This window comes from Onychomys torridus, chromosome 22 (genome assembly GCF_903995425.1).
Source record: "Onychomys torridus chromosome 22, mOncTor1.1, whole genome shotgun sequence".
In the NCBI taxonomy this organism is placed as follows: Eukaryota; Metazoa; Chordata; class Mammalia; order Rodentia; family Cricetidae; genus Onychomys; species Onychomys torridus.
This window is the reverse complement of record NC_050464.1, coordinates 26,636,251-26,924,608: the sequence shown is the minus strand read 5'-3', so window position 1 is coordinate 26,924,608 and position 288,358 is coordinate 26,636,251.

Sequence of the window (288,358 nt, the reverse complement as noted above, 5' to 3'; positions counted from 1 at the left end):
CTGATGGAGGCAATTCCTCAACTGAGGTTCTCCCATCCTAGATGACTCTAGCTTGTGCCAAGTTGACAAAAAACTGACCAGTGCAGCATAGGGATGGATTTAGTAGTTTAATTATGTGTATCAGTGACCTTTTATCATTACACAATTGAAACTTCTCAGTTTGGAAGCCCTGCCCTCTATCTTTCTCCTCCAGTCAGGCTTCTTCTGCCTCCCAGTGGGGTCCACACGTGCTTGCCATAAAAACCAAGCTGAGGGCACAGATAGCATCCCTCATCCTTTAACAGGATCATTTCGAATAAAATAATTGAAATTGCTTTCCTGAGATCCTCCTCCAAAATTTAATTTACAAGAACTCATGTCTGTGAGCATCACACTTGACAGAAATCCCTGAAATGCTCTTGGCATCCTTACCTCTAATTCTTCTAATTCCCTTCTACATATGAGGCCAGCACAGACTGCTGCTTGCCTGACATCATAAACCTTTAAGAAGGGACCCCTTGAGCCAAGCAGTAAGGTCATTATGAAATGAATCCCAAACCCCTGCATCCCAGGTGGTGGCACCTTCTAGAAAGAGCAAATACTTGGCAGCATTCTTGAGGGAAAAGTGATTTCTTAGAAACTGAGGAATTAATGCCCTAGTTCTCTTCCAAAAAACAAAACAAAACAAAAAAAACAAACCAAACCAAACCAGAACAAACAAACAAAAAAACAAACAAACAACAACAAAAAACCCCACAGACAGGCCTCCTACTTCAGATTCAATTCTTTGGAAACCCTTGTTGAACCTTTAGAACTCCCAAGAGTTTGCAGGTTGCTAAATAGTGACACCATGTACAAAACAAAAGAATCACCCTTGTCTGTGCATTCTCTGCCTTTCTCCCAAGTAATTGCTGTGGCAAATACTTGACCAAGGTAACTAAAGGATGTAAAGGTTTGCCCTGGACCACACTTTGAGGATGCAGCGGGTCATGGTGGTAGGAGCATGGCAGCTGGTCACATTGTATCCTGGGGGAGCCCACAGAGGTTTCCTAGTGAGATCTGAGCTTGCTTGACCTAGCAGGGCTGCATAAGGAGACGACTTGATGATGGGTGTGGTTACCAGGTGTTTGGAAGGGTCTGTACTTGGCTGTGCAGTGTGCTTTGATCTAACAAGGGGGCGGTCTTTTTCCTAGCCCCTTGGCATTGTTATAAGAAGCCCCTCTGAAGAGACAGAAGAGGCTGGTGGATTTTAATCCAGATCTTCCTGAAGCTATCCTGTGTTTCTGTCTGTCTCATCTCCACTAACTTTCTATCTACAGATCTCCTCCTCATAGGGACCCTGTAAAAGGTGGGAGCTGACCTCCCACAGTATCCACAGTCAGGAAACAGAGAATGATAAACTCTGAAACTCACCCAGCTTTCTCATCTGTATGCAGTTCAGGATGCCAGTCAACACTCAGGACAGGTGTTCCCTCTGCGTTTAAACCTCTCTGGAAATATCTCCACAGATGCACTCAGTGCTGTGTGTCTCCTTGGTGATTACAATTTCAAGTTGACAATCAAGGACCACCAGGAGAGCTCTTTAGGGAAGGGTGCTCGCCATGAAAGGACAAGGACATGAGTTAGAACCCTCAGCAGCCATGTAAAAAGCTAAGTGTGGCTATGTGTGCCCGTGTTACCCCAGTGCGCTCTCTCTCTCTCTCTCTCTCTCTCTCTCCCTCTGTGTGTGTGTGTGTGTGTGTGTGTGTGTGTGTGTGTGTGTATGATAGATACAGGAGGATGGCTAAGGCTTGCTGACTGTCAGCTCAAGGTTTAGTAAGAGATCCTTTCTCAAACAGAGTGTGATAGAAACGGACACATAATATCCTCTCTGAATAGCCACACATGTATACCAATACATATACCCACACACATGTATGCATATACAGCACATATATGGTGATATATCGTATATCCCAATAAAATTTGCCTGGGGAACAGAAGACAAAGCCATCCACTTCATTAAACATAGAGGTTGGGCAGTGGTAGCACACGCCTTTAATCCTAGCATTTGGGAGACAGAGATTCATCCGGATCTCTGTGAGTTCAAGGCCACACTGGGAACAGAGCCAAACATGGTGGCACATGCCTTTAATGTCAGCACTAGGAAGGAAGGAAGATGGCAGGGCACAGAAAGGTACATAAGGCATGAGTAAATAGGAAGTCTCTCTCTTGAGGTTGAGGATTTCGCAGAGGTAAGAACGAGGCTAGTTTGTTCTGTTTCTCTGATCTTTCAGCTTCCACCCCAATATCTGGCTCTGGGTTTTTTAAAATTAATAAAACCATCTAGCAATTCGTGTTACACACATACATACCTCCCATACATGCATGCAAAAGCAATTGGAAAAATCCATCAATTTGTGTTTTAAGGGGCCTATGTACACAGAGCAAGCTGAAACAAACTCACACCTTTACCTCCTACTAGAGAGGGGTGTGTTAAAGATGAGGGAAAAAGGGGGTTTCTGTGTGTGTGTGTGTGTGTGTGTGTGTGTGTGTGTGTGTATGTGTGTGTGTGTGTTTCTGAAGAAGTCAATGCCAGGTACTCTTCCTTCTCCATGTTATTTCATGCAGCCTTGAGGAATGAACTCACTCCTATAAAAGTGACTTCCTAATTGACTTCCAGAAACACCATGAAAGAGGGGGCAGGGAGACTATAAGAGCTGGCCATTGGGGAGGAGTACTGAGATAATGTTTCCTGGATTTGACAGGACTGTTGGACTTAGGAACTAACAGTGGTTGTTGTCTTTAGTGCAAGATCTACACAACATCTAACCAATCAATGTGCCAACATGGAGAGGGCAGGGGCTCCGGATGCCCCCCCCCCCCCAGCTGAGATGCAACTAGCAGACAATGCATGCATGGAAGGGGGTAGGGAGTCAGTTTTATGACCCACATTTGGTCTTTCTCCAAATCACCCCTTTGCTTAATACAGTGCCAGGCAGCTCACTTGGCACAGTAGGTGTTCACTGTGTGCTGTTTTGTTTCAATCCGACCCCTTGGCTTTGTGACTTGAAGAACATTGTTTGGACATGGAAAAATTGTATCTTGAAGGAGATCCCGGGACAGCCTGACAGATAGGCTGACAGGTAGCCTTGGGTGAGGGATGGAGAATCCAACTCAGGACTCCAGCCATTGGAACCTGCAAGGCATCTGCTGGTTTTGTCTTTTCTATACAAGAGCTCATTTCTTTTCAGTAAAAATCTTTATTTTATGCTAGGCTGGCCAGCAGCTTTGTGTCTTCCTTAGAAGCTCCTCTGTCTAGTGCCTTCTCTTCAAGTTTGTTTTAATTAAACAGCTGCCAGTGGCTTGTTAGTCCTGTGGCAACCTGGTACTTTATTAAATTTTAATTTAGCCCAAGCGGAGTAAGATTTTTTTTTTTTTTCACAACAAAGCAACGTTGTTAATGAGGCACAAGCAGGATTGCACAAGTTGCTACAGTGTTGCAGATTCAGGTACAGAGAGGGAACCAGAGACACCCACGCTCAGTTAACTGTATACTGGAGCAACCATTCCTGAGCCCACTGAAGACACAGGGCAGGAAGGCACGGGAGAAACACACACAGGGGTTCTGTTCTCAGTCCCTGCATGATGCTTCAGCTCCTCCCACTGAGTTGGGTGATCATGTGCTTCCTTTCACTGTAGCTCTCTCCCCCTTCTCATCTCCCCTCTCCTCTCCCCTCCCTCTCCCTTCCCCTCCCCTCTCCTCTCCTCTGCTCTCCCCTCCCCTCCCCTCCCCTCCTCTCCTTTTCTCCTCCTCCTCATCTTCTCCCCCTCTCTCCTTCTGTCTGTGCATCTGTCTGTCTGTCCCTCTCTCCCTCCCGCTGGGAACAGAATTTAGACATGCTAGGTGTGTACTTTACCACTAAGTTGCATCCTCAGCTCTGTCTTTTTATTTCAAAGGAAAAGGTTTTTTAAAAAATTGTACGTAGTATGCACAGAAGCTCTGCTTGCCTGTGTGTCTGTCCACCATGTGCATGTATTACCCACAGAGGCCAGAAGAGGGCGAGATATTCCTCTGGTTCTAGAGTTACAGATGGTTGTAAGCCATCATGTGGCTGCTGGGAACTGAACCCAAATCTGCAAAAGCGGCCACTGCTCTTAACCACTGAGCCATCTCTCCAACCTCCCCTCCCTCATGGCACACTTTTCACTTTAAATTTTGAGTCGGAATCTAAGTTGCTGGTGCTCATCTTGTACATGTGTTGCCCAGGCTGACCTTGAACTGGTGATCCCCCTGCCTCAGCTTCCTAAGTAGCTGGAATCACATGTTGGCATCACGGGATCCGGCTTCCTTCCTGTTAATCGGTCTCCATCTGCCTGTTGCTGTTTAAAGTGCTCCTTTGCTAATGTCTGTCTGTTTGTAGATGTGTTTCTGTTTAATGATGTTTTCCTCATCTTTGTCTGTCTGTCCTTGAACTTCATGTCTTTCCTCCATTTCTTATCATGTTTACTTTTTCTCTGCTAAGTGCTTGCCTCCTTCTGCCCAGGTAGAGTTATCTTCTCTCCATTGATGCTCTTGTTTTACGTTCCCTTTTGCCTATCTTCCTTCTGTAGCTAAGTCCTGCATCCTCTAGGAGGTCCCATCTTACCATCTTTCCATCTCTCCGTCTCTCCAGCATCCATCTTCACACCTTTATATCTCTCGTATCTTCTTCATCCCCACCTCTGAAAGAGGGGATCCCCCTCTTCCCCAGATGAATTTCTTCCTTCTACCTCTAGCAAAACTGATAGCATGCTGTCAATCAGCATCCATGTTGGAGACCAGAATCTGAGCGCATCACTTCCCCTGGTATCACTACTTGACCTAATTCAGAGGCTGGGTATGTGCTTTGTTTGAATTTGCTATAATTTTCTCCCTTCCTTAAGGCAAGCTCGTGGTGCCTTCTGCTCAGCAACTCTTCCAGTGAGCTCAGAATGCAGGATGTTGGCTTATTTCTTCTTCACCCTTTGGTTGGCACTTTTCCGATTTTGGAAAGACATTGAGGCTAGCTAGGCCACAGGAGGGATTCACGGTGATAACAGCAATCTTGTGGGACCCAAGCTCAGGGAAGCAGTAACCAGAGTGGAAGCTGAGGGTCTGTGGGAAGTTTTCTCTGTCAATCATCTTTGATTTATTTGCATTTCCCTCCCGCTTACATTTTCGTGCTCTTGTGGGGGAAATGTTCACCAGTGCTGCGTGAGTGGACATCTCTTCCTAAAAAAGAGGCAAAGAGGCCAAAGCTGAACCCTTTTCTGTCCTTCCAGCTTCCACAAAGAAATGGCTTACTGGCCTGTGTCAGGTCCTCATGTATGAGATTTCTGGAGTCCAGGAGGCAAATGCATGATGGCTGCCAGACAACTCATGGATGTTTCTGTGAGAGATGCTCACAGGAACCCAAGTCTTCCAGGTATCTCTTTGGGAAAAACTGAATTTTTTACTACAGAAATATTTCTTCTTAGGGAATGCTGAATCTGGAGATCTATTGTGATCCTAGAGTATAAGGTTAACTTCTTATATTGTTCAGATGATTTTAGGTGGTCATAGATGTTGCTCAAGTCATCTTGCCGGACGGCTCTGTAAACATTCTGGTTCACACATATTCCTTTGATTTTATTCCATTCCTCATGTGTTTTGTTTGTCATCCAGAGCTCAAAAGCTAAACTCATTGCCAACACCAAGGAAGGGGGATGCTTTTGTGTTGCTGTCTGCCTCCAAGCATCATGTGCTTGGAGCATCAAAGACAATATGGGCCTTTGGCAAACACAAAGCCAGGATGGTAACTGGTAATTATAAATGAACATAAATATGCTTCTAAGACATCAGCTCAGATCGATACAAAATGAAGAGCTGGAGGAAAGACTCTGCCTCCCACCTGGCCTGGATTCTGGAAACCTCTGTGCCAAGATTTGATTTAAATGAACCCTGCCAAACGTGAGTAGAAGCTGGGCTGGGGATTTAAGAGCCATTGCCGTTGCAAGCTGTAAAGGCAGCGGAAATACAGAAGGCAGGCTAAAGGGGACATTCTCTGTTGGAAACAAAACTAATCAGAACATCATAAATTTGGCCAGGTTTCAATAACTGCCATTGCAAAGAAAGTCACTTTCCTTTGAGCTCCCATCTGGGACAACCAGTGCAGGGGCTTTGCTGTGTCAGCCTTCAAGGGTAGCTCTGTGGTGGGTGTGTGGGGTCCGCAGAACACATGTTGGTGAACAAAGACTGCTTAAAGTGTGGGGGGACTTCATCTGCTGTCGCCTGCTGTTCAGCCTTTTAATCACACTTCCTTTATCTCTCAGGATCTCTTTCTGAAGAATAGGAGTTTGTTAAGTCTTATGAAACTGACTGATATTAATAGAGTTTACTATATTGAAATGGTTGCATTCTTATACTTTTAAGATGTATTTTTTTTTTAATCAAGACAGGATTTCTCTGTGTAGCTTTGCGCCTTTCCTGGATCTCGCTCTGTAGACCAGGCTGGCCTTGAACTCACAGAGATCCACCTGCCTCTGCCTCCCAGAGTGCTGGGATTAAAGGCATGCGCCACCACTGCCTGGCATTAAGATGTATTTTATTTTTAACTGTGCACAAGTGTGTGTGTGTGTGTGTGTGTGTGTGTGTGTGTGTGTGTGTGTGTGTGAAGTCTAGAAGAGAGTGTTGAATCCTTTGGTGATGTGCATGTTAAAGGCAGAACTCAGCTCCTCTATAAGAGCAGTAAGTGCCCTTAACTGCTGAGCCATTTTTCAATCTTCTACTTGAACTTTTATTTGGGTAATGATGCTAACATAGTTCTTCTACACCCTGTCTTTCAGAAAATTCTAATTAAACCAGATATGACAGTGATAAGATACATTATTGATGCTATAACTCTATTATTAAAAGCTGGTGAATCTAAAATGTTTTGTGAGTTGATTCAAAATTTTGACTTTTTCCCCCTACTGTCTGGGATTGATTTAAAAATAATTTCAATGAGAAAAAAAACACCTAGGATTTATTAAAGCCAGGTCCAATGGTGCACGTCTGTAATACCAGGACTCAGGAGACTGAGGCAGGAGGATTGTCAACCTCTGCAACAGGGTTAGATTTTTTTGTCTCAACAAATGAGCAAACAAGCCCGCCAACAAATGCAAGTGTTTGGAGTGCATTTGTACAGAGAGAGAGAGAGAGAGAGAGAGAGAGAGAGAGAGAGACAGAGAGAGACAGAGAGAGACAGAGAGAGACAGAGAGAGACAGAGAGAGAGAGAGACTGAGATATTTAACGGGAAATCAAAATATTAAAATTACTGCTCTATTAATATTTTATTAAAAGTAACACTTCAGTCTGGGTGCTGTAAAATGCTGTCTTTAGAACATTGTGGGGTCACTGCTCTCATGAATTCACAGCAGCTTGGGTTACCTGCACAGAGTGAAGTCAGAACTTCAGCACAGAGAAGGGGGAGGAGCCCTCTAGCTTCCCCCAACTCCTTACTTATTGGCAGTTGGAAGTGTGGCCACTAGTAGGATTCCCACGCTCTGGTGGATGACCTCACACCTGTGCACAGACAGGCAGCACTAACTGGATTCAGTAGGTTCCAAAACAAAAGACATGAAGTTGGGAGTTGGACACGTTGGGGGAGATTACAGGGAAAATGGGGAGGGTACTTGGGGGTGGATATGATTAGTTTCATCGTATATGCTCACAAAGATCTTATGAATAAAGAAAAAAAAGACATCTTACTCTTTGTCACAAACATGTGCGGCGTTGCTCAAGTCAGTAGCTCCTTCTGAAGATGGAGATGTATGCATGGTTGTAACTGGAATGGGTGTTTCAGGGATCTCTCATATTCTGGAAGGTTCTCATAACACAAGTAAAGCATCTCATTGAGTGTATCTTGCAGTAATCTACCACTTATTACACAGGAGTGGGGCTGACTGAAAATGGGTTACATCAAAACACTGTGCTGGTCAACAGTCAACAACATATTCTGGTTGCACATAACATTTTTTTTTTTTGCCTTTGGTGTTTTAAGATGGAGTTTCACTGTATAACAGCCTTGGCTGTCCTGGGACTCATTCTGTAGACCAGGCTGGCCTCGAACTCACAGAGGTCTGCCTGCCTCTGCCTCCCGAGTGCTGGGACTAAAGGTGTGCACCACCGCCGCCAGGCTAACAACATATTCTGACATCAGTTGTCTATGTTGCTCTCTCTCTGTCTCTCTCTGTCTCTCTCTGTCTCTCTGTCTGTCTGTCTCTGTCTCTGTGTGTGTGTGTGTGTGTGTGTGCGCGCGCATGCATTCATGTATGTAGGTATATGTGCATGTGGGCATGGAAGTCAGAGGATGATCTCAAGTGCTATTCCTCAAGTGTCTTTAACCTGTTGTTTGAGGCAGAGTCTCTCATTGGACTCAAACTACACTAAGTAGGCCAGTTAGTTCAGGGACACTTCTGTCTCTGTCTCCTGTCTCACAGCACTGGGATTATAGGCACAAACCCTTGTGCTTAGCTTTTAAAAAATATTTTGTGTGCATGAGTTTTGTCTGTGTGTATGTGTGTTCTCCATGTGTGAGCCTGGTATCCTCAGAGAATAGAAAAGGATATCAGAACCCTTGGGACTGGAGTTACCTATGACCATGAGCCAACTTGTGGGTGCTGGGAATTGACCCTGAGTCCTCTTGAAAAGTAGCCAGTGCTTTTAACTGCTGAGCCATCTCTCCAGTTCCCTGCCTGGATTTTTACATGGGTTATTGGATTCTGAACACTTGAGAGATAAGAACTTTACCAACTGAGTTATTTCCCTAACCCCTTGATAGACTTAAATCTCTAAGTAGGTGACATCCACAATATTTGAATGTAACCTTGGTGTTCTATTTGTCTGGGATCGTCCTATATGTGTGTACATATGTGTGCATGCCCATGTGCGTGCCTGAACACACATGTATGGGTTGTGGAGACAGAGGATTTCCAGAGCAATGTGGCTAGCTAGGACAGCTATATTGACAAGCTCTGCCTTCAACTGAAAGACCTTGCTTCAATGAGTAAAGTGAGCAGTGATCCAAAAAGATTCCTAAAGTCGACCCCAGATCCCCCACATGCATGCTCACATGTGCACAACCACCAGCATGTACAGGTGCACCCACACATGTGAACAAGCACAGACACTCATGTGCATGCCACACAATGAGAGAAAAAGCTTTTAACAACTCAACATGTGTTAACAGTCCTGCAAGCCCTTTACACACTGCCTGAAGCCACTCTTGCGGCTGAGTCCTGAAGGGTCCCGATGACCACATGGGATCCTCAGCACCGTCTGTCCCCCTGTAGATGCTAAGGTAAATATCTGGAGTCCAAATTAGTAACTAATTTCATGAAAATAGCAGCAGCAAGAGAGAGTTCTATCTCAAGGGTCCTTTTGCCTGCTCTCAATGCCAGCAGCACACAATATGCAGCCAATCACAGGACCTTTAAGATAGAAATCAAAATCCAGGTGATTTCTGATGGTAGATGTCACCTGATTGGCCCACTACCCAATGTGGAGAGTTCTGAAGATGGGCATACCACAAACCAGACACAGCTTTGATCAAAGAGTAGAGAAAGGGAAGAAATCACAATTTTGTGAGACCTAATTTCATAAAAGAGCATCCTCAGAGAAGCTGCCTTTTGGTGTGACCTATTTCAGGACTCATAAAATGAAATTTTGACTAAAAAGGAAAAGAAAAGAAAAGAAAAGAAAAAGTAGTACAAACCACATGTGGCATCTAGACTTTTATAGTTTCCAGATAAAACAAGAAGCTCCCAACACCCAGCAAAGTTCAAATTTTAGAAAACGTGTTTTTTTTTCCAGTTATAAATCTTGCATGATGCATACTAAGATCCATTTTCTGCTTTCACCAAAGTCAAATTTAACGGTCATGTTTGTTTTTTAAACCTACTTTTAATCCATATATTGTTGTGGAGCAAGTTTTGATGAAATTAAGTGGTCCTGCCAAGTACCTGTAATTCAAGTGCTCAGGAGATAGACAGGGGCTGCCTAGGATAAGCTGAGCAGCCAGAGTAGCCTAATCAATGAGCTCTGTTTTCATCTGAGAGACCCTGACTCAATACATCATCCAGGAAATAATCCAGGATAACTCCCAATGTCCATATTGGGTCTCCACACGTACATACAAATGCAGCGCATGCCCACACAAACATGTATGCCCATACACATTCGAACAGTTATAAACACACACATCCCACATGCTGACTGGCTAAGCGCTTAGAGAGATACAGTGATGGAATGCATATGGCCTCTACCCTCAGTGGTTCTTATACAGACTTTTCTTATTGGCCAGCCATTTTCAGAAGTACATTAACAGTATTGACTTATCTGTGCTATTTACAGTAGTTCAAGGAAGGGAATGTTAATGTCTGTGTTTTGTGGATGAGGACTCAGAGGGATTAAGAAGGCATGGAGTTTCCTCACATGCACGCAGCTGGTGGATGTTGGATCCAGACTCTTGCCTTAGCAGAGCCCCTGAGCTGACCTCTCAGCTTGTGTGCTGTTGTTTTTTCTTGTGATAGGATCTTGTGGATGAAAGGATGTCATTCTTATAGCTTCCTAACAGAGAGGTCAGCTGGCAGATGAGCCTCCCTCCCTCCCTCCCTCCCTTCTTAATTTATATGTACATGTGTGTCATAGTTAGGGGTTCTATTGCTGTGAAAAAGACACCATGACCATGGCAGCTCTGATAAAGGAAAAGCATTTAATTGGGGTGGCTTACATTTTCAGAGATTTAGTCCATTATCATCATGGTGTGACATGGTGGCATGTAGGCAGACATGGTGCTGGAAAAGTAGCTGAGAGTCCTGTATCTTGACTCACAGGCAACAGCAAGTGGTCTCAGACACTGAGTGGTATCTTGAACATATATGAGACCCCAAAGCCTGTCTCCATAGTGACACACTTCCTTCAACAAGACCACACCTACTCCAACAAGGCCACACCTCTTAAGAGTGCCATTCCCTTTGGGGTCCATATTTTTCAAACCACCACTATGTGATATGTGTGTTTATGAGTGTTAATGTGTATAGGCACACATGTTTGTGTGGGCATGCCCGTAATTGTCCTCCATTGCTCCCTGGTTTATACATTGAGTCAGGGTCTCTCAGCTGAACCCAGAGCTCATTGATCAGGCTACTCTGATTCATTAGCTTGTCCTAGGAAGCTGCTCCCCGAACACTTGAATTACAGGTGTCTGCAGGTCCACCTGGCATTGACATGGGTGTCAGGGACCCGAGCTCCAGTCTTCACATGTGTATAAGAAGTGCTCGCTGTACCAAGCTATCTCTGAGCCCAGCTTTTCTGATATTTGTGATGACTGGTTTTCAGCCACATCAACAGAAAGTCACATTTTCTTGGCAAAGAGCCAAGAGACTTCCAAAGTCTTCACAGGAGATGTGAAAAACAATAGATTTGTAGACTGTTAATCTTTGTATGTCTCTCTTATGTACTGGTGTATTTACGCTTTCATGCCTTTGTAATTATATTGTTTGCCCATAAATGATTGGCTTCCTGGGTCTCAGAAGCCTGCTATGTGATATGAGATGGTATTTAACTCTTTTCCTTCTACAAAGGAAACACGAATAAGATGATACTGGTACCAAGAGGGAGCCAGAAACTCATCTTTGAACTAATTAAATGTCTGGGCTTCTGACTTCAGCTAGACAGGGCAGTAATGAGATGCTAAAAGCCTAGTGAAAATATGTTAGTGTGTCCAAGTCTTTCCTGCCCCAAGGAAGCACTTTGTTTCTGAGTCTGGCTTATGAGTGCTTAAGGGCCATGCGTCTCTCCATGGCTGAGTTGTCACATGGAAATTTAAAGTTATCCTACTGTTTGCTTTGAAGCATTGGCTTTGAAATAGCCTTCTTGTAGTGTAGCCTGAGTTAAGGCAGAACAGCTGGGAAGAGTTCAGTGACCAAGGAATCCTGAAGGGTCGGCTTTGCGGACATGGTGAGATTGGCAGATGGCATGTGTTCTGAAAGGTATCCCTGGAGAGGATGCTTTGAGTGACATGAGCTGAGCCAAAGCATCACAGAAGATTCCAGATGAGAAGGAATAACAAGGAGGAGCATCTGTCGGATCTGTTTGGCATCTCTACATTAATTAGGCTCTAAGAGCCCTACACAACGAAAGCTCAAGCCTTACGTAAGCCAAACAAGGGATCGGTTGGACCACGTAGGTAAGAAGGACTTGTCAAGTGAGCCCCAGAGTTGGACTGACTTTCCTGGGACCTGGTTGTTCTGTATTCTGCAAGGCTGCTTCTGCTTGGTCAGCTATCCTTAGCAGCCTCCTTTGTGCAGTGACCTTGGCAGGGGTAGGGGGTCATTAACACCTCAGCTCCACAGCCAGTGGAGATAGTGTGTCTTCCCAGCCATTTCACCAGGACTAGACAGATGGAACAGACTTAGGTGTGTGGTCCATTTCTATGCAGGTTCCACTACAGACATGAAATGAAACGTTGCCAGTTAGCCAGGCAAATGAGGTATTTCCATCTACGGAAGGACTTCTGTCTTGAGTACCAGAAAGACAAAGCAATGGCAGATAGGGCTGATGAGATGGAGAAGCAGGCCTGCACAAACCTGATGGCCACTTTAAGTTGAAAGAGATTCCATAAAGGTGTTCTCTGACCTTCACACATGTTCCATGGCGCGCGCGCGCGCGCGAGCGCGCACACACACACACACACACACACACACACACACACACACACACACAGAGAGAGAGAGAGAGAGAGAGAGAGAGAGAGAGAGAGAGAGAACCACAAATGAGTGCAAAATGACAATTGCCCCTTGTCACAGTAAGCTTCAGTGGTCAACTTGACATTTAGGGGAATAAAGAACCTCTACTGAGAAATATGTTCCCTCAGAATGGCCTATAGGTAGGCCTGCAGGTCATTTTGATGTGGGAGGGCTCAGCATACTATGGGTGGTGCCATCCCTGGGCAGGTAGTCTTGGAGTGTATAAGAAAACAGCCTGAGCAAACCATGAGGAGCAAGCCAGTAGTAGGCAGCACTCCTCCATGGTCTTTGTCTTAGTTCCTGCTTCCGGGTTCCTTCTCTGACTTCCCTCTATGATGGACCGTGATACGGAGATATAAGAGAAACAAATCCTTTCCTTCCCAAGTTGCTTTTGGGCATGGCGGTTTCTCACAATGATGGAAATCCCAACTAAGACACCATGACATAGCAGCCAGCTTCCTTCAATGAAAGAGATCTAAAGACAAGGAGATAGAAAGGTGCTATAGAAAGATGCTAGGGGGGAGGGGTCACAATGATTTTCTTGTCTCAATCTCAAAGGTGCTACAGTTTCTGACCCAAGCTAAGTATGGAGCTCCACACCACCTCAGTGGGCCTTCCCTCCCCAGATCTCCTGGACACCTCATTTTTTTTGTAGTGGAGCCCATCCAGGATGCAGGGACATAAGTGAGGCTAGGTATAGGTGAGGATCCCAAAGAGTTGAATACTGTCCATTAATTGCAGAAAGGGGGTGAGGTTTAGGGGTGGGTTGATTTGAGCTTTTGCCCAGTCTCAGGCACCTTAAGTGATAGGCTGTGTGAATGGAGCATCTGAGACGGCCCTTCATGTAATTGCTTCCATGCCTGCGTGTATGGACGGATGGACTGACGTCCAGGCTAGGACCTTGGTGCTTCATGCATCTTACATGTACATCCATCTTACCTCATTGTACCTTGGGAGCAATACTCTAAGGATTGCATCTTCCAGATAGGGACAGGGGTGCACAGAGTAGTGCTATGTCCCAGGTTCCCTGGATGGTAGAGGCAGAGCAGAAGCTGGAAGTCCTGGGCGTATGCTTTCACCCATCATGTTAATAGATGCACCAGTTTCCCACTGAACACAGCGCCATGTGCACAGCCAAGCTGTTTGTTTCAGAGACACTTTCATTTCTTTGATTTCTCCCCCCTCTTGCTTTTGAATTTCTACAGAGTGACTTGTTTCAAGTAAGATCTGAGACGTTTGAAGTTATTGCCTTTCAGAGATTAAAACGTGCTCTCATTTTCCCCCAACGCACTGCAAATGACTAAATATGAATCTCTTTATATTAAGAATTAAGGGGTACACAAAGAACATCGTAATGAGAACTCTGAAATCATTTTCTTTTCCATCCAGGATATTTGCATCCATAGAGGCAGAAAGGAGAGTAAAATCTCCATATTAAATCATGTTTTTCAAGGAGTACATGCAAGGAATTCAGTTATTTCAAGGCTTTTTAAAAATTATTGATACCTATCACTTACACAGCGAAGAAGATATTCCTGGCATCAGTAGCTGGGAGAAATACCAATCGTGTTAGTTCTGAGAACTGCACAAGGGCTACAAAGCAAGGGACCACACAGAGCCCTCGCTCGATGCTTATTAAAAAGGGGAGTCTCCCATTTCCATTGTCAAGTGCGTGGGCAGCCAGTGGAAAATGATCAGCTTTCTTCTGCTCCCAGCTCTTTTTCTGCCTTTTCTATCTACACCACCTAAATTGCTGTTTGGATTTAATTTGCCATTGAAATCACACCACCACTTACGGTCTAAGCCATCTCGATAAGAAAAAAACGATTCAGACAGCACAGAGCTACTTTCTTGTAATTTCTCTGCCTCCCTCAAGTGTCCTGTTCGCTTTCCCAAAGACCAGCATGCCCGGGTAAATAAGCCAACTGAAGTGTCTTCTGCTTCTCACGGCTTCTCAGGCCACGCTTCCTGAACTCCGAATGATTTTATTTTTTCAAATTAAATCATTGATTTCCCAGTGTCTGACTATTTGGGCTTTCAGTTTGAGAACGGCTGTTTTCATTAACCAGGCTCTTCCACATGGTCATCTGGAAGCAAAGATGCTCCCAGACCCCGAATGACAAATACAGCGGGCTCCCTCCATCCATGGGGCTGAGTCCCAAGGCCGTTGGTAGGTGTTTCAAACTGGATAGAAGTGAACTTTGCACACACCTTGTTTGCAAAGACATATCTATGATGAAACCTCTATTTTTAATTTATTATTATTATTATTATTATTATTATTATTATTATTATTATTTTACTTGAGGTTGTACTTTGCTGTTCCTCTTTGGAGTACCCAACCAGGCAGTCTCACTGTCCTTACACTTTGAGGTCGTCATGGAATAAAACAAGAACTATTTACTCAGAGGCTTGGTGGCATTTCTACAGTAGACAGCCTGGGAGAGTGATCCAATAAGCAAAACATTGGCTCTGCAAACATGAGGATGTGAGTTTGGTTCCCCAGAACCGACATAAAGCCAGACGTGATAGCACACATCTGAAATCCCAGTGCTTCTCAGGTGAGATGGGAGGTGAGGGATAGGGCAGTTGGCACGTGGCATCTCCGGCTTCAGTTTGCTGTTACTGACTACGGTAGTTTGGGGCCCAATTACTTTACCCACAAGACTTTCCATGACCCTGGATGATATTTAGAATGTCAAGGAGGATCTGGCTTTGTATACATAGGTAGCATTGTCTGGCTGCACACGGAGGCCATGGCAACTGTCTGTCATCACATGACCATCCTCCTGAGAGAAGAGGGTAAATCCCAACCTTTCTGTCTCCTACAGCCAAGTCCCAAGGCCACATTATCCGGAAGATTCATCTCATTTTTCCTAGTAGGAGGGATTTTTTTTTTTTTTGAAATTTTTGAGACATGGTTTCTCAATATAGCTTTGCACCTTTCCTGGAACTCGCTTTGGAGACCAGGCTGGCCTCGAACTCACAGAGATCCGCCTGCCTCTGCCTCCCGAGTACTGGGATTAAAGGCGTGTGACACCACCGCCCGGCATAGTAGGAGAGATTTTTAAACAGTTCCCCACCATCCCCTCTTTGCTTCCTCATCCCTCATAAAGCACAAAAGGAGACTCATCTCGAGTTTATGGACAATGAGGAAAAGGCTCTGAGGGTTTTTAGCTCCCGGTGGAAGTGGGTCCTGAGTTTGAGTTGACCTTATGCCAGGATGTGTGTTCTGTTGGATTTTGTGTTTCAAGTCACTCATAGGCAACAAAATATATGAAAGACAGTAAACCATAAGTTTTCATTTATTTATTTATTTTTGAATACAGGGTCTCATGTATTCCACACTGGCCTCAAAATTCCTCTATACCTGCTGGGCGGTGGTGGAACATACCTCTAATCCCAGGTGGATCTTGGTGAGTTCGAGGCCAGCCTGGTCTACACAGTGAGATCCAGGAAAGGCCCAAAGCTACACAGAGAAACCCTGTCTCGAAAACCCTCCTCCCCCTAAAAAACTTCCTCTCTACCCAATGGACTTCTGATGTCTGTCTGCTCCATTTTTCGAGTCCTGGAATTAGAAGAAGATACCACCACACTTACGTTAGGCAGTGCTGAGGATGGGATGTAGGGCTTTGTGAACAGCCCTCAGCTGTTTTTTTTTTTTTTTTTTTTTTTTTTTTTTTTTTTTTTAAATCAGGTGTGTATGTGAGCATGCACTTACCACATGACCCATGGAAGTCAGAGGGTGACCTCAGCTGTCAGTCTTCACCTTGTTTGAGTCAGGGTCTGTTTTTCCACACCTGCATACCCTAGGTCATGTGCCCTGCACGTCCCACACGTCCAGGGATTCTCCTGTTTCCATCCTCCACCTGGCATAGGAACACGGGGATTATAGAGGTATGTTACTGCATCTGTTCCAGGAATTGGGACTCAGGTCCTCACTCTTGCATGGCAAATGCTTTACCCACCACACCACCCCTCTCCTCCCCCCCCCAATTAAATTGGAGGTGGAGATGGTGGTTCTTTGCATCATGTAGATGATGGAAGGACCTGGTGATTTGGCAAAACTATATTTAATTTTTAAAACTTATGTATGGGCATTTTACCTGCATGTATATCTGTGTACCGTGTGTGTGTGTGTGTGTGTGTGTGTGTGTGTGTGTGTGTGTGTGTCTTATGCCCAAGGAGGCCAGAAGAGGGCACTGGAATCCCCTAAAACTGGAGTTACAGGTGGTTGTGAGCCTCCATGTGGGTGCTGAGAACTGAGTCTCGGGCCTCTGCAAGAGCAGCCAGTGCTCTTAGCTTCTGAGCCATCTCCACAGCCCCAAACAATAGTTTTACGAGGAAAACTGGCAGACAGTGGTTCTTCTGTGTTATAGTCAATGAAAATGCAACCCTGAGAATCTCTCTAGAAAAGCCTCCAAGGAGCAATCACCGATGCTGGATTGCAATCAGACGAATTCCTTCCTGGAACAGTTGCTTTTGATGGTTTTGTTTCAAAGTCCTTCCCCAGCTGAAGATAGTATCCCTTCAGGTTGAATCAGTAGGAGCTATCTTTGATCTGCCTTATGCATCAGTTCACTGAAAATTAGAGATTTGTACCCATCTATAGGATTTCCGTGTCCAAGGTCTGTTAGGCACACAAAGCCCACAAATTAAAGAAAAGGTAAACATCTTGTCTAATCACATAATGTACTACTTAAAGTTAAATCAATGTGCCCAGATTTCTAGGCTGAATAAAACATGAATCCCTAATAGAGTTATAGCAGGCCATCTGGGCTAATGGGCCCATAGTTCCAAGACTTGACGACAAAGATTGGAATGCAACGCATGTGGGGACAGCTATGGAATTGAGGGGTGGAGGAAATGCATTTGACATTTGCTCCAGTGTGGGAATGTGCAAACGAAAACCAATTTGCTTGAGCACATCTCTCCTGCCCAAGAAGTATAGATGTGTGGCATCAACCTCTCTTTATTCTTTTCTTTTTCTTTTTTTCCCGAGACAGGGTTTCTCTGTGTAGCTTTGCACCTTTCCTGGAACTCACTTGGTAGCCTAGGCTGGCCTGGAACTCACAAAGATCCGCCTGGCTCTGCCTCCCGAGTGCTGGGATTAAAGGCATGCCCCTTTATTCTTTTTAGTATTTACTGCCCTCAGTGGGGATGAGCTGAGCATTTAGCTTCTGTGTGCAGCCTCAGAGTATGACCTGGAAGTAAAAGTGAGTTGGTACTGTTTCCTAGAGATGGCAAGGTGATTCAAACCCACATAGACAGGAGGATATGTATGTACACACACACACACACACACACACACACACACACGGATTTCCCTTTCTTTGGAGTAGGAGCAAAGAATATGAGTTTTATTACTTTAAGTTCAGAGATCTTTAGGGAGGGATCCTTGGCTTACCTCCAGTTACCAATCCAGCCCCTAGAGTAACGGCTGGGTGGATGGAGTGGGAATGTATACTGAGGAGTGAGGCATGCTTCTTGAGGTATAAGAGGGCCATAGCTGGAATGAAACAAGCTTTGGCATACTAAAAGCAAACAGACAAGCAGTGAGAATCCTCCTGTAAAAGGGTTTTGGTTTGGAGAAAACAATAGAAGATCTACCCTATTTCCAACGTTAACCCCTGAGCCTGGGAAACCTGTGACAGGCAGGATTGTAAGGTTATAATGAGTTATCTGACCATCCATCCTTTGAGGGTTTAATCTTAGAGGAAATGATGACTCAGATCAGACAGTGCCTTGACTGTCACAGGATGACATAGGGTAGATCCTGGAACCAATAACCATCGTCTCATCTCCAGAACAGGAAGCGTGGTAAGCCTGAGTCAACTCCTGTAGGACCTCTTACTCAGACCACCAAGCATCTGAATGACTAATATCCAGTCCCAAAGGGAAAGGGGAGGCATGGTTGTTTTGCTGTACAAAGTTGGGTTAATGTCAGCAAAGGAAATAACATTTTCTGTCCCTGGAATTAGGAAAGATGGTGTGCATGCCTTTGGCTGTGCACATATCAGTGCTTCGATCCCAGAAGACAGCTAGAGCTGTTGGCTCTCTCATCTTCTTGTCATTCCATCACTCATCTCAGCTTTTCTTTGAGGTCAACTCTGGCTTGTCCCCATTGAGCAGGCCAAGACTTTCTGATGGGAGTGGGGGAAAGCGTTTGAGTCAGGGGTATGCATTTTCCTTGGATAAAAAGCTGCAGACAAAATAAGCAAACACACGTGAAAAGGAATTAAGGGCTGGGGAGATGGGGAGATGGCTCACCGAGTAAAGGTAAATTTGCTGCTGAGCCTGAAGACCTAAGTCTGGTCCTGGGACTTTCATGATGGAAGAATGGAACTGGCTCCTGAAAGCTGTCTTCAACTTCAACATGTGATGGGCATGCACACACACACACACACACACACACACACACACACACACACACACACATGCACCCACACACGATGCAAAAAGAAATAAGTTACTTGAAGTACAATGTTGGGACTCTGATTGCAGATGGACTTATGACTGCCAACTGGCAAGGGATGGTTACCTTTGGATCATTCTTGTGGCATATTTGTTATATGTCCATACATAGCTGCTTGATAAGGAGTTTTCAGAGAACTCCATGCCCTCTGGGAAGGACATTTAGGATTTTGACCAAGCAGAGATCAATCAAGTCTGTCAGAAGATAGAGCCCGACCTGTTCCCTACAGTTTATTGATATTGTTGAGTAGGGTCTTTCATTGAATGCTGGTGTGGCACTATGCCTTATCTTCTGCTGTCTCATTCAATTCCTCTCTTGATTTCCCTCAAAGATACCCTGTTGTCTGAAACAGAAACCAGATATTCCTTTCCCTAACAAGTTGCTTTTGGTTAGAGTGTTTTTAATCCCAGCAACAGAAAGCAAAGGGTAGCAGTATTCAAATGAATATGTGTTTACATAATAAGAAAAGATAATTGTCTTTATCCTTGTAGAAACCTTCCACAGATGGGCCACGCTCGAGGAAGCCATCATTCCAATGATTTGTGTCTGGAAGGCACATGATATGTTAATTTGTAGAGCCTCTGACACATCCCTGGGTAATCTATCCATCACTCTGAAGCTGCCATTGACTTGAGGATTCCTGCTTAATGTATGATTAAATGGAAGCCCCAGGAACACAGATTTCCTTGTAGGAAGCATTGTGAAGGGCTTCGCACAGATGGTGTGGCACACATTCTGGAGTCCAAAGTACTCGTTGCCTCTTGCCGCGGCAGGTTCATTTTATGATGCTCATGGCCTACAGGAGACTCCCATCCAGGGTGAATTGTTCATTGATTCTCCTCTTTTCCAGAGAGAAGCAGGAGTGGACTTTACTAATACATGGGCTGCTATGCCCAGTGGCCACTCCCGCACTCAAAGGGGTCATTTCTTCAGTTAATGCCTAAGGAGGCAGGAAATCCAGAGGAGCCTGGGGAGTATGCGACTTGGAATCTTCCATCCAACATGGGCAATGCCACCAGTGATGACTGATCTTGGTTGGTTGTGTATGGCTACATCCGGAATCAACTAAAACCCAAGAGCTGGGTATGCCTGTGAAGGACTTTCTTGCTTGGATCCTTTGAAGCGAGAAGACCCACCTTAGGTCTGGGTTATTGGAAGACACACTCTAAATCTGGGCTTCATCTTCTGGTGGCAGCTCACGTAAAAGGACGTGGAAGAGGGGGAGGTTTTGCTTTTCAGCCTGCCTGTTCTCACTCTTGCTGGCAAGTTCATCTATCCTGCTGATGAGGTGTTCCTTTGTTGGTGTTAGAACCTGCTTCTTCGGGATTCCAATATAGACTGAAGACAGCACATCTTCAGGAATTCTAGGACTCTAGCATTAGATTGGGGCTGGTGACACACCCTGCCTCAGGCGTGAGAACAACTGAGCCTTGGCCTTGGCCTTTCTGTCAGGAAGCATCCATTATTGGACTACTGGGACCACAGCCTGTAGGCCTATATATATGTATATGTATATATGTGTATATATACATATGTATGCCTATTTATAACACACACACACACACACACACACACACACACACACACACACACTCATTCTATCATTTTGTTCCTTTGAGAAGCCTGACGTATCAACTCCTTTCTTTGGATCCTATGTCCCCAAGAGTCCCCTTTCTCTGACAGGGACACACCCCACTGCTACAGAAGGAGACTGATAAAAGTTATCTGGGATAGACAGACACTCTGCAGCCTTCTCACATTCCTTAGGGTGGGTCTTGATTCCACACTTCAACCTCCAGATCACTTCCAGGTATTAAAATCCCCGTGGCTTTGCTTCATCCAATGCTTATCTCAACAGTAATTATAATGAACACAAATGGGAAATCTTTGATACAACTCATTGCATTTTATCCTGTATAATTACTTTGGAGATTCTCAGTCCTTTGACATTTTTTTTTTTGCGCTGTATTTATTCAAGATGGTTATCAAATCCACACATCACCTTTGATCTTAATTAATAATTTTTCTGCTTTCTATTAAAAATAATGCTGAAGCATCTATAACGAGTGTATATGTTTTATGTTATGGGTTTATAATTATACACACCCACACACACCTATATATTTTGTTTAGAATATTTGGCTCAATATTCACTAAGATAATTCTCATCTCTCTTTAGAGAATATTGAGTGGTTTCAATAATGTGCTATTGATTTGTATATTTCCTTTTATCCTCAGATTCAGCCTCTGTCACCTGCATTGAGAAAATGCACCTGGGCCTTTTGAACAGTTTTTCAGTGTGGTGGCCTGATGCTCAACCTTGCCAGGAGAGGGCACTAGAGAGACAGGCATGTCTGAGAGGGCACATACCTCCCCTGCACACCTCCTTCCCAAAATAGATGCTTGCTGGCGTCTGAGCTCAGCTTACACAGTACTAGCAGCTTCTCCAGTTTCCACTCACCCCCCACAGGGAAGGTGGCTCCTGCAGCAACCCTCCCCCCCCCGCCACAGTGCATGGTGCTCAGCCATACACAACAGCCGATGGCTTCTCTCACTTCTGCTGAGACCCTTCATATGGACATCCTTGCCGGTGTCTGGTTATCACCTCTGGCTGCAGAGCTCCTGAGGAGGTAGGCAGTACTTGGGTGAGGGGGCTCTGTTTGCCTCTCTAGTTCCTAAACTTAGGCCTTTGAGCATGTCATCCTGCTAGCGTCCCAGGAGTGGTCAGCTAACTCTATTTTTATTTCTTGCTGACCCTCTGTTATCAACAATCCTGGACATGGTGATGGGGCTTTCAATCCTTCAAACACGCTTCTTCTCCAGGCAGCAACTGACTCTGTTAGTGTGACCTTCTCAGCAGGCATGATTTACAGGCTTGGCCATTTGTCTTCTCTGATGTTACACTGCAGCAGTCAGAGGAGGGACGAGGATTCAGAGGACTGTCTTAGTGGGTAGGAAGAGTCCCTGACAGCCTTTTGATGTCTCAATGACCAAACCAGATTGCATGTGCCTGTAGACTCTCTAATGGAAGCCTGTTAATCACAGGTTTAGGATAATATGTACGCCTCATACATCTATGCAGCTGAACCCCAGCATTTTGTCACTCTTTTATCTGTCTGTCCGTCTATCTATCTATCTATCTATCTATCTATCTATCTATCTATCTATTGATCTATTTTTGTTGTGTATGTATGGGTGGGTATGTAGGTCAAAGGACCCCTCAAGTGTCATTTTCTGGTATTATCGTCCCTCCTTTTTTTTTTGGGTGGGGGGAGATGGGTTAGTGTCTCTTTCTGAACTTGAAGCTCATCATTGGCTGCCTTAGCTAGGCTGGCTATTCAGGGAACTCCTGAGAGCATCCTGTGCCCACTGCACTCCACTCCGACATAGGCACATTCTGCTTTTATGTAGGTGCTGGGGATGTGAACTCACATCGTCTTGCTTTCACAGCAAGTGCTCTGGGCTCCTGAGCGCTCCCTCTACCCCCATAAGCCACAGAAATATCCCAGAGAATTAGGATAGGAAGACAATAAAGTCCTTGTGATCGGCATAGGAGGACCAGATGAAGTTCTGGTAGAACACAAATGATGTCGTGGGCTGCGCCCTTTGTGGATGGACAGAACATCACAGGAAAAAATAACGTCCTCCTTCATTCTCAACCGGCTGTCCCTTTAGGCTGTTCATAGTTTTATTTTCCCAAACCAAACCAGTGCTATGATTAAAATTCTTGCTACTGTATTTTGTACACATTCATTTCTGTTTCTTCAGGCTACAGTCTCGGCCTGCTTGACAGGGTGTTTGTATTAAAGTCTTTTAACTTTTTATGTATTGTGTCTTAGCACTCAAGAGTCTTGAGGATACAATGTAATGAATGATCCCCATGTCTAGTATTCTTTCCCCCCTCACCCTCTCTGGTCAAAATTTTGCACAATGTGGGAATGAAAAAGGTTGCCCTGTGGCCCTGATAAATTGTATTTTCCTCTTTCCCAAAGTAACTACTAGTCTTGGTGTTCAGATGTAGAATTACAATAAAAGGAGACAAATTCATTTATCAGTGCTTTTGAGATATATTGCTGAAATTTCCTCTGAAATTATTTTTACCAGTCTATATGTTTCCCTTCACTTTCCCCAAACTCCATGTTAAAACAAAATAAAACATACTGTCAACTTGATGAATCACATCTCAACAGTCTAGTGTGTGTTTCTTTGATTACAAATGGGATTAAATGTTTTTTTTTCTTTTTCTGCAAGACTGACAGAGTTGGTACAGTGTTTTGTGAATATCCAGACTTTCTCTGTGTATGTGTTACTGTGCCTTTGCATGTGCCTGTCTCTATTTGTGTGTCTCTTTCCTCTGTGTGTATCTGTCTGGGTACATGTCTATGTGTCTCTCTGTTGTTTTCTGTCCTTCTCTCTGCTTTGCGTGTTGGTGTGTATGGGTCTTTTGACCTTTGCAGCACATCTTAGCTGATTTGGATGTAAATTTTTAGGAAGAGTGAGCCACCATGACCCATTAACACTTTACAATTTTTTTTTCTGATTAATTTTGTAGAGTTCAGGCCTTCATGAGAGGAGAGAGATGTAAATGTATAAAGAGGGAGTAACTGGCATGCTCAAGGGGTGGTTAATATCATACATTAAGAGAGCTAGACAGAGGTTGGGAGGTAAGAGAAGATGACAATATACTAGTTTCTGGCCTACTTTGCTGCCAGTGTGTAAGTTCTGGATCTGACATAGACCCAGGAACATGCCAAAGAAGCTGGTAACCCTGGCTTAATCTGTAGATGGGAACTGAAATAAACGAAAGCAGATGGTGCAGAGATCTGTAGCTTGCTGTGACGCTGTAGCATGCAATACTTCTCATGAGGGCAAGGCTCTGTCAACAGCCCTCCTCCAAAAGTACCAAGCAAACCTTGGAGTCACTGGTTAGAACTCATGAAGGGCTACAAATTGCAATCAGTCACAGTGCCCCTCAGTGTGTTTGATGGTCACTGGAATATGTTATTTTTTTCAAAAAGTAATATTAAGCAATGAGAAAAAAATTAAAACCCATCCTGTACAATCGTAATAAGGTACGGCTTTCTTCTACTGTAGTGAGTCATGTCAATGAGACTTCACTTGCCAAAATCTTTAGGAGCTAGGGGAAAAAAGATTAGATAAAATGTATATTATAGGCTGACTTGTTTTCATAGCAGGAGGAATTATTTAGCAACTTTGCCTCAGGTGAAATATATTAACAACACGCCTTGGAAAATAGGTTTTTTACTGGAACCTAAGTGACACTTTCACCTTGGAGATAAAGCCTCACTGGAGTTATTAGGTGAGCACAATCCATCTGCAGCTGAGGAGAGTCATCTTAATTTAGCTTGCTCCTAACAAGTCCAGGAAAGTAAATTCTCTTTATGCCCTGACACCACAGTGTTTAAGAATTAGGATTGGGTCTGGGCCTGAAAGAGGGAAGGAAGGAAAAGTCTCTGATTATATTTTCTTTTAAGGATTAATCAAATCTCTAACTGTGAAAGAAAAGCATATTATACTAAGATATTTACTTCACTTTGTGCCTGTTAATCTTTTCTTTTAAGCTTAAGGCTTTTATTCATTTAGTTAGTGTGTGTGTGTGTGTGTGTGTGTGTGTGTGTGTGTGTGTGTGTGTACAAAATCACCAAGGAATGGAGTTAGAGCCATCCCTTGTGGGTACTGGGAACCAAGCTCAAGTTATCTGCATGAGCATCAAAATCTCTTAACCACGACTCCTGGTTTCTTAACATCTTAAGTCAATGAGATCTGTGCCTGTGTTCAGTGCTGTGAGGCAGATTGTGCCCTGAGATTTAGTAATTCACCATGTTCAAAGTCATTCTGCTTTGAAATTTACAGAAGCTTTGTAAAGATAAGAATTCAAATCAACATTCACAATGGTAACTGCAGCCACCTAAGAGGATCCAGCATCCCCACACAGTCATTCAGGGTCTTCTGTCCTTGGAAAACTGAGGCTAGGATTTCAGGAGCTGGTGTCTGTATCTGGGGTGATGGGGAGTGAGGCTCATCCCTTTGCCCATGTTCTTGGAAAGTGATTTTCTCTTAACCTTTGAACCTTTGACATCACCAGTTCCTAGGAACTTGACTTTAGTCTTCAATGACGTAAGCTTCTAGAGTACATATGAAGGCACACTACATGAATGGACACAAAGATCATGTTAATAAGAGTAAGTTTGAAATATGGCTATATTTCAATGCACAAACTCTCCAAGAAAGGGGGCAAATGGAAACAATGCAAGAGAGCTGTAATTGCTCAAAATTTAAATTAAATTAAAATGAGCTTTTGTAAACACAGAAGGATTATTCTTTCTCCCCTAAGTCTACCAGACAAGAGCTGGGATTGGCATATTTAAATCTCTATATATTATTTATATAAAGCTTAGTCAAATCCTAATGCACAGTAGATATATAAGTGTTCATTGAGTGAATTCATGAAACCAGCATGGATGGTCCCAGCCTGGGAAGAAAGCAGAACCATGGTCTCTGGTTCCTGTTCCTGACCTGACAATGTTCCTAAGAACCCCAGCCATGCTAGGACCATGACACTTGTATGTTGTTACTGGGCTGGTCTGTGATGATAGTTCACTTGGTGTCTCACTGGTCTTTGGTTTTACACATCCATGTCTTTTTATGTAGTCAGCTATTGCAACCACTTGCAAAAAAAAAAAAAAAAAGTGTCATCCTATGTTAGAGTCATCAATGATGCCTCTTGACAGGTCCTCAGTCAAGGAAATGGTGGTCTGATCCACTTCTCAGTCAGGAGAAAGAGGCAGCAGATGCACGCAGGACTACAGCCCAAGTTAAAAGAGCAGTTACAAACATTTGTCTTGCAGGACTGCTTCTACAAAAACACGCTCATAGCAATGCAAGATGCTTATCCCCAAACCAAACCCTGGATTTCAATCACCTGATCAGTACCAGGCAATTCCTGCTCTGCATTTGTGGACATAAATAAAAAGGTTGGATTTTTTTTAATCATCTATGAAGTTGTTAGTATCAAAGACACAGAAATCCCGAACATATATTTCCTGCCCTAAGCCAATTAACACCATAATTTCTAAGTGGCCATGAAATCACTTTCATTACACAGCCATATGTTGATACCACCTGTGTTTTACATATTTAGCGTGTTCTGCTTTTTCTAATTTTAATCGATTTATTTAAAGGACGCTTTCTGTCAGTGCCATAAATAACCAGTCAGATTTTTCCATCAACGAGAATTAAACGAGAATGAAGTCAGAGCACATGACTAACCCATGCTGTTGCATGCTCTCTGGGCAGTACTGCCTCCTGTGGTTGCAGGCTTCTATCAGCATCCCCAAGAGAGGGTAAGGCAGGCATTGCAGATCCCAGCACAGGAGGCTCTTCCTCCAGGTCATGTCAGATATAGTGAAGGAGAATAGAGAAAGGATAACCAGCATTCAGAGTCAGTGTTACTTAGCTCAGAGTCCATGCAGCACCTCCTGCCATCTTCCAGCTAGGGGGACCCTGGACATTGTTGTTAAGCATGGCCACTTCCTGAGGAATGTACAAAGGCTCCTCACACCTTTTGAGCCTTGCGATTTAAAGAATATGGGCTTTAACAGTCAAGTGGGTTCATGGTGGCTCACATGCCAACACTTGGTAGGCAGAGGCAGGAGGATTGCTCTGAGTTCAAGGCTACCTCAGGCTCCCTAGTGAGTTCCAGAGCAGCCTGGGCTATATAAGAAGAGACCACCTCAAAGTAAAACCAATTTAAAATTTCAGAAAAGAAGGAAAGTGAAGAAGAATTATACCCCAAACTGCTGTCTACGTGAAGACGGTTTTTGGAACTCCAAGTGATGCTCAGTTTCTTGGGTGTAAATAAGATAATATTCAAGTCAGCAATATTGAGACAATCATTACAAATAAGCGAAGAAAAAGAGATAAGCATAAACAAAGGAGAGAGGATGGCCAGGCTTGAACCCCCATGGTGTTACTTTTCCAGAGTTACCCCACTTGTCTGTGCCTTGCTCTCTTCTGCAAAAGCATGATAAAATATGGATCCTTTTGTACTAAAGTCTTGTGTGAAAACTGAACAAGTCAAGCACATGTAGCTCTCATGTGGTGCACAGGTCTGGGTCTTCTGATGCATATCACAGACTGGGGTCCATCAGGCACAGCAGCATGAAGCTGCCAATACTCCCACACTGTCAGGCTGATTCTGTGTCCACTGTAATTTTTAGATTAGTTAGCAGGGGAGGCAGGTCCAAAAACTTTGGAATAAGATGTGTGCAGTTTATGTCTAGAAGCGAGAAGCAGGACAGAGTTTCATGGTGCACTGAGAAAGGCCAGAACATTCTTCAAGAGGGAGAAGCGTTATCCTAGAATGGGGGCGATGTTTGTGGTTTCCAGTTCAGAAGCCGTAAATGACCTGTGGTTCCAGGAGGAGCCAGGCTCTAAAACTGCGAAACTTGTAGCTGTTTCTGTAGAGACCAAGCATTAATAAATAGAACCAAAGGCTGAATGATTGATTATTTCAGAGCTTCTAAAATATCAGACAAGAGGATATTGGCTAGTCACATCTTGATTTACAAAGAGCTTCACCCAGGATGGAGACAATATTCAAAAGACCTTGGTTGGAAGTCAAGGAAATAAATGTGATGGATTTAGAAGGAACAAACCCAGAGGGAGGGCTCAGATTTGTCATCAGAGCATGTATCAGGATGAAAGGGGATGACTGGGGTCTGAAGGGATGACTGGGGACTGAAGGGGATGGATGACTGGGGACTGAAGGGGATGACTGGGGACTGAAGGGGATGACTGGGGACTGAAGGGATGACTAGGGATTGAAGGGAATAATTGTGGTCTGAAGGGATGACTGAGGTCTGAAGGGATGACTGGAGTCTGAAGGGATGACTGGGGTCTGGAGGGGATGACTGGGGTCTGGAGGGGATGACTGGGGTCTGAAGGGATGACTGAGGTCTGAAGGGATGACTGAGGTCTGAAGGGATGACTGGGGTCTGGAGGGGACGACTGGTGTCTGGAGGGGATGACTAGGGATGGAAGGGATGACTAGGGACTGAAGAGAGGACTGGGTCTGAAGGGATGACTAGGGATTGAAGGGTTGACTGGGGTCTGAAGGGATGACTAGGGATTGAAGGGTTGACTGGGGTCTGAAGGGGATGACTGGGTCTGAAGGGGATGACTGAGGACGGAAGGGGATGACTGCAGATTGAAGGAATGATGCAGGATTAAAAAAGGATTGATTGTCATTCCCAAAGCCACGGCGTTGAGGAAGCCAGAAGTTTACTCAAATTAAACAGACCCTTCCCAAAGCAGAGTCAGTCCTTCACTTTGAATTTTTTCTCTTTCCTTCTCCTCCCTGGAATATAGATACAGACCTTCTGCCTCAGGTAGACAACTTGGGTGGCTCCTGTGTGAATAAATACTGCTTTCCCCAAGTCACAGCAAAGATGGTGGTGTTGCCCCTGGTTATTTGCAGCTCACAGAAGGGCTTTACACGCGGCCAGGTCTCTGATCTGAATGAAGTAAATGTCTGCAAGGAAGAGTCATTGTTAACTTAAATTTTGCAAGACACAGAAATTGAATAATCTTAGAGAGGCATGCGTCTGGCTCAGGTCACAGGCAGTTAGTGATGGGTGCAAGAATCCAGATAGACCTCTGACTTGGAATCTGACATCCTATCAACTGGACTGAGAATTTTGAAACACAACTATCAAAGAGATAGTTTTCCCTTTATTCTAAATTAGAGTTATTCCCAGTGAGCCAGAGGTGGGTCCTGGAAATGATGGTTTTTGGAGCACTAAGACCTGGAAATCACCGACTTGCCTGCTGATCTGTGCAGCAGCTCTGGTTGGATGGGGTAACTGTTGCCCTGCTCAGCCACAGAATGGAGTTATTATGGCTGCCATGCTCTTTCACACAGTTAGGCAGGCTAAGGTGATTGTTTTTGCTTGCTTACTATGTAGACATTCTGTGGGTGCCATTTCTACTCGGGTAGTGTGGCTCCAGGTCACACAATTTTGTTCATGTTTATCTTTCATATTTTATTCATGTTTGTTGCATTCATCACATCAGCTCCTCCAAAATAAACATTTTTAACTTCTTGTAAGAGCAAACCACTGCGGCATAAGCCAATGGATAACTGACATAGGAATCTACTCAAAGCCCAAGTACATCACATCTATATATCCTGTAATACAAAATAAATATGTTAGCAATAATGTCTATGCGAGTGTCAGTCAGGTCATAGTGATGCTTTTACAAGACACCTTTAACCCTGGGAATGAACTTGCCATGAATTTGGCCTTTCCCACTATTTGGGACATATCCCAAAGAGTTTGCCCAAAGGAACTAGGTTTACCAAGATGGAAAGACATGGGTTAGGAGAGGGTCTAGATCCAATGGGGGCTGGACACTGTTTCAGAGAAGACATCCATTCAGAATCCTTGCATTAACTGCCAGTGGAAGTGCTTTAATTATTATATGGAAAAAAGTAGGTATATACAAAGACAGATGCATCAAAGATACATGAAAAGTAAAATTGAAATAAAGGGAAAATGCAAGAGAAAAGCAGACTTTAGAGTGATTTCTTCAATTAGGGACATGGACACACATGCAAGTACACACACACACACACACACACACACACACACACACACACACATTCTTCATGGGCGGTGTTGGGGAAGAAGGAGCAAGCAGGAAAAACAGAAAAATGTGGGGCTTTCCCCTCTATGGATCTTCCCCACAGCACTTCAGCTATTGCACGCCATGGGAGCAGGGGATTTTTGGGTGTGTGGTGAGTAGAGGTGTGGGTGGGATGGTTTTCCATGGTTGTGATGGGACCTTGGTGTCTTGGGATGAAATAACTCCCAGCAGGCTTAGTCGTGATGGAACATCATTCCCCTGAGAAAAATCTATATCTCTCAAAGAACTTGGAAATGGGGTGTGGGGGCAGGAAGGCAGGCCTTATTCACAAAATATGTACCTTGCTTTCCTCAGCCTCTGAAAGCTAGAGAACTCTGTGACCCTATTCCTGTGTTATCCCCAATTTGCCTCTTAAAGCAGCAGCAGGAGAGAGAGAGAGAGAGAGAGAGAGAGAGAGAGAGAGAGAGAGAGAGAGAGAGAGAGAGAGGAACCGTGGTGGTTGAACACCCCAGGCTTTCTCTTCAGGTTATCATGTTTATAATCTGCCTTCAGGAAGAGAACTGAGCAGGTTGTCACCACCCTCCACCATCCTTCAACCCCCACCCGAGTCCATGGACTCAGCAGAGTGATAGGCAAGGCAGAGAACAGTGGCCCAGCCGGAAAACACATGTTTAAATTTGTGCTTTCTGACTTCCCCATAAAACAGCCACAATTCAGTTTTATGACAGCGTTTCCAACCAGTGTGTCAAGGAGTCCATAAAAGAGAGGTGCATTGTAAACACATTAGGAAGAAAAGAGTCAGCAAACACCATCAAATGTAAGTGTTCTCTTTAGTTTTGAAAATAGTTATCTGCTTGGGAAATCAACTGACTTGAAGCAATGAATCCCCAGCATGGGGGCATAATGAGAGGAAGGATAGTAGCCTAAGGAAAGGAATTTGATTTCCAAGGTGGGCAGAAAGCTAGGACGGGAATGCGATTGTCTCTTCCTGTGGAGCAACTGCAGAGTGAGTTAAGCAGGAAAAGCTTTTATGTTGATGAATGTCTTCTAATCCCGTGGTGGACTTCATCTAGGAAGACGGAGTTGCCACCATGTCCATCCTGTCTATCTTCCAGTCTTGAAAGCTGCTTGTGTTATTGCAGGAAAAAAGGGGGAAGCCATGTTTGCTTGCTGGGTCATACCCATCCTGTCTGGGAGAGATATGTAGGGTGACTTGGTCCACACTCCTTCCAAGAGGACTTCTTGCCTCTCTAGAGGTCCCTGTACTGTTTGTCTAATAGTGTTATCACCTGTTCTAGCCTGTAAGACCGTGATTGTGCTGGTTACATTTTTTGTCAACTTGACAAAAGTTTGGGAAGAAGAACCTCTGCTGAGAAAATGCCTTCATCAGACTGACCCATGGGCAAGCCTGTGGAGCACTTTATTGATTAATGTGGGAAGACACAGATCACAGTGGACTGTGCTACCCTGGGCATTGGTTCTGGAGTGTATAAGAAAGCAGGCTGAGCAAGCCACGAGGAACAAACCACTAAGCAGTGTTCCTCTATGGCCTCTGCTTCAGTTCCTGCCTTGAGTTCCTGTCCTGACTTCCCTCAATAAGGGACTGTGAACTGTCAGCCAAATAAACCCTTTTCCCCCAGGTTGGTTTTGGTCAGTGTTTTATCAGAGTCAGAGGACTTAGCTAGTATGGAATGATTGGATTTTACTGCTTGTGTTTACAGTTGCCTTTTTGATACTGTGGAATCTCAATTTCACATACTTAATAGCTCTAATGGATAGACGCCACATTGTTCTATGTTCGTTTTAATCATTATCAACCCTAAAATTTCCCTCTGCTTTGAACCTTTTCAGCAGAAAACTATTAAAACATCACAGAGGGTTCCTGCTCCCTTGGAGAAGCACCATCTCTTACAAGGCATCTTTGCCAGGTAAATCAAACTGGCACACATATTGCTTTATGGAGCCCAACACCTGTTCCTCCTGGACTCCTGCACTTTTATTTAAACATATAGGAGAAGGGGATAACAAAGTCTTGAGATTGACTTGATTTATGAATGCAGCTTATGCCAGAGGACTTAGCACACAAGGGTTTTTTTTTTTTTTTGAATTATTTTTTACCATTTGGTTGCTTTAAAAGTTTTACTTACAGTACTTTATCTGTGAACGTTTTCCCTGCATGTATGTCTGTGCCTGGTGCCTGATGTCAAAAGAGGTCATTAGAACCCTTGAAACTATAGTTACAGACAACTGTGAGCTGCCATGTGGGAACTGGGAACTGAACCTGCCTCCTTCCAAAGAACAGCCAGTGCTCTGAACCATGGAGCCATCTCTCCATCCCTTGCACTTCAGATTTCAGGGACAGTATATAAAGGAAGCATAACTTCAATTGGCCTTACCTTCTTTGCCCTTTCAAAATCTCTAGTGTCATTGACAGTGACATTTAAAACAGTGTGCTTATACTTAATTAAAAGCATAGACGTGAATCATCCTCAGGAAAGCATTGCTGTGGCACTGGTGTTCTTAGGATGCATTCTACCACATGATGGTCCACAGCTAAATGCACATGCAAATGCAAGATCAGACTCTGCTTGTCCATTTCCATCCATCAAACGTAGAAGGGAAGATCACTATGTAAATTCATTAAAGTAACCATAAGTCCAAGAGGGGTACAAACCCCCACACCCACCCCATGTCTATAAGGCTCAGGGAGTCCTGGAAATATCAAGGAGAGGGGGGTTAGGAGGAAAAGACCAGGGAACAGAGGGGGAGGGGAGGAATGCTGTGTTATGCTGGCCTCTGGGCATGACGTGGCTGTGCTTCATCTGGACTCAGAGATGATGTAGTTACCTGTACAAGATCAAGCCAGTTAAAAATTCCATCTAGGACTGGGAGGGGGCTCCTTATGCTCCATCCTGGGATGCAGAGTGGCCGTCAGTTAATGGCTGTTGAAATGAGGAGAGTTGCTTCTTCTAGAGGGTCATGACCTTTAGCATGTGCATGGGTGGAGCTAAATGGACTCAGTGGATTAGAAATAAATAATGCCATTGGGAGGCAGATGTGGTATGTGTGTGTGTGTGTGGGGGGGAACCAAAGAAGTTTGGAAGGAGGGAGAGGGGGAGACATGACCAAAGCCCGTACATGTGTGTGAAATTTTCAAAGAATAGAAAAAAAAATAAGACAAGATATAGTTTTAACCACCACATGCAGAGAGTCTAGAGTTAATGTCATTGATGGAATAAGGTGATTCAGGATCACACAAACTCCTCTGCAGTTCCCACTGCTTGTCAGTGTCTGCATCTGTGAATGGCAGAGGCGGTTCCCTTGCCATCCCAGATGTGGAGTAATCAGTAGGTAACCAGATGCGTGAATTCCCAGCACAATGCATATTAGTGGTTTATATAAATAGAAGCGTGCTTGCTGAGGGCTCTGTTTCTTACACCTCAGTGGGGAATAGTCTTAAAATCACAAATTAATCTAGGCATTTGTTGTTAATTAGGATCATCTTATACAGTTCTTTTTTTCTAGTGTAGCTTTGTAGGTTCAGAAAACAGTTGTGAATCATCAGAAGACTCACTTGTTTATTTATTTATTTATTTTGCTCTTGGACTGTTGGAAAACATGGATGCAGCAGTATGAAAACCCAAATTTACACAAGTGCATCACAAGTCAACACATCTGACTATCCAAACCAAACCTGGAAATTACCAGTGATGTGCATGAAAGAGAAATTGCCTGGGAAACAAGTTTCTATCAACATTGCCAATATCCCAGAAAAGGAGAATAATGAATCCATTTCCCTGCATGCAGAGATCCATCCATCAAACGGTCATAGTTGTGATCCTGGGAGAGACAAAACTATCAGATGTACTGTGGCACAAAAGCAGCAGTTGTTTTCAAAATTCACCCCCTCCGAGAGAGAGAGAGAGAGAGAGAGAGAGAGAGAGAGAGAGAGAGAGAGAGAGAGAGCTTTTCCAGAGGACAAGACTTAGCTGTTGTGAAAATCACAAAGAATGGACAAATCAAGGGCTAAAGAGCATGCAGGATGAATGCAAACTATTTAAATAAGAAGTGTTAAATAGAAACTACTGTGCATCCTGGGGTCTGAGGAGACAGCCCAGTGGGTAAACGTGGTTGCTATTGAAGCCTGACTCAGACTACCACACAAGACATGGCTCCTTATATTTTCTGGGTGATGTTTGGGAACTTGATATAAACCGTGGGTGATATGTGTTTATGTTATGGTGGTTCTGGAAGGCAGAGCAGAATGGAAATGTAGGGCAGTGGTGGTTTTATAAGCTCAGGGGGAGATGGGCACACTTGTCTGTGATGCTGGTACTGGGTAAGGGCAGAGACTATGGCTACCAGTGTTATGTGAGCAGAGAAGGTTGCTGCTAAATCTTCCTTTTGTTCTGATCAGGGTCCCCCACAGTCCCTTTCCAAAAAAGAGCTACACACAGATGCGTGTGTGTGTGTGTGTGTGTGTGTGTGTGTGTGTGTGTGTGTACATAGATCTGCTATAGGAATTCTAAGAGGGCAGGGAAACATGGTGTCTCTACAGGATGGCAGTGCCTCTGTCAGTGAAAAAGCAAACAGGAGGCATGAAGATTAGGCTGGCAAGTCAGTGGAAGATATTCTCTCTCTGACAGGCTCACCCTACATAGCCCTGGCTGGTCAGGAACTCACTATGTAGACAAAGCTGGCCTTGAACTCACAGAGATCTGCCTGTCTCTGCCTCTAGAGTGCTGAGATTGAAGGTGTGAGCTGCTTGTCTGGATGATGCTTAATGGGGCTCAGATCCAGCATGATCAGCCCAACAGAAAGCCACTGCACACGGACCCCCTGCCACAACTATCTCTAGCTAACAAGACCCAATGTTACATGCAGACTTTCTGCTTCTTTCCCAGACAAGACACTTAACATGGTCCTGAGACAAACCAAAGTACAGTTCCACCAAAGGTCACAGTGGGGAACCAATGACTCTTTTGGGCTTCCTTACAGGGCATAGGTGAGAGGGTGCTTCCAGGAGTGTAGGTGATCTCCGAGACACTGAACTGGAAAGTCTTCACACAGGGAGGTAAACCAGACCCTGACAGGTAGCACCTGAGCTGAAGCTAGAGATTCCCACAGGTTAATGATGCATTTCTCTGGGGAAGCATGGTTTCCCCCAAGTTTATTGTTTTAAAATAAATTTTATTTATTTTTTATTCATATATGAATGTATTTTATTATGATCAGATTCACCATTCGCTCCCCACTTCAGTTCCCTGTGCCTCCTGTTCTCACATTCCCTAGCTTCCCACCTCTTTTATATATCTCTATATCTATTATCTATCCATCTGTCCATCTGTCTATCTATCTGTCCATCCATCTATCCATCCATCCATCCATCCATCCATCCATCCATCCATCTATCCATCCATCCATCCATCTATCTATCTCCCACTGAGACACATAAGTATTGTCCCCGTGCATGTAAGGAGAGGGTTTTCCACTATAGCATGGGTAACACATCAGACACTGCCTGTAGTTGCCACAAATACCAGTCATCCTGAAACTCTTCCATCTGTCTGGTGCATACTTTTATTCAAACAGAGTCTTACCCCACACCCTTCACCAGGTCAGTTGATTTCTTATATTACACACGCAAAACACTATATCTTAGCACAAGATCTGTATGACACAATATAGAACTCATTTTACAGGGGAGAGTGATGCCCAGGTTGGGGACCATTTGCACTGTCTACATGGAGGAGGAATAACATAACCATAACGCAGATGGAGACAAAGAAAAGTTGTCTTGATTATGATGTGTTCAGATGAGATTACACCCATGTCCTGGCCGCTCTCAAAATGAGCTGTTCTCCCCCAAACACAATTTCTCTGTAATCCTGATACTCTGCCTAGGACAGAACAGGACGCCATCATATGTCTGTGGACTGCTAATTGGTCTGTTCAGTCCTGGAAAAAAACGTATAGCACCTGTTTTTGCTCCATTTTTATTTTCCCTCAAACCCTGTACAGTCACCAGCATAGACACTGGGTGGCTGCTTCTTTTGTGTCCTGTTTCTCTGTGTCGGGTCACAGTGCCATGGAGCAAAGCTCTGAAGTCCCAGGTTTCTGTCTGTGTGGCCATTTATTTCTTACACTCAACTCAACTGCCACCAGTGATTAAAGAAAGCATGGGCGTAGTGTCCTCTCAAGTGAGAAAATCTATTAAGGACCTTAGGGTTCCTTTGTGTTATTTCATGCAGGGGTAAAGAAAGGGAGGGATGTCAAACTGATTTTCCAACTAATAACTGGACAGACCAGATGTATATTAAGTATCTGTTGCCACATAACAAATCCTGGAGTGCTCCCCACCCCCATTTAGAGGTGGAGAACAACAGCATAGAATAAGAAATTACTATCTATGGGTCAAGAGATGTGGGATCAGCTTGCCCGAGGGGTCACTTCAGGGTGGTGAGGCCAGTCATGCCTTGGACAACAGCCATCTGGAGGTTGACCTAGGGTTCAATCTCATGCTGTAGGCATGTGGGGAGGCCTCTGATCTGTGTGTCCTGGCACGGAGTCAGTGAGCAATAAAAGGAAGCCATGCAGACATAGCAGTGTTCTCTAAAGTCTGCTCTTAGCACTCACATTCCTTTGCTAATTAATTAACTGACCAATTAATTAATTAGATCTTTTACGTGTGTACATATCTGAATGTCTCAGAGTGCATACTGAAGTCAGAGGGCAATTTACAGGATTCTGTTCTCTCCTTCGGCCACATGGATCCCATGGATGGAATTCACTCAGTTCATGGGCTTTATACTATCTGTCCTCTTCCCGTGCTGAACAATCAATGGGCCCACTGTTGTTGAGACAGGTTGTTCTGTGCCCCAGGGTGGCTTTGAACTGGCCACACAGGCAAGGATGACCTTTAACACCGGATCTTCCTTCTACCCACCACACAGAGCTGGCATTGTAAACCAAGCCTGGTTTCTGCAGTGCTAGGCACGGACCCCGGAGCTTTGTGCACACCAAGCCAGCTCTCTCCCAGCCGAGCTCCAGCCCTCAGCTTCTCCGTTGCATTTTATTCATTATGCACAACTCAATAAATCCAACCCATACCCACAAAAAGGCAGAATTGCTTCCATCACGTTGAGAGGATCACACACACACAAATACCTGCGGCTGGTGTTCTGTAAACTGCCACATCCCATGGTACACGAGGGACCACGGATGCTCTTTGTTTTGATTAGGTGTGAGCTGTCACGTATTACCATTTTCAACGTTTGCTGAACACTATACTAAAAAGACCTATTAATGCACAAACTATACATAGAGTTAAAAAAAAAAGTGACATTAAGAATATCTTACCTTCCTCCTCACCTGGTCCTCCAACAAGTCAGCAAGTGGCTGGGAGGGGATATTCATGTGACCAGGTGATTGGGAACCAGAGCTTTTCTTCTTCTTTTTCTTTTTGTTTTAATTAAACTTTTTCATTTTATTTTACATACCAACCAGTGTCCCCTCCCTCCTCTCTTCCCATTCCCTCCCCCCAACTCCCATCTATCCCCCTCCGTCCACTCCTCCTCGGGAACCAGAGTCTTAAATGAGGACGGGAGAGGCATCAGTAGCATGGCTACATGTACCTCCGCCCACTGTGGAAGAGTTTTACCTTCAGTGACTCAGGGAGCTCACGGGCAGCACACAGAGAACACTGTGGCTTAATGCTCATCCCAATTCTAGTTTCACTTCTGTTGCTATGAGAAAACACCCTAACAAGGGGAACTTAGGGGAGAAAAGGTTTGTTTGCATTCACATTTCCACAGTCCGCCATTGTGGGAAAGGCAAGAGGGGGGGGCGCTTGAAGAAGCTAGTCTCATCACATTCAAGGTAAAGAGCAGAGAGAGATGAATGTACGCTCACATGCTTGCTTACTGGCTTGTGTTTGTGGTGGTATTGTGTTCCCCAAAATATTGTGCACCCTAATAAATTTATCTGGAGTCAGAGAACAGACAGCCACTAGATACAGAGCCAAAAGTGGGTCAGGGCTAGAAAACGGGTCAGAGCAAGCCATAGCAGAAGCTGGGCTGTGGTGATGGACGCCTTTAATCCCAGCACTTGGGAGGCAGAGCTAGGCACATCTCTGTCTGTTCAAGGATACAGCCAGCATGGAGACACACGCCTTTAATCCCAGAAAGTGAGCCTTTAATCCCAGGGAGTGACGGCAGAAAGAGAAAGATATATAAGGCGTGAAGAGCAGAAACTAGAAGCATTCAGCTGGTTAAGCATTTGGCTGGTTAAGCTTTCAGGCTTTGGAGCAGCACAGTTCAGCTGAGAGCCATCTAGATGAGGACTCAGAGGCATCCAGTCTGAGGAAACAAGACTAGCTAAGAAATTCGCAAGGCGAGGTAGCTGTGGCGTGTTCTGCTTCTCTGACCTTCCAGCATTCACCCCAACAACTGGCCTCAGGTTTGATTTTATTAATGAGAACTTCTAAGATTCATGCTACATGTGTTCTGCTCACTTTTGTCACTCTTAGGAGGTTCAGGATTCCCTGCCTCATTAGAGTTGTTTTGAAAGAGGGAGCTTCAATTAAGAGAATGCCCCTACCAGACTGACCTGAGAAGAAGCCTGTCTGGTATTTTATGATGGATAGGGGAAGACCTAGATCACTGTGGGTGCTGCCACCCCTGGGAAGGCTGAGCAAGCCATGAGGAGTAAGCCAGTAAGTAGTGTTCCTCTATGGCCTCTGCATCAGTTCCTCCTCCTAGGTTCCTACCTCCAGGTCCCTGCCCTGACTTCCTTTCATGGTGTACTACATGTTGTAAGCTGAAATTAAACCTCTCATTCCCAAGTTGCTTTTGCTCATGGTGTTCATCACAGCTACAGAAATCCAAAGATGCCTGCCTCAGGAATGGTGCCACCCACAGTGGATTGTATTTTCCCACGTCCGTTGACATAATTATGAGAATCTCCCACAAGCCTGGAGGAACATGGAGGTCAGAAGAGGGTATCAGATCCCTAGAGGTGGAATTACAGGTAGTTCTGATCATCCACGTGGGTGCTGGAGCTAAACCTAGGTCCTTTGTGAGCAATATGCACTCTTCTATTTGGGGTTGTGAGCCTACTCTTTAAGAGCTGAGCCATCTCTCTACCCTGCGATATGTGCTCTCAACCACTTTCTCCAGAAACCCCAAACATTCTTTTTCTTTTTAACCCTTTCTTCTTCTCCTTCTTTTCTCCTTCTCCTTCTCCTCCTTCTTCTCCTCCTCCTCCTCCTCCTCCTCCTTCTTCTATTTTGGACTAGGCTGGCCTTGAACTTAACAGAGATCCTGACACTTAAGTGCTTTAAAGGATTAAGGGCACACGTAACCACTTGTCATCTGGCTTTATCTAATAGTGCACACAGGACTGGGTTTTACACTGATATTTTCATGCAAGTCTATGTTGTGCTCTGGCCACCTCCCACCCCAGCACCCTTCATTTTTTTTCCCTCTCCTCCTCTTCTTTATGTCCCCTTTGTTCCCCTAAACAATTTTGTCTCTTTCGACTTTAATGTCATACACCCACACATGGTTTTATATCTACATAAGATTTAGGACCCACAATGAAAACATGATATTGTGGTTTCGGAGTCCAACTTAATTGTATAACACAATGATCTCTGGCCATATCTTCTTTCTAGCAAATGATACAACTTCCTTCTTCCTTATGGCAGAACAACATTTCATTACACAGATACACATTTGTGGTATCTGCTGCGGTTGTTGATGAACTTTTGCACTGATTCTACATTGGGGTAATTACATAGAAAGTTTCTCTTGTCGTATTTACACAAATATTTGGCAGGGCATGGGTTGTTATGTGTGCATGTGTATGTGTACATGTGCTTGCCTGCATGTGTGTCTGTGTAGGTGCATTCATTCATATACAAGTGTGCGTAGGTGTCTTCCCCAATCACTATCTTCTACTTTATTTTATGATTAAATTTACTTTTTATTTTATGTGGACACCTGTTTGCCTGCATGTACGTCTCTGTATCAGTCTGTGCAGAAACCAGAACAGGGCATCAGATTCTACTGGAACTGAAGTGATCGACAGTTATGAGCTGCCATGTGGGTGTTGGGACTGGACCCAGTTCCTCTGCAAGAGCAGCCTGCATGTGTGTCTCTGTACCATGCATGAATCAGTGTCTGAAGAAACCAGAACAGAGCCTCAGATGCCATCCACCTTATTCCCTGAGACAAGTTCTCTCGCTGAACCCGGAGCTCCAGGCTGACAGGACAATGAGCTCCAAGCATCTGCCTGTCTCTTGTCTTTTCATGATGCTGGGCCCACAGGCATGAGCTACCACACCTGCTTGGGATTTGGACTCATTTTTTTTGTATTGATTTCAGTAAGTGTCATGTACCCTCATATTTGCCACATTCCATAAAGTGTTCTCCCCCAAAGAAACAAGATCCACCGAATACAAATGCAAAATCCCATGTCGCACTTGATGCTGTGAATCTTCATCTGCTTTACTGGTTACTGCTTATCCCCTCTTCTATTTTTCTTCCAGCATCAAGCAGAGATACCTCCATCCCTTCACCCCATGCTTTAATGTTCTGAATCAGAAGACAGATAGATGATTACATCTGCCACAGAAAAGCGAAGCTGGAACTCTTCACACATGGTAATAGGCTTTGTACAGACACTTCAAGTTGACAATTGCAAGATAAAAAAATTGCTGGAATTAATATTCTAACTAGCTTCCCATATTCATTTGATGGGTTAGTTTTTATCTTTTGGTCAAAAATCAACACACTGTAGAGTACTTAACAGCCACAATGTCTACGCTGACTACATAACTGTATAGTGTTTGGCAGACAGACAGACAGACAGACAGATTTTCCTTTGGTTCCTGTAGCTCTGGGTCCCCAAATAGTTCTGGATGTCTCAGAGAAGCCCCCCCCCCCACGCTTTAAGTGGCTTTCCCTTCTCTGACAACTAGAATGTCAATCAAGGCATGCTCAGAGTAGCTCTCCAATGCTCAGTGGGAGAGGCTGGTGGCCAACCTAGATAATTGGATCAACAGCCTGATCTAATTCTAAACTCACAGAGCAATAATATTTAGAGGGGTTATCTGAGCAAAGCCAGTGTTTGCTCTAGTGAGAAGCTCACAGACCTAGTTAGAGGAAGATATCCATGTACCTGGGTTTCCCCCAGCCTGCAGGCCACCCTCACTGTGGGTTTGTGTGGGAAGGAAGTGGAGTCCAGCTTCAGGTGAAGGAGAGGAAAACCCTTTAAATGTGGAGCCTTACTCTGTCCTTACAGAAAATATGGAGATTTTTTTGTTCATCCAAGATATTTCATATAAATTTTGATTTTTAAATATACTATCACAGGGTTCTGAGCTTGTTGACTCAGGTCCCTGCAGAAATCTGGTTCCCCAGAAGGAACGACCAGGCAGTCCTAGCCACTCCAGAGATTTCACTGAGGTAACCAAGGTGGAGCTTCAGGACTCCCACACAATGGCAGCTGAGCTCTGTCAGTGGAAGAATTCTCTGGGAGTCTGTTACACTCCATCACTGAGAGAAGACAGGGCAAAAACTCCAGGTAGGAATCTGGAGATGGGAACTGAAGTACAGATATAGAAGAACATTACTTGATGATTTCCTCCCCATGCCTTGCTCAGCCTGCTTTCCCATGCAATCCAGGCCCACCTGTCTAGGGAATGATACCATCCACAGTGATCTAGGCCTTCCCACATCAGTGATTAAGAAAATGGCCCATGCGCATACCGCTGGCCAATCCAGTGGAGGTAATTCATCACTTGAAGGTTCCTCTTCCCAGGTATGTCAAACTGATGATTGAGGCTGACAGTTCATCTTCTTCTTCTGAAACTCAACTATGAATGAAAGCAGTGATCAGTATCTAAACTGACCAAAATATTGACTACTATATGACTATGAGACATCAGGTTAGACTTGTGGTTTTATTGTGCACCCCAATAAAACTTAACTGGAGATCAGAGAACAGAGCCAGCCACTAGATTAGACATAGAGGTCAGGCAGTGGTGACACACACCCTTAATCCTGTCACTCAGGAGACAGAGATCCATCTGGATCTCCGTGAGTTCAAGTCCACACTGGGAACCGAGCCGGGCCTGGTGGCACACACTTTTAATCCCAACACTTGAGATCTCATGCCTTTGCTTGGGAAGCACATGGGCCTTTAATCCCAGCAAGTAAGATGGCAGGGCAGTAAAAGGTATATAAGGTTTGAGGAAACAGGAATTCAACTGTCTTGAGACTGGCTCTGGGTTTTCTATTAGAAAGACTGTTTAGCAATTTGTGTTACATAGACATCCAGAAGAAAACCAACACGGAGGGGAGAAACAAGGTGGAAAATTGTTTTTGTCACGCACTTCTCCTCTCTGGTCTGTCCTGTCCTCCAGTGTACCTAGCACAGAGCTGGGAGGAGCAGGGTCTGCTGGGGATGACAGGTTCAGGTTATGTCTTACTTTGAAGCGCCTCATACATCTCCTCTTCTTGGGTTTTCTCGAAGCTCTCAGTGAAGACCAGGTTATAGTGAGCGTTGACACAGGGACAATGAAACCAGGAAGGAATAACCTACAAACCTCCCATGAGCTAATTCGGGGCATCTGTGGTCAGGCTGAAGTCATCCCAGATCTACAGTTCTACCCACCGAATATCAAGTGACGAGCATCACTCCCCTTTGTTTCCAGAGGGCTGCCCTGTCCTGGAGTTTAAAGCTGCATGTCATTCAGCATGTTGCCTAGGAAACACTGGGACTTATTTTCAGTATGCAAGTTAGTTAAAACCTCAAAGGCAACATCTTGAGTTGAGTCCTCAGTCATCTCTAAACTGACGTTCAGGGACTAGTCTACAAGGTTGACTACTTAGAACTCCAGATGGTGGAGAGTTTAGGATGTTGCAGATCTGGAGCTACATTATCTCTGGCTATATTTGGCCCCCTAAATAGCCAATTATTGCTTACTTCTGTGTATGAGCGAGCATCCTTGTGACTTTAAAGTAACTCCAACTGCAAATGACAGACAGACTCTCTAACTTCTACCAACCCAAAGGCTAAGAACGCCCATCAGATACATTGATGCCAATAGCCGAGCAGAGATTTCTCTCAGTTTGTGGTGACCACCTTGCCTAATGTTCATCAATGTGTTTTTAAAGTGCCTTGATCTGTGACTTTCTTTTGTTACTATTACTATAAAAATGTTACCAAACTGTAACACATTGGAACATGTTTGTAAGACAATCTAAATCTCTGTTCCCAGGCCATGGTCATTCACCTATGCCTCCAGAATAGACTGTCTCTTATTTCATTGGAGGTGAGAGCTGATTTTCCCATTGGTACCCACATGCAGCTATGAAGGCTTACATAAAACTGTCAGCCTTACCCACCAAGAATGGAGAAGAGGCTCTGGGCTTGGTGGAAGTTTTGATGCTGTGGCAAGTTCTGAAGCCACAGGGTCAACTTACAGATCAGCCCTCATGACGTTTCATTCTAATCAGCTGTCAGATGCAGCCATTTGACAATGATGTCATGAGCTGAAGGGGAAAAAGATGTAAACCCTTTACCAGGGACATCTTGGAGAGTGTAGGAGTGAGTTCTGAATTCATTACGATTTAGTTGGAAAAATAGGCACATTTCCCCCCTTTTGTTCTCAAGCTGTCTATCCTGCTAGATGAATATCCATTCTGTTGCTGTTTGTCTTAGGAAGGAAGGGGGCGTCCCCTCCCACTACTGGAGGAAACACACACATCAGAAATTCTATGAGGGGAAGGCATTTGTTTTTTTCCCACCTAGTTTGACTTTGTTCCTTTCTGCCAAAGCTGTTTGGATCACTTCATCTGCAAAAATTGTATCTTCTCAGTGTGTCATGGAGAAGTGGTTTAATATAATAGCTACATTTTATTTTTAAGGTTTACTTTTATTTTTATTTGTGTGTAGGTGTGGGGGTGGATGAGTATATGCACATGAGTGCAGTACTCACAGAGGCCAGAGGAGGATATTGGAGCTGCAGATACAGGCAGTTGTAAGTCACACAATATGGATGCTGGGAATTGAACTCAGGTCCTTTGCATGAACACTGTGAACTCTTAACCTCTAAGCTGCCTCTCTAGCCCTACTATGGTAGTGAGGTACAGGTGTGTAGCTTTCTGGGAATGTGGGTAGCTATTCCCTCAGGGGGAATAGCTTATCATGACCATGGTCATCATGGAGCAGAGTTGCTATTGTGACCTAAAAACTACTTTGTCCCCATAGACACAGCAATGAAATTAGCAAAACCATATAGTAACGGGGTCTTTGGAAGTGGTAATGGAACTGCTAACGTGCCTTAGAGAAGGAGAAGTCACCAGACGCTCACTTGAGAGTCTGCCCAGCATTCTCACCTGCTGTCTAGCTGTGTCTTAATCTTGGGGGGTTGGGGGGGGGGGAGACGCACTGAGGTGTCACTTTAACCAACTGACCTTTTAAGTTAGTTTGATTTAATTTTTATTTTTGTTTGAGAATTTCAAACATGCATAGAACGAGTATTGATCAAATCCATCCTTCATTCCCTCCCCTCCAATGCCTCTCCACTCTCTCTCCCAACATTGTGTGCTCTTTCTTTTCTTTTTTAACTCCACTGAGTCTACTCGGTGTTGTCTGCATGTTCGTGTGGGGGGGACGATCTATTGGAGCATGGGCAGCCAGCCTCCCAGAGGCCACAGTCCTGAAGAAAACCAACTCTCCCTCCCCTAGCCCCCATCAGTTGCCAGTAGCTTCTCAGCTGGGGGTTGGGTGAGACTTCCTGAGCCCTTCCCTATGAATGCTGGGATTCTTGCTGGCTTGCTCTTAGGTGGTGTCTATGTGGTCACTGCTGCCGTGAGTTCGTGTGTGTCTTCACATTTTGTTTTGCTATAGTCATCTGTTCCCTCTGGCTCTTCCAACCATTCTCTGCCCTCTTCTGATCTGATCCCTGAGCTGTAGGAGGAGAGGGTGTAATATTCATATGTCCATTTTCGGGCAGAGTATCCCAGCACAGCCTCTTATTCTCTTCACATTGGCCAGGTGTGGGTCTCTTTGTGTGACTGGACACTTACTGCAAAGTGCAGCTTCTCTGCCGAGGGCTGGGAGATCTGTGGGTAGGAAGGTAAATGCTTCAGCCCCCTTTATTTCCTGTACGGGAGGAGGATACCTGAGGGTGGAATTTTGCAGGTGTCTATTTTAAGCTCCTGGGGACTGGCAGACACCCACAGAGGGACACAGAGACCCCTGGCTGGAAATCCCTGCTGCCCCCTGCAGGTTGCTCTTTCAGTGGGCAATTGAAAAGCTTCCTAATAGCATAGGTGGTTGGATTTGCCTAACTGGAGTGACAGAAAACAGGGCCAAGGGGGACACCGGGGTGTTCCTGGTTGGAATTTGATTCCCATCTACAGGTATAGGCATGAGGCCAAGTCCTTCTGTGCTCAAAATGGATATTAGTAAATGTTAGAGCTGCAAAGCTTTCATGCCCTCAAAGTGAAATTGTTTTCCTTGTTACAACAGAGAGAACTGAAATAAAGAAGTGAAAAGGAAATTGGATTCTTCAGTCTGTGTTCTAATGCCTGTTGGGGTCACCTATGACCCATTGCATAGCCCCTTGGGGCACCCTCACATTTTAACAATGTCATAACATGACTCAGAGAACAGATTTGACATAAAAAAGTCACATTAGAACATGGGAACTCTTTAGCACAGCCAAAAAGATTCAACAGGTATTGCAGTAACCACCCTGAAAATGGTAAAAATGAAATTTAATTAAGAAAATTACACTTAGCTGGGCGGTGGTGGTGCACACCTTTAATCCCAGCACTCAGTGGGGCAGAACTGGGTGGATCTCTGTGAGTTCAAGGCCAGCCTGGTCTACAAAGCTAGTTCCAGGACAGGCTCCAAAACTACACAGAGAAACCCTGTCTCGAAAAACAAAAAAACAAAAAAACAAAAAAAAATTACACTTACACATTGATGTATACAAACACAGATGTATACTCACAATGCATACATACAAATGCACAGAAATATGATACATGCTGATACACATGTGTATGCACACATATGCAGACTCTCATATGTATATACACACATATAAAAATACACACAAACATGCAGAATTAATCACATATGTACACCCCCTTCACATGCTCATATGTACACATGCACATATGACCACACACAAGCAAATGCAGATAAACACACACACAGAGACATATTCATACGTACACACATATACTAAGAGGTATAGTCATATGGATACACACTAGCACATGTGCAGAAATGTGCACACACATGAATGTACACCACACACCTATCAGTGAATAGAATGCATATTTGAAAATAACAGCAGGACATGCATTCTCTCTTCATGTACAACCAGATAATTTTGCAGATAGTGCCATAATCGGTGGGAAATGGTAAAATAGAGTTTTAATTATGAAAATTACACTCATACACTTATAGACACACATTACTGCAAACACAGATGCATGATCACATATGCATACATACATGTTCATATCCACATGTACATAGGCTAACACCTGTTCACATGCACACATACATGCATGTGAACATACATACACACATACATACATACATACATACATACATATATACACACACACACATACATGCACACGTGGTGTATACAAACCTGTTCACATGCACACATACACACAGGCAGATGTACAGAAACATGCATGAAAACAAAAAATATGTGCACACACATACACAGGAATACATGCACATATAAATATCAGGTCAAGAAATCACAAAGCCTGTCATGACTTAAGCCACTCAGCTAATTTTCTGAAACAAGCGTAGTTGTGGCGACAACCAGCAGCAAGAACGCCAGTGAGAAAGGCCAGAGTGACATTTGGAAACGAGGAAATAATAAATGTCTGCTAATGAGAACATGGGGACTCGGCCGTGGGTACTCTTCACATGGTTGGAGATGAAGGAAGAAAAAGTCCACAGGTCACTCCAGCCCCGATCCCTCGTCTGATGGAGCAGTGACCCTGCACATGGCCTTCAGGTCTGTCCTCCGGAGCTTCTGGAAGCCCGCATTGTCCCCACACTTCCTCTCCTCCCTTCCTTAAGAGACCCTCATTTGTGACCCCTTATATGACACCGTACCTTTGGATATGTTTTTTCATGACTCAGTATTTACTATCTTGCAGTTAGAACAGAACTTTTATTTAATTAAAATTGTCTTCCAGCATACCCATTTAACTTAAATGTGTATTTTTAGAGGAAATGGTTACTATACTATCCATGGAAAGTCCCCCCCCCTCATTTCCCATTTACTGTAAGAATATGCACATATCATCACCAGTCCCAGCAAGTCACTGTGCCCGGATTATTCTTGTCTGTTTGTTTTGGTTTCTCTTTCTTTTCCTTTTTTGTTTGTTTGTTTGCTGTTGTTTTTTCTTTGAGACAAAATTTCAATGGCCTGAAATTAACTATGTAACCCTGGCTGTCCTGGAACTCACTCTGTAAACAAGGCTGGCCTTGAGCTCACAGAGATCTGCCTGCCTCTGCCTGCTAAGTGCTGGAATTAAAGACATGCTTGGCTCTAATTCTGTGTTTTAGAGACAGTCTCACACTGTAACCTAGGCTGGCCTCAAATCGCATCCATCCTTCTGCCTCAGCCTGGAATTATCATACCTCCTAATACTTTTGAATATTAAAATTTATTTTCTAATTGATTAATAACCATTGTGCATACACCCACGGGCCACAGTGTAATATTTTGGCATATACTGTATAGTACATTTTAAATTTATTTTAGTTTTATTTGTGTGTGTGTGTGATGTGTGTATGATATGTGTATGGTGTGTGTGTGTGTGTGTGTGTGTGTGTGTGTGTGTGTGATGTGTGTATGATGTGTGTGTGTGATGTGTGTATGATGTGTGTATGGTGTGTATGTGTGTAATGTGTGTGTGTATGATGTGTGTGTGTGTGTGTGTGATGTGTGTATGATGTGTGTATGGTGTGTGTGTGTGTGTGTGTGTGTGTGTGTGTGTGTGTGATATGTGTGTGTGTATGGTGTGTATATGGTGTGTGTGTGTATGTGTGTGTGTGTACACATGAATGAAGGTACTGGCCGAGGCCAGAAGATGCCATCAGATCCCCTGGAGCTGTATGTGTTCACAGGAGGTTGTGAACTGCCTGGCATAGGTGCTGGGAATGGAACTCTAGTCCTCTGCAAGAGCAGGAAGTGCTTTTAGCCACCAAGTCACCTCTCCAGCTCCCCCCTCCCGCCCCCCCATGATACATGTTGTAATGATGAGTTCAGAATCCTCTTAAATGTTTATCACTTGTTTGTGGTGAGAGCATCCATGGTCTTCTACATATTTCTATTAGCATGATTGTGTTCTCGTGTGTGTGTGTGTGTGTGTGTGTGTGTGTGTTGTGTTCATGGGAACCATTAGCCACTCTAATGTACCCACCAACCAATGCCTCCCTGTCGTTCCCCAATCCCCACAGGCTTCTTAACCCCTGATAACAACAATTCTACTTCACTCCAAAGACTCGATTGTGTAAATTCTCCACACAATTAAATTAAATCAATTAGTGGAACACCCCCCCCCCCCAGCACCTGGTTTATTTCAAATGACACCCGTAGTCCATTAGCATCACAAATGGTAGGATTTCTCCTCTTTTGTTTTCACTGATGACTAGCATCCCATTGTGTGTTGTACTGTCTTCCCTTTCCATTCATTCTGTTGATAAGTGGGTTCATTCCACTTCCCTGCTGCTGTGAAGAGCGTTGCAATAAGCATGATGAGAGTGTGGGTGATTTTTAAATGAAGTTTTATTAATTCTTTGAGAATTTCATGCAATGTATTTTGGTCCTATTGGTCTCCCCTCCCTTAATTCCTCCTGGATCCACCTCCACCTCCCTACCCACACAACTTCATGTTTCTTTCACCCACCCCTCTTCCTCATCCTTTTCCTCTTCCTCCTTCCAATCCATGGTGTCCAGTTGGTGTTTCCTAACTACTCTTGTGTTGGGGGCCTGCCTTGGAGACTACTTGACCTATCAGGTGTCACATCATTAGAAAAAACAAAAACAAAACAAAACAAAAACCTTACTCTTTCTCCTCCAGAAGCTGTCAAATGCCAATGCCCTCAGCTAGGGCTGGGACTTGATGTGCATCTCCCCCTCCATACTGGAATTTTGTCTGGCTTGAGCTTGTGCAGGCCTTGTTCTCATGGTCATAACCATGGTATGTTCCTGTGGTGGCTGCCCTGTTGCGTTCAGAAGACATTGTTTTCTTGAAGTTATCTGCGACCTCCAGATCTTAGGTTCTTACCATCCTCCCCTTCTGAGAAGAACCCAGAGCTTTGTGGAGTGGTCAGGTGTCTTTTTAAAGTGTTACTTTGTATCCTTTGAAAACACGCCCTGCGGAGGATTGAGAAATCGTGCAGTAGATTATAAACACTTTGTGTAGCTTTTGTTCTACCGTCTTCTTTAGGCTTTGTGTTGGAGCCCTGCAGTCGGACATTTTGTAGGAACCATCGGCTCCCCAATAATGACATGGAGACTTATTATTAATTATGAAAGCTTGGCTAATAGCTTAGGCTTGTTTCTAGCTAGCTTTTTAAATTTAAATTAACTCATTTATATTAATCTATGTGCTGTCCAGAGGCTGGTTTATATCATCTATGTACTGTCCATCCTGATTTCCTGCTTCCTCTCTATCCCCTGGCGACTCTGCCTTCTTCTTCCCAGTATCTTCTGTGCCTGGAAATCCTGCCTAGCTATTGGCTGTTCAGCTTTTTACTAAACCAAACTTAGTGACACAGATTCACAGTGTACAAGAAGATTATTCCACAACAGAATCCTGTATCCTCTTAGAAGGAAGGCTAGTCAGTGCCTGATGGGCTTCACAGATGCAGAAACAGCAAAGGGAGTTAGGAAAATCTCAATAAGCCATCGTGGAGAGGTGGCTCAGTGGTTAGGAGATTTTGCTGCTCTTGCAGAGGAACCAGTTTCTGCTCCCCGAACCCACATTAGGCAGCTTACCATTGCATGTAACTACACCTCCAGAGGATCTGATGATTTCTGACCTCCAAGGACTCATGCTCACATGTGGTATACACTCACAGGGAGATATATATCTCAACATGAGATGGAAAGTAATGGCTTCCTTGCTGGTCAGAGACATTTCTTATTTCATTTTAATTCCTCTTATAGGGAGAGGAGGAAGCCCTGAGTGAAGTCCTGAGGGAAGTATTGTTGATATGGGCACAGCCATTTGAGGACTCTAAGGCCTTGGACCCATGGGAAATTGGCAAAGCTGTTTCTCCATGTGGCCAGGCTCAAGAGGGATGGCAATGGTTTCTTCTAGAGTCCCAGTGCAAGCAAGTGACCAGTGTGTGCAAAGACTAACTCGGTTGTAGCTTTCTTCTCTGGAATGTTTACAGATTGAGAATACTGCTTACAGAGACATTCTACAGAGACCTGCTTTGTACTATATACATGATAAATACACTGAGGTTTCAGGGTACTGGCCATAGCAAGTGTATTCCATCAGCATGCATACCCAGGCTTGACTCGAGCTTTCCTGTGTGTCTGTCTGTTTTTTACACTCTGTTTGACCCTAGCCAGAGTTCCAGGACCCCCGCTATATGGGTTGAGATATCCATAAAGACTGTTTTTTCATATGACACCCAGAATTCTGTTTCTCCTAATTGACTTCTGGCACTACTGGATGCATACAGGAACAGAGAGTATGAACCCCAAAGAGCATGTCATGATTGTTCAAGAGCATTTGTGTGACTTCATTCCTTGATGGAACATGGCTCTTAGTTTGAGCCACCAAGAGACATCAAGGAATTCTCTGGAAATTGATAGACTTCTCATACATGAGTAAAAACAAATGCAAGGCAAGAAGATCTGTCTTTGTTCTGTTATATCCTATCCTGGGAGGAGCTGATGGCTGGATCTCTGGCAGCCATCATGTTACCATGAGGTACTGCAGTCAGAGGACCTGATGGACAGATGAAGGCAGCTTGAGTCTTTGCTGACATTTATGATCCAATATGGAATACACCTCCAACATCTTATTAAATAAATATCCATTATTGCTATGGTGAAAGGGCATCTTTATGGAACTCTAGAGCATCCATTGGTCTCTAGAACATTTAGTGACCATCTATTTATATAAGTCCCTCTCTGGTACTTGGATATAATAATGTATAAACTAGGTACAATCCTTCCTTTAGTCTGTGGTGATATTTCTGCTGTATCACACCATCTTCTCTACATGTATATGTATTGGTGGAATTATTAAGGCCACTCCACGTAGTTAAAAGGGAAGTTTATTTTGTGGGGTAACTTACAAATGAAGGGGTAGGTCGCAGAGTCTGGCAAGGTAGAGGGTAGTCTGGCGGCGGCGTTCTCTGGAGAACTCTGCTCGGTCCACCTCTCGCGTCCGGCGTCCCGGAACCAAGAGAGTGAGTTCTTCCCGATCCTTCGTCTTCTGCTTCCTCCTCTGCCCCGCCTTGTGGGTGTGACCATTACCGAAGCCTCAGTGGGGGTTGGAACTTCCAGGCCAATGCTGGGATGCCTATCCACTACATCTCCCCCTTTTGTCTAAATAAGAAAGTTCTAACCTAATACAAGACTATATACAAAGAGATGGTTATCAAATATTGTCCAGGAGTAATGAGGGATAATGACCTAGATAAGTTGGAATTACAATAAGTACAAACAATATCAAGCAAAAAACACATAGTAAAATCCAGGGAAGTCTAGGGCATGGATAGGTGGCGTGTTACAAAGATCATTCCAAAAGGTGTCCTATCCTAAAGAACCTGAGTCTAATACCTAATATATCCTATCTAAGATATTATATATGTATATATACTAAGTTGTAACTATAACTGCTAATCTCCAACCTCATCAAAGACCTGAGAAGGAATATAATAATATCTGAGAAATGAGAGAAGGACGCAAGCAACTTTCGGGAGTCTTGCAAGAGTAGACAGAGACAGCTAGCAGCCTGGACAGTCACCTAATGTTTCTCAGTATCGTTGGTGCATTCAAATTGGCTACAGGCCTAGAGTATCTGACAGACCATTTTCAGAAGCAGGAATTCTGAAAGACCATCTTACCCTGTCTTGGCAAAGTATAGTGGTCGCTTTCCTTGTGTCCCACTTGTCCAGAAAGGACAGCATTTGTACTGTCAGCAGTTGAGGCGAGGGCAGTTCTTTGCCCAGTAGGCCATTTTGTGCCAAGAAGACAAACTTCCAAATGGAAATGTCTTAGAAGCCCAACATTCTCTCGGGATCAAATTGGTGCTGCCAGGAGCAGTTATGTCTCATGTCAACAGAATTCTAAGTTATTTAAATGCCATGTTCTCTAGGTCCATGAAGTGTTTGAAGATTACCTGTCCATCTGACCTATGTATTTATAAATCTGGATAACCTAACTAACATAATTATAGAGATGACAAGCATAGGTGACAATAACTATGTAAGTCTTATCTACCTAAACAACCTAAGGACTAAGCTTCCTATAAATAAGGCAAACAGTCTGTGAGCAGATGTACAGTAAAAGGACAATGACTTTAAATTGTGACAATACACAAAATAACTTTAACAGAGGTAGGAATGTATAGTGCAATATGCAATATGATAATAATCCTAAATATATATCAGTATACAGAATATCTTAAACAGAAGTAGAACATACATACAGTATGACAGATATAAATTCACATTTGTATCAATATACAAATATTTCACATGAGAGTAAAAATATGTGTACAATATAACAAACATAGTTCTGTATTTGTATCAATATACAAATTATCTTAAATAGGAATGTAAAAAGTTTATAATTTTATCAACATATAAGAATTCATAACAGTGCAAAGGCTGCTATATTACTAAATTTGTTTACTAATGTATATGACAGTCTACCATAATATCTTATACCTATTCATTCCATTTCTTCTTTTCCCATTTTTTTTTTTTGAGACATATTTTCTTTCCTTAAGGAGAGTACTGAGTTTAACAGTTTCTTCCACCCCCAACCCTAGAACCATAACCCTGAGAAATATGAACCTTAGGGAGAAGGGGCGTCGTTTTCTTAGAATTGCTTCCTGCTGTTTAGGGAGCGATGGTATCTCTGTTGGGTATTGTGAGAAAGCTCAGATAGTTAAATCTCAGGTAGACTAACTGTAGATTCTGCAGCAACTCTCAGAGTAATGGGTAAGGCTGTCTGAAATTTTGGCAAGAAGTGTAGTATGATGATGATTACCATGGCATCATTCTGGATTGGGTAGAGTTGTTGTCGTTGTTGGGGCCCCATCTTCCTTCTGGAGACTTCAGAGATTGCTATTGGAAAAAACTTATTTTTTATCAGAATGGAAGGTTTGGATTTAAAGATGTCATGACATGTAAGAAAGGATTCCAAGAAATCAAGAGTAAGCATGGAGAGAATTAGAATCTTGAAGATAATGGTTCCTTATAATTGGTTTCCTTCTGTCTCACGCCAGAGGGCTCTTCTGATATGGGACTGAAGAATCTCTCAACCTTTTCTTTTATCAATATGCTTGGGTTTAGAGAAGGAGTGAGCCAGTTCCATCTCCAAAGCCAGCTTGGTTTATGATTAAATTGGAACCACAACTATTCTAGATTGATAGAGATATAGATGTTAGACAGTGATATCTTACCCTGTGTAGATTGGTACCAATAGATTCTTTCTTTCTGCTGTAAACATCCGGATATCCAAGGCCTTATGATTTCTGGAAGATGGGTATTTCCATTATCCTGGAAAGACAAAAACAGAACCCTACCCCAACCTTTGATTGTTAAATTTTTCTTACAACCTGAAGAGATGTCATATTGGTGGATGATCTTTTATTTCTCCTCATCAAGGGGTTTCTCCTGTTCGAATCGAATTTTTATTAATTTTGTTGGTATCCATAGCTTTTCTTCTCCTGTGGAAACAAAAGCAAAACCCCTTCCCCAACGTAGGACATATCCAGGTTTCCATTCTGAGGTCAACACATCTTTGAAATAAACCGGTTGGTTTAGCTCAGGAGTTTTGTCTGTCGTCCAATGTCTCTCCGCAGCTGTTGTTCCTTTCTCATCAGCATTGAGAAAATTCAAGGTTAATAAAGCACTATGCACTCTATTTCTAGGAGTCATTGTTACCTGTTGCTGTTTATTTAGCATATCCTTTAAAGTTCGATTGGATCTTTCTATGACTGCTTGGCCTGTGGGATTGTGTGGTATACCTGTAACATGCTTTATATTGTAATAAGCAAAGAACTGTCTCATTTTATTGGAGACATATGCTGGGGCATTGTCTGTCTTAATTTGTACAGGTATTCCCATGATGGCCATAACTTCTAATAGGTGTGTAATCACAGAATCAGCCTTTTCAGAACTCATAGGAGTTGCCCACTGAAATCCTGAATAGGTGTCAATGGTATGGTGTACATACTTTAATCTTCCAAATTCTGCAAAATGAAACACATCCATCTGCCAAATTTCATTTCTCTGTATACCCTTTGGATTGCTTCCTGCAGGTAATGGAGTTTGGTTATAGAAGGAACAAGTAGGACATTTTTTCACAATATCCTTAGCTTGTTGCCAAGTAATGGAGAAATCCTTCTTCAAACCTTTGCTATTTACATGGTGTTTCTTATGAAATTCTGAGGCTTCTAGCACATTACCTATTAGTAACTGATCAATCTCATCATTACCTTGTGCTAGAGGTCCTGGCAGACCTGTATGGGATCTGATATGTGTTATATATATAGGATGTTCCCTTTTTCTGATGATTTCCTGCAATTGTATGAATAATGAAGTTAATTCTGTGTTATCAGGAATAAATTCAGCAGTTTCAATGTGTAAAACAACTCTCTCTGCATATTGAGAGTCAGTGACTATATTGAGGGGTTCTGTGAAGTCCATCAGTACCATAAGAATGGCATACAGTTCTGCCTTTTGTACAGAGCTGTATGGACTTTGTACCACTTTACTTAAGTCTCCTGATTTGTATCCTGCTTTCCCTGATTTATTTGCATCTGTATAGAATGTGAGGACTCCAGAAATTGGCTTGTGTCGTACAATGTGAGGAAGGACCCATTCAGTCTTCTTTATGAATTCTATTCTCTTGCTTTTGGGATAATGGTTGTTAATCTCTCCCAAAAAGTTACTGCAGGCTCTCTGCCAGTATTCATTATCTTTCCATAGTGACGAAATTTCCTCATTAGTTAAAGGTACTACAATTTCTGCTGGGTCCATTCCTGTCAACTGACGAAGTCTTAATTTACCTTTTTGAATCAAATCAGAGATCTTTTCTATATAAGTCTTTAATTTCTTATTTGGTTTACGTGGTAGGAATATCCATTCCAATATAATATCTTCCCTCTGCATCAAAATACCTGTGGGGGAATGTCTGGAGGGGAATATGACAAGAATACATTTAAGTTCTGGATCCACACGATCCACATGTGCTTCTCGAATTGTCTTTTCTACTAGAGCCAATTCCTTCTCAGCTTCAGCTGATAATTCTCTAGGACTATTTAATTCTTTGTCCCCTTCTAGAGTATTAGCCAAATTTTGTAGTCCATCTTTGGGTATTCCCATGATACCCAATAAGTTGGAAATGCTTCCTAACAACTTTTGAAAATCATTAAGAGTCTTTAATCGATCTCTCCTCAGTTGTACCTTTTGGGGTCTAATTTTTTGTAACTCTATCTTATATCCTAAGTAATTAATAGAATCTCCTCTTTGTATTTTTTCAGGAGCAATTTGCAGTCCCCAGCGAGGCAAAACTTTTTTTACTTCTTCAAACATGCTTTCTAATGTGTCTAACTTTGGATCAGCTAATAGGATATCATCCATATAGTGATAAATTATGGATTGTGGAAACTTTACACGAATTATCTCCAATGGTTTTTGCACAAAGTATTGGCATAAGGTAGGGCTGTTTAACATTCCCTGTGGGAGGACCTTCCATTGATATCTCTTGACTGGCTGAGAATTGTTATAATTAGGAACTGTGAAGGCAAATTTTTCTCTATCATTTTCTTGTAATGGTATGGTAAAGAAACAGTCTTTTAAGTCAATTACTATTATAGGCCATTCTTTGGGTAGCAGAGAAGGCAAGGGCATCCCAGTCTGTAGGGAGCCCATTGGCTGAATTACTTTATTAATAGCTCTCAGATCTGTCAGCATTCTCCAATTACCAGACTTTTTTTTAATAACAAATACAGGAGAATTCCAAGGGCTGGTAGATTCTTCAATGTGTTGAGCATTTAACTGCTCTTGAACCAGCTGTTCTAAAGCTTGTAGCTTCTCTTTTGTCAAAGGCCACTGTCCAACCCAGACAGGTTTATTAGTTAGCCATTTTAAAGGTAAGGCAGTTGGTACTTCTGAGAGTTCAACAGCAGTTGTGATCTGTTTGTGTACAGCCTGAATGGTTGGTGACTGGTTTTTATAGCATGTTATGATATTATTCCTAGAAACATGCATTGGCCTGTATTCCTTTTCTGAGAGTGTAGGAATTTTAATCTGGGTATTCCACTGTTGTAACAGATCTCGGCCCCATAGATTTACTGCTACATTCGCTACATATGGCTTCAGCCTTCCTCTCTGTCCTTCTGGCCCTATGCATTCGACCCATCTCGAACTCTGTTTTATCTGAGATAGGGTGCCAATTCCTAAAAGTTGGACATCTACCTCTTGAAGAGGCCAATTTGGATGCCATGATTTTGGTGTAATTACAGTCACATCTGCACCTGTGTCTACCAGGCCCTCCAGAACCAAGCCATTAATTCGAATTCTAAGCTTTGGTCTTTGTTCATTTATGGAAGTCTGCCAAAATATTTGTTTTATTGGGTTCTTTGTAAACTGTGATTCATCTATCAGAGCTGTTTTATCATCCATTGCAGTATTGGTTTTTACAATAGGCATTGGTTTATTCAGTTGTCCTGGAGAGGAATGTCTTCCACAGTGGCCGGGAATGTTCTTACCACATTTGATTTGGGGGCCTGCAAGAGGCCCCCTGAGGCGTTTCCCGCCAGTAAAGGGTTGCCTTGTATATCTATTTTTGATCTGCACTCACTTGTCCAATGTCGGCCTTTGCCACATCTTCTACATAATCCAGGAGGTGGTTGGGGTCTCCTGTTTAGGCTATTCCTAGAAGGAGTATTACTTCTAGGATTACCCCATGTACAGTTTTTACTTATATGACCTGGTGTACCACATCTAAAACATTTGGTACCACGGGGCCTTCTTTCACCTCTGGGATTTGTCTCTCCTATCCAAGCCTCATTACTGTAGTTAAAAGATTCAACACCATTAGTATACTGAATCCATTCTTCCAAAGGAGCTGATCTGATCTTTAATGGTGTAAGTATTCTTTTGCATTCTGCATTAGCATTGTCAAATGCCAAGGACTCAGTTAATACTTTTCTTAATTCTTTATCTGATACAGCTTTTGTTATAGCTGTGTTCAGCCTTTGTAAAAAATCAGTGAAGGGTTCATGTGGTCCCTGAAATATCTTTGTGTATACCTCAGTTGCTTTTCCAGGTTCTGGAATTTTTTCCCAAGCATTTAGAGCTGCTGTACGGCATAGGGATATTGTATGCTCATCATAAATGGCTTGTACATTCCTGTCAGCAAAACATCCCTCACCAAGTATTTTATCTTGGGAGACCTCAAAACCTCTGAGTTTACCTTGTTGTTCTAAATTTCTTGCCTCTTCTCTCAACCAGCTTTTCCACTGTAACTGCTGGCTATATTCTAGAACAGCTGAAATTAACTGATGCCAGTCATCTGGAATGATTCTATGTGAGGTAGACCACGAATTTAACATCTGTTTTACATATGTGGAGTGTATCCCATATGTAACTACTGCTTCCTTTATATTTTTAAAGTCCTTTGTTGAAATTGGTTGTAATGTATATGTCGTATATGGCTCGGGGTATGTGTCATCTGCTGGCTTCTCATGGATGATAACAGGATAAGCCATTGTATGAGAGCCATTTGGAGATGTTACAACCTGTATGGTCTTGCCCTTCTGCTTATTAGGTCCCTTGTCATGTTTATTGAGAGTTTCCTCCAGGGCTTGTAAACGAGCTCCTAGGGTCTGTTCCAGGGAGTAAACCTCCTCTCTTGTAAGGGATTCCAGATTTTTCATGGAATCATGGAAGTTTTTATGTTCTTCTGAAACACATGATTCCATGGACCTTATCTTATCAAGTAATGATAATTTTTCTTCCTTATATAGTGTCTGAGTAGCTACAACTTCACTCTGGAGAGTTAGTGTTCTATCCATTAAATACTCATATTTATTATCAATAAAAGCAATTTTGGGTACAAGCTTGTTTTGTAAATTCTGGTTAGCAGATTCCAGAGAGAGAATCTTTTTATGTAAGTCCTCATTGCTATCTTTTAAAACCTGTAATTCCTGGTTAGCAGATTCCAGAAAGAGAATCTTTTTCTGTAAGTCTTCATTGCTAATTTTTAAAGCCTGTATCAGTCCCAATAATGACTCATCTTTGTTCTTACTATTAAACCAGTGTTTGAACACTGTGTGAATTATTACAATGAATGTCAAAATGGTACAGGCCAGATATGTCTTAGGGAGGTCGTATATTTCCAGGAAAATGTCATTCATCATACAGGCAAAAAGGTTTTTAAATTCTTGTGAGGTAATGTTGTCAGCCATATTACAAGAATTACTCAAGATTTGTTAGTCAGTTTTAAGGTGTAAAATTATCAAGTACTTTTACTTGAAAGAAGCTTACCTTTCCGTGGTTTTGGGGGGTGCAGTAGCACTTTTCAGCCAGCAGGAGGCGTTGGTATAGCTCCAAAGCAAGGCCTGCTAGTGACCTTGGCTGGCGGCAGCTGAAGGCAGGAGCCACCCGAGCCAAGGTGGCAGGGAGCCGGCACTCAGGGAGGAGTGGGAATGCCTCACTCACAGCGGTTTTCGCTGGTCTGGGGGCTAAGCCAGGAAACTGACACCCGACTTGCTGTTCCCTTTTTCGGGAATGGGACCGTGTAGGCGTCCCCTGGTTAAATGGAACTTTGCAGGCGTTTTTAGGTGCCCGCCAGCCGCCAGCCAGGAGGAGGCTGAGGTAGCGAGCTGCCTGGGCCTTTGGAATTTGCCCCACGTGAGCGCCAGATATTGGTGGAATTATTAAGGCCACTCCACGTAGTTAAAAGGGAAGTTTATTTTGTGGGGTAACTTACAAATGAAGGGGTAGGTCGCAGAGTCTGGCAAGGTAGACGGTAGTCCGGCGGCGGCGTTCTCTGGAGAACTCTGCTCGGTCCACCTCTCGCGTCCGGCGTCCCGGAACCAAGAGAGTGAGTTCTTCCCGATCCTTCGTCTTCTGCTTCCTCCTCTGCCCCGCCTTGTGGGTGTGACCATTACCGAAGCCTCAGTGGGGGTTGGAACTTCCAGGCCAATGCTGGGATGCCTATCCACTACATATATGGTGTGTGTGTGTGTGTGTGTGTGTGTGTGTGTGTGTGTGGTGTGTGCATCTGTGTGCACATGTGAATGAGCATGTGGAAGCCAGGGACCAATGTTGGATGTCTTCCTCAGTTGTCCTCCTCCTTGTTTTGTGAGACAGGGTCTCTCACTGGACCAAGAACTTGCTAATCCATCTAGACTGGCTGCCTAGCTAGTCCCAGTCTTCCCAACTGAGATTACTGGTAGGCGTCATCATTATCACTCCAGACTTTTTATATGGGTGTTGGAGACCCACACTCAGGTCCTCGTTTGTACTGTAGGCACATTCATCACTCCCTGAACTGCCTCCCAGCCCCTCCTCACATATGTTAATGGTATGCAGAAGTTAAAGAAGAGAGTGATGTCTTAAGGACCCCTGAGAAGAATCCTATTTGATTAAACACTTAATTCTATCTCATCTGGAGTCCAGACAAATGAAGAAAAACAAACAAATGAACACAGCCAGCACCTTCCTGTCCCTGAATTTCCTGGCAGCACTTTCGTCCATCATTCCCTCCTTTCCTCAAAAGCAGACTTCAGGGGTGTGTCCCTCTCAGACTCCAGAAGAGCATCAACTTGTCAAGAGACTCAGGACACTTAACAGTGTGGGGAATTTGAAGACTGGTTGTCCTATGTGAATTTTCCCCAGTGTTTCAAGAATCAGTTTCTCATGATAACCACCAGTGTGAGCACAGCAGAACAACTGCCATGCTGTGATGATCATTATCTGCCCAGACAAATGGCTGTGTCCTTCTAGTTTTGTGTGTAGAAAGGGCGAGGCCAGTTCCAACGGCCTCAGATGACTCCAGTTCCGTGACAGTGTCCAAAACAGGGGCTAGGGGAGAAAGAATGGGGAAATGACAGCCAGGCGGTTTCTCTGGGTTTATTCCAACAGCTTCACTGTTTTCTTAAGTGCCCGCTGTGCCAAATACCTGTATTTATGTTCAGATTGACCCGAGACCTCGAGGACTGGCAAATTCTGTGCTGTTCAGCACTGTAAACAGCCACGGCACCCAGTGAATTTCAGGTTCTTATTGGGGTTTGCTCAGGTGCATTCACAGCACAAAGCATTTAAGAAGAACCCCCTTAGAGATAAATCGTGTCTCAAATGAAAATGGCTGGGGCTGGGAGCCTCCTGTCATTCCACGGCCACTTACAGGACCATATGCAAGCTGGTATTTGCTCTACTGTGCAGTGAGAGCTGGGCAGGCTTCTTCTCATTGCATGTGTATGTGTGTGCATGTGCGTGTGCGTGTGCATGTGTGTGCGCGCGCGTTTGTGTATGTGTGCTTATGTATGTGTATATGCACACTGAAGCTAGAGGTCAACCTGTAGTGTCATTTCACTGGAACAATCTATCTTAGTGTTAAGACAGAGTCTCATTTTGACCCTAGGGCTCATCAACTAGGCTAGACTGGCTAGACAGTGAGTCCCAGGTGTCATCCAATGGTCTCTGTCTCTGCAGGGCTGAGATTACAAGCATGCACCACCATGCCTGACTTAAAAAAAAAAACCCAGTATTTTATCATTTTATTGTGTGGGTGTTCTGTCTACATGTCTGTACACCACATGTATGTCTGGTGCCCACAGAGGTCAGAAGAGGGACTGGAGTTAAAAATGGTTGTGAGTAGTCAGGTGAGTGCTGGGAATAGACCTGTGGTCCTGTGGTCCTCTATAAGAGCAACACATGCTCCTAAGCCCCGAGTCAACCCTCCAGCCCATGCTTGACCTTTTTACATGGGTTGGTTGGGTCAAACTCCAGTCCTCATGCTTGCCTTGCAAGCACATTGCCGACTAGCTATCTGCTCAGCTTCAGCATTACTTCTCTGTCTTTTATCTTCCTCTTTTGCTGGGAGAGGTCTACCAATACAGAATGAGGAATTAACTCCAGACTTAGTTAACATGGGAACCAAATAGAGGTTGTGCGTCAGAGACATTTTCACATCAGAACAATAACTCTATGGGCTGAGTCAAATGTATCCAACTCCAAACAGCGAGACAATGTGTCTCTGAGACATAATCAAACCCCTCAGAGGTGGAGGCTCATGGGAGGCTGAATTAGAGACTGAGTGACTGGCTGGTTGATCAGATGTCTGTTATTCCTGGACTGGTTTCTCTGTGGCTCTTGGAGAATGGAAATGGACTGGTAGTCATCATGGGATCTTGCCAATGTTCCCCTGTTCATTTAAAACTCAAGTAAAAACTTCACTGACATGAGATAATTAGAACACTCACCAGCCCCTGGATCTGCACACACGCCTCTGGGCAAATTCTGCAGCAATTTGTTGAACATTAAAAGTATAGCTGATAATGTCACTCTTCATATCCACAACAGCACTTAGCAGAAACATCTGGGAGGGAGCCATGACACATCTGTCTAACTGAATTTATTCAAATGTGATGGGCTCAGTGGGCCTATGGACATGGCCACATGGCACCATGGGTTGAAATTAACTTAGAATTGTACCCCAGAGAGAGATAAAAGGGAAGCTATACATAGAAAATTGGCTCAAGTAACATAGCCTCTTCCCAGACATCACAATGAGAATAGACTGGAACATATAAATTAAGGAAAACCAGGCCATCAGTCCACAGGACCCTCAGTGCCTTAACCCGAGAGCCCTCCATCAGCCAAGCCAGTGACATCCACACATCCACACATCCACACATCCGCATCCTCTGCATACTGGGCTCTTTCTTCTTCTTCTTCTTCTTCTTCTTCTTCTTCTTCTTCTTCTTCTTCTTCTTCTTCTTCTTCCCCCCCCTCCTCCTCCTCCTCCTCCTCCTCTTCCTCCTCCTCCTTTTTCTTTTGTTTTTTTCCAGACAGGGTTTCTCCATGTAGCTCTGGCTATCTTGGAACTTGCTTTGTAGACAAGGCTAGCACCAAACTCAAACTCACAGAGATCTACCTGTCTCTGCCTCCCCAGTGCTGGTATTAAAGGCATGTGCTAACACCACCTGGCTTACTGGGCATTTCTTAATGAGCCTGTGGGGCACTCTTCAGATCCTGAATTTCTCAGCTGTAAGACTTTTAAGAGAGAGAGAGAGAGAGAGAGAGAGAGAGAGAGAGAGAGAAGAGGCAAACACATGGAAGACAGAAGATAACACGCAGGAGGAGTTCGTTCTCAACTTCTTCCACGTGGGCTCCAGAGCTCAGACTCAGGTGGTCAGGTTTGATGGCAAGTGTCTTCATCCACTGAACCACCTCTCCAGCTCTTTATATCTGAATATTTTGGTTGTGAGCCTAGCCTTTAACGGCTGAGCCATCTCTCCAGCCCTATATCAGAATATTGAAAGGTGAAGTTAGGTGTATTTTTTGTTCTGGGGAATGTTATGATTTTCATGGGGCTTGAAATAATGGCAAGACTCCAGCTTTCTCTCTGTAGCCCCATTAACCCTCTTTTAGCACACCATGCCCCTGCCACTCTGCTCCTCTGCTATGTGTACCTTCCAGTGTGTGCTCAGGGGCATGAAGAGCACAGCCAGCATGCTACTCAGTCACTCTCAGCCTTATTCCATTGAGATGGGCCTCTCACGTATCCTGGAGCTAGGTGAGAAGCCAGCAATTGCCAGCAATCTCCTTTCTTTCTTTCTTTCTTTCTTTCTTTCTTTCTTTCTTTCTTTCTTTCTTTCTTTCTTTCTTTCTCTTCCTTCCTTCCTTCCTTCCTTCCTTCCTTCCTTCCTTCCTTCCTTCCTTCCTTCCTTCCCTTCTTTTTTTCTTTCTTTTTTTTTCCCTGAGACAGGGTTTCTTTGTGGTGTTTAGGAGCCTGTCCTGGATCTTGCTTTGTAGACCAGGCTGACCTCATATTCACAGAGATCTGCCTGGTCCTGCCTCCTGAATGCTGGGATTAAAGGCGTACACCACCACCGCCCGGCTAAAACATGATTATTTATTATTATTATTATTATTATTATTATTATTGTTGTTGTTGTTGTTGTTTTTTCGAGACAGGGTTTCTCTGTGTTGTTTTGGTGCCTGTCCTGGAACTCACTCTGTAGCCCAGGCTGGGCTCGAACTCACAGACATCCACCTGGCTCTGCCTTCTGGGTGCTGGGATTAAAGGCATGCACCACCACCCCACCCACAATCTTCCTGTCTTCAGTACAACTTCTGCCCCACCCCCCCACACCACCATAGCACCAAGGTATCACAGGTACATGTAATACCAAACCTGACTTTTTACATGGGTTCTGGAGATTTGAACTCAGATCCTCAGATGTGTGCAGCAAAAGTTCTTAGTCACTGAGCCAATACCCCAGCACTATTTTCTTTTAGGTTTCTTTTATCAGGCTATCGTGTTAGGATGCCATTTGTGATTCTTCTCTGACCTACCCTATTCCCAGCTACTCCTGGTTTCTTCTTGCAACCTCCCCTCTGAGTTTCTTTTCTTCTTCCATATCCCATGTTCTTCCGTCCACCTCCATCCTTTCCTACCATCTCATTTGTCTTCTCTCGATCTTCTTTAGATGTTATCCACATTTAACACCCATTAACACATATACAAGCATGCATTACAGCCCAGGTTTCAGAAAAGACAGAGAACACACTTTTTTTTTTTTTTAAATTCTGCAATCATTTACCAAATGACTGGTCACCTACACAGCTGTATGTTGAAGGTCATGCTAAATTTCAAAGGCAGAGAACAGACACCGTCTCCCTACAGGAAAAAGAACTGGAAAAATATCAAACTATCTTCAAGTGCTCAGCACCTGGTGTTTCTCAGTCTGTAAATCTCAAGGCCACAGTGGGAGACCATTCATTTGGTACAAGCGGATGCTTTTCTCAGCCTTAGGACAGAAGCCAACATCCCTGCTATCCTGCTGTCATGGAGGCTGATGAAGAGGGTCTGGAAGATGTTTCTCTGAGGTCCCCCTGTGTGGCTTGAATCTCTGCCCTGCCTTTCGCTGGAGAAGTGGGATTGCAGCCAAGCTGTGACTCAGCCCCATGATACTCTCCCACAGTCACCTGTCACTCCAAGCTGTTCTGCATGGAACGGAATCCTTTCTGGTTAAAAGGCACTTAATGCAGTTTAGGGAAATGAGGGGCGGGAGACTGAAAATCCATCTCCTCTGAGTGAGCATTTAATCCAGTATCTCTGGCATCAGAGGCACAAGCTGGAGTTGGTAAGGAGCATGAAATGTCCCAACTCTTAACTTTTACCCTGTGTGCATAGCATGCTGTTCCCATCCCATGTTCACTGCCTGGATCTCTGCTGCTCTTCTGTAACATGGGTCCTTTCTCCCTTAGGCAAGCCTGCTCAGGAGTTCCTACTTGCTGTGTCCCTCTATGCTCTTACCTGGATAATTCCCATGCAGGCTCAAGCTCGGAGGAAAGACTTTTCCACAGGAACCTAACTTCTTCCCAGTGGTCTGACACTTGGGCTCAGGTACCTCATCCCATCATCTTTACAATGCTAGGGTTGGTAGTTTCCAGGAGTTATTTATTTCTGTGTTGCATAATCTTGCCTGGACTTTAGTTTCCTACACCCAGTTCCTCATATGAAATATATTTCCTTAATTAAAAAAAAAAGACATAGGGTCTCATGTAGGTAGCTCAAACTGGTTTTGGACTCAATATAATTCCAAGAATGATCTTGAATTCTTGTGTCTACCTCCTGAGGCTGAGATCACAGGCTCTGTCACCACACCAAATCTGTGTATTGCTGGGATAATTGAAAGTGGGGTTTCATGTGTTTTATGGAGGCTCTCGACCAGCAAAGACACATTCTCAGCCCCCAAATTCATGACCCATGGTCTTCATCAACTTAAATTGATTTAAGGAGACAATATAGGCTGTATGACTGCTGTGACAGAAATTGCAGGAGCAAAGTATTTTTCATCTCAATCCCTGGTGAGGATTCTCCTTCTGGCGTGTAGGAGGGTCCCTTCATACTGTGTACCCCAGAAATGGACAGAAGCAGGAAGTTCTCTGTCTTCTTAGTAGTGTGTACCCCACTCTTACAACCTATAGACCTATTGTCTTCCCCAAGGCTCCATCTGCATATTCCATCATGTGCTGATTATGACTTCTATATGTGAATTATAACTCTGTATATAGCACCCACTAACTGGCACATATTGTTTATTTCAAACAGGAACACCACAGAGGAAACTGGAATTTCAAACTGGAGTTTCAAATAAGAAACTCACAGAGTTTTAGGAGAGATGTATGGGGTTCACTTAACCATCCATCAAGTAAACACTGCTCTCTCTCTCTCTCTTGTGATTTCTTATTACAACTTTACACAGACATAGCCTTCAGCCCATCATCTCTCCTTCTGGACATGCTCATATCGTCAATATACACAGCTTGTGAATGCTGCTGATGCCTCTACTTGTCATAGTCAAATGACTATGGAAAGTAAAATGAATCTATTTTTAATACATTTACATAATTAAACTGTATGCAGTGGTAAAAACGGGAGAAATACAGCTAACTTGATGAAAGAGGTCTGTTACAAATGATAAACTCAACGAAAGAAAGTAGTCACAGTACACAAATGTTTCATGGTTCTATTTCAATAAATATAGATAAAAGAAAACTTTTAGGAACAGCAAGATGGTCAGTGGTTAAGAGCACTTGCGGCTCTTGCAGAGGACTCTCTTCAGTTCCCAGGACCCACATCTGCTATCTCACAACTGCCTGTAAGTCCAGTTCCAGGGGATCCAACACTCTCTTGGCCTCCTTGGACACTTCACTCATGTGCACAGGAACATAAGAAAACACCTTACCAAATAGAAATTAAATCTATAAAAATGGTTTAAGGGAAATTTTCTATCATAACTAGAAAATGCGAGTATTACCTGTCAGCCGCACCCCCCCCCCCCATTATGAGCTCCCTCACACAATAATAAATCCTACTAGGTTTTAGTTGTCCACCAGATGCTTATGCCTAAGACCTTTCTCTTTATTAAATAGATCATATAAGAGTGGTGCATAGATTTAAGTCTGGAGTTAAAATGGCACTTTCTTCTTGCAGTCACACAAGACACTCAAAGAGAAACGGAAATGAAATTGGTTAATGAGTCACTTTAAAGAGTCATGAACTGTGAAAACTGGCTCACATTCTACTGTGCTGTGAGGCTGATACTTTATTGAATAAGGAATGGGAAGTCACTGTGATTAGTGTCCAGTGACATGGAAGATTCTCTTTGATAAACAAATTAATTTCTTATCAGACAGCAAGGGAGACTTCTTCAGGTGCCAAAGAATTTGTTCCAGCCTCCAGATTGCCATACTATATTTTATATGTAAAGCACACTATAAGAAAATAGCCTTAAAATGGTTAGATAAAATCCTATAGCTTTGGGCCTGGAGATAAGGCTCAGCGGTTAAAATTACTAGCTGCTCTTGCAGAGAACCTGAGTACCATTCCCTACATATACCCACATGGTAGCTCACAACAGTCTGCAACTCCAGTTCCAGGAGCTCTGATACCCTGTATTGGCCTCTGAGGCTGTTGTATACACATGTTGCACAGACACACATGTTGCATAGACATACATGCAGGCGAAACACCCATACACATAAAAACAAATAAATCTTTAAAGATATGAAATCCCGCAGGCCTGACTCACTGACCTCTACTGAAAGAATACACCAGGGCTCATACGATATTTCTTCCAAGGTAGATTACAGAAAGATTGCCATTGTGAGAGCTTATTCTCTTATTTGCTCATCCTAAGGAATACCAATTGCAGTGTGGTGACCTGTGCTGTGGGGAGGCTTGTGGCCAGTAACAGAAGGAAGTCTCTAAGCAGCAGTCAGTGAGGGAATGAGGTCTCTGGTTGAGCTTTAGGAGAACCTGGACCTAGAAAACAGGTGAGTGAGTTCAAGACAGGTATGCCACAGTTGGCTGTTTGGGTGAGATGGGATTCACAAGGTCATGGCTCACCTTGGGAGGTAGGTACCTGCATCACACCACTGACTCGCAGCAACCCCCAGAACACAGAACACGTGTTAAAACCTAAATGACAGCCATCAAAAGAATACTGCTGCATTCTTGGATAATCTTGGATGCCACATTATTTGTTGCCTGAGATGTTCTTGCTTCATTATTAATGCACTTAAATGTTTTCTCTAAGATGGCGTCTCTCAATGATAGAAACTTCCAAGGAACAATGGTCCTGCAGTTTATCTAGCAATTTCGGCAACGCTGAGATCACTGTACAACAGAGCAGAGTCCTTGGAGGTTCGCCTGTTGTCTGTGTATGTACTCACTCTCACTTGACAATTTAGCGCTGAGAAAAGTGTGCTTTCAAATGACTTGTGTTTCTTATAAAATATAAAGTCAATACAGATGGTTGGAATCTCATTTTTCCCCTGTTATTGCCCAATTTATCTATTTCTTTTCTTATTTATCTTTCCCCTTGGTTGAATCCTGAGAGTAATCTTGGGATATTTTGGAAAATTGAAGTCTAAGGACAGTTTTTTTTTTTTTTTTTTAAAAACAGCAATTTTCTACACTTCACCCGATAAAATAGCAGCAATCCTGGTAACTGCATTTTAATATTTATTGGTGAATTCAGAGCTTCCTTTTGGGAATGCCCTTTTATGCATTATATTAGGAGTTACTAATGAGATGAGATATTCAATTATTTTCAGGTGAGGTATTGGAGATAAGGAAAAGATAGCAACATTTAAAATTGAAATGCAACAAGTATGTATACATCCATTCACATACAGACATTGATCTTAATACTTGTTTTTTTTTCCCTTTTACATGAGAAATACATCCACCTCAAGTATTACGTAACCAGCAAGCCAAGGGATGGGATCTACCCTTTACAATGAGACATGTGTGGTCCTTGCTTTCATCATGATCAGTAGCTCAGGAGAGAGTTAATGACGGGGGAGAATGAATAGAGGTGGATGCTAGTCATGAATAGAGATGACAATGGGAATGGATTCTACAGAAGTGTCTAAACAAGATCCATGGCTTCCTGTGGCCCGGCAGTATATCTGCTCCTAGGACCATCCCTCAATGCCTATCACTTCCCTGTGGACTGGGATGCAAGGGCTCCTACTTCTTGCCATGGGACTCTCCTGGGTATCATGGGACATCATCCTGGTTCACCACCTTCCTTGTTACTCACCATTGATGATGACGAGCTTCCTAGGCAAACCCAACATCAGAAGATATGAGAAATGTGGAAAGGGAGACTCTGTCGGAAACATTTCTCCTAGTTGCTGATGTTGGATGTGTCTCTTCTGCCTTCCCCTCCAAGGATGATTTTGCCTATTTTCTCTATGGCCAACTCATTATTGAAAAAGTAATTATATAATGAGGATACTAAAATACTTTATTGAACAGTAACCATGTACCAGGAATTCCTTTAAGAACTCTTTACTAATAAGTCATTTTAACTTCAAAATTGCCCTGTAAAACAGGATCTATTTATTCCTTGAGATATTAGTGAGAAAGCCAAAGGAGTTACATGACTCCCTGGTTGACATGACCATCTGGACATGACTGTTTACATTGTTAGATGTGTCTACATATACACAATTATGTCCCCATCTATAGTGTGACATTGTGCTGTGGAGCATGGGCAGGGGATCCAGACTGCTTAAGTCAAGGAAGGCTTTTAGTTTTCCTCCTTAGTTTCTACTGCTAACTATGAAGAAATAATGGGGTATGCAGGTGGATTTTTCTTTGGGCTGCCAACTCACAAACAATGACAAGGAGACTTATTAATTATGAATGCTCAGCTTTAGCTTAGGCTTGTTCCCAACTAGCTCTTATTACTTAAATGAACCCATTTATTAATTAATCTGTGTTCAATCACGTGGTGTTACTTCTTCTTTGTACCGCCCATCTTCCTTTCTCTAAGTCTGGTTGGTGACTCCACCTTCTTCTTCCCAGAGTTCTCTCTCCGTCTGGAAGTCCTGCTTATACCTCCTGCCTAGCTGCTGGTCTTTCAGCTTTTTATTAGGCCAATCACAGCAATGCATTGTTATACAGTGTACAAGTGTTCCACAACAGGGATAAACCATTAGGGCAGCACTTGGTTCACAGTGGTAACTATTATACTGGCAGTAGCCTCATTGTCATCATTATCACCATCATGAACATTAGCACCACTAATATCACAATCATCCTCACCATCATTACCATTATAATTACCATCATCACCACCATCCCTATCAACATTATCATTTCCATCATCATTGGTATCAACATTACCACCACCACCACACCCCATCAATGTTAACCAGTAACGTCACCATCATCATCATCGCCATTATCTTTACCACAATTATATTAACTATCACCATCACCATCGTTATCACCAGCCTTAATGGTATAACCCTAATCATTACTACCACCACAACTGCCACCATCATCGTTATCATCATCATCATCATCATCATCATCATCATTTTTATCACCACTTTCATCATCACCATCATCATTGTTATTATAATCACCGCCACCATCATCAACAATATCATTACCAACATCACATTCTCACCACCAATATCATCACCACCACCACCACCACCACCACCACCACACCATCATAGTCACTATCTTCACTGTTATTACCATATCACTATTGATTGTTATGTTGCTTCTCAGCATTCATACAATAAATTGTTAGATCTGGCTACTATAAGAAATTGCCAAAAAAAAAAAAAAAAAAAAACCCCAAAAAAACCCCAGTGGATTAAACAATAAATAATTGTTTTCTCCCATTCCTGAGTCCAGAATTCTGTAGTCCAGTTTAGGTAGAGATTTTTTTTAGTTGCACTTCAGATAGCATCCTTCTTGCTGTGAGCTCACTCTATGCTTTGACCTGCCAGCCTTGGACGGTGCTTGTTCTGACAAACTTCAGAACTACACAGCCCTCTCATGAGATCCTTTCTGCACCATGGCAGAAGATCCTGGGTTCCATCAGTTATCATTTTGCTGCACCCAGCAACCTGCAAATGACCACTTTATAGCCAACTATTAATTTTGCTGCCCACTTTATGGAGCTGTTAGAGGAAAACGCCTTCGGCAGCAAGATTGCTCAACCTTTAGCTCCAGCATCACAGTTAATTCAAATGACAAGTTCATGACACATTGCTGGGTGACATTACATTGGTTTCAATGGAGCAAGGTGGTGACAATAAGGCCCTCCTGAAATAAAATTTTGTTCACTAACCATAGGAAGACTTTGAAAATATAAGAAGGCTTGGCACATAGAGGGTAGGTGGCCTAGAAAGTGCTGATGGGTAGGATTTATACTTAATGCTCATTGGAGAGTAGGGATGACATACCTTCCAAGTGAAGACTGAATACTGAGAGGTCAGTAGGATCTTGTCAAGGAGATTGGGCATCGGAAAGGATGGAGTCAGCATCACTCCTCCTTGCCCCATCTCCTGGCTCTACCTTCCTTCTCTACGTAAGCACCATCTTCTACCCAGGCTCTGCTATGGAGTAGAAACAAGGTTGGAGGGCCCAGCATATGACATCAGGGACAAAGCAGGGCGGGGCAAAGCAGCACATTGTAGGGTTGTGATGGCTGACTTTTGTTGTCAACTTGACCACTAATCAGCTGGGCTCTCCTGGAGAGAGTTCTTTAATCAGGTCTCTTGAAGCAGGAAGACCCGCCCCCAAACCTGGGCCACACCTGGCAGCAGCTCTGATGAAAGGATGTGTGCAGGAAAAGAAAATTTTGGTGTCTGCCTGCTTGTCCTCACCTTCTCGGGCTGCTTCATCTAGCCTGCTGTTGTGGCTGGTAATTACATCCAACTTCTTCAGGGTTCTGGTGTAGTCTGAAGGCCAGCAGCTCCCCAGGAATCCTCCAGGACTCCAAAGCCAGGTTGAGACCGGTGAGACATCCAGCCTCATGAACTCGAACAACTACTGCCTTCTTGGCCTTTTCATACCGAGACAAACCAGACTATCCAGACCACAGCCTTTAAGCCAGGCTAACAAACCCCCTTTTAATATGTATTTGCATTCTGTCAGGTCTGTTTTTTTTTTTTTTTTTTAGGGAAACCTGGCTAATGCAGTGGGTGATTGGTTACCAATGTCATTTGTATTCTTGCATTCCTGGGAACTGGCCTGATAAAGAGCAAAGATAACTACTGTGTTCTGTGTCTAACAATTCACAATTGCATGTACAGCTGTCTCTTCTCCTAGTCTCTGATATACATATATAAAAATCCCCAGACAGAAAAGAGAGGTGATTCACACCAGACTTACAGTAGCATTTCCTCATTTCCTCTGATCAGCTCCATGAGTGGCTGGAGGGGGGGAGGTGGCGGCAGAGAAGAGATAGGCTGAAAAAATAGATTTGGGAAATCAAAGGAACTTTAGAGATTCTAAAACACAGAACATATGTGCTATTTTAACCTACATATTTTTTTAAGACAGCAGGACAATTCCCTTCTAATAGCAGTCCTGAAAATACCTTAATTGTATTCACGTACAAAGTGGGTCACCAAATTTATTATGTTGCAAATCCAATTAGCTGGTATTAATTCAAAGCAATTATTCATGCATAACTCCCAATCAATGAATATGATCTGGGATCAACTATACTTTGCCAAGTATAAGAGGGGAGAATTTGTTGAGGTAAGAGATAAAGACAAAAGATGTCTCGACTAATTTAAGAGAATAAGCATTTAGAAACATTGATATATTGGATTAGTAATAACAATAATGACTGTAACAATAATTTTTGTTCTTTAGTCTTTCCCTTCCTAAAACTGTCACCAGATCTCCCCAAAGAACAAGAGCGGCAATTCCAGCTCTCTCATTGTGAATAGCCTCCTATGTGGGCTACAGTCTCTATCAATTCTAAACTGACAATTTCTCCTCTGTACGGAGGAGTTTAGCTGTCTTTAAGACCATGGACCCTAGAGCCATCCTTCTTGGCTTCAGAAAGCCCCTGACCTTCATCCAGTGAGTCACCGCATCACTGATAACACACTCAGCCCTTGCCTCAACTGTAATACCTGCTGAGTGGAAGCCTATGGACTGGATGTGAGAATGGGGCAGAATTGTGTAAGCAAGGCCATTTTACCTGTGCCTGGCATATGCTAAGCACTTGTGCAAAGGGTAGCTGGCATTGGTTTAATTACTTCCCTGTCATCAGAATTCTGTTATTAAATACCCTTGGCCCTTCAGCAGCAGGTGGGTCCTCAAAATAGACAAAGGAATATCTGTGGAGGGAAGCCCAGAGTCCAGGAACTGCCTAGAAAGAGAGCACCATCCTTGATTGTACAGATTTCTGGCCATAAAACATGCTCAGGAATCCAGTTGAAGAGAGAGAAGAGAGATTCTATGAGCAAGCGCATCAAAATGGGGAAACCTACAGAAACAACCAAACCAAACTAGTGGGAACTCACAACAGCCATGGAGCCTGCATGAGACTGGACTAGGACCTCTGCATAGCAAGACAGTTGTGTAGCATGATCTGTTTAAGGGGCCCCATGGCAGTAGGCTCAGAGTCCTTCCCTGGTGCATGAGCAGGCTTTTTGGAGCCCACTACCTGTGGTGGGACACCTCATACAGCCTTGAGGCAGGGGGAGAGGCTTGGACCTGCCTCTACTAAATGTTCCTCCTCATGGGAGGCCTTACCTTCTTGTAGGAGGGAATGGGGGCTGGGTTGGGAGAGTGAGGGTGGAGGGGCTGGAGGAGGGAATTGTTATGTAAAATGAATAAATTTTTCTTAATTAAAAAAAAAATGTCCAACACAATGAGTACCATCCTGTGGCCCAGGCCAGGCCACTAATTCATGCATCCCTTACATCTGAAGGTGTCAGGAGTGGCTTGCTGGGTTTGTGACATTAGCTAAAGAAGCAGTTCTCAACCTGTGGGCCATGACCCCTCAGGTTTAAACAACTCTTTCATTGGGTTCGCATATCAGACATCCTGCATATCAGATATTTACATTATAATCTATAACAGTAGCAAAATGACAGTTATGAAGTAGCGATGAAAATAATTTTATGGTTGGGGGTCACCACAACATTAGGGGCTGTGTTAAAGTGTTGCAGCTTTAGGAAGGTTGAGAACCGCTCATCTATAGTAGTCTTAAAACACCCTGTGCATTTATGAGGGAGCTCTCCCAGTGAGGATCAGAAGAAGGGGAAATTTGGGGTGTGGGTGTCTCAGAATTCTCACCTTCCATCTTTTTGTCAATGTGGAAATACAGCCTGCATTTCACATAATGGTTTGTGAACGTGATTGTAATCCTGAGACAGATGGCTAGAAGGCACAGGATCTTTGTGCCCATTTAGTGGTGGTCCTCGAGAGATACCCTGCATCACAGATATAGGGGGAAGGTGGCCCTGTGGCTATCAGAGAAAACTAAGAGACCCACCCCCAGGACTGAGCCACTGGGGAGGGGGCATAGGGAGAGCACGAGGCTTGACCCACATAGAGGTAAGGAACTCTCAGTTTGTAGGGAACAATCCCTGTGCAACATAAACTACAGTAGAAAAGTATTGGGGCGAGAGACAGATCCCAGTTACATTCTTCCTGCTCTTCACCAGGAACTCTAGGCTGTACTCAATCTTACTGCTGGGGTTTCTTCCTCACTCTGCCTCCCAAATGCAATAAATGTAGAGTTGTCCACAAAAAAAAAAAAAAAAAAAAAAAGAAAAGAAAAGCAAAACAAGAAAAGGAAAGGAAAGAAAATATTTGAAATACATCTCTGCATGTGATGAGTTTTTCACCAGTGAAACTTGAGGTGGCAGCAGCTACATCTGATGTCTCCAGAGGTACTGTTGTAGGAGCTCCCCCAGGAGGAGCAGGCTGGTGTAATGGCAGCCTTGAGGAGCCACACCCCACCCCCACACACCCCATGCTCTTCTCTCCTGCTCTCACCCTGCCAAGAAGGAGAAACACATAGTAACCGTGGGGCTGAGTGGAGTCACAAGGATCCTTCACGTGGTTTAAATAAAACCTAACGCATCAGGAAAGACAGCTGCACTCAGCAGGGTCATCTGCTGAGTGAAGGAACCGGTGGAGGTGGGCAGCAAGAAGGAGCATCACCTTCTCTTCCTTCCCCCTGTGAGAAGAGCTCTGCTGCTGAGCTCCACTTGCAGAGGCTGGTTCTGGGGGGGTGTTCCCAAAAAAACAAGCCTCCAAGATTTCTCCAAGTGGAGAGCGATAAGATGCCTTAAGAAACATTGAGAAGCATGGAGTACCAGGCATATGTTATAGCCTGCAGATTCTCTTAACCCTGCTCTGAAGAGCCATTTGTTTATCGGGAAGATGCAGTGATAATCATCATCCCTTTATTCTTTACTTCTTCTCTTCCATGTCTCCCCGGATTGTTTCACTGTCCAGCATCTCACTGTGGCCTTAGCAGGACAGGTGAACACACAGGAAACCAGCTCCTCTCTTCTGGGTCATCTCCCAGTAGAAAGAAGACTTACCTGCACTTTGTGGCTTCCCAGACCATAAACCAGCAACCACAATGGAAGTAGAGAGGGAACTAAGCAAACAGACAAAGCCTTCTTCCTTGAAAAGACATCAACAGAGACACAGCAGATGCAGCAAGTTCAACAGGCTGAAACAAGCTAACCGGGGAGTGCAAGATGGCACAAGGCAGCTGCCGCTCACTATCACAGCCGTTAAGGCTAAAAATGATGAAATTGGTCTCTCTCTGAACTCCTGCCCTGGCACAATTCCGAAACCTTATGAACTGACTTTGCTGTCTCTTCCGTTTGTTTGTTTGTTTGTTTGTTTGTTTGTTTGAGAAGTGAAAGGCTTTTGCTGTTTGTTTTTCTCAGAACCCTCAGTCCACTGAAACCTTGTGATCAATAATGATTCTGGTGATGTCTTCCTCCTGCTTTTCTCCTGAAGACAAGGAGTCTGATTTCTCGGTAGGATTACAACGTCATTTGGCTTGCAGTCTTTATTCTGCCTTTATGCAGGGAGGGTGTACAGATGTCGATCCCACAGGGATGACTGAGGGGTTATCCCTGCTTCAGTAGCCAACAGCAGCAGGTCCGAGGGAAGCAGGTACTCCACAATGTTTGTTTTTTCCTCACCCACATACCCAAATCTCTATAGAATAATATAACTAAAATTTCCTTCACAAATAAAACTTTCTCCATAGTCTAGGCTCTCTGGTCACTGAACTATCATCTTAGGCTAAACAATGATCTGAAATAATAATACAGTCTCATTACTAGCACTAATACTATTAAAAATAGCTGACATCCATTGAGAATATTATAAGTGTGAGATACTTTTCATGTAGCTATGACAAAACACTTGACTGAAGCAACTTCAGGAAGGGAGAGATTGCTATAATCACAGCTTGAGGGTACAGCCCATCACAGTGGGGGAGTCACAGAAGCAAGAGTGTGAGGCGGACAGTCACATTGCATCCACAGTCGGGAAGCAGAGAGAGATGGATGCTGGTGCTCTGCTCAGTTTCTTTTCATTCTGTCCTGGACTCCAGTCCATAGGATGGTGTTGTGTCTATTCAGAGTGGGTCTTCCCACCACAGTTAAACTCACAGCCAGGCCCAGAGGACTGTCTCCTGGGCAACTCTAGATTCTGTCAAGCTGACACTCGATATTAACCACCAAACACTGTCTATGAAATATTTCAGATCTGCTTTTTGCATACCATGCTAGTTAATATTTATGAACTCACATGCCAAACACAAATTGCTTTACCACCAACATCTCATTTCATGTCTTCAGCAGCCACACAGGCAGGTAATTTCACTGAGGTTCTGACAAATCACTTAACATTCCTGTCATTGTCTTTATCCATCTGGGTTCCGAGTTTGACATGCTCTTCCAGCGGCCATGTCCCTGAGTTCTGATTCTGTTGCTGGGAGAAATGTGTATGATTTCTCTTCCTTTGTTGGTTGCCTGGTGACAGAGGATCTAGTCAGGTCTGGGAAGAACTTAGGAGATGGTAGACCCAGATGCCAAAGACCCTTGGTTCCTTGAGTGATTATGTGGAGGAAAGTCCACATGCTAAACTGTGAACTGAGTGTGATGAGGACCTTCATTTTTATTTAGCTACCGAGACTAGGTAGTATAGCTTGCTTACTCATTTCATACAATTCATGTGCCCATTTCTCAGACGAGGAAAGAGAGACCCTCAGAAGTGACCAGACTCTTCCACAGTATTTTGAAGGTAAGTTGCAGAGGTAAATACATGCCTAGATCCACTTCCCTCCAGAACCCATTATTGCAACTGAATTAATAAGGGAATAGTGATGATGATGAGTGGTAATGTATTTGTTTATCTTGATAGACTTCACATGGTCTCCTATGGTCATTGTTGCTGATTTGACAGTTTTCTGTCTCTCTGCAGGTGTGCTTCTTTGCAGGAGTCTTGTTTCTTAATTTAGTTATTGTGTGTAAGGAGGGGGTGTGAGTGTATGTGTGTGGTGTTGTGGGGGTGAATATACGTGTGTGTGTGTGTGTGTGTGTGTGTGTGTGTGTGTGTGTGTATCAATGCAAGTGGTAAGTATGTGTGAAGGCCTGTGAGTGAATGACATGGTACCTTCCCTATTTTTTTTTTTTTTTTTTTTGAGATAGGGTCTATTACTAAAACTCAGTCTCACCAATTCAGCTAGATGAGCAGGGCCCAAGGGTTCCCATGACTCTATAGTCCCAGTACCCAGATTTTTATGTGTATGCTTGGAATCCAAGACTGAGTCCTTGTGCTTTTCTTCTGCACTAACTGAGACATCTCTCTAGACCCTGATGATAGCCTCCTGAGGGTGGGAGTTCTGAGGATACAGTTGTTCTGCTCCTGCTGTGAATATACCATGGTATGGCCTTAGCTTCTCCTCTGCACCAGGGTCTGAACATATGACAGGCATGTGCTTGAGGACAGGCCATGCCATACATGCACATGTTTAGGGGAATACCCATGCCCCACATACTTCATAGAGGATTGTTTGGGCTCATAGATCCACACTTGACATATGACTTATAACATAGGCTGTTGCTTTGCTGTACTTAAATGTCACTCATAAGGTTATTGATTGATGTGGTACCATGAGTTTGGATCCATAAAGGGCCCAGACAAACCACGTCATTTGATGTTTCTTGTAGAGAAATTTGATGTTGGATGTTTGACATCTACTGTTGAGAGAAGAAACTTGGAGTCACTGTAAAAATATAGAAGTTGCCATTAAAAAAAAAAAAACCACCATGCTTTGGAAAACATCTCTTTGAGATGTTAGCAAAGAGTATTATCATAGTACCAGTCATGATGGCCCATTTCTGTCACTAATACATTCTGACATATCTCTGTCATCTTGTAACATGTCTTTCTGTCGTAGAAGCTAGCACAGCTCACTAGAGCCTACAGCTTTTGGAAATGGAAGACAAGCTGTGGTTACCACTTAGGCAGCACCCTGAGGATGGAGCACTAGGAAAGGATGCAGAAGTTGCAAGAACAAATCTACCAGCATTAGCAGCATGTCCTCTAAGAGCAAGGTTCTCCTGGACACTAGTGCTCATGCTTGTATTTGAGTGCTATTCTGCAATAAGGTAACTTTGATGATGAGCACAGAACCCAACCAGTGGACAGTAGATTCATCTCTCTGTCCGGTAGGGAGTGAGGAAAGCAGTCACTGATGGGGCTGGAGAGATGGTTCAGTGGTTAAGAGCAGCAATTGCTTTGGCAGAGAACCTTGGCTTGATTCCAAGTATCCATATGTTAGCTCACAACCATCTATAACTCCAGCTCCAGGGGATCTGATGCCTTCTTTTGGCCTCTGTGGCACTGAATTCACATGGTACACAGACATACATGTAGGCAAAGCACCCATGCACATAAAATAAAACAATAAAACAACATCGGCACATTGTAGATGCTGAATACAGGGAAGAGTGAAAGACCCCTCCCCCCAATACCACTGGATACTTCCTCCAGAGATTCAGCTAGATGAACTTTCCCATGCCTCATTCTACTGGGGTTCAAGTAGACAGGGACATTTAAAGTCCACACTCAAATGAAAAAGTAACTGAGCTGCATTTACATTAACTGGGCAGTAGCACAATCCATTTGTTCATTTCTTATTGGTTGCACCCAGGAATCTGATTTTCCTGTTTAATGGATGATAACACTGAGGATTCCAGGGGGCGTGTAAGTTATTGTAGTGGTTAGCCTCCACCTTAACTGGATTTAGAACTACCTAGGAGATTGGTAAGGCATACTTCCTGGCTTGTCTCGGAGTGCATCTGGAGAGAGCAGAGGAGGTAAGACTGACTCTGAATGTGAGTGGCACCATCTCCCAGGGTCAGGAGCCACAGTAGAGTGAAAGACAAGGAAGGAGAAAGCTGATTGTGTGCAGGCATCTTTTTCTGTTGCTTCCCGCCCTGCTGTGGCGAAAACGGGGCTAACACTCCAAGCTTTCCTCACCATCATAGACTGTGTGCCCTCTCCAACTATGACGCCATATAAATCCTCATTTATTTGAACTTGCTTTTTGGTCAGGTTGTTTTATACAGCATAAAGGAACCAAGCATGAAAATCTCCTTATCAATTAAATGACAAGCTTTTAAATACTTTTTGACCCTTTGAAGATATTTCTGTGACTCCCCCAAATATTACACAATTAATGTCTGGATGGCCTCACAGAGAGAAATCTCTTCCACAGGAAGCATGAATGAGATAGAATGTGCAGTAAGCTTTCCTGGGCCCTGCAGGGTTAAGATACCCTGAGCTTACATGTTCTCCATTCAAGGGTAGAGTGCATTCGAGATTCATACATATTTATATCCAGTAACATATTAGCGTAAATGTCAGATATTTCTGTCCCCTTCTTTCTCTTACTAAGGTAACAAACAGAACAGAAAAGCAAATGATCCATGAAACAAAAGAAATTATTCTTCCACTGTAAAAGCTTTTAAGTTTGCAAACACCTTGCCACCTAGTAGAGGAGGTCATAAAGATAGCGTGGTGCATTATCTTGGCAGAATTACTACAAGAATTTCACGTGAGCTTTGCTTGGGGATTAGAGGTTGATCTTTGTACTCAATCTCTTTCTGAAACCATCTGTGAGGTGATTCATTCTACATCTGTATTAGCCTCCTTTCTCCTTGTTGGGATCAAACACCTGGACAAAGGGTAGCTTCAGAGAGGAAGGAGTTATTTTAACTCACAATTTGGAAGGATATGATCCATCACGGTGGGAAGGTGTTGTGGGGTGGGAGCAGCTCACACCTGTAGGAGCAGCAGCCTGTTCAGTTACATGGGGGCAGATCAATAAGCTTAGATGGGCTAAAGTGGGGCCAGGCAATAAAACTCCACCTGCCTCTTAGGGACCTACTTCCTTTAGTTGGGATTCACCTTCCAACCTTCCAAAATAGCACCACCATCTGGGGTCCAAGGGTTTAAACATGAGCCTACTGGATGCATTTTTATATCTAAACCAGTAACATCATCTTCAAAAATGTTTGCTGTCTTGAGATAAAGATTAAGCATAGATTTCTAGGGCTATTCTTCAGACCAGATGGTAGCTATTCTGCGTGTGTGTGTGTGTGTGTGTGTGTGTGTGTGTGTGTGTGTGTGTGTGTGTTGATAAATTCACCTGAAAGTTGCACATATAGAGGTGAGAGGCAGCTTCAGCTATCTTTATTTAGGTACCATACACCTTATATTTTTGAGACAAGGTCCCTTACTGACCTGTAACTCACCCAATAGGCGAGGCTAGCCAGCCTTTAAGCCTCAGGATCCCCCAGTCCCCACCTGTCCCCCAACCCCCAGTGCTGGGATTATAAGAGCACTCCACTACTTGGTTACATGGGTTCTGGGAAGTGAACTCAGTTCCTCACATTTACATGGCGAACCTTTACCAATGGAGCCATCATCCCAGTTCTTCTTTTGGAAAGATGTTTTTGGCAGGAAGTTTTAATTCAAAGTTGAAGGCATGGTGCTCACCTACATTATTATCCAAAAGTCTGTCCTTAATTCTTCTAAAACAATGTTAAACTCAGACACAAACATACCATGAACTTCAAAAGCATAACCAGATATTCTCTAGATGTGGGACAAAGAATGCTATCCTACACAGTCATGAAGGACCCAGGTTTCTGGCATCCGTGGCTCTGTCTGAAGTGTCCTTCACTTGGTTATTGGCATCTTGCCAGGTGATAGAGAAAATGATAAAGAGAAAGTGCAGGAAGATGTGTCCAACTATACATTTGGATAGAATCTCATCTTGTGACTTGATATTCCCACAGCAGAATCACTGTTAATTTAATTTAGAATACCGCCCCTTCAGGGTATTGTTACATAGTCCATGCCTGCTTAAACTCATCATCCCCCTGCCTCAGGCTCCTGAGTGCTGGAATCTCATGCATGCCACATTGTGTCCCACCATGTCTTTTACATTAAAAGAAGCCAGCATAATTTTCAAATTTGAAAACCATGGTCACCATTCATGAATTTCCCTGCAGTCATATTCCTGAGTCTTGACAAAGAATATCTATGTGTTTTATACCTTTCTAAAACAAGTTTTGTCTCAATTTAGAGAGAATAGCTTAATTATCTTTTCCTCTTTTTCTAGTTGGAGCCTGGGATTGGGAAGGAGGGTACGTGTCATTGTGTCTTTCAAGTATATCTAAGTGAGGGCTGCACTGTGCTTATCCCCAGATCTTTTCTGAGAATCCCCCCCCCCCAAGACCTCTTGAAGCATCAACCTTAATCCATTGTTGGTTGTTTATAGAAAAGATTTTCATAGAATATTACTTGAGAACACGTCTCTTTATCAAAATCCTTGAACAGTTTAATTTCCACTCCAACTGAAGTTTCTTTTCTTCATGATCATTAGGGGCTTGCAAAAGCTTGTTTGTTCCGGAGACAGTTGTGCAGGGAGAGGAGAAGTTTCTAGAAAGGGTATTTTATACCACAGGCAGCTTTAGTTGGGTTAGAACAAAGAATTTCATGGGTGACACCAGAGTGACATGTACACGCCCCGACCTGATATGTACCCTACTCCCCCAGCCCATTCCCCAGTTGACATTAGCTGCAACTTACTATTGGCCTTCTGTTTCCTCTCTCACTTCTTCAGGAATTTTCCCCTCCTTCCTTTTTCTCTTCTTCATCCTTTTTTCTTTCTTTTAAAATTCTTCTGGATTTTTAATGAATATGGTCTGGATATATGTTTGTGTACCACTTATATGCCTGGTGCCCAAGATGGCATCAAGAAGGCATAGAATCCCTTGGAACTGGAATTACAGATGGTTGTGAGCCACCATGTGGTTGCTGGGAATTGAACTCAGGACCTCTAGAAGAGCAGTTGGTGCTCTTAACCACTGAGCCATCTCTCCAGTCCCACAACTGTAACTGTAATTTTTATCTGCATTAACTTTTCTAGGGTTTCCCAAATGCTGCAGGAAGATGGAGGTGTTATCCAGACACCCCACCCCACCCCCAAACACACACACACACACACACACACACACACACACACACACACACACACACACTCACACTTACTCACACAGGTATGTTTTGGTCAATAGCTCTTCAACTTCAGTTCTCCAACCTAGAACATGTCTAGCTCTAGCTCCTGGTTGTCACACCTGTAAGACTCCCACCTCAGGTTAACAAGTACTTAACCACACCTCTGAGAGATTCAGCCTATGCACTTCCACCAAAGCTGATTCTTTTTCTTTTTCTTTTTTCTTCAACAAATTCAACCATCTATGATTTTAAACACATCTAGGAGAGAATCCAAACAACCCATCCCCACAAATAGTATTTTAACAGCATCCCTTCACTGTCAAACTGACACAGGGGAGAATTTTGCCAGCTTTGTCTTCCTCTACTTTTCAAAATCCCCAGTAATGAACCTGTATTTTATGGTTCTTGCGGGCTGGAATAGTACAATCCATTTTCATTTAAAAAAAAAAAAAGGAACTCACTCTTGTGTCTGAACTGCAGGATGTTTGTGAGTTTCAGCACTTCAGTTTTGCACCATTAATTTACCATCTTTATGCTAAACACGCAGGTTGCATCACTTGGAGTTGTTCTGAAATAGATTGTTAGGTTAGGTTAGGTAACCTGGTTCCTCTGGCTTGTTCAAATGCAACAGGTTTATAATGCTTCTTTCTTACTTGTGTTCTAATGGGCCTGGACTTGAATTCACTGAAGTTTTATCTGAGCAGGAGACAGAATAAGGACAGAATCATTTTACTATGCAGTGACAGGACCCACCCACAGCTGCTGCAGAATGTGGCTTTGTCATGAACAATTCAAATTGAGGAAGAATCTCACATTAGGTTTTCTAAATTTTTCCTATCCTTTTACAAGCTCACCCATCTCTTTTCATGTGCATATGGGTGTGCACAAGTGTGCCGGCTTTTGTGGACACTTGCATGTGGAGGCCAGATGTTGACATCAGGAGTCATCTTCAATTGCCCTCCACACCTATATATGGACACAGGGTCTCTCACTTGAACCCGGAGCTTTGCGATTGGGCTGTTCTAGTTGGCTAGTATGCTTGCTCCTCCATGGATCCCCAGTGTTTGCACACCACACACAAGGATAACAGGAGGGGGCCACATAACCTGCTCAGCATTTGTGTGGGTACCATGGGTCCAACTCTGGTCTTCATGTTCACATGGCAAAAACTTACCCACTGAACAGTTCCCTCAGCTTTCACCTGAGAAAGTTTTACAAGACCTCAGGTCTACCATAGGTTATAAATCAAACAGTTCCTGATGGTAAATTATAAAGCAACCTTTTTCAATCAATTCCTTGTTATACATATGGTTTTACCATTTACTAGAGATGAAAGCAAATTAGTACACTAATGAGATGCATGAGCTCTTTATTTTTACACAAATAATTAAATCTTGGCATAAAGAATGTAGAGTATCTTCAATGTTTTTCAGAGTTGATGGATATTTTGTTTTATAATAGTCAAAGCTGAGAGCACTGCTTCATATAAATACACCAGAAAAATGGCAGAAGTAAGTTTAGGATCATTTTAGGAATGATTGGAAATTCTGTCCCAATCCCACGCCAACATTCATTTAACATTTTTTCCCCATGAACACTCATCAGCAATTCAATCAGCAATTTTAAAAACCAGTCATTAATACCATGCAACCCAAAGACAGATGACTGTGATGCTGTCGTGCTGAGGAGCCAACACCAGGAAATACTGAAGGCCTTTTTCTATGTCTATGGCTCAGCACCTCTGTAGATCAGTGGAAAGTCAGGGTGGTGTCATGGGGGATTGCTGATGCAGGTTCATTTCTATAGGGCTGGGATTTAGGCTTTTCCCCATCTTAAGCAGGAAGCCTCAAAAATAGGGATCAGTGAGAGTGGAGCTACCAGAAAATGCAGAGAGGAGCCATGTGGACACAGGAGGCAGGTCCCCAGCATGCAGTCTAAGGCAGGGGGCTGTGTCTGAGTAAAGGAGGGCACTGCATGCTCTCTTGAAGTGGACTGATGTTATCTGATCCTGGAACCATCGTGGAATAAGGGTCATGCAGGATTACTGACCTGGGCACTTTCAGATGGAATTTAAAACAATCTCCCCAACACTACACATAGGAAAGGACACCTCTACAAAATGATGTGAGTTAGGGCTATGACTGATGAACTCATAAATTATTTAAAATTTAAAATAAACAATATAAGTAAAATTTCTCCCTTTCTTCTCCACTTCCATAACCCTTCATTCCCTCCCTCTCTTCCTCCTTCTTGTCCGTTCAGCATTTTGCATAGAAGAAGGATTTGTAAAAAGTAAAATAAAGAGAACAAGATGGAGAAAAACCATACTGTAAATGTGCTCAGTCCATTCCCAGCTTTACAAGCCAGGCATCTGCTTCAATTTTCCACCTGCTGTTTCTATTTTCTCAAGTACACACACAGCCTCGATTTTACTCCCCTCTCCCATCAATACCCTTGCTTTAACTTTATCTTAATTTTACAATGATCACAATCTGGTTCCTGAAGAAAGAGAAGCAGGCAAGGGAGATGGCTGAGTAAGCTGATGAAATCTCAAAGAGATACACTGCCATTGCTGTGGAGGACCCAGGTAAAATGTGGAATGAGTGGTTCTCAGAGTACAGAGGAATCATGGGATGTACAGTCCACGTGATGCTCCCACATCCGGGTAAATCACAATCGCCATTTGATGTCTTGGGCAAGTTTTCACTTTTTTAGATGAATCTAAAGGACTGCTTATCTTTTCCTACTTAGTCTTTATCAAGAGCTAGGTCATATAGTATGGCCTATGGGGAGGTTCCCTGTGTCCCGGTGGGTGATCCTCACATCTATGCACTGGTTTCAGTAGGTTAAAAACCTAAACAATCAAGAGGGAGATGTGATGGGTGGTAAGTGGAGTTAGAGGCAGTAATGAGGGTGGATATTGTCCTAGCTTGTTATCTATTGTTTTGATAAACACCATGACCAAAAGAAGCATGGAATGGCTTTAATTGACTTATATTTCAAAGTCCATCATCCAGGCAAGAACTCAAAGCCAGAACCTGAAGACAGGAGCTGATGCAGAGGCCATGGAGGAATGCTGCTTACTGTCTTGCTCCCAACAGCTTGCTCAGCCTGCTTTCTTGTACAACCCAGGACCACCAGCCTAGGGGTGGCACCACCCATTGTAGGCTGGAGCCTCTTACAGTAATCATTGAACAAGAAAATGCCCCCATGGACTTGTCCTCAGACCCATCTGGTGGAAGCCCTTTCTCAGTTGAGGTTTCCTTTCCCAGATGACTCTAATTTGTATCAAACTGACAATAAACACTGACCAAGATACATTGTCTTACATGCGTTACATTTCAAAGAATAAATTTAAAAAAAAACAACAGAGCCAGTAAGTGGACACTTTCTCTATAATCATGGGTTCATTACTTGCAGTCAGTCTTTGAAATGGAGATTTGCATTATATCATTTTACACCCTGGTTATTTTTTTTGGAGGGGGGAGGGTGTCACATACCATTCATAGCAAGAGTAAGGATGAAGCCCATGCCTCTGTGACCCTGAAACTGCACTTCCCACCAAGGCAGAAGGCTTGAAAACTATCCATTCCACAGCAGCAGAATGCTCATAGGCCAAAGGAGAACCAACATGGTGTACCCTCTGCCAGGGAAACCGCATCAGCCTAAGCCACCCTTCTGGATGGCAGGCAAGCAGCTGCTGGTCATCACACCCATGAACTGTACAATTCGTGGACTGCTACAAATCCATTTTGATAAGCAACATATTTATATGCAAATAGTAGGAGTACACATACAAGTCTATGTGCTCAATGTAATTTGGAAGGTGTAAGCATTTGAAGCATAGCTCTTGCTGTAAACCTATTGCTGGCATGTCACCACCAGGAAACACAAGTTTCATCAAGGCATAAAAAGGTAATTGTTTGGGCATCTAGTAACCTTTGAAGAAACTGATTCCAAGAGTTAGTGACTGCAGAAGTGATGGGAGCTTCCACAAAGGCTACTGATTGGTACCCAGGAGTGGCGTGATTGGAAGGATGCCGGTCCTGCTTGGTGTTTGCCATTCTAAGAACCTTGTGTTTAAAACCACACATGTACATAGAAGAGCCCCTCATCAGAAATCTGGGGTCCCTGGAAACCTCATCTACCCTTAAGCAAATATCCATTATGATATGAATGAAAGCTTTATATTCACCAGGTAGAAAAGAATGGAGGGAAAGAATGTGACTCTTTTGTTCTCATGAAGGGAAATGGCATCAAAGATCCTCACACCCATCCAGGGGCTGGTAAAGATAGAGCTGTGCAGTTTCTTAGCTATCAGGCTCAAAGATGCCCGTTGGGTACCTGCCCATGTATACAGCTCCCCTATGGCCTTCAGCTGTGACAGGACTCAGAGATTTGCTTCCCCTTTACTCAAGAATGTTTCATGTCCCTTGTGAAATTGTGAAATGGCATGTTGGGTCCTTTCCTGTGTTGATAGCCCCCCTTTCCCTGAGCACCTGCTGACTATCGAGTCTCCAGCTCTGGCAGAAGCCAATGCATCCTATTTCTGTTTTGTTTTTTTTTTTTTTTTTTTTTTTTTACAAAACTCTTATGTACTTTTATATTTACCAGAGTCTTCACTTGGCCAGTGAGTATTTACAACACAAACACACAGTTTTAGCCTTAAACTAGTTTTTTAAGTTATGTATCTCTAATCACCACTGAATATTACACAGGTAATATTTTGATAGGTGCTGTGAATAAGCCTGGTGTTTTTGTCATGTGTTTGAGCTGCGTCTGTGCTCTGACCACCCCATAATTCATTTCTAAATATCTTCCATTGTTGGCTGTGCCACCAGCCATAATGTGCCACTGAAAAATAATTCATAGAAATCCACATGATCCAAATCTCTTCTTAGGGGCCAGTGGGATGGCTCAGTGGATAAAGGTGTCTGTCACCAAGCCTGACAACTTGAGTTTAATCTCCAGGACCAACGTATTGCAAGGAGAGTGCTGATTCCTGCTGTGCACACTGCACTCTGACATAATCGTACAAATCAATGTTTGTAATGTAACAGGAACTGGAGAGATGGCTTGGTGGTTAAGAACAGTTGCTACTCTTGCAAAGGGTCAAGGTACAGTTTCTAGAACCCACATTATATCAGGCAGCTCAGAGTCATTTTTGACTCCAGCTCCAGGAGATCTTACTCCCTCTTCTGGCCTCTGTGGGTATTGCATACATGTGGTACACATACAGATAGGCAGGCACACACACATACACATGAATAAAAATTTTGTGATATAATGATAATTTTAAAAATTTCTAATTGGAAACATGTTTTCTTGGCACTCAAACTACACTTTTCATTTGACAGAAACTATCAGTGTGTCTCACTTTAAGTGACATTAATAATTAATAATAGATTATTTTAAGATTGGGTGAATACAGGACAAAGTTAATACAGACTGTTCTCTAAGAAGCATCCTGTCAACACTCCCGGTGGTGAATGATTTATGAGAGTAAGCGCTGTAGAATGTGATGAAATAGATTATCTCTTTATGAACTATTAGTGACCATTGGTTCTGATACCTGTGTGGCCATTCTACTTGATACATGATCTCATGTAGTCTTGTCGGTAATGTGTTCACACTGTGCTACCAAAGGAGTATCTGAAGTTCATAATTAAAGATGCTACCAAAGGATGATTCAACTGAATTAGAGGCAAAGGTCACATCAAAGGAAAGAAGTGGGGAATTGAATGGGGAAGACCACCTAGGATCCCCCTACAAAACAGGTGCTATCCTATGTATGGGGGTATGTTGTTATACTTCATGCTTGTAACAAAGAAAAATAAGCAAAATCAATCAATAAAATAAAAACCCGATACTTGAGATAGCTAAGTGGGAAAGAACATTTGCTCTGTGAAGACCTGAGTTCTAATCCCCAGCACCTGTGTAAAAAGCTGGGCATAGCTGTACACACATTTGGCAGCTCCATCATTGGGTGGGGTTTGGGGTGGAGACAGGCAGATCTAGAGAACTCACTGGCCAGTCAACCTTGCCAATGTTTAGCTTCTAATTCACTGAAAGACACTGTCTCAGGACAATGAATGAGGGATAGGGGAAGACATTGACAGCCTCCTCTGGCCTCTGTAAGTGATACATCTATACACTCATGTACATGCAACATACATGCACCACACACACATTCCACACTCCTCCTGCTCCCAAACTCCTCCCAGAATTGCACCTCAATACCTCCCTCCCAGCTTCATGTTCTATTTTTTTAACTCAGTAGTCTAATTAGTGCTGCACATGTGTGTGAATGTGTGGCCATACACTGGAGGATGTGCAATCAACCAGAGACACAGTCCTAAGGAAAACGGACCCTCTTCTCTGCCTGTAGGCTTCAACTCCCACTAGCTCCTCAGCTGAGAGTGGAGTTTCATGGACTCTAAGAACCCCGTCTACATTGGACTGTTGACTGGCTTAACGTTATGCAGGCAACCACTTCTGTGAGGTCATGTGTTCAACAGTCCCGTTGCATCTGGAAAATGGTGTTTTGAAGCCATCTTCCCTGACTTCTGGCTTTTCCAATCATCCCATCCCCTCTTTCTTAATGATCCCTAAGATTTGAGGGAGAGACGGCGATGTCCCACTTGGCTGAGCACTCTGATGTCATTTATTCCCTTCACTTTGGTCAATTGTGGGTTTCTTTTTGTTTGTTTGTTTGTTGTTTTTGTTTGTTTTCAAGACAGGGTTTCTCTGTGTAGTTTTGATGCCTGTCCTGGATCTTGCTCTGTAGACCAGGCTGGCCTCGAACTTAGAGAGATCAGCCAGGCTCTGCCTCCTGAGTGCTGGGATTAAAGGCATGTGCTACCACCACCTGGCTAATTGTGGGTTTCTAACAAACTGCCATCTACTACACAAAGAAGCTTTTCCAGTGATGACAACCCTTCCTTACATCTTCTCCGTGTTGTTATTTTCAGCCGTATGCCTCTTTTCTTTCATTCTTTTTTTTTCTTAAATAACAGATTTACCAAATCTTTGAGAATTCCATACATTATATTTGAACATGCCATCATCATTTAAAAAAAAACAAACCTATCACACACCTTTGTATAAAGAAGGTGGGAAAAGAAGTCAAGTGAGAGTCTTGCTTGAATTAATTTTATATACACAGAACAGCCATGGATGACTGATAACCTGATTATCTGCTTTGAGACAGCCTTAGCCCAGAGCTGAAGGAGAAACACTGCTCTCTCCAAGTCCAACAGGCAATATAATATAGTTACAGCATTTCCTCATAATCACAGTTCATCTTTGCATGGCCATTTTGCAAGGACAACTGAGTAATTTCAGAGTGGAAAATTCCATAAACAATCTCTTTATATTGTGTAAAGGCTGTACTTTCTAGAATATTGTGATGAATTCTTCTGCATCCCATTCTATGGCTCCATAGGCATGAATCTATCCAGAGTATCCACCCTGTATATTCTACTTGACCGTCAGCTGTACTTACCTATTGCCTCCTCTGCCCAGCCTTGTCAACCACTAGTCTGTACTGTTTCTGTACTTATCTATTCTGAACATTTCATACAAGTAAAATCTTGTAACATGGGACAGTTTCCATTCTGCTGTTGTATTTGACATTAGAATGTGGAATATTTTTAACTGATTAAACAAAGCAATCAATCCAATTGTTAAAATGGGCCATGAACAGCTAGAGAGATGGCTCAGTAAGTAAGAGGGTGTATTGCTTTTGCAGAGGACCTGAGTTCAATTCCAAGCACCCACAATGGATGACTCACAAGCACATGTGACTCCAGCTCCAGGAGACTTGACACCCTCTACTGGTCTCTCTGGACACTACACTCACAGGCACACACACACACACACACACACACACACACACACACAGAAACAGAAACAGAAACACATGTCATAAATACATCCTTTAAAATGGGACATGGGGCTAAACAGACACTTATCCAAAGAAGTTATTCAAATAGGTAGTGGGTACTTAAAAAGGGCACAACAGTTTCTGGAACAAAGTGAATCACTGTATCTACTGAGCAATTGACAGGGATGCCATGACCCTTGTTTTCCAGGTGTTTGTGAGGATTGCTCACACATACCCTTTAGCTGGCACCCAGGATGGAGGTCTGAGGCTTCCTGAATACAGAAGAACTTCAAGAGTCTGGAAAGGAGTTGCAGATGGTGTGAGAACCAGTCACTCTTCAGACACTCACAACTTGACTCCCACTAGGCTCAGTCTCCACTTCAAACACAATATATTTTAGGAAACCAACTCACTGCTACTCAGCCCCACCACTGAGGAAGCTTTCTTCATTTGTCACATGACAAAATGGCAGGTGAGGAAGAAGTTAATGATGAGGGATAGCATTCACAGAACAAAGAGAGAAGCTGTGAGTGTCTGAGCATCCCTGGATCAGACATCAGACTCAGCTTTGCCTTTTCAAGTGAGCAGAAAACTGTGTGTGTGTGTGTGCGTGTGTGTGTGTGTGTGTGTGTGTGTGTGTGTGTATGCACATACATGCGTGCATGCACATACACATTCCTGTACACATGTGTGCTTGCATGCATATGATCATGTGTGCCTGTTTTTGCATGCATATGTATGTGAGTCCCTGTAAATATTTGCATAAATACATGTGTGTGTGTGTGCGCGCACGCGCGCGAGCGTGTGTACATGTGTAAGGAGGAATGTGTTTTCTTCAAGTTATTTAGGCTTCCACATGGATCATAATTCTTTTTACTTTGGGTTATTAATGCACAATCTAATTTGTTTTCTGTATTATTAATAGTTGTCTCTCTAAATTTGGAAAAATGGCTTTAAAAATAAGAGATGACACCCTGGGCTACACAGCACCATTTACATGGACATGGAATCATTCTTGTGTAGCAGAAACCTGCAAGCAGGTGGCTGGGCTGCTCCTTTATCAACTCGGTGAGGTTGGCCCTGAGCTGCTTTGTGTCCAATGCCATTCTTAACATTCTCCTTTCACACTGAGCAATGTCCTGTGCAGATAATAAATTATTTCTTGGTGCTAATTATAAGTTTCTTTCAGGGCCTTTTGCTTAATGGTGTTTTAATACATCACTTTGATTCCTGACTCTTTGAAGACTGCTATGCACTAAAGAAAAAAAAAAAAAAAAAAAACAAAAACTAAAGTCGCACGTTCCTCCCCATGGCTGTGCAGTGAGGTAGAAGGGAGGGGGAGGAAGGAGTGGGGGAAGAAGAAGGGATGGGGAGCAGGGAAGCGCAGCACAGACTGCATCCTGTGTGCAGTGGTGGTCACAACTCTGGGTGATTTGAGGCTGGTTTGAAATGTGTGTTTTGCTTATATGAGAAGGACTAGGTTCCTAAATGGACCTCACTCTAAATAAGAGGGAGAAACTTACATTGCTTTTAGCAAATAACATGAAAAATGTAATTTGAGAAAAACATGTTTTTGTTGTCTTTAAAATAAAATTTATTGAAGGGAAAACTGTGTCTGATGAAAGTTCCCAGTCTCTGACAGAAAGCTCATGCTTCTCCCTAATTTTGGCTGGGGAGAAGACTCATTGGTCACATGCTTGCCTTGCAGATGTGAGGACATGAAATAGGATCCCTAGCACATGATTGAAATTGACCATGGCAGTTCATGTCTGTAACGCCAGTGCTGGAAGGCAGAGACAAATGGATCCCCAAAGCTCACTGACAGCTAGTCTAGCCTATCATCCAGCTTCATGTTCGGAGGGAGACTGTGTCTTCAAAATTAATTTGGAGTGTGATTGAGGAAGTACTTGATGTTAACCTCTGACCTTCACAGATACATATATGTACATACACTCACATACATAATGCAAACACTCACAAGAATGCATACATATACCATATGCACAAACATACATATAAACACATACGTAGACATGAACACATCTCTGCATATACATACAAACATACATGTAAAACATACGTATGTTAATAAACATGCACAAATAAATACACACACACATGTACACACACAGTTGTGAATTTGAAAGAGAGCAAGGAGAAATGTATGGGAGGGCTTGGAGAGAGGAAAGGGAAAGCAGAAATGATGTTAATTATTTTATAATCTAAAAAATTACAGGGAATAATTAAAAAAACACGCCCAAGATTAAACCAATGCCCCAAGTAATATATATATATATGTGTGTGTGTGTGTGTGTGTGTGTGTGTGTGTGTGTATATACATGTATATATCCAAAAATTTACATTGTGCATGTTGAAGTGTGTGGCATCCCTCTCAATGGCATTTTAAAGTCTTAAGCATTGTTAAATGTCCAATTGCACCTCTATCTCAGAGTGTTGCTCTGAGAGAATTAAAAACTCTCTGCCAACAATAAACAATCAAGTCTCGATCACCCTTTCAAACATATTGAGAGGCAGACACATAGGCGCAATCATATGCCCCCAATGTACTTCATTCAAATACCCAAAGGTGTTTATTCCTGATCTGTTCTGTATATTTAAAGATTTTAAACTCTGTCCAAAGAGTTTCAGTTTCTGGAAATAAAATTTGAATTTTTATTAATTATTACTTTTTTTTTTTCCAAGACAGGATTTCTCTGTGTAGTTTTGGTGCCTGTCCTGGATCTCACTCTGTAGACCAGGCTGGCCTCAAACTCACAGAGATCTGCCTGGCTCTGCTTCCTGAGTGCTTGAATTAAAAAGGGTGTTCCACCACCACCTGGCTAATTATTACTTTAACTGATGATAATAATTGTGTGTGGAAAATGTCCTGTGTGATTAGAAGGAGCAGACATGGGGCCACCTTGACACCATCTATATAGGACCATCTATACCTTCACAAACGTCCCACAGTCTCTCTATGAGGAACTATTTCCATGCAAACTCCAACATCAATAACTAGGAGTGTCTATCTACATCAGAATAGGAGAGATACAGGAGACACCTTCACCCAAAATATTGCTATGAACTTGAAATTCTCTAATAATAAAGTTTATTGAACACTTACGATGAATGATGACTCAGTCCGCTGTTTACTTTTCATCTTAGAGTGAGTGGGACATCAGTAGCCATCAGCTCACTAGACTGTGAGCTAAGAGAAAGCTCCCATTGATGTGGTTTGCCTAAGGGATCTCAGACTTCTTTCTCTCTGGCATGAGGAGAGGGGTTGCTTTACCCACAGCTGGAATCTGGAGGTTTGGAGATGCTTTGACAGCCATTCAAGTGACAGGTCACTGCCAGATACTTGCTCTTTCAGGTTCATCCCATCTCTCTGCTCTTGGACCCCTCTAGAACATCTGTAAACAGGTAACTAACCACCGAGGTATGGTCCCCTAACATCTCAGCAGAGGGCCAGCACAAGCTGCAAGGCACCTGGTGAGGACACTCAGTGTTTGGTGACTGTGAACACCTGAGCTCATTTCAGCTGAAGCCTGGCCACGTTTCAATCCATGGAATTGTGGGCAGGAAACTTTTTCTGTTTAAAGCCACTTTGCAGATAGTGGAGCTTGCTAAGCAGGAGAAGCAAACTAACACAGTAAATATTTGTGGAATGAATGAATATACAAATACTAGACATCTGTGTATTCACATTTTCTTATTTTTACACATATACACAATGTGGATACTTTACATATGTGTTCCCTTCTGGTGTGAGTTGAGAAAATACAATTCTTCCTGGGAAAATATTCGCTTTGTCAGAATAATTCTATAGATATCGCTTACTGAAATTATTGGTGTTAGGTGTTTCCGGTTGGGAAAATGAATTCAAATTATTGTCAAGTCCAGGATCTGAAATCTAGCTTTATAGGGAAGACTTGGAGTATATTCAAGGATATGTGGTCACTAGCAATAGCTGAGTCTCAAATGCAGAGCCTGACAGTCTGGCAAGGAAATACTGAGGCTCCCAAATTCTAAGGGGCACAAAGCTAGCACCATTCTTCCTTGGGGATTTGGGGAGGCCCTTGATGGATGCTCTTAGGTAAATAAGACTGGACGTGGTGGTGGCTTGGGTGGCAGTGTGGGCAGTGGTGGTAGTGTGTGGTTCATGCTTCTGCCATGAACCTTAGGGAAAATCCTAATGCAGAATATGACATTACTCAGGAGTGTGTGTGTGTGTGTGTGTGTGTGTGTGTGTGTGTGTGTGTGTGTGTGTTGGGGGCACAGCGGCTGTGGTTCTTATCCAAAGTTCATTCTGTCCCTCTGTTGTCTTAACAACTTCCACAGATGCTAAATGACACCTGTATGGAAGAAAACATCACACACACAGACACACACACTCATACACACACTTGAAAATATACGTGACACATATGTATACATATGTACAAACACACACACACATATACAATACACAGAGTTTATTTTGCATAGTATTTCACATTATCAAACCTTCTATTGTTTTGTTAGTTTCTGGTTCTTGTACCTATCTTATTCTCTATAGAGATTTTACATTTTGTTTCCACTTTCCCTTACAGAAAGCAAGCCCTGGTACATCATATCCTGAAGAAGAAATGTACACAAACTTATCACATGAATTCACGCTTTGCCAACAAGGACCACCTTCACAAGGTTTCCATTACAAAGAAAGCCAATCTGTATAAACATTCATACATTGGTGCATTTATTCACTGTCATAATAAATGGAAATAGAGGGGCTGGAAAGGTAGCTCAGTGGTTAAGAACAATTCTTACTCTTGCAGAGGACCCAGGTTCAGTTCCCAGCACCCACACTGGGCAGCTTACAACCATCTGGAACTCCAGTTCTAAGGGGAAATCCGATGCCCTCTTCAGGCCTCTGTAGGCACTGCATGCACATGGAGCACACCACACACAGACACGCACACGTTCATAACTGAAAATTAAATAAAATCATAAAAATACAAAAAAAATCCAAAAAGTAGGAAAAGCTAGTAACTTAATTGAGTGAAACAGCAGTCAATGAATTCTTCAATTCAAGGAAAGATAGATTTCATTTTCTAAACAAAATGTAAAGTTTCTATAGCACAATTTCCCCCCTGCAGAGAAATACTTGTTCTAATTTTTCAGTTGGTGAGCCTACCTAGCCAGCACCTGTCTTGGTCAGCATGAGGCCACTGCCCGCAGCCATCTGTAAAGCTACCAGTATTCATTTATAAAATGATAGCATGATGCCCAGGTTGGAAAGCAGCTGGAGGAGGCACAGGCTAATGTCCAGTGGATCTCAACGGAGCAGTCATATTGAGGAGATACACGTTGGCATGAGAGGGTTTCGAAGCCACTTGTGAAACTTTATCAGAGACACAGAGCATCACAGAGAGCCATGGACAGGTTACCATTTCCACCAGGATGTAGCTACGCACAGCACAACAGATGGTCCATGAGCCAGTGTGTAAAGTATCCCTGACAACCTGCACAGGATGTATCAGAGAGGCCTCTGACTCACTACTTCTACATGCTATATTTGGGTTGAAACTTCACATTTCTGCATCTGGGACGCATTACTTGAAGTTAGATCTACTTAGAGTGCAAAGAAATCATTATTGCCAAGGTGGGAAACCCACACACTACTTTGTGTTTTTAGAAAAGCCACAAAAATACAATATGTCTTACCTCTTGGTGGCAGAACACAGGTATTTAATCTTTCCTTCTGTTTTTATTTTCATTTAATTATTCCTTTTTTTTTTCTGGATAGTATCTCATGTATCTTGGGCTGGCATCCAGCTGGCAATGTAACCGAAGCTGGCCTTGGACTTTTGATCTTCCTGCCCCAACCTCCCTTGCACTAAGATAAAGTGTTCACACCAACACTCTCAGTTTACAGGGCACTGGGAAGGGAACCAGAGCCTTGCACACCTAGACAAGAACTCCAGTAACTGAGCTACAGTCACAACTTTCCTTCCTTTATATAATCAATACATTGTTGTTGTTGTTGTTGTTGTTGTTACAAAAGAGATTGTAGCTCATGTAATTATGTGAATGTAAAAGCAAAATGCATTTTTTTTTTTCAAAAACAGACTGTTACAAACCAGCAAATGGTACTGCGGGGATGTTTTTTTTCTTATTGATCGGAGTTTGCATATCTGCTGAACTATAGCTTTCTCGCCGTCTAATGGGAGGACTCCCTTCCTCTGTGGTCAGCTCATATTACTTTAGATCGGATTAGATTCATATCACACAGTCAACCCCCCACCCTGGAGGAGTTGAAGGCATGAATCACTCACTGCCCAGCAGCTTTCTGTGAGTTCCTTGCTTGCAGCAGAAACACTTGGGAGAACCCTGTGATCATTTACTTCATAGCTCAACCAGGTCCTTGGAGAGGCATCTTGGCAGTTAAGAGCACTTGCTGCCCTTGCAGAAGACCTGAGTTTGGCTCCCAGTACTTGCTTTGGGTAGATCACAACCACCTGTATCTCCAGATCCTCTAGCCTCTGGGGGCACTTTCACACAAATAGGCACATGAAGTGTTCACATATGTATACATATGTTGTATGTACACATAACTAAAAAAATTATAAAAAGAACCTGCTGTGGGATATCCACCAGAGAAGACATCTTGGACATGGGTTTAAGACCATAGAAGGTTTTTATGAGCTGGGCCAGTGACTACACACTGGATGTTGGGGATTTCATTGTAGCCCCAAGCCATTCTCTGGGTGAGATTTTAAGCACACAAAAGAGCATGCCCTGGGTTGACATACTTCAGTTGACAAGAACAGTTAGCCAGAAGTGAAATACAGAAGTCAAAAAGCAAAGGTTAGTACATTCAGAGACTTTCCTAGAACTGTGGACTTTGATGGATTAGGTCTTCGTTTTCATTTTGGCAGGTAGTCCTATGTATATGTGGAGTTTTACGGCCTGAAAAGGTACTTCCATCATGGAGTCAGTTGTGCTAAGGTCTGGGGGCCTGTTACAAACCTAATCATACAGTCGGCCACCAACCTATCCACGTGGCCTCGGCAGGCCTGATTAGGGAGTTGTGAATTCCAGGGTATGTCCATCTGTGCCACCCACACATGACAGACACATAGTCTGTTGTTATGCTCTTACTACTTACTGCCAAGGCACTTGGAGTTTTGAATGGCTCTGTTTAAGGACACATTTATTAAATTGCCACATTTATAACTGTGTCTGTTTCAGTTTGAGAAAAAACACTTGACAGTTTTTTTAATTCCTTCCATTAAAAATTATTCTTTGAGAATTTCATTGGTGTATACGTAAAATATGAAAATATTCATCCACCACTTCCCCTCCAATTCCCCTTGCATCTCCCTCTAGACACCCACCCCAACTTCATGTTTCTTTAAAAAATAGCCATTAAGTCCAGTTTTGTGCAGGTGTATGTGCATCTATGTGTGTGTGTGTGTGTGTGTGTGTGTGTGTGTGTGTGTGTGTGTGTGTATCTGTGTGTTTGTGTACATGCATGAGTGTGTATGCATGTGCACACACATGCATGTAGAAGCCAGAGGACAAACCCAGGTTGTTTCTCTGATGCAGATCACATCCATTTTCCATAGAAACAGGGTCTCTCCCTAGGGCATGGAGCTCACTTAGGTAAGGCTGACTGCCTAGGGACATGAAGGTATCCTCCTGTCTCTGCTTCCCTGGCACTAAGATTATAAGCACACACCACTATGCCTGGCCTTCTAATTTCTTTTCTAAAATGCAGATTAAACTCAGGTCCTCAAACATGCAAGATGAACACCTTATAGATGCAGCTATTGCCCCAAATCCTTATAATTCCTGATTTTCTGGTTTTGGGAATTATGAAGTAAGTGTATACAATCACCATTTTGGGGTGGATTGTTGACTAGCATTGTTGTAGGTAGCTGTACTATCTGTGTCCACATGCCGTACTGTCCTGATCATTCCCCAGTCACTCTGTAGCATCTTTCTTAACCGGAACTGAAGCTGGAGATGAAATGAACTTCCAGGAATGCACATCCCAGTGAGTATTCTCCACTGTTTGATGTGGTGATTTCAAGGCTCCTCCAAGGCAGGGCTTTTTTTTTTTTTTTTTTTTTTTTTAGGCCTTTTCTTAAATTGTTCTCTTACTGCCCTTTACTTTGCAGACCTTCAAAGAGTTGAATTGTGGGCGGGCTGGCTTTTGGCTCCCTATGTACTTTTATATAGGAACCACCATTTATTAATTTACAAGATATTTTTGGAAATGGAAAAGCATGCCTTTCTTTCTATTTTCTAGCATCAGATGACCCTGGAGGCCAAGTTGGGTAACAATAGGGACTTGGTAGGTAAGAAATCACAGGTAAGAGCATGGGAGGTCTTAAAGTGGCATTCCACCTAGATTTGAAGGAAGTAGCTACATAGACCTTAAATCTCTACAGCTTCAAGAGTTGTTTCGATAGCAATTGAAAAAACAAAAACAAAAAACCAACAACTATTCTTGCAAGGATCCAGGTTTGAGTCCCAGAACTCACATGGTTGGTTCACAATCATCTATGACTCCAGATACAGGAGATCTGACACCCTCTTCTGGCCTTCCTGGGTACCAAACATGTACACGATGCATGAAATAAAAATAAAGTGTAGTGGATAGCAGTTCCAGTTTTGACCTGGAAGTAGTACCCCTAGTGAGGCTTTTGGTAACTGCCACGCCTACCTATGATCTGCCCCTGGGGTGTGGCAAGGACAGGAACACTTAAGGCCAGAGATCTGGATGTACTGGTTCTCTTAGTTCCTCATGGTCCTGGATGCTGGCTGGTAGACCGAGTCAGAGTTCCCCAGAGAACCCCGCTGGACTGCACCTCACCTCTTCCAGATCCTGTAACCAACCCCTTCACTGGCTGTAAGTTACCCCCAAATAAACCTACTTTTTAGCTACATGGGGTTGCCTTATTAAATTCCCCCACATTACTAAAGTGTTTTTAAAAAGAAGGTAGAAAAGCAATTAATTGAATAAGACATCTTGAGATCAGCCCCTGCACAGGTGAACACCCCATCTACCCACATACACAGAAAAAAAAAAAAAAACAGATTAATACTTTTTCTTTCTTTCACATCATAGGCATAGTCATTCATGCATTACCTCATTCATTACTAAGCTCCACCCTTGTCCCAGTAAACACATTAAGAATCAAACAGGCCCTTTCACTCTGGAAATGAAGACACCTCCCACCTGGACAACAGTCACCCAGAGGAGAGTCTGTGGATCCCTGTAATCCACCCCAGATCCCAGGAGCATCTCTGAGGAAACCAGACCCCTGCCAGCATATCTCTCACAAACCCAACTAACTCTGAAGCTGAGCAGCATCAGCCATCAGCATCTCAAGGAAGACTTCACATCATGTGACATGAGTGAGCTACAGAGCATTGTAGACAAAATTTATCTTACTCTGACCCAAGATGACCAAAACATCTGGAGACACAAATTGAGGTGAGCCCTTTCCAAGAGTGCTAATGAAATGGAAGTTGTCAGGGTAAGACAGAGACAAGACGAGGCCAAGGAGGCTTGGAGCTTAATTGATTTGCTTACCAGGGAAAATAAGGTGTGGACAGCATGACTCTCAAACACACCAGGTGGAACAGCCATTAAAAGCTTATTAGGATCCAGGTAACAGGCCTGAAAGCAAGATGAGAGAGGATAAAGCTTGTTCCCACAGCTCTGTCTGACCAGATTTCCTCACTGAGCTCTTTCCTCTTTCACTTTGCCTGAAACAATTAACAGACTCTAACAGAATCTCTGTTGAAGCTGAAGGCTTCTGGATGAATGTAACAGTTGGACTTTGTGTTGTTGTGGTGAAATGTCTGACACAGACAACTCATGGGGGCAGAGTTATTTCAGCTCATGGTCTCAGAGGGTTTGGTTTAGTCCGTTATCCTGGTCTCTACTGACTTGAGGTCTGTCATAGTAAGGCATAACATCAGAGCATCATGAGCTGGATGGACAGGATGCAGATAAAGACAGACAGACAGACAGACAGATAGGTAGGTAGGTAGCTTGATGGGGGTAACAAGGGGGAAGGCAGGAAGAGACAGGACAGGTGTGTGTATGGGGGGAAGAAACTGGGGACAAATTTGTCCCTTCAATGGCCTACTTCCTCCTCTCAGAATCTACCTCCTAACATTTCCAGCAGTTTCCTAAAGAGTCTCATCAGTTGAGGTCCCAAGTGTTTCAGCTCATGAGCGTGGGGGGGATGCTTCCTATTCAAGTTATAAGAATAGGTGAGAGAAAACTTGTCTTCCCAGACACCAAGTTCTATAAGAGAACTGGGAATATGCAAGGGAATTCCCCAGGTATGGTGTCAACTCCAAAAGCCACTGGGATGCATTGGCTTAACGCCTCTGACATCAGGGAACCTGTAGTCAAGAATGAGAGTCTTTCACATGTTGCACGTGTCTCTGTTCTGTCATTTCCAGGCTCATCCTCACCTACCACAGGGTCATTTGAGTTTTCCTCATCAAACGAGAAATGTCTGCCATTTCTGGAGTGAAGTATATAAAACTCATATATAAAACTGATACGCGTTCTCCATCTGCCTCTGCTTTCTGTTCGAGGTCAGTGGAGAAGGCAGACAGCAGTCATCAGGACCCAAGATCCAAGATGCATGAGGAGTCAACCTCCAATCTTTGAAGGCTCTGCAACTACCCTAGGATGCAATAGTAGTTGTTGATGAATGCCCTGGTGAATTAGAATGCCTCTTCCTGATGCTATACACACACACACACACACACACACACACACACACACACACACACACAACCATTTTTTTTTTTTGGACAACACAACCTAGAAATAGAAATTTTGTGTTTCAGCCACGGGCTGCTGTGGAGGTGGCAGGATTGTTAGTTACCAGATTCTAAAATAGACTTGGTATGTTCGCGGTGGCACAATTCCCAAATCGAATGGAAGGCTGGAGCTCTGGGCTTCCTAGTGATGGATGGTGTTCACATGGGCTGAGGAGAGCCGATAAATCATAAGAAATTTGTACTGTGAATAGAGCTGGAGCCTGCAGCCTGACATTTCACACACCTTAAATGAAGAATAATGGGCCCTTCTCTGATCATTTACCCAATAGGTAGAATAAAATACCAGCACTGGAGGGACTTTTAAAGCAATCCTGATGAAACCCTTTACTTTAATCCAGATATTTTTTTTTCCCTATGGATTCAATGGACTCTCGGAGTAAATGAATAGAAGATACCCACTTTTTTTTTTCTTTTGGGAGGTTCTGTTTTAAGCCAAACTCACCAGGAGATTTAAAATTTAAAGATGCATGCCTTAGGCACATGTAGAAGGTACTCTGAGAGCCTGGGGAGATGAATGCTGAGCACATCCTAAAAGAAAGAGGACCCACCTGGAGCACGGAGGATGGCAGGCATGTTTATGAGATGGGCTTTCAAGAAGAGGGAGTTTGAGAGTGAAGACTGGAATACATACAAAGTGATAAGGACAGAGGAGGAGGAAAAAAGGTTTTATTTTGTAGATGTTCCCGAGTCCTTTCTGTACATGAACTTTGTCCCACTTAGCTGGGCACGTCTGGAATCCAAGGTAGGGGGGGGATGGTAGAGTTGGGCAGTTTTAACCAGAAGAGAAATGTCCCTGCATGAAGAGGAGATGTGTTTTGTATTGTTACCAAATGATAAATTTGTTTAGAGGGCTTTACGGGCATGGGTGTTTGATGATAAATTATAAGAAATGCACAGGCTGAGGGTTCTGGGTGGAGGAATTCATCCACTGTTCATAGAGAACTTTGTAACATCTGCTGGGAGGTGGGCTCCACAGGGGCACATCTGTGCGCCATCACTCAAATATGTAGCACCATTTCAAGGTGAGGAATAGTGAGTTATTTCATCAGCAGGATTTTAATCTACCTTTGTACTTTCCTTGTGTCTTCTTTTTTAAATGCCTCTATCAAGACATCATATATTCACCCCATGCAAATAGCCAGACCCTGAGGAAAAGCGTCTCCTGATTGCCTACAGATGGCCCGATTCGCAAATAGAATTTCAGCATGGAATGTCATATGTTTCAAATGTTGGAACATTTTCAATAGGGAGAGAAATCCTTGTAAGAAATATTGTATCCATATGGCTAAATATTAAACCTTTGTGGAGATGGAACTTTACGTGTTTCCAACCATGCCCGAGTATACCATCCTGTGGTTAAGAGCCTAAATACAGAGAGAACTCTAGCATGTGAAGAGACAAAAAAATAAAACACAACCCAAAGAGATGAAGATCTCACTTTCCAAAGAAGGAATGGAATTGAGATGTACACTTCAACCTCCCAAATGGCAAATATGCCGTCTCTATATATATCGATAATATTTTTACAGCCATTTATAAAATTATACACAGAAAAGACAATAACCTACAGTTATAAAAGAAATCACATATTACCAATAATATACAGAGAATAAACTACTGGTTAGGTTGTACAGTAGTAAAAAAATGTCTTTCTGGGACAAGGTCATATTACTTAGACTTGGCTGGCCTAGGTTTTCCCTCTGTAGGCCAGGCTGGCCTTGAACTCACAGTGACTCATCTGCCTCTGCCTCTACCTTCAGAGAGCTGGGATCAAAGGCATGTGCAATCACACCTTAGCAGGGTAAACTTTTTATGGGACTCTTTCATCCTATGCCTCAAAATGTTAACTTTTAGCTGAGCTGTCTCATAGATTTGGGGGGAGAGTCTAGAAAGGCTGCATCCTGGATGTAACAGAGCCGTCCTAATGCATGAAATCCGTGGAGTCTGCTTAAAGGACAAAGGAATTTATTAAGGGAGAAAAACTCGCTGTGCAGAACAGAATTGTCACAGGTTCTAGAGTGCTGGGGCACAGTCTTACACAGTTCTGGCCTTCTGAGCCCCCCCCTATCCTAGCCCACAAGGGAGAGCAGAGGAGCCGTGTCTGTGCATCTCAGGTCTTAAGGGTAGCTGAGAGGCCACACCCCAGGGGCATGTATTTCAAGGTTATAGCTGGTACAGCAGTTACTTGCTATGTTTCTAGGGCTGTGCTTCAGGGTCATAAAACAGCTATCTACTGCACCATCCCACTCCAAAACTCACAGCAGCTATAGTTTGCCTGCACAAGATAACCCAGTCAAGATTTCCACAAAAGAATGGCTCCTGAGTCTCCATCCCTAGCAGAAGAGCTATTGGCTGTCGACAGCTTCTCCTGGAGCGAGAGGCAGTTTTCCTCAGCATTGTGGAGACTGGTGGGTTGCCTGTGCTCCAAAGGATGACCTCACTCCCATGTGAAGATTGGCAGCACTAACTGGACTCAGTGGGTTATGAAGGAGGAGGAGGAGGGTGAGGAGATGAAGCTGGGAAGTGCAGTGGATATCTGGGAGCAGTTGGAGCAAAAAAAAAAAAAAGGAAGGATGAATATGATGGAATCAAATTATATACATGTATGAAACTCTCAAGCAATAAATCCAACATATATCTCTTAAGATAAAACTCTAATAACAACAAAAATCAGCCCTAAGATTTGACTCACCAGTTGAACAAATTTAAGCTCAAATGTGAACATCACTCAGTTGCTTCCAATAATTAAAACCGTGAGCTGAGGGCATTTGATAAACTTCTAAGTGGGTTGAATCCATGCCGAGGCTGCTGACTGGGAGTCTGAAGGAGAGGGAAGCCTTCCAGTTAACTTCTCTCTGGCCAACTCACTGATTAAAATAAAGCACATTGATTTGTCAGTACAGAGAAACAAGCTTTCAAAATGAGCTCTGGAGCATTGGATTACCTTGAAAGGCCAGACCATCTATCAACAATGTGTTCTAAGGAGTCACGAATGAGCTGCATGGGAACAGGGAACGACCTCCTCAGACTGTCTCCCTCTTTGCTTTACACCCAGAACTCCTTTATGATGGAAATACAAACATTCCCTTTACAAGACTGCATCCTATAGACATTAGAGTTGATGGTTCTAGGTTTTGCTTTTAGCTTTCATGTATGTGCGCTTTGTGTATTGCACACGCATGAGTATGAGTATGCCTGCACCCATGAACACACATGCAGAGGCCAGAGCAAGATGTGGGATGTCCTTCTCCTATTGCTCTCTGTCTTATGGACTTGAGAGAGAGCCCTACACCGGAAGCTCAGGCTCAATTTCTGGTAGATTGGCAGCAGGATCTGCCTGTCTGACTGTCTCCACCCCCACCCCCACTCCCCAGTGCTGGCTGGGGCTTCAGGCATGTGAATCCAATGCCCAACTCCCAATCCAGAGAGTAGGACACCTCAATAGTCCTGCAGCAGGGCTAAAAGCCTTGGAAACTCCTGAAAAAAGGCAGACATGGGGTCCTCTTCAAGGCTGAAGACCCTGGAGTCTGATATCATAGGAGCTAAGGACTTGAACTCAGGTCCTCATGCTAGCAGGGCAAGTACTCTTACACACTGACCCATCTCTCTTGTTCATGCTACACTATGGGTCTTGAGTTATACGATACCAAGTTCATGCACAGAAAGTGGTGTACTAGGGTTATCTAGAGGACAGAATCATAAGGTCAAATGCATATATATGTGTGTTATTGGGGTGGCTTACATGCTTGGGAAGAAAGGTAGTCCAGCAATGGCCATCTGCTCACTGGAGTGTCAGAGAGCCTGGCTCCCAATCCAGAGAGTAGGATACCTCAATAGTGCTGCAGCAAGGTCAAAAGCCTGGGTAACTCCTGGAAAAAGGCAGACATGGAGTCCCCTTCAAGGCTGAAGACCCTGGAGTCTAATATCAGCACAATAACAGCATTCGCTGGGAACAGCAAAGGGCATATAGGCCAGCTTTTTTCATTGGGGTGGCCACACACTAGAAGATGCCGACCAGTTCAGGGTGCATCTCCCCTCTGCTTACTGTCCCACATGTCAATCCTCTGGGGCAATGCCCCACCCCACTCCCAGATACACGAGTAAGACCCACCAACCCCAAGCACTTTATCCAGTAAAGTTTCAAACAAGTAGTATGAACCAAGTGCAGTAAGAAACACAGCCCGAATATTTAACTAAAGATGTCGAAACTGTCCAATGTGTTAAACTACAACATGATTATTTTTTTGTTCTTAAACAAGATCCACTCTAAAATCTTTTTTTAAAAGAATTTTTAACATTCATTTTATGTAACGACCACAGGTAACTCTCTCATCCCTCCTACCATTCCCCCTAGCCTCTCCTCCCACCCACCATCCCCTTCTCCAAAAGGGTAGGTGCTCCCATGGAGAGTCAGCAAAGCCTGGTACATTCAGTTGAGGCATGACCAAGCCCTTCCCTACATTATCAGGGCTGAGCAAGGCATCCCATTGTAGGTAATGGGATCCAAAAAGCCAGCTCGTGCACCAGGGATAGATCCTTATCCCACTGCCAGAGGCCCCTCAAACAGACCAAACTACACAACTGTCTCCCGTATGCCGAGGAGTTCATAGTTCATTCCCATGCAGCTTCCATACCTGTCAGTCTATAGTTAGTGCTACTCTAAAATCTTAAGGGACAATACTCAGACAATACCCAGCTGGAGTCATAGACAAGAGAAGTAGGATGTAGGGGCAGATACTGAGGGCAGAGGCGGGCACTGGTGAAAGTCAAAAGTCCAGATAAGCAGAGGATGAAAACAGAAATGACTGTCCATGCTCAAACTCAGAAGTAACCTCTTAAGATTTTGGTGTCTGTCTAGAGTGTGTCTGGCTAAGTGGTCTCACAGAACTGATCAGCTGCAAATGGCTAAGATTCAGGCTTTCTGGCTCCTGTACTGTCCTTTCCCACCATGGTGGAAATTAACTTTCTGCATCTCCATTACTGAATTTTAACTCCTGTACAGGGCTGCCTGAACACTAGGCAATGAGTCTCAGGAAGCAGACATGTAGCCCTAAGAATATCCACCAGAAAATACTTTCCTCTAGAGCAGGGGAAAGAGGGAGAATCAGCTAAAAGGAGAAGTTCTCAGAACTCTCAGTGGGTTTTTAATCTTTCTTGTCTGGTGAGTCTTTTCTCAGGGAGAGAGAAGAGGCTGCATCCCAGGCATACATCAGGGCATCTCCCTATGACACAGAGAGGAGACTTTTTATTAATTATGAAAGCTTGGCCTTAGCTTAGGCTTGTTCCCAGCTAGCTCTTAAAACTTTAATTAATCCACTTTATTTTGCCATATGGCTCCCCTTAGTATTGTACATCTGGTCGGACTTCCTCTGAGTCTAGCTGGTGAATCTCCCACACCTCCAATTCTTTCCCAGAGTTCCCCTCTCTCCCTGGAAGTCCCACCTTTCCTCTCCTGCCTAGCTGTTGGCTGTTCAGCTCTTTATTAAACCAATCAGAAGGTGCCTTAAAGGCAGGTGAGGTTAAACAGAGACACATCTTCATACAGTGTACAAAAAGGTTATCCCAACATCCTACTCCACAGACCCCCCAACCTTGCCTTTCTGTTCCTAAATATGGCGCTGAGATTACTCCTTGCTGGTTTTGGAAAACCCAGCCTCAGACAGTTTCCAACTCTGGGCTTCAATTCTGAAGGAAACAAAACAATCAACTCTTAATGTATGCTGGGCACTACATTATGATTAGCTGGAAAATTGAGAGTGCTGTTATAAATCTTTAACTGCATACAACTGAAAACAGATTGTGAAATTTTGGCAGTAAGGAAAATTATTAAAACAAACTAATCTTACTCCTCTATAAAAAAGCATTTAAATTGTATTTCATTACCACAACCACCACCACTACCACCACCACCACCCCCCTCACCACCACCACCACCACCATTATCATCATTATTATTGACAGACTCTCACTATGTAGACCTGGCTGGCCTGGAACTCACAGAAATCCACCTGCTCCTGACTCCTGAGTGCAGAGGTTAAAGGTCTGTACCACATCACTCAGCCCATTATTTTTTAATCATAGTACAAATTCCATTTTAATTATAGAGTATAATTAATATATTTCAGATATAGTGTATTAACATATAATTGCATATAATATAATATATATATTATAATAACCCATGTTATTGCAGTTGTCTCTACCTACCCCTCAAAACACTTTAATAAGCAAATAAATCCAGGCTAGCTCAGAAAAGGGTAACTTTTCTTTCCTTCTTTTTTTTTCTTCTTCTGCCTTTTTCTTTCTAAAGCTGCCCTAAGCCTAAGTATTTGGCTTTCCTCCTTTATCTTTCTCTAAACCCCCTCCTGGCCATATGGATGTTTGTCTGCCATGTGGCTGACCTCCACGCTGGCATGTATCAAACAGTGTGACTTTGTCTCTCTTTCTTAAGCTCCCTTAAGAATGGCTCCCTACATATAAATCTATAATATACTTTTCTCTAAAACTCACAAAAAGGAGTAAATGAATCCTTTTGGCCCATCCAGAAAAGTCCCATGTTGTGGACGGGACCTCCCTTTGCTGGAGAAGCAAAGACATCCTCTTTGCCATGTGTCCCAGATGGATGGCCTCTGAAGCCATAGGTGTGCTAATTCCTGCTCAATTCCAAATAGCTCCTGTCTGTTTTCTGCTTCACCAGCTGCTCCACAGAGACACTTGAGAAACAAATCCAGGAACTCAAAGAGTAGAGGCGGTCCGTCTTCTTCCCTGAGTGTTTATGAACTCTATCCCATGTGAACTGCAGCCCAGAGATCTGCTTTTCCAGTAAGGAGTAAGACCAAAAGGTAAAAGGGTATTAAATACAAGCTGGTCACACAAGACAGAAGGAGTGGATGTGTGGTGCTTTGGGTGGGATCTTGTCAGCCCCTCTCCTCTCCATGCTGGAATGTTGACTGGGTGGGTCTTGTGTGGGCAACCACAGTAGCTGTGAGTGTATGAATTCAAAAGCCCTCGTCCTGTCCAGAAGACATGACAACCTCTCTTACAGTCTTTCCACCCCCATTTCCTGGATGTTTCCTGACCCTTGTGGGCGGGGCTGAGACAGACATTTCCCATTTAGCGCTAAGCCCTGAATGGTCACGTGTTCTCATGTGCATTTGGGCAACACTAATTGGATTCAGTGGGCCATGGATGAAGAAGAAGAGGATGAGATGGAAGAGGGGGAGGAGATGAAGTTGAGAGAGAGAACTGGGAAGTGGTGGTGGTTCAACAGTGGACACACTCATGTATAAAATCACCAAGAATAAATAAGTAAAACTTTAGAAAAATATTTTTAAAAAAATAGAAGAATTTTATAAATGTTTAAGGAAATAGATATCACTAATGTGATCTGAACACAATGAAGTGTACACATGTCTAATCCTACAAGATACCACTTAATAAAGAAAATGTTTATGTTTTGTGTATTGGTTGAACACAGATTAGAAATAAATCAGTAAGAAATTAAGAGATATGAAGAACGCAGTAGCCTTGTCACAGAAAGGCACCAAGCAGGACTCTGTCCTGAAGGAAGACAGAGGCTGGTGTCCCATCAGCAGCCACAGCAAATGCAGCTGCTTTGCCTGGGGCTCTTCTCCTGAGACAGAGTTTCCCCCACATGGAATGGCAGACCAGCAACAGGCTGAGCAGCACAGCTGCTTCCTATTAAGCAGGACAATGAGGAGATTAACAAAATGCAAAAGCGCTTCATTCTCCTCAGTCATTGTTGTCGGAATAATATAGTTATCATAAAAATATGTTCTGTGTATTGCCGTGTAATGGGTTTAATATTTTTTAAATAACAGATGGCATTTAAAACATTTCTCAGTGTTAATTTCTGATATGCCAAAGAGCCCTTGCGAGAATCTGCAGGAACAAAAGTTTTATGGAATCCGTGGGAGAGTTGTGTCACAGAAAGGGGTTGAGGACTAGCTTTAGGGCTGTGCAGCAGGACAAACAGGTGTGGGGGGATCAGCCTGTAGCCCTAGATACTTAGAGGCTAAGGCAAGGGGGGTTCTTGAGGACACGAGTTTGAGAGTAACCTGGGGGATATGGAAAACAGAGAGACAGAGAGAGACAGACAGACAGACACAGAAACAAAAAGATAGAGACAGAGAGAGATGGAGACAGACAGACAGAAACACACACACACACACACACACAGAGAGAGAGAGAGAGAGAGAGAGAGAGAGAGAGAGAGAGAGAGAGAGAGAGAGAACATACTATGCCTTTTTATGAACTCAAGAATCGCTGAGCATTCTGCAATGCATTTCTACACAGTGCCAATGTGTCCAGTTCTTTATCGATCAAATGTGTACTTAACAGGTTCTAAGGTTACACAAACACACCCATCCACTTACGTGCCCACACATACACACACACATGCTTACAGTACTGTTTTGTTAATTTGCACCTCTGTGGATGGCCTCTGTGCACACCTCTGTGGATGGCCAACTTGGTGGTATTTAAAATCACCAAGGAGATACCTGTGTGTGTGACCTTAAGAGAGTTTTTCTTTTCCCCCATGAGGATTTTTTCTGTGGTGGGAAGAAAACCCTCAACACTCATTGTGGGTGGTACCATCCCATGGGCTGGGTTTCTGGACTGTTAGAAAGGAGAAAGTGAGCTGAACATCAGCGTTCATCTCTCTCCTCCTGACTGCTTGCAGTGGGAGCAGCCACCTCATGCTCCTGACTCCATGCCTGCCTCATCATGATGGACTGTAGTCTCGAATTGTGAGCAGATATTAAATTCCCCCTTGAGATTTTGTTTTTGTTTGTCTGTTTGTTGTCACAGCTATGAGAAAAGCAACCAGTAGCCTCTGATACACAAAGCAGGCAGTCTTTACAGCTCATCCCATGCCCTGTTTAACAAATGTTCAATATGGCATCCTAGTTAATCATGGCTGCTGAATTGCTTGGGCTGAGGAACTCCTGAGAAACCTAGATGTGTCTGAGATCCTTTCCTGAGATGACTGTGACATGGGTCAGTATGATGAGTAGAAAAGTCCTGCTGTGAATGTGGGTAGTAACTTCCCGTAGTCTGGGGACACAGATGGGTAGTAACACAGATGAAGAGGATGCTTCTGCTGCATGGGCCATCCCTTCAAGACTGGGTACTTGTTCTGCTTCCACGTCTGAATGTTTGGATCTAGGCTTTTCAGATTTCAATGTGGATTTGAACCCACAGTTCTCCACAGAATTTTCAGGACAGGATCATTTGCCTCTTATCCTGAGGCTTTTGTCCTGCTTTGCCGAACAGCAGGAGGTTTCTGTGGTTCTCTAGCTTGCACAGGCTGTTGGGGGACTTTTCTGCATCTGTGTAAGCCAACTTGATAAAACAAACAAACAAACACCCCAACCAAACACAACCTTATAATTGTAGATTCTCTTCTGAACTCTGCCTAATAAGGAGTGTCCAGTCCCACCACCCACTAGCTTGCAGATGAAGAACCCAAAGCCTGGAGAAGCTGTTGGCTTGGGAGCCCTACAAACCTTCTTATATCATGAAGACTACAGGTTTCTGCTACTACCAGGCACCAGCAATCCTCCTGTTTTTGACTCTGTCCAAACTTCTTCCCCAGCCCTTAGTAGCCCCTGAGAACATCTATGAACCTGTATATAGCCATCCCCATTCCCTGTAGACACTGGAGAATTCCCTATTCTGGAGTATTTGAAGAGGAGGACTTGCATTCCCTCTTGTTATATAACCAGTGGTTGGGGATTAAATCCTCACCATTTTCTAGGACCTTTTAACCTTGAAGCTGACTGTGTGGGCTCCAAGCTTTGTTTCCTCTGCAGCACTCAGAGTAAGTAGGACACTTTTCCAACAGAGCTGAGGCACCATTGTTTTCCAAGACCTATATTTTACCTGGAAGCTGCAGCTTGGTCATAGTTTATTTTTCTTTATGTGGGTGAGTTTTAATTAAATTTTTCTAATGGAATTTCTAATGCACTGTAGTCAAATGAGGGAAAACTTAGTAAATCAGAAAGGGTTCTCCTTCCACTGATTGGACAAGGTCTTCATTATCATCCATTCTCTTAGTCAACTTTTCTATTTAAGGGATGCTGATAAAAACCATTCAAGTGTGCAGGGACGTCTTTCACACATCCAGTGGAATAAAAGGGCCTTTGTTGCCCATCCTCCCAATGGCCTGGTTTGCTTCTGAATCCCTGGTCTGCTGTGCCTGGAGAGGTAGTAAAGCACACTGCACATTGCCCGGCCCCCTTCACGTCCCTTTGTTTTATGAGTTTTTACCCCTTCTCCCTGCTCGGCAGGAATCACATGCAGGTAACCACAGCCGCTGTGAGTTTGTGAATACAACAGTCAGCAGTTTTGAACGAAATAAAAGGAGAGGAATATTTAGAAAGCCACAAAAATAGCTAGTTTCTTCTTATCTTCCTTTCAAACTAAAGCTGGTTACCCCCACTCCCCCAAACTCACCAATATCTTGTACTTTAAAGAAAATTGGAAATCAGGACCCTGAATCACTCTTTGAACTTTTCAAAAGAATATGAGGAGACCCAAAAGCCAACCCAAGAAAGGATCTGGCTTTGCTGAGTTTTTAAGCCCCAGCCCCGGCGCCCTCTCTGTAAGTGTGGGAGCTTCACTGTCGTAGGGAGGAGAGATGGTAAAAACGCGTACAGTCACAGCATCTCCAGGCGTTGTTTGGCAATAACTGTCAGCCCCCGGCAGTACAGGATTCTCCCCTGGAGGAGGAACATGGGGGCACTGTCAAGACATTCAGCTCTGACTTCAAACACAGCCCAGGAGGGGCGTCATGCTCACTGTCAGGGAAGCAGGCAGGGGACAGCATTTGTGTAATCTGTAGGACCACAAGGCCAGCGGAAGCTGAAACTGAGAGCCAGGCTGGAGCAACTATGTTGGGGTAACTGTCAGTCAGGCCTGGTGTCATAAGGATGTTTACCTCCCCTGAGGGCCAAAGGGAAAGACAGGGAAGGGAGAGACTTGCATCCCATGGTAGTCTTTGTTATGCTCTCTCCCACTGGAGACAACCAAACATGCACATATGACATATATATATATATATTCATAATAGTACATACATATATAAAACATAAAGAGACAGTACAAAGTTTGTGTGTGTGTGTGTGTGTGTGTGTACAGGAACCATATATACAGGGACCCCACCATAATCTCTAAGACTGTATTTGATATGTGCAGTTACCCCAGATATTAGCTTAATTGTGCACGTGTCTTTTGGTCACAGTAAATGCAGGAAACATAACAGAGATCCATCAGACACTCCTCCCCCCAAAAAATCAAGAAGAAGCATCAGGTCTGTTGTCTCCACCTTTAATCCCAGCTGAGGCTGAGGCAGGGAGATCAGAAGTTCAAGGCCAGTCTGGGAAACACAGTGGAACCCTGTCTCAAAGATTAGAAAGTTAAAAGCCAGGTCTGATGGTGAGTGCCTTTAATCCCTGCACCCAGGAGGCAGAGGCAGCAGGATCTTTCTGAGTTTTGAGTCCATCCTGGTCTATGTTGTGAGTTCCAAGCCATCCAGGGCTATACTATGAGACCTTGTCTCAAAAAAAAAAAAAAAATTAGAAAATTAAAATAGGCTGTGGATCTATCTCAATGGTAGGACTCTTACTTAGCACATATGAGACCCTAGGTTCAACTCACAACAATAAACAAACAAATGACTAAACAGTGAAGATAAGTTACAAAGTAGCGCTGTCTCTCCTGATGGAGATTTTGTCTGAGTCATGGAGTCCTGGCTTTCCACAGATGCAGAAGGACATGTAGAAACAGATGCTCCCCTCATCCCTGTGCACACACTGAGCTTCATGGACCAAGCTAGTGCTTTCCTCATGGGAGCCCCTGGAACTCATCATTCACGCGGTTTTACTCTTGGTCTATTTCTATCCATTAGGAGATTATTTCTTCTCCTTGAAACTGACTTCCATGGGGCTTCCAGACGCTTGCCTCCTGAAGAGCCTGGGTTGGCAGAGATGCTGGCCAATTTCCATGGCTGTGCTCCCCTGAAGATGAGGAACACAAGGAACACAAAGAGAGGGAGGCTCATCAAACTGGTTTGTGGTTTACCTCATTCTGGAGTCCTGACCTTTGCAGGATCAGTGACATCATAGGAATCCCTATGTAGCTTTCACACGGAGGGGAGGGGTCTGGGGCATCAAGTATGGACAGCACAGAGAGGCTATTCACTACTCTCGTGCTGGTCCAGGGAGAAACAACAGAAAGATCTTAGCAGTCAGTCAAGGATATCAGATGTGACACAAATCCCAACTCAGGACAGCAGATCACCTGTAGTGTCCCCCCAACATTAGTAGGAAAACAAACAAACATAGGAATAGTTTTCTTACTCAGACCCCAAAGGATCCATCCAGATCTTGTTCTACCTCCTTGCCTCTTCATCCATGGAAATCTGCTTTGAACCTCACCCCCAGGAAGGTTAGAGTGATTCAGGAGGATGGAGAATTCCCATGTTCATGGTACAGTATCAATGTTGGACCATTGCCTTTACATTCAAGTATGAAATCACTGTAGGTCATTAAAAATGTTTTGGTGATGTAGGAGAGAGAGTGTGGGCTTAGGAGGCAGCAGAGGGGATTTTTTTTAACAGGGGTCTATTAATCAAGACAAATGTTCAGTTTGAGTAAGATATCTTATGTAGCTGAGACTTTGCACCCACAAATACGTCTGGTCCTTGGGGCAGGAATGAGAGTCTCTACAAGTGACTGTAGCCAAATGGCTACAAAAAGTGTAGGAAGCCATAATTCTTTTCACTGAGGCAGCTAGCTGATTGTCTGAATATTGTGACCCACATCTGTGTTGCAAACTGAAGGAATTAAGAAAGGGGATCCTGGGAAAATGTTTTTAAAAACCCAAAGCAGTTAGTGAAGTAGCAATCTTCAATTTACAGTCTTCCTTGCTGTATTAACAAAACCAAGTGTTGTCAAAGATGCAATTGTTTTGTTGGTCTAGCCCGCAAGCTTCAACTCCACTCACTCAGTGAGCGGACCTTTCCCCAGTATTCTTCCGCGGAGACTTCATAAACTAGATGGATTCTTTCATTTGTGGGGATGCAACAGACTGCAGCTAAGAGAAGGGAGATGAATCTGTTCGCTTGCAGACACAGGAAAGCACAGTTCATCTGGAGACTTTATGCTATGTTTGAGTGTGGAGTGCCCACAGGCTCTGGGTTGAAAAGCTTGGTCTCCAGCTGGTGTCCCTGTTTTGATTGGCTGTGGAGTCACCTGGGAGTGAAGACTAACTGGGGGGTTCCTGTGCTCAGGCTTGGCATTGAGGTGTATAACCTTAATGCCTTTTGTTCTCTGCTTCCTGGTCTGCTCTATTCTGAACAGGCAACCCCTAACTTCTGCTGGCACCTACCATATCCAGGAGCTGTCCCAGCCATGAGATGCAGAGGTTTGTACTCAACTCAAACTGAATCCTTCATCCCTTCAGCTGCCATTAACGGATGTATTCCACTGTGAATTTTGCATTTTCTGTTTCTGCCTCTTGTTCCAGTGAAAGAGGAGATTCCTCTATATTTCTGCTGAACCCATTCCTTACTGTTCCTTAGCATGAGATATTCGTGTTAATGTCCCCAACAAGGAAAGTCTTATGGTCAAGATCCCTATAAGCATTTAATATACAAAGACAACCACCAAAGAAAGGCCCCAGAAACATTACCTGTGGAAGACCCACTTGCCTTCAGAATATCTAGGGAAGCCTGTCCTCAACAATCTAGCTAGCCAAATTTCTAGGGATCTTCTGTCTCAACGTCCAGAGAGCTGGCAATACAGGAAGGCAGCCATCCTCAATCAGCTTTTATTGGGTCCTGGGGATCCAAACCATGGCCCTTATGCTTCATCCACTGGGACACCGCCCCATCTCCTGTGCCTTGTCAAGAGGCACTGCAAGTTCTTTCCAAGCTCTGATATTCAATAAGAACCAGCCCTTTGCAGACTCAGCACATCTCCGTGGGCAGCACCCTTCCTTAGATAAGAGCCTGTACTTTATGAAAAGGAGAACACGAGTCTGTCTGGAGTATTGACCTCTCTCTGCTTTGTGGCTGCAGGTGCCACACAACCAGCTCCCCCAAGCTCTTGTTCCCCTGACTTTTCCTCCATGATGAAATTGTATCCTTGAACTATAACCCCAAATAAGACCCCTTCCCTTAAATTGCTTTTGTTGGGGTATGTTGTCACAGCAACAGGGAAAGAAAGTGAGATGGAAGGAATGAACTTTAGCCCAGGAACCTAGAACCTGTGGTCCCTAGATCTTCACTCTGAGCTCATGCAGGATGGAGGATAAGGAGAGTAGTGGATGAGATGAGGGAGAGGTCTTAGAGCCCCCCCATAGTCCCTTGTTCACAGATGGGCCCTGGCTAGCTCCTTGATGACGGGGAGATGGCAGTACCCAGGAACCTCCTCTTCTCAACGACTCCCAGTTCTTTGAGGAACATGGTTTTTATTTTAAAATACCCACATACATATTCATAAACAGAAATATTTATGACTGACTCAGAAGACTGGAAAAGTGTTTTTGATCAGGACTAATTTTCCTCTTACATGCTAACTCTGGGAAAGAAATTATGGTGTGTTTAACACATGGTTTTGTTGTACCATAATTCAGGAAAAGTTCCCTGAAGGTACTCTGAAGTGAACAAATTCTATCTCTACGCTGAAACACATTTAGTCTCATAGATGAAAACACAAAATTCACCAGGTGACTGATAATTCAAAGCATTATGACCATAGTAATTATAATTTTAAAAGCGAATGTCTATCAAGTGCTAATAAGATGTCAAACTATGTTCTAATTCCTTGATACAAGCCAGTTCACTTAATTTTCCTAACAATATAAAGAGGCAAGTACTACTGTGATCTCTAGCTTTGCAGATAAGGAAGCTGGTGCATTAAAAAAGAAAAGAAAAGAAAAGGCAGTGGTTCTCAAACTGTGGGTTGCGACCCCCACAGAGGTCACATGTCAGATATTTACATTATGATTCATAACAGTAGCAAAATTACAGTTATGAAGTAGCAATGAAAATAATTTTATGGTTGGGGGTCACCACAACATGAGGAGCTGTATTAAGGGGGTCACAGCCTTAGCGAGGATGAGAAACCACCGCTCTAAAGTGAGACAGACTGTGAGAAAATCAGAAATGAAACCAGACATGTCTGACTTATAATAATATGGTCTCCAAGTTGCCAGTGAGGTGTGCAAAGTATTTTAGGTGTTTCTGGGGGATAGAAGAAGTGGCAAAATATCTGACAGGTGGGCCTGGGTCTGCAAGGTGCAGAGGGGGCAGGGAACAGGGCTCCTCAGAACCATCCCCGTGAGATCAACAAATGGCAATGTGTGTGAGGAGGTGGACGGCACAGGGAATACATTCCGTTTCCATTTGAGAAGCTAAGAATACAATGAGTAACGTCAGCCCTTGGACATTCACGAAGCCCCTACCGAGTGCCACAGAGCCTAGGGTGTAACACAGAGCAAGACAGATCTGTTGTCTTTTCTGCTTCTATCTGCACCCTATTCAACAAAGCAAAAGCCTACAAAGTGAAGACCTTCTCACCCCCACCCCCCAGGCCTTCTAACAATAGCATCCCTTTCTGAGATGTAAAGTAAACTGTGTGAAGTGAAGTAAACTGAAGCATGTTTACTTTTTTGGTTGTTGTTTCTTTTATCTTTTCTCTTTTGTAAACTAAAACACTGTGGAAGATTTGGTGTGTGTAGGGGTGGGGGTAGGGTGGGGTGGGGGGCGTTGCAGGCTTGCAGGTTGGCAGGGGAACATAGTTTAGGAATGATAAGTCTATTTCCATGTAATCATTTATAGAATGGTTGTTGCACTGGCCAGCCGCTTTGGTCCTGGGCTTGCTATGTGGAAGTCACCCTGCCGACATCATGGACCAGATGAGTGGCAGAGCTGTGTCTACTGAGCAAATGGTCTGAATTTTCTACTTGGTGACTTTATTAGCATTCCCGTTTAGTACTCACATGTTGTAAAGTAAGACGACTCAGATGTTAGATTAATAATAAAATCTATACTTTCATTAAATAGGATCGAGAACTGGTTACTGATCAAAGCTATTTCAAAGGAGAGGTCCCCTCAGGTAACATTTTGAAACTAATTTGAAAGTGGTGATGGGGTATGTGAGATATGGAAAATAATTTACCTTTAATGATTAAAAAAATTGCTAAGTGTCTATGTGTGTGTCTATGTGTGAGTATGTATTTGAGTACAGTACCCAAGGCAGCCAGAAGAGAGTGTTGACTTCTCTGGAAATTAAATTATAGGCACTTTTGAGCCACCTGATTTGGGCGCTAGGAACAGAACTGATGTCCTCTATAAGAGCAGTATAGGCTTTCCCCCTATTTATTTATTTGTTTATTTGCTTATCTATCTATCTATCTATCTATCTATCTATCTATCTATCTACCATCTATCTATTTATTTATTTTATGTGTCTATTACATCATATATCTTGATCCCATTAATTTCCCTAGGATCCTGCTAGGTGACTGCATATGGATCATGAGTTTCAGTGAAATTTCGCCATCCTATGAAAAATCTGTACTTAGCCACAGGGAGCCTAGCAAGTCAGCATCTACTCAGGCTGACCATCATGGAGAACCAACATTGTTCAGCATTAAGTGTTCACTGAGTGTTTTTTTATTGTTTTGTTTTTGTTATGATAATTATTTGTGAGAAGGGGTCTCAAGTAGCTCAGGCTAGCCTTGAAGTTGCTACATGGCCAAGGGTGGCCTTGAACTTCTGATCCTCATGGCCCAGGTTCCTAACTCCTGGGGTTACAGGAGTGCAGCACTATGTTGTCTGTGCAGTGCTGGGGAATCAGACCCCAGGGCCACATACTGTGCCACATAAGCATTCTACCAACTTAGCTGTCTCCAGCCCTGTTACAATCATGTAAGGTAACCCAGGTCCCCACAGATGAAGTTTGCCTCGATTTTATCCAGTGTGTCAAACTGGATTCCACATAAAAACCTTTCATAGGGAGGAGCTTCAACATCTACCTTCTGCAGCCTGCCTGCATCTTGCCTGTCCCCCTTAGCTTTGTTAGCTAAACATTAGCCACCACTCTTCTCAAGTGCTATTGATTGATTGCTATGTGGGCTACTGTCATAGGAACCTTCAAAACACATAGAAAGCAGTATGATACCAACACACAAACATGTCACAGAACTTAGAAAACCCAAAGTGACTTACATCAGTAAGAAGATAAAACCTCAGCATTATGGTTTGTTTTCACATCAACTTACCAGGAATTGGAATCACCAGAGTAGGGAGTCTGGATGCAAGAAGTTTCCTGATTGCCTTGATGGATGTGGAAGACATTCTGGTAGTAGCCCAGGTTAAAATGGTGTGGCTGAAGGAGGATTATTCTCCTCCTTTCCTCTGGCTGGTGAGCTGTCCTGTTGGTGCTGCTGATTCTTTCTTCTTCGCTATCAGGCCCAGCATTTCCAGGCTTCCTTTGTGGATAAGTGACCAGCAACAATCCAGGAACATTTTAGATTTCAGGTACCAGATTAGGACAGTAGAGGCACCCAACCAGCCTTATGGACTGAGTAACTACTGGGTTGTTGGTCTCTCCAGTGAGAGACAGCTACTTGGGGCTACTCTACCTGCTAAGGCACCAAGCTTCAAGGACGGAGTGACTATCAGTTCTCAACCTCTCAGGTGTGAGGCAGCTGGTACTATTTCAATATAAACCGACTTACTAAATTCTTACATACACACACACACACACACACACACACACACACACACACACACACACACACACCCTATATTCATACCATTGGTTCTGTTCCTGCAGAGAAACCACAACTAATACACTTAGTGTTGTCTGACTGAAGAAAACCTTATAACCCAGCCCATTTTTGTTCCAATGTTGCTTACAGCAGAGTGCTGAAATGCAAGGAAACAGAATGGGCCAGAGTAAAAGCCTGGTGAAGTGTGTTGTTTTATTAGGAAGTGTGTGTGGGCTGGTGTTTTTGTTTTAAGTTTAGATTTTAAAGCAAAAGAGTTCAAGTGATAAGGTGATATTAAGCTGGGATAAAGTGGCTATCCAAAAAGGAAAACAAGCCCAAATAGTATCCAAAGGCATACATAAAAAACTTAACAACACATATATACATATACACATACCTTCACGTATATGTGTGTATATGTATATGTATGTTTATATATGTATGTGTATATATGTATATACATACACGGTTGTAGTGTGAGATTATATATATAGGGTTGTAGTGTGAGATTTTAAAAAACTCTTCTCCCCTGTGGATAGAACGATGGTATCAAGTCACCATTAACACAGGAATTTTGAACACGATTTCAGGCTTGAGCCAAATGGTGTATTTAGAAAGAGTAGCCAACAATAACAAAATATAGAGCCTTTACTCAAATTGACCATTTTCAGGACTATCAAAACACTCTGAACACATTGCAAAGGACTGAAATACAGGACTGTGTCTGTCCCCGGCACAATATAAAGCTAGGATGATGATGGTGATGATTGTGATGGTGATAATGATGTTGGTAACGATAACGATGATTATGGTGGTTGTAATGACAATTATGGTAATGGTGATGATGATGACCATGGTAACTATGTGGTCCTCAAATGTATGCAATTAGAAAAATAATCTCTTAAATAGAGCAGGTAAGGAGAAAGAAATCACACTGTAAGTTAAGAAATCCTTTGGATTTAGTATGTTGAAAACGCTCCTTCTTGACAAGCAGCCTAAACCATATTGCAAGGGCAGTGCATGCCCGTGAATGTACATTTTAGAGCAAACTCACTCAGACTTGGGGAACGGAGTGACCTCACTCACTCAAGGACATGAGCCAGCTGAGATGTGTTCCTTCTGCCACTGTAGACCTCCATCTGCTCGCTGACATAAATTTCCTCATATCTAAGAAAGGCTGTGGCCTCTCACTGGACAGCCGAGCGCTACCCACACACCAGGGTGTCAGGAGAACTCACCTTGCCTGGGAGCAGTAGTGTAGCTCGGGGGAGAGCTCTACATGGAGAGAAAGAGGAGGGTAGAGCACTGAGCAGGGAGGCATCTCCAGGTGCTGTGGAACGTCACACCTTAACCCCCAATCCCAGATCCTCAGGTTCCCCCTTCCCTTCCTCCGCATGATGGGTCCTTAGCATCCAGTTTCCTCTACAAATAGCAGAAAGTGTAAGCCCAAGAGCTTTGGATCCTGAAGTCATCCAGAGTCACACACTCATTATCAGCGACCTTCTATGACTCTTCCAGTCACTTGGTCCCTCTCCCTCCTTTGGAAGCTCTGTCTCTGGGACACATGCCCTTGTCACACATATTTTCTAGACCCCTGTGGTGGCCATGCTCTGGGTTTAGCACAGGTCATGTTAGGTTTCCCTGTATGAGGACCTTCAGGACAGAGGGATTCAGAAATATGGTGGTGTATAGCATATAGTGAGATGGGGGAGGGAGAGGAGGTGAGGCAGGGCTGAGAAGGGAGAGCCCAGGGCAGAGGGACACCTAGAGGGACCGAAGCCTTCAGTGAATAGGGCTACATGTGGTCTCAGGCTCGGGTGGAGGAAGTGTCACCACACTGGTGCTGGGCATAGGGATCTTTTTTAAATTACAAGTCAATCATGCCCACTGCAGTCGACTGAGAAGGAGCAGATGGGGAACACCAGTATTTCCCTGGTGTGTAGAAGAAGCTCTGACTGACAGTGCCACTGTTGTGAGTCACGTTCTTTCCAGTGTCCAGTAAAATTATTTGCTATATTTGTTGATTGTTTATCCATTAAATACTCTTAAATGTTCCCCAAGATCTAGACCTAGAAATAGCTGGTCAAGTGCCTTCATTGGCTAGGACAGAGATGAGCTGCCCACTGTTTGTTTGTATACATACATGCTCTTATGAGTTCATATGTGTTTTGTCTGTGTTTTATGTGGGTGCGGTCATGTGTGCACAAGATGTGTGTGATATATGTATACATTCATTGCATTTGCACATTTATTGTGTTGTATGTGTAAATGTTTTTATGAATTCCTGTGTGTGTGTGTGTGTGTGTGTGTGTGTGTGTGTGTACTCATGCATATGTAGCAGTATCATTGCGTACTTTCCTCAATTGCTCTCTTCCTTAATTTTTGAGACAACCCTCTCTCACTCAGCCTGGAGCTCACAGATTTGGTTATGTGTCTGGTCAGTGAGCCCCATGATCCATCTGTCTTCACATTCTAAGTATTCACATTACAGGTTTGTTGCATTATATGTACTGCCATGCCTGTGTGTGAGGTGTTTTTTTTTTTTTTTTGAGGGTGCAAAGGATCTGAACTCAGAACCACCATGTTTGGGCAGAAAGAACTTTACCTACAAAGTCATCTCCCAGTCTGCCAAGTTTTTCTTGGCAAAACTCATTATCTACTTTCTGTGTAGGGCAGCAGGTCTAAGAAAAACAATATCGTCTTTCCTTGTGTGTCTCTCAACAAGAAGTTGGAAGAAGTAAAATCAATATCTGTACTCATCATTCTCCATCCAAACTAAATGGTTTGGGGAGGGCTGAGAATCCTCTCTGCAGGCGAGAATTGGATTATAAGTGGCAGAGGAGAGAAAAAAGAAAATTTGAGACCAAAATATGTTCCTCTCTTCACGGCTGCACAGTCTGCTGAGGAATTTTTGATTCCATATGTCACAGCTTTAAGACAGGCAACTCACTTCTGAGCTTGGCTCTAGGCTCTGTGCTTGCTAAGCCTTTGTTCTTATTTTTTCCTTTAAGGGAAGATCTATTTTTATTTTATATGTATGAATGCTTTGCCTATATATATGTTACTACACTGCATGTCTTCTTGGTGTCTTTGGAGACCAGAGGTAAGCATTGGAGCCCCTGGAACTAGCGTTGTAGATGGTTGTGAGCCACCTTGAAGGGGCCAGGAATTGAACCCAGGTCTCCTGGAAGAGGAGTCCATGTTCTTAGTCACTAAACCAGCTCTTATTCTTGTTTTCTAAAAAAATCCATTATTAACACTGTAGTATATTATTTTTCTAGAAGATTTTTCGATGGGATACACACATACACACACACACACACAAATGCAAAGTCAGACGAGATTACATTATCAGAAAGTGACAAGAGATGGGATATGTCACCACTGGTCACTATGTCAGGAAGGAAAGTGAGATGGAATTATGGTGTGAGGCTCCCTAGTGAATTCCAAATCCACAGCCAACATCCTTCAAATCACCTGGTTTGCTGCTGTAGGACATTTGGTCCCAGCTAAGAGCAAAGAGAAATGAATGGTCTGGAGAGTTCTCTTCACACCAGCAAGTGATTTGAGTTAAAGATAATGAGGACAAGGACATCTTTTTACCCAACTTGATGTCTTTCATATAATGTCCCTGTTCCTATATGCAAAGCAAGTACTTGAGAAAGATCTCATCAGCTATTTACAAAACATACCTGGTTTGATTGTTTAAGATTTATTTTGTTTTCTGTGTTATGGGTGTTTTGCCTGCGTGTATATCTGTGTACCACATGCCCTTGGAGGAAAGACAAGGGCATTGAGGGTGGGAGCTGGAGCTGGAATTACAAGCAGTTGTGAGCCACCTGGTATGGATGCTGGGAATTGAACCTGGCTCCTCTAAAAGAGAATCCAGAGCTCTTAACCACAAAGCTACCTCTCCAGCCCCAAGAAACAGATCTTGAGGATATTGTAATGACCAGAATTTGGTGTGCTCTCATGGCATCATCCAAATAAATTAGCTTGAGACCCATCTCCTGAATAAGTGGCCATTTGAGCTTCCCTTGAAAGTCTAATTGTAACTTAAATTTAACCATTACTCGTGTGTATTTTTAGATGGAAACAATACAGGGCAGACTTCAGAGAGGTGAATGCTCATGAGTCTTGGTGATGCTCTGAGTGATTCAACAAACTTGGATATACTAGAGGCATGAACTCAAGGCTGTGAATATTAGAAAATTTGACATAGTTTGACCCTTTGAAACAGCAGCTAGCAAAGCAGAGCACTGCTAGGAAACCACATAAGTGAAAATGCAGCATCACACTTCTTAGATACGCTGTGGATGTGTTTTTTTCTGTCTTTGCATACTCACCATCAAAGCCAAGCAACATGCATCGGACTGACAGTACTTTGAAACTTTGAATGCAAGAACTTCATTATCTTCACAGAACCCGTTTCAAGTGTTACCTTGACACTCATACAAGGCTTTGAACATTTTCTGTCTTATTTGGGAAATTTCTCCTGTGTTTTAAGCGTCCTTATTTGGAAATCAAGGAGTGAAAGTTTTCCTGTTCTTTAGCACATTGTCCTGCCTCCCATCATCAAGTCCCTTGAGCCAATTAAGCAAGAACTTTCTTGTGATTCTGATCCCCTGATTCAGAGACGCATTGGCCCTTCATCATCACTCTGCATTCATCCACAGAATCCTTGTAGAGAGTCAGTGCAGATGTGACCATGAGCACCCTGCTCACAGACCTCCCTTTGAACAAAACAAGAAAGTAAAGGACTTCAGAGTGACTAATGCTGGGACAGAAAGGCATTGGCAAATGAACCAAGTCAGTTGGATGGAGAGAGCCTAGAATAGAGTGGTAGGGTTGGCATATGGTCGACAGGGAAGAATTCTAGGAAGTGACAGGGATCTTTTTGTCTAAGGAGGAAAAAAAAAAACAAAAACAATGATCCAGTCAGGCCAGGCACCAAGGTAAAAATTTCTAAGGCCAGAGCTCGGCATGGGTTGGCTCAACAACTGAAGATAGGCTTGGATGGGTTTATCACAGTCAAGTATGAGATAGCTGTACAATCCCAAAGGGATGTTAAAATGAAAGCAGCCAACGCTGATGAAGAGATATTATTGTGTACTAACCTCCTTATTCTTCTTCCCTGGCTGTGAGGGGACTGACAGAAACAAGGGTCTTCTGAAGAGATACCCATGTCTCTCACCCTGACTACTGAAACAGTGGAGCCCACAAAATGTGAATCTCCCCAGGAATCTTATGCACCAGCCGGAGGAGAACTTGTCTTCCAGAAAGATTCACAGTTCTAGCAACTTGGTAGCCAACCTTAGAAGAGGAGGCTGAAGCCCAGAGAGGGATGAGGTTGATGCTGGGTGGGGACCACATCTTTATGGGACTGCTTACTTGTGTACATCCTTTAAACTTCAGTATCACATCAGAACACTGGACTTAAAAATGTCCCTGGGTCTCTGTCCCTATTTCTCCAGTACCTACATTGAATAAATCTTTTTTTCTTTTTCCCTCTATTAATTTAAATCCTTGATTGGATTATGGAGGACAGGTTGCTGAATCTGGCTTGGAGCACAGGATGTGACCTCCAAGATCAGTAACACAACCGTGCATAACTAAATATCACAGGGATTCGCTAGTGTTCTGAGTTACTGGCATCTTTCTGGGCTTATTCAAAGTAGCTTAGGCTCTTGCTTCAAATCATCATTACTTTTTTTTTCTGCAGAGAATTTAGCATCTGTGTGAGCCACAGTAGTCATGAACAACACAACTGGGATTATCCTATGACAGCCACAAACAGTTTACAATCTTACAGAAAATTGTATTTTTTTCTATTAATATCTGGGTAATCAGTTAAAAATTGAAGCCAGCACCCTCTAGACAATTCTGTGAATTAAGAATGTGATCAGACCCTTTGTTCTGCTCCTTACAGCTGTGGTTCTTACCTAGCTCATTGTTCACGGCCATTTTCATCCTTTCAAAAACTGATTTCATTTCTTCCAGTCAAATGCCCCCATTTGCCAACAATCCGCTAGTGTATTAGCCATTTAAATCAAGCTAATCCTTTCTTTTCCTTTCTGGATGATTGAGTTATACAGCCTGTATACTGCAACAGGAAACAAACTCTATCAGAAAAGGCAGGTGTGGAAAATCGGATAGAAAGGCACCAAATAATGGGATTTTCTTAGTACAGTGGAACAATACAGCATAAAGACTAGCATGCACATTTGTGAGAACAATTACATTGCCTCCCATATTAATATCTGTAGAAAGAATGCTAATTCTAATTGGAATAATGTAACTTACATTTAAAATAAAAATAAAACAACATGCTTACTAAAAATATGATGATAACAAAGGACGGTTTGAGGTGTAAAAATGTCACTTTTGTTCATTAAAAAAATTTCTTTCAAGGCTGTAGAGGTGGTTTAGCAGGTAAAAATCAAGTTTTGGTTTCATTGGTATATATCCCTAAGTTTGAGTCTCTAGCACCTACATAAAATGCCAGGCATGGCCATACATGCATCTATAGCCCCAGCACTATGGGTGGTGGGAGTCTCAATGGGGCTCGCTGGCTGGCAGCCTAACCCCAGGTTCAGAAAGAGACCTTGTCTCAGATGGAGAATGATGGACCAATGAAGACTAATTGTTTGTCTAATCCTCAGGAACTCAAGTAAAATTCTGTCAGGGGTGAAGATCAGAACAAAATTCAGAGCGAGTGGGAGGCTGTGTATCTACAGGGAAGGTAGATAAAAGTTATTAATGGGGAAGGCCCTGGTTCGCTTTTGGATTTCATATAGCATTGTTACTGATACAGGATTTCTCACATGACAGGTTTTTTTTTTTTTTTTCACTATGGAGGACACATGAGTGACAGAAGTCAGGGGCAGGAGGCTGTGGATGCAAGGACAGCATGAAGTCCTTGGTACCTGGGAGAGAAGCCTCCTGGTACCCCTCCGCACCATTTTCATCTGCTTACTTCCAAGATACCCAATTTTTCTTCTCCCTCTGCCTCCAGGCTCTTGTTTTCCATTGATTTTGCTGCGGGCTATTTCTAAGCCCAAACTATTGAGCATGGAGAATCTCTTTCAAACAACACCTCAGAGGAGTTTGTAGCTACTGACACTCTTGATCCCTGAAAAACAATCATGATAGTAGCTGGCATCATCAGAGATCTCCTGTGTGGGAGTGCAGAAGCCCTTTCAATCCTGCTTAATCCTCACTGTCACTACCAGAGGTGGGGTCGAGGCCAGTGCCTTCTTACACATGTAGAAATGAATGCTTACAGGTGGGGTGTCCCCAGTCCCAAGTCTCTAAAGTTAGTGGCAGAATCTGAACCCACACCCGGCTCTCATCTATACCATTTCAGGACTCTGAAAATTATACGAAATTGTTTACCCTTAATGCAGACGGGCATGTTTTGGGGGAAAGGCGGATGTTCTGATTTGTACCAGTTAAGCCCCACATTTGAATCACGTGAGAGTACTCACATCTCTGCTATATGGCAAAGTATAAGTGAGATCATGGTGGCCCTTGAAGTGAAGGAGAGGGCAGAGGTGGGAATGAGAATAAGGGAGGGAGAGAGGAAGACCATTCAAACACGGAGCACAAATTAGAGACCATACACCTTTTCTGGACCTGCCTCTGATTTCGCTCCAGCTGATGTGGTTTTGAATGGTGTCTTTACGAGGCCAGAGTCCTTGGCTCCTTATTCTCTGCACTCCATTTAATGCACAGTGGCTGATGGAGTGAGCAGGCTGCCTCTGCCCAGCAGGAGTTCAAGTCCAACTCTGGCCTTTGTTGTTTATCTCAGCCACAGACATCACCTTAGCTTCACTGTTTCACATAGCTTCTGAGCATTCACCAACACAATCTACAAAAAAATATATATATTATTTATGGATTACTTGTGAACTCCACACACTCAATCACATTTATTTATGACCATAAAATCCGAGATGTGAAGAGTATCGACTAGCCTGAATTGCCTAGGTGCCATGTAGCAGCCTCCTCTGGACCAATCCTCTTGGTAGAGTCATTGCATCCAGGAGGTAAAGAGGGAGGTCCAGGTGACCAAGGAAGCAAAAGACACATACCTGGGAAAACTAGAACTCAAAAGTCTCATGGGTCCAGAAGAAGTTTAGCAACTGTGGAGGAAAGGGATCTGTGAGTCATAGAGCTGTCTGCAAATCCTACAGAGAGCTTGGGGGTGCAGAACTGGGAGTTTTCATTAAGGCTAGAGTGGGCTTTTCAGGGCTGCAGGTGCCTTGGATCCATGAATGCTCCTGTAATTAACCCCTCAGCTCTTGTAAGTGACCCCAAAAAACTCATTGCCTTACCAAACTAGACTGCTGCTGAATTGTTACTTTTTTTTTTTCTTGTCATCAGTACCTTATTCTAGGGCAAGCAGATGTGTGTTCATGTCTACTCATAGAATGTCATACAAGTAGACATAAGACCTAAATAAATACATAAACTGACAAACAAAATATAAGCAAGTGTCCTGCAGAGTGTTGATGAACATACTTTTGAGGCTCATATGCTTTTTCTTGTTGATTTCCCTGTTTAAAAGTATCCTATGCTTGGTATTAAGGTACTGTGGAGAAACCCCAAAACAAGAAGCCAAGGATAGGCCTCAGCAGACAAGGACATGTGTTAAATAAAACCCTAGACTTTGTTTAGGCATGAATTACAGTTCTTGTTGGCCATGAGCTCAATGTTAATGAAATATTTATCACATGAGATGTCATGGAACAAAAACACATAAAACAAGGTTTTATGTTGATCTGTTTAAAAGGGAAGTAACTGCAAATTCAGGCTTGGGAGGAAGCTAAGTTGGTAGAGTGCTCGCCAAAGCAGGCACGAAACCCTGGGTTCAATTCTTAGCACCACATAAAGCAGGAATGGTGGAGCAAGACTGTCGCTTCAGAAGCCGGGAGGTGGAGGGCAAGAGGAGCAGGGAAGTTCAAGTTCACCTTCAGCTACTCAGTGAGTTTGAGGCCAGCCTGGTTTACCTGCGACTCTGCCTCAAAAAGAAAAATAAAAGTAACCAGAAATTCTCAGGGAGCCAGATCTGTGTAGTTATTCAAGGAGATGCCACACAACATAATAATATGAGGATGATAATAATTAAGGGTAGCCTATAACTTCTCCATGAAGTCAACTTCCATTTTCTCAACAACCTGTTGGTTGGACTCAAGCCTTTGATGACGGTCCCATGCCACACCTTTCCCAGTCTTCTGTCATTGAATGGTCAGTCACGCTAACCGAAGACTCCACTGACTTACAAAGTATGTCTGTCATTCTCTTCTGCTGAAGCCATATTGGCTGTATTCAGACAAACTCCCTGCTTTGTAAGACATACTTAACCGGAACAGCTGTCCAGTGGGAGTCCTGAGGACGCAGGATAATGAGGTTTTGAATGATCCTGGGCCAATCTGGAAGCCCGGTCATGATTTATGCAGGATGTAAACAGGTGAGGCTTATTGACCATGTCCACCCTGTATTTATGTCCCGGGAACTGTCATTTGGGTTTCTGTACTTTTTGGAGTCTGCCCATCCATCTAAATCTGGTGCAAATAAAAATTTCATGAGCTTCACAAAACAGTCCATTGCTTTCCCTTGTGTTAGCCTAAATCTGTTTCTATTTCTTCTAACAGTGACTCGGCTCTACCTCTTTTTTCTCCTTGGATAAGCCTACCATTCTCCCCTCCTTTCATTGGCTTGTGCCTTGTCAGCTCACAGCCCTGGATACTCCCTTCCCTGAAAACTCACACCACTACATGGCAGATGCCTGGTCACAAGCTGATCTCCTAATAAGCCCATGGTGTGGAGGCAGACACAGACCCTTAGCAATCCAAATCAGGCTGTGATGTGATTCTGGGAGAGCTAAGATGATAACAGGGAGTCGCCTATTTCTAGCATTCTTACCTTGTCTAAAAGAAGGCACGGAGGTGCACCTGTAAAGGATCAAAAGCGGAGGTGCAGACTCAGAGGCTTGGGGGATGTGTCTGAAGACACTAATGAGCCCTCATCTTCCTGTGCAGACTCTAAAACTGTCATGCAAAAGGGTGGCTAGGAGGACATCCTTGTCAAACTCCAACAGTCAGCTTCCCTGCTATGCTGAGGCTATGATGGAAGAATATTAAAACTCCGGCACTCACAAGGAGCACTCCGTGCTCCATTACAAAGCCTTTTTAATATATTACTGAAAATTCTCTGCTCAATCTCGATTTAGCGATCCATTTTTAATCAGCACCAGGTCTGACTTGGAGAAAAAAAATCTTTTCATACAGTACAGGATATTTCTGATCGAGTTACTTTCTTGTCGCTTTGTTCAAACACCCTGACAAAAGCAACTTCAGGGAGGAAAGGCTTAGTTTGCCTCACAGTTTGTCTCAGTCGGGGTTACTATTGCTGTGAGGAAACACTATGACCAAAGGCAGCTTGAGGAGGAGAGGGCTTGTTTTGTTTATGCTTCATCACCCTGTTCATTACTGAATAAGTCAGAACATGAACCTGGAGGCAGGAGCTGATGCAGAGGCCATGGAGGAATGCTGCTTACGGGCTTGCTCCTCATGGCATGCTCAGCCTGCTTCCTTCCTTCCTTCCTTCCTTCCTTCCTTCCTTCCTTCCTCCTTTCCTTCCTTCCTTCCTCCTTTCCTTCCTTCCTTCTCTCTCTATGTCTCTCACTTTCTTCCTTTCTTTCCTTTTTTGAAAAAAAATATTCTTCTCTCATATATTACACCTAGACTGCAGTATTCCCTCTCTCCATTCCTCCCAGTCCCTCTTTCCCCGCTTACTCTCTCCCCCAGACCCACTCCTCCATTTCCCTTCAGCAAACAGTAAGCCTCCCAGGCTCCCTGATTGTCCCCTCATTATCTGTGAGCTCCTATGATCCCTGCTTAGTTGATTCTGTGGGTCATGTTCTTATGGTGTCCTAAAAACCCTCTGGCTCCTACAATCCTTCCTCTTGCTCTTCCAATGGGATTCCCTGAGCTCTGCCAACTGTTTGGTTGTGGATCTCTGCATCTGCTCCTATCAGTTATTGGATGAAGCCTCGCTGATGACGATCATGCTATCAACCTGCTTTCTTATAGAATCCCAGGGCCACCAGCCCAGGGATGGCACCACCCACAATGGGCTGGGTCTTCCCCCATCAGTCACTAATTAAGGAAATGCCTGACAGGCTTGCTTACAACTGGATCTTATGGAGGCATTTTCTTAATTGAAGTTCTTTCTTCCCAGATGACCCTCGTTTGTGTCAAGTTGACATAAAACTAGCCAGCACACAGTTCCAGAGGGACAGAGTCCAGATTGCTGGTAGCAGGCATGGAAGGCTTGGGAGCAGGAGCAGGAGGCTGCATAGTCACAGGCCACTCTCATGAAGGAGAGAGACGGGGGGTGGGGGGGAGTGGGAGTGGGGTGGGGGGGGGGGGGGGTGGGGGGGAGAGACAGAGAGAGAGAGACAGAGACAGAGACAGGGAGGGAGGGAGGGAGGGGGGGGGAGGGAGGGAGAGAGAGAGAGAGAGAGAGAGAGAGAGAGAGAGAGAGAACAGGAAGTGGGGAGGGGCTATAAAGCCTCAAGTCACACTGAAGAGACAGTTCCGGTTAAGAGCACTTACTGCTCTTGCAGAAAACCCAGGTGCATTGGGATACTAGCCCCTAATAATGGATTACAGTCTTTCATAGTTCCTGTTACAGGAGATCCAGCACCCTCCTTTGGTTTCCACACATTTACATACATGCAGATGAAACACTTATACACATTATATACAAATAAATAAATCCTTACAATAGTAAAGACTCAGGGCCCATAGTGACTCATTTTCCTACAAGGTTCCACAGCCTCAGCAAACAGCATCACCATCTGGGAACCAAATGTTCAAACCTCTAAGCCTGTGAGGGACATTCCACACTCCAAGTGCAATTTCTATGGACCCCCTCCCTGTCCTTATTGCACAGTCCTTTTATTGTTCATTACTGTAGCTCCATGCTGACATGACATTGATGTCACTAAAGCAATGTAGAGAGTGTAGCAAATCCATGCTACCTTCTGTCTACCTTATAGTCTTACAGAACAGGTTCACCATCTTTAAAGTCCCCTTACTCCATCCATTCACCTTAGCCCCGACCTCCACACCATGACAGCCACTGACCTTTTGTTTGGGTTTTCCAGAGTGGCATGGAGATGGAGTCACCCAGTACATAATCTTTCCAGACTTGTTCCTTTCATTTAAGAGTATGCATTAAAGATTCTTTCCTATCTTTCCACAACGTGATAGATCATAAAACTCTATTGCATATGTGTATTTTTAAAAAAAGAAACCTGATTTACTTTGTCTCTTTGTGAGAGTAATTCTTCCATGTGTCACTTTCAGATCACAGCCATGAGTGGCAAAGAATGAACAAAATGGAAGTGAATGTTTTCAAAATTATAAAGGAGCTGAACATTTGGAAATGGTATAAATATTCTAGAACATGACAGAAAAAAAATATGGGAACAAAAGAGAAGAGAAAATGTGGAAGCTCACTGTACTTTCAAAGGAAAAACATTTCAAAGATATATCTATTTTATATGTATGAATGTTTGGCCTACATGTATGTATGTGTACTACATGTGTGCAGTACCCACAGATGCCAGAAGAGGGCATCCCATTTCCTGGAACTGGAGTTAGACATGGCTGTGAACTGTTGGATGGGAGCTGGAAATCCAGCCCAGGTTCTCTGGAAGAGTAAGAGATGCTCTTAACCCCTGAGCCATACCAGGAAGCCCTCTAAATACAGAGTGTAGTACTACACACAATTCTGTTCTCCTGGAATTCACAGCCAGGTGGGAAAAGACAGTAAAATCAGCAGCATAGACACCCATGTTAGTGGGTGTTTTCAAGGGGAATGAAATGGGGTGAACATAGAGAAGACTCTACACTGAGAGCTTCCATAACATAAAATGTCTCCAGTGGTGTTCTTCAAGGAAGGGATAAATTCTATCAGAAATATACATGGACAAAGACATTCATTACATGGTTACATCCACAGAACACTTCATACAAACAACTTGAGCAAGGAGGAGTTTGTCTGAACTCATAGTTTGAGGGTACGGTCCATCATGGTGTAGAATTCAGAGCAGCAGGAAACTGAAGCAGATGATCGCATCACACACACAGTACTCTGGTTAGATTTTTTGGTCAACTCCACACAAACCTGGAAAGAGGGGATTTCAGCTGAGGAACTGTGTCTATCAGATTAGCCTGTGGGCAAGCACGTGTGACATTTTCTTGATCTGTGACCCATAGGGAGGGTCCAGGTGACTGTGGATGGTGCCACCCCTGGGCAGGTGGTCCTGGGTGCTATAAGGAAGCAGGCTGGGGGAGCCCTCTGCCATGATCTCTGCTTCAGTTTCTGCCTCTAAGTTCTTGCCCTGGCTTCCCTCAGTGATGGCATGGGACCTGAAAGTGTCCCTCAGTTTAACCCTCTCCTCCCCAAATTACTTATTATCAGAGGGTTTCATCACAGCGACAGAGCCACTGGGACACTCAGTCAGGAATAAGAGATAAATCAGCATTAATGTTTAGCTAGATTTCTCCTTTTTGTGCAGTCTAGGAAGCAAGCTCCAGGAATTCTGCCACCTCTTTAAGGGTGACTCTTCCAATGTATGTTGACCTAATCTGAGTGATGCCTTGCTCCCCTTTTCCTTAGTGATTATAGGCTCCGTCAAGTTGACAATCAATATAAAACACCACAGAGAGTACCCATGATGGTTGTATATCTGGTACTGTATAGACAAAGAGGAATCTCTGATATAAGTGCTTGGTCTTGAACTAACATTGTGTAGGAAGACTAAACACTAACAAACTGACTAGTGTAGGAACACGGTCAACCAAATGGTGCATGGCAAACAACGTGAGAGAGGCTCTAAGAAAAAGGCAGAAGGCCTTTTACCTCAGGTGCATTATTTCTTTCCCTGGATTGTTCTTGGATTTCATGCCTCTTGTAACAAACATTTACATTCAATTTATAAGACATGGTTTTTGCTGTTGTTGTTGTTTTTTCTAGACAGGGTTTTTCTGTGTAGCTTTGTGCCTTTCCTGGGACTCACTTGGTAGCCCAGGCTGGCCTTGAACTCACAGAGATCCCCCTGGCTCTGCCTCCTGAGTTCTGGGATTAAAGGCGTGAGCCACCACCAAGACATGTTTATTCTTGTTGGATGTCAGAACATAGCTATCGAGCCCAATCTCATCAATGTACCCTGAATCTGGATATAACCTTCTGCCTTGCCTTCATGCTTTCCCATATATAATCATCTATAGTACATGCCAGGCAATTGTCTTTAAATTGGTCTGTCCTGAGACAAGTTCTGAGAAAGGGCTGCAATGCTAATATTACTATGTGCCAACTGACATTTATTTACATGTTTTTTTTTTCTTCTGAACTCAAATAACCTTCCTTGGATCATTGCATTCTTCGTTTCATTCATGTATAAAAGTACACTCAAACTGAAGAAAGGTTGTCTATGGCATTAAGACTGTAGTCCACCCAATTCTTTCAGGTCCTCACATTTCAGGTCCAGCAGATAAGATCTGAACATGTCAGCCACAAAGTTAACAACTATGAATTAGATTCTTGGAGGAGAGAGCTCTCAATTTTGTGAGATGTCATCCAAACTTGTTCTCATCATCCTGTTATTCAGAAATCACAAACTAATGAACACCAAATCACTTGGTTTGGCTTTGAGGGTTTGCTGTTGTTACCATGGAGACCAGGTGATGCCCAACTCTCAGCAAAGGAGATGCCTGGTGTCATGGGAAAATATCTTGACAGGACCAGTGGCATAGAAGGCTGTGCTGACACCAAGTGTTTTGCTTATAACACTCAGATATGTTCGCTTCCCATCATGGTGACCAGAATATCGGAACAAATAACTTAGGGACACAGGAGATTCATTTTGATTTGTGGTTTAGGGGATTTCTGTCCACTGTTTTTTACTCCATTGTTTTTGGATTTGAAGCAAGGTAGAATACAGTGACAGAGACCACATGACAGAAAAACCACTCACCTTTGTTAACAGAAAGGTGACTCAAAGGGACTTGGTTCATACAGTTCTCTGCAAGGGTTTATTCCCAGTGACCTAACTTCCTCCCACTAGGCCCTACCTGATAAAGATTTTACCACCTCAAGCAGAACCATGAACTGGTGGTCAGCAGTCAATACATAGGGCTTGGGAGATATTTTAAGATTCATGTTGTGCTGGTTTAGTTGGTCAAGTTGATATCACCTAAGGTCATCTTGAAAGAGGGACTCTCAGTGAGGAATTTTCTAGATCAAATTGGCCTGTGGGCAAGTCTATGGAAGATTGTGTTGATTGTTTCTTGACTGCTCCACTGTGGGCAATGTTATTCCCTAGGCTAGGTCCTGAATTATACAAGAATAAAAGAAGCTAGGTTAGCATAAGCAAGCAAGGATGTGTTTATCCTCTTTCTCACTTGACTATGGATGTGATGTGAATAGAGGCTTGAGTTCCTGCCTGGATCCCCTTTGCTGTTGGACTGCAGCCTAGAATTGGGAGCTGAATACATGCTTTCCACTCCTTAGCTGCTTTTGGTCAGGTATTTTATCGCAGCTACAGAAATGAAACTGGAATGCACACCATAAAAAAAGATGCTGGAAGGATCGTCTCAGGAACCTCAGCAGCTTCTAAGCTTTCACCTACAGAGTCCACTCTACGTGCTATGGCCAAGAGGACTACTCTCTCACTTATTCAAAATGTTCTCAAAAGATGAAGGCACTGCCTTGGGACACCACTGAGAAATCACATTCTTTATCAACAGAGACGTCTTGAGGCAGGCAGGTCCAGAGAGTTCAGTAATTGGGTAATAGAAAACATATGTCATTTCCAGTTTGGGAAATCTGTCATCGAAGCCATAAGTATACAATTTTCTCCTTTCCAGTGTGTTTCTCTCTCTCTGAAGCTATGTTCCCAAGGAAGCCCTCACAAAGAAAAACAAACTTAGGCTGGTCATCTGTCAGTGAAAAGGGAGGACTCAGGCCACTTCTAGGAAGAGATTCTCTCAACAAGGCATCTGAAAGCGTGATAGAAAGTGGTAATTTGAGGGATGGTTTTTAATTCTGTATTTTAACAATGATAATTAGGTACCACTGTAGACATGATTCAAACAAGAAGTAATGGGCAGTTTAGATTAATGAGCTTAATGGCATCTTTAATCATTTGAAAATGATCTCAGTCTATATAGAGACATCTTACACTTCAATCATAGTTTTTATTACTTTAAGTAATTTCCTCAATGTTCAAAGAAACTGCACAAATGGAAGTACAACACAGTGGTTGATTTTCTGAAAAATAATTAGCAATATACATCAAAATGCTTAAGGATATTCCTACCCTCTGAATCTACAGCCCCACTCTGCAGCAGTCCTCACTGGGACCCGTGGTTGATGGCATAGGTGTCCCATGAAACATTTTCTCTGATTCTGGAACATTCTATCTCCCCTAAAAAGTTCACTCTTCATTTTCAGTCTGTGTGTTAACCTGGAACGATCCCAAGCCCAGTCCACCTGGGTCCAGTATCCAAGAAAATTGCCACATATTACCAGGTGTGAGAATCTGGTTGCACCTGGCTCTGTCACTGAGGTCCAGAAGAATCTATGGAATATAGTGATGAGTGCAAAGGTTGTTTTAATTGGTGTTGGTGTGTATGTGTGTGTAATGCATGCACATGTGTGAAAATGGGGGTGCACATGTGCAGAAGTCAAAAGTCATCAATTATCATGTTCTGTCAGTATCCATTTTATTCCCTTGAGACTGAACCTGAGCAATCCCCAGCTACCCTCATGTCTCAGCTCTTTCCCCTTCAGCCACACTCACAGCATGGGCATTTATAGACTCATGAATAACCATACCTGGCTTTTGATATGGGTTCTGAGGTTTTGAATTCAGGTCCTGATGCTGACATGGACAGCACTCTTACCCACTTAGCCATTCCCCTTGCCTCAGTTGTTTTATTTTATTTTACCACACATTTTTTCCCCTGGGAAGATGCCAGATATGAACAGCAGGGCTCCAGCATCCAGACTGACTATTAGTTAAGTCCAAGGCAGTGCAGAGGACGGTAGGGCTGTGACTCAGGCTACAGCCTGGGGTGTGAAGGCACAGTAACAAGGGTGGTTCCTGTTTTGGTCACTGCTGTATGTTGACATGCACAAATGTGTCACAAATATAGCACGTGTTCAGTTTGTATTGAAAAGATTCAAACAGGAATCAAGATATAATCCAAAGATATTGAGTAACTTGAGCCATCCACACCTGAAGCTAGATATCCTGGGACTTTTTACGTTGTTATCCCATAAGCTACTTGTGCATTGGGTTTATATTAACTGAGTGTTCCCAGTTCCACCTATATATGTTCAGTGATGTTTCACAGCGTTTTCTCTGGTGCCTGTGTGTGTTAGCTTTCCCCAGATAGCAAGCCAGGCCTCACATGTAATACAAAGTCACTAAAAATCTCATTGCCCTGAGACATTTTAATTATTGCAAAACAGATTTTTTTTTTAGTTTTGTAAAACAATTATGTTTTAAGTTAGCATACAAAGTACTGGGTACACTATGGCATTTTCATAGTACCTGTCTTCTAAATCTTCTTATTAACTCCCCCTCTCTCACTGTCTCCCAAACTTCCTACACCCACTTCTTGATGGCTTCTAGATTCTTCCAAATAATTATCTTCTCGGTTTTCAAAACCACAGACTCCATTATTTTGTTTTTGCATCTCTTCTTTTCCTTAGTATCTCTTCTTTCCCCCTTGTCTCTCTCTCTCTCTCCTTTTCTCCCTCCCTCCCTCCCTCCGTCCCTCCCTCCCTCTGTCTCTGTCTGTCTCTCTGTTTCTGTCTCTGTCTCTGTCTCTCTCTGTCTCTCTCTGTCTCTCTGTCTCTCTGTCTCTGTCTCTCTCTCTCTCTCTCTCTCTCTCTCTCACACACACACACACACACACACACACACACACACACACACACACATACACACGTACCCATCCATATTTAAGAAAAAACACAATGTTCGTCTTTCTCTGAACCTGGCTTATGTGGTGATATTGTGTTCTCCAAAATATCGTGCACCCTAATAAACTTATCTGGGGTCAGAGAACAGAACAGCCACTAGATACAGAGGCCAGAAAATGGTGGCACATACACCTTTAGTCCTAGCATTCCTAAGGCAAAGCCACACTGGAAACAACCAGGCATGGTGACTCACGCCTTTAATTCTAAGAAGTGATGGCAGAAAGCAGAAAGGTATATAAAGCATGAAAACCAGGAACTATCTGGTTAAGCTTTTAGGCTTTGGGGCAGCAGTTCAGCTGAGATCTATTCAGATGAGCACACAGAGGCTTCCAGTCTGAGGAAACAGGATCAGCTGAGGAATTGACAAGGTGAGGTAGCTGTGGCTTGTTCTGCTTCTCTGATCTTCCAACGTTCACCCCAATACCTGACCCCTGGGTTTGTTTTTATTAAGACCATTTAAGATTCATGCTACAGGCTTATTTTACCCAACATAAAGACCACCAGTTGCATCCATTTTGCTACAAATGTCACACGTTCGTTTTTCTTTATAGATGAACAAAATCCCACTGTGTCTTTGTACCATAGCCCATGTGTCTGTTGTTTCATTTCTTGCCTGCTGTGAGCAGTACAGCAGTGAACATGGGTATGCAGATGGGAGGGGCTTCTTCTCACTTTCATGACCCCCTACGTTTTAATTGCCCTGCTGGAAAGATCCGGCTGAGGGTGTGACCTGCACTCCTGGAACATCACAGCTCTCCAGCTCCACCTCAGCAGAGAGCAGTCATATAGCTGCAGAGGCTGATGCACCTGTGGTCTCAGGCTCAGACTGCCATACCCCATTGTTGTTCCCAGTGGATGACATCTGTCCCTTGCCACTGAGGGTGGAGAAACTTTTCCCATGCACTTACCTGCCCAGCAGAGCCTCTCCCGTCACCTGTGTGTTTCGGACTGTTGATGTCTGTCCCTCCAACTCGCCACAGCTGCCTCCCAGGGCTGTTTGTCACCTGGAGGATGAGGTAAGTTAAATTCAGCCTCCTTTGCTTGTGGTATCTCCCTGTTCTCACAAGCCCAGTGAAGCCCATTTTGAAACAGTAGGTTCTCTATCACTCAGACACAAAGCCACTGCTCTCTGAGTCACACAGAGTGACAAAGTACAATTGCTTCTCCACAGCTGACCCCTCTTCCAGAGGTGTCAAGCACGGTCTCACCAGGAACTAAATTTGAGGTTTGCTGTGACAACGGGGGTATGGTCCCTTTTGACCAGGATTTAATTTTTGGAGGAGTTCTGCTTCTCCTCTAAGTCACTGGTTGGATTTAATTTAATTCGGTGTTGTGATATTGTATTTGCTGTCCTTTGACACATTAGCAATGTTTAGTAGGGAGTAGTTTGTAGTAGGTTTGTAGTGTCAACAACTGTCTCTCTGCTTCAAGTTCCTGCTTGAGTTCCTGCCCTGATTTCCCTCAGTTCTGACCTGGATGTGTAAGGGAAATCAACCCTTTCTTCGCTGAGTTGCTTTTGGTCATGGTGTCTATCACAGCAAGGGAGTGCAAACTAGGACAATGGGTGATGTCGGGGGGGGGGGGGGGCAAGACTCCTCTGTCTTGCTCAGAGCCCATACTTACTCCCTCTGAAATGTCCTTAAAGTGGTAAGAGTGTTTCCCAAGACTCAACCTTCATCCTGACCCACAGGAAGAACCAAGCTATACTAGAAACACAACTTGAATCCGGAGAAGCAGCCAAGCACGAAATCAAAACAACACACTGATGGTACGTCATAGACTTTGTGTGATCAGGAAAACACAGCTTGTTTAACCTGTCGCTAGTGTAGTCAACCAATATCGTTCACACACATGTGTGTGCCTTCATGGGAGATTCTGGTGACCAAACAAAGTGTGTCTCAGATCACCAGTGCTCCTGATGCTATGAGAAGGGAGGGATGTGATGAAGAAAATGATCCTAGGTGGTTCCGGGAAGGATGTAGGAAATCAGCAGGAGAGACCACTTAGAATAAAATCCAAATAGGAAACCAGCCTGGTGTAGGGCTTGGCCAGGAGTGAAAACCTAACACATGAGGAGAAGGAAGAATGCCCAGGGTGCATGAGCATGTGCACACACATGTAGTTGTATACTGTGCCATAAAACCCTGTTCCTCCCAACCATTCACATGTTAAATTTTTCATTATACTGTGACTACTGTGACTTTGAAATAGGGCCTTGGGAGGCTGTGATTAAGGTTAAAGGAGAGTGTGGTGATATTGTGTTCCCCAAAATATTGTGCACCCTAATAAACTTATCTGGGGCCAGAGAACAGAACAGCTACTAGACATAGAGGCCAGAAAATGGTGGCACACACACCTTTAATCCTAGCATTCCAGAGGCAGAGATCCACCTGGATCTCTGTGAGTTCAAGGCCACACTGGAAACATCCAGGCATGGTAACAAGAACCTTTAATCCCAGGAAGTGAGCCTTTAATCCCAGGAAGTGATGGCAGGTAGCAGAAAGGTATTTAAGGTGTGAGGACAAGGAGCTAGAGCCTGGTTAAGCTTTTAGGTTTTTTGAGCAGCACAGTTTAGCTGAGAGGCATCCAGTCTGAGGAAACAGGATCAGCTGAGGAACTGGAGAGGTGAGGTGGCTGAGGGCTTTATCTGTTTCTCTGATCATTCAGCGTTCACCCCAATACCTGGCCCTGAGTTTGTTTTATTAATAAGACTCTTTAAGATTCATGCTACACTCATAGTATGACTCTAACCAACAGGATCGGTGCCCTTCTAAGAAGTGTACTAGACACCGTGAGCACTTACTCTGTGACTGTAAAATAAGGAACAGGGCTGGAAGGATGCAGTGGTGGGTAGCTATGCCAGCTAAGAGTCATCGTGTATGCCAGGGCCTTCACCTTTGGCTTGAAGCACCTAGAAATGATTTGCTGTTGCTTAAGCCCCTCACGTTGATGGTAACCAAAACGTCTGAGTATATAGCAGACTGATGTATTTGGGGTGTGTGTGTGTGTAGGGGTATGTGTGGGTGTTGCATTAAGTGAAAAAGGCCAGCCAGCTGACTCTACTGTCTAATATTATGTTTGCTCAGAATAAAACTTAAAAGAATTGTTTTTCAAATATACACTAGCAAACTATGGCCCCCAGGAAAGCCTGATTGGCCCAAAGACTACTTTTGTAAATAGAAGCTTTTTGTTTTCTGTTTTAAAGTATAAATGTGCTGTTTGCCTTTTTTTGTGCAGTGCTAGAGGGGACCATGGAACTTTGCACATAGTAAATTAGCACACTGCTTCTGGGTCATGTCACTAGACCCCTTACTGGGGATTCTAGGCAGGTGCTCTACTACTGAGCCATACCCCCCTGCCTCTTACTGGAGAAGTCTAGGCAGGTGCTCTGTTGCTGCTCACATACACTCTTCAGCCCTAGGCTTATTTTAGAATGGTCTCTGTCTGTCTTTACTCTAAACCAAGGCAGTCAAGAAGTTCTGTGAAAGGTCAAGCAGCCCACAGAGCTCAAATGCTTATCAGTTGACCCTTTGCAGTAAAAGGTTGCTCAAACACTAACCCGGATAATGAACAGACTTGTGACTTTTAGTGTTTTTATGTTATATTCATGAAATAATAATCTGCTACTTATATAATCTCGTCACAAAAAACACATCTATTCAAACTACATTTCAGAAACATTTTGAATAAACAAATATAAAACTCCTCCTTGCAACCGAGCAAGAGCCATAATCAATTCTCCCATCTGAGGCTCCTGAAGCTCACGGGGGACTCAGGGTATCCAAAGCCATGGCTAATTGGAAGGTAGTGTCCTTCAGAGATACACATCCATCACTGCAGCTTTCACTTAAAATGCAAGCCAGTGTGTGCAGTTATCCAAAGAATTGGCTCTTCCGTGGTGTGTGAGTAGCAAATGAGATTATTTGATTTTGTTTGTGGCTGCTCTTGTACCGTTTTATAGCAACAAATCACTGGCAAATGAAGCCACATTTATTCATTGCTCTCTTGGGAATTTAATCACTGAAGACTTTGACTTTGTTATTCCTCAGTATTCTCTAACTTAAAGACCAATATGAAGCTATTGGGATGGTGCATGCCTGTAATTCTAGAATATGAAGGTAGAGGCAGGGGGATTGGGAAATCATGGCTAGCTTGGGCTTCATGGAAAGTTAGAAGTTAGTCTGGGTTACGTAGACCCCATTTCAAAAAATAGACAGGGCCAGAAATATGGCTCAGTGTGTAAAGGAACTTACCGCCAAACCTGATGACTTGAGTTTGATACCAGGAACACATGTGGTAGAGGTTGAGAACCGACTCCTCAAAGTTGTCCTCTGACCTCATCACTGCCTTTCCTCTCCTCCCTCCCTCTTTCTTTCTCCTTCCCCTCCCTCCCTCTCTCTCCCATGTGAGTTCTATTGGGCTATTTCTCAATATTAATATTTTAAATACCTATTTGTTTAAACTTAATAAGGTTTTTAATATATACTTTTCCTGCCTCACAATCCAAGTAAATTCTCATTCACGGTGATTGGGTAAAATGGAAAACAGCCACTCTCATACAATGGCCTCCTCCCTACTACCCATGGGAATACAGAGCCACATCTTCCTCTCTCATGATGCTGCTTGGGCCATGTCAAGCTGCTTTCTTCCCTTGACTGGACTTCAGAGAGGCTTCAAACTGCCTGCAAGCTTCCTTCTCAAAGGAGAAGGTTAAATTCCGATGGGATGGACTAAAAGAATTGGTGAGAGACAGTCCATCTTAAGCTGTGATGAGATGGTGTAGCCCTGAACAAACTTGACACTGGGAGAAACTAGGGAAGCTGAAAACCGTTTTAAAAGGTCTGTGTACTGACATTAGGAACCCACTGAGAGCATAGCACACAAGGGGTGGGGTGTCAGAAAGATCAGGAAACTGCTGGAGTGAGACAGACATCTTTACTTTCTCCTTCAAAGATTTGTTGATCTTGTATGAATTTGAGCAAGAGGTTGATAAGTCAGGACAGAAGTGCTCAGAGAGAATGTAAGGCAGGCAGGGTTGAGTCATCTCCAGAGGATTCAAAACAACTATGGAATACAGAGCTGTCCAGATAAGCAGGACTAAGACCAAAAGAGGGGGAAAGAGAGGGAATAGTGTCTAGCTCTCAGAGTCCCTCTTCTTGAAGCTTTTCAGAATGCCCCATGCAAAAGGGCAGGAAGCTTTACTGGAGGCTTCTGTAGAGACTGAGAAACCAGACCAAACTAGGAGCACATTCATGGTGGGGACACAAACATTTGATCCAAAGATCAAATTCTAAGACATTGATAAACACTATGTTTATCTGTGTATTTCATCAGAGTAAAAAGATGCTAAAATGTAAATAAGAAAAATGAGCGGTTGGAGAATGCTATGTGAGTTTTTTTGGATAGATGAACAAATGATCATTCATTTCAAACAGAGGACTAATGACAGAATAAAGAGATCATTCCCCCAAGTGTATCTTTGTGAACCAATAAATTTAATTAGTGTTTTCTGTGGCAACATGGGTGAGGGGTAACTCACAGGCACATGGGTGAGGAATTTCCCATAGGGGCATGGGTGAGGGGTTACTCACAGGTACATGGATGAGGGATTTCCCATAGAGGCATGGGGGAGGGGTAACTCACAGGCACATATGTGACTATCTCACAACAGGAGTGTAGGAAATCTACATCACTGAAGAAAATTCTCTCTCCTTGTCTATCCTTGTTGTCTGTCTGTCTCTGTTTGACACCCCCTTGCAACCATTAGTTAGCTGTGTATCCCCAGGGAAGGGGGAAGGGTCCCATGAGCCCCCTCCCCCTCCATGAATGAGCATTAATGGTTTCTGTCTTGCGCACATGTCCCGTGGTAGTGGCAGTCACAGCTGCTTAGCAACAGCCACCTCAAGCCCAGAGCACCAATCCCCATAACGAAGAGCAGCGAATTTTGTCACCAGGAGCTGGATTCTACAGACACTGGGTTCTGGGTAGAAAGACGTGTAGGTCCAGAGCCTGGGGTTCTGGGAAACATTACTCGGGATCTTCGGGATGGTTGTATTTACTCTTTCACTCTGCATTGAGGACATGCTGTGCCACGGTTCAGCTTCTCTCCCTAGCACCAAGGACAAGTTTGACTTGAGTTATTGCACAGCACAGCATAGCAAAAGTCAGCTCAGAGGCTGCTGAGCTGTGAGCTGGTCGTTCAGGGAAGAAGAGAGCTGACTGTGCAGGACTGTGGGAGACAAGAACTCACCAGGTAGAATGAAACCATGTTACCCTCCTGTTAGTGTGGCTCTATCCAATGACTCAACCTCATTTTGTCTCTAACAGAACTAACAAATGAATATATTCCATAGAAATAAAATGGTTGCCAATTAAATTGGGTCTATAAAATGCTAGAAGAGCTTATTTTTGTTAATTTAAAAATTTGGGGGGTATATTAATGAGTTATCTCCATATATTTCTGTGTAATGTATACAGTCAGTGCCCAGAAGTTACAGACGGTTTTGTGCATTCATGTGGGTGCCAGGAATTGAACCTAGATTCTCTCTGCAAGAGCAGCCAGGGTTCTTGACCTCTGAGCCATCTCTCCAGTCCAGAAGAATTCTTCACACTTAACAATCTCTCGATATGGCATGCTTACTACTAAGAAGATGGAATCTAAACAGGCTATTTTATCCACACTTGGTTGTGCTACATATAATACAGCAAGGGTTTTCAGTCACCTTGTTCACTGTCTCTGTGAAGCTTCCTTTGCCCCATGGATTCACAGCCCTGGGTACAGGCATCCATAGCACAGACCAAAGGCCCAGAGAGATGACTCAGAGGTTAAGAGTATTTACTGGTCTTTCAGTGGACCAGGGTTCTATTCCTGGCACACATATGGTGGCACACAATCACCTATAACTTCAGCTCCCAGCACTAATCTCTCTCTTCTGGCCTCCTTGGGGAATGCACTCATATGCACTCACACACAGACATAAACATATTCACTTAAAATAAACAATAGATGAATTAATTTAAAAAGAAAATAATGTGTCTATCTATTCATTGAATACACACACACACATATAATGTATATAGTATAACTGTACCAATAGAAATATGAATAAATGAAGTGGAATGGGGCAATGTTGTGTTCCTTTAAATGGTGGATAGAATGATGGCTCAGTGGTTAGCACTGTCTACTGTTGTAGAGGACCTAGATTTGGTTCCCAGCACCCACATGGCAGCTCACAATCTCCTATAACTCCCATGTAGGGAGTCTATTGCCCCTTCTGGCCTCCTCAGTCACCTGCATGCATACAGTATATATAAACTCACACATGTACACACAAACAAAATAAATAGATCTTAAAGGTAATTAAAATATGTGTTGTAAGTTCTACATAGCTACTTAAAAAAAAAACCCCACAAACTAAACTTGTATCTTGGCAGATAAAGCATGGTTTTTATTCAATCATGATCTGACCAGTGGAGTTATATCTCTCTGTGTCTTCCCATTAGGTCTTTTGTCATTAGATCTGATAAATGATCTATTTTCAAGCTATTTTTAACTTGTCCATGATTTATATTCATTAAATTGAAACATCCCTCAACCCCACGGTGATCAGTGTGAGATCACTATCTTCCTTGCTTTAGCAATTGTTGCAGAGATCAGAACAATATTTGGTTTTTATATTATTTAACAATGGTCCTAGGTAACAATAAGCTTGCAGAATCCTTAAAAATTGCCTCTTGCAAGTTGGCAGGTGCTGGCTGTCAGCACACCATTCTCCTGACCGTTTCCCAGTGCCTTTATTCTGAAAGGCTTAGATGTAAAAATGGCTGTGAGATCTTTTATTACCTCCATTAATTTGAAAAGGGGGTTTGCATAATCCTCTCTGACTTCGTGCAAATCATTCCCGCTTCTGCCAGGTTTCACATTGTCTCTCTAAAAGAAAGTTAGACGCCGAGCACTAATTACACATTAACAAGCACAAATTAGCTGTGGCACAGAAAAGCTTTTTCTATTGGATTAATTGATCACTGGGTGATTGGAGAACTCAGCTAATGACTTCGAATAAGTGCTTTCCACAGTGCATGGTGAACAATGAGTTATGAATCTCGTGACAAACTCTGCTCCTGGCACAAGTCTGGGAAAGGCAGTCAAGCAGCAGGGCTTGATTCAGAGCTGGAGAGATGGCTCAATGGTTAGGAGTGCTTGCTTTGCTTGCACAGGATCTGGGTTCAATTGTTAGCACCCAGATTGGGGGACTCACAGCCTCTTCTGACCTGCCCTGGCACTAGACCCATATAGTTCACATACACCCATACAGGCAAACACACACACACACACACACACACACACACACACACACACACACATACACACACACACACATAAAATAAGACAGTTGATAAATCTTGAAACAATAAGCTGTCATTCCAAATTGTGGGTGGGTAGAAATTGTTATTTCCTGAAAACAAATCCTCTCAAACTGAACACCAAGATATGTTATATCACTTTATGGAAATTGCCATTTATGTGCCTCAATTTACTCATCTATAGAGTGGAGTGTTGTTGGCACTAGGCACTTGAAACATTGTGGCATAAAGCAAGCAATGCACAGATACTAACTTCACTGGTGAGCCAAGAAAATGTGAGTGTCTATACACACTCCACGGGGAGTAAGAGAACACACACACACACACACACACACACACACACACACACACCAGAGCTTGTTGTGCAGCTGTTGGGGGAATAAGAGAAGAACAAGGTACAGGAAAGAACTCAAGCATTAGCAAAAGCTCCAGGTTGGAGAGATGGCTCAGTGGTTCAGAGCACTGGCTGCTCTCCAAAAGGGCTTGAGTTTGATTTCCAACATCCACAGGGTAGCTCACAACTATCTGTAACCCTATTTCCAGAGGATCCGATGCCTTCTTCTGGCCGTTTGGGGGACTATACACATACATGGTGCACAGACATATATATGTGAAGGGAAAACACCCATACACAAAACATAAAATGGAAAAAAAAAAAAGAATTAGCAAACGTAGAAACAGTTTCTATTGCAGACTGAAGGGCTGAGAGGAGGAAGCCAGAACACAAGAGGTCCCTGGCAAGAACTGAATCTGCTGGCAAAGGAAGTAGACACCTCCAAGTTATGTTTTGTCAAGGATGAAGTGAAGAGAAGACAATTCCACCCTTCTTTGCCTCTGGACCTTTAAGATCCTTTTGCTGCCTCTGCTGGAGTGCAAGCAGAAGGAAGTGGAGCTAAGATGTCCAGGCATCTGGTAGCAACAGCACAAAGACATTTGCCTCCTGACAAAGAGCAGGGCTGGATGCAGAGCTCATCATGGAAGCAGATGGAAGACACTTAGCAAAGTGGGCAAATGGTACCCACTCCACTACACCAGACATTCAGTTAGCATGGGGATACAAATATCACAACACAAGAACGTCACTCATCATTAGAACTGGGCACTACAAACTTTTTTCCCCATCTGTCTCAAAGATACATTTTCTTTTGGTTTGGTTTTGCACCAGAGGCAAAATTTACAATCTTTGTTTCCCTTCTTTCTTTCCTTTTTCCCTCCCTCCCTCCCTCCCTCCCTCCCTCCCTCCATCCATCCATCCATTCCTCCCTCCCTCCCCCTCTCCTTCTCTCCCTTCCTCCCTCCCTCCCTTCTTCCCTCCCTCCTCCCTTCCTCCCCTCTCTTATAAAATTTTCTGTGTATGGGTATTTTTCCCTACATCTACATCCGTGCATCACTTATGTGACTGTTGTTCACAGAGAGCAGAAAAGGGCATCAAATCCCTTGGAATAGGAGTTATAGGCCATTGTGAGCTGCCATGTGGTTACAGGAAATCGAACTCAGTCCTCTGTTAAGAGCAGTCAGTGTGCCTGACAGCTGAGCCATCCCTCTAGCCTCCAGGATATTTTTAAATGAAGCAACATTTAATGGAAATATACTTTGCCTTAGATGTAACACTCAGTCCTATAAAGAAATACAACATAAAAATGGGAAGACATGATGAATATAATTATTATTTGCTGTTTGGTAATGTGAAATGCTGTTGAAAGACTAACCAGAGACATATATACATATAATCTTAGAATCCACATATATCATAGCTTTTCTGAAGGCTGTATGAGATTGGATGTGAGCTTTCCCAGGTTTCCCAGGTTTCTATTTGGTTTGTGTGTTCATGTATGTGTTGAGTGCACATGTACGGAGGGTGCACACACTCATGTGTGTGCCTGAGTGTGGAAGTGTTATATGCATTTTCTCAATTGTCCTCCATCCAATTTTTTGAGACAAGACCTCTCATTGAACCCAGAGCTTGTCCATTTGCTTGGGACTACTGAGGGTGAGCACCAGGGCCCTTTGTTTCCTCCTTCTCTTCTCCCTGATGCTGAGGTTACAGGCATGTGTCGCTAGATCTATTTTCTTATGTGGGCTCTAGGGTATTGAATTTGGATTCTCACATTTGTCTTTGAAGTTATTTACACCTCTCCACACTCCTCCCCACAAGTTTCAATATCAGATAACCAACTAGTCTGCTTTGAACTCTGTACAGGTCCACACTGACTAGGCAGAGCAGAAACGATGAGTAGGTCAGAGTTTTGCTTGGGATCAGGGCTGCATAGACTTCTCCTAAGGGACAGTTCTGTGTGCTATGCCTTAGGTCTGATGGGTCCAGTTGCTGCTGGTGCTGGATGATTGACAATCCCAGGCATGGCATGGTTGACTGGTCTATTCAACCCATGGACTTCACGTCTGGGTCTGGAAGAATGAACATCCTTAGTTGATCATAAGGCAGAATGAGCTTGAAGAAGACTAGAAAATGCCCTTTGATCCCCCACTAGCATATCAGCTCTATGAGCTATTTAAACCTCAGCTTTACCAATTTAAGGATCAAGGCAATGATAAGGGAAGGGTAAATACACAGAAGTCAGTATACAATTTTCTGGATTGGACCTGGTGTCAGGTTCCCTGGCTAAACTGTAGGTTCTATGCTCACTAAGTTTGGTTTTATATTTGCAAATGGACTCAGCCAGCTGCCACTTACTGCTCCCTCTGTGCCCTCTTTGTAATTCTAACTAGAGTTGTGGACATCTGTTTAGCCACATAATGAATGGGAAATCAAGTTCGTCCTGCAAACCCTTTGGCTTCTGAGGGAACAGAAATAAAGCGTTGGCCATTCTATCACTCAGCTCTATGCCATTTTTATTTTTACTCTTTTTGTATTTATTTTAAAAATTATCTATCTATCATTCTATCTCTATCTATCCATCTATCTGTCTACCTATCTATCTATCTATCTATCTATCTATCCATCCATCCATCCTTCTATGTATGTATGTATGTATCTATCTATCCATCCATCCATCCATCTTTCATTCTTTCTTTCTTTCTTTCTTTCTTTCTTTCTTTCTTTCTTTCTTTCTTTCTTTCTTTCTTTTCTTTCTATCTATCTCTATCTATCTATCTATCTTTCTATCTCCATCTATCTATCTATCTATCTATCTATCTATCTATCTATCTATCTTTCTATCTATCTATGCGTGCTTACATGCACATGTGCACGTGGTGTGTGGGGTGGTGGTGAGGGGTGGTTGTCTTTATGCCCATGAATGAAGTGCTTTCAGAGTCCAGAAGAGGGCATCAGATACCCAAAAGCTGGAGTTCCTGATGGTTTTAAGCTGCCCATCATGAGTGCTGGGAATTAAACTCAGGTCTCCTGCAAGAGCAGAAAAGCTCTTCATGACTGACCCATGTCTCCAGCCACTCCTATTTACTTATTTACTTGATACTGGGTTTCACTAAACTGTTCAAGACCCCGCCTGGCCTCGACCTTGTGATACTCTTGCTTCAGCTTCTCAAGTAGTTGGATGTCAGGTGTGTGCCACCAGACTTTGCAATTTATCTATTTTATTTCATTGTCTTAAACCTACTATATTATAGTGCCTGCTGGCTCTGAGTCATAGATTCCAAATATCTTGAAGATGATATTGTATATTAGGATGGTCGTGAATGTGAAGATTTCAGAAGTGTTGGAAACAGAGCAACTGATAGCTTGGGCTCCTTAATCAAGGGTTTGATAAATTCAAGCCTCTAACTCGTGTTCTGTCTGCCTGCCTATCTATCTATCTATCTATCTATCTATCTATCTATCTATCTATCTATCTATCTATCTTTCTTTCTTTCTATCTATCTATCTATCTATCTATCTATCTATCTATCTATCTATCCATCCAGCTATCTATCATTTACCTTTCACTAGATAAGGTCAGTTGTTCCCACATAAGAAATTTATCTCTTTGATACTGATCAGAGTATAAAATGACCTCAAGGGCTGAGGAGACAACTCAGCAGGTAGGAATGCTTTCCCAGCAGGCACAAGGACTTGAGTTCAAATCTCCAGCATCACATTAAAATAAAAAAAAGCCAGGTGTTGTCCCACACCATTTGTAATCCCAGTGCTGCAGGGTGGGGGTAGAGACAGTGAAGATCTCTGGGTTTTGCTGACTGGTAGCCTAGTTTCAAGGTCAGCAAGAGACTCTGTCTTAAAGGAATAAGGTGAACAGTGGTAGAGTAGGTTACCCAACCTCCTCCTCTGTGGTTTATGTACACACACACACACACACACACACACACACACACACACACACACAGATACACACACACACATACACAGATACACACATACATACACAGATACACACTCTCACACACACATACACAGAGATACACACACACACACACACACACACACACACACACACACACCACCCCTTAAATTTTCTTGAGGATGATTTCTGTCCACGTCAGACCTCCTTCAATCCTGGATGCATCAAGCAGTGAATCCATTTGCTCACATCATCCAGACTTCAGACTAAGCAAAGACAGATCACACTTAGACTTGACATTTGGATGTCCTCAGTGGCCATTTTGTATTATTGAGTCATTTCTCTGAATTTTAGTTTTCTTCTGTCTCTCTCAGAATCCAGTCACAGAAGCATAACCAAAGCGAGTATGAAATAATCAGAATTTATTTTAACAATGAAACACTGCCTCCCTGGTCCTCATCATGACCTTTGGGACACTTGGTGATCTAGGGAGATATGTTTGGTTGTCAAAACTGTGAAATGCTCTTGGCATTTGGTAGAAAGAAGGCAAGGCTGCTGAGACTCTTCAATGTCAGGGCTGAGCATTACTGCAAAGTATAAACTAGCCACGCATCACTAGAGCTGAGATTGAAAACTGCCTTACACAGCCTCAGGAAGCTAGACCAGTATGGGAATGGACAGAGGGTAGTGATTCTTCATCAGGGTTGGGATGGCACTATTTTTTTTTTTTTTTTGAGGATAAGAGATGAAGGGCACAAGCAAGAAGAGTAGGGATGGGCTGGAACCTCACAGATCTCATTGGTCTGCCTTTTATGGCATTTGACCTTGTTTGACCTTCAGAGCAGGTGGAGGCCATGCCCTTTGTTTCTAACCCTCACTGCTCATTTCCCTTCAGTTGGCTCCTCCCTTGTTCCACATGTAGCAGGGCTTTTATTCAATAGCCTGTAGTCTTGCAAGCTTGCTTACTCAGTGAAGGGCCCACATGCATTGTTATTATCTTTATCCCCATGAGCTAGCCAGCCTCCTGTCACTGTCACAAAATAACTGAGACCATAAATTAGTTAATTAGTAAATTAATAAATGGAAGAGGTTTGTTTTGACTCATAGTGTGGCCATCCCCGTCATGAACAGGTGGCTTTCTTGCTTTTGGCCCTCAGTGAGTCAGAGCATCATGGAGGATGTGCATGATGAAGCTGAATCTCTTGGTTAGGGACCAAGAGAAGGAGAGGAAAAGTCAGGGGTCTAACAACCCCTTTCCAGGACATGTCCCCCTAATTCCTCACCACCTCACGTACCTCTTCAAGGTGCCAGCCTCCATCTTCCAACAGGACCATCCTGGGGACCAAATGTTGAGTTGGTGAACCTTTGGGAGGCTCCAGACCCAAGCCACTTAGTCAATAAACAAAACTAAGTTAGACAAACACATTTATGGAACTAATTTGCATGTAAACATAACTACTAGTCAAAAGAAGACATGGTTTTCAATAAAATGCCAAAATCTGAGTTTGATGCTCAGTACCCACGTGCAAAGAAAGGCAGGGCTATGCACACCTACAATCCCAGTGCTGGGATGGAAGATAGCAGAGGTTCCCAGAACCTGTTGTCCATCCAGACTTGCCACGTGAACCTGAGGATGATTCCCAGGATTTAGGTCTGGTCTCCAAATACACGCACGTGTATGTGTGCGTGGATGCACACCTGTATGAACACTCACTTTCTCACATACATGCTAACAACACCTATACCCTAAATAAGACTCAGCACTCAGGGCACTGAGGGAGAAGGACCACCTTAAATGTGAGGCCAGCCTAAACTGCATAAGTAAGACCCTTTCAAAATGAACAAGTAAAAAAAAAAAACTGTGTCTGACTGTAATGTCCTTCCCAGCCTTAATTTAAACTCTGGCCTTTCTAAAGACATTGATTGAGTAATGCTCCCCATCACATTCACCAGAATAATGGTATTCTAACTGTCCGAGTGCCTGTGAGCCTAGGCGAGAAAAACAAAACTACCTTTCACCATCTTCCTTACAAAGAAAATTGTCCACGAGACTTAATTTGAGACGAGGAGTTATAAGGGAGACTGTGGAACTGGAGCGTTTCCCCACTGCACTGGCGCACCTAGCACTTATCACCTCTGGATTTTGCTGTCCATAGGCATGCTGATATATACAATGGCTGGTTCTACCAAAGCCACTTTCAGTAAAGAGACACTTTTAAAGATAAGACTGGTGATGAAGATGTGGAAAGCAGAGAAGTTGTCTGAGCCTGAAAATGATGGTGATAAGGTTTATCTGCCTTGTCTGTGGACTTCTCACTAGAGAATTTTATGTTTGGTAGGAAAGAAAAAAATAAAAAGCACCCAGCCATGAGTAAGCCCATTATCTGCTATTACCAGTGAGTCCTGTTCTATCACTCACCATGTTTTAGAACGTGACACGTGAGTCTGTCACTACATTTAAAACATGAATAATTTATTTCCCATTACTGCCCTCCCCCATCTCCTCACTAGCCATGTGGAGTCCATAACATTAATGGGCTTTGCTTTCAATTTTCTTTCCATGATCCAGTTAAGTGTTATTTATTAGTAACAACTCTGCAAATGCTCCTTAATTCAGCTGCTAACCCCAAAGCACCATTTTCCTTATAAAAGAAAATAAGAGTGGGGGCTTCTCACAGTCCTGCCAACTTTCAGGTTGTCACTCTGGGCACCACAATGCCTATCTTCTGTGATTTCATGGGGAAACATTTAGGAGCATCTGTATCACAACAGCAACCAGAATGCCCATTTGGGGAAAGTTTGTTCCCTTCAGAAAAATCTGGATGCATAAAGTCATCAGTCTGTGTCCAATCATAAGATGGAGGGGCAGATGCTACTAACACCTAGAAATGCTAATTGAGTAGAGATGCTGGTGAACTAGGGATGCTGTGAACTAAGGCTGAGGATGAGATGAACTAGGATTAGTGTGAAGTAGGAATGATGGGCTAGGGATGATGATGGACTATGGATGATGATGAATTAGGCATAAGGATGGACTAGTGATGTTATAACCTACAGATGCTGTGATCTAGGGAAACTAATAATTACCTGTTCAATGAACAGAACAGCTACACTATCAAGAGTGATCCAGTTCTTCTTAGACTGTTGTAGATGAAGAAATCATAAGTAAAACATGTCTAAATTGTACAGGATTTTTTATTCAAGAAAGACTTGGTTTTGCATGAGACTTGAAGAGAGATTATGCTGTACAGTGGTAAGGTACTCTTCTAGTACTGGCAAGGTTATAGGTTCAATTCCCCATGAAGGAAAATAATAGAGAGGAAAAGAAGAAAGGAGAATGCTGCAAAGTGCATTGTGCTGTTTGACCTTCCAAGAAGCGAACTCTGGTAGCCTATTCCCCCAAACTCCAAAGTGTGTTTATTTCAAGTGTCTTCCTAGAGTCCTTGATTGAGGGCAGGAGCATCCCTTGCTGGGCTTTGTGTTACAAAGAGTGAACAGTGAAAAGTCCAACAGTGAAAAGTGTGTTCTTGAAAACAGCAAGAAGGTCAACCATTTCCAACAGTGTTTATTATTGTTTATCCCGAGATATAAAACATGCCTGTGGTGGGAACAGGAAGCTGGAAGCTCAGCCCTGGGCAAATGGTCCATGGAAAAGATAGAGAAGCCCAGCACATCTGCTTGCCCAGGATGTTCACAAGTGAGAGGTCCCCAGTCAGCTTCCCCAGAATTCTACTGGATGTTTTTAAGGCCCTAGTTTGATGATGTTGCCTTCTGTTTGCCTGTCAATCAGGATACTCTCATCTTTGCTGATGGATGCTGTGAGCATCAATGTGATAATGTTTTGCTATGCATCTGCTGCTTCTGTCTGCTCCATGCTATTTATTTATTATTTTACCTTTTTCTTGCTATATACTCAAACTCTCCATACTGTACAGAATACAGAGAAGAGAAAGAACACACACGGTGTTTAAATAAGATGAAAGCTGTGGTAAAATCGTATTCTTACGTGCTCTCCTTACAGCTCTAAACCCTGGGCAATTTCCAGGAAACATTGGGCACACTTCTGCTCATTACAGAATAGAAACTTGGGTTTCTTCTTTTCAAGGAGTTTGAAGTCTGAGCCCCTTAGGTGGTGATTAGTGACACAGTGTAGAAGGGGTTAAGGCTGGGTTTTTCAGAGCTTGCTCTAAGTACAGAGAGGGACTCCATAATTGGAAGCTTCTCCTAATGCCTCTAAATTGTAAATCAGTGTTCTTTGTTCTCGGCTCTGACAAATTAACATGTCAGGAAGAAAAGAAAATCTGTGCTTGACCCATGACAATTTTATAAAACCCAAATCCAACTATTAAGAAATGAAAGTTTTGCATCACAAACATCAACTATTTTCAGAAATCGGGGGAGGGGGGCATGATTCAAAAAAGCATATGAAAATTAGTGTATTCTGGATCATGTATTAACACTTTTTCAACCATGAGATAATTTTATAGAACAATATCAGGTCAGGCAACAATTAAACGTTGTGTGTGTGTGTGTGTGTGTGTGTGTGTGTGTGTGTGTGTGTGTGTTTCTTCTTAATGTTTAATTAGAGCAAAGAAAATCAAGACATATAAGACACATGCTGACTCTTCTCTTTGTTTTAGCTCAGTTTACATTCCCAAATAATTGTATAATACTCTCATCTGGGCTTGTTTCCGGTCCCATTCTCCGATGAGGTGTCTCTATGTAGGCACAGTTGTGTGACTTTTCCCTGGGAAATGGAAGCATCTATCTCCTCCTCATCCCAGACACAGCAGTGCCACACCGAAGCTTGGTAACCCAGTGGAATTATTGGGGCCATTTTTATGAATATAAAGGATTACACACAGGAACGTGGGTGAAGGATTAACTACAGGAATTTAAGCAACTCAAAGGAATCAGTGTCACCCAAAGTCCCACCCCAGTATGGGTGATGATCTCATGACAGCTGCACTGTGGAATAATTCCTTTCTCCACCCTCCACCACTTATGCATGTAAGCAACTTCAAGACCACACATAGCCGGTAGGCAGAGAGAACAGTGCGTGAAATCTTAGGTCTGGCCATATCCCTCCCCTCTCCTAGGAGGCTTGCACAGTCTCATTACTGTAATTGTCCATATCATTATTGCTGTGGTGCTCTGGATCCTTCTTGCCATAACTGTGGGGCCAAGATCTTCTGTAGGTTTTCCCAGCAGTCTCTGTTTCATAGTAGCTGGTAGTCACATCAGAGCTGGAGGGAATCACTCTGCTACAATAATATGTAGGCAAAATATCTAACAACTGAGCTGAGCCTTGGAAGAGAAGCCAAGACACTTTGGGAAAATGGAGGGATATGATACCACCACCACCACCCACCCCCACTCACCCACCCCCGCTTACTTCCCTGCTATCCCTGAGAGGGAGGCATCTTGAGGCTGGAACTTCTGGCTTCCCATGAGCTTTGAAGGGTGTTGCTTCCCAGTCAACAATGCAGCATAACTCCTCAATTCCCTGCCACCTGTGAGCTAGTTATTACTTGGGATTGGATAACTTGTCAAGAGGCTCATCCCTGGAGAAAACTGATTTGCCCTCTCTCATCAGCTATTGACTGCCTGTGGCTCTTCATCCACATGGGGGACCTTGTGAGGTTTCTCCTATCCATGCTGGGATGTCAACTGGCATGTCCTTATGCAGGTCTTGTTTAGGTGACTATATTGTTGAGATGTCATGGGTCCAGCTTCACTGTCATGTCTCAAAGACTGGTCAGCCTTAAACTCATGTGCATATGAGCAACACTAAATGGACTAGTAGTTTGTGTGTGTGTGTGTGTGTGTGTGTGTGTGTGTGTGTGTGACTCAAGGTCACGAATTTGAGAGGGTAGGAGGCATAGGAGGACTTGCAGGTGGGAAAGGAAAGGATGGAAATTATGCAAATATACTACTAATATGTGAACTTCACAAAAATAAATAAATAAAACCTATCCTGAACTGCAGTCAGAATTGATTCATCAGCAGCGGGGAAACAGCACATGGGCCCCTTTTTGTTGGGCAAGGACCAGGACTTTAGAGATTTAACACTCACACCCACTGTCCTTTTACTTTCTGTTGTGTCTGCTTCAGTGAATCTGTCAGGCCTCTGCCTTGTCATGTAGGCTTGACATCTCCATCTTTGCAGGAGGAGGAGCTTATGTGCAACAGAGGAAGGTCTGGTTAACAACACTGGGGTGCGCATGAAGAAGCTACTCAGGAACCTGTCTTCTTGCAATCCAAGGAAAGCAATATAATTAGAGGGAGTAGCAAGACATATGAGATAGGAAAGAACAAAGGGAGAATACTGGGAGATAAAAGCTTAAATGGAGGTGGAGGTGGAGGTGGGGAGGTTGGGGAAAAGAGAGGTAGAGGGTAGGCTAACCACAACTAAATATGTATGAGAAGCCCTATGGAACTCTAGTTTATAAGGTAATTTTAAAAATACATACTGTTTTTAAAAAGACTTTAAATATAAGTTTCCCCCATCTACATAAAGATTGGAATTGCCACCTAAAAAAGAAAAACACAGTGATGTGAAATGGTTAATGCTAGGGATATGGTCCTACACCCACAGGTTCGCAGAAGACGGAGCAAAGACATCAAGAGTGAGCACTGGGAACTATATGCAAGTAGAAAACACTGTGCATTTCTTCTAGAAGGGGCAGAGCAGGAGCCAGACACCTATTGCCAGGGAGAAGCCAGAGCCTAGTGCTTCTGTGTTTGGTCATCACACATGTTTGACTCGGTTATATGAAGCATTTTACACACTGGAATTGCTTCTGATTTCACTTGTAGATGTCAATTCAAAAGGGAACAGCAGACGTATTCCTGAACCAGGGCTCTTCTCTTTGTCATAGAATGAATCTTTGATTGACAAGCAACTTTGCTGGTAGTGAAGCAGAGAGACGTCATGAAACTGTTGGTCTCCAATGTTAGGAAGGTTTGGAGATGTTTATGGGATATAGGAGTAGATTGGTCTAGGGTACTGAAGAGTAAGACTTGAAGCTGGGAAGAGAGATTGGGGGATGTTGCTAAGGGTAGGATTTAAGGATATTAATGGGGTGAGGAAGCAGAGGGGTATAAGGTGGGGGGAAGTTATTGGAGACAAGAAATCATGCAGCATCCAGCATCACCAGATACTTGTTCAGAGAACAGTAGCATGAGTGTGAGGAGGTGGAGTGTGGGCCCATTAATAGTCATCCATGTGACATTTGGCACAGGGCAAGCAAAGAGTTTGAGGTTTCAGCCAGTGGAGGGTAAACAAAAGATGACTCTGAATTCTTTTGTTGTTGTTGTTGTTGTTGAATTTTTTTTTTTTAAGATTTATTTCTTTATTATGTATTGAGTGTTTGCCTGCAGACCAGAACAGGGCACCAGACCTCATTATTGATGGTTGTGAGCCTCCATGTGGTTGCCGAAAATTTAACTCAGGACCTTTAGAAGAGCAGCCAGTGCTCTTAACCTCTGAGCCATCTCTCCAGCCGGACTCTGAACTCTTTACACACAGCTCAAGCAACCCTTACCATCAAAGACCACACACCAGAGATGCTGCCCACTGGTAGGACAGAGCACAGCCATGTGGCCTTCCAAGTCAATGATGGTTAAGTCTACAGGGCTCAGCCAGGCTTTCTCTCAGCCTCAGAACCTGAACGTCTTCCTTAATGAAAGTTGCCTTGTCACATATCAGCAAGTCCAAGTACCATAGACAAGAAGCCACACAGAGCTTTATACAGGAGTCCAGTGGGATCAGAAAAACAGACTGTCAGAGTCAAAGGGACCCCTCTAGGCATCTTGTCTAATCACAACACTGTCAATAGCAGTGGTTGACCAAACCCTGGTGTTGGACAACTTACCATACCAGAGCTCAATAGCAGACAAGTTTGGGAGAGGATAATTATTCTCTAGATACATTAAATTATACATTTTAACATTCTCTACAAACTAAAGCCCTATACATAAGTAATTTTTCTATTAAATTTTACCAAAGATTTCAGAAGAATAAATATTAAGTTATCATAAAGCCTCCATGCCTTTTGTTTCTGTTTTTGTAACCCACTGCATTTAATCATGTTTGACTACAAAGTCTGTGGATAGGTAGGTGAGGGGCTGTTTGCATGAGCAAAGACAACTTGCCAGAAGTTATATCATTGAGAAAAGTGACTCTCTCTCCCCAGAAGCCATTAAAGTACATTATATATGTATATGAAATTGTAAAAGAATAAATGCATTACCTTTTTAAAGTCTCCCAAATTATCAGAGGCAGGGGCACTTCTCAATTCATGGTATGAAGCTTGCATTATTTGAGATCACAGTCAAGGAGCGTTCCCAGTAGAAAACTATAGAACAAAACTCATATCAGTATAGACTAGACACACAAAATACCCACTATTTACACATGCAAAGGAATACACAGGTGGGACTTATTTGAGCAGTTAAAAGAAAAAGAAATCATGTAGAGCAGAGGTTCTTAGCCTGTAGGTCATGACCCCTTTGGGGTCACCAATCAGATATCCTGCATATCAGATATTTACATTATGATTTAAAACAGCAGCAAAATGACAGTTACAAAGTAGCAAGGTAATAATATTATGGCTGGGGGGAGGGGGTCACCACAACATGAGAAAGTATGTTAAAGCATTAGGAAGGTTGGGAACCACTAATATAGAGGCAGAGGGTAGACAGATGACTCAGCAGCTAAAAGTTCTTGCTACTCTCCTAGAACACCCAAGTTTAGTTCCCACCACTCACATTTGGGGAAGCTCACAACCTTGTATCTGCAACTTCAGGGGATGCGATGGCCTCTTCTGGCCTCCATGTACACACACACACACACACACACACACACACACACACACACACACACACCATTAAAAAATTACTTTGATTTTTCAGGTGAATGCAGCACACTGTATCAACAGAATAAAAATCAAAGGCTACTTGATCATCTCCATAGGCACAGGAAAAAGAGCGGAATTAAATTCTATTTCAAAACATCATTAACAGAAGAGGTCTTTTATATCCTGAAAATGCCATCCACAAACATTCTGAACAATTCTGTCAGAAGTATCAGTGAGGAACAGAGTGTCCCCTCCCTAATCCATGAAAGACACAGATGTCTGTGCTTCTGCATTGGGTTTTCAACACTGCAGTGTAGACTTTTGTGGAGGCAATTAGGAAAAGAAACACAACTCGGAGTTCACGCAGATTGAAGGGAGGAAGCCAAACTATGCTGTTTGCAGATGGCATGATCTTCTACTTAGAAAATGCTAAGAACTGGCTTTAAAACCCTTGCCTGAACCAATAAAAGAGTCTAGACATTCAACAAGCTTGCTGGAGAACAGTACACAAAAGACCATTGTGCTTCTAAAGGAAGAATAAATAACGGGAAATATTAAATTAAGCAAACAATTCCATTTACAGCAGCATCAAAAAGAATGAGAGACTCTAGGAAAATTAGCACAGGAGGCACAAACGTCTATCTTGAAAAGTTCAAAATGATACTGAAAGAATTTAATTTCTTCGCTCAGGCAAATGGTGAAGAAAACGAAACAAAAGACGTAAAGATTAGAGAGAAAGATAGTGCTGTGTTTGGGTGCAGATTTTGGGATCTTGTACGTAGGGAATTTAAAAAATACATACATGAAAAACTGTTTCAAACGTCACCGGTTCAACAAAAGCTTGGAGTTACAAGGGCATGAATATAAAACTTACAGGCAAAGAGATGAATACACTGAGAAAAACAAAAGACAAATTCAAGTTCAATAATAGTGAGGAGAGGGGCTAGAGAGACGGCTCAGTGGTTAAGAGCACGGGCTGCTCTTGCAGGGGTCTCAGCTTCGATTCCCAGGCCCCACACAGCCTCTCATAACTGTTGGCAACTCTATATAATTTAATTCCTTTCATTTTTAAAAAAATATTTCATTTTTTCTTTATTCTTGAGAATTTCATGCATGTATACAGTGGAATAGGATATTTGTCCCATTTCCTCTCTCCAACTTTTCTATAGCTCCCAGTACATCCCCTTCCCACTGAGTCCATTGATGCCTAAGTGTGCATGGTTGTGGGATCATTCATTGGTGCATGGGGAAGAAAAATGAATTCTCCATCCCCCAGCACTTATCAACTGTCAACAGCTCTTCAGCAAGGGGCGGGGCCAGTGGGGCTCCTCCCACATCTCTCTGGGAATGTTGACTGGGAATCTTGATCTTTGCTGTTGACTACAGTTATTGACAACTTAGCTGTTGTGACATGTACTGCAGTAAACACTGATGGGTGAGTGTTCTGATATTTTTTGAGTTCATGAGTGTAACGGTCACACACGGTGTCCAAAGACAGCAATGCACCTCTCTTTTCTCTGTCCTTTGTTCTTATGTTCTTCCTGCCTCCTCTTCCATGATGTCCACAGAGCCTTGGTCAGAGGCTGGGAGTGGGGTTGATGCACACACACACACACACACACACACACACACACACACACACACAGAGGATTTTATTAGTCTATACAAAGTCTTTTACTCACAAATGAGAGAAAATAGCTAACTCTCTTTCCATGTCAGATGGAAATTCAATATGATTATCTCCACGTGCACCCATTTTTCTGAACATGACAAAGATGGAGGGTTCTGGAAGGGCTGAAAATTTCCATCATGATATGTGCCATGTTTTCTTGGCTCATTCTGTTGTTGGACACCTAGGTTGGTTCTGCAACTTAGCTATTGGGACAAGCTCCACAGTAAATACTGGTGTGCAAGTGTTCTAATATGCTAATTTAGAACCTTTCTTTTTAATTTTAATTAATTAATTAATCAATCAATTTATTTATTTGTTATTATTATTATTTTTTTTGGTTTTTCACAACAGGGTTTCTCTGTATAGCTTTGCACCTTTGCTGGAACTCACTGTGTAGCCCAGGCTGGCCTCAAACTCACAGAGATCCACCTGCCTCTGCCTCCTGAGTGCTGGGATTAAAGGTGTGTGCCACAACTGCCTGGCCAATTTAGAACCTTTCATGCATATATCCAGAAGTGCTATAGCCAGGTCACAGGGTAGTTCTACTTTTTGTTTTTAAGATAACATGTAGACTGATTTCCATAGCAGCTGGACTAGTTTATATTCCCAACAACAGTATATAATGGATCCCTTCTCTCTCTAGCCTAACTGGCATATTATTCATTTTCTTGGTGGCACTCATTCTGACTAGGGAATGGATTCGAAATGTAGTTTAATTTGCATTTCTCTTATGACTAGTGACTTTGAAACTTTTCATGTTTATTGGCCATTTGGATTTCATTGTTTAACGTTCATTTATTAACAAACTATTTGTTCACATCATAAGCTCATTGACTGATTGAGTTGTTTGGTTTTTTTTTTTTTAATATTTATTTATTTATGTTTTAGTTCTTTGCATAGTCCGGATAACAATCTTCTGCCACACAAGGAGTTAACAAAGTTATTCTCTCCAATTCCTTGGCCATTTCCTCATTCCATTAATTGTTTAAATGAGTGTGGTAGTGGCATAAGGCTAAACACAAATCAGCTGAGTAGAAATTGAAATCCAGAGATCAAACCCTCACACTTAAGGTTAATTGACTTTTCGCAAGTTCTAAAGACCACTTAACAGGGAAGCATGTAGGTTTTTCAACAGATGCCTCTGGGTAACTATTCACATGCAAAATAATGGAGTTGGACTCCTGCCACACACCACATATGAAAACGAACTCAGGCTGAATCCTACAACTGTGAGTAAGAGAGCCCAAACTACAGAACTCTCGGAAGGAAATGAGATGTGAGCCTTCTTGATCGTGAACAAACCAAACATTTCTCAGACATCGTAGAAAAGCTGAGCTGATCACAGCAAGTGGGAGTCAACCTGGACTTTGCTTAAGTGTTCATTCCAACAGTCAATCCCAGAATTGTGTGCCTTGCCAGGGGAGTTTGGGATCTGAGGGAGTAGTGTATGCTTTTTCCATCATTGGTTGCTAGGGGAGAATTCTGGTCACAAGGACCAGTGTCCATCAGGGAATCTGACACTGTTGTCTTTCCCCTGTGTGAGCCTGGCTTGGTTGGATTGTGTGTGTACATGTGTGTATGTACTTTAATGCCAAGGGGTAGGGCTCTGTTGCTGCTAACAGGCAACAGACGCCTCTTGCCAAACAGTGATAGGTGCATTACAGCCATTGAACTGTACCCTCTAAAAGGGCAGATTTTATTGTATGCAAATTATATCTTCATAAAGCTGTTACAAAGAGGTGTTATTGAGATGGTTAAATGGAAGAGATAATTAGACCATAATAGGATTAATAAGATAATTAGCCTCCCACAGTGCACATAAAAGTTTAAGGTTTGTGCTTGGCTTTCTGCATTCAGTAAATGTTTGCCTAGTGCTTGAGATCATCTCATCTCTCAATCAGTACCCACACCCCCAAAATGTTCTTACTAATGAATTGAAGTTATCTTTCGTTCTCAATGTACAACTTCTTGTTCTGTTTTTTTAACTGAAGTTTAACATCTTCATGTAACCAGTTGCTACTTTTAATTTAGTTTTCCTTTAGTGACTAAAACTAGTCCCACAGATTTCTTTGTAATGATGAAATGAGAAATGCAGCTCACTGGACATATTCCCTCCATGGCATAGGTGAGCAGCGTGTGTGTGTGTGTGTGTGTGTGTGTGTGTGTGTGTGTGTGTGTGCCACGTGAAATAGGTCCTCCATTGGTGAGTGTAGTCAATGCAATGAACACAATGGAGGAAGAGATTACAGCAGGTAGGGTGAAAACAGGGATTACTTACAAAGCCACACTCACCCTCAAAAAGAGAGCATGGGCATTCTATTAAGAAATTTTGACTACACAACTACCTTCAACTCCAGTTCCAAAGAGTTTGAACACTTATTCTGGCCTCCCCAGGAACCTTCACACACATGTATACACACACACACACACACACACACACACACACACACACACATTAAAAATAGCACTGAATAAATCCAAACAAAACTTTTAAACAAGCAAATAAAAAAAACCCAAAGAACAAATACTTTGATCTGAAAACTTACCACAAAGCTGATGTCATCAATACAGTGTCTCCTTGCATTAAGTTAAACACACAGAGGGAAGGAATAGAGTTGATGTCTATAAAGAATGTCAAATATTGACCAAGAAGTCATGGAACTGTACATGGGGAAATGTTTGGTGGTTTTATCAAAGGTTGAGTTACAGATAAATTTCTAAATGGTCTTAATAAATAAAAAACACAGAGCCAAATATAGGATAGAAGCCTTAGAGAGATCAGGGAAATAGGGAAAGCCTCCAGCCAACCTTACCTCACCAACTGCAGCTTCCAAATGAGAGCTACTCCCTGTCTACCCATGCCTATATACCTTGCTGTTCTACCATCTGATTTATTCTCTGTCCAGCTACATCACTTCCTCTTCCTACACAGCTTTGTCACTTTCTCTCTGTACAGACCTCCAGACCTCCATGGTTAGCTAGTGTTGGAATTAAGGCATGTGCTACCACACCTGGCTGTTTCCAGTGTGGCCTTGAACACAGAGATCCTGCCTGCTAAGTGATAAGATTAAGGGAGTGTGCTACCACGGCCTGCCTTCTTTGTTTACTTATAATGGCTGGCCTTTTTCCTCTGATCTCCAGGCAAGCTTTATTTATTAAAGCACAAATAAAACATCACCACAATTCAACACAAATAAAATATCACCACATTGAATGTAGATTTATAACATCATAATTTTGCTTTGGCTTAGACGACTCAACACCATGTCACAGTGATGGTGACCAAGCGATATTTTTCTAGAAATAAGAGTAAACAACATCATTAATATGAACCCTAAATGGAAACAACTGAAAAACATCCATTTTGGTCTGTCTATCTAGTAGGATATCATTCACCCAACATGGAGTAACTTCACGATGATTATGCCAAGAGTTAGACACACAAGTCATCATCACAGGTTCAACTTATGGCATGAAACACCCAGATAGACAGAGAGCTGAATGATGGCTTTGTTGCTGCAAATAGGTTATGGCCTTGTGTGGCAGTGAGGGTGGGTGGTAATGGGGATGGGAAATAAGGGGCTGGATGGTAGCAGGGTAGGATGCTAAAAGGAGGTGGGTGGGAATGGGATTAGGTGGTGTGGTGAATGGTTTTATGTCAATTTGACATAAGCTAGAGCCATTTTGGAAGAGGGAGCCTCAACTGAGATAATGCCCCCATTGGACTTGCAAGTCTGTTGGGTATTTTCTTGATTAATGGTTGATATAGGAGGACTCAGCCCTTTGTAGGCAGTGCCATACCTGTGCTGGTGGTCCTGGGTGCTATAATAAAGCAGGCTATCAAGCCATGAGGGACAAGCTAGTAAGTAGCATTCATCCAAAGCCTTTGCTTTAGTTCCTGCCTCCAGGTACCTGCTTTGAGTTCCCTATGGATGGACTTATAAGCTGTAAGGTGAAATGAAGTCTTCTCTCCCCAAGTTGCTTTTGGTAATGGTGTTTTATCACAGCAATAGAAAGTAGTTAAGACAGGTGGTAGTTAGGATGGGTATAATGGGGTTGACAACTGATAGGTACAGAGTTTCATTTTGCTTAATAAAAATCTTTGAAAATGGGTTGTGATAATAATTGTTTGTGGTCATGAATATTCTAACCATTACTGGGTTGCAATTTTAAGTTGATTAACTGAGTGATACATACAAAGCCTCAGTGAAAGATGGGTCCCTTAGAACTGTATCATTGCACCTAACTAAATAAGTCTTGCAATATACAATGTTTCAAAAGACATTTTATGAAATACTATGCTATGGACTTTATGTTTTCTTTAACATAAATAGTAAAAATTTAAGAGGTGATGAAGGTGCATTTTGGGGGGGGGGGTTCTGGGCTTGTTTCTGACCTCCTTCTCCATAAATAAGGAAGTTTAAAAATAGGTGATAAGGAGTTGGCATATCCCCCCACCCTGCCTCACAGATTTAATTATTAGGTGAAACCCAGAGCAAAACTTATTTTAATGAAATGTTTTGCAAACCAAAGCTGGAAAAAAATTCCTATGTGCTCATCACTGTTCAACAATGTTGAACTGACTAAGCCGAGATTCCTTTTTGAAAATAAGAATCTTCGCATGAATATAAGAACTAATTACAATCAGGCTATGGAAGAGCAAGGAGAACCCAATTAGAATGCTCATCTTTTATTAATCACATACATTTTTCATAAGGAGGTGTTTTTACTAGCTCAGGCCAACAGAAAGAAAATCGACAAAATTGTGGAAACAATGAGACCATGACACTCTAATGGGGGGATGTGGGACAGTCTTCAATAAGGCAAGTTCATATGCCTGTGATTTTATTTAAAGATTTTATGAATGCATAACCCTTGTACAAAGCAACGGGTCTCATAAGGATTTGATCGTAGACTGCGGGTGAATCCGCTGCCTCGGGCTAGCAGCATTCACACATAGTTCTAGAGAGATGAGCACCCACATCATTGTGCCTCACTTCCGCTGGAATGCTCTGAGTAGAGAGACAGCAAGGAGCTAGAGCTCTAGCTGGGGAATCCATCCTTTGTCCTATTCGACATCGGGAGCAGGGTAAGGTTCCTAAGCATTTGCTCTGGCTCCTACATGTGTAGAGTTGCAGGCAACCATCCCTGGGGTAGTCCTCCCACCCGCCATGTAAGGCACCAGTGTTAATCTGTTTTATAGAGGAGGAAACACACACACACACACACACACACACACACACAGGCGCAAGCATACCTAAAGTCTAACTTCAGGGTTAGTTCCCTTAAGCCTCTAATGTCATGTATAACTTAGATTTTTGTTTGATTGTGTTTTCAGAAGCATTTAGTAACAATGTGAAAAGCCTCCCCAGTCAATTTGATGGTATACGCTTCACAGAGGCCATCTTGTCATGGAACATTTGTTGAGTGGCATTGAGCTCAACAGAACACTCAATACCATGCTGAGAACTTTAACTAGGCTTGAGAGTTCTTTTAAGAGAACCTAAGGAAGAAGCTACCCAGACTCGGGATTGTGCTCAAAATATCAAGGTGGCCCACACTCCAGAAAGTAAGCCCATGTCATAAACAGTAAACAGTATTGTTAGATTCCCTTGTGGTCGCAATAATGTAGTAAACAACTGATTTCCCATTCCGCAATGGGCAGTTATTAGTAGACTAGAAAGCTGGTAATGCTCCTCTGTCCTCTTGCTGTGCCGACATCAGCTCCTGTGGAGGCTCCCTTCTTGGAACTCAGGTTCAATTCCTTTGTATGCCTGAGCAGAAATACCTCAGTTTCCACCTCTCTTGTACAAAGCATGGTCATGTCTTCTTGTGTAATTGGGCTGTGTGTCTTGCCACCTTACCTCTGGCTCCACTAGCTCAGCCCTCTAATGCACTCATGACACCTCAACATTCCTTGTTTTATAGGATTTATTTTATTATTTACTTATGTCTCTCTGTCTCTGTCTCTGTCTCTGTCTCTGTCTCTCTCTGTGTGTGTGTGTGTGTGTGTGTGTGTGTGTGTGTGTGTGTGTGTGTGTACCTGCTGGGGCCAGAAGAGGGCATTGGATCCCTTGAAGCTGGAGTTACATGTGGTCATGAGCTGCCCAACATGGACAGTGCTCTTAACCATGGAGCCATCTCTCCAGGTCCATTTCCATGTTCATTAAACATACTTCGCAGAAGGAATCAGCATTCTGGAAAATTCCATATTCAGGACTTCTTTTTTCCATTTTCAAAATCTTGAGCAGTGGCCTGGAGCATCAGCTCAGGGGTTAAGAGCACAAGATACCCTTGCAGAGGGTCCACATTCAGCATCCAGCACTGATGACAGGAGGCTCACAAACACCTGTCACTCCAGCTCCAGGGGGTCCATCACCCTGTCTTGTCCTCCACAGATACTGCACCCACTGTGCACAAACCCACTTAGATATACATAATTAAGAAAATAAAATGAAATAAAATCTTAATTAATATAATCTTAAGTAGAAAACCCCAACTCCTGGGGTTGTGGCCATTTGGGAAGCCACAGTTTCCAAGATGGGTTTTTGTTGCTCAAGAAGAATTCAGGTCAAAGGGGGAACACATTTAATAAAAGGTGTGTGTGTGTGTGTGTGTGTGTATGTGTGTGTGTGTGTGTGTGTGTGTGTAATCTGACGGCCTGCTTGAAACTGCACAGTCTCAACTATGCTGGTAACTGGTATGATTTGAGTATGATTTGTTCCCATGGGCTCATGTGTTTGCACAATGATTCCCCAGCTGATCATGCTGTGTCAGGAGATTGTGGAATCTGTGGCCTACTATGATCATAGACGTGGATAACTATGGGGCAGCCCTTGAAGGTTATAGGAACTTCTGTTCTGGCCTAAGCTCTCTACTTCTCTGTTGGCCTACAAGACTTCTTGAGCTGTCTCTGGATCCCACAGGTGTAGCTGAGCCACTCAACTGCCATGTTTCCCCATCCATGAGGAACAGAAATCCCTCTGATGCCATGAGCTGAAATCATCCTCTGCTCCCTTAAACTGCTCCTCCTGCCCAGTGTTCTGTCACAATGATGAGGAAAATAACTTAACAAACCAACTAATTTAAATTAAACACAGAGGGATGGAGATGGTCTAGCCTTCAATTTAGAATTTATGAAAAACATTGACTTTCAATCAAAATACCACAGGACTGTATATAATTATACATAATATATATAATTTCACAAATCCATAAAATACATCTTGATCATATCCTTCCCTCCAGTTCCCACCATATCTCCAATCTCCCTCCATCTTTTGCATCTTTCCTTTTCTTTTTACCCACTAAGTCCAATTATTGCTGTCCAGATGCACTCATGTACGAGGTCATCTACCAGGGTCATGGGCAAAAATGCTAATTTCATTTTTATTTATTTGAGCAGGTGACTTCACGAAGGGGAAGTCTCTTCTTCCCTCCCTTGAACCTGACAAAACCTTCCCAACATGCTTTGCATCCAACGTTTAAAAATGCTTATGTGGCTAGACTTACAGTTATATGGAGAAAGGCAATTTACATTAGAAGCCACACTCTGCGTTAGGAAATTAAGTAGTTCCAGTGTGAGAAATCAGAGCTACAAGGTGTGCCATGCAAAATAGCTGCATGCGAATTTAAATCTCTTCTGCTCGCTGGGCTGATGAAATTGTAAAGTGCTATTTTGCATTCACGGCTATGAGCAGACCAGATGTGAAGGGCTTTCTGAAATGCTTTGTATAAAATTACTTATTTTGCATATTTAATTTTAATATTACGACAACTGAGATGATTTTTTAAAAGAGTGTGTACCTAAATGAAGCTGGTTTAAAGAATGAGATTTGGAAAATAAGCACGCTTCCATGAGACAGGTGTTATTAGAATGTGGATCTGAAGCTAATGAGTCTAATTGCACAAGTGCATCTCCATCCAGCATCAGCGCGCAGGCATTTTGATTATATTATCTGGGATGTGGGCTGGCTGAACAATCCTTACTGCACAAACAGGCTTGCCAGGCACGATCTTAGGAACTGGCTAGGTTTTGTTTCTTTTGTACGTGGCTTTATGTTTCTTGGGGTTGAGTCGCTGAGTGGAAACCACAGGCAGGGCCATATTTCAAAGAATGAATACATTTCAGGTGTAAGATGTTGTGAACTGAAGATGCCTGGACTTCCGGTGTTCTGATTATCATCAGCTGTTACAAACCTGTTTCCTCCAGGTGAATAGAAAATGTGATGTTATAGACTCATTGACATCTTCCTCCCTCTCTCCCTCCCTCCTTTATTTTCTTCCTACCTATGAGAGTAAATTTTTGTGTGTCTGCTCGTTTGTTTTTGCCAGCTTAACACAAGTCATGACCATCTGGGAAGAGGGAACTTCAGTTGAGGAGTTGCCTCCATCAGATTTCCCTGTGGAGCATTTTCTTAAGAGATGAGGGATGTGAGAGAGCCCAGCCCACTGTGGGTGGTGCCATCTCTGGTCATGTGATATGGAGGTGCATAGAAAAGTAGGCTGAGGAAGCCATGAGGAGCATGCCAGTGAGCAGCACTCCTCCTTGGCCTCTGCTTCAGTTCCTGCCTCCAGGTTCCTGCCTGGAGTTCCTGCTTTGGCCTCCCTCCAGGATGGACTGTGAGCTGAACACTGAAATAAACCCTTTCCTCTCCACATTGCTTTTGGTGTGTGTTTCATCTCAGCAACAGAAAGCTAACTGGGTCACTTCTTCCTTCCTTTTTCCTCTTGTCTCCTACCTTCCCATGCTCCTCTCTTTTCTTCCTTCATCTTTCCCCACTTTCCTTCTCTTCTTCTTCTTCTTCTTCTTCTTCTTCTTCTTCTTCTTCTTCTTCTTCTTCTTCTTCTTCTTCTTCTTCTTTCCCTCTCATTTTGCAGCAACTGGTGAAACACTTGCAGAAGGCTTCAGAGCCATGTTGTGACCATTTCCCCTTCCACAGTGACCAAAGACAGCTTCTAAGATCAGAGGAGATCAGGCTTGTTCAGGTTGGTATGGCCGTAGATGTTGGTAGACATTCTGTCTTCAAGAACCCTCCTTTTTGAAACAAAAGAGTCTCAAGGGCTTTTCTGGGGTGCAAGATCCCGGTTTCTCACCCCTACTTCATTTCTCTGATAGGTGTAAGGCTCAATCCTCACACAGTATCTCTTCGGGGCTCAGCTTCAGTCTTGAGCTCCTGCACACCTGGGTCAAACACACTGACTTTAGAAGTGAAGAAAAAGGCAGCTGAAGACAGGAACATAACCCGGTGTTTAGAATGTCTCCTCTCCATCCAGGGATTCAGCCTAAGGTTATTCACCTCCTTGCTGCTGACAGTGGACATTCTATGTTTCCAGGAGGAGATGAATTCAAGTTGGGGGAAGTAGGAGACATAAAAGATGGAAATAGCTGGACTGTGGAGCTGGCCATGCCAGAGAGGTGTGCTCGGTGTTCCTAAAAATGGGGAGGATGTGCATGGTCACACACTAATGATCGCAGAGACTACTGTGCCTTAGCTCTTGTTCCTGTCTCTCTCGTTCTTACTGTGGGATTCTTGGGGGGACAGCCTTTGGTATTTACCACATGTCAACCCTGGCAGTTTTAGCAATGGTCCAGCTGGCTTGAGGGGACAAATGGAGAGGCTGAGATGTGAAACACTGAGTGAGCAGCTGACCTGAGCGTGTTGCTGAGGACACCAGTGTCTACATCCTGCTATAGATGGTATGCAGATTAGGGTCCTCATCTTGGGATATTCTCATCCAGACTGGACCAGAGGAGTTCACACTCATAGTCAGCATGTTGTGATTGGTGCCCAAACCCTGGATCCCTCAATGGCACTGATGCCTGAGGTGGAGCCTCTCCTTAGCCTCTGCTCCTGCTCAAACAGCACAGTCCAGGGTCTCTCTAGGTCTCTTTAATATTCATTTAAAGAGATCCAGGGTAGCTTGGGCCATTCTGGGCAGATGACTATGCTCTTCTCACTGGATCTCTATGGAAGATTTCTAAGCTAACTCAAAGCCATTTATTTTAACACCACTTGAATACAGAGCCCCTATGGAGACATTCCGCAAAGACATCCCTGGCCTAGAAAACACAGGCTGATGAAAATGTGTCCTCAGAACCAAAGATGATACAAAGGAAAATCTCCAGAATATGTTGTATTCATTCAATGAGATAGCATGTCAGATTGCCTGTGATAGCCTCAGCTGTGACATCAGTGACCATCACTCATCCCTCCCTTTCTTGGACCTGTGCTGGTTAGTTTTCAATGTCAGCTTGCACAACTGAGAAGCACTGGAGAAAAGAATCTTCATAGAGGAATAAGTAGTCTAGGTCAGTTGACCTGTGGGCATGTCTACAGGTATTTGCTTTGATTATGAATTGAGGTGGGAAGTCCCACCCTGAATGTGGGCAGCATCAGTCCCTAGGCAGGGCCCTGTACTGTGTAAGAGTGAAGAAAGCTAGCTGAGCATGAGCAAGAAGGAAGCATGTGTCCATTTGTTTCTCTGCTCTTGACTGTTGCAGAATACTTGTTTGCACTGACACTCCGAGGCTGTTAATAAAGTTTGACTTTGAATCAGGGGCAGAGTTAGCAACTAGATGACCAGAATTAGCCATAGAGGTTTTGGAAGACTCAAGATATATGTAGAGAGACACAGAAAGTAGTAGTGGGGGGGGAGGGGCTTAGAAAGATTCAGTGGCCCTTTTGAATCAAGGAAGGAGGGAAGAGGTCACTGGTTGCTTCTCTGATACTTTTCTAATCAATCTGGTTCTTACCCCAATATTTGACTTCCAAGGTTTTATTAACAATAGAACAATATGAGTAAATACTTCACCTGACTGTGGCTGTGATGTGACTAGCTGCTTGGAGTTCCTGCTCTGACTTCTCAGAAATGATGGGATTTTATGTCAAATACACCCTTCCTCTCTGGTGTTGCTTTTTGTCACAGAACAAGGGATGAGAATGTAACACTAGAGGTCTTGCTTCTAGTCAGCTCAGCTAAAGCTGCACCGACTACCTCTGGACACAGAGGCACTGAAGTCCTGGTTTTCCACATCAGTCTTTCACACTTTCCATACTGTCTATCTCGGTTACACACATGCGCGTAAGATGCACAAATGTCCTGGTGACTGACTCCCTTACTAATCCAGGCTCTGAACAGATGGACCTATTTGCTTCCACTGGGTTGTCTTTGTTTATTTATATATATGCTTATATATATATAAATATAAACATATTATATATGCTAAACACCAACTGGGTGCCTACTGTGATCCAGTTTCTCATGCTTGATCCTGGTATCTGAAAAAAGGCAACCTTTTTATTTTTTTTCTTGCAGAACTGTCAGTCTGGCAGAGAGACCAAAGTGTAAACTCAGGACAGCCAATAGGAGCATCCATAGTCTAGACAAAGGAGGTGGGTAGCAAAGTAGGTCAGACATAAGAGGAGAGGACACGGTACGTTTGTGCTTAACTGGAGGAGTTGATGCCCATTCACATTCTTGGAAATTCTTCTGGCCAAATAAAATAGACTGGTAGGCTGGTGTTGATGCAAAACCCAGCTCTCACGTAGGAGGAGATAAAAGATAGTTTATTCTTGGGCTAAATATGTATGCCTATGGTTGTCCCAAATAACATGTTCCAATGTAGAAATGGTTTTCTGAACTTTTTATAGTTACAGAATAGAGAAAATCACAAATGGAAGGTTTTTTTTCCAAGTACAGTATTAAGGATATGAGGTAGGTGGATTTCAGCAAAATGGAGACATCACTGTTACTTCAGAAGTTTCATGATGACATTCTTAGCATTTGGGTTGTTGATCTGTTAGCATATTTCAAAAATATTCATTTGATCATCATAAGGATGTTAGGTTAAGCGCAGAGGTGGCAACAAACGGCTACTAAAAGATAAAATTAGCCCAAATTAGCAGTTCTGGACCTGCCACATTCCCACTCTCCACAATCATGGAAGTTCTAATTGACCAGCTGACCACAAAGAATCTTTAACATGGGTATGATGTTTTACTGAGAACTTCTGTTCATGCAAGATTCAGCATGCAGACTATTGTAGAGCATCAATTATACATATAAAAATGTCCTTGCACTATCATATGGGCACACAAATGAAAGGGTTTTATATTGTGCCCATATGTACACATGCAAGGAGGTACCTGGAGGTCCCATAATGAGGTGGGCTTTTTGGAGTGGGTCTCAGAGAGTTCCAGCCATGAGCTGACCTCTGAGGATCTACCACTCACAGGGACCTGTCACTATCTGAGAGGGTTGGAAAAGGGTCTTTGCTTTTAAATACTCTTTAAAATGATTACATAAAATAATAGGGTTTGGGGAAGGCACCTGCTGAAATTTTTGTAGAAGGGATGTTGATGAAAATAACTGGAAAAGCCGATAACAGGCAGAAAAATTTTAAGAGCAAAAGAATAAATAACCATTGATTTGGTGTTTCCTCTGTCCTCTCAACAGAATAATATTTAGTCAATAATGTTCTTGGTTTCGATTTAATGAGATTTTAACCAGGTACACATTAGACACGTTATTTTCCATAAAGCTTTCAAATAACATCAAGAGATAAAAGCTATTTGCCTTCAAAGAAATTCGATTTTCTTCCTGTATCTGGCATATATTTAAGTGGCATAAATTCAAACATTTTCTATCAGGTTTCACTGAAAGCCACCTTAGAAGTTCCTTTGTTTTTTTTTTTCAAAGTCCTTATACATCACTGTCTTCAGGGCTATAATTGGCTTTTAGAACAAAATGAGTGATATCACCCAGATAAACATGTGCAGAAATTGTCTTTAGAGAATAGTGAATGCAGATCTTGAAAACAGGAGTGTAGAAAGAAATCAACTTTAACAAAGAGATTGTAAGAGTAAGAAAATGCAGAGGCATTTGAGAAATAGGAAGTCAAGTTCACTTTGGGTTTTAATTCAATGCTAATTCTTGTTGTGATCATCTCCTTGTCCTTAGAGAAGTCCAGCCCTTGCCTGACCAACACTCCCTATAGCTGACAAAGCCAAAGGTAGGAAGCTTGGAGGACATCTTGGAGGCAACGAAAACGCTTGGGTTGGCTTGACAGCAAGCCTCTCTCTGGCTTCCAGGACATTCTGACCCAGTGGAGCCCCATAGATCTGAGTTGCTGAAATTGGATACGTGTTTTGTACCTTCAGTGTGCTCATGGGTCAACACACATTTGAGAGCAGCCAGGAGGACCCTCTGTTCCTGACGGCTTCAGCAGAGTCAAGTTCACCTTAGGCCCTGATTAGGGCAGAATCATATAGATTCAGTATGAACTTGGCCTTTGTGAGCATTGGCTAGTGACTTCGGCCAAGGTGTCCACCTACCTCAGAGCCATTATTAAGATGACCACTCATTGTGTCTTTACTGAATTTAGCTGGTGACCTGCCATATGCTAATGGTGGTTAATGACATTTTTATTAAATCAAAACAACCAGCTCTTTTAAAACCACATAGGATTTGTGAGCTGACTTTGTAAACGCTGGATTATTTTGTCAACATATCATCCATAATTTCTATTTGCCAACAAACAGAACACCTGGATTCAAAGAGTAATTACCGTGTCCCAGCAGGCTAGCCAGTAGGCGAAGTTAAAGGATTCACATCTGTGGATGTTCATCCTGTCTCTGTGTCTGCTTGTAGTCACTTCAGACTCAATGTACCCAGTACAGTTGCTTAGACATGCGAAATCATAGAGGAGGGTGGACACGATAGAGGGGCTTTGCCTTAGGCCTCTTAATAGCAGATGGTCCTTATATTCTAGATAGAATCAGGTTTTGTTGTATCTCTAATGATGTATCCCTAAAGGAGCACCACTCTGAAGAGTCACACAATGGGACATAATGGTGGCTGTCACTCAGATACAGATGATGAATGGCTGTTGTTTGGCTTTCCAAGATTTTTTTTTTAACCTTTTATTTTATTTTTTTAACATTTACTTATTTGGGAGATGGGTACATGTGAGGAGTTACATGGTTACCAGTGTGTGCCATGATGCATGTGTGGAAGTCGGACCACAACTTAAGAGTCAGGTCTCTCCATCACGTGGGTACCAGGGATCAAACTCAGCTGGCTATACTTGGTGGCAAGCACCTTTTACCAGCTGTGAGCCCTCTTGCCAGTCCCTCAAGTAAGAAATACAACGTCTCTCTATGCACTCCATACTCATCTCCAGCAATCACCAATTGCTAAATCCCTTACAATGCTACAAAGTGTCTGGTACTGGGTGCCTTGGGTGGTTTTAAAGCAGAGCTGGCAACCTAAAAAGTATTGCTGCCGGGAAACTCACAGACATGGGCTACATAACTAGACAGTGGAACGCTCTACAGTAGAATGCTAGCATTTGGATCTGAAATATCCCACAAAGCCTCGAGTTTTGAAGTGTTGAAGGCTTAGTCTCCAGCTCCTGGTAATGCAGGGAGGTGTGTGTGTGTGTGTGTGTGTGTGTGTGTGTGTGTGTGTGTGTGTGTGTGTACATGTGTGTGTGTGTGCAAATATTAGGAAACAGGGCCATGTTGGAGGAAGTGTTCCTTAGGGACCCTTGAAGGGTATATTTTCTCCTGCTTCTCATCCCCATTTGTTTTTTCTCCCTCTTTGCTTCTTGGTTTTCATGAGGTCAAGAGCTCTCCCACCATGCTCCCCTCACTATGCTCTGCCTCACCACAGCCCAGAAACAATGTAGTCACAACTTCACAACACCTCCAAATCCATCAGCCACAATGAATCCCCATCCTTTGACTTTTCTCAGGCATCATATCACAGTAGCACAAGGCTTGCTAACAGGATATTGCTGATCAAGAAGTAAAGCCATACTTCAATGCAACAGAAAAAGGCCCAGCTACTCTAACTGCTCACAGAAGTAGTAGTCAGTACTTTGCCAGGGAGTGATGTAGCAGGAGTCTTAGAAGGTCTTATTAATAAAATCAAACCTGAGTCCAGTTATTGGGTGAATGCTGGAAGATCAGAGAGACAGAACAAGCCACAGCTTTCTCACCTTGTCAGTTCCTCAGCTGGTCTTGTCTCCTCAGACTGGAAACTTCTGTGTCCTCATTCCAATGGGTCTCAGCTGAACTGCTACTCAAAAGCCTGAATTCTTAACCAGCAAATGCTGCTCTTGAGGAGAGGAAAGACAGAGCAGCAGTGAAGGGTAATGTTTTCAGCTCTCAGCTATTGCTCTTACTTCTTGACTACTATTAACTCTGTATTTGGCTCTGTGTTTCTTATTTAACAAGACGGTTACATCTACAGAGTGGTATATTCTTTGAGACATTAGTAAGTGACAAGTGACTTGGGACTTCTTTTTACGGAAAAAAAAATGATGTTTTACATGTATGGGTGTTTTGCCTACACTTGGGTCTGCGTACCACATGCATTCCTGGTGCCCATGAATGCCAGACTGTTACAGCAACAGGTGGGTTTGAGCTGCCAGGATTTGAATCTGGGTCCTCTAGAAGAGCGGTTAGTTCTTTTCATCACTGAGCTATCTCTCTCCCAGCACCCAACTTGGGACTTCTTAATTTGGAATAAATAGGACAGAAATTAGAACCTTGCTTCCTCACAAAAATCTCCCTCCTCTGTCCAAACAAATCTTACTCTTCCCAAATGCCACAATCGAATATACACACCTGAAGGATTCCATGGGGAATGATTTGCTTGGTCTGGAACCACAAGTTATCATTGGCAAGGTGGTCAAGGAGCTATCCAAAGTGGCAGGGGAGGAAATGAAATCTCACAACAACGTTGCCATGAGTTTGTTAAACTGTGATGGACAGACAGGTGATGAGAGGGCAGAATCATGTGGGAAAGCACCCCCAGTGTCCCTGTTTTTTAAGCATCATTGTAGTTCCATTTGGGATGTATATACTTTTAATGGTGCTAAAAGTATCAAAATTATGTCACAGGACATGAAACTTCACAGTTTAGTGACAGATAAAGTAAAATACTAAAAATGGGAGAAGACTGTAGATCTTCTGGTGGATTCTGGTTGATTGTATAACAGAGGAAATTGGGGTGATTTAGGTCATAAAAGTCACCTGCAGGTCTGTTTTGATATAACAGGGATTAATCCTGTCATCACTCCAACCCTTGGCCCAATTAGTCTTCTTTCCTGTGAGACGCTAGGTCCTCCTGGCCTAACAAACATCCTTCTTTATTTAATGCATGTGCAGTACTTGCTTCTGCTACCCTGATGAAGATAGGGTCAACTCTGCTTCCTGCATAGTCTCCAGCACCCAGGACAGTGTCTGCTTTTCATTTATGCTGCCAGGATACAGTGTGAAGGGACCGTCTGTAAAGGAGATTCTCTGAGCCTTTACTCTTTCCTCAACACCACAGTTGCCTTTATCCAGTCCGATACCAACATCTAACTTTATCACTAATTTTCAGAATTATTTTCTATATTGACTCCAAATGATGTCTTCGAGTTTGGGGGATTTAACTGTTTGTGGACTCTGTTTTCTCTTGGTCGGCTAATTAGGTACCTTCCCTTTGTATATAATGTGGATTCCTACAGCCTATGAAAAAGTGCATTTCTAATAAGGTAACTAAATATAATTTTACCTAGAATAGCAACTTTCATTCCAGAAAAAAAGATTTCTCTCTGAGATCAAGCAGATGCTACAATGTATGAGGGACAAGGCAGGGACTTGTGTTTCTGTGTGAGAACACAGCTTTGCCTCTTCACAGAGTTTTGCTGCAATGTGAAGGAAAATAAAAAGAGAAGATACCTATGGCCAGATCACCATATACCTCAACATATTTGTTATCACATTAGAAGTGTGTGCAGGGTGGTATGGTCATATCCATGTTTACTACTCTATTAGCGAAAATGAGCAGGACATAAAATTATATGCATGCCAAGTAGAGAACATCTGTGATTATTTCATTAAATTAAAAAAAAAGCTTCTGAAAAAATGATAATATTCAAAATAAAAGAAAACCATAAACCTAGGAACAGTTTCCAGCTGTATCCATAATGCACCAATGCTCTCTAATCTTGGAAGCTAAGTAAGGGAAGACTTGGTTACAACATTTGGGTTGAAAAAAAAAAAAAAACAAACCAAGATTGACAGGACCTTGATAATCTCCAAAAAAGATTGAAATACATGGGTTCAGCTATGTGCGCGTGCGTGCGAGCGCACATACACACACACACACACACACACACACACACTCACACACACACACATGCTTTAGGACAGCAGTGAACATGACTTTAAAACTCTGGGATGAGGTGAACGGACTGTGCATGAACACACAAAGACCAAATGCTGAGGACAAACCTATTCACACCTTTGTACCAGGACAACATGTTAAAAGGCACCTCTGCTTCAAATCCTATTGGTCCTAGACATCCCTGTTTCACCCAGAGCTCCTTTGCCTTCATCACAGCCCTCTCCACCACTCCTCAGTGGTCACCATCAAAGGTCTCATCAAAGAAAAGGCAAACTTTCTTCTGTAACAGACTCAGACATGCCCCCACCGGCATGCTGCTCCCACTGAGAAATACTTTCCTGCTAATGTTCTTAAGTCAGGTTCACCCAAGGATAATAAAGGGGAACATGACATTTCACTGTGCCCAGAGGATAGCAGGGTTAAGCCACTGCTTTGTGTTTCTTCCATTTCTTCTCTACCACTTTACAGGGTAGAGAAGATTTTCATTTCAAAGTTCTGAATCTTTATTTTTACTACAAAACTGTTAGGAATTATGTTGGCTTTGGTTCTTGATACTGAAAGCAACACATCCAAACTTCCTCAATTCTGTAGAAGCTGATTTGTGCATTACAGGTTGAGTTGCAAATGTGTCTCAGAGTTGTCAGAAGGATTTTTCTCCCAGTATGTCCCAGAGTTTAGGTGAGGACAAAACTGAATCAGGGATATCAAAAGAATTGAATAAATTAATACTACTAAATAAATGAAGAAAGAATTTTGACAAAGAATAGAATTTGTTGTTAAAAATCACAGTCAATATGTAGCATCGCACATGACTGCACTACCTAGAGAAGCCAGAAGAGGGTGTCAGATCCTCTAGAGCTAGAGTTACAGGTGATTGTGAGCCACTTGATATGGATTCTGGGGTCTGAACTCCAGTCATCTGCAAGAGCAGTGAGTGCTCTTAATTGCTGAGCTGTCTCTCCAGTTCCCATAGGCATATTCTTGGGCTTTGTTTTCTAATCTGTGAGCTGGAATTATAGTTCTCCACCTCTCCTGCCTTGCAGTGAGCATTGAATGAGATGGTGTCTGAGCATTCCTGAGATAAGGCTTGACACACGATGAGGTCCTAGAAAATGCCGGAGAGTTCTAATTATGCAACACTTTATGTTTATTTTAATTTTTAATGGAACTTCCAGACTGAAATCTTCATCTTATGAGAAAAACAGATGTGTTTTAATCTCCTTCCTCCCCCTCTCCCTTTCCCATGGCTCTCAAAACCACATTTGCATCTGTAATTTGTCATTGAGTAAAAAGAACTCATTTTCATGAGAGTTATGAAATTATTGAAGAGGGAGAAGGGAGACCGATGCTTCCAGACTGAGGAGATTGGAGCTGTGGAGGCTTAGACTGCAGTGAGGTTACCCAGATCAAAATGATTATTAATGTGTTCTCAGATTGAGTTGTTAGATGAAAGGTAGGTGTCACTAGAAGCCTCTCTTGAAATGAGCAATTCTTTCAGCCATTTTTTTTGTTTTTAATCTGAGTTTAATAGAGATATGTGAGCAAATCTTTTTTAATAGAGATATGTGAGCAAATTTTTTCTTTCCCCCCCTTTTTTTTTCTGTCTGGGCGAACAGCCTCAAGTGCGAGGGTGAATGGACCAGATGTTAGTCACCAAGCCAGCAGGGAAGAGAAACAGTGTAAAGCAACTTGAGACACAGCTCCCAGCAGGTAGGAAGGTGGGCACAGACTTCTGTTTCCTCAGAAAACAAGCTACCCATTGGGAGGATGCACAGCAAGGCCGGTCTTTTGAGTCCCCAGATAAAAGCCAGCCTTGCTTGAGAATCTTCTGGTTTTGAAATGCTGACTTAAAATCAAACAAACAAAATGCATTTTTTTTCAGTACTCATGTGGTCCACTTAAAGATTCTCAGGGTGTCCAGGGCAGTCATAGGTTTAGAGGCACAGCTCTACAATGTCACATAATCTCTTAGGGACATCAACTCAAATAAATCCAAATCCTTGGCCAAACCACCAAAAAGAGTTTCAGGATGAGCCAGTATGAAGTAGAGATCCATTAAAAACAGGAAGAAAGGCACTCAGGGAAAAAAGCTTGGGTGTGGCCTTCTCAAGGGAGATTCCCAATCAAATGTCTCAGTATTTAGCCATTTTGGTGGTTCTCCAATTACATCTCAAAGGGTTGCACAGAAACAACACCCCTCTTTCTGTCAATTACCAGGAATATGAGGAGGCTCCTGAGATGTCTCAGATGGTGTTACAATCTCCTTAAATAAAATCACCAAGCACTAAGGTTGCATAAGGGGTTTGGCTTGTGGCCTTTACTGTGAAGGGGGTTTCTGGTGAGATTCATAGAAAATTGCATGTTCACAGCTGGGAGGGGAGGATGCCCCGAAATAAGTATTACTAATTGTGTTTCAATTCTGTGTCCCATAATTTCCTCTGTCTCTCTGTCCTGCATGGGATTCAGTTGTGAGCAACAATGCAGGTGTGAAGAGAATCCGGTCCAGATCTCAGTAACAATAGCAACCTGAAGGCCTACTGCATCCTTTTCCTCAAACACAAGGAGCCCAGACCTCCCTCCCATAAACTAGACTCTAGTAAAGCTGTTCATTTCTTTAATATTTATTTGAATTCATTTCATGCACAATGTGCATATATTTAATTTGTTACCAAGTTTTTAGGAAGCATAGAATATTAAAATACAACTATTTAAAACATAGTTTTGTCATTTCATCCTACTGGAGCCTCCAAAATAAAACTGGTGCAGGCTAGGCTTCTGAGAGACCTCAGCTAGGACTTGACTGTCTTAGTTTCCCTGATCTTGAAAGTGGAACTAGTTTTGGTACATCTCATGGGGAATTCTGTTGTTCAATTTTGCTAATCCCACCTCCTAATTTATTTTTTTAATGGCATAGAAAGCATGAGGTTTATATATATTTATTTATTTATTTATTTTTTGAGACAGGGTTTCTCTGTGTAACAGTCCTGGCTGTCTGGATCTCATTCTGTAGACCAGGCTGGCCTCGAACTCACAGAGATCACCTGCCTCTACAGCCCAAGTGCTGGGATTAAAGGGGTGAGCCGCCACCACCGCCCTTGTTTTGTTTAAATGTTATGTGTGTAAGTATGTGTCTATATGTGTCTATGTACATCATGTGTTTGGAGTGCCAATGGAGACCAGAAGAGGGCATCTGCTCCCCTGAAACTGGAATTACAGACAGTAATTGCACCAGACAGTGAGCTACCATATAGGTGCTGGAAATCAAACCCTGGCCCTCTGCTAGAGCAGCCAGTGTTCTTGGCTACTAAGTGTAATCCAAATTGCTAAATGGTCTTATTAATTAAAAAAAAAACAACAACCCAGAGCCAGATACTGGGGTGAAAGCTGAAAGATCAGAGGAATAGAACAAGCCAGCCACAAGTTCTTACCACTAGGAAATCTTCAACCCAAGAGAGAGCTACTTCTGTATAATCACACTTTATATACCTTTTTGTACCCTGCCATCTTACTTCTTCTCTCCTCCCAGCTACATCACTTCCTCTTTCCACTCAGCTCTATCACTTCCTGTCTGTCTGTACAGACCTCCAGACCTCTATGGTTAACTAGTGCTGGGATTAAAGGCATGCGCCACCACGCCTGGCTCTGTTCCCAGTGTGGCTTTGAGCCCACAGAGCTCTGGATGAATCTCTGCCTCCCGAATGCTAGGATTAAAGCGTGTGCTACCACTGCCCGACCTCTATGTTTAACTGGCTTTGTCCTCTGATCCCCAGGCAAGCTTTATTTGTTAGAGCACAAATAAAATATCACCACAACTGAGTCATCTCTCAGCCTCCAAAATATTTTAATATTGATTCTGGGCCAGATGCAAATTTTAAAAAATTATTTTATTTTTTGAAATTATATGTGTGTCATTTCTCCCTCCCTTTCCTCCATTCAAATCCTGCTATCTAAACCCTCCTCTTTCAATTATATGGCCTCTTTTACATTAATTTTCGTTACACACATATATTTACACATATATACACATATATTACTAAATATAACCTGCTCGGTCTGTATAATGTTACTTTTGTGTATGTTTTCAGGACTGAACCATTTAGGATTGGATAACCACTCGGTATGCTCTTTCCTGAGGACAACTCTTTCTCCCATTCTCAACATTTCTTGGTTGCCTGTAATTCTTTGTACTAGGGTTGAAGACTCCTAGGCTTTCTCTTGCCCCTGTTAGCATGTTTATTATGCAATTTATTTCACATGGTTCTTGAGAGGGACCTTAGTGGGTGACAGTGTCCTGGTGTCATGTCAAAAGGCTGGACATGCCTGATAGGCTGGCACTCTTCCCAGCCAATGTCATCTGAAAGTACTAAAGCACACAGATTCCCTGTGGAGGTGTGCAATGCCTCTGTGGTAGCAAAATGACTTCTGAAGAGATTAAGGGGGCTGCGTTTGTTTCCACAGGTTGCTTATGGGAACAATGACGCAAAAAATAGAAGAGGTGGAGTTAGTCTGATCTCCCAGGATATCACTTGTTCTACCTGGAACGTTTAGGTGTTGGAGGAGAGAACAAGAGGGCTGAGGGGGAGTAGCTAAATTCTTTCTGACCCCGGAACTCACCCATTCACACTAGATCAGCAATTAACCTCAGGGATACACTTTTATCCACTTCCCTAGCCCTGGAATCACGTATAAGCAGCCTCTACATGGGTGCTAGGGACTTGAGCTCAGATCATCGTGTTTGATGGCAGGCATTTTGCTAACAGAGACATCTGCCCAGCCCCAAAGCCATGGGTTTCCATGCTATCACTTCACCAGAAAAGCAGATGCTGGACTTAATGAAGTGTCCTTCCAGATAGGAACACAGCTGACCTTCACTGACTTCACCAATCAAAGCCAAAATCTGCATGGCCCTTCCAGGAGTTTGATGGACAAGAGGCTCCAGGAAAGAAACAGAAACTGCTATGAACCAAGTTACTTCTAACTGGGTGCATCAAGTATGGATTTTATTTTATTTTTAATGCACACCTTTAAGCATGAGATCAGATACATACATACAAGGGAAAACACAGGCAAAGGATGTGGATGAAATTCCGAGACTGTGTCTGTGGTGGTTTGAAAGAAAATGCCCCCCACCCCACCCAAGGGAGTGGTACTATTAGGAGGCATGGCCTTGTTGGAGTAGGTTTGTCCCTACTGGAGGAAGTGTGTCACAGTGGGGCAAGCTTTAAGGTTTCCTGTCCTCAGGATACCTCCCAGTGTCTCAATCTCCTTCCTGTTGCCTGTAAGATGTAGGACCCTTAGCTACTACTCCAGCACCATGTCTACCTGCCTCTGCCTGCATACCACCATGCTCCTCGCCATGATGATAACAGACTGAACCCCTGAAACTGTAAGAGAGCCAGCCCAATTAAACGTTTTCTTTATAAGAGTTGCCATGGTCATGGTGTCTCTTTACAGCAATAGAAAACCTAACTAAGACAGTGTCCTATATTGTCTTTGCTTCAACTCAACAGACCTGCCTGGCAGGCTTTCACTGGTATTGATTTTAATGGTGATTTATATCTTGTGATCTTATACCACAGGCAATGTCATTGTGTCCCTCTCTGATCAAAAGACATCACTCACTCAACCTTTCCATTTACTTGTTACCAGAGACAACGCTTAACCTAGTTTCAAGTCTCACAGCCCCACAGATCAAGCACTGAGCCGAAATATGAAATTCCTACCCAGCAGCTATGAATGGGCCACTCTGGGATGCATCATTTTATTCTCTTGTGTACCAGATGCAACTGTCTTTTTAGAAAGGATCTGATCTCCTCTAATCAGTGGGAAATTGTCAAGGGCTACAGTGGAGATGGTTTATAACATCCAAAGTTGTGGAAATCAAGTATTCACTTTGCATGCAAGTTAACATAATCAGCTGTGATTTGGATCAAGGAGAATGCCATCATAAAGGCGCACAGTTAAACAGGCTTGGATTGACTTGGGCTTCTCAATGCCATCTATGGGACCTGCCTGTTTGCTATGTATCAGTTTTCAAAATGAACAGCAATTGAAACAACAAAAACTATCATCCTTAAAGTCATATTCCAAGAAAGCTTGTGTATTGAAGCAGACAGGCCCATAAACACAAATGAGTATTAATTATCTGGGGGCTTTGAATGCACTGCCCAGACATGGTACTTAATGTTCATTGGATTAGCTAATTATTCAGATACAATTATAAATAAGGAGGGCACATATGAACAGGCAAATTCACTTGAAACTCTCAGGGCAGAGGTAGCTTCTACCTTTGGTTCAGTACTTTACTGCCTGGCAATGGATGGCCTAAATAACTTAATCCACCATAGCTGTGGAGAAAGCCTCCATCCACTGACATGAGTGGGCCATGATCCTTGATGACTGTTGACCACTACATAGACCAGATGGACAGGTCAGGGCTCACTTTGCAATGGTTGGCACCAGAAAGTCTGCTTTGGTTTGGAGGAGAGCAGCTGAAGGGAGGTGGCTATTCTGACTCCCTCAAGTGAAGGGGAAGCAGCATGGGAGTTACCACATGGGACTGGTGACACTTTCCTACCCTTTTGATGATGCTGTTCTGTATATTTTTCAGTGAGAGCATCTAGACATTGCATTTCTTTTTTCTTTTCTTTCTTTCTTTCTTTTTTTTTTTTTTTTTTTTTTTTTTTGGTTTTTCGAGACAGGGTTTCTCTGTGTCTGTGTAGCTTTGCGCCTTTCCTGGGTCTCGCTCTCTAGACCAGGCTGGCCTCGAACTCACAGAGATCTGCCTGCCTCTGCCTCCCGAGTACTGGGATTAAAGGCGTACACCATCACTGCCCCGCTACATTTCTTTCTTCTGGGGTTTATAAGGCATTTATAGGAGCCCCTCTTCCATGGACCATGCCTGCATTGCCGTGGGTGGAAGTCTATCATATTCCTTACCCTCCCATCTTTTCCTTTTTCTCATTCTTGTTGCTTTGGGCTTCTTCCCAACTCCCTAGGCATCCTCACTTTCAGAACCGATTAACCATGCTGTGGGGGAGCCCAGGCATTCTGCAGCTTCCTAGCCCTAGGCCAGCTTCCAGATGAGACCTCTGTGATGAACTTCTCCTCCTCCTCCTCCTCCTCCTCCTCCTCCTCCTCCTCCTCCTTCTCCTTCTTCCTTCTTTTTTTTTCTTCTTCTTCTTGCAGGGGCTTCCTGCAGTCCTTTGTGGAATTGCTTCAGTTAAGACTGCACCATACAGAGATGAGTTCTTTGCCACACAAGATACTTTTTAATGAATGGAGGCTGGGGAGATGGCTCAGTGGGAAAGAACACTTTCTCTGCAAGTGTGAAGACCTGGGTTAAAATTCTCAGAATCTACACTGAAAACTAAGGAATGTATGTGTGTTCCTGTATCCCCAGTACTGGGGGTGATGTAAAGACTGGCAGGTGCTGAGAGCTCACTAGCTGCTGGGCTAGCTGAAACAGCCAGCTTTCCATTTAGGGAGAGACCCTGTCTCAAAGTACAAGGTGTAGAGCAGTAAGGAAAAACACCAGAAGTTCTTCTGGCCTCCCCAGGCACTCCAACAGGTACAATACATCACAACGCACACACACACACACACACACACACACACACACACACACACACACACTTGTACACATGCATTCACACACCCAAGCATCTGCGCATCTCTCATCCATACCTCCACATACATGCACATGCATCCACACACAGATGATGATTTATATTAAATCTACATTTTTAGGATGGTTGGAGACTTTGCAACAGAAAACCAGGGCTGTCCTCCCACCCTCCAGGTGTCAGTGTTTGCTAAGATGAGCTGAAGAGCAGATACATTTTTCCCCCCTCAATTAAACTCCAGCCTTGACATTGTGGACATCAGATAAATATTCTGGAAGGAAATAAGGGCATATTTGCAATGGGCCTCCATTTAAAATCAAATGCTTCTCATGAGCGGAGGAATGTAGGGAGCTTGGAGTCTGGAGAGCACAGAAGATGCTACCATATTTCACAGTCAGTCCCTGGCTGTGGCGTGGGCTATCTTGCACTGACTCCCTGACCTGCTCCCCAGATCTGCAAGCCAAGGTTCAAAGAAACACTGTAAAGATCAACTGGGCCAATACAGGGAAGTCCCAAGAGGAGAACTAGATGTTTGGATAGCACCTGTGAAGTTCAAACTCATCAAAGAAAGGCAATAGAGAAGGCACTGGGGGGTGGTGTGGGAAACTATAGACATCCTTGAACTAGAGCCCTTACTATTCTTTAAAAACATAACTTGGAAAATTGGAAGGACTTGGTGTGGACACTGACAGTAACACTAACAAGGAGAGTTGAGAAATGTTGGCAAAAACAAAACTGAGAAAAGGTTGCAACAACCAAGGAATCTAGTTTGAGTGTGTCCCACAATGAGTAGCAACCAAAATTGGGGCTGTTTATTTTCTTCTAGGTAAACAAATGTCCACGGTGTAGAATGAAACACCATGACCTTGTTAATCACAAGGACTAGGTTGCAAGGAGGAAGGAGGGACATGCCCCCCTGTGAGAGGCTCAGATCAAAGCTCTCTAGTTCCATTGGACATCTGACAGCAAACTCGCTTTTATACCCGGATTTCCTCCTGATTTCTTCCGTTTCCTGAACCATTCTAAACATTCTCTGTGATCTCCTGGGGAGGAAGAAAGTCCTATTCCCTAGAAGTATGACTTTGAAATAAAAATTGATATGCATTTGGGAAGAGGTCAATGTATTTTTTTAAAAAGAGATCAAATGTACCTTTGGGGTAAAAAAAAGTGGGTATCTCAGTATTTGCTCAGAAGAAGAAAAAGAAGTGTGACTTTGAAAATGTGTGAAGGGTTTATGATGTCTGTTTGAAGGAGAGTACCATCAGGGATTTTTTTTTTTTTTTTTTTTTTTAGAATAACAATTAGAGTTTTAAGCAAATTTTCAACAGGAAGTTGTAGTTTAGATACTGCTGTGCATGTCGGTGCCTCTCAAGCCTGGAATTTAATAGGCACTCTGTAAGTGTTGAAGGAAATAATGGCTACACTCATCAAATGACAATCCCGATAAGCATGCCAGCCATAGCATGTGTGCATGCTGCTTATCATCCAGCCAAGGAAAGGTTAAAGAGACAGAAATCATGGGGAGAGACTGAAAGAGAAGGTTGAATGACAGTGAAGGGCACGTGTCAGGAAAGAAGCCCTAAGAGGGTGTAGCTCGTGTCTCAGTAGGAAACGGTACAGGCAGAAGAAGATCTCCTTGGAGACTATGGAGGCAGCTGCAGCAGGATATCGCTGAGGACTCCATGGGCTCCTCAGGGACCCAGAAGCCTGGTACAGAGCCAACATCTTCCATGGTACAAAGGACTCAAGCATCCCTCGTGTAGACTACACAGGGATGGCTTAAAGGGTCAGGAAGAGGCCCATTTAACCAATGACAATTAAAAACAAAAACAAAAACAAAAAACCAACACTTGAATTTGCAACTTGAAGTGTTTTAAGTTTTATTTTGTTTCATAGGGAATGGATCCCTTACAGGAAATATAGCCTCCTCATATATTTACATATTTTAAATATTTAAATCTGCATAATGAAGTCATAGTGACTGCTGCATAAACTGTTTTGTTACTCTGATCTTGTCTTTAAAACAAAAATCATAATGATGCCTTCTCCAAGGAACTATCAAAGGAGCAGCTGGAGAGATGGCTCAACAGTTAAGAGCCCCCTGCTGCTCTTTCAGAGGATCCCAAGTTTGGTTCCAGACACCCATGTGGGGTGGCTCACAACCTCCTATAACTCCAGCTTTAGCCATGTGGCGCCTTCTGTTGGCCTCTGAGAATAATGCACCTATGTTCACATACCCACACACAGACACACATATGTGCACATAAATAAAAAACAAATAATCCTTTAAAAAGGAGAATAAGTCTAAATTTAGCTCACAGATGCAAAAAACCCAAAACAACAACAAAACAAACAAAAACAAAACAAACAAAAACCTCACACACACAGTATACAGAGCCTTTGGCTCATATCTGAAGGTCTGGAGTATTTTGTCGTTATGTTTTTTTGTTTTGTTGTTGTTTTTTGTTTTTTGTTTTATTTAATTTTATTTTTTTTATTTTTTATTTTTTTGTAGACAAGGTCTTTCTATGTAACCCTGGCTGGTCTGATGCCCCGTGTGTTGCAGGCTGACTTCAAATTGAAATCTCTTACGACAGTCCTCTTGCCTTGGCCTCACTGGTGCTAGTATCATAGAAACACAAGCCCAGCTCCACGTGTCTAGTTCTGTCATTTCAAAGGTTAATGAACTACAGCACGTTACTTTATTGTTCTGGCTAAGCAAACTGTCACCATACTGAAGCAATATCCTTAACTAAGTCACCCTATCTCTGGCTAGCCAGCTGTGGAATGAGCCACTCCTGATGCTTCATTACTTATTTCGGAGGTAGCTATTATTACCAATTATTCACATAGGGTAATATTGTGTCAGTATTTCATGTCACAGTGTTTAAATGGCTGTGTTTCAAGATTTGAATAAAATATTACTTCAATTTGTATTTGCAGACATGGAAAAGTTTCAGCCCTGTTGTTCTCACGGTCCTATGACATCTCCTTCCAGGGCAAAAAAAATCGCTTTTTCTGGGTGCAGTGGTTTGAACAAAAAACTCCCCCTGGAGGCTCGGTGTCTGAACGTCCATCCCCAGCAGGTGGAGCTGTTTAGAGAGGTGATGGAACCTTTAGGGGGTGGAGCCTTGCGAGGATTACAAAATCACCCCACTTCCTGTTCCTCTTTCTCTGCTTCCTGTGTGTGGACGAAATATGACCTCTGTCCTGTTCCTGCTTCAAAGCCTTCCTCTGTCTCCCTGGAACTGTAAACCGAAACAGACCTTTCCTTCATTAAATTTCTTCTGGTTATGGTGTTTTGTCACAGGAACAGAAACGTAACTAATATGCCAGGGAAAGTCTTGGCAAATGTCTGTGGGTTCCTGGTATTAGCTGACTGGTAAGTGACAGAGTGGGCCTGGGGAGTCAGTTTAGCAGTTAAGAGCGCTTACTGCTCTTGCCAAGGATCTGAGTTTTGTGGCCAGCACCCTTCTTGAGTGGCTCACAACAGCCTGTAAACCCCATTTCAGGGGGCACCGATGCCCTCTTGTAGCCTCTGTAGGCTCCTACACTCACATGCGCAAACATACCTGTGCACGTATAGAAAAAATAAATTGTTTTTAAATAAAAAGAAGGTGACGAAGGGATAGTGATCAGGTTTCTATATGTCAGGAGTCTATTTCCTCTGGGTTAACGGGGGTGGAGAACACAGAGAGTGAGGGGAGATTGGAATGGAAACCAATTCATTCCAAGAAATATGGGGGCTGGGAACCCTTTGCTGAGATAGCAGTGTTCTCAGTATAGTGAAATGTAGTCCATCAATCTAGTGACCACATGGCTAAGCCTGGGGTTATTTTGCTAAATGAAATAAATAAGGAACAAGAATGTTCAATACTAAATAATTCTACTCACATAAAGTTGCTAGTGGCCTAGTGGTGTTGACAGAGACAAGCTACTGAGACCATAGCCATGCCCATACCATTTCACCTCGAATGGTTAGTTTCTGGAGGTGGAGCTGGTGTCTGAGGACAGCTTATCTCTCTACCATGATGTGCTGTTGTAGGGGGCCTTTGTTGGGAACATACTTGGGGATATTCACTGTCGCTGTGTGAGCCCCTGCTAATTTAACTTTGCAAAGAGTTCTGACAGGGATGGCTACAGAGACATTCCTAAGAGACAAAAGCCAGAGATTAACTGCACTTGAATGCCTTTCAGATAACTCAGGTGTAGAAATCACCCAGGGTGTAGCTTGGCTATTTATAGCCTCAGCTTTTCTTTTCTATTAAGGCGACTCATACATCTTCACAATTCAAGCACAGCACAGTCCCTGTAACTTTCTGATCTGTTTGGCTGTTGTGGGTTTTATTCTCATCTACACCACTAGCCCCTATTTTTTATTGTCAACCAATATTGGTTGTTCTGTTCACATTTATCTGAGCAGAACCAAGCCTTGGAGCTGGTTATGTCTAATGTGGAATTTTACATGCGAACTTGAGTTAGATTCTTTGTGGAAAAATAAAGCACATGAGTTAAGCTCAAGCCAGACAGAATTCCAACATGGAGAGGGGAGGTGGGTTCGAACTTCCATCCCTAGCTGAGGAGTTACTGGCAATTTATAGCTTCTGGGAGACAGAAAGTTAGTATTTTTTTAAGGGTGTGATTCCTGGTACAACCATGCTTGAGTGGATGACCCTCTAAGAGTATGAGGGTAGTACAAGTTGGACTCAGTAAGGGTTTCAGTAAACAAAGCGGGTTCACAAAGTTGGGTGGGCAGAGATGAATGCATGGATCTGGGAGGAGGTTGGGGGTGTGTGAATACAGTCAAAATGCATTGTATAAAATTCTCAAAGGGTTAATAAAATGGAGCATCAATCTGATAAAATGACTGTTTCTTCTATGTTTGTAGTCACATTGGGCTGGGAGCTTTGGGTCAATAAAGCCAAGGCTGAGTAGAAATGTAAGTGAACTTGCTGCTGGACCTCGTGCAGAAGCAGCCTGAGGTTGTAAATGAGGCCATAGGTCTTTATTGTGAGAGGATGAAGAATGTAAACAACCACAGTTTGAGGCTGTCTTACTAATAGCTTTTTGTCCTTAGCAACAGGTGGGTCTTCACTTCTTTATGGGTTTTTGTTCCAGAATTAAGTTTCTATTTCTCCAGAATGTAGTCCATGTTACCCCTTAGTGGGTCTCTCATGTACCTGTTACGCCTCGAGGAGCAGAGGGGCATGTGGTGCCCACTGTTACTCCAGCCAGTCTACAGTTACAGAGATAGAGATCCAACTCCTGTTACAGAAGTGTACCCAGACATCTGCAGACCAGTGGAAATGAGAGGTACTGGGAATCTATGGGTGAGACACTGGAAACTAAAAGAAAAACTCCGACCAATTAGAGACATGATATACCTGCTCTGGGACCTTATCTCTGTTGGAGAAGACTTTTTGTTGTTGTTGTTTTGTTTTTTGTTTTTGAGGCAGGGTTTCTCTGTGTAGTTTTGGTTTCTGTCCTGGATCTTGCTCTGTAGACCAGGCTGGCCTTGAACTCACAGAGATCCCCCTGGCTCTGCCTCCCGAGTGCTGGGATTAAAGGCATGCACCACCACTGCCTGTCAAGAAGATTATTCTAACACTTGCCAATCAACTTCACTTTCACTTTGCACTGAGCTATTGTCTTCTAATTTTTTACTGTTGAACAAAAAAAAAGCCCACATTCTGGGCAGTATCATAATGATTTCCAAAAGAGTCTTAGGAAATGTAGCCAGACCTATACCTATCAGATGTGGTTTGTTACATGGTGAAGCACAATAATGTTGCATTGATTTGTGTTTTCAAGAGCCCTGGGAAGGTGGAAAAGTATTTGCAGTCATAGGGTCTCAGGGTAGTGTATGATTGATGGTTCAAATTCTTCTTTGGTTTGTATTAGTAATTAGAGATTATGCAAGTTAGCACAGTGGGAGATCTGCCTCTCACCTCTAATGCCAGAGGATAAGTAAGACATTCACACTGAGTTGAGAGAATTAAGATGCTCCAAGCGAGCTAGTAGGAGAGTGTTCTGCACAAGATGCTAAAGCTACAAATTAAACATGGCTACTGTTTTCATTAGTGGGGTGGGCACTGTAGCCTTTCTTTCTAGGGTTGTGAAGTCTTTATGGATTCATTTGTAGATGTTGTGTTAGTCATTTCTACACTCACCACCATGACAAAAACCCTGACAAATGCCACTTCTGGAAGGGAGGGTTGTGGCTCACAGTTTGAGGGCACACAGTCCCTCATGGCAGGGAAGACATGGTGGCAAGATGTCAGGCAGCTGGTCACATCACATCCATGGTTGATAAGCAGAGAAAGATGAAGGCTGGTTGGTGCTCAGCTCACTTTCTCCTTTTTATTCCATCCAGGACTGCAGCCCATGACATAGAGCCACTCACATTTACGGTGGGTGGGTTTTCTCATCTCAGTTTACCTAATCTAGAAACTTCCTCACAGGCATGCCCAGAGGCCTGTCTTCTGGGTGATTCTAGAGCCTGTCAAGTGAAGCTATAGAGCCTCCACTGAGGAGGAAAGATTTCTACTTTGTTCTGTTTCTAAAATACATTGTTTGTCCCAGTCATGCTGGCATGAGTCCATCCAGCAGATTGATTTCACAGCCCTTATCCAGGTCCTCTGCACGACCCCATGCATGGGCGCCTTCCTTAAGATTTCATGAGTCACCTGACTTCATTAGGGTTTAATGTCTCCTCCCAGTCATTCTTTTAGATAGCAAGTAAGCCTGAATGCTATGTACAGCCCTAGCAGAATAAAGGCAGCCGTACCTCCACGATCACCAACTTCTCTTTAATTACAAGTGGACTCACAAATAACAGGGGCAGGGAGTACAAATCCACAAGTGACACAAACCAGAGCTGACCCACTTCTGCTATCCTCTATGGAGAATGTCCTTCCATGAGTTCAAAAATTGAAAGCCAATGGCATTACCGTCTTTAATTAGTAGAATCCATTCTGTGGCTAGGCAATTATAAAAATGGTGCAATAGCTGAAATTGAGAGGCCTGTCCCTACAGTCCTGGTCAGAACTTAGTGACAAAAGCTGTATCTTAATTGCTGTATTGCTATAGATGAGAGGCGACTGTCCTCCACTGGGGAGGCTTGTGTTTTTCAGTCCCACAGATATGCTCTCTTGGTCACAGCTGTATTTGCCTTTTTTGTTTCACGTGATGTCCCTAGTCAACCCCCTCAAGAATTATTTATTGGGTACCAATAGTACGCCACAGAGACCTCATTCGTGGATTGAGAAAGCCCATGCACTGGGAAGACTCACACTGCTCTGTAGAATGAACTGGACAAGCCGGGATGAGGTGCATGTTCCATCATCTCTCCTGCTTTTTAGAGAGGGAATTGTAAGCAAGGTTTTGGTTTTTTTTGCAGGGGATGGTTGGTAAATTTCACTCTGAAGCCTGTGTCCATGAGACAGCAGCATCATGTTAGTGGTAGTTTTTAAGGCTATGACAGATGTCTATCATGGACTGGCATGGACGGAAGAGCTGGGTTCTCTCTATATTTAGCAACCTGGTCTATATTTTAATTCTCCCCTCTCTTCTCTTTTCTCTCAGAGGACAAAATAGCTCATTGGGTAAAGTTGATTGCTGTCTAATCTAAAGACTTGAGTTTTATCCCCAGGACCTCAGGTGGTAGAAGGAGAAAACCAATTCCTTCAAGTCATCCTTTGACCTCTAATACATGCTCCAGAACATGTGTGTACTTATGTACATTCCCCTCATGTGTGCATGCACACACACAGAGTTTTAAAAGAATAGAATTAAGGTTGAAAAATGTGCTCTGGGTGTTCACTTGCTCCTCAGATTATTTTCTTCTTGGTTTTTGGAGACAGAGTTTCTCTGTGTAGCTCTGGAGCCTGTCCTGGATCTTGCTCAACTCACAGAGATCAGCCTGCCTCTGCCTCTGGAGTGCTGGGATTAAAGGCATTTGCCACCACCACCCGGCTTGTTCCTCAGAGGCGACAGCTAGTTGGAGAAGAAGCAATTACACTTAAGTCCATTTTAAGACACACAGAATCACAGTTTTCCCATCATCCACACTCGTAAATACACATGGAATTGATGGACTCAAAGTAGTTTCTTGAACATTCTATCAAATGTCACCTGTACCTTCTTTCTGCAGTCTTCTTCCATGTCCATCCTGACATGAAATGCCTGATGTTCTTTCTGGGTGGTAGCAGAAAATGGAACATGGATACTGGTGGTTCAGAAACTGTCTCCTGTTATAAAGAAAGCAGTGTCTATTGCTGGCTGACAGCACAATTATACAGCATTATTCTGTGAAATATATTAACATATATTTTGAGCCCTTTACAATTCTGACCATGTGTTGGCAAGTGACATATTCTAATGAAAGCTGAAGAGTTCAGGATGAAAACTGTTATCTCACTAGAGTATTTACCAACCTTAGAGGAATACAAGGTGGAACTGAGTAACTGTAGAGTTCCGAATCTCCCAATCAAGGACATGTGGAAAGCTGTGTGAATACACCTGTACGGATGTGACATTAAACAGGCTAAATTAAACAGTGAGAATTCCAATACCTGATTCTTTAGTTATTTTGATTATGTTCTGAAAATGTCAGTTTGATGTAGCTGCATATTTGACACGGGCTCCTCGGCCGTTTGCAAGGGAGGGATCTTGAAGTCAAGCCCCTAGTGGGCAGTAGCATCTGATGACTTTGGCTTCTGTGCCTGCTCATCTGCTCTGCAACAGGGCATCATCTTTCTGCCCTTCCCCTCAACACTCCTTCCTTCTTCATGCTGCTCACCTCCCCCAGATGAACCACACTGCGGTACTTCAATGACCTTTGGATCACACTGAGGCACTTAAAGGACTTTGGACCACACTGAGTTACTTCCAGGACTTTTGGACCACACTGAGGTACTTTAAGGACCTTTGGACAACACCAGGACCTTTGGACCACACTGAGGTACTCCCAGGATCTCTATGCCCATAGGTATACAGTGACAGGAGGAGAAGCATGCAATCAAGGTGATTACTCCCCTACCCTCTCCAATGCAGACTGTCTGTTTTCCTTAAGTTAATGATGTACATGATCTCCTCTCCTCCCAAGCTGGCTTCTCTTTCCCCAAATGATGTCACCTACATCATGTCACCTGCCAATTGGGATAATTTAACATTTTATCAGTTTCTTCTTGAAGTAACACCTATTCATGGTGATGTCTGTTGCTTTATTCTGTAGTCCTATGACATAAGTGTTCTTTTAAAATTAATAATGAAGCCTTTTAAGTGACCTCTTGATATAAATATTGCAACAATAATACAAATGAGACAGGCATGTTAGAAAAAATTAAAAATAATGGTTTCTTGCTGACTGAATTTTGAAATCACACGCTTTGCCCAGCCAAGCATTTTATGGGTTGACATTATGGTTTTAATTTTTTAGGTTCTCAGTTAACATTTAATGACACTGGAAAAGGGAGGAGACATGTTCAAGGTTACTAAGACTAAGTAGTTGAAAATAAACACTATATTGGAACCCAGTATTTTTTCACTTACAACTGTCTAGCTGTGATTATGTTTTGTATATTGTTGTATGGCTTAACTCCAGTAGTGATGAGTGTGGCTGAACACTAAGGTGATGTTGCCAAATAAGGTATGGTAATTATGCAAATGAGGGCTTCAAATTTCAATGGAGTCCAGTTGTCTCAGATGACTTACACTTACATCTGCCACCTTACCTTTAAAGTGCACATCACAAATAATCTGCCTAGGATACATTTCAACCCTGCTTCTCAGGGGACATTTGATGAGACACAGAGTAGTTAGGTAACCAGACCAACACTGCACTTAACAGGACCACAGGGCAGAAGTCAGAAGTAAAGGCAGGCGATAGGATGAAGAGTTGATAGTGATGTGGGATCGGTGGCACCCCTGCTGTTGGCTGTGTAGACTGGGATGAACTGTGTGATGCCAGACACTCTAGATCTCTGGTTGAATATTCCAGGGCAGTGCACACCAAGTCTCTTAAGACAGCAAGGGTTATCATCTGGAATCAACACACAAGTTGAACTGCTTAAATTTAGTCAGTAGAACTTAAAAAGGGAAATTGTCACAGAAACATTTTAAACATCTAGATTCTCTTGATACTTCTATGTCTGGATCTTTTGAATCCAAGTTGTGATATGACAAATGGCCAGTCCTGACTGTTAGTAGTCTAATCATATTTTAGGGACACAGGTGCCCTGTCTGGTAATGCACTCCTCGAGGGAAAACATGGTCTTTTTTTAGGTTCTATTCTTCTTTTCTATGTCTTGGGTCTGTACCTTCCACAGATTTTAGTTTGAAGTTCCAGAGAAAAAGAGACTATGTTTGAACTCATTTTCGGTTGCTAAAACCATTATATTCTCATTTATTTATTTTTTTCTTTTCTGATTTAGAGACTCCTGTGGTTTGTTCAGAACCAGAAACTGTTGTCTTTGCCAGACATATTTGGTAGACAAATGTTTTTTAATGGAATTTTGTTGCAGAGAGTTTTGTAACCATCAACATTCATTTATTCATTCATTCATTATTTATTTATTTATTTATTTATTTATTCATTCATTCATTCATTTAATTTTTGAGGCACTGGGGGTGCAACCCAGGACCTCACTTACATTAGAGTTTGACAGCTGAAACACACCCCTGGTCCTCTATTTAACTTTTTATTTCTAGACGAGACAGGGTCTCACTACATTACCCAGCCTTACCTTGAAAACTCACACTAACCCAGACAAACAGAATTCCCCTGTCTCGGTGTTGCAAAAGCAGTTTCTCTGGAACTGAAACCCTCCTTCCAGGAGCAACAGAGAGCAATCCTCCCATGTCTGGGAAAGCTGAAACTTGCAAGAATCTTAAAAGTCTTTATATTCCCTTCAGTCTATAGAAACGTCAAACAGCAGCTATGAAGGAGACTGACCACCCAAGGTACAGAAAGGAGGTTCTCAGCCCTATGGAGTTGCCTGCAAGCTCTGGAGACAGAGAGATAGAGATAGAGGTAGAGGTAGAGGTAGAGGTAGAGGTAGAGGTAGAGGTAGAGGTAGAGGTAGAGAGAGAGAGAGAGAGAGAGAGAGAGAGAACACTCACTGTGGTTCCAACATTCCTGAGTCTTCACTCACATTGTGGTGGGCTTTGAAGTAATGCAATTTTTTTTTTGTTTGTTTTTGTTTTTTGTTTTAAATCATCCCTGCTCCTGTTCACAATCCCTCACCTACACTCCTGCAAGTAACCCCAATGAAAAGCCATTGATTCGCCATGTTGGACTTTTGTGCAGTCGTTACTCTGGACACCATGTGTTCCCTTTCTGGGGTGAGGGGAAGTGCCTGTGTTGCTTCTCCACAGGAAAAGTCTAGCACATGACAGTCAGCCTCGGGAGTGCCAGGATGATAGGCCTGTACTGTACCATTTGGCCTGGATGACTTTTCTCAGCAGCTGTTTCTATCTGCGCTACCTGAGTGAACCACAAGCATCTTCTTTGCATGTCTGTCAGCCTAAACCAATCATCGCCGTCTCTTTGCATTTTGAATAAAAACAAATACACAGCGATATTTCATTTATACTAGGAATTCAGTGGTATCACTTGGAATTAGCAGAGAGGTTTCATTCTGATCCTACGGATACACTCTGTGAGCCTTGCTTATGATCACATTTATTCAGTTCGCTAACTAAACCCAGATGCTCCGTTTATCCCCAGGGATATCAAGATTTTTAACACCATCAGTTCTTTGCAAATTTTGATGAAAACTGTTTTTCAAAGAACTAGTTAGGTCATTTTATTAAAACCAACCTGTGACCTGTAAACATCATTTCAGAATGCATCAGATTTTCTTTTGTTATTAAGTCATCCTGTGCACTTTTTAAAATAACATGATTTCTACAATTCATTAATTAGATACTAGCAATAAAAATGACTGCTATTAAACTCTGGTTAGCACACTGTGACCCTCTACATCACCACAAGCAGTGCATTTAATGAGCAAGTTGCTTGCTCTTTTAAAAAATAAGATTTAATTTATTTTTACTTTACGTGTTTGCCTAAATGTGTGCATATGCATTGCATGTGTGCATTGCCCACAGAGACGAGAAGAAGGTGTCGGGTCCCCTGGAATTGGAATTATAGGTAGCTATGAACCATCCTGTGAGTGCTGGGAGTTGAACTCAGGTCGTGTGCAAGGATGGTCAATGTTTGTAACTGTTAGGTGTCTTTCCATCCCCTCTTTTGCTTTCTCAATCAAAAGTTGAACTTAGAGCTGTAGAGGAAGAGAGGAGCTGGGAAATTCCCTATTAAGAAATACTACTTCTAACCAACAAGCTTGTGTATAGATCAACTTATGTGCTAGGGAAGATGGGTCTCCAGACACATGGACAGACAGGCAGACAGAGAGACAGACGTGTGTGTGTGTGTGTGTGTGTGTGTGTGTGTGTGTGTGTGTGTGTGTCTGTCTGTCTGTCTGTGTGTGTGCATGTGTGTGTCTGGTGTGTGTGTATGTGTGTGTGTGTGTGTGTGTGTGTCTGTGTGTGTGTGTGTGTGTGTCTATGTGTGTGTGTGTCTGTGTCTGTGTGTGAGTGTCTGTTTCATTCACATGTGGTCCCCAGGTCCACTGGTCTCTAGACTTTGTCTGCAAATGGCACTTTGTCTGCAAATGACAGCAGAAACACACGGGAAGACAGCAAGTGTTTGGGAATGCCAGCACCATTGTTGAACTCCCGTCATCATTGACCACTGCTTCACATGCAGAGGCAAGCAACAGAGCAGAAGCTATTCACACCCGTGATCTCTCGAATACTTGCACCTTCCAAAGATTCTGATGATAGATAAATCACATGGCAGAGTATCAATACGTCCCTTTATGATTGTGTGAGTGAGCAGTGAATCACACATGTCAGTTGAGGCTGATCTAAAAATTCAAAATGTGGCTTATTCCGTATATGTGCGGCTCCCCCCACCCCAATATCTTAAAGAGGACCAATGGAACCGTTATATATTGGGACTGTGTGTAGAGTGTACGATCTTCCCTATGGTCCAGGTTAACAACCCTGTCTTTGTTCTGTATTTGTTCAGTGTGGAATCACAGCACCTTCCATACAGTAGTGAGCATCTTCATCCAGGGCTGTTCCATCAGATGGGCACAGGTGTCCACTTAGACACACCATCAGTATTTACCCACTGCAAGGGTCTGGGAAGTCTGACCTCTCTATTTGCTGAGTTGTAACTTAACAGGTAGAAAAACCAGATGTGTCAGAACTTCAAAATAAAAGAGCCCCCTGCAAGAATCCAGCCTTATCCAGCCTCAGCATTCCTTAATTCTCTGACACCTAGGGGAAGCAAGCCCTGAAGAATTAATTGCTTTAGCTAATGTGCAGAGAGCTGACCTTTCCTTCCAAACTGAGCACTCTAAAAGGGAGAAGGCAGCAACATTGTGTAAACAGAATCTAATCTTCAGTCATACATCTGGAAGCGAAAGCTCCCGTCACATTGCTTACAATTACCAAATGGTAATGATGGCAGGAGCTCGGGAACAGGATTATATTTAGATGCTGAGCTACCCTGAAATGCATGATTCAGAAAGTCTCTGATGTGACATCTTTTCACACCTGCAACAGCAAGACTTTCTGGAAAGTCGTCTTGGAAATGCAAGCAGAAGGGATTATGTTTGAACTGGAATATTACTTTCTTGAGTTTTTCATTTGAGGGAACCTAACCTCAAGTCAGTGCACATACATATTACAGATCCATCATTGGCTCTGTTTTACATGGTCACTGCCTCTGCCCTAATCTCTGGCTCCAATAAAGCCCCTGTGTGTTGTTTTCTTTCACTGTGGTTTATTCAAGTCCTTGGGTGATATTTTAGATAGAGATGTGGTAATGATCAGCATTCCCGTGCATCTCAGATTCACACCATAGTTTCTGTTCTTTGATTTCTTTGCTGAGTGCTGAGTGATGGAGTCTTCCCACCACATTTAGTAGGTTCATCTAGTACTGTTCCTTTGTCAATGGCTGGAACTTGGGTTTGCTGTTTCAGTTTGTAAATACACATCACAAGGATGGTCTGTGTGTGTACGATGAAGCCCAGCAGTTTCTTAGTCCCTTGGTTGGAGATGAATTTTCATTACTTCAGACAGCTTTTGTGCAGATGGGCATAGGGTATACCTACTTATTTTTAACTGTTGTTTCTACATTGTCATGAAACATTCAGAACGTATTTCCAAAACTTACACTTTTAAAGTTCATATTAAACACCTTAATATCATGTTGATAATGATAGCAGTTATATGACTAAAACTGTTCATTAAATTTCAAATATCAGAGTGTAGGGAGATGGGGGTAAGTTCAGGGGGTAAGAGGGCTGGCTACTATAGAAGAGGACCCATGTTCTGTTCCCAGCATCCACATAGTAGTTCACAACCATCTGTAACTCCACTCCCAGGGTAGCCAGCACCTTCTTGTGGTCTCTCCAGGCACTGCATGATTGTGATGCATATACATACACACAGGCAAACACCCCCCCCCCCCCCCCCCCACACAAAATAAATAAGAACAAAGAGAGATATCAGCGGACTTATAGAATTGTTTATTAGAGACTAGTGAGACTCAGGGTAAAAGAGTCAGGGAGATGCTGGTGAAAGATATTGAAATAGAGCTGGAATGGAGAAATACTGAGGAGTCAGCCAGTGCCCAAAAAGGGGACTCGAGATGATGGGTATTAGGGACTGCTCCTCCTCCTTCTCTTCTTCCTTCTTTTCTTATTTTTATTCTTCTTATTCTTCCTTCTTCCCCTCCCACTCCTCTTCTTTTCTGAAACAGAGTTTCTCTGTGTATCCCTGCCTGTCCTGGAACTCCCTCTATAGACCAGGCTGGCCTGGAACTGAAAGACCCACCTGCCTCTGCCTCCCGAGTGCTGGGATTAAAGGCGTACATTACCACCACCTAGCTACTGCAGTTCTTAAGAGGAAAAGATTTCCAAGTTTTTCCTCACAAAAAAAAAAAGATGAAATTTTGAGGGGAGATGTTTTCTCTGCTATAAGTTTGACACAGGAGCACACATGTTCTGAGACACGGTGCCCTGCACATATGAGTAATTTTAAAGACATTTCTATGGTGTATTCCCATATGTGTTCCTGTGTGCACATGCATGTGGAGGCCAAAGGTGGCTCTGCAGTGTCATCCTCCATCCGTCTTACTTTATTTTTTGAGATGGGTCTCTCCCTGAGCTCAGAGTCTCCCAATTCCAGTAGGCTAATGAACTCCAAGGATCTGCTTGTCTCTGTCTCCCCAGAACTGGGATTATGGACAGACACTAAGGCTAGCTTTTTTTGTGAGTGCTGGGATCTGAACTCAGGTCCTCAAGTTTGTCTAACTAAAATGGATAGACAAACGAAAGTGAGCTCTTATTATTTAAGACTTAAATTTCTTTATAAGACTTGAAACTTGCCAGGTGGTAGCAACACACATTCCTTTAATCCCAACACTTGGGAGGCAGAGCCAGAAGGATCTTTGTGAGTTCGAGGCCAGCCTGGTCTACAGAGAAAGATCCAGGATAGGCACCATAACTACACAGAGTATCCCTGTCTAAAAAAAACCTAAAAACTAAACTAAAAACAAAACAAAAAAACAAAAAATACTTGAAACTTAAGTCTGATATTTTCTTTTTCAGTATATATGTGTATGTCTGTCTTTGTGTGTATGTGTGTGTATGGTGGTGAGGATGGGTGTGGGGTGGGAGAGAGAGAGAGAGAGAGAGAGAGAGAGAGAGAGAGAGAGAGAATGTAGCTGAAGTTTTCCTGTTCATCAGCTGCTTCCAAATTTCTACACTGAGACTTATATTAATTATAAATGCTCTGACAATAGCTTAGGCTTGTTACTAGCTAACTCTTATACTTAAACCCATATTTCTTATTTACCCTCTGCCATGTGGCTCATGGCTTATTATCTCATTTTTTTTTTTTTTTTTACATATCTTGCTCTCTTGGTGGCTGACAGGCATCTCTTCTGACTCTACCCTCCTTCTTCCCATCATCCTCAGTTTGGCTTTCTAACTTTCTCATCTAACTTCCTGCCCAGCTATGGGCCTGTCAGCTTTTTATTGACCAACGAGAGTAATACATATTCATAGTGTAGAAAAGGATTGTTCCACAGCAAGAAAGCATATGAAAGGCACAGGGAAACCTTGGATGTCTTTTCTTAATCCCCATCCACCTCATTTCTTGAAACAGTGTCTCACTGGAGTGAAACTCACCATGTAAGCAGTCTCCCAAAACCTAGGATCTGTTTGTCTCTTCTTCCACAGAGCTGGGCTTATAAGCTCATACCATCACACCTGGCTCTTTTTACTTGGTTTCTGGTGATCAAACTCAGGCCTCTATGCCTGTAACACCAGGACCAGTACTCTCTCTCCAGCCTTGTGACTCTGTCAGACTCTTAAAAGACACAGTGTGATATGACCACTCCTTTGGCTGTGGGGTAAAGGATATAAATCTGATATTCCTGAAAACTTTATCCTAATTCACTGCTGGGGTTTTTGATTCACTTCTTAACCCCTGGAAATCCCTGATTTGTTCTCCATAATTTTATCATTTCCATGATGTCACATAAATGAAATTATTTAGCATATGACTCTTTGAGATGGGATTTTTGCATTAGCATAATTCACTGGGGAGGCCGGGGCTGTGAATAGTAAGTATGCTTTTTGATGCTTCTGAGTGGTATTCTACTGTCTGGTGCAGCCTAATTTGAATATTTTTATGTTAAAGCACATTCGGGTTGTATTCCAGTTTGGGACAATCTATTCTCAGAAGGTTTGTCATAAGCATTTGAACATATATTTTTGTATAAATATAAGAAGTTCATTTGTTTTTGCTAGAATGATTCTGTAGGGCAATCACAGCTAGTTGATAGGGCAATGGCGTGCTTAGCTTTTTAAAAATGATAGAGGAGACTTTTGGAAATTAAATGAGATTAAGCATCACACACAACACTAAGTAAAATGTTCCTGTTGCTGTTGATTTTATTATTTAGCTGCAGAAATGCCTTCAGTAAGGACTTCTGGGGCCTCATTCCAGGCATGGGATTAAGTCATTGATTGCCACCTGGTGGCAACAGGCAGAAGCCATTTCCTAGCCTCTGCCAGGTGAACCAGAACTGTGGTTATCTTGTCTCTAATTATAAGTGGCAAAGAAAGAGCTGACCAAATAATCAGAAAACAGAATATATCCCCTATTGCTTCTTTGAAATTATTCAGGACTGCTGGGCTTGGTGCCTGAGTTCAGAAGATATGAAAGGATTTCACTGTTTTTGTTTTGGTTTGTTCCTCCTACCCCCACCCCCATGCTGCGCCTTAACAATTCTTCATGTTCCGGTGAGTAGCCAAGCTTAAGTATTTTAACCAGATCAGTGAAATTACATACAGCATGCAGAGCTTTACAGATGAGTAATGGTCAGTTACTCATTTTAAAATAAATTGACAAACAATGTAAATAATGTTAACAATTTATATATTATAGAAGCAGTTAGCGTTTGCCAGAGGATGCTGGAAACACAGCATGCCCCTGGGCAGATTTGTCGCAAAATTCTAGACAAAAGGGTTTTGCTTAGCCTGTCCAAGAGCTGTTAAGATGAAGAATCAGAGGGCTTGAGAGATGGCTCGTCTGTAAAGATACTTGCTGTGCAAACATGGAGACCTGAGTTTAACACCCAGAATTCATACAAAGGTGATAGAAGAGAACCAAGTTGTCCTCTGACCTTCAGATTTGTACCGTGGCACAAATAATGCACATTTACACAATAGTTAAGAAAAAAAATTTAAAGAACCAAACATGAAAACAAAATATAAAACGTGCTTGTCATGTGCCTCACAATAGGAAATGTGATGTGAGGCCAGAGACTTCTACAGGACTGGGCACTGGCTCCCCAGGGGCAACAGCAATGGCTTTGATGGTTCCTGACAGCTAAGTCCAAGGCGATGCAGAGACCTAGCACTGTTGCCTCAGCTAAGGATAACTCAAGAGGCCTCCTCCCTTCCAAAGCTGCTTAGGGCATTGGCTAGAAACTTTACATAAGAATATCTATATAAATGCTATTTGGATAATAAAATCCACCATTTTCACTCATATGCTCAAACATCCTTGCCTGGCCTAGTGGAGGAGACGTAGCGATATTCTTCCTTCAAATTATGCCTCACTCCTGGTTCCTCTTTCTCCTTCAGCCACAGTTCTCTTTAGGAATCACCCTTGCATTCACGTCACTTTTGTGATTAAATCTAATCACTGTGTGGACAAGTGTCACCTCAACAGAGGCTGTACAAGGCATTCTAAACTGTAGCTCATACCATAATGCGTTTACTAACTTGTCAGAGTTCTCTTTCTGTTGCTATGATAAAACACTTTGGCCTATAGACATTTAGGGGAGCAGAGGGTTTATTTCAGTTAATGGGTCAGAGGTCATTATTGAGAGTAGTCAGGGTGGGAACTCAACCAGAAACCTGGAGGCAGGAATCTGCTCCAGGAGGAGGGGGATGCTTACTGACGCACTCTCAGGGTCATGCTCGTCTAGCTTAATTGTACAGCCCAGGACCATTTGTATAGGGAATGGTGCCGCCCACGGTAAGCTGGACTCTCTTGCACCAATTAATAATAAAGACAGTCTTATCTATGTAGAGGCTTTCCTCTCTGATGACTCAAGTCTGTGTAAAGTTCAGGACCCAATGTATGCTTGGACATCTTCATTGTCCATCTTTGGCTTCAAGAACAAGGTTCTGGACTTAAAATTTTCAAAAGTTTATTATTATATACCTCAGTTTGTGATCAATGCCTTAACCCCAAGGAACCACAAAGTGAATCTGTTCTCCATAATTTTGTCATTTCCAAAATGTCACATATGTTAAATTATACAACATGGATCCTTGGGGATTCCCATTTAATGTCCAGCATGTTTGATGCAGGTGTTTTGTATATCAGCAGTAATTTTCCTGTCATTGATGAACAGCATACATTTCAAGCTCTCTTCACGAACTGTTATCAACACTTCAATATTGAAGGTTACCCCACATAAATATTCAAAACCTTAATTTCTCTTAGGAAAAAGGAAGATGTGAGAAATGAGCCCACATTCAATCAGTGTAGAAATTGCTTGGTGTAGGGCAGGGCTTATGCCCACGCCAGCTTGCCTAAGTCCCCAGCGGTCCAACGACATCCAGTGTGTGGAACTTGCTTGCTTTTGAAGACAGTAGGACTTGTGGCTTCTCTGCCTCTCTACTGTTCCCCTGCAAACACTCCCTAGTGGTCTGCTGCTGTGCAAATTCCTACATACACCAGGCACCACTGCTTTTTATAGATGCTTAATTATTGCTTTCAAATGAGGATTCTTGTTACCCAGAAGCAATTGGCTAGAGTGACAGGGAATTTACAGACTTGCTTGAGGAGCGTTCTACACAGCTTAGCAGTGTAGTCAGTGTTAGGCAATTTCAAGCAGGTTAAAAATGGGGTCCATGGAGCCCCTGCGTTTTATCCTACAATACTGTTGTCAGAGCTTAAAAATGTTTTTAGCTGTAAAGCTGTGTCTCTGGTGGCCACAGAACAGGAATTGAACTCTCCACACTGGCTTGGGGGCATGGCTAAGACTTGCTATATTTATGTCAATCACATGGTCACCTATATAAAAATTTAAGTGAGTTAATTTGTCACCTTGCACAGAAAAGATGACAATAATTAGATCCAGGGATGCATTCACCCTCACGGCAAAGTATGACAATAGAGGAATCTATATCCCAAGCCCTTAGATTCCCACTGGGATCAGGAGGGGGGTGGTGGTCTAAGTTTTGACTTGCAAACCACTCCCTCTTGTTTCAAATAAGACATGCATCTTCACACGCCAGCCACTGTTTGCACATACTCAATGGACCCTTTCAACCTAAATCTGTGGTCTCAAGTTCTAGCATCTTCAAGGGCAAGCAAGTTCTGTGAGATATCCCTTGGACCTCTGGGAACTTGGGAAATTGGTGTAGTCCCAGACTACGTTCTACCTTTGGGGATTCTTGCCATGATCAAATGTGGGTTCATTTTGCCAAGGTCAGCTAGGGTTTTGGGATTTTAATATGAGTTATTTCTTGATATTGAAATATCGATGAGTCCAATTTTCTTGATATTTCCCAAATCACTCCTCCAAATTGAAACTCAATGTAGATTTCCATTGTGGTTGAACATTCCATGGCTTCTGGTTTATGGTGCCCCTCTGCTCTTCAACATTATAGTTAGCTGGGTCCACATTTCATGACTCACTTCCATCTCCCACTCCAGAGTTTGACAGGTGAGTCTTACCATGCTCAGCTAAGCATCTTATTTGGTGGACATCATTATAACCACAGGGGAGGCACAGGTCTCTATCAAGGCCGGGGAAGGGCTCAAGTTCTAGCTAGGGTTTCATGATTTTGGCCAGCCAGAGAGAAGGCTTGTTGCTGCTAGGCTCCATATGGTTGTAGGTCTAAATCTGCCATTGGGTGATCCTGAGGATGGAACTAGTGAACAAATGAAAGCATGGAAGAAGAGAATAGGGGCCTGTGGAGATGGCTCAGTGGTTAAGTACTTGCTACACAAGCCTGAGGCTTGGAGTTTGAATTTCCAGAAGCCTGGGTAGGCATGGCAGCCTGCCTGTAGTTCCAGCCAAGAAATGCAGAGTCAGAACCCTCAAAACAACCTTACTAGCAAGACCAGACCCACTGGCTGCAGGTGAGCTCTTTTATTGAGAGATACTGAATCAGGGAGCAGGTGGAAAACAGCAAAGGATACATGGTGATTCTCAGTATCAGCCTTGGGCCACTACATGGTCACACACTTACACACATACCCTCACATGTGTACATGCACACAAACATTCACACATATATGAGCATACATGTTTTATAACATATGCATACATATTCATGCACACATCCATATACGCTGTGCAAACACACATGCAAATATTCATATACACACATGAAAACACACATGTGCACACATCCACACATGTACATCTATACATGCAAACATCCACATATATGCACACATGTCAACATTCTCTCTATCTCATACACACACACACACACACACACACACACACACACACACACAAGCTACAAAAAGAACAAAATGGAGAACTCAAGAGAGAGGAAGCAATTGATATGAGGCAGATCCAATCTCCATGTATATAAACCAGTGTCACTCCATTTTGTTATTTAAAACTAACGTGCAAGAATGAACAATTTTTCCCTAATAGCAGAGAATGAATATTTGCATGTGTATAGCATGAATAGCAGAGAAAACACTGTGAGTGTTTTTGGCTGTTCTTTATTTCATTTGCTACACCATTCTTTGGGTGGGTATTCCTTATGAAACTTAAAAACAGCACAGATCTGCTAATAAAAACCAACACATTTAAATTCAACTTTACCAGTTCTAGGTAAGAACAGAGACCAGTTTGTAAATTTATAGCTTTCAAAGTCAATTGAAATGTACATAACTATTGATTTAAATTTGTCATGCCCAATAGAATGAAAGATTAATTAACTGTGGTAGCTACTTTTGCTGCCAGGGTCTCCACTGTGCTACCTGTAATAACCAATTATGAAATGGCAATCCCAGAAACAGTAGTAGCAGTGGTCCATTTGCTCTCGGGATAATATCTTACAAGGTCTCCAGTTTGCAGTAAGTCTGGTTAAGGAAGGGAATGGTTCAGTTGTCTTTAACCTACTGGCTATGGGTGGGTTAAGACTTCAGTTGGTCTTTTCTGTGTCAAACACACAGATTGCAAGCCCAGTGTCACTTAGAGATCTTTGGCAACAGTTAACTCTGCAGCTCTCACAAGATTGAGCCTGTATGATAATGAGTATTCAGAGACAGGTAATTCCTGGGGGGCACTCACCAACCTAAGACAGAAGACCTGTGTGGCCTGGACAGGTGTCTCTATGACGGGTAAGGTGACCTGCTGACGTCATATGCAACCTAAGTCAGAAGCTCATTTTTTAGTAAAAGGGGGACCTGTAGGTCCTTGGCCCCCATTTTGGGTAACTGTTGCCTTGCTTGCTGACCTTGACCTTGATATCCGTCCTGTGCTAATTCCCTGCGAGATTCCACTCTCCTGAATGCTTAAGTGAAGTTCCTTGTCTGTGTATCCAACATATTGGGTGTTAATAGCTTAGATGCAAGATTGTAAGACATCAGAAGCAGGGTTGGGGATTTAGCTCAGTGGTAGAGCACTTGCCTAGCAAGTGCAAAGCCCAGCGTTCAATCAAAAACAAACAAACAAACAAAAAAAAAAAACATCAGAAGCGAACTTCTGCCATCCCATTGTGCTGTAAGCCTGTATTTAAGATATCTCCCTCCTTCAATAAATGGCATTTGGCATTCAAAAAGAAGAAGGAGGAGGAGGAGGAGAAGGAGAAGAAGGAGGAGGAGGAGGAGGAGGAGGAGGAGGAGGAGGAGGAGGAGAAGAAGAAGAAGGAGAAGAAGAAGAAGAAGAAGAAGAAGAAGAAGAAGAAGAAGAAGAAGAAGAAGAGAGGGTCAAGATCATGATGGGGAAACCCACAGAGACAGCTGACCGGTGCTAGTTGGAGCTCACTGACTCTGGACTGATAGCTCAGGAACCTGCATTGGACCTAACTAGGCCCACTGAATGTGGGTGACAGCTATGTGGCTTGATCTGTTTGTGGGGTTCTTGGCAGCAGGACCAGGACTTATCCCAGGTACATGAAATGGCTTTTTGGAGCCCATTCCCTGTGGTGGGATACCTTGCTCAGCCTTGATACAATGGGGAGGGGCTAGGCTCTCCTTCAACTTGGTATGCCAGACTTTGTTGACTACAATGGGAGGCCTTATCCACTCTGAGGGGGTAAGGATGGGGGTAGAGTGGGAGAGAGGTGAGGAGGTGGGAGAAGGGGAGGGAGGGGGAACTGGGGTTGGTATGTAAAATGGAAAAAAATTTAATAAATAAACATATTTAATTAAAAAAAAAAGAACACAGACCAGGAGATAAACATGTCCTTAATAGAATCATGTTAATAAGGGGTCAGATAGACACTGGGTAGTGTTTTGATAGATGTCTTAATCAGTTTTCTGCTGCTGTGACAGAATACCTGATAGTTGATCATTTATGAGGAGCAGACATGCATTCATTATGGTTCTAGAGGCAGAGAAGTAAAGGACATGGGGCCAGTGTCAGGCAGCATCCTTTTTGGTCTGACATCTCACAGAGGAAGACAGAGAAGGAAGGTGACACTTATATACAAGAACAGGGAGAATGGCTGAATTCATCTTTTACTGGAGCCTGAGTACCAGTACCAGTATTGCAAAATCCCTCCCCAATTACAGAGTCAGAGTCTTTATGGCATGGGGATGTTTACAGCTTTATAACTTACAGGGAGGTAAATTTTTAACACATGAGCTTTCATACAGTAGCAATGAGTTCATACAGAACTCAGACAAGATGGCGAGACTGTGGCAGCTGGCAGGTACACACTTCAGAACACAACTAATCAGCTGCTGTGTACAACACAGCCACCCACATGCTCAGGAGACATGGAGAGAAGGCAGCCTTTGTAAAGATCACTGGTCACCTGACTGCTCTCAGCCTTCGTCAGAGAAGCTCATCTGTGAGCAACAGTAAATACAGAGGTGTATAAGTGGTCAAAATTCTTAGAAGGCACCGAGCCCTAAATGGGACTTCTATATCAACCCCAACCCCAAACCAAGGCTCAGAGAACATCAGCAGAAGAGAGGAAAGAATATAAGAGCCAGTGAATGGAGAAGAGAGCTATAAAATGCTAACCGTGTGTTGTGGGAATTCATTCCGCCAATGGCTTTGGGGTATAAGCCTTGGGGCGTGGCTTCTTGTCTGAGTATGTGACCACTTAAGGGGAGGGAGTGTTGTGCACTCTCTAGGGAGTTCAGAGACCTTGAGGCAGGTCGCCTCTGCTCCGGTGGGTGTCCCAACACCTGTGCTCATGCGAGCAGCTCAAATTGGACTTGGTGGGTCCTTTTTTTTTTTTTTTTCTGAGACAGGGTTTCTCTGTGTAGCTTTGCACCTTTCCTGGAACTCACTTTGGAGACCAGGCTGGCCTCCAACTCACAGAGATCCACTTGCCTCTACCTCCCAAGTGCTGGGATTAAAGGCATGTGCCACCACCGCCCGGCCGGTGGGTCATTTTTTAAGAAAGAAAAGGACAGGCGGTAGGCAGAAAGAGCTATTGGAGAGGTGTGGGGGGACTTGGTGAGAAGAGGGGTAGTGGGGGAGGGTGGATATGACCCTATTTCACATGTATGGAATTCTCAATTCTTAAAAAAAAAAATCACCCATTAAGTCTTGGGAAGTAACAACCACAGACACACAAAGAGGCGAGTCTTGAGTCCATCTCATCTCTCTTATTACATTTGACCAGAATTCAAAGGATGAGTCTTTCAAACATGAAATGTTCCAATTTGAGTCTTTTACTGAAGGTGGACCAGGTCTAGCTTCTATGCACTCAGCATAGCTTCTATGTGCTCAGCTGCTTTTTATCCCCTTTGTTCTTAGCCTGGCGTTTTGTGTGGGATTGCCCTGCTTTGGAGACTGAAAGAGACCATCAATCATTGTCACAGGGTGGTTCCTGCACTTTGCAGAACCAAAGGCATATAGTCATTTGGTCACCTACCCAGCTGGATCTGACAGGCCCCTGGTGCCCTGAGATAACCCATGTTGCATTGCTTGGGTCTGCTCCTGGTGACAGCAAGAAGAATGAGCATGCACAGATGTAGTGTGGGTATCCAGGTGTTCCTTTCTCAGCTAAGAGAAAAGAGGAAGTTGATCAAAGGGAGGATGAAGAAGGAGCTGTCAACTGTTAGACACTCCCCCCATGATCTCTTAGTCAAAGACAAAATGAAAGCATTAGTATTGTTGTGGTCAGACCAGTGATTCTCGGTTAGATTCCATTGTTACTGGGGCCAAAGTTAAAGTTGAGCTTGGGTCTGAGTGTGTGTCTTCCTTAGGGTCTCTAGTGCTGTGAAGAGATCTATGACCAGGCATACATTTAATTGTCATGGTTTACATTTTCAGAGGTTTGGCCCATTATCATCATTGTGCCACATGGCAGCATGCAGGCGGACATGGTGCTGGAGAAGGAGCTGAGAGTCCTACATCTTGACCCACAGGCAATAGGAAGTGCACTGAACTAGGCATAGTTTGAGCATAGGAGATCTCAAAGCCTGCCCCCACAGTGACACTTCCTCTAGCAAGGCCACACCTATCTCAACAAGGCCACACCTTCTAATAGTGCTACTCCCTGTGTGCTTATGGGAGCCAATTACATTCAAACTACCACACTGGGACTCATATTTCCTACCTATAATATAGCCTGTGTATATCTGCTTCCCCATTGGTGTCTGATTGAATCCTAATCCATCATGCTTGATAGTTTTTCACTGACTTTTGTATCTCCATGAGGGTAAGAAACTAAATACATACATTTATAAAATTCTATATACCTATCCCTATTTATTTATGGCATTGTGTCGGTATGTGTGTTTGCAACTCTCTGTCTCAACCACTGTTGTAGCTGAGCAGAAGCCATGTTCTCTTATGATGAAACAAGACAAGGGAGCCAGTTCTGGGTTTGAAGCCTTCTCAATTTAATCATCAGATTTTTCTCCTGGGGTCTTCATCTAAGCAATGCTATTATCAATAATTAACAGTAATGACATTCATATTCGTGAGCAGTACTTTGACAAAGACTAAAATGCAGATTCCTTCTTTTCAGCATGGAGGCCTCTGTGTCTTACCTGTGTGAACCTGTTCTAGCTGGCTCTGTTGCTGTGATAAACACCATAACCAAAAGCAACTTGGGGAGGAGAGGGTTCACTTCATTTCACTTGTTATTGTCTACTATTGAGTGAAGCCGTGCTAGGGGTTCAAGACAAGACCCTGGATGCAGAAACTGAAGCTGAAACCACAGAGGAATGCTGCATACTGCCTTGTTCATTCTGGGTCATGCTCAGCTAGCTTTCCTATAGAACCCAGCCTACCTGCCTAGGGATAGTACTGCCCACAGTGGGCTAGGGCCTCCTATGTCAATCAGCAGTTAAGAAATCTTGCTGCTCCTGCCAAAGAGATGCACCACCAATTTAGCTGCTGTCCAGTGTCTGTGAACCTTCTATTATCACAGTGGCCATTGAGCCACGCCTCCTCCTGCAAGGCCCCTCCAGTTAATTAGGACAAATAGCCTAATAAAATGAGCTTCTACAAAAAAGATATTCTGCAAAACATACCTGCGGCAGAAAAGCCCCAGGAGTGCGATGGGCTTCCTTATCTCTCAGAACAGATGGCAGACGGGTTGTGGTGAGCTGGTAGTGCTAGAAATAGGAAGGCTAACATTCCTGCAAATTAGCCTTCCCATCAAACTTCACACTTAGCATGCACCTGCACTGCACTTGCTGTGTTGGCTTCCTTGGGGCTCAGATAGTTTGGGCTGAGCAATCACCACTTCACACTTGGCACGTAAAGGAAATACAGTTGGGAGGTGGCCCACTTGGGCTGACAGAACTTCAGTCCAATGTGGATCATCTTTTGGGGAGGGTGGTGAATTTTCTACCCTCCCCAACAGCAAATTCTGATTTGTTTCTTCCTATGCAACAAGTGACTGTTGTAGATTCACCCCTTGCTTTCATATAACCCTGGGAGGTGACACTGTCATCACCCTATTTCCACAGACCAGGACACCAAGGTCTGCAAAGGACAGGGAAATTGTCCCCACAATTCTTGGGTTGTAAGAGAATTTACTAGGATACACAACACTGGAACAACATCTTCACTCTCCTAGGACTCACATCAAACACTCCAAGCTTGTTCTGTTCTGTCTATCATTTGGCTATGGCTAAAACATCCTTAGAGGAAGGTAGATCCTTAGATAGAGGCAGAATCACAGCGTGTTTAAGAGATGGCAGTGCGAACTCTCTTAACTCACTATGTGTGGCTTTGTAGAATTAGTTATGCTTGCCTCCATTTCTTGATCTATAAACTGATGAAGGATATCATCCCCATACTAGGAGGTTGCTGTCATGTGAGTGAGCTGAAGGAGGTCATTGCTCTAGTTACAGACCCTGGATAAACACAAGTTTAGTGTTTGTGATCTTCTCCTGTGTCTACACCATCAGTTCAGACTGTGCCCACATTGAAGACTTGTACTTCTTCGAGAAGATCCATTTCTCACACATGGCAAATGGGATATTTATAAAATGCCACAAAACCTTTGGAAATGGTTTTGGCAGTACATGAGGGAGATAAACATATGTTTACCTTCTCATTTAGTATATTTCCTTTCAGGTGTTTGTATAAAAAAAGTGAAAATATTATGTCCAAAAACTACCTGTACACAAACATGCATGGTGGCCTTGCTTATGATATCTGACAGCTCAAAACAAACCAATCCAAGTGTGTGTATGTGAGTGTGGGAATTTGTGTGTGAGTATCTGTGAATGTGTGTGTGTATGTGAGAGAGAGAGAGAGAATTTCTGTGTGGGTGTGTAGGGTGTAACAATAATACATAGAAGATTGTTTAGCATTAAAAAGAAATAGCTGGGCGGTGGTGGCGCATGTCTTTAATCCCAGCACTTGGGAGGCAGAGCCAGGAGGATCTCTGTGAGTTCGAGGCCAACCTGGTCTCCAAAGCGAGTTCCAGGAAAGGCTCCAAAGCTACACAGAGAAACCTGGTCTCGAAAAACCAAAAAAAACAAAACAAAACAAACAAACAAACAAACAAACAAAAAACCCAGAAATAAATTATGCATGTGCACAGCAATACAAATGAAAATCTAAATCACATAACTAAATGAATCAAAAATGACTACATAGAATTTGGTTCTAAATGACACAAATTCCACCCTTACAATGGAAACTAGGGTAGTCATTGTCTTGGGTTACCATCTATAAGAGGAGCACAGGACTCTGAGGGCACTGGACTCTTCCTTACTTTCAATTGCATATTTGTGTGCATTTGCTAAAAGACATTGAGTGTTCACTTAAAATGCGGGAGGAAGATTATTTAAAATTCACAATATAAAATCGATTAGTACAATTATCGCAGAATGTACTTATGTCAGAGATCTTCATGGGGTCCTGGGTAGGTGCATGTGAGTTTGAGATTAACTGTTGTCTCACTTGCCACCTAAGTGAATGCATGAAAGTCACTTCCTGTCCCCAAGTTTTTGTTTCTTCAGATATCAAATGTAGGTAGTGACAGTATTTGTCTAATAACATAATTATAACAATTCATTGCTTTGCCTTCCATGAAAAACTCAATCCAGTGTCTTACCAAAATAACTCAAAATAACTCATCATCAAAATAAGTATTGATAGTATTTATATCACATCATTATTTGAAAATATTCAGAGATTTAGCAGCTATTGATAAAAGTATTAAACATTTAAATATTAAGGCCTTATTGAGTCCAGCCAAGTGTTCTCAGCCTGATAGCTATGGTGTAACAGTAGATCCCAAACTCTTCAGGCATATACCCCCAAATTTGATTAATATATAGTCTGTGCCTCCATTTAACATTCTCTTCTGAGATCCTACCCCACACTGTACATAGGATAATTGTCATTTCCCTGGATGGGGAGAGGGGGAAGCTACTGGTCAATGAGACATCATTCCAATAATTGTGTCTCATTCCACAGCAAAATGAATTTGTTTCCATGGTAATTAGGGTTGTAGTCAGTTGGTTATGGCTTGATAGTCGTGTGGGTATTCAAATGGAAAACTATCTGGGTGATTTGATCTAATCATAGAGCTCCTTGTCAACTTGACTACCTTGGGAATCATTCAGAAAACACATCCTGAGCATGTCCATGAAGAAGATTCCAGGGAGGTTTACCCAAGGAGGAAGGACCCACCTTGTATGTGGGTATCACAGTCATATGGGTTGGGGTCCCATATGAGGATAGTGAGAAAGCAAATAAAGCACCTGGATCAGTCTCTGCTTCCTGTCTATAGATATGAGGTTGACCAGCCAACTCATGATTTCACTGCCATGGCTTCCCCTTCGTGATAGTATGTCTTCTCAAAATACGAGTCCAAAAAGACCTTTCATCCCTTAAGTCACTTTTGTCAAAGCAATAAAAGTGATAGCCAATATAGCCATGGAAAGGCTGAGAACAAACTCAACCAACTTCTTTTTGCAACAGTCAGGACCAGAGGTCCAGAAAGACCAGAGTGGAAGGGTGTCTTCTGGACATGACAGGACCACCATGCTTGAGAACTCACAGAAGCTGCAGCTGCCTGCATAGGCCCTGCACAAGACCAAGCCAGTTAACATCCCAGCATGGGGTTGGGAAAGGCTCTAGAGGCCCACCCCTAGCAGGGGAGCCATGGACAGTTGATGCCTCCTGAAGGTATGGAGAATCAGTTTTCTTTAAGGATGTGACTCCTGGTAGGTGGACCAGGTTCCAGTGGACAACTCCATACACAGGAATGTTTGGGCAGCACAAATTGAGATCAATGGGTTATTTTCTCCAAGGTACAAAGTTTAGGAGGATAGAAAGTGGTGGTGGTGGTGGTGGTGGGGTGTAGCTGGTAGGAGTTAGGGGAAGAGCAGGGAGCAAAAATGATAAAATATATTGAGTAAAATTCTCAAAGAATTGATGCATATCATCTCCAAAACATGCAAATAAGGGGATGTTATATCGTGCTACACACAAATAATTGCACATTTATCAAAATTATTGTCATGATATTGAAGTAGGTATGGGACAGTATACTTTTATGCTGAACATTCCTTCATATTGATCATTTTGCTCTGTAAATATACATATATGCTTATTTAAAGTTAACACTAATAAACATTTGTGAATGTCCCTCTATGCAGGAACCAGTTAGTCTCAGAAGGTCCAAGTTGCTCTTGTTTATGAGTTTTCTAAATGGGTTAGCTCTCCCAATCGGTCCTTGGTTTATTATTGGTAGAGAAGTTCTAGGAACATTCTAGATATTCTACACCCTGTAAACCATGGTGTACCATCTGCCCTTGTTCTGAGGGTCTGGAACTTTGGTACATGCCTTGTGTGACTGACTCCTCAAACAACACCTTCACTCACAGGCTCAACTGAGCTCCTGTGGCAGGGGCCATTTCACCCATGCTGGAGTAATGAGATGTGTGTTTGTCTCTTGTGGAGCACACTGAGAGAAACCTCTTGGAGGGTAACATCAATCAACCTGTGCTGTTTTCCCTCACTTGTTTGACTTCAATAGATGTTTTTTTCTGCTGTTTTGAGACAGGGTCACACATTTCCCCAGGCTGAACCCAAACTGCCTATGTAGCTGATGGTGACTTCAAATTTCTCATCCTCTTGCCTCTACCTTCTGAGTATTGGATGGTTTACAGGAATGCACCACCATACCCGAAGTATGCTGTGTTGGGGATCAAACCCAGGGCTTCACCTGTGCTAGGTAAATACTCTGTCAACTAAGCTGTGTGCTCACTAGGCTGCATCAACAGCTTCATGTCCTTAGGTAAAAATTATATGTGTCAATGACTTTTTAGTCTCACAAATTGTCACAAATACCAGAAGTGTCTTGGAGACCCTAGCACACTCCATTGTTAAGAACTCAAAACTGAAAGTGGAGCCTGTGGAATGAACACACAATACTTTTAGCTGTGTTAAGACCTTTCCTTTTATTGCATTAAACACATAAACATTAAAATAATGATTAAAATATATCTTCCTTTGAAACTAAATATACAGCTTTATTCATAATCTATCTTCCCTGTTAACTGTCTAGACTGTATCGTTTCTTCTAGTTCTGAGTGTTTGGTATCTCAATGAAAGGTTTAAATGTCCATTTTATTTGACATCAAAAGAAATCAAGATTCTAATCATTGTATATATATTGTATTTGCTACACAGCAGCACATTTTCTTTTAAAAGTTTAATGAGGCATACTTGGCCAAATAGTATGCATAGACTTTTAAGTGTATGATTTGATATACTTTGACATGCATACACACTGGCAAAACCATCACCACACTCAAGACAGTGAATGCATCTAGTCCCTGCAGGAATACCTCATAATCTCTGCGAAATAACTGATCATATGCACCTAGTCACTAAATGTTAGTTTGTATTTTCTAGAATTTTATAGCTGTGGGGCTACGCTCTGAGCATCCTTCTCTGAACAGGCTGCTTTTACTTGGCCAATTACTTTGAGATCCTCTGTGTCCATGGTGACTGAGGGGTGGAGGCTCATTGTCACTACTCTCAGGTTGACAGAGGGTTCATCCTGGTAACACTCCAACCATTGCTGTGTCAATGAGATATGAGTATTCAGTTTCATGGGCTCTTTCTGCCTGTTCATTGTTCGTACGAACACTGTGTGCCTGAAAGCTACTGGCTGGCATCCATAGTGCTGGAAAGTGCTGTGCATGCTACCTGAGGAGAAAAGCAATAACATGGGAGTAAACAAACACTCTCTGATTATATATAAGTCAAAATTCACATGATATACCTGGGACCATTATTGAGACTAGGAAGCTGTGCTTAGGCAGGTCATAGGACCTAGAAAAGAATCTACTACGATTACTTTGCTAGGTATCCACAGTATTAAGCAGACTCCTAATGGCACATTGTTTTGCCCAAAGACTGGTACATCTATTAACCTTCACCAGAGAAGCTTTCCTATTACAGTAGAGGTGATGAACACAGTCAAAAAGAAGAGAATAAGATCTTGTGGAATGTTCAGCCCCAAATAGAATGTCAACATCACACTCCCTCCTACAAAGGTTCAGGGATCATTTAGGAAAAGAAGGCAGACAGATTCTAAGAGTCACAGGCAGGGGATGACTACAAGCAATGTGTCTTCAGGATACAGTAGGGCAATTGCACTTATTGGGCACAAGATTGCACAACCCCATATGGGATAAAATCCAAGCATGGAGTTGGGGATGGGCACAAAGCCTCACCCCTAGCTGAGGAGCTATTGGCAATTAATAGCTGCTGTGAGAGGAAAAGTGAGTCTTCTTAAAGTTGTGGCACTTGGAAACTCAACCATGATCCAATAGATAATCATACATCTAGGAATATGTGGGCAGCACCAATTTTACTCAATACTTTTTTAAAAGACGTAATGTAGGATACTTAGGGAAGGGGGGTGGATATGGATCTTGGAGGAGAGGGGAGTGATTTGAATATGGTCAAAATATACTGTATAAAATTCTCAAAGAATTAAAGGAAGGAGAGAAAAAGAACATTGTCTTGGTTAGGTTTTTATTGTCAGTTTGACACAACTTAATATCACCTGGGATGAAAAATAAAAAAAAAACTTCAGTTAGAAACTACCTCAATAAGATTTGTCTGTGGGCATGATATCAATGAGAAGTTGTCTGGAGTGATATTTAATGTAGGATGACTCTGCTCACTTCGGGAAGTACCATCCCTAGGCAGGTGATGCACCATCCCTAGGCAGGTGATGCACCATCCCTAGGCAGGTGATGCTAGGTTGTTTGAAAAGAAAGAAACTAGTAGAGCAAGCCATGTGGGGCAAGCCTATAAGCAGTGTTCCTCCAGGGCTTCTGATTCAGTTCCTGCCTCCAGGTTCCTGCCCTGAGTTGACTTAATCATGGACTGTGATATGGAAGTGTAACCCTTTCTTTCCCAAGTAGTTTTTGATAGTGATGTTCATCACAATAACAGAAGCCAAACTATAACAGAGTTAGCATGATACCTTTCCTCTTCATTGATAAAAATGTTTATGCACAAAATAGGTTTTATGCACAACTTCAGAGCCTGTTGATTTTGCTTAGCCGAAGCTTTATGTACCTCAAACAAGAATGTTCTCTTTCTCCTCAGCTGTGGGTAACCACAATCCCATTTGTGTTTTTTATGAATTTTTACTAGTTTGGATAGTTCATAAAAGCAGAACTGTGCAGTTGGTGTCTTCCATGCCAGCTTGTTTCATGTCACATCACCATCTCAAGAATCATCCAAACAGTTGTACTTTGCAGGGTTCACTTCTTTTTAGAAGCCAAATACTATTCCATGCTGTTTATAGTTGTATTCCCTTGTCTGTGACATCAATGAATGTTTTATGAAGCCATGTTGTCTATGAAGTCTTTCTCTCTCTCTCTCTCTCCTATCTCCCCCATCTCTTCCCTCCCCTCCCCTCCCCTCTCCCCTCCTGTCCTCTCCCTTCCTCTTCTCTTTTATCCTCTCCTCTCCTCTTCTCTCCTCTTCTCTTCTCTCCTCTTCTCTCTCTCTCTCTCTCTCTCTCTCTCTCTCTCTCTCTCTCTCTCTCTCTGCAGAAGGCCAGAAGCAGACATCATGTGGCTTCATCAGTTCCTTACCATCTTAATTTTGAAAGCAGGGTCTCTCACACCATTGTCCGTGGATATTTTTATGTGGGTTGTGTGGATCTGAACTCAGGTTTCACATTTGCTCAGACATTTTACCTGTTGATCCATTTCCTCAGCTCTGCTGCCAATCTTTGATAAACACACCCTTATGTGGTTGTTGACTGCTGTATATACAGTTATCATTCTTCTTTCTGTGGGAAGCACACTTAGTTAGCCAACAGCTCTACATTGTCTCTTGGAGAGCCCCAGGAGTCCTGATCACCTGACCCAATTTACAGATGCAGATTCCACAATGTGGTCCAGGTGTTGTGGCTGTTTCCATCATCAGTCAGCTGCTGTTACACACATCTATTCTAAGAGAGTACACTCTACACTTGGTAGTGGAAAGCTGGTGACTGCTCAGTTCCCTAACACCAGTTATCAGGTGACAAAGACTGGTGTGTTCTGTGATGAGAAGGAGGGGTTTGTGGTATTTAGAAGGAGTTGTGTTTCCTCTCTTGGCAAGAGGACAGAGAGATAGTAACTTAGTAGAGACAGAACAGAGAACCCAGCCAGGCACAGCCTTTAGGGTCCCATCTAGTTGCTCATTTACACAAGTCACTGTGATGTTGTTTGTTGACAGTTAAGTCAACAGAGTAAAAATCAAATGGTTTCACTCTCTTGAAGATATAGGTCCATAATAGAAGTCAGAGCCTGTGCCTGGACTCCAGGATCCCAGCTCTTCTCTGGATAAAGAGAGCAGTGAAAAGAAGCTCAAACATGTCAGTATCCACCTGTAGTGATGGAGGTGTAGCACCCCAATTTTCTTCTGGGTAGCACCATATACAGGCTTACAGTTATGAAAGACATTCATTTTCCTGGCTTTCCATTACCTGGTGCCATCTTTGAATCACAGAAATAGAGTGGAGTCTGCTGAGGCACATTCTCAACTGGACAGAAGCAAAGCCAGCATCCTTTCCACTCAATAGACTGGCATTGGGAGGTCATATGAGAACCTCTTTGGCCACTTTTTCAATAGCTAGGAGGATTGTCTGTTGTTGGGGCTAAGACATCCTTCATAATGCCCATGCGGTTTCTTTTTCCTTTTCCTTTCTGTTAACTGTGGAAGTACGATATATTCATACTTCAAAACTTTTTAAATTAGAAAATAATACAATTATCTGCAACCTCTTCATTATAAGACTTTATTGTTTGTAGACTTAGTCTTTATAATTCCCTTAATTCTGTGTGAAATCTTAAGCATACACAGTGTTGACTCCTTTAGATTCCTTATGAGAACAACTACAACTTTAACTACACAAGAAGGCTTAGGGTTAAAATCTCCCTTTCAGGGCCTGGAGAGATGGCTCAGCAGCTAAGAGTGTATATTGCTCTAGTAGATGACCTGGGTTCAGTTCCAAGCACCCATATTGGGCAGTTCACAGTGCCTATAATTCCAGCCCCAGGGGATCTGACTCCCTCTTCTGGATTCTGCATGCAACTACACTCACATGCACATATGTATACACACACACACACACACACACACACACACACACACACATGCATAATTAAAATAAATAAATATTTAAAATACATTTACAAGTTCTTTTATTATCAAGAAGTACCTTTTTTTCATGAGAAAATTGTCTGTCCTGCAGCCCCAGCCTATCAAGACCATACAGTGACTCATACATGGCAGTAGGCAGATCTTTCTCAGGTTGAAAGCTGTGCTCTGGCTACATAGACTTGCAGAATTCTGCTCTTTTCTGCCTCAAATCCTTTAAGAGCTCTGGGTTTCCGAGGAGACCATGTTTCAACAGTGAGTTAACCTAGTCACCGTGACAGGCAAATATTCAAAAAGCAAAAAACTATATACAGCATACAAAGATTTGCTTCTGAATAGCTGCTGATGAAGAGGTGCAGTTCCTAATTCACCCTCATCTGTCCACACAAAGGAAACAGACTTGGTGATGATCATAGGAGCTCTCAGGTCAATGAGGACAGTAATTAAGTCACCTTACTGGCATGTTTTTATATTTGTGGATGCAATTTGAATATTGGAATTTGAATGGACATAGCTATAATCAAGACTGGCAGAAGGAAAAAAAAACATAGTGACTTTAGGATGGTTTTTCTTGACAACTGTGTGGAAGCTCTTTGCTAAGATAATCCATGAAATCCTTTATTATCAGGCAGTGGTACAAAAATAGGGCTGATTTTGACAAAAGCTTAAACAGTCCCTTTGTAGAACTTTGAAGTATGTTTATGTATGTACATTGTTGAATTTTTAGAGATTTTAATATGGGGGATGCTTGGTTTATTTTAAATGTTTATTTATCGTTATTTTAATTGTATTTATATGGTTGTTTTGTTTGCATGTATATATTGCACCATGTGCCTGCCTGGTACCAATGGAGGTCAAAAAAGTAGCATCAGATCTTCTAGAACTGGAGTTACAGATGGTTGAGAGCCACTGTATGGGTGCTGGAATTGAACCTGGGTTCTTTGGAAGAGCAGACATCTCTCCAGCTCTGTTTCTATCAAGTCTTTGTGACAGGCTAGAGGAAAATTCCATGAAGGTAAGGGTCCTAAGAATCAGTGAGCTTTCTAGGTTGCTGGATAGTTTCATTTCAACTTGATACAAGAGAGGACCATTAGGAAGAAGCAATTGTAATCAAGCAATTGCAATGCCTCTATAGAATTGGCCTGTAGGCATGTCTGTGGAGTTTTTTTTTTTTTTTTTTGATTGATAACTGATGATGGAAGACCCAGACTTTTGTAGTGAGTTCTACCCCGGAGTGGGTGGCCCTGGATGCTATAAAAAGGCAGACTGAACAAGCTATGAGAGCAATCCACTAAGCAGTGTTCCTCCATGGCCTCTGATGCAGTTCCTGCCTGACTTTCCTGGATGATAGACTACAAACCGCAAGCTAAAGTGAACCCCTTCCTCCTCAAGTTGCTTTATGTCATAGACTTTTATCACAGCAATGGAAAACATAACTAAGACACCAATGAGCCTAGCTTTGTGCAGATTGGAGACACTGATGGGAAGCTAGCACCTCATGGCAAATGAGGTTTTAGCATCTCTTCTCTGATCTGTTGCCTCTGCTCTTCTTGTCTTAAGACTCACCCTTCTCCATCTTCTATCCCCCCAGCTACAATGGAAAGAACACCTGTTTTTGGTTTGAGTAATGTCTCTGTTCTCACTTTTATGCTCAAATGATTGTAAGTGTTCCCACAACTTCTATGTTTTTCTTTAAAATAAAGATTTATTTTCATTTTTGTTTATGTGCATCTGTGTATGATACACATGTATGGGTGCCCATAGACTAAAAAGGGGGTGTCAGATCCCCTGGAGCAGGGGTTACAGGTAGTTATGAACCATTTGGTGTGGGTGTTGGGCAGAACTCCAGTCATTTGGAAGAGCAACAGATACTCTCTTTGTTTGTTTGTTTGTTTGTTTTTGAGACAGGGTTTCTCTGTGTAGTTTTGGAGCCTATCCTAGCTCTTATTTTGTAGATCAGGCTGACCTCAAACTCACAAAGATTCGCCTGGCTCTGCCTCCCGAGTGCTGGGATTGAAGGCATGCGCCACCACCCCCCCGGCCGGAGCAACAGATACTCTTAACTGCTGAACCATCTCTCTCCCCCAATTTATTTCCTAACATGATTGCCTAAGACTTAAAAAAAATTACAGATCAGTGTAGGGGGTATTGAGGACTGAGGGTCTTGCAGCCAGATACTTAAATACATGGAAATTGAATCCACACTGTGTGTGCCCACATATTGGTTCTGATTCAATAGCTATGCAAAAAAAGACAACTTATGTGATGATTTTTTGCCTCAGCTTTGTCCCCTGTGACATAAGAAGGATAATAGTACTGTTCTTGTAGATTTAACACACGGGAGGTTTAGAACAAGAGTCGACAATACAGCACTCTCTAAACCTTAGCTGTCATGATTGTTGCTACCAACCAAACTTTGTAGCAGATAGGAGGAGCTGATGACTTCCAGGGTACTTTTCAGCTTCATTCCCCCTTCCCCTCTCTCAAAGAAATGAACAGAGAGCCTGTGTTTGATTGAATGAGGGAAGGTGAGTGAAGGTTAATATCTTACAATAGTATTTCAACAATAACTAAGTGAAGATGGCCTGAAGACATTTTTTTTTTCAGAAGACACATTCTTTGTTGCCTCTTAAAGGCCACACTAATATGAAAAATCTCTCAAGAGTTCCAGCCGTATATGAAAACAAGGGACACATGATTCCTTCTCCAGTATTTGAGAATGCAATAATAAGAATACGCTATTCGGGATTCTCTGCTGTCACAATTTGATTAGCCTTAAGAACTGGCAATGGGGTGTGGATAAAATGTGAAAATACAGACTTCCCTAAATGACTTTTACCTTCACAAGGATGGTAGCTCACCTTTATCCTCTCAATGTAAATCTGAGATTGAAATAGATGAAGTAGCCTGGGGTTATATAATGAGGAAAGAGTCTGGGTTTCTTGTAGGCAGACACGTTTAGAGTGGGTAGAAGCAGAAGTGATTAAATGATGATTAAAATATGAAGGGGAGGCCCAGCTCATCTGAAGATAGGAAGCACATTCTCTTTATGTCATCTCTACTGTCATGCCTTGAATTATTTTACCCATTGAACCCCCACCCCCACCCACGGCCAAAATACATGGGCTGCTAGGGATGCAATGAAGTCCATTGATATGGTTCAGAGGTAGTTTTGAAGGACTGGTCAATGGTGATGACTTAAGACACAATAGATATTGAATTGCAGGATTGTGCATGGTGTTTGCATCATAAGGGGAAATGTCTTCGAGAATAATTTGGGGGCCACATGATAAATGCACACTCAACACTGAGATGCTGGTGATTTTCTGAAGTGGTCCAGGAACTCTGTAATCACACGAGGAATGCAAAGCTCTATTGCTATATAGCGTTAGAACTTGGTATTGCACACATTACTGTTACTTGTTTTGGTGGTGCCAGAGCTTGCAAAGCACATGATGCTGTTAATGGTTTCTCTGGAGCCATTCCCGCACATGTATGATGCATTGTGTTTTCTGTGTTTGCAGAGAGCAACAATACTGAATTCTTTGTTATGTAATGACTTTCCCCATTACCATTATCACTATCCCATCCCGACTAGCATGATCCTCACTGATACTGTCACCACCACTACCATCACCATCATCCCCATTATCACCACCACCATCACCTTACCAATACTATTACTGCCATCATCACCATCATTATTACCATTACCACTATCCATCATCATGACCATGACCACCACCATCATCACTACCCTCACTTTCACCAATGCTATCACTACCACCATCATCACCATTCCTGCTTCACCATCGTCAATATCACCAGCATCACCCCCATCCTTGCTATCGTCATCATTTACATTTTGTTGTTACTGTATCCTCAGCCTTCTATCTGCACATAGAAACTATTTGATCCTATTGAAAACATGGTTAAATGATACCCAAGCAATAACTGCAAGTAAGTGACATCAGCATAACTCACCATAGACCTTGGGAATTTGTGTAAGCCATTTTATTTCCAGCATCTTGGAGGAACATTGATAGTTTTCTCTTCTTTTGCACTGGATAAGATATTCAGTACAATTTGTAAACAGTCCTGTCACTGGGTGCTTTGGATGTTTCTCCAAATCTTTTAGGTTTTTTTTTTGGAAAAAAAAAATCATTGTTACCTTCAAGGTATAGGTTTTATGAAGACACTGCTTATCTTTGTTGGGAGGTTTCTTTAATGTTCTCATCCATTGAGAGTTTTTAAAAACCAATATTAACTTTTATAGGTTTTCAAATCTTTGCTCTTTCTATTGAGATTACTGTGTTTTGAACATTCTCTGTAGTTCCTTATCATCTGGTAAGTGTGTGCATACTTGCATGTGTGTGTGTGTGTGTGTGTGTGTGTGTGTGTGTGTGTGTGTGTGAGATAGTGCTTATCACAATAACAGAAAACAAACAAGGAATGTTACATCTCCTTATTTATTAATGCCTCAAATGTTTGGTAGATTTCTCCAGGGAAGTTGAGTCATCCATGCAAATACTTTTTACACTAAATTCTTTGTGTAAATGTGGGATATTTCCTGTGCTTGCTTATTTTAGAGTGAGCTTTGGTAGATTGAGTATCTCAAGCCTTTTTCTTACTTCAATTGACTCATCAAATACATTTGGATGAAGCTGCTACAGTATGGTGTGGAAATCTTCCTGGTGGCTTCCAGCACTTTAGAGATGGTCTTGTCTTCATTGGTGACATTGTCACTGTCTATCTTCTTTCTTATCACAATGTAGGCTAACTATGCATAAATATAGATGCTGGAAATCATCTTCTCTTGTCCTGAAGAAAGATGTCAATCCTCTCCCAGAGGGCCACCTAGTCATGAGCTTCACCTGGATAAGGATTTTCTGCCTCCTTCCAGCATCTTAGGCCTCTACTCTGTGGGGGAGAAAAATACCATTGTGGGACTCAATAAATAAAATTTAGGGACTCAAACATGCTTCAGAATGGCATATAGTCCCATCCTGCACAGTTGCACATCTAGGAAGCCTATCCTACTCCTGACCCTTCTCATGAACATCATGAAAGAGCCATAGAAAGGAGATTGTGAGTGACCATGTCTCCTGTTACACCAGGATTTTCTGAAGGAACTGATAACTCTTACTCAGACTTGGTAAAATGTTGAGCTGATGCATTTTTTTCCTGCTTCTATGAAAGCCATTTATCACTCTATGCTCTGCCAAAGATGAGTGTTCAGGTATTTCAGGGGGAATCTGTCCAGGAGTGTGGTGTATCTAGCTCCCATCATTCCTCACAAGTTGATTATGTGAATTTCTCCTTGTTGCTCCTCATTGATCATGTGCCTATAGCTTGAATTTGAGCATGGTGGGAATAAACACACATCAAAGTCTTGCAGGCACTATGGGGAGAATTTTGCACGTAGAAGTTGGTGGCTACACACATCCATATATCAGAGACTTGTTACCATTGGAATTTAATTTGCCAAGCTCTCCTATAGCTTGGTTTCATAGGCTATTTGCTGATCACAGAATAATAGTCATTTATATAAATTTCCTTATTAATTCAATAGTGAAGGCTTTTCACAGTTTCTCATATCACAAGTAGACTGAATACTCTAATTTTATGAAGTGTGTTTCCTTCTTTGTTTATTAAACATTCCTATAAACAAATAGGCAATGAAACAACGAGTTCACTACATTTTAATTTTAAGATCTAAAAATCCAAATTTTTAAATGCCTGTCAATTTTCCATTTTTGCTTTAGATATTATTTTTCCAAATAAGATGAAACTGTGCTTTAAAGGGATATGAATAAATTTTTGTTTGCAAAAACAAGACCTTAAAGTAAGCAAACACAACATAATCATAAATATTTGAGAACATGGACAATGCTAAGAGAGCCTCCCTTCCCCTCCCCCACACACCCTTATTATCTTTGCAGGTTAGACGTAGGTGTTTCTGCTTGGGGAAGTACTATATTTGGTTATTTATAAAGTCATATAGAAATGGGCAATTTTTATGAGGGGAAGAAATAAGACCTTTTATGAGTTCCATTTCCTCTGCACACCTTGGCACAATTCATCCCTGATGAGAACCTCACTGTGTTTCAGGGCATGGCTACTCTAACTCTGTGAAATGTGTTTCCTTCCTTTTTTTTAATTAAATATCCCTGTAAACAAATAGGCAATGAAACAAACCAATTCACCACATTTCCGTTATCCACATAGGCTTCCTTTGTTCTTGACTGCCAATCTTATTTGTCTGTATCTGCTCCTGCATGGTGCTAAAATAAAAATTTTGTAACTGTCTCCTTTGCCTTTGTGGAGTGGGGAGAGATAGTTTCAATATGTCACCTTGGATGACCTGGAACTTACTATGTAGAGCAGGCCAGCTTCAACCTCGTAGAGATCCACCTGCCTCTGCCTCCCAAGTGCTGGGATTGAAGATGTATGTCACCACACTAAATTTCCCCTGAATTCACACACACACACACACACACACACACACACACACACACACACACACTTATTTGTTTTTTAGAATTTCATGCATGAGTACTGTATTTCTGTCATTTCTACCTCACTCTTCCTCATCTAACTCTTGCCACTAAATGACACTTTTATGTGACATATGCCTTTATTCAGTCCCAGCAACTCAGAGTCATCACCCACTTTCTGTGAGTTGAACCTATCCAAGTCACACTCTTTGAAGTTGCCTCTTTTGAACAAAATAACAGAAAAAACAGAGCATGGCACCATCTGCTAAGGGGTAGGTGGGGTTCAAGGACAGCAGTATACTTTCAGTGGATGTAAAAGAATGGTGTGTCCACCGTGGCCATTCCTCTGACCCTTGGCTCTCACAAGCTCCTTGAGTTGGCCACTCTCATCTGGTTCCTAATAAGGCACATGTCCTCATCCATGTGGAAGTCTAGCCTTATGCCACCCTTTCCATCTCTCATTGGTGCACAGACTGCATTTCAATGATAAGATCTAGAAAGTCCAAATTTTTAAATGCCGGCCAAATTTCCATATATTTCCTCTTTTTCTTTAGATATATATTTTTTCCAAGTAAGATGATGCTTTAAAGAAATACAAGCCAATTTTTGTTGAAAAGAAGAAGAAGACAAAGAAGAAGAAGAAGAAGAAGAAGAAGAAGAAGAAGAAGAAGAAGACGACCTTAAAGTAAGCAAACACAATATAATCCCAAGCATTTGAGAACATAGACAATGCTAAGAGAGTCTCCCCACCCACTCCCTTATTATCTTTTCAGGTTAGACCTAGATGTTTCTGCTTGGGGAAGTACTATATATTCCCTTCATGTATTTTTTTTTTTTATTTTCTTTATTATCATTTTTGACATCATACAACTTTGAAGTCACACCAGGACCTGTGGTGGTATTGTGTTCCCCAAATATTGTGCACCCTAATAAACTTATCTGGGGTCAGGGAATGGAACAGCCACTAGATACAGAGGCTAGAAAATGGTGGTACTCACACCTTTAATCCTAGCATTCCAGTGGCAGAAATCCCTCTGGATCTTTGTGAGTTCAAGGCCACACTGGAAACAGCCAGGCTTAGTAACTCATGCCTTTAATCCCAGGGAGTGATGGCAGAAAGAGAAAGGTATATAAGGCGTGAGGACCAGAAACTAGTAGCATTTGCCTGGTTAAGCTATTGGCTGGTCAAGCCTTTAGGCTTTTGGGCAACAGTTCAACTGTGATCCATTTGGATGAGGACTCAATCTGAGGAAACAGGATCAGCTGAGGAACTGGGGAGGTGAGGTAGCTGAGACTTGTCCTGCTTCTCTTATCTTCCAGCATTCACCCCAATAACTGGCCTCAGGTGTGATTTTATTAATAAGTACCTTTAAGATTCATGCTACAAGGGCCCTTTGTCTTGAACCCACACTACAGCCTCCACATATTTCATATTACACAGGCATAAGAAACCCTGTATGGATGAACTTCTATTTTTAGATTCCCTAACAGATTGGGTAAAGTCACCTGGCCACCTTCAGTTTAGCATGTTGAATTAATTGTATTTGCTTTCTTCCCAACTCTCTTAGCTTCCCCCACGTATGTGGGGTCTTTAAACCATCCTTTCTTCCTTGCCTGTGGCTATAAACCATGAACTAAAAGCTCACCTTCAAGAGAACAAACATGTAGTTGTTTTCCCCACTCAACCCATGTTCCTAATCTCCTCTTGATCATCCCTCCTGTCTTGAGTGGTCAAGACTCTGTTGTGAACTGCAAAAGCTGGGGTAAACTTGAGCTTTTAATAAGTTGTATTTATTCTATAAGTGCCATTGTTTGGATGGTAAGCCAAACGTGTCTTAGCTGCTTAATTGTGCACAAAAAAAAAAAAGTGATGGGAAATGTGGGAAATCAAGATGTTGTGCTTAATAATTCATAGGATCCCCACATAGGTGTAGCTGTGTGGGTGTAGCAATATCAAGAGCTTTTGGAAAACAGCCAGCTGCAGCCTCAGTAGTCCAATCTCATATCTGGATGCTGTCAGCCTGTATGGAGTCTCGTTGACTTCCATGTGGCTTCCCCAAGGTGGGGAAGACAGTGGTGTGTAACAGAATCATCCTACGTGGAGAAAACTAAAATTGTTCCCAGAGAGGAGGGAGAAATAATTAAACAAGCCTCCCCCCTCTTCCCTGGAGTGTGTAATATTCATTTAAATATTTACTTAGAGCAAATACATTTTAATGAATTTTCAGTTAAAGTTATATCAACTCATTAAGCCACGTTTAAGAGATCAGAAATATGAAATGAGTTCTTGGAGCAGCTTGTCAAGTTTTGAGTCTGACTGATTGGTACCCTGTTTGTGGACAGATGCTATTTCCTTTCCTTGGGCAGACAAACCTTTACCATGTTCATGTTACTCCAGAATGGAGCTTGGCAGATTGTTCAACCCCCCATTATTTACTTAAGGAATAGGAAGCTCAGGGGAGTTGAACAACTCTGGGGGGTCCTTAGTTGGCAAGGAGCAGAAACCAAGAGATAACACAGGGTAGTCTCGTCTTAGCACAGCCCAACATGGGAAACACACCCAGGAGATGTTGGATCTCCCCTGTCTGTCTCATTCTGAGCCCGAGTGAGAACTACTCACAAGGAGCCTTCATTTTCCTTTTTTCACCTGGAATGTCCTAGTGGGAAGCCCCAACTTCATGTGGGAGGAAAGAAAGCCCGGAGTCTCCTCTTGGCCACTCCTCTGCTTGGGGCCCGTTGTCTGATGTTTGTACTTTTGCAGAACTGCAATGCTCAGATTGCCAGTTGCTCCTGGCTCCAGCTCTGCCTTTTGCTGGTGCTGCATCGCGCCTTCAAGGCCGAGAGAGCATAAGAGCAATTCTGGAAGCATTCCCAACCCCAGTGTCTTCCATACAACTGCAAGTCTTTGAAGACTGTTGTTGTATGTGAAACGTGTCCAGACAGGCTCGGGTGTTTGAACATTTGGTACCTAACTGGTGGCGCTGTTTGCAGGGGGATTGTAGAACATTTAAGAGGTGAGTGAGGGTGGGCTGGTAGAAAGAGTTTGCTGTGGTGTTTATAACCCTGCTCTGCTTCTGGGTCTTCTGAGATGTAAACAAGCCATATAGAGAGTTCTTGCACAAAAGAAGGTTCTGTCATCCTCTGTGTCTTTCCTGTCATGACTGACAATATCCCCTTAAACCAAGAGGCAGAGTAAATCCTTCCTTTGGAAATTGGATTTAGTCATGTATTTTATCAGGGCAAAAAGCAATGGAACTAGTGAAATGCTTTTCTCTGAGACACCCTCAGTTGAGTCATGATGGGGGTGCTACTTCCTGCGGGATCCTTTAGAACAGTGATTCTCAACCTTCCTAATGCTTCAACCCCTTAATACAGTTCCTCTTGTTGTGGTGACTCCAGACCACAGAATTAGTTCATTGCTACTTCATAACTGTGATTTTGCTACAGTTATGAATCGTAATGTAAATAGCTGATATTCAGGATATCTGATCTGGGATGCCCAAAGTGGTTGAGACCCACAGGTTAAGAACCTTTGTTCTAGACTGTCTACCATTCATGACGGGTGTCCCCTTGCCTATCTTGATGCTAATATCTCCAAGTAGAAGTTGCCTAGCAATGGGCTGGAATTCCTTTTGTCCTAAATGGAACAGTGTTTCTGCTCTGTGTCCTGGGCACTGGTCACATTTTTTTTTATTTGCTTGTTTTTGCTTGGAGACAAACAGGAAGCCAGCCCCAGCACCTAGTATTTAATTTCTAGACTTAGTAAGTCTTTGTAATATTTGACTTTTTAGAAGTTCTGTCTTTTCTATCACAGACAATGAGAGCCTAAATATATGGAAATGCATAAAATAAAGGGGAAGAGAATCTAAAAACTTCATCTCTGAATAAACTATATTATATATAGTGCTGGTTTGAGGTATATTAAGTGTCTATATGAGGGTGTAGAAATGAAAACATACTCAGTTTTTAATAATGAAATAAAATTGCATATTCTGTAATTTAACTGTTCGAAGCAATTAAAATTATTCAATGAGGATTTCATACATGTGTACACTGAAATATATGATCATATCTAACAACCTTTAACCCCCACAACTTTGCCTAGGTCTCCTAGTTGACACACATTTTTCTCCCAACTTCGTGTTCATTATATTTAACAATAATAACAACCCACTGAGTCCAATCAGTATTACGCATGGGCCATTTGAAGAATTTAGTTCCCTAAATAGCTCAGACCTGAGTCTCATTAAACTAGCAGCATCCGCTCCACTCATCCAAACTATTTCTTCAATTTAATCTCATTTTATTGTATAAAGTATCTGCTTGTGAAGTATCGGGCTTCACTATGGCATTTCCAAACAAAATTTGTTTTTGATGGTGCTCCAGCCTCTACCCCTAGTATGCTCTCAGTAGTGTTCATTCCTCTTCGATGTCATGCAAAAAAAGCAAAGTTCTCTTACGGAAGTTAAGCCATCCGATGAACCAGTTACAGTGTAATGTAATGTATACCACTTGCAAAATAGCTCTAGAAAACTCGAAAGAGTAAATAATGCAATCATGTTTTTCTGATTTTTAAATTGATACGTTTTTGTTCCTATTTTAACTTATATCATGATACTGTCCGTCCACTGGTCAGCATCACCCCTAGTGTTCTTCTGGTTCCTCCCATCTGTCCTCATAAGTCAATTATGTAAAGTTCTCCTTGTTGCTCATCATTGATCACGTGACTACAGCTTGAAATTGAGCATGGGAGAGTAAACACATATCGAAGCCTTGCAGGCATTATGAGAATTTTCTATGTAGAAGTTGGTGGCTAAACACATCCATATATCAGACTTGTTACCATTGGAATTTAGTTTGCCAAGCTCCTTTACAGTTTGGTTTCATGGGCTATTTGCCGATCACGGAATAATAATCATTTATATGAATTTTCTTATTAATTTGATAGTGAAGGCTCCTCTTGGTTTCTCATATCACAAGTAGACTGAATACTCTAACTTTGTGAAGTGTGTTTTCTTTCTTGTTTAATAAACATTCCTATAAACAAAAGGAAATGAAACAAACCAGTTCACTACCTTTCAATTAAAAGATCTGAAAAGTCCAAATTTGGAAGAACACAGGTTCTTCTAAAAAGCAAATAATGCAATCATGTTTTTCTGATTTTTAAATTGATGTGTTTTGTTCATATTTTAATTTGTATCATGATACTGTCTTTCTAGATACCTTAAGGACTCCCGAGAGTAATGGGGTTCCCAATGTTCACACCAGAAATTCCTGAGTTGTACTTCATCACGACCATCTGTGGAACATGTTGAAACAGGTGAGGTAGCCCCAGCTCTGCAGGTTCTGGGAGGGTTGCTCTGGCACCCTTGGGCATGGGATTGTGGAGGCTCCTGACAATCGTTCATTCCAGCATGTTCCTCCTCAGGAGAGGCAGATGCTGGCTTGCTGGAAGACCACACTTAGGGAGTTATACACTGAGGATGCCATTTGAGAGTCTTGTGGACAGGAAATGACATCTATGAATTTTGGGAAGAATGATGGGAACAGTGGGAAGGGGTTCAGAAGAAGAGCTCAGGGTGGGTTGGGGAGGTCTCCTTTTCCTGAGTACCTGCCTGCCCTCTTAGAGGCCTGGAATTGTTCCTCTAGCTCTCAGTGTCGACCCTTCTGTTTTAGATGGAGGAATCTGCAACAGTGACGCTGGTCTCTTCCAGCTTTCCCAGCATCCTTATGAATATTCAGATGATCTTCCAGCGGCTTGTGGATAAGCAGGGTCCGTTAACTGATCAGCATCACACCTATTGTGCTTTTTGTTTCTCTCATTTTGAAACTTGCTTGCTCAATCCTGGACTCACCACTTTAATGGGAGAGATGGAGAAGAAAGCTTGCAATGATAAAAATAACCCCAGAGGCATGGGGAGATGGCTCAGTGGTTAAGAGCCCAGGCTGTTCTTCCAGAGCATCTGGGTTTGATTCCCAGGACCCCACATGGCAGCTCAGAACAGTCCAACACCCTCCTCTGTCTTCTGCAGACACATACATACATGCAGGCAAAACACCTGTATGTGTAAAATAGACTGTAAAAAGAGACAAAAATTTAAATTAGCTTTATATCTGGGAGACAGCTTTATGTGACCCATCCATAGCTTCCTAAACACACACACACACACACACACACACACATACACACCACATTGGGGGGGGGAGAGAATGAGAACCAAATATAAAATGATCAGCATTTACCCAAAAGAAAAAGTGCTGAGCAGACTAAATCCAACAGATGTTTGAGCTGAGTGTTTCTCTCCCCCTGCCTTTCAAGATATTTTCTCTTGTTCTTTCTTCTGCGTGTTGAATATGAAGCTGCTAGTTAGCTCTAAATTGGAATTTGGCTCCTTCAGGAAGTCTATTCCACTCTTCTTTCCTCTGCCTCTCTCCCCTGCAAGCAACAAATGACCCCAGTATTTAGAGGGAAGACTGAGAACCCAGCACAGCCCATGGGTAACCTGTTTAGGTTAATTTCCCTTGATGTTGATGTGCTCTGGGTAAAACAGGACAGAAACTCCCAATGTAGACAGTTTCTAACGCTTGCCATCTGCCCTCACCAGTGCCCATCACCAAGGACTCACATTGGGAAAGGTAACGGGAATAGTTTTCCCCCTTTATTCCATCAAGGCCACATGAAGTGAATGTGAGACTGTAAGGGAACATGCATGGGGTGGGATGGTTTAACCATGATGTGCTTGGGTGTCAGATTGACAAGGTGTAGACTTGTGATGGTGCATCTTTTATGGTCAAGTAGGTTATATTTGGAATCACCTGGGAAACACACCTCTGGGTGCTTTTGTGAGGGTGTTTCCAAAGATACTTGATTCCACTCTTCTGTTTTCTCACTTCAGAACCGAGAGAGAGAAAATCCAGCAGGTTTCTAGTATGGGCTACTTCATGAAGGTCTAGTTAGGACCTTTAGTTCCCGTGTTCTCATTCTTGTCTGACTTTTAGTATTCAATACAAGTAATCATCAAATAACTACTGCCACCATTACCCTGCTTATAGCTTGTACAGAGCTGATAAGAAATGGATTTCAGACTGGGTTGCTTTTACTCTTTAATTTATTTTCTCTTTTTCCTCAGAATTTCATACATATACTTAGTGATAATATTTGTCTCATTTACCCTCTGCAACTCCCCCTTCAAGTACTCCCCCATTAAGATATCCCCTCCTCAAATTTGTACACTGTTTTTGATAACCCACTAAGTTCAGTTCATGCTAACCTTGCGTGTATTGGTGTGGGGCCATCCCCTGAAGCATGGGAAACCCACTAGAAGACACGCCCTCAAAAAAGAATGATTCTCCCTCCCCCAGAAGCTAACAACTATCAATACCTCCTCAGGAAGGGGTAGGGGCCTGGGGAGCTTCTTCCCAGTCCATACTGGAATGTTGACTGGTTTGATCCAGTGCAGACAACCACAGCTGCTGTGGGCTCAAGTGTACAGTGGTCCTGTCAGGTCCAGGAGAAAGCATTTCCTGGCTCTCTCAGCCTCATCCTCTGGCTCCATTTAGAAGAGAAAAGCCAGTTAAAGCTTCCAACTGAGAAACCATTACCCCAAGATTCATTTATGCCTTGGAAAACAGCAGTCAGGTTTGAATAGAACCACCTCAACACCTGATTCTGTTAACATTCCTCCCCACATTAGCTTTAATAACATGTTTTTGTATTGCTCATGTGGCACTTACTTTTATTGTAAGCTTTAGCTTGATGGTTTGATTTTATTTAGGTGAAATAAATAAAGGGCAGATAACAAGCCACTATTTCTGTCCCCCCCCCCCAATTTTCTCACGCAGTAAAATGTTCAATTGCTCCTGTACTTTGCATCCACAACAGAAATAAGCAAAATACGGCAGATAAAATTTAGGTTACATTGGTATTTATGGCCCATAAAATATGCAAGTCAACTAACTGAAAAAGCTTTCCAGGTACTTATTATATATGCAAAAACCACATAACTTTGAGGCATGTGAGATTGAGTCCCTACCCATCTATTCACCACTTTGAAACAGTCGTAAATGCATTAAATCATGATTAATTTACCCTGCCCTTTGCACTGCCTACAGCTGGAAAAGGAAAATCTCATTTTGAAAAACACTTAGAAAAGGAAAGTATTGTTTGGGAAACGGTGGGGAAAAATCAGGGAGTTTAAACATAAACATAATTTGATAATTGAAGCCTATGCACATTATAGGGAGAGGTAGTGGGGGGCACCCCTTCCAAACAAATAATCCCAAGATTATAGAGAGTCTATCAGTCCATCTGATGCATAAATTTGATAATAGCAACTCAAAGTGCTGTTCTGCTATTAAGTGAGATGCCTTAGGCAAAAGTACCAAGGAGTCATGTCTATAAAAACATATAATAAACAGCTTCAAAAATTGGTAAATTCTTTATTTCTGTGGCTCCAGCTTGAAATTCTGGGAAGCGCTTCGCAAAACATGAGTTTAATGCCCTTCGTTTCTGAAATCGGCTAATGATCCATTACCAGGGCAATGAAATTATTTCCCTAATCTGCATAAGATAAAAATGGAGGCTTGCTGTAATTCAGTTCATATGTCAAGATGCCAGAGTCATTGCCCAAGTTAGAAATCATGGAATGCAATAGTTGGTATCTGCTAAGAAATGAACCCACTGCATGTTTATGAATAATTCTGGGCCTGATACTGAAATGGGGATGGTGATAGGGAAGGAGAGTGCTTCCATCTTTTTGGGTTGTGTTAAAAATACTCATGTTGTGCCTGCTTTGAGATGGTGTCTTCCAGACAGGACAGGGAAGCTGCACCCATGAAATCTCCACAATATGATCACCTAAATAAAGATCTACACAATGGCGACACCAGTTGACATGCCAAGGTGTGTGGAGGGATTCTCACAAGGATTCATCCGTAGAGGAAGAGCTACAGGCACCCAAAGGGTACTGAGAGAGAGAGAGAGAGAACCAGACTTCTCCAGGGATGAGCCCTGGTAGGTTATCTAGTTCCAAGTGGTCAGCCTATATACATAAACATAAAAGCAATGGCAAATGGTGTATGTATGTACATATGTATGTATGTATGTATGTATGTATGTGTTGTGTGTGTAAAACAATATTAAAGATCATGTGTTTGTGTTTGGGGGATCGTGGAGATGGACACAGAAGGAACTGGGGTGCAAGTGAATGGAACTGATATAAATACAGTACTCATATTAAATTCTCAAAAAATATACAAATCAGTCATATCGCTAATAATTGATATGTGTTTCAAATTTGAGTATTTCTTGAGGAAGGGTCAGGGGATCTGAGTATTTTAGAATTAATACACTTGAGGTCTTCAGAATTCAGAGCAGATGTCCCTAGCTCGAGGGAAAAGTGTGGTGTTCCTTCACTCTTCGCTGTATTCCAAACATGGAATACATCCGATGTGAATGTGGTCTGGGGAGTGATTTGGACATAGCTGTGTCTAATCAAATATTTCTGTTTTGATGGCCTCTCTGGTTTCCAAATACACATTTTTTTCTCATCATACTGACATGCCTAAACTTTTAAAATTTATTATTCTTTGATAATTTCAAATATGCATATGATGTATTTTGGTCATTTTTATACCCCACCCTCATTACCCTTTCTCATTCCCCTCCCATACTTGCTGAGCGTGCTCTCCACTTCCCAAGAAGCTCCTCTCCTATTTTTATGTCTTCTTATTTTTTGTGTGACCCACTGAGGTCATTAGGGTTGCTTACACGAGCATGGGGAGGGGTGACAGATGTATAGGCAACCTTCACCAGTTACACTGCTGAAGAAAATGGCATCCCTCCCCTCTGCAATCATTCACTGCCAGCAGCTCCTCAGGGAAGGGCACATCATGCTCACCTCTCCCTTCCAGGATGGGCCCCATCTTGTTCCAACCTTGTCTAAGTCACCACAGCTGCCATCAGTTCATGGTGTCATGGCAACGTAACATCCAGAGCACAGCATTTCACAGCCCTCCTCCTCCAGCTCTTACATTCTCCACACCCGACCCCCCTGTGTTCTCTGAATTTACCAACGTTTTTGAAGATTCATTTTCATTTTGTGTGTTTGAGTGCTTTGCCTAAATGTGTGGATGTCCACAGGTGGAAGCCAGAGGAGGGCGTCAGAATTCCTGGAACCAGAGTTACCACCATGTGGGTGCTGGGAACCAAACCTGCAGGCGCAGTCAGTGATCTTACTGCTCAACCTTCTCTCCAGCTTCTCCTATATATATTTTTTTTATTGTTGCAGGACATTCAGTGTAGATAGTATTGGATTCATTAAGAATATTTTCACACAAGAAATAATGCAATGCACTTGGACCAAGTTCTTCCCATAGACAATTTCATGACATATAGAAGTATGTGATCTTATGTTTCTACACAAAGCATAGTATCTATGAACGAAAGAAAATTTGACATTTATTTTTCTTGAGTCTGACATAATTAGCTTAGCATGTTTATTTCAAGTTGCATCTATTTTCCTACAACTGAGACAATTTAATTCTTCATGGCTTCTTGGATCTGTAGGTTTTAGTATTACATATTGACATTACCAGTAATACACACACACACACACACACACACACACACACACACACACACACACACATACACACACACCCCACCACCAAAAAATAACCAGCACTTATTGCAAGAAGACAATGATATCTAAGCTAATCACAACATAAAATATTCAGAGTTATTAATGTTAGTCTCCACCTCCAGGACCTTGTGTCTAGTCACTGCATGCTTGAGCTGTGAGCTGACAACTTCAGAGTCACCTTTTTAAAATTTTTTAAATTCATTTTATATACCAACCACAGATCTTTCTCTAATCCCTCCTCTCGATCCTCCCCCTGCCTCCCCACTACCTCTCCCCTACCTCTCATCCCCTCCTCTAACAGGGTAAGTTCTCCCATTGGGGGACAGCTAAGCCTGGTACACTCAGTTGAGGCAGGACCAAGCCCCTTCCCACTTTATCAGGGGTGAGCAAGGTATCTGATCACAGGTGATGGGATCCTGCAGAGTCACCTCTTAAGAGCCATTTCCTCCCTCTACACAATGGGGAACTCTTTGTAGACGTCACTCAGCCCTCTGCCCACAGTCAACAAGATTTCTAGCCCCCAAACTTTCTCAAACATTTTGGGACATGCCATCAAAACCCAAAGACTCTATACACATTTATTGACTATACACAAGTCAATATGGTTAAAATGCACACAGACACTGGCAGCCTAGTTTAAGCCTTTGGAGAAATGGCTAGTGTTGACCTTTTACTGCCCTTTCTTTAAGGGGTGGAGGGATATAAAGCAGGCATTCTGTGTGCTTTCCTTGCATGGTCTAATAGAACCTTAGTAGAACGCCACAAATAGGGGATGACTCAGTTGCTAAAGGGAAGAGAAGCCCACAGTCCTCTGCACTCATGGTTCTGAGTGGGCACAAACCTAACAGCCCTCATCCCTGCTAGGTGTTCCTAAAAACCTATACAATGAATGGCATCATACTCCATTTATTTTTGAAGATCACCAGGTTTCTTTCTCTGGCAATCCTATTCTCTGAACACAGCAGAACATGAAGAATGGGCATCTGCTCATCGGTGTTGGCTACAGTAGAGTATGACACCTTCTGCCTAGGTTGTTTCTCTTTCAGTTTGGAGTAAAGGATAGGAGATGACTGTCTTTGAACAGAGTTATAGAACAGAAGACTTCAGGAGGAGTTGCCATAATGAACTGAGAACTGGTGGGGTCTCCTCAAGTCTGAATCTTGCAAGATTTCTGCTTCTACAAATCACAGCTGCCAGGGTGAGGCTCTTCTCAAAGTCGCCTGATTGTATTTTCTGCAAACCCTGAGAGTACATGTTCACCATCCTATTTAGGAATTTAATGGGATGTCCATTGAGTTTACCATTAGGGCACCCACTGTTTTACTTTGTGCTTTGATGGAGCCCAGGAAGCCAGGGTAACCAAGGTCACCACAACAAGGAGGCTACCAGAGGTACCAGAGGGAGAAGTCAATTGTACCCAAGTTCTTTTGTTGAAGTCTAATCTTCCTTTCCCATTGAGTGTTGTTAATCAGTGGGGCTTCTGGGTAGTGACTGAGTCGTGGCTGGGGATTTGTATGATAGATTAGAGCCATGATAAGGTCTAAAGAGACCAGAGGACTTCTATCTCACAATACTAGGATACACAGAGAAGACGTCAACCATTAAGAAGATAAAGGGAATTCACTAGACACAGGCACCACTTACACCTCCATCTCAGACTTCTACCTCATTAGAACTGTGAGAAATAACCTTTTGTTGTTTATAACCACCCAGCAAAGATGATTTATTATATATGGGAACTAAGACTCCATAAAGAGGGATGTGTAGGATATTAGAACCTATAGATGTTAGTAGAGATTTGAAAAAAAAAATAATTGAGGGCTCATGAGATGACTCAGTTTGTAAAGGTCCTTGCTGCCAATCGTGGCAAACTGAGTTCGATTTCCAGAACCCACATGGTAGAGGGAGAGAATTGACTTCCAAGAATTGTTCTCTGAGCTTTGCATATATTCTGCAGTGTGCTCAAGCCCACATACACACATGCAAACAAACACAATAGATAAAATGTAATACAAATCTTTAATAAATAAATAAAAAAGTTTGAGAGAAAAATAATAAGTGAAATGAAGAAAAGTTATCTTTATGGATTTTTTTATCTTGATTTACTCCAAACTCATTAACTCCCTGAAGTTCTCATGGGGCTTAACTACATCATGTAGTGATTTCTTTGATAAACTGTATTTATTTTTATCATTTGGAAGAAAAGTTAAGAAGAATCAATCTATATTTCTGAAAAACATGACAAAGACATTTCTAAATGCTAATTTACTGAAAATTACGTGAAAATATTGAAAATCATTTTTTTTTACCAGTAATTTGGATCTGAGTTCTTTTCTATCTATATGCAAATGTTGAAGTCCTTTGCCTACTTACATTTCTTTTTACAGTCTTATAATTTTTCCTATTTAATAAGTGTAAAATTGATGAAGTTCTGTAAAGACAGTAAAGTTTTCAGTAGTAACTTTGGAAGTCTCTCTCCTGCATATAAATTCTGTGATTGTATGCTCTTTCTGTTGGTGTAAAACTACTACTTGTATGTTTATATTTAAGTATGATTTATCATTGTAATATTTCCTCATTAATAATGTTTATTGAGTCTTCAAATAATGAGACTTAATGGCTTAAACACACAACTTTCAGAAACAAAGTCAAAGTATTAATACTTCAAATTTGCCTTTAATTGTCTGCAGTCTATTTTTTTTTCCCCAAGGGATTTTCTTCAAGTCTTTTTTTTTCCTTCTACTCCTGGTCTGATCTGATTATCTGTATTTTAACTGTAATTTAAGTTCTCTCTGGGAGGGCAGTCTATAATTAAAATTAGGACTAATTGTGTATTGTGACTTTAGTCCTCCTTAATGAGAGATTATAAAACAGTTTGGGAGGGATATCTCCGACCAGAAAACTGTTGCTATTTTGGGACAGATTTCCATATTTTCAGTGTCTGTGCTCTGGCTCTAAGCCCAACTACAACACATTTGCAAGGCTTGGGGACATAGGTTTGAACCAGAGGGAAAATGGCTATGCCTTTGCTTGGATTTCTCATTAGCATTCAGAATAGCAGATGAGCTGGAAAACTGGGAACTGTTATACAAACATCTTGGTCCCAGCTATCACTGTGGGAAATCATGCTGACCTCCATTTCTTTGATTCAGTTGGCCTCTGGGCTTGCTTCTGTGTGAAAAAGCTTTCAGGCTGCTGCACTTCACTCCCTGATCTTTAGCCTCCCTCCTTGCTCTGATTCCTTCTTACGAGATCACAAAGGAAAGAATCTCACCTTAAAGTTCCCATGCTAACCGACATCCCTGCAAAATCTGTATTTGCATCTGAAATATATTCAATCCTCCTCTCATTTTAAGAGTTATTTTACATCTACAGGTGTTTTGCCTGCATGTCTGTATGTGCAACATGTGTGTGCATTTCCCATCAAGGCCAGAAGAGGGCATTGGATCCCTGAAACTAGATTACTGGCAGTGTTGAGCCACCATGTGGGTGCTAGCAGCTGAACCTGGATCTTTTGCTGCCTTCTCTCCAGCCCCATATAACCTTTGTCTATACCCCCCATTTAAATTTTGTCTAGTCAGCACAGGATTACTAAGATTAGAAAGAGGGAGGGGGAAGGAGGGCAGGAGGTGAGAAATTAATTATATCTGGCACTACTGTAGAGAATTAGGACACAAATCTCCAGAGAATCCTGAGTATATCCTGCGGGTTTTATCAAGGTCAAAATATAAGGTTTACATCCTCTTAAAATACTTTTCATTTTACTTCCTTACTTATGACACTGTAATTGTTAATGAGGATCTAGAAACTCTGAGGGCATCCACTTAGAAATAGTTTTGGGAAATTAATCTTGGGGGTTGTCCTGCTGTTGTGACAGATTTCAGACTTTCTATATGACCCAGAACCTCAGGACTAACAACTTGATTTTGACCCACATGATGGAAAGAGAGAACCAACCCCACCTTCAGACCCCCACATACCCACTGTGGTACCTTCATTTCAGGCTTGTGCACACACAATAAATGAATAAAACTTAATCAAAATTATTTTAAATAATGATAAAGTAGTGAGTGTTTGCTAGGTGATTTCATATTAGTTGCGCAGAAAATTATATTAGGTAACAGAGGCAAAGAGAAGTTACAGGTCTCAACAAAGGCACATAAAATCCAATGATATAAAACCATGGTCACCTGCCATGAAAACAGTGTCAACTGTATTGTAAAGACCAAGGAAGTAATAAGGCTTGGTGATTTCCCAGTAGAGGGAGGAGCAAGGAGCAAAGAAGGATGCGTTTCTACTCTATCAGAAAGGAAAAATATGTGGTCCAACAATATCATTGTAGCCACTGGAGGTTGAGGGCAAGCTCTGAATGGACACTCAAGGCAGAGGCCTTCTGTAGGTGGAGGTGGCAAATGCTTTGTGTATAAAGAGAACCTGTAATAAACAGCCACACACTGTGCATACAACTCCTTATTCCTTCCTTGATGATACTGGGTTAGCTCATATATCCAAGAGAGCTATTGAGAAAGAATTGGAGAAAATTGAAGAAAGAAAATGTCCCAAGTGGTGCTGAAGAATTCATCCCATAGAGATGCTTGTGGGGCTGCCAAGGATGATGCTATAACTTATAGGATGATAATTGGTAGAAGTCAGTGGCTGCTGCTAGAATAACTTCCACTGATACCTGGGAAAAAGGGGGTGCACATGTTCCTGTAGGCATCACTCTGCTAGAAATCACCTCTCTACACCACAAAAGGCTCCATAGAGAAATAGAAACAGAAGATGACACATTTGTAGGTGATAATGGATAGATAGAGATGGGTCATAGATAAAGATGAGATGAGAGACAGATGGATAGATTGACAGATAAGTGGATGACGTATAGATAGATAGATGGTTGATGGATAGATGATCAATTGATAGATGATAGAGAAACATGACAGATGGGTGATGTATAGATAGATGATATATAGGTAGATGATACATAGGAAGATAGATGATAGGTGGATGATAGATTGGTAGATGATAGATAGGAAGATAGATGATAGAAGGATGATAACTGGGTAGGTGATGGATAGATAAATGATAACTACATAGACAGATGTAAATGGATAATGATATATTGGTAGATAGATTATTTTAAAAGTTAAATATACATTCATAATAGAATTGACCCTTGGGTCACATTGAAACACAGCCATACACTTCTCCTTAAACATTTGCCTCACATGTCGTGAAAGTGTTGTGGAGAAGGGATGATACCTACCTCCTCCACCTGACAGTGAATCCCACAAGAGCATGCTAGCACTGTGCTGCATGTTCATCCATCCTAACATACAACAAAGGAAGTGATACTCAAACCATATGCCATCCAAACATTGAAGGAGTCAAGCAAATGCTCCTTTGTGTGTCTATTAAACACTAACTGTAGCTACAGAAGCCCAGGGCAGGCTGAACTGAAACTCAAAAGCAAAGGCAACTTTGAGTGAACCAGCTGGCAAAGCTAAGGGCCCTGAAATGCTTCCTCTGAACTTTTGATACATAACAAATAAATCATTCAAGTTCCGGCAATTGCTTATGTTTGATAGATTGTGTGTGTTCAGTGGCAAAAGGAAAGTACAAGCGAATTCTAAACAAGAAACTGCAGTGGAGTTGTTGGTTCATTATAAGTGTTCCAGGGGGAATGTCTGGTCCCTGAGCCTGAAAGTTGTACATAAGCCACCATCTTCTCTAGAAGAAAACCAGTGTTGCAAACTCCATGAATACAGTGGAATACAATATGCACCATTTATCCAGTTAAAAATAGGATAAGCCTTATGTTGCCCTAGATGACACTAGCTCCTGTGTCTTTTGACTAATGATCATTGTTAAAGGGGGGTTTGGAATAGTTGAAACCCAAGGTTGACATGGATGGAGTTCTAACCATTTGATCACTGGCAGGGGTTTCTTTTCCTTCAGTTTCTAAGAGATAGGACCAAAAGGATCCTATTCGATGCAGATAAAGTGTCTTTGGGAAAGTATGGACAAATCACAAGCAGTTAGCAATGCCCGGATTAACAACTGAGCTTTGATTAGTTTTCACTGTGAGTTTGACATAATCGAGAATTACCTTACAAGAGTCTTCATAAGGATTTGCCTAAATCTGACTGGCTGTGGGCAGAGGTTGTCTATAACAACTTCATTGATGTGGGAAGACTCAGTTTGAAAGTGGGCAGCACCATTGCCAGGTTTGGGTTCTGGACTGTGTGTGGATGGAGAGATAACTCAACACCAGACATCCCTGCATCCATTTTTTCTGTACTCTTGACAGTGAACATGATGTTCTAGCGACTTTAAGTTCCTGTTGCTGTAGCTTCCCCATGATGATAGACTGCAACCTGGGATCATAAGCTAAAATGAACCCCTTCTCCCCTCAATTGCTTTAGGACAGGGTATTTTAGCACATCAGCAGAATTAGAAACTCACGCAGACCATTTGGCATTTGTTTTAGGAGCTGGGTTAAGCATGCTCTGAGATACAGTTACATCTTCACTCACTCACTTGGTTTTTCTGAGTCTTTACAGAATTGCAGTTGATGAAAAACTGTACAAACAAGCAGGAAAAGAGAAATAACACACACATGAGCCTGTTGCTTCTTGAAGTCTGCAAGGAAAGAAACATGCATGGGTAAGTACATGTAAAACATACCTGAGGCAGTCTCAGCCCTTGGGACAGAGAAATCAGGATCATGAATTAGAGCTGATTTTTTTTTAAACAAAAGGGTTCATTTTCTTTTTCAATTATGTGCATGGATATGTGTCTATGTGGGGGTATGTGTATGTGAGTGCAGAGCCGGCAGAGGCCAGAAGAGGGAGACAGATCCCCCGGAGCTGGAGTTACAGGAGGTTGTGAGTTGCTTGACTTAGGTGCTGGGAACTAAATCTAGGTCCTCTGTAGGAGCAGCAAAGGCACTGAACTACAGAGCCCTGAGTGATTTTTTTAATGTCTTGAAGTCACCCTTATCACAGAAGGGAAAATTGAGGAACCTGCTGTGCTCTTGGAAGACCTGGAAAACTCCATTTTATCACCACATGAACCCAGACACCATGACAAGGAAGTCTTCCAAGCATATGTTATTTTCATTAGCAAGGGAAGATATTACTGTAGCTGATTAGATTTGTCAATGTATTTTACACATGTAGCCATCAAAATAAACAAACACAAACCATCCATGCCCACTGTGGTCCAGCCTCCGGGATCAGGGACATCTCCATCATGGCCAGGATCATATTTTCTTCCTTGTGTCTTTGGACCTACCTGCAGCTGCACTTGAGGGATAAGTGACAAATAGTTCTATCTTTTACCTATTTATTTTTGTTTGTTTATAATTTTACAGGAGAATTAGGTAGAAGCAGAAAGAGCAAAGAAGATTATTTTTGATGAAAGATTAATTCTCACCAAGGAGATGGCTGATTAAGTTTTGTCTTCAGCAAGGCCTGGGGAAATTAATTTGGCAGGCTCTTACCTCACATATCATACTCCTGTTAGCCAAATAAAGTTTTACAGGCTGGCCTGATCAAGATGGTGTTACAAATCGATTATTAAATATAATAACTCTGGGCTCCTTCCTGGTACAGATTCCCTCATGAAACCCCAGCAAGGTACCTTCTATCACTGGTAGACATTCTTTATGCCACAGAGGTATTTGCTAAATGCATGATGGCACATTTGAATTGTGTTAAGTATTGCTAACAATGAACAATGACATTTATTTATTTATTATTTGATGGACATGTTAGAGTATATTCTTGAAGATGGCACTAGAGTGCACCATAGTAGTTTCTTTCTTTTTTTTATTTATTTTTCTTTATTATTATGTGTTTTGAATTTCATACATCAGCCATGGGTTCCCCTGTCCTCCCCCCTCCTGCCCCACCCCTACCTTCCCCCCAGCCCCTCCCCTCCATTCCCATGTCCTCCACAATCAAGGCACCCCTGCAGATTCACTTAACCCTAGTGGATTCAGTACAGGCAGGTCCTGTCACCTCCTTCCAGACTGAGCAAAGTGTCCCTGTGTAAGACCAAGGTTTAAAACAGCCAGCTCATGCACTAAGGACAGATCCTGGTCCCACAGCCTGGATGCCTCCCAAACAGATCAAGCTATTCAATTGTCTCACTTACCCAGAGGGCCTGATCCATCCAGCTCATCCAATAACTGGTGGAAGTGGATGCAGAGATCCTCAGCCAGGCCCCAGATGGAGCTCCAGGTGTCCAACTGTCAAGAAAGAGGAAGGTCTGCAAGAGTGTGAATTGTTGAATCCAAGATTGCAAAAAGCACAGGGACAAATAGCCAAACGAATGGAAGCACATGAATTATGAACCAAAGGCTGTGGAGCCCCCAGCTTGATCAGGCCCTCTGGATAAGTAGTTTCTTTCTTATTCATTTTCAATGTCTTTGTTTTTGAAAAAAGATTTTATTTTTTGGTGTGTGTGTGTGTGTGTGTGTGTGTGTGTGTGTAAGTGCACATCAACACTCAGGCTGGAAGTCACAGCTGTTGTGTATTCATGATTGCAACAGTCATGTTATAACCAGATATGACTATTTTGAACACTTCTCTCTATCTAATCATATTTCTGTCCCACTATCCATGATGTCCTCTGTGCCACGGCACAGAGGTACCTATGCTAGGAGATGGACTCAGTCTGAGGTCCAGCCCCTTTTCATCTCCAGCTTACATTGAATCCACCTTCCTCTTTACTTTTCTCTGAAGACCTCAGACTCTCAGTGAATACCTACTTTGTGCTGGCTCAGGAATCTTTTGCACCTGAGCAATCATCTCCTCCCTCAGATCAGCAATATGCTGAAATGCCCATGGGGAGCTGGGTGCCCATGTGCCAAGCTAAAATTAAATGAGACCTGGGCCAGTTAGTTGTGATGATTACAGCATACGGAAGAAGACAGACGCTAACCAAACAAACACATTCTCCTTAAGCCACACACTGAAATAAGTGAAGCGAAAGAAAGAAGCCAGCAGCTCAAAGATGGCAGTCAGAGGTCTCAGCAGGCTCTGTGGTTATAAGGACAGATTTGTCCATGTCTTTTGAGCATCCAGTTACATGAGAGGTAGACTGTATTCTCCTTTACATGGAGCCAGGCTGTCTCAGACCCTGCACAGGTGCCTAGGCTCACCCTCCACATACCTAAACCTGCTCTCCCAACGTGCACCCTCTACATTCTCCTTCCTTTCTGAAGTCAGTTGTGCTGTCAGGATTTGGAAAGCTGCCACATTGGAGCGTTGGTGGATGCCATCTACATGAAAGGGTGGGAGGGGACTCAGAAGAGCTGGAAGCCTCACTGAGAGGGGAAGGGCACTGGCATCTTTCCTGGTTAATGACTTTTTCAATTTCTGTGTTCATATTTCCTCCATGAATGTAAACGTACATTTGAACCACTGCATTTGTTTAATGCCTAGTTTCTGTTTCTTCTCCATTGCTCGGCTTTCTAAGGTCAAGAAGTGGGAGATGAGGAATCCACCTCTTCTGTGGTGTTTACTGTTTGAATGAAATCATTTAATTGGCACCAGGAGAACTGCAGGCCTGATGCCATTGGACCATGAAAAAGCTTCACAAAACCCCATGGCTGGTCTCTGGGGCAGGGATGTAATTCTGCTATTCAAGGGGGAATAATATGACCACACTCTCATTATTGCCTCTCAAGTGGGTGTCCCTAGAATTGTGGAGTACGTATAAAATTCTCCACATGATCATCTCTTGGTGTCTGCCTGACCGTACCCCTCATTTGTGTCTTCTCCCAGGGTCACTCCATGCTGAGCCCACAGAGGCTCTGAGTTATCTTAACTTCCTGATTGGAGTCAACAGTTGGACTTCCTCGGCCATGCCCGTCTATGGACCTCACTGGGATCATCGGGTTTGTACTTCTCAGGTTTCCAAGCCAGCTTGATGAGTAGGATAACGTGAGGGAGTCAGGATGTCAGAGTGGTAGGACTCCGCTTGAACCTCTCCAAGTCCAGCCCCAGTGATCATTTATGCTTTTTTTTTCCCCATGTGAGTTTGTGAGCACTACCCCTATCTATTAACTAATACGGTCAGCTACCTTGTGAAGCAGAGAACAAAGACTGTGTGTCCCCCCCTCTCCCTCTCCCACTGCAAATGCCTTAGAAGTGTGAATGATTAGATCTCATTCACAAGAGGGCACCAGAGGCTCTGATCATCGTGTCTAAAGTCTTACTTAAGCCCAGGTTCTCATAGATTCTGATGAATTCCATCTTTATCTGCTCATTCATTTCCTTCCTTCCTCCTTCTCTCATTTCCTTCCTTCCTTCCTTCCTTCCTTCCTTCCTTCCTTCCTTCCTTCTTTCCTTTCCTCCCTCCCTCCTTCCCTCCTGTCCTCTCTCCTTCCATCCTGGCTTCTAAAACCAAAAGAATGCATATCTATCAAGACATCTCACTCCAGCCTTCAGTTACAGAAGTAGCAACCTAACACAGCATTATTTGTTTTTCCCCTTGGATATTTGTTATCCCGTCACTCTCATCCCTGCAAGTTGGCCATAGGCTAAGCCCATGATCCAGTACAGTCAGCCACAGAGCCCTCATCCCCATGTGGCACATAGTTAAACTCCCATGAGCCAGCCATGGAAGCCGAGCTAGCCAGAATAAGCGGGCACTCCATGACTCAGATTATAAATGTTGGGTTGAAGATGGGCTACTCTCTGATGACATAGACAATGATGCAAAGAGTGCATGACCCAAACTTCAGCGTCATTTGTAGAAAGGCTTGTGAGACAACAGGACAATGATGAAGACAGACTAACGACTCCCAGAGGAGCAAAGACTCATGGAGAACAGGACTTCTCACAAGGACTTCAGCTTCTGCACATGAAACCCCACATCAGTCTCCATGCGTGAGAGAGTAAATGACAAGTGTCCTGTCATTTATACTTTAACGAATCCCACATGATTAATGCAAGAAAAGTTTGTGCAATGATGATAACAGAGTTGGGTATTTTCAGCTGACACTTGGATTTTTTTTCCAGCATCCAATATTTAATTCTCATCACTGTTTGAACCAGAGCATGGACTGTTATCTTCAGTTTACAGATAAGCACAATGTAGCTTGGGGTTGTGACATCCCACTGGCTGAGCTGAAAGCTGTTCACACCCCGAGCCACATCTGACCTCCATCCTTCTTCTATTAAGCCTTGCATACCCTCTAGGTTAATATTAATATCCTGAAATTGTGGATAAGGACATTTAAGCACACAACTAGACCTCACTAGTAGGTAACCAAGTGTTGTTGACAAATAAAAGAGTGAACCACTGTCTTTCCAAGCTTTTATCCATATCCCTATTTTCCCTCTATCTCCCCCTCTCCAGCCTGCATTCACACATGTGGGAGGTTGTGTGTAGCTGGGGGATTGCAGTATTACACAGATCAGATGTTCTTCTTAGTTTCAAATAACTCATCATCGTTGAGTTAAAAATACTTTAAATCAAACTGGCGCACATACACACAAGAATACCAACACAACACTCCTGGAAATATGGCATGTCTCAAAAGCGTGGGCCTGGACCTAGGAAGATAAGGGTGATGGAGAGGAATATCAAGCAGCATCCCTATATTTAGAAAGGAGCCTCTGGGATCCCAGTCCACTTGTCCCCACAGAGGTAGGACTGTGCAATAGATAATTCTCACAGTTCACTTAGCACAACTTAAGGTCTTCCTGGGAAGAAAGTCTCAATAAGGAGTTGTCCAGATCAGGTGGGCCTGTGGGTATGTGTGTGGGGAATTGTCATGACTACCTTAATTGATGTGGGAAGACACAGACCACTGTGGGCGGCACCATTACCTAGGCTGGGATTTCCGGACCGTGTGAGAGTAGAGACAGCTTCCCAAGTGGTAAGTACATTCATTTCTCTCTGCTCTTGACTGTGGATGTGAGGAGCTGTCTCAGGCCACTGCTGCTCTGACTCTCTGACAATGAGACTGTGACCTGGAACTGAGCAAAACAAACCCTTCCTCCCCCTAAACTGCATTTTTTTTGTCAAGATACTTGATCACAGCAGAAATGAAGCTCATACAGATGGTCAGTGTATTGTTATGACAGATGACACTGTGGCAGCTCCCTGGGAAAGGTACTGAGGTGGAGGATTGTGTGCGTAGCATCTGTGAGAGACTGAGTGACTGACAGAACACCTCTACACACTGTAAACGTTCATCTGGAGGAAAAGCTTCAGTAACGTGTGTCTCCTCCGAACCATTACTGGCAAGTTAGATAACCAATGAACACACATGCCCTTTCTTGACCTTATCAAGAGTTCACCATGCTAGAACATGTCTGTATGTCCTTTGTAACAGTTTCCCTTCTGTGGCTGTGATAATCACTCTGACAAAAAAGCAACACAGAGGCAGAATTTTACTTGGCTTATGGTACCAAGTTATAGACCAACATTTTTGGGAAGCCGAGGCAGGAACTCAAGCAGCTAATTACATCACATCCACAGTCAAGAATGGAGAGAAAGGAGGGTACCAGGCTGCCTGCTTGCTCATGTTCAGCTAGTTTTTTTTCAAACTTAAATACTTCAGGGCCCAGCCTAGGGGATAGTGTTGCCTACAGTGGGCTGAGTCTTCCTACATCATCTAGCAATGAAGACATTCCCCCACAAACATAGCTGTAGGTACAGGTAAACCCTTCTCAAGATATTCTTCAATTGAATTTCTCTTTCCAAGTGATTCTAGATTATGTCAAATGGACTGTTAAAGCCAATTAACACACCGTTCATTCACCACTGATTATCTACACCTGGCACTGACTAGGGGACCTTCTATACCTAGGCATATTCTCCTGCTCTCTGTTAATAAAAGCCCTTTCTAAACACACCTTTTGATGGCACCCATATAATAAGCTACATATCCCTTTTGCTGTTTTTTTTTTTCACATTCTTAGTGGTAGTGAATAACTGTGCTGCATGTATGAGATGTAAGTTCTATGCTTTATGCTGGGTCCTCTAGATTCAGCAGTGAGCAATGTTATATAGATTCCTCCCACTCATATAAAAATCATTTCTTTATTTCTGTTCTGCATCTGCTTTGCCTTCTCTCTCTCCTTCTCAGTCATCTCACATTGCTTATGGAATGTACTTTTGAGACAAACATCCCCCGCAGCCTTGTTGAATATGACACCTATCATTTGAACAGTTTTGGTAGGAAAACTGTGAGCTCCCAAGTGCTCGAATCCTTAATGTAAACGTGCCTATGACTTTAATATGATAGAAATGGAAATAATTAGTTCACAAGTTAACAATTGGTAGGAAACTCGATAACAACTTCAAGAATGGCTGGAAAATTGTTCGTGTTTTTTTTTCTTCTCTAAGCACTTCAGGGCAATCTTTATGTAAGTGTAAAGTCACCGTTCACACATAAACATGAAGGATACATGGTGTTTCCTTGATGGAAGCTGTTAGACACTTCCTTTTCTAAACAAAGAAAAACCAAGGAAAAGGTAAAGGCCCAGCACCAAGGCTCAACAGAGGACAGGGTACCACTTCCCAGAGCAGTGTCCACGCCCTTGCCACCAGCCAGCCAACTTCCCCTGACTCCAGGTCTAGCAACCTTTACATTGACTACACAGTCTTTTACAGCTCATGTTTCCTGTTTCGGGGTCTTAGCCACAAGCAGGAAGGGCTTTGTGGGAAGACAGCTGTTGAAACATGACTCAGCCTGAGTTTGTGCCAAGTTGAGAGTTAAACCTGAACAAATGGAGATTGAGCTTAGAATGTGTGTGTGTGTGTGTGTGTGTGTGTGTGTGTGTGTGTGTGTGTGTGTGTATGCATATACATGTGTGCATGTGTATGTGGATGGGCATGCACATACATTTGTGTATGTATTGAGAGAATGCAATGCAATAAACAAAACCAAAAATCTCTCTATGAGTAAGTAAATTTTAGGTGACATTTAAAAAAATTTGCTTTGTATAATACACACACACACACACACACACACACACACACACACACACATATATATATATATATATACATATATATATATATGATTTTACAAATAAAATGTTTGAACTAAACTTAAAAACTGTTCCCTACCAACTAAGTCACAATTCAAAATGGGACAGATTGGAAATGGATTCTCCGGTCACCACTGTTGTCTCTAAAGTGATTTTTCCTTCTTAAACCCCAAGCCTGGGCTGACACAATTATTCCTTGGGCCATATAAGGGTACAAGGAAAACATTCCAAGAAGCAACGTGTTCCATATGTCTACCTAGACTGGGGCTTCCAAAGCTCCTCTTTGTTCCTCTATTTTGCCAAAATGACAGCGTTCATCTCCAGTTAGTTCTGCCTGGAATGGGAATCACCTCTGGCTTGGAGGTGTTACTCCTCGGGGTGATGAGTACAACATGTGTAAGGATAAGGATGGGGTGAGGTAAGGAATCACATCCCAACAGATGCACACTGGAGCAGGGATCCTTGATCCTAGAGTTCAAACAGAGGTGTGCACTTGAACATCATAGACCCCGCCTTTCCCCTGGATACCATCTCAGCCTTGAGGGAAACACATACATGGACTAGTCTTGGAGGACTCTAGGACAATAATAAGGGAAGAGGCTGTTGTGTGACAGATATCCTGAACTTCTGAAAGCCTACAGGACCATGGGTGTGTGTGTGTGGTCTTTTGGAATTATTATTATTATTATTATTATTATTATTATTATTATTATTTTGCCCCACAAGTTTGTTTGTTCATACACCCACTGCAAAGCAAATACTAGCCTCTCCTGCAGGCATGAAAATGACCTTGGAGTATCTTCAACTGCATCACGCACTGTAACGTTTGTGCTGGTTCACAGACACATCAGCTTGTCAGTATCCACCACAGCACCCCTGTGAGAACATCAGTCTGCATTCCCACTGTTTGAATTCCTCTGCAGGCAAGGAGGGCTGTTTGTTCTGATTTCATTCCATTTTGTTTGGAGTCTTGCTTTTTAGCCACCAATATTTTTTCTGGACGGCGTGCTGCCATTTGTTTTTATAGTACCACAAATAAGGGGTAAGAATCCATTTACTAGTATTTTTCATGGCGTTTCTTTCTCTGTTTTATGTCAATATCCACTTAGGCCAATAAATCTCTTTTAGTTATGGCATTTTATATGTTTTTCAGAGCTAATGGGCTATAATTTTACATTTCTGCCGCATTCTAATACAGATTATGATGTACTTTCATAGGTAGAATAATATATTTTTCTCTTTAAAAATTCTCTTTAAAATCACTTTCAATGAATCCACTCTAAAAATCAGCCAGGTCCTTCTACAAATATTCAACATTAAATAAGAATTTTTGAGGCTCTGATGTGCTGTACATAAAATTTGTTCTTACAAGAAACTGAAATGAGACAGAACTACCATTGGTTGAACATGAAAGCTTCTTCATATTAAATACTGCGTTTAACTTTCAAAAAATCATGAGATTATATTGAATTTAGAAGGATATTGTGAGGCATGTTGATGGAGTGGGTTTTGAAACACCTTGTACTCAACATGGCTTGGAGCATCTGAGTAAGATTCTTCATCATTTTAAAGACTTACTTTTGATTATAAGTGTATATGAGTGCCTGCATGTGGGTAGGTAAACATGAGTGTAGTTCCTGTGGATGCCAGAAGGAGATGTCAGATTCCATGAAACTGGAGTTATAGGTAGTTGAGAGCCACCTGAGGTGAATGCTGGATTTTAGCTTCCCTGTGAGTACTCTCTCATCTTAGACCATGCCAGCATTGCCAATAGGCTGGTTAGATTTTGCTCTGGTTCTTCCACTCTTCCCTTAATTCTCTGCCTCCTCTCTCCTTCTCTCGTCATACAACTCATTCTAAATATATCTCGAATGACGTCACACAAACGGAGCTGTTACTGCCTCGAGTAAGCCTCAGTTGATACAGGAGCACTCATCCTCGGGTGATAAAGACAATAGCAGCTAAATGGTTAATGGGCCATCTAATGAGTCAGGAGAGAAGCCAAACAAAGAAATTTCCCTTCTCTTTCCACAATGTTGCAGTGGTAGCTGCCCAGTTTCAGTTCTTGGACTCCCGAACCTAATAGTTCATCTGTCGTTACCTTGTACCACAAAGATTGAAAGTCCACTTTCCAAACTCCATTAATGTGCATTCAGAAGGCTACCTATTTGGATTTTTGCCTTCCCAACAACAGCTTCTGGGCTCTTCTGCCACCCCTGTTGCCTCTGCCTCTTAACCATTGCACATAAGCACATCGCCTTCTATACTGGGTAGGCTGGTGTCTTGACTGACAGTGCATGGTGATAGCTCTGATGTTTGGAATAAAGATCCAAGCCAATGGAATACAGATCCAAGCCAATGGGCCAGGGTCAAATGACGAGGCCAACTGAAGGAGGAGATGACTCCTTCCATACTCCCCCACCCCCATAGGATGAGCCAAGCTTTCTCCTGGGGACTGATTACAAAGGAAACTTTTGCCCTTTGTGTACCCAATGTCATAGATTCTTAGGAGGAAAGCAGATGTGTGGCATAAACCACACTCTTCATAAGAAGAATTCAGACACACTATTTACATCCTGCCCCTCAGGATATGCTGAGAACACTCACAAAAATCCAAGCTCTCAGGCAGCACTTGAGGACCCACATTGCCATCAGCTTTTCCGAGAACATCAGCCTGAGGTTGGGCCTAGCACTCTTTTCTGAACACATAAGCATCCTTTGCCCGGCTCTAGGTCCCAGATCAAGTCAGAAATTACGTAGATATGTCAGTTGGCTTAAGCCAGTCAGGATTGCTCTGTCGATTATTTCACAAATCTATGATCACTGTGGCATTGTCCAAAGAAGATCAGAACATGGTTGGAGGGAAAGGTGGGGTAGTGCTGGATAGGATGATGTCGGGACTGGAACAACTAACACACACTTACTAATAGGGAAAGTACTCCTGAGATCCCAGCCCTTGTCTCTAATACCGAATTTGGAAGCTGTGTAAAACTCAGCTATAATTAAGCTTAATTGGTAGTTGCTGCTGGTAAGAATACTTTTTTTTTTTACTTGTGTTTTGGACTCAGCCTTAGCAATTCATACTTAAAATTCCACAGAGATGCTCATTTGCCCTCCTCTTTGACTGGTTCACAATGAAGGCGAAAGCAGAAACTGAGAACATCTGGCACTCCTTGCCAGATGTTAAACTTATGTGACAAATGTCATCTTAATGTTATTTAGTTGGGGGTCGTTTGGGCATTAGGCTTTGGGAAGGGAATGGTTGAAGAAAACTGAAGACATGAAGACTTCTATTTATCCCTCGGGTGGTTCAGGGCTTGCACAGTGAATGTGCTCAAGGTGACCAGTCCTTTACTATTATAGAGGGTGGCTGAAGGAGGGGTAGGTTTGTCTAGCAGCTCATCATTGATGCTTTGTAGAGAGAATCGTCCACAAGCTTGTTAGTCATCATCCTGGTCCCAAGTAGCAATTGAGATCATATAACATTTTGTCAGAACTATGTCTTGTTATGAATGATTTCTTGGCATCGTTTGGCTAGAACATAGAAGATAGAGAACAGTGGTCTTCCAATTATTCCGCAGTGGTGGGAAGCACAGCAGCATTTACTTCAGCATGTTGGGGTGGGACTTCCTAAGGGTGACATGGAAGTGAGGATATATGGCAAGCTGCAGTCACCACACACCTCCAGGAAAAGAAAGGACTTCCAGGCTGAGTGAGGCCACAGAACAGTATCTAGAGGAGATGTGGTGACAGATGAGGAGCTGTCAGTCAACAGTGGCTGGAAGAGTGTCTGGGATGTCTGTGGTCTTTTAATGAACAGCCTGAGCGTCTGAGTGTACCTACAGAGACTTCAAGCTCTTGATTGACAGGCCCATAGCATTGAGAAGGATGTGTATCTGTGTTACCAGTGATTCCTAGAGGCTAAACTCGGAGATTTAAGAATCTCTTGGTCTTGCTGCTGATGTTTGGGTGTTTCACCAGGGAGCGCCATCATGGAGAGCAACCCTCAGTTTGGCTGTCTGTACCTCAGTTATCAGTTTGGAAACTGAAGTTCTCTGAAAAGCAACATTCGTTTGGAAGCTTCTGTGGGCTGAATAGAAGGTTGGTGATTATGGATGATCGAAGCTGGCATTTTCAACAACAAGAGGTAATTTTGTCCCCTTAGCAGCTATTTGTCACCAAACATTATATCCAGCCCATCATGCCTATGACTATTGGGTAAAACTTTCAGGAAGGGTTACCTCTTTCATACTAGCTTCTTCCAACCAAACAAAAAGCTAACTATGCCATCACGGTGTGTGAGACATCTATAGCAGATTCTTCCTTGCATCTGCCAACCTGTTGTCCCCACCAATGCATTTGGCAAATGCCCTGATGTATGACTTACTTTTGTTACAGGGTGATAAACACTTGCATAACCTCTTGCATGATGGGATGCGTCATTCACCATCACCATAGTCTAATCACTCATATCCAGATCCAGGAGAACTATCCCTTATTTCTTATGGAAAAGGAGCTGTGATTCGCATTGACAGTACATTCATTCATTCATTTGTATCACAGAAGTCACCTGAGCTGCAGGAATGCTCTGGGCTCTCTACTCCTGCCAAGCATGTGATGAGTAATTTTTTTTTTTTTTGAGGTGGGGAATATGATATGGTCTCTGAGACTCAGGACTCTGTCTAAGACCCTGTCACGCTGTCTGTGTGTACATGTGTCCAGGTCATCCTCCATCCTGTTAGAATGTGTTAAGAGAACAGCCTTTGTATTTCAAGTTCAGCTATACACAAGGCCTTTGGATCTATAGAAGCACTGGACCTTGGTCTCTTGCTAGGGATCTTGATGTCTTGTGAATAGCCCCCTTCCTGTGAAGCATTGTTTCCCTTCCTTGTAGCTGCAAACAAACTGTAGGTCACAACCAGGGCAGTCATGAAAGGCCTTGCTGAGCTGGGTCTCCTTAAAACTTCTCTCCCCTCGCCCTTTTCTCTCTGGAAGTATTTTGTTCAGCTGGATACTGAAATGCATCTTGGGAATTATAGAAGCAAGTGGGGCTTCATTTCCCATTGGGAATGTTCCTTGCAATGGTGTCTTCACTGCTGATGGGAAAATAATTAAACTCATTTTTTTTTTTTTTTAGTTTTAGATAAAAGAGGGCTGTGAGCTTGTCAGGACATTATGGATTCCTTCTGACATATTCTTCTGGATTCCTAAAATGCTTCTGTATTCAAATATATGTTATCACAATCTGGTCCATGGACATGAGGCCCTGACAGCTGATGTTTGTGGCTTTCCAAAGTAGCTTTGGAGGGAGTTTATACTGTATTTTACTGCAGCTCGTTCACATAAAGCAGTGGATTTAGCTACAAAAAAATGAAAAGAGAAAACACTGCCTTCTTAAATTTCATATAAATCAGTATTTGCAGCATAAAAAAATCTACATAAAAGATAAAGGAGGGATAAATACAACTAGGAAGAGAAGAAGGCTGACTTAAGTTGCTTTTCTATGTCTGGGACACATTCAGAATCTGAAATGTTCATGATTTTCTATTTCAAATGTATGGTCTCTTTTTTGATTAATGCATATGCAATATGCATATACATATACACATATTCCTATATTCATAAATACAACCTGCTAATTTTGTAGGTGGTTACTTGCATGTGTATTTTCAAGAATGACCATTTGGTACTAGACAAGCAATTGCAATGCTCTTCCCTGGTTTAAAAAATCACCTCTACCCAGCTTTCCTCAGTTGCCTATAGTTCTTTTTGCAGAGTTGAGGCCTTGTGGTCTTTCCCCTGCACAGTTTGACATACTAATGTATGTGTTCAGCTTGTTTGGGCAGTCATGTCGGTGAGACTTTACAGGGGTAGCTTCTGACATTCCTACAGAACACATCCTCCCAGCAAACTCCCCCCCCCCCCCCCCCCCCCCCCCCCCCCCCGCCCTGCTCCTCTGTCTCTCAGAACCCTTTGGCCTCCTCTTCCACAGCAGTTGGTGAGCCTCAGGTGTGAGCATGATTTGTAAATGTGTTCATTGGGGTGGGAGTCCACAGCTCTGCATTCTGATTGTCTGTGGATTTCTGTAATGGTCTCTCTCTGTTGCAGAGAGAAGTTTGCTTGATTGGGGGTGAGACTACATTACCTATGGGCATACGGACAAATATTTAGAATGTAGTTAAGAACTGTGTTGGTTTAGTAAAGTGGTGATTGTAGAGTTTTCCAAGATCCATAACTTCAGTAGCCTGAGTAGTGAGGTAAGTAGTTTTCCAGTAGCTGAAGCTCACTGGCCAATGAGCCCTCAGGGATACACTTGTCTCTGTCATCCTTGGGCTGGTACTTCAGGGACAGCTGCCTTGTCTGGATTTTATGTGGGTGCCAATCAACTGAATTTAGATCTCCATGCTTGCATGGTAAGGATGTTATAGACTGAGCCATTTCCCAGGCCACAGGTTTTGTTCCTTTATAATTTTTGTGGCTTTGTTGAGATAAGGGCTCTCACAACGGAGCCAGTGTTGGACTTGAACTCACTATATAGCTCAGACTTGGCTTAACACATGGTGATCCCTTTCTCTCGGCCTCCTGAATACTGGAATGACAACTGCCCATCTCTGGGCCTGGCTTCATGGAGACATCTCCATACCCTATACGAGGTGTACATCTTTCCATTGTATATGTATGTACACATGCATACACATATATATTTCCTTTATACACATATGTGTATATATATGTACAACACATGTATGTATATGTTTGTGGTGTGTGTGTGTGTGTGTGTGTGTGTGTGTGTGTGTGTGTGTAAAGGAAAGTTGGTTGTTATTTTTTTTTTTTGAGACAGGGTCTTATGCAGGCCCAGAACTCATCAAGTATTCTCAGCTGGGCTTCTATTGTCTCTTATTTCCCAATGCTAGCATTACAAATGTGCATGATGCCTTGGACATCCATGCTGGGGATGGGATTCTGGTCTTCATGCTTACAAGGCAAGCATTTTACTCACTGAACCCTCTATCTTCTCTTATTTTACATTTTATATACAAATTGTGGCATAATGTTCCTAAGAATTATTTCCCAGAGCATGCCTTCTCTAGTTCTAATGTTTATCCAAACCCTGCCTAATCTTGATGGCCACAATTCTGATAAATAACATCACTGAATATTCCCCCAAATAAAGCCAAATGTGTGTGATATACATACTTGATCTGTAGTTACATACATACTTTCATCCTTACTTATGCAAGAAAATTTTAATTCTTTAAGTTAACTTATGCTGTTTCCTTTCCTTCTGCTTTTCCATATAAAATTATGAACATTTCTCATAAAACTTCATTACCTTTCACTTATGATTTGATAGTGGCTTAATATTCCACACACTCTTTGTCTGAATTATATTTACTTAATCATTTTTAATGATGGATATCTAGGTTGCTTTCAAAGCTTATTGCTATCATAAATAACAACACACGCACACACAAACATCTTTGCACACACGTCTCCCCAAGTCTTCATTATTTCATTACAGTAAGTTTTCAGATGATGAATTAGTGGACCTATTTGTAGGCATATAATTTACATCTCATGAAGTTCAAGTCCCCCAGGCCCCGCTTCTGCCAGCTATATACTCTTGTGATGTTTACCATCTTCACAGCCAAGACCCTCTCTATGCTTGACTTCTCCCTCTGTTGTTTCTCCAGGGTCGAGACACACAGGTGACTGAGACATCAGTTAAACAAAAGGATACAAGATGAACTAACCTCCATCCACAAACTCAAGGTGGTTCTCACCACCCGCTGAAAACACTTAATAAAAACTCATTTCCCAAGAGCCCCTCAGGAAGTGCTGTGTCTCTAGCCTCCTATGGGTGGCATGCCTCTCTCTCAGTGTCTGAGTTACAACAAGTTACAACTTGTGAGCCTTCGGGAGAGGAGCACTCCCCATGGCCAGCCTCAAGTAAAAGCAGAAGAAATATAAATCAGGAGAAAAATCACAAACTCCCAGCACTGTTAAAGTGTTGGAGAATAAATACATCTGGGGTCAGAGCAGAGGGACTGAGATTTATATTTCTTTTCATGTTCTAGTCCCATTCTATTATAAAAACCACCCTCAGATTTGACTGCTTGAATTGGTGGGAGAATCTGGGGATGGAGGAGAGGACTGAGATTGCCGGGTCATTGGTGTATATCAGAGCAGGGGTTGGAATAAATCCCTGTCTATATCTGGCTGTATGTCACCTCCTGGCTTCTGATGGGCTACCTGTAGTTTGAAAGAGCTTTCTGAATCTTTGGTATGTGGATTTTTTCCATTATATTGAAATATATCTATGGCCTCCACCATCCACTGAAAGCAGTACATAGTAAATTTTTATAAAAAGTAACACAAAATAAATGATTAGATGGCAAAAGGTGAATGTCTTTCCCCTGTTGAATATATATGTATAAGCATATGAATAGATATATGCATGCATTTGAATGAATCCATCCTATGATACTTATTTATAAATTGATTTATTTTATATCTATTAAATTATTATGAACATGCCTTGAATATATTATGACTGATCCCCTCCATTTATTTACTCAGTTATATATTATCCCACTCAACAAACACACTGCAATCGGCTGATGCTTCTGGTGAATTAGTATTTAGGTGTAATCATTTCATTGACAATAATAACAGGTAAGTTGTTCCATCTGTATTATCATCCTCTAGGTCTTCTGATCACTTTAGAGATGAGAATACCTATACTACTCACAATAGTTCAATGAGGGAGAGTCAGTCATGAGTCTGCAACTGAGGAAACTTGAGTCTCAGGGAGTCGGGAAAGCTAAATCAAGATTGTTAAGATGCATGGGGCTGGTAAGAAGGCTCAGCAGGTGAACGTGCATGCTGTCAGACCTGATGAGTTGAGTTTTATCCCTGGGGTCCATGTGTTAGAAGAAGAAAATGGACACTCTCAAGTTGTTCTGTGATAGCACAGACACATAGATAGATAGATAGATAGATAGATAGATAGATAGATAGATACATACATACATACATACATACATACATATATACATACATACATACATACATACATAGATGCATAGATAGATAGATAGATAGATAGATAGATAGATAGATAGATAGATAGATAGATAGATAGAATTTTAAATGCTATAAAATGACTTAAAATTTTAGGCACCTGGTTATAACACATTGGCTGTTTCTTTTTAATTTTACCTCACTATTTTTTATTAAGAATTTTTTTCATTCATTTTGCACACCAATCAAAGATTCCCCTCTTCCTTCTTCCCACCCTTCCCCAGCCTCTGTTCCAACCCACTCTCCACTCCCCCTGCCCCTGACAAGAAGGCAAGGCCTCCCATAGGGAGGCACATCCAATAGAGGTAAGTCCAAGCCCTCCCCCCTGCCTCAAGGCTGCAGGAGGTAGCGGGCTCCAAAAAGGCCCCCTCATGCACCACGGATCGATTCTGTCTTTTTCATTTATGAGTACAAGTGATGTCACAGGTCCCACGGACATGGTCTACCATGATGATACTGTCATGTTAACGGAAATTATGAAGATGTCTGGTAGTTTCCAATGAGCAAACTCTTCAAGTGGGCACCATTTGATAAGAGGTTGGAAATAAACATACACGCTGGAGTTACCAAGTCCTGTCAGATTGTGTAAAACCATAGGATGTGGGTAATAACTAGGGCCAGTGGACAATGTGCTAGGTTGGAGGTATGGGATGCTATGCTGATGAGTCTGTCTTCCTCTACCAAGCAAAGGAAATGTCAACACTGCCCCTTGGGAGCTGCTGGATGCTGGGCCTGGCATCCACCAATCTCTGGTCTTCTGGAAGGCCATTGAGAATTTCTGATTCACAACTTTTCACTGTTGGTGAGGCCCTGTGTGGTCAGTGAGTTGTGGTTGGCATTATCTCATAGACAGCGTGCTAACTGCTGTTTCTTCATTTTGCTGTCCTTGGAGTCATGGAACGTGAAGGGATCATGGGCTGCATCTGATGTTTCTATTGCCTATTTCTACATCTATCATGTGAGTTGTCTTTGAGAGAAGCCAGCCAGTGTCTCCTATGGGTCCCTGGTCTGTAGGGTTATGTGAAACCATTTCTGAATACTGAACTAATTTTTTTTTTTTACCTCTGCTACCCATGGCTCATTCCATCTGAGAAGAATTCACACTGTCTTCTACAGTCTGTATGCATGGCATCCCTGTATGCAGGGATGGGATTGGGGTTGGTGGGGGCAGGGTTTTCCTTTCTATTGGATGATAAGACATTGGGAGAAGGATGTTTTGAGAACAAATGTCATTACAGAGGCATGCTGAGGATGGTGAAGATGCTTCCTCACATTCCTCCCCAAATTTCCCCCCAGTTTAACATTTTTACTGCATTAGTAAATTCTCATAATTAATGAAGCAGCCATATTACCTGAACTCCAGACTTCCCCTGGCTCTGTTTGGATGTCAGGAGGATCCTCTGGTCTGTGGCAGATGCCCAGCTTACACTTGTTTGCAGTGATCACGGTGGCTTTGAGGTTTACTGTTGGCTTGATCTGCAGAGTGACTGCTCTTTGGCATTTTCCTCTTGACTGGGCTAAGTTACGTTGCCTAAGAAGGCTGTAGATAGCATACAATCAAACACGCATGACTATCAGTATAACTGATGAGTAAACCATGAACTGGATTTTGAAGTTGCTTCATTTTCCATATTACAAAGTATTCTTTTCATTTTTTCCCCAACTACTTGAACTGTATTTAAAAACCTGTATTTATTTGTTTGTTTATTTATGTATTTATTTAATCGTTTATTGCAGTACTGTGGATTGGACCAGGGCTAGGCACGCATTTTACCACTGAATCACACTTCTAGGCCTTTCCTCCCCTTCCTCCTCCTCTTCCTTTTCCTCACTTGAGATAGGGTCTTACTCTGTTTCCCGGGTTGAACTTGAAATTGCTCTATCACCATGTAGACCTTTACCAAAAACTTCTGCCTTAGCATCTTGAAGAGGGAAAACCCCACTGCATGCTCAGTCCTTAGCCACCAAGCCTATGAATTCTCACAATTTCCAGGATGAACAAAAAGATGAGTTTCTGAGTCAGTACATGGGGATCATTCAGGATATTGGAGTTAAAAAAAAAAAAAAAGAGCACCTAGGCTACTCTTTACTCCAAAGGTCATTAAAGCCACGTGAACAAATAACAATACCTGGTTGTACACAGGTAATCTGTATGTATCATGGGGAAAGAACTGTTGGAGAGGTAGACTTTTAGGGTGCCACATCTTGTTTTGAGGCATAGGTGCCATTGTGTGTAAGATATAGTTTGAAGTGCTCTCTCTCTCTCTCTCTCTCTCTCTCTCTCTCTCTCTCTCTCTCTCTCTCTCTCCTGTGTGTGAAGCTCTTAATCGTCATAGCTGCTAGTCTCTATGGTAACATGGCTGACTCTGGAACAAGCAGTGGTGAGCACTGGAATTTGAGTTTCAGTGAGTTCTTAACTCTGTCTCCTGCCTCCTCACGCTTCCTCCCAAAGCTGCCAGATTTTAGTATGACCTTTGCCTTAGGTCTGTTAAATTTTCCCTGAGGTGGTAATGCTAGGGGATTTGAAGACACAGCCAGGGAGCCTTCTTCTGTTCTTATTCTAAAGAATTGGCTTATTTATTTTTATGTGGTGTGTGTGTATGTGTGTGTGTGTGTGTGTGTGTGTGTGTGTGTGTGTGTGTGTGTGTGTCTATATGTAAACAGAGGCCAGAAAAAGGGCTAGATACCTTGGAGTTACAGTTACAGGTGGTTGTTAACTAACTTGATGTGGATGCTAGAGACCAAACCTGGGTCCTGTGCAAGAACAGTCAGTGCTCTTAGCCATTGAGCCATCTCTCCAGATTCCATCCCTCTTTTGTCTGCTGTGGGTGAATGCTCAGTGGCAGCTTACTGGCCTCTGTGGTGCTGGCTTCCATCCCCAGCCTCACTCTGGCCACAAGTAGCTCTGCCCTCTGCCTTCCATGCTAGCCATGGGTGTCTTCCAACTATTATCAGCCTCTGACAAGGTTTCCTGGCTCTTTATCAGTTAGGGAGTTCTCAGAGTACTTCCTGATTGGTTTTCAGACTAGTAGAGAAAATAAGGGGAAGTGTGAGTAGAGAGGCAAAGAACCGATAGCATGTACCTTGCTAAGCACTTGACATGTACAAATTAGCCATTGATTGTCTAATCAAGAGACAAGCCAAACGTGTCAGTAATGGAGTCTCCACTGTGGGATCTAGATGTGAACAAGGTTTTTGCATGTTTGGAGTTTCCATTTTCCATTGACTAGAATGTAAAAAAAAAATAATAATAGTCCCTTGGGTGGGGGGATTTTAGGAAGACCTATAAGATAATGCACATCACAATGCTTTGAAAAAGGCCACTGAAGTGGCTCAGTGGATGAAAGTACTTCCCCCAGGGCTGATGAACTGAGTTCAATCCCCAGAACCCACATAGTAGAAAAGAGAGCCAACTTCTGCAAGTTGTCTTCTGACCTCCACATGTGCCCTGGCACACAGCCGTGTACACACACACACACACACACACACACACACACACACATGCATGCACATGCACGCACACACACTCACACACTATATAAATGTTGGTGAAAATACTTAGAAAAGTCTCAAGTGTTGACAATGCACCAGTACGACTGTTAGTAGCAGGGTCTGGTTTTCTTCTGTCTATCTGGCAGCCTTTTATTCTGTGATGGCTTTTGTCGTATCTGCATCTGTTTGTTAAAGTGGGTATTGATGGTGCAGAGGTGCCAGGGTTGGCCCTGGTGTGTAGGATGCCTCATTCCACAGTAGTGATCACTTAACAGCAGCCCCATGCCTCAGGATGGACTGAGGTTATCATGGGGAGGACCATAGTAAACCTCTGATCCTAGGCAATGTCTTTAAGCCCACCCTCCCCAGACGGGGTGTTCTGTAAAATAAGCATCACAATTAAACTCACCCCTGCCAATCCATAATTCTTTCTTTAAGTTATCTCCTAGCTCGGCACTAGTCTTCTCCTCCGGTAATACTCAGAAAAAGAGAACAAAGTTTGTTTGTTTTAAATCATGTAATTAACGTCGGTTTTGCTTACACTAATGGTTTCTCAGGGGAAAGGAGCATGCATTATTAAATGCTGCTTAAGGAAAGAAAAATGCTTTTGCATCAGTTAAAATCCCGTTGATTGAAAATGATAGAGAAGTCAACACCAAATGTCTTTGGCAGAAAAGTCATTGAATGCTTCCCATAAATAATAAACCCAGGGGAAGCAGAGGTGATTTATCCAGCGCTCACAACAGATGCATGCCTCAGGCTCACTGTACTATGAAGACGTTCATAAATATGTTTTGCTTGAGCATAGGAGAGATGGCTCAGTGGTTAAGAGCACAGGCTGCTCCTCCAGAGGACCTCAGTTCCCAGCACCACATAGCAACTCACTGTGGTCTATAATTCCAGCTTCCTGGGATCCAGTACCCTCTTCTGGCCTCCACAGGTATGTGGTGCACAAACCTACATTCAGGCGTAGAACCCATACTCATAAAGTAAATTTAAATAATTTAATGTTTAAATTAAAAAAAAATCTTACTTTAAATTTAAAAGAAAAAAATCACCATAGTATTTAGTTTAGCCTTCCTTCCTTCCTTGCTTCCTTCCTTGCTTGCTTGCTTCCTTCCTTCCTTCCATTTTTATAATAGACAAATGATCCCATAGGCCAAAGTTCCTGGAACGCAACTATCCCTAATGGGCAGAGCTGCCTACAGCCTTAATTTCCTGCCAAATACATCATCATTCCAATCCTTTCATGTCCTTACCTCTTCTCTTTTCTCTTTCCACACTGTTGGCTTTGACTGACAGACCACAGCTTCATCTCCTCCTGACGTTGACTCTGCCAGCTCAACCTGGGGATCCTATCCTCTTGAATCCCACCCCATATTTCAGCAGAGACTACCCCAGAGCCCTTGTCTTTGATCTCTCTAGTCAAAATACTTATTCTTCAAAAGACTTCTCACTTCCTACCTGAGCGCTACTTGTGTGGCTCTTTCCTCTATATTGAAATACTCCCTTCCATAGAGAGAGAACAAGGCTCATAAGTGCCAGAAAGCCCACAACACTTAGGAGGAAGCTAACTAATTTTCGCTGTCCAGTGTCTCGTGATTGCAGAAGAAACACATTGAAGAACAACATGGTTTTAGAGTCTGGACAAGGGCAGCAAGTATGGGTCCATCATATGGCTCTGACGGAGTCATAAGATGGATGGCTGAAGGTCCCAAGGCCAGGGATTGTTACTTCACTGTGCATGTGGGCCAGGGAAGCCACTGAGGCCCTGTAGCTATAAGGTTGTTATCCCTGCCACTGCCAAGCTGTACAATCAGTGCATGATTGCTGGTAAGGCAATCATTTGGTGAAGCCAGTTGCAGCTTTTGAGAGCTGTTGTCCACCATGGAGTGAGATTTTCAATAGTGCAGGTGCTCCTGGGTCATCCATGGTCCTGTAAGCAAACCCTCACCTATGCCTCTGCAAACATCTCCTGTGAGCCCAGGGGTTGGGTTCACCACACGAAACTTCAATCTGTTAGTAGTGCTTAATGGAGAGCTTGGGTTAGAGACCTGTCCATGTGTCCTCAGAAAAGTCACATGTATATTAGGCAAGGCTCTTAGAAAGAAGGAGTGACAGATGGACACAGAGACTCAAATTTCATATATTCAAAATGTCAGATCCCCCCAAAAAAGTTGAATCCCAGAAGGAGGAGGCCTCCTTGGTTCTCATGGGCTCCACTTGGACCATGTGCACACACCTGATGTGAATTGGGGTTTGAGAAAGCCAGCCTTCATTTTAAGTTAAGACACAGTCATCAGAATTGAATTGCAGTGATTTTAGCTGCAGGGCAAAATAATACATATTACTTTCAAACTCTAGAATTTCCCTCTGATTAACTGTATTCATTTCGCTCTACACACAGATTATGGTAAGTTTTCACATTTTGTACTTTGAAACAACTTGAACATTAAATATGCTATTTTTTTAAAGGATTGTCTATTCAAAAATGGTTTAAAGCTTAAGAGAATGATTAAAAATGGTTTTACCACTGACAGAAAATATTGAAGCCCACAGGAAAGGATAATGTTGTGATGTCGTTTGAAGAGAAGTCATTCAAAGGAGGAGAATATGAGGAGCCCCAGAAATCATAAGAAGGATCACATGGGCACAGCACTGTTTCCTGGAGACTACTTGTTGAAGCATTTTCGGGTGGGAGAAGAGCTTCTGCAAGGGATATTTGCAGGGTCGACATATAGCAAGATGTGGATAAGTGAACCACGTGGGAGACTTTAGTGTCTCCATAGGGAAAAGACAAGTTTATCAGCATGGTAATACGAAGATGATTCTCAATCTGGGGGAATTTGTGTTCTGGTACAAGCTGCATGTCCCCATGGGGTAGATGAAGAGGCAAAAACATGAGGTTGGAAAATCCTGAGTATTGAACAAGAGTAAGAAAGAAGAGGTTTAAAAATAGTAACATGGGGAAATTATAGTTTAGTTAGTGACTGTCCAGGTTTCTGTTCCGCTGCTGTGACAAGATTCCATGACAAAAAATAAAAATAAAAGAAAAATAAAAAAATAAAATAAAAAGCTACTTAGGGGAGAAGGGGTCTAGGAATGAACTCACAGCTCATCATAGCAGGGAAGTCTAGGCAGGAGCCTGAAATAGCCCCTAATCATTTCCACCCACATTTAGGAGTAGAAAGAAATGGAAGGGTGCTTAGTGTTCAGTGCTCAGTTCCCAGCTTCCTTTGTCCACTCTTATCCAATTTAGGGCCCAACGTACAAAATGCTGCCCCATTAACTTATCAGACCACTAGCTTCTACCTACACTACAGGTCAGAATGTCATCAGATGATATCTAAAGGTCACAGCAAAGAAGTTTCTGCTGGGCTATAATTGGTCTACCTAATGCTTCCAGTGACATGTTTAAACCATGATTCACCACTGTCTTTCATTTTGTGACTATGCACATTCCTATGTTCTGCTTTCCTGTCAGAACATTTCCGTCAGAACAACTCGAGTCTGTGTGCCTGGGTCGTTCTAGGTTCTAGGGTCTCTAACTCAAATACCTCCTATTTGGCTCGCAATGGATTCATTCCTTTTAGGGCAAACATCATGCTTTGTGCTGACAAATCACAGATGTGGAAGGAGACGAAGAAAGAAGAAAGGATGTCTGGAGCTTTGCTGTCCCTTGGCTCGGTGCCTCTCTAGACTCTATTCAGCACTATGACATGTGCTCTGAGGCTAAGACTTCCTGTGGATGTCTGCAGAAGCCTTGGGATGGGACAAACGTGCCTAGCCCATGAGCCATTTGATATATGTCCTCTAAGCAGGGATGGCCACAAGACACTGAGGCATAGAGGAAAGGACACCATGATGGAAGCGCAGCCAGCTCTCATCTCCCTAAGGCTATGAACATGACTTCAGCCTGGTGTTTTTACACTTGGACCTCAGCTCCTCTGAACAGGAGTTTAGAGTGAATGCAGGCCAGACTCATTGTGGTGGTGAACCTCCGCATTTCTTTGTTGGGCTACAGAGCCTTCTTTCTGAGCCTTGTAGTCATGAAAAGGACTTTGCAGAAAAGCAGATGAGGGCTGTAGCTCACCAGCCTCATCAGCACCGGTCAAGTCCAACCTCCTTTACCACTGCCTAAGTCCCCATCCATCAGCCGCTGGAGTGGGTGACAGCCTCCGCATCTGGTTCTTCATCTGTGAAATGGGATTTGCAGCAGTATTTATCTCATGCAGTTTCACCTGTCGCCAGGGCTGTCATTCTGCAAACAACCAACGTGACACTTCTCTTCCAGCTCAGAGTTTTCTGTGGGAGGCAGGGAATGTTCCACATAACAAGCCTTTGGCTACTGAGAAGTTGACCTATATTGCTAAACATTCCATTTTCGATCTGCATTGTGTCTGTGGGTAAGTGTCTCTTTGCACCCATTTCTATGTTTCCTAAAATCACTAACCTCGGTCTTCCCTGTTCTTTAGTGTACTGTGATATAAGCCTCTGTCTTCCCTATTCCATGCGTACTAGAATAAAACAAACAAACAAACAAACAAACAAACAAAAAAACAACAACAACTGCAGAATGTTTTTACATATTGCCACTAAGAAGTGCTGTCTGCTTTCAGCTAGGTTTGAGGTGTGTTTGGCCGTTTGCACATGACGAGGTTTCCTGAAGTCTTGTGATTTTAATGTATCCTCTCTTGGAATTTTTCCCTGTGGACAAACGCTAGATGTAACTCTTTGAGGATAAGAAATCCAAGAAGAGAGGTGTAGGCAGAAGTCACCTCCCTGCCGGGCTCCCAGGAGGCAGAATTGTAGAAGGATACCACTTGACACAGGCAGAAGAACAACTCAGCTGAGCAAGCCTACAGTGTCTGAGCCCAGATGTAGGGCAAATGCCATGCTTGTTGTAGCCACTATTGGTGTTGGGCCTGTAGTTGTACACTGGGATCTCATTCACCTAAGTTGTGTAACCATTTCCTACAAGATTGAAACATTCTATCCTTTAGGGAAGTTCCTCAAGGAGGAAGGTAAACAACTCAAAATAGCTTCAGGAAGTCCCTGAAACAGAACAGATTTCACTAGGCCCCCGGCCTTGCCAGAGCAATCAATGAAAGCCAAGAGTATTTCTCAGACAAATGAAGTTTAGCAGCCAGGACTTAGATGAGCTAAGCTACAAAGAAGACTCTGAGACCAAAGTAGCTGCCTGGTAGAAGCAGAATCCAGAGATTTAGAGCAGAGTCACCTATAAAGGACATTATCCAACCTGTTGAGCTGCCTGCAGACTGTGCAATGTGCTCTATATTTCCAGCTTTGTGAGCTGTCACTCATGCTGGGGTGGGCTTTGGCAATGCAGCTGTCTTGGGATCATTTCTGCTCCTGTAAGTAACCTCTCACCCATATTCCTGTAAGTCACTCCAATAAACTCTAGTGGTCCATCAAGTTGGACATTGGTGGTATTAATACTTTGGTCTGTTGTGGGATCCCTATCTGGGGTGAGCAAGTGTGTGTGTTCCATCTCCCCAGGAAAAGCTCTGTCACAAAACAACACACATACATATATACAACTACATACACACAGCCATATAAATACATATGAACACACATGTGCACAAACATAAACACACACATACATAGACATACACACAAGCCTTCTGAGGTAGCACACATGCACATGCATACATTTTCCATTTCAGCAGTTTGGGAAAGATTATTTTAGAGCCCCAGGATATAAACTTTAACCTCTAATTCATGAATCTATACATTGTTTGAGCTTCCCTGACAAGCAGGCTTAATTTTGTATGTATGGAAAAATCATCATGAGAAGGAAAATTCAGCAGCTTGCTCTGTTCCTCAGGATAAAGTCTTCAGACTGCCATTGGCTCCCTTGCTTCCATACTGACATTTCATAGTTGATTGAATTCCATGTAAATTTTTTTGTGATCTGTGATGAAGTCATGTGTTTGTTTGAGGGGCACGGAAGGTCATCCCAGAGTGCTCTGTGTGGTGCTGCCCCTGTGGTCTCTCACAGTCAATCTCACACCTTGAGTTCTGTTTTGGCCTTGCATATGCAATGCTTATTGCACTTGACACTTTGTACACATTTATCTGCTTTTTTGTTTTTAGCTTTTATCTTCTTATGCTTTGTGAACTTCCTTTGCCCCTCTAGCTTATTAAAGAAAACCCCCTTTTCATTTTCTTTCTTGTGTTTCCTAGCCTACATTGAGCAGGTGCTTCATAGATGCAACAATGTACAGGTGGGTTAATTTGTTCACTCGATGATTAATTATTTGAAAACGCATCTACTGATCTTCTGCATCAAGTAGAAGACCGTGACTAACCCAATATGTCTGCTTAGGAATTGTGGAGGCTTTGGCATGTGTAGATGTCAGCTATGAAAGGACAAACAGTAACCAAGGCCACAATAAACACAGCCTGATGATCTACAGCACACCAATGTTTACTCAGCCTTGCTCCCTCATGCTTTTCTCCCTGTGTTGTGCCTGCTCACTGTGTCTCTCATTTCTTGGGGGTTTCAGTGACCTTGGTGGCATCTGGCCTTCACATGTTTGCACTGTTGGCTCAGTAACCCCACACTGTCCTTCCCCATTCTCAACCTTGCTCCTCAGCCTCTCTGTCCATTCACTCGATCCTCTCCCCTGTCTCTGTACCTTCTGAGTCCACAGTGTCTCTGACTTGACTCATATGGGAAATTAGCTCTCAATTCTGCCTTCATTCACACAGGGGTGAGCAGGGTTCATGTGTCTCTTTTCTCACAACCTCAGCAAACTTAACATTGTCTTATTGACACAAACTCAGTGGGAATAATTCCAATTTGGAAACAACGAGACAAATACCCCTTTTGTGTGTGTATTTCTTTCTTTGACGATCTTTCCTTCCCAAACCCAAGAAATCTTCATCTCACCTGACAGGAAAATTGTCTCTTGAGTGCTGTTCTGAGCAGTCTGTATCTTCAACGACTGACTTTTGTGACTCAAAAATGTTCCTTCAAAGTATTTCTCTTTACCGCGGGCTTCCACCATCTCATTTGAAAGCTTTCAGGAGTCTGTGAGGGATGTATGGTCACCCATTTTGATTTGAGGCCATTCTGAGCTTTGGTGGTAGACAGCAGGGTCTAGTCTGAATACAGGTAAATGGGAGATAATGGAAGATGTGTGATCAGCTGTGGTAGACACTCCACTCTGCGTGAGATCTACTATAATTGACAGGAAGCATCTATGGTAGAGAGCTTATTGGGTCTTGGAATTGTGAAAATAATAGGGAGGACACCACTTAAGTCAATAAACCAGAAGCAACTTTATTAAAAAAAAAAAAAAAGAAAGAAAGAGAGGTTGGGGATTTAGGTCAGTGGTAGAGCACTTGCCTAGCAAGCACAAGGCCCTGGGTTTGGTCCTCAGCTCTGCCAAAAAAAAGAAAAAGAGAGAGAGAGAGAGAGAGAGAGAGAGAGAGAGAGAGAGAAAGGGAGGGAGGAAGGAAGGAAGGAAGGAAGAAAGAAAGAAGGAAAGAAAGAAGGAAAGAAAGAAAGACCACAGAGAACAGAAATTTCTAGCTAGCCAGGATCACAGAAAATTATTTGGTTCTGTGACCCCAAGAAGGGGCCTTAAACATCCTTTTATAGAGAAGGACCATGTGCATGGGGTGTAGGATTTTAAGTCTTTGGGAAGTATTAACATGGGCATTTAAAAAGGCAACTCCACATAATTTATCTGAGAGTTAAAAGGAGGTTTATTTGGGGATAATTTACAACCAGTAAAGGGGTTGTTTACAGAATCCAGAAGAGGTGAGGTGCAGTCCAGCATAGTTCTCTGGATAACTCTGACTTGGTCTCAATCCAGCATCCAGGATCACGAGAAGCCAAGAGGGCCAGCACATAGAAATCTTGGGTCTTAAAGACTCCTGCCTCAGCCACACTTCAAGGGCAGGTCATAGGTAGGCATGGCAGTTACTAGTTGCCTCACTGGGGCAGTTCTTTAAGGTCAAAGCTGGAACTGCTACCCACTACAAAGTATGGCAACCCCCAGCTCCCGTCTGCCCCGGAACTCCCATCTGAACCAGAGGTGAGTGCCTGGGTTATAGCCAAAGAGGCAACTGCCCCTGGGTCCCACCACTGGACACAGGCCACTCTGGACACAGGCCACCTGACCAACTTGGCCCCAGTTTCCTGCCAATCAGTGGGCCCTGCGGGAAGGTTCCCCTTTCCAAGACTGCATGCAGATACTACAGTCTCCACACCCTGTCCCCACACCCATCTGCTAGAGACCCCAGCCACTTCCTGAGAATCAGAGACCAGCCCCAAGCTTCCATCCTGCCCTGGAACTCCCATCTGGACCAGAGACCAGAGAAACTCCCATCTGGACCAGAGGAGCTCCCATCTGAACAAAATAAGGAGACATCAGGGACTTCATGAGACTCAGAGTCCAGCCCCCCAGCTCCTATCCGGCCAGCACTCTCATCTGGACCAGCGCTCCCATCTGGCCCAGAGCTTCCATCTGGACCAGAGAGAGGCTCCTAAATCTGTCAACTCTCTCTGGACCAAGTACACTGCTAAGACCAAGAACGAACACAAGAGGAGATGGGCAGACGTCAAGGCAGAAGTGCATACAACAAAATAAAGAGCAATACAGCATCACCAGAACCTAGCCCTTCTCTAACAGCTATCCCTGAACATCACACAATGGAAGAAGAAGAAGAAAACAACCTTAGAAGTAACATCATGAAGAGGCTAGAGCCTTATATAGAAGAAATCAAAAATAAAGTAGAGCAACAGACAAACAAAAAATGGGAAGAACGCTATAAAAAACTAGAGGAAAGGACAATTAAAGCATAAGAAAACAATAAATCCTTGAATGAAAATCATGAAAAAGCAAGGGAGACGATACAAGACCTGAAGAGGGAAATAGAAACAACGAAGAAGACACTAGCAGAAGGAATGTTGGAAATAGAAAATCTGAGCAAACAAAAAGGAACTTCAGAGGCAAGTATAACCAACAGAATGCAAGAGATGGAAGAGAGGATCTCTGGTGTTGAAGATACAGTAGAAGAAATAGATTCATCAGTCAAAGAAAACACTAAAACCAACAAAGTCATGACCCAAAATGTCCAAGAAATTTGGGACACCATGAAAAGACCAAACCTATGAATAATAGGGATAGAGGAAGGAGAAGAATACCAACTCAAAGGCACAGAAAATATATTTAACAAGATCATAGAAGAAAACTTTCCCAAATTAAAGAAGGACATGCCTAGGAAGATACTAGAAGCCTATAGAACACCAAACAGACTAGACCCCCCAAAAAAGTCCCCTTGCCACATAATAATTAAACAACTAAACGTACAGAATAAAGAAAGAATAGTAAGGGCAGAAAAGGAAAAAGGCCAAGTGATTTATAAAGGCAAACACATCAGAATAACACCCGATTTCTCGATGGAGACTTTGAAAGCCAGAAGGACCTGGACAGATAGAATGCAGACACTAAGATACCATGGATGCCAGCCTAGACTAATATACCCAGCAAAACTTTCAATCATCATAGATGGAGTGAACAAGACCTTCGAAGACAGAACCAGATTTAAACAATACTTATCCGCAAACCCAGCCATACAGAAACCACTAGAAGGAAAATTCCAACCTAAAGAAGGCAGATACACCCATGAAAACACAGGCAATAGATAACACCACAGCAGTAAACCCCAAAGAAGAGAAGTACACACACACTACCACCAAAAAATAAAAATAACAACAGGAACAAAAAATCACTAGTCATTAATATCCCTTAATATCAATGGTCTTAATTCACCTACAAGAAGACACAGACTAACAAATGTATACGAAAACAGCACCCATCTTTCTGCTGCATACAAGAAACACACCTCAAATTCAAAGACAGACACCTCCTAAGAATAAAAGGCTGGGAAAACACTTTCCAATCAAATGGTCTTAAGAAGCAAGCTGGTGTACCCATCCTAATATCCAGCAAAATAGATTTCAAACTAATATCAATCAAAAGAGATGATGAAGGACATTACATACTCATCTCAGGAAAGATCCACCACGATGAAGTCTCAATTCTGAACATTTATGCCCCAAACACAAGGGCACCCACATATGTAAAAGAAACATTACTAAAGCTTAAATCACATATAAAACCCCACACATTAATAGTGGGAGACTTCAACACCCAACTTTCACCTCTGGAGAGATCAGCCAAATTGAAACTTAGCAGAGACATAATGGTCTTAACTGATGTTATGGCTCAAAAGGACTTAATTGATATCTACAGAACATTCCACCTGAACAAAAAAGAATATACCTTCTTCTCAGCACCCCATGGAACTTTCTCTAAAATCGAACACATACTTGGCCACAAAGCAAATCTCAACAGATACTAAACAATTGGAATAACCTCTTGTGTTCTATCAGACCACCATGGTTTAAAGTTAGATTTCAACAACAGAAAAAACTACAGAAATCCTACAATCTCATGGAAACTGAATAATGCTCAACTGAATCACCAATGGGTTAAGGAACAAATAAAGAAAGAAATTAAAGACTTCCTAGAGATCAATGAAAATGAATACACCACATACCCAAACTTATGGGACACTATGAAAGCAGTGCTAAGAGGGAAATTCATAGCACTAAATGCCCACATAAAGAAGCTGGAGAAATCTCATGCTAGTGACTTGACAGCACACCTGAAAGCCCTTGAACAAGAAGAAGCAAAGTCTCCCAGGAGGAACAGACACCAGGAAATTATCAAATTGATAGCTGAAATCAATAAAATAGAAATAAGGAGAACAATACAAAGGATTAATGAAACAAAGAGTTGGTACTTTGAGAAGATCAACAAGATAGACAAGCCCTTATCCAAACTAACCAAAAGACAGAGAGAGAGCATCCAAATGAACAAAATCAGAAATGAAAAGGGGGATATAACAACAGACAATGAGGAAATCCAGAGAATCATCAGGTCATACTTCAAAAACCTCTACTATACAAAACTGGAAAATCTAAAAGAAATGGATAATTTTCTGGATAGGTACCACATACCTAAGTTAAATCAAGACCAGATAAACCATTTAAATAGTCCAATAACCCCTAAGGAAATAGAATCAGTCATTAAAAGTCTCCCAACCAAAAAAAGCCCTGGACCTGATGGTTTCACTGCAGAATTCTACCAGATCTTCAAAGAAGACTTAATACCAATACTCTTTAAATTGTTCCACACAATAGAAGCAGAAGGTATATTGCCAAACTCCTTCTATGAGGCTACAATTACCCTGATTCATAAACCAAACAAAGATGCAGCAAAGAAAGAGAACTACAGACCGATCTCCCTCATGAACATTGATGCAAAAATACTCAATAAAATTCTGGCAAACAGACTCCAAGAACACATCAAAAGAATTATCCACCATGACCAAGTAGACATCATCCCAGGTATGCAAGGGTGTTTCAACATATGAAAGTCTGTCAATGTAATATACCATATAAACAAACTCAAAGGAAAGAACCACATGATCATCTCACTAGATGCAGAAAAGGCATTTGACAAAATCCAATACCCCTTCATGATAAAGATCTTGGAGCAATCAGGAATACAGGTAACATACCTAAACATAATAAAAGCAATCTACAGCAAGCCAACAGCCAACATCAAATTAAATGGAGAGAAACTCAAAGCAATACCACTAAAATCAGGAACAAGGCAAGGCTGTCCCCTCTCCCCATACTTATTCAATATAGTACTTGAAGTTCTAGCAAGAGGTATAAGACAACATAAAGAGATTAAGGGGATACAAATTGGAAAAGAAGAAGTCAAGCTCTCCCTATCTGCAGATGACATGTTAGTATACATGAGTGACCCCAAAATTCAACCAAGGAACTGATACAGCTAATAAAATCCTTCAGCAACATTGCAGGATACAAGATCAACTCAAAAAAATCAGTAGCCCTTCTATATACAGTAGACAAACAGGCTGAGAAGGAAATCAGAGATACATCACCCTTTACAATAGCCACAAATGATATAAAATACCTTGGGGTTACACTAACTAAGCATGTGAAGGACCTATATGACAAGAACTTTAAGTCCCTGAAAAAAGAAATTGAAGAAGATGTCAGAAAATGGAAAGATCTCCCATGCTCATGGATAGGCAGGATTAACATAGTAAAAATGGCGATCTTACCAAAAGCAATCTACAGATTCAACACAAATCCCATCAAATTACCAACACAATTCTTCACAGATCTGGAAATAATAATACTCAACATCATATGGAAAAACAAAAAACCCAGGATAGCCAAAAGAATCCTGTACAATAAAACAACTTCTGGAGGCATCACAATCCCCGACCTCAAGCTCTACTATAGAGCTACCATAATAAAAACAGCTTGGTACTGGCATAAAAACCAACATGTGGACCAATGGAATTGAATTGAAGACCCTGACATTAACCCTCACACCTATGAACATATAATTTTTGACAAAGAAGCCAAAAATGTACAATGGATGTCAATGTGTAGAAGGCTGCAAATAGATCCATATCTGTCACCGTGCACAAAACTTAAATCCAAGTGGATCAAAAACCTCAACATAAATCCAGCTACTCTGAACCTGATAGTAGAGAAAGTAGGAAGTACTCTTGAACGAATTGGCACTGGAGATCACTTTCTAAATATAACACCAGTAGCACAGACACTGAAAGAAACAATCAATCAATGGGCCCTGTTGAAACTGAGAAGCTTTTGTGGAACAAAGGACAGGGTCAACAAGACAAAGCGACAGCCTACAGAATGGGAAAACGTCTTCACCAACCCCACATCTGACAGAGGGCTGATATCCAGAATATATAAAGAACTCAAGAAATTAGACATCAAAATGCCCAACAGTCCAATTAAGAAATGGGCTATAGAACTAAACAGAGAATTCTCCACAGAGGAAGTTCAAATGGCTGAAAGACATTTAAGGAATTGCTCAACATCCCTAATTATCTGGGAAATGCAAATAAAAACGACTCTGAGATACCACCTTACACCTGTCAGAATGGTTAAGATCAAAAACACAGAAGACAGCTTATGCTGGAGAGGATGTGGAGCAAGGGGAACTCTCCTCCACTGCTGGTGGGAATGCAAGCTTGTATAGCCACTTTGGAAAACAATATGGCGCTTCCTTAGAAAATTGGGAATCCATCTCCCCCAAGACCCAGCTATAGCACTCTTGGGCATATACCCAAGGAATGCTCAATCATACCACAAGGGCATTTGCTCAGCTATGTTCGTATCAGCTTTGTTTGTAATAGCCAGAACCTGGAAACAACCTAGATGCCTTTCAACTGAAGAATGGATAAAGAAATTATGGTACATATACACAATGGAGTACTACTCAGCAGAGAAAAACAGTGACATCATGAGATTTGCAGGCAAATGGGCGGATCTAGAAAAAATCATCCTGAGTGAGGTAACCCAGACTCAGAAGGACATACATGGTATGTACTCACTCATAGGAGGATACTAGATGTAAAACAAAGATGACTAGACTGCTACACAACTCCAGGGAGGCTACCTAGAAAACGGGACCCTAGGAAAGACCCAAGGATCACCCAATGACAGAGAAATGGATGAGATCTACATGAACAACCTGACGACAGTGGGAGTAATGAAGGGCAAGATTTAAGGGAAAGAAACCTTAGGGGAGCAGGAGATTCCAGCTGGATCAAGAACAGAAAGGGAGAATGAGGAATAACAGACCATGATAAATAAAGACCACATGAGAACAGGAATAGGCAGAGTGCTCGAGAGGTCCCCAGAAATCCACAATGATATATCCTCTGTAGTCTGGTGGCAATGGTCGAGAGAAAGCCTGATCTGACCTAGTCTGGTGATCAGATGGCTAAACACCCTAATTGTCGTGCTGGAACTCTCGTCCAATAACTGATGGAAGTGGATGCAGAGATTCTCAGCCAGGCCCCAGGTGGAGCTCCAGGTGTCCAACTGTTGCGAAAGAGGAAGGTCTGCAAGAGCGTGAATTGTTGAATCCAAGATTGCAAAAAGCACAGGGACAAATAGCCAAACAAATGGAAGCACATGAATTATGAACCAAGGGCTGTGGAGCCCCTAGCTAGATCAGGCCCTCTGGATAAGTGAGACAATTGAATAGCTTGAACTGTTTGGGAGGCACCCAGTCTGTGGGACCAGGATCTGTCCTTAGTGCATGAGCTGGCTGTTTGGAACCTTGGTCTTACACAGGGACACTTTGCTCAGTCTGGAAGGAGGTGACAGGACCTGTCTGTACTGAATCCACCAGGTTTAAATGAATCCCCAGGGGTGCCTTGATCCTGGAGGACATGGGAATGGAGGGGAGGGGCTGGGGAGAAGGTGGGGGTGGTGCCGGGAGTGGGGGAGGACAGGGGAACTCATGGCTGATGTATAAAATTTAAAACACATAATAATAAAAAAAAATTAAAAAAAAAAACAACAAAGTATGGCACCTGGAGTTGGTTGGGGTTATGACCTTGAGAAAGCGCAGCTCCTAGGAGAGTACAGCTCTTTGGATTTATGACCCTTTAAAGAGTGCATTTTAAGAGTTGGTGTTTAAGGTCTCTGGCTACAGGGTGTTAATTCAAGATGTTTACATAGTCCTGGGTTCCTTTAAATTGCCTTTTTCTTATCTGGGAGAATGCCTGGCAAAGGGTTAAAGTCACTAACAGTCCTAATACACTCAGAAATATGCTCATAGGCTGTAAGCATACAATTTTTCATATTTCTGGGCTCTTCAAGCTCTGAGCTGAGAAAAACAGCCTATGTTTTCAGCAGGTCCACTTTGTGCTCTTGAAATAGGTGGACTGTTGGATTTCCCTCAGGGAAGAAGCTGGGGAGGGTCCTTGGACCTCAACCTAAGTAACCAGGCTCTCCTTCCAGCCACTGTATGCAGTTTTACCCTAATTGCATTCCGCTTGAGGGTTTATGTAGGGAGATCCTAGAATATACAGTTTGGAGAAGATGAACTGGGGGACACTCCATCTGTGGGTCTGTCGGGGAGTCATCATGCCATTGTTCATGCTTGGAGCAGACCTCCAGCATGGCCACTGGCTGCTTTAAGGTCACCCATATTCCTTCCTATGACCCTGCACCCAAGTTCTAGAAGTAAGCCCAATGAACCCATTGGTTCCCCAGGCTGAGTTTTGATGGAATGGTTTATATCTCCCCAGGGAAAGGATTTTCACATTATCCTTCAAAAACACTGTTTCAAAGCTGGCTGTTTTTACCTAGAATGTTTCCTTATGCCCCTGTTAGGGTCCTGGAGAAGTCCCACAAAAGACCACCATCCACATATGCAATCGGCAAGAACTTTTATTATCTCGAGAATAAAAGTACCAGCATCCTGGGGCCACACATCTGACACAAAAGCAAAATGGAGACCCCAAAAGAGTCCTCCCTCCTTTTATGCACAGCTAAGGGGCATTTCAGGGACAGTTAGGTCATGTCAAATATGACTGTCCTACATGAGTGGCAATCCTACCAGTACATTCCTAATTGGCTAGGGCTAGCAAGGGCTGGCTAAGGCCATAGCTTTTCCATTTGGGGGCAGACCTGGCTTTGTCCTTATTTAGTTATTACCTTGAGTTGCTGTGGGGCTAGGGGTGGGTGCAGGTCTGACTCAGGCCTAGTATTCCTTGAGCTGTTGTCAGGGGTGTTAAAGATTGATTGTCCTTTGTTCATGACTTCTTCAGAAATGTCCTGGTCATTTTCAAGAAGCAGGAATTGAGGCTTAATTCTTAACTGAGTTGTTTGGAGCCTGTCATGATACTTGCCTGGCCCTCTCATTCTCCACCCCTAAGACACAAGCACTTCAGTGTGTGTGGTTCGCAAAATGCAACTTTTCCTCAGTGTGCTGTAATTCAGGTGTACATTTGGGTTTGTCCACTCTCCAATGTTTCAAATATACACATTGCTTCATGCAAGTAGTAGCAAATGTAATTTGCACTTTTTTTCTTTTCTGAAATACCATGTTTATTTTATAATTAACTTAATTTCACATATCAGCCACAGATTCCCCCATCCTCCCTCCTCCCACCCCCAGTCCCTCCCCCCTAACCCACCCCCCATTCCCACCTCCACCAAAGCAAGGCCTCCCCTGAGGAGTCAGCCCAGCCTGGTAGACTCAGCCAACGCAGGTCCAGTCTCCTCCTCCCTACACCAAGGCTGAGCAAAGTGTCCCAGCATAGGCCCCAGGCTCCAAAAAGCCAGCCCATGCACCAAGGAGGTCCCAGCTCCACTGCCTGGGGGCCTCCCAAACAGTTCAAGCTCATCAACTGTCTCACTTATCCAGAGGGCCTGCTCCAGTTCCATGGGGGCTCCTCAGCCATTGGTTCAAAGTTCATGCGTTTCCACTAGTTTGGCTATTTGTCCCTGTGCTTTTTCCAATCATGGTCTCAATATCTCTTACTCATACAATCTCTCCTCTCTCTTGCCAATTGGACTCCCAGAGCTCCACCTGGGGCTCGACCATGGAACTCTACATCGGCTTCCATCAGACACTTGTAATATGTCCCTAAAGTAATGACCAGGGTGAAGGTGAGAAACACCTGTTGGAAAATGGTTCTTAAAGGGATACTTGCAAGCTTGGGCATGGCAAATATGGCTCTGGTAGGATTTGCCCTTCTCCCCATTCCCTCTACTTTGCTAAAAATCATTAGGTTACATTCCTAAAGTTACCCATCAAGGTTTATTTGGCCAATCCTTCCTACTAAGGCTGACTACCAAGGTCCGGCTATCAAAGTATTGAAGACCAGCAATCAAAAGCCCCCTTTGGCTCACCTAAGTAACACACTTAACTAAAAATAAATACCTTGTCCTAAAACAGAATTTCTCCTTTTGCCTTTATAAACCACTGTTTGCCTATGGACCACATCTGACTCCTCTCCATCCAGAGGCAGTCCTTTGCCCCCACACCCACACCCAACCAAGGCACAAATACCCTTTCTCTTTGTATCTTTTCTCCTCTGTCCCTTGTTCTCTTCCCCTTCTCCCTCTTCATCTATCTCCTGTCTTTGTCTCTTATTCACACCTCTTGGTCCCTCTGGGGGCAAATAAATCTCCTTTGAGAATTTGGTCTTGGCGTGTCTGGAGCTGACTTCAAGGTTCCCTATACTTCTTTTCTCTCTTAGGGATAGAGTCTATTTTCTGTCTTTATGAAAAGTTGGGGGAAGGGCTACAAGAGGCCAAGTCTGGAAAAGGAAACAGATTGCTACTAAAGAGGCCTGAGTTTGGGCTATGCTTCTCAGTAGACTCTTCCCATCTTGCACACCTGACTGATCTCAAATACTAGATTACATTATTCGTTACCCAGTGGACTGCGTTGGCAAATGGAAAACACCAACAAGGAGATACACTCCCCCAGCTTCTTTAAGCTCTTGCAGCATGATTTTGGCAAGGACTCCATCCTGGCAGGGCATAGTTGTTATCAGACCCTCTCCATGACTGCAGTTCTCTTGGGTCTCCAGAAATGATACTGTGCTGGCTAGTTTCATGTCAACTTGACACAGGTCAGTCACCTAAGAGGAGGGAGACTCCATTAAGAAAATGCCTCTGTAAGATCTGGCTGTACAGAAGCCTATGGGACGTTTCTTGATTAGTGATTAATGGTGGAGGGTCCATCTTATTGTGGGTGGTGCCACCCCTGGGCTGGTGGTCCTGGGTTCCATAACAAAGCAGGCTGAGCAAGCCATGAGGAGCAAGCCAGTAAGCAGCACCCCTCCATGGCCTCTGCATCAGCTCCTGCTTCCAGGTTCCTTCCTGTTTGAGGTCCTTTCCTGAATTCCTTCAGTGATGGACAACAGTGTGAAAGCATAAGCCAAGACAACCCTTTCCTCCTCAATTTGCTTTGAGTGGTAGTGTTTCCTTAGGGCAATAGCAACCTTAACTAAAACAAACACTTTCTTCTCACTGACCTAGCCCTTCAGGCTCAGGAGTGTTGGCAGCTGTATTCTGGTGTCCGATTCTGGAGCTTTCCACAGCCCTTCTTATTTTTTCTTAAGGGTACAAATATTCTCTACTGGCCACATGTTTGTACATTAGTCCTTTTATGAAGTCATATCCCATAATAACAAAGAGTTCTGTTTCAAGCTGGGACAGTTATTGATTTCATTGGGCATGAGTACTTGGACCTCACTGTGTGCGCAGCAGGTAGAAATGAGATCCCTTCTCCTTGGCTCCTCCTCCTCCTGATTCAGCTACTGAAAAAAAGGACAGCTGTCTCCTCCATGTCCTGCAGTAAGCTAACCTGGAGGGACTAGGAGCTAGACAGACACCTGACAGGAAGACAGATCCAGAAGCTTCTTCCTCACCCTCTTGATGGCAACAAAGGCCAGCCAGGCTCTCTTGCTGGCAGGGCCAGCCCTCCTGGCCACCTGGTCCAGGTTAGTCAGATAAGTTCAAGGCTGTACCTGATTACCTGAAGCTGTGGGTCTACCAGTTCCCTTCTCTCTAAATTCACTAATCAGAAATTAGGGGAGGGGGGCCTGTAGCCTAAAGTTTCTCCAGTCCACCCGGCCCCACGGTCTGTCTTTCTCTGGTCCCGCCCAACCCTGCGGTCCCACAGCAGCTTATAAAATAATCATTCAGAGGCTTATATTAATTACCAATTGCATGGCCTATGGCAGGTTTCTTGCTAGCTAGCTCTTATAACTTAACCCATTTCTATTCATCTATAAATTGCCACATGGCCATGGCATTACTGGTCTGCTGGCATCTTGTTGCTCTTTTGGCGGGGTGGGGTGGGGAGTCTGGAGAGACTCCGCCCTTCTTCTCTCAGTCCCTCCACCTGGCTGTAAGCTTTCTTGCCATAGGCCAAACTCTTCATTTACTGACAAATGGAAACAGCATATATTCACAGCATACAGAATGACACCCTACAGCAGGGCCCATCCCAGGCCTCCAAGGGAAAAATCAGACTTTGGTTTTTCCTAGAGAGAGTCCCTCCCTGCTCTGAGAAGAATCAGTCCCCTTCCCCCTTTCACTGTTGGGTTTGTGCTCTTCTGTTTTTAATAAACTCAGTTACCTGTTGTTGCCTGCTGTGTCTGAGATTTCTCCTGCCTCTTGATTATTTAATTGGCAGAGAAAATGAACCCAATCAAGACCCCTAGACAGTAACATTTGCCACATTTTAAAGAGTGTCGGGGCTGTTAAGACACTGAGTGTTCCTCAAATGGCAGTTCACAAACAGGACCTTTTATTTATTTTTTTAATATAAAAGCTTTCTATTCATTTGATATTTTATTAGCGTTACTCACAGGCATTCAGGCGAACGTTCAATGCATGATATTGATGGAAGGTTCTTAGGGATATTAATTCAGTGAGATTTATTTAAGCTGCAAAAGGACCTGACGCCCCTTATCATCCTGAATCACATTACCTCTGGTGCCACAAATATTTCCCTTAGTTCAACGGCAGTGAACTGTCAACACCAGAACTCTGGATTTTAAAGCAGAAGTTGCTGGAAAGCAGGCCCTTAGAGTGTTGACTTCATTTAGCACAGAAAACATAGAACTAGACAGAAGGAGACTGGATACCAATAATTAGGCATTTCAGAGAACTGTCATGAGGATCTGTCGATTTTTCTGGAGAGATGAGATAGGCCAGGAGGGCAATAAGGAAGCTGAAGGAAAGAAATTAACTTCACCGTTTTCTATTGCTCTCAACATTTGTTTTGCAAAATAGTATTGGCTGTGGGCTTAAATGACAAGGCAAAGTCAAACCACCATTATTCAGAGAAGCCACGGGATTCCCTTGCTTTGGAATTCTCCATGGTTATGCAGCTGTGTCAGTTTCCTGACCTGGGTTCAAGACCCCCCCCCTCCCCAATACATCAGCAGGTGTCTCAGGCTCTCTCTGCTGCCAACCCTTTGTCTTCCTTTTCCACCTAGAAAGATTCTCATGATGTCATGAGGCAGGCCCAAGAGTCCAGGGCTCCTCGCTGTATAGTCTTTAACTTAGTCATATCTGTAAACGTCTTTCTGCAGGCTAACACACATTTTCAGATGTTAGAAGTCTGGTTGGACACTTTGGGGGACCCATTTTTCTGTTTATCGAATGTCACACACTACGAAGAGTTTTATGTTGCAGACAATAGTGCTGTGGATATCACTCTGTACAAATAAATGCTGATTGTCCAGTAGCCAGGCAGGAAGTGTAGGTGGAACAAATGAAAAAGAGAATTCTGGGAACAGGAAAAATAAGTCAAGGAGATGCTGCCAGCCGCCGCCATGAGTACCAACATGTAAGATACCGGTAAGCCACGAGCCATGTGGCAAGGTATAGATTTATAGAAATGGGTTAATTTAAAATGTAAGAACTAGATAGCTGGAAGCCTGAGCCATTAGATCAAACAGTTTAAATGATATAAGAGTCTGTGTGTTTATTTTATAAGTGGGCTGTGGGACTGCCGGGGCTTGGCGGGCTTCTCACCAGCTACACAATAAGGCTTTCAAGTAAGTAGGGAGAAAATGAATTGTCATCAATGAGCGAACATGGAGAGCTGTTTACCTAGCGAAGCAGTTCACTAGGACTAGATTGATCCTGCCGTTACTTAAAAACAACACAAGTTTATTCTTGATTGTGTATGTGAGAGAGAGGGGAAGAAAGAAAGGGGGAGGGGGGAGAGAAGGGAAAGGAAGGGAAAGGAGGGAGGGAGGGAGCAAAGGAGGGAATGAGAGAGAGAGAGGGAGAGAGAGAGGGAGAGAATTTGAGTGCCCTCAGAGGTGTCTCATCCCTGGAACAGGAGATGTAGGTGGCTGTGAGCCACCTAACATGGGTGCTGGGAATGAAACACTTGTCCACGGGAAGAGCAGTACTCACTTTTAATGGCTGAGGCATCTTTTCAGTAATTGCTCCATTACTTTTTACATTTCCTTCAACTCCTTTCTCACTTGCTGCTGGGGTTGGTTATGAAATGCTTACAACCTGCTCAGTTATTGTAGGCTTGATCCCAAAACTGGGGCTCATTGCTGCCTTCTGTCCAAATCATTTCTTCTCTATTCTCCCTCCCTCCTTCCTTCCCTCCCCCCATCCCTTCATCCTTCCCCACCTCTCTCTCCCCTTCCTCCCTCTCTCCCTTCCTTACTTCCCTTTTCTTTCTTAAAGAGAAAAACGGACAGTTTATTAAGAGGAAGATATAGAGGGGCCCGGGGAATGCCACGCTTCCCTTGTTCCCTTGTGACTTGGCTTCAAGAGAGCAAGAAGAGCCAGGGGGCAGTGGGGGTGCACGCCTTTAATCCCCTCATTCAGGAGGCAGAGCCAGGTGGATCTCTATGAGTTCGAGGCCAGCCTGGGCTACAGAGTAAGTTCCAGGAAAGGTGCAAAGCTACACAGAGAAACCCTGTCTCGAAAAACCAAAAAGAGGTGGGGGGAAGAAGTGAGCCGGGCCTGTAGTGATGTCCTCAATGACGTTTTATGCATCATGAACATTGTAATTGCCTCTGCTGAGTTCCTGTAACTGGGCTTTTCTGAGCATGCTTTCTTGGTAGAAAGAAGTTCAGGGCACTAAGGGCTGTCAGTGTCCTCTGCCCCGACCCACAGAGCCGTGGATTTCTCCCTTTACTGTTTTCCTTCTTCAATCCCCCTCCCAAGAATTGTGGTCCCCCAAATCTTTGGGGTTTCAGAACAATGATCAGTCATCTTCTGATTCTGCCACTCCTCCCCACCAAGGACCAATGCGCTAGACACTGTTTTCTCTCTTTAAAATGGTGAGGAATCTGGGGCTCTGAGAGGTCAAGATATTATCATCCCTGGCTCACAGGGTCCCCGAGTGTCTGAGGAGTGAGTCTAGCTGTGGCTCTCCCCCTGGAGAGCCTATCTCTGCTTCACTGCTTCCTGCATGGGGACAAAGAGCATGGGACCCGGTCCCCTCACCCTGCAAGCCTTGACCTCCTACAAAACAGCTTTATAACGTAGTTACACGCAGTGTTAGCTCAACAAGTTCCAAAATATTTCATGAGGTACAGAACCAAAGGCTGACTGCCCAACTACTCCCCAGTTTAGGAACGGTACTTTTCTGATCTTCTGATCACAGAGCACAGAAAACCCCACTTGGAGCAGCTTGAAAGAGAAAGGAATTTATTGGCCCAATTTTCTCATGAGTTCAGGGCTCTGCCAACCCCATGCATAGCTGGCTGGATCCAGTGGCTCACGTATTTTCATCAGGATCTGTCTCTTCTCTTAGTGCTCAAGGGTGGGGAGAAAAGAGTTAATCACAACTCAAGTTTCAGAGTTGATTCTCTTGAACTGACTGCAGATCGAGGACCAAAAGGCCAACGGGGAGTTGAGGTCAAAGGCAGCCAAGATGAGAACTGATAGGTGAAACCGTAAAGATAAAGCAAGGAGGGAGTCTGCTCTACTATTCTACTAGAGGATGTGATGCTAGCTCTGGGAGAAATCATCCCGCAGGTCTCTTCCATATGAGTGGGGGTGGAAGTTGACTTGGGGTGTAAAAAAAATGTCCTGAAAGGTGTGGGAAGGGAAGTGGAATGGGAGGGTGACAGAGTTGGTGAGTGCGACCCAAGTGTACACCCTGCATGCATATAGAGAAGTCATTGTGTTAGTGACTGTCTTGTGGGTAGGACACAATTCCTGACAAAAACCATCTAAGGAAGGTAGGAAGGGCTTCTTGTGACTCCCGGGTGGAGTGTACTGTCCACCATGCTGGGGAGGGCACTGAGGCAGGGTTTATAAGGCAGCTGATGACATTGCATCTGCAGCCAAGAATTGAAGAGAGATGAACACAGGTGCTCAGCTGGCTCTCTCCTTCTCATTCCACCCAGGACGTCAGCCCAGGGAATGGTGCCACCAACATCGGCGGGTCCTTCCCCCTGTCTGTTAGCCTAACCTAGAAATGCCTCGACAGATGTGAAGTGCTCAGATGTCTGTTTCCACGGCGATTCTCAGTCCCATCCAGTATGACAATCAAGATTGGCCAGCTCAGTCATGATGACATCCTTACTTCCTTACTTGGAACTGTTAACAAACACTCATAAAAATGAAAGAGTCTGGGCCACAAAAGCTGGGAGAACCACTGGACAGCCTCTAAAGGACATTATAAACTGAGACCTGGTGTCCTTCTTCCAGCACTATTAGTCAGAAGTTAGCCTGCACATGTTCAGTTCATTCTACAGGAAATGCACTTGCAGACTCTGGCTTGCTTGTATAATTAAAAGCATCCTTCTAGTGAATGCTAAAACATCCAATTTACTGGGATTACAGTGTGTAGATCTCCAGGGTGGCTAATCTGTCTGTCAAACATAATAGCCATTTGGGGCTGGGAGTACTTAATCCCGTGTGAATAGGCTTATCAGCTTGTCTCAGACAGACAATAAAGGACTTCTTGGTAAAGAGATCATTGTAATTACGAAGCAATTATACAATGTCTTGTTATTAAATTTAAGCACACACACACACACACACACACACACACACACACACACACATACACACACACACACAACACAACACACACAGCTAACCCTGTGGAAGACAGACTCAGAAGGCAGTCAGAATATTTCAGAAATGACAGTTCTGGGTTGTTGATTCCAGCATCTTGTTGAGGAATTTCTGAAATGATCTTTTCACAGAAAGGATCAGGCTTTGGACTAAACTATGTGGATGCTACTTGGAATACAGTTGACAAGAGCACTTGGTCTGCAGGACAATGACACTACTGGCTTCAGGATTCCTTAATTTTGTCAGAAAATCATAGACTTGCATCCTTCAAGTTGCCAGACATTGGATTCTCTAAAAGAGAGAGAAAGAAAGAGAGAGAGAGAGAGAGAGAGAGAGAGAGAGAGAATTTTAAAGTCACTCATACTTCTCCCTGCTTATTAAAGAAAACATTCCCCCCCTCCCCGTAGGATTATAAAGTCTGGACCATGTGACCTCTGAATATACATGAAATCAAAATTATTTTGGTCCTGAATTTGGGGACTATGTGTTGAAATTACACTGTGGCCAGAAAACCTCACTGTACATGAGAAGGGCTTGGCCTTTTCAATTCAATTTTAATAATCTCTCTCTCTCTCTCTCTCTCTCTCTCTCTCTCTCTGTGTGTGTGTGTGTGTGTGTGTGTGTGTGTGTGTGTGTGTGTGTGTGTGTGAAGCTATTAAAGACAGGATACAATGGGTCACTTAGGGGTGATTTGAATTTGAAAGACATTCTTCATAGGCTGAATTGTGGATTCCTGGATGAGTCTAGAATGAATCCTCAGCCTGAGCCTTAGAAGGTAGAAACCTGACAAGATTACTGACCTCAGATGAAACAATCACACTGACTCTAGATCAGAGGTGGGAACTGGTACATCCTGGTTGTGAGTTGTGAGTTGTGAGTCCCATGATGTTGTGGTGGGCAAAAGTATCTTGAGGAAGGGAAGATTTATTTGCTTTCATGGTTTGCTAGTGTAAGTAAACTGCAAAAACTCTGGGTTTGGTGTCCCAGGTTTCAGCACCAAAATGTTAGTAAATTGATGGCTGAAACTAGAGGGCGAGGTATCCCAGATACCTTGAGCTACTCAGAACAAGAGCTCTGCCCTGAAGGTGTCCCGGACACCTGGAGCTGTTTAGCACAGCTCTGATGGCTGGGACTGCAAAGAAACAGCCCAACCTTGGAAAGGAAAATTTTCTGACTTCCCCGGAGAGTCAGGCCTGGAACTGCTTCAGCAAGGAAGGGTATCGTGAATCTTTGGGAAAGTCAGGGTATCCTGACTCTTTGGGACACTTAGGATATACTTAATGTGATGGGGATGGTCTCCCCGAAGGACACAGCAATCCTGCTCCTCTCCTGGAGAGCCACAATCTCAAGCTCAGTGTTACCTGCTCTGTCTTGCTCAGTCCACTATAGGACATCCCAGCAAGGTTCTTCTGTGCACCAGTCAATGAAGGTCTTCACCCAAAACTCTTTTGAGAAAGAGGTTTATTTGGGAAGGAGTAGTCCAGGAGAGTAGCTGCCTCTACCAGGGTGGAGAGAACAGCTCACAACTGACCAGGCAGGGTGGTTTATATAGGATGCCTAGGGGGCAGAGTCAACTGTAATTGGTTAGTTTATTTTCTGCCCAGGGATTGGCCAGTTTTGTGGGCAAGGAACAGAGATGGCCCCGATTTCAGGGCCAAACTGTGTTTCTTTCACTGGCCTTTCTTGGCTTTTTGACACTACCTCTAAGGCCAGAGCACATTTCTTTCACTGACTCTGATTCCAGGGGCCAAGAGTGTTTCTTTGGTACTGGTTTCAGAGTCAGGGCATGTTTCCTCATGTTTC